Here is a 232,637-nt window from a genome sequence, read left to right on the forward strand (position 1 = left end):
ACCTTTTGTCCAGAGCCACTTGTGTGGTAAGAACTAATTTAGCACCTTAGTGCCCCATGATCAAACTTGAATCGTGCATTTACTGCATCACAAATAATCTCCCCCAATCAAATTACTGTTAATTCTGAATTACTGAATTACTATACTATTGATAGTATCAGTTTTGAGAGGGCCAACAAAATTATAGAAGACACAAATAAATGATCAGTTTACATTTATTCACTCTTACACAACTACATTCACAGAGGACTAACAATATACCTCGACATGTATAAAGCAGCACCTAAAGGCTCACTAAAAACATACAGATAGTAACAGAGAGAACTTCAGATCACACATTTTTCATCTGTCAGCCATAAACTCAGCCTATCCAAGTGCAAACCAAAATAAAGGAAGTGTCAAATACTTCCATTAATTTTCTTTACTCTGTATTCGTTTTTTTGTAGTGTTTATTATTAATCTACTTCAAAACTGTTCTCCCTCAAAATATATTTTAAATATAGAATATAAAACTATCAGTGAGCCGAGCCAGAACACCCTTCAATATTCTTAGTGCAACCTCATATGCACTGATAAAAATAGCTCCACATTTAGCAAAGATAAAACCAACTGCTTGAATTTCTATCCCTTGAAAACTGGAAACTCACAAAAACCAAAATTGTTTACAGAAAAAAAAACATCATCAAAAATAGGTAGAAAGACCAAAACATATTTTAGTGTATATATCAACAAAGCTTAATAATATGTAATTGTTCTGTAGCTAAACACAGAATAACACAGATTTCATTTGACAGCAAATTCCAGCAATATAAAGAAACAGAGTTATTTCACTGAAAGTTAAGTTTCTTTATCTAACTATAAGGTGATTTAGCTTAATAAAAAATTGAGGTCACAAGAAAGTTATGTTTATCAAAAAAAGGTTTCACAGTTGTTTGTAATATTACATGCACTATTCTGTAACAAAGAGGGATAAAGACCAATGCAGTTATTAACTAAGCCCTCATAAGATGGCAGTCGTCCTTTCAAAGTTTACAAACAATTCTGGGCTTTAAAACAAAAATGATGAGATGATATTAAAAGATGAAAACTAATAAGAAAATCTTTCTGTCACGATTTGGTGGTGAGAGGTGGTGAGGCAGACGCTGTAGACCCAGGTAAGATGAATGGTAGATTTTAATAATGAAACACACAGTCCAGCAACAGGCAGCACGGCCGAGCGGAAGCCAGGGCTCGACGCCGGTAGCAACCGTAAACACGACTGGAACACGAAAGACAGACCGACGAGGACGCAGACACACAGGTGGCACTAAATACACACGGGGTAATTAGGGAACAAGAAACACCTGGGAGTAATCAAGGGGAGAACAGGACAACATGGAGACACAGAGACACCGAAAACTCGAAATCAACACACAGAAAACACAGAACATGACAGTACCCCCCCACCCCCTCAAGGGCGGCTACCAGACGCCCACAAAACACAACAAGGGTGGGTGGAGGGGCGCTGGACGGGGGGCCAGAGTCCTTTGTGTAGATCCCAGAGTGATGCATCTTGGTGTTGCATTGATGACACTTCAGAGAAATACCCCACATCCGCATAGGTGCCCATAAAAACATCCTCTGCCTGAAGTGGACCAGGGGATCTGGAGGTGCATTCATTATCTTTGGTAGACGGGGTGGATGAAACCAGTTTTGTGAGAAGTGTTGTTTAAACTGTCCAGTAGGATTATAAAGGCACTGTGCAATCCATTGCTGGTCTGCTGGCTTGATGACCCGCAAAAACTGCTTGGGAAGAAAGCTGACCCAATTCACCTCTGGAGGCCTAAGGTGGGGAATAGATGAAGAAGCAACTGAAGGAGTTGGGGTGTTGCACTGTTGCAAGGCACTGTTGTGGCTGAAGTGCTGGTATCTGGGGAGATGCTGCTGGTTTATGGGGAAGTATTGCTGGTTTCTGGGGAGATGCTGCTGGTTTCCGGGGTGAAGTTGCTGGTATCCCATGTTGTAGTTTAAATGCTTGATGTTGGTCTGGCATAGATGGTGATGTTTTGCCTGGTGGCTCATGACCTTCTTCAATATGATGAAGCAAACCAACTGCACCCGTGACCTTTTTCCCACAATGTTCACAACATTGCTCTGCATGAAAGTCAGATAAATGTTCAGAGAAAAGTTCCACGTTGACGTCTTCACTACATAATGCACACTTTATCTGATTTGGAGTTTGACTGACTGACATAGTGGGAAGTTGGCAGCTCCCTGAACTTGAGCTCCTCTGCGCTGTCTGGTCAGCTGGAACTGTGCCTACACTTGAAATGTTTTGTGTGGCTGGATCTGCTGCAGCTTCAACTATGCTCGAGCTCCTGTGCATAGCAGGATTAACTGTTTTTAAAGCTGAACTGGTTTGTGGGGTTGAATCTGCTGTAGCCCTAGGTACACCTGTGCTGCTCCCTGCACCTGGCATGCTTTCTGCTTCAATCCCTGTTGTATTTGCCTGCTCAGCTGACTGTGGAAAAACAACATTAAATAAACTTGTGTAATAAATCATTAAATTCTTTCCAGTGTTCTATAGCCATTTCAAATTATTGTCTGTTTTTGTCTTACATATTAAGATAGGTAACAAAAACTTAAGTGAAACACTTAAAATTTTCAACAGTCAATGGTATGCAACATAGCCTTTTTTAATCTATTGTATACAATAAAAAAAATTTACTTACCGTATGATAACCACAGTTGTAGGGGATTTTTTTCCCAAATATGTTGGTTGTCCGGAGTTTTTGATTGAAGACAGGAATCAGTGGACATGTGACTGGATGACAGACTTCCATCTTCTGACTCTCTTCCCGGTGGTAAACCTAAACGTCTCCTTACCGTACAGTAATAATTCGTGACCTTACTGTACAGAACTGTAAATTATGTCAGAGTTCAACACAACTGGTTTTCAGAGTTCTGCCACCTCTTTGCCACTATCTGAGTGTATTTATAACAATATTTAACGATTACATAGCCAGAATCACTCTGGTCACAGATTTTGATGGCCCTAAAGCTGTATAACACGAGTCCAATAACGATGACGAAGACGGTTTTCCTGTCTTCGTCATCCTTAAAAACTGTACAAATCACATCAGATGTCAGAATATTATTACAAACAACAGTAGCTCTTTAACTGAATGATACGCACAGATAAAAATATGAGAAACATTAAAATAAAACCATATTGCGTGAAAAAAATATTTTCTAAACCTAACGGCAGACCCCATGTTTAACTTATAAATAAACTATCCATCATAAATACTAGTTTCATCTTGATTTTAAACTAAGGTGACCAGATTTCTGAGATTAAATCTAGAAAAGAAATGCATTCATTAAAATTAAATGAAGAAACCTGGACAATTATGGTTTGCATATTTATTCATATTTTGACAGTAAAAATCAAGTGTAACAGAAGGAAACCTGTCACAGACAAATTTGAATACTAACTTTTTGTATTCTCATATTGATTGCTCCAAGTTACAAATAAAATTACAGAAATGCAATAAATAATACATGTCTAAGGAGTGGGTAGAAGTATAAACTTATTAAAACCCACCCCTTCTCCAGCAACATCACAAAATGATCTCATCCTATTCATAAGTATTATATCAGTATATCATTAACTTCACTACAGAGCAAAGACTGGAAGCAGTGTTCCTGGTAGTTTGGATACAACGGAACAGTGGTAATGGCAATGTATAAAAAATAAAGAATATTTACAATTAGCACTGAGGAAATCTACTAATTATATATATATATATATATATATATATATATATATAAGCTTCTGAAAAGCAGCAAGGCTCCCATTAGGTTTCCTTTCTCCTGCTCTTCCAGTCAGTCTCAAATTCCCAATCTCTACCTAATCTGCATATTTTTCTGAAGAATGTATTTTTTTTCCAAGATGACTCGTCTTTGGCTAGCATCTCCATGAACTCTTGGCAAAGGAGGTTCATGGTTTTCTTCATGGTAAGCATGACCTTGATGGTAGGAACAGTGAACCTATTTCTGGTATGGTCAATACATTGTTCATGGAGAATACCCTCTCTCTACTGGTGCATTACTTCCAGGTAAGCACAAAACAACAGACACTAATCTAGTCACACTAGTGTGTGGGATGTCATTTTCTTTAAAGTGATTAAACAACAATGGTCTTGTTGGTGCAACTTTTATTTGTTCTGTAAAATAGGCTGATAGAAACAATTAAAAGTCAAGTAAATACTGTTGACTGTAATATTCTGGCTTTTCACATCACTCCTCACCTGTATTAGTTATTTATTTAAATTGTTGGTTTTCTGTAGAAAGCTCGCCCACTGCCTCGTTCCTTTATTTAACATCTGATTCACTTTAAATAACCAGCCAATGCTAAAGCAACCGCTTAAAGTATCATATAATTACCATTTGAAAATTGTTTGAAGGTATTAGAAGTCTGCTTTAGTCTTGCCTGACGTCAACGAGGTAGTAACCGAACAGGAACCCGGATCTCTTGATTGAAATTGTAAATTTTGTTGGGTCCTCAAATGCAGCATTATGTAGAGCAGCGGTCCTGGTTGAAGAGAACTTTCCTCACACGAATGCAGCTTATGAAACCCGTGAGCATGTTTTTACTTTATTGTTTATTTAGTTGAACGGTTTAGAAGTCACTTGAGAAAACAAGACGCGTTTTGTAGGTTTAACAGAATCTTTTTGTTTTGCTTTGTTGGTCATTAAGCTAACGGGCTGCTCGTAGCAAGCACGTGGCATATATGACACGTCTTAGAATAAACTAAAGTTGCAAATGGCTCAAAAATGTAGTTAAAATGACTATGTTTTCCTGCAAAATTAACAACTTATTATGTGTTAGTGGGAACGTGACACCAAATTTTGGACACAGGCTTGGACTCCCTCATTAAAGGTTAAAACAAAATTTATAGTGGTCATGAAAGTTTTCTTATCATGTAGTTTCAAACATTTGTGAAGTGGACCATACAAAATCTTTCTGCCTGACCATATCAATCAAAATTAGTGAAAAAAAAGAACTTACGAACAAGTAAGGTATGTTGAGCCTAAGATATTCTCTTAAGCTGCCAGTCAGTTTATCAATTTCAGGAGGTAATTATACGTGAAGGCTCAGTTTTCTGACTTTTGCAGCAAATTACCTTCTTTTTCTACAAAACTCATTTGTTCAAAGGAGAAGCAGCTCAAGTAATGAATGGTATGGAGCATTGAGTTATTGATATTAGTGGGCGTATCTAAATTCTATATGATACTGTGATCTCGGTTTTTCACAAGGAGTGTTGATTGTTTAGCAAAGTTCTCTATAAACATTGCTTTTTAGTGCATGCATTTATTGATCTGGTGACGTGAGAATGACCAAAAAGGCTGGTGTGATCAGTTTCCCCGTATGAGAGTGGGAGAAAATATGGATCAAAATTTTATGATATCACAGAAAAGATGCATATTTCGACGAGGATGGGATTCGAACCCACGCGTGCAGAGCACAATGGATTAGCAGTCCATCGCCTTAACCACTCGGCCACCTCGTCATGCAAACATGTGTGATGTCATTCATTAATAACAGCGTATGTCAGAAATCGCACATTTTTTGTTTGTTTCGTTGTGTGTACATGAGTGGCTAATGAGAAGCTACATGCTGATGATTGTCTGATCGATTTTGTAGTACTACGTTAGGAATCTTACAATTTTAAACGTTCCTACCTTCTAATTGGTTAAAATGTAAGTCAACTACAAAATACGACCTTTTTATTGGTTGAGAGGCGGGACTAGCGCTGAATGAGCACAGGAAGTGAACAGCGTGAGACTGCACTTTGACGTTCGAGGGAGACGTTAACAGTTTTGAGGTAATGGATTTTTCCATTTCATCTGGACCCTTTTAATTAAGTATTCATTAGAAGACAAACGAATGTGATTATTTTCATACATGGTTAAAAGCCGTGATGTGGGGTGTTCTAGTTGGAGTTGTATCAGTGTGTTTGTACTCTACAGACTCTGCAGGTTTTAGCCGCTAGGAGCTAATGTTCACATTGTTAACTCTCGCCTTTACTCAGCTTGTACTTTAAAAAGACTTACAAGATCTGCTGGTGGTTAAAAGATTGGGTAATTACCGTGATTATCGAAACTGAAAACAATTTTTCCAGACTGGTTCCTCTTAAACCTGTCTCATGTCTCAACAGCTGGCTCAAACCCCTTATGTGCTTGATGCAATAAATCTGTTAGCCTTTGTTTGTGTGCTTCTCAATCCTTCTTAAGTGTCCTAAAAACATCTAATGTAGGAAAAAAAGCTGCAGAAACTTTTAATTGTGAATTATTACAAAGTAAATTTAGCAGCAGTTCAAGATCCTAGCTGAATCTCGACTTACATGAAATCTCAGATCTTATTGCATAAATAACTTCCTACACATTAAGGAAATAAGCCCCCAGATTTATGAGTTAATTTATGGAAACAAAATATCTTTTGCTGCTTTCTCAAGTAAAACTGTATGAAATTAAACACTGAAAATATCCATGTGGCAAGCTCTTTCACTTTTCATTTGCAGTCAGATTGGTTTCAAACCAAACATGAGTGCAGTGTAAGACATTTTATTATGATGCATTTGTTAAAGGGGAAAAACACAAGTAACATTAAACTTACTTAATGCCACATACAGAACTCATCTTAATATTGTTGTGATCCAACTAAATCTGACTATATATGTTAGATTTTATCTTATCAAGTTAGGTTGCAAAATAAAAAGCATCAGTCTTAGTTTGTTAGAAGAAACCTTTTTAAAGTTATGTCAATGAATTTTGCACGTTCGACTGTATTTTTTACCAAGACTCTATTAAATCTGTCTTTGTCTTATTCCCGATTCATTTTTTTTCATTTTTGGAATGTTTTTTGTTATGTTTTGCAACTACAATACATACTTAATGTATTGTAGTTGCTCACAGTAGGAATATTTTGCTTAGTGAATGAATGTTTTTTTCATAATTATATGGATGGTTTATGATGTTTTAACATACTTAACTGCAAACTTTGTCAATATGGTTTGAACAACAACATCATGTGCAGCTCTTGGTTTTTGTGGATGCTACTAAATTATTCACCTGGGTAACCCAATGTAGGAGAAGATGGTAAATACACAGTTGTTCTCATAAAAGCAACATTAAAGTTTTACCAGATCAGATCTGCTGAACATGGCTGAAAATTAAAAAAATAGTATTTCTATAGGAAAACCCTCTTTGATTTCTTATGGAGTTAACTGAGTTTTGAAGAGCTGCCATTTCAAGGCTACACTCCTTCTGTTGACCATCCTTGTATAATTGCACAGTGATACGACTTGATGATGGCTCAGCTTGTAAAATGTTTTGCTCGCACTTCTAGTTAATCCTGGTGTGCAGGAATCCCACTTTGCAGGAATCATAGGTCCCTATATTTACAAGCTGTTTTTTTATGCACTCAACATGCCAAAAGCGAAGGTGTGTGCTTGCAGAACTTTGAGACAGGGAGAAAAATTGCAGATATATTAGTTAGAACTAAGTGACAATAGTTTTTAAAGGAGACATAGCTGAGTCAGATTCATACTTCCTTCCTTCCCCTGTTGAGGTGTCATTTGGTTGGACATCATCCCTAACGTATTCTTGAGTTGTGATTATAGAGGATATTAAAAAACGCATGCATAGGGATGTACATGCAAAGAAATGCATTGTGAGGCACATTGTAGGACCTAGATAAACTTTAAATCTTCTACAAAGTGTGAGTTATTTAACACGGATCATGTCAGTTTTTTTTTATTAATATTATATTCTATGTCATTTATTTCCTCCGTTTATTGTCTTACTTCAGTCTTTCGTCCAATTTTTTGCAGTACCTTTCCAGCATTATTGACTTACTCAGAACAAAGATGGTGGACTCTCAGTACTACCTCCCCAATGACATTGGGATCTCAGCGCTTGACTGCCGCGAGGCCTTTCGTCTGCTGTCTCCTCAGGAGAAGATGTACGCCCACTACCTGTCACGGGCCGCTTGGTAAGTTCCACACCTCCAGTCAGGAAAGATTTACAAAATATTAATCAGTCAAAGGGGACTGCTTCTGAAACGCAGTGTTTGGGAACTGAAATTGACTGCACTTAGGGGAACTGAAAGTTCTAGCCTGGGTGATTCAGTTTCTTTTTCTTTTATTTTTTGTCTTAGGTATGGTGGTCTGGTGGTGCTGCTGCAGACTTCTCCAGAGTCTGCAAATATCTTTGTCCTGCTGCAGAGGATTTTTAGGAAGCAGACTCCAGATCAGTTGGAGCAGGTTGCTAAAGCAGCTGGTCTCAGCTCTGAGGATTACCAGGTACATAATCATATATTTCATAGTTGTTTACACTGCAGTCATTACAAAACATGTTCTTTTTATGAAGCAGTTTTCTGTTTGCTGTCTGTAGGCCTTCTTGGTGTATGCTGCTGGTGTATATGCAAACATGGGCAATTACAAGTCTTTTGGAGACACCAAATTCATTCCAAATCTACCAAAGGTAAACAACAGATAAAATAAAATGTTAGTTGTAAATGTTAATCTGCTTCATGTCACCTTAGAAGATGCTTGTGACTGTAGTGCATACCTGAGCTGTGCACATGTGTTGAATGTTTATCCAGGACAAGCTGGAGGCTCTGGTGAGGGCCAGCCAAGCGTTTCAGGAGAATCCCACTGAGATGGAGGCTCTGTGGGGCAGTAGCTCATGCCTCATTTACTCCCTGGAAGACAGACAGAAACAACTTGGGCTGGGCGATAAGGTGGGATCTGATATAATACATATTCATACCATTTTCTGAGGTGATATTATTTTATACGATATAAACTGAGATTTCATAACTGTTAGTATGTTTTAAGCTGCACTCTATTGATTAACTCTAACTGCCTTTGTTACTATGTTTAAAATGTATTTCCCTTACAAGAAGTGACATATTTAAGTCACATGTAAAAAATTGCTTTATTTTGTAAAGATTATTGTTGCTCTGCTTTCTGTTATTTTCATAGTTATTGTTTTTGCTGTTGCAAAACATGGCTGGGGAACTGGGATGTTCTATAAAGGGATGACCGTAAAGTACATGATTTTTTTTCCTTCGTTTTTTTGTTTTCAGGGAATTACCTCTTATTTCTCAGGAAACTGCTCTCTGGAGGATGCGGAGCTGGCTCAAAGATTTCTGGACTCAAGAGTGAGTAAATCTGTTTCAAGATAATTCTGCTCTTTTTCTGAAATTGTGTTCTAGAAACTGATTTTTGTTTTTTTTAGTCTTGGACTTTCCACATCTATACGAGAGGTTCACCAGTCAGATTTTGTGAAAATCTTACCTAGAGATACAAATTTGTATAGATTTTGAAAAATATAAATTTTTCTACTTTGTTAAATAAAAACTAAAATGTGTTATAATCAACAAGTACAGTAAAATTACCTGGAATATGGGACAGAGGTAAATAAAGTGATGTTAAAAACATTTTTTGTACATCTCACTCAGCCCTCTACAAGACAGATTGTTGCATTTTTTAAATTTATTTACACACTGATAATGTAATAGTCACTATATTGGAACATAAGGACATTTTTTTGACAAGATGAAATACCTCTTGCTCAAAAAAAGATCCATTTTCAGTCGTTCACGGTCCAATCATGGACAGTTACAACAGGCTACACATATCTCTAATCTGTCTTTTCTTGCAATATCAGTTTTGTAGATTAATTGATGTTGATAATATTCACTTCTTTATGATATTGTTTTTTCTTGTCTGTTTCCAGAAACTCTCTGCTTACAACACACGTCTGTTCAAGAGGGAAAATGGAGGAAAATCCTGCTACGAGGTTCGCTTGGCTTCAGCTGTTCAAAAAGGTCAGAACAGGTGGAAAACAACCCTTCTAATAAATATTACCATCAATAAGACTGTCGACATGCGATCTGAAATTATACTTAGTAATACAAATTAGAAGAAATATAGTGAATGACATAAATGAAATGAAGAGGTTGAACATTAAATGCCCATCATTATTTGACAGACTGTGCAGTGGATGGGGAGGCTGGGTCGTCCTGCGGAAGCTTCACCTTTGAGGACAAAGAGTTCATTGTTAAGAGGGGAGACTACAGTCCTCTCATGGAAAAAGTCTGCCATTATCTCCAAGAAGCCCAGGTGAGACGAGAAGAAACAGCTGGACACAATTTGACTGCTTTTCTCTTCTTGTTTTGAGTCTTTGGCAGCAATAAAAACAAAATCATTTTAGATGTAGAAATTAAGATTAAATAGATTTAGTTTATAAATACAGTTAAAATTTTACTCAAACATATTGATGGTGAAGGATTACAAAAAGCCTAATTATAAGCGGCCTTAGCACCAATGTTGTTTTAGGATTTGAAGAACTGATGTAGTAGAGTCCAAGTCGGTGAATGTTTCCAATTTAAACATGCAGAGAAGTTGTGTTTTTCCTTTCAACTTTCTTCATTCTGCTTTTATGTATTAATGTTAAACAGGCGTATGCTGCTAATGAGAACCAGAAGAAGATGCTGGAAGAGTACCGGCGCAGTTTTGAATTTGGTTCTATTGAAGCCCACAAAGAAGGCTCACGGTTTTGGATCAAGGACAAGGGGCCGATTGTTGAGAGGTGAAACGCAGCACTGCTTCAGTAGTCACTACCTAACCTTCCTACAAATTATACCACGTTTTAGATCAAATTTGTATTATTTGTAACCTCCGAGTTGTGTTCAAATAACTGACAGTTTTTACTTTCATTAAGATTTACCTCCTCATAAATCTTGTGTAAACAGTTTTTTTTAAATGGGCATTCACTTCAAACATCGACCTTTGCTCTAGCTACAGTCAGTGCTACTTTATTGATCTCTTAAACTTTTATCCCTCTCCTTTGCTGCTTTTTTTTCTTTCACTTTCTCAGTTATATAGGTTTCATAGAGAGCTACAGAGACCCTTTTGGCTCCCGAGGAGAGTTTGAAGGTAACTGAAAAGATGACGGATATACTGCAGAATAAATAGACAATCAAAAAGCAAATCAACACAGTGGTAAAACATTTTGATGGCTGTTTTCTGTTGCTTTAAACATCATTACTGATTCAGCTGTGCTATCTTACAGCAAGTAAAAATGCCACATACTATGAAGAGCTTATTCTGATTGGTGGGGGCATTTTACAGTAGCGGGAAGCCTGTTATCATCCTAAAAACAATCGATAAACATCCAACTGCAGAGGAAGCTCAGTCACCCACTGTGCACCTTAAATCCACTGATCATTGTAATCTCAGTTTGTGACGGATTGTCTTGTTTTTAGAGTTTATTAAACTATTAATTAAGGCTGGATGACATGGCTGAAAAATGTATCACAATATAAACATGTCAAATTAGTCGATTATTGATAATTAAGTATCTTAAATACTGCCAAACTGGTAGCGTGACCTTTCCAGTTTGATCCACAGTTTTCACACCACAATGTTGTTGTTTTTTTTATTTTTAAGCAGTTATGAAGCATGGTGGCAAAACTTTAAACTGCTGCTGCATGTTACTCAGCAAGCTGTTTCTAGGTAACCACGTTAATCAGTAGGTTGTTGTTAGGTAACTAAAGAGTGGGTGAGTAAATTCAAACCTTTCCTCTGCCTAAATTTCCAAGAATGCTGTGCGGTTCTGGATCAGAGTGCAGTGAAATTATTGAATATCAGACCTATCATCTATTGTTATTGATCAGGTGTCTATTGATTTATTGTCCAGTCTATTAACCTAAAAAAGGTTTATGTTTTAAATATTTTCCCATGTCATCAGACAACTGTTTTGTCATTTTATATTCTCCAGCAGGTTATTGTCAAATCTGTATTGGTCGTATTTGCTAATTACTGGCTGTCAATTGAGAATAAAACTTAATTAGAAAACATTGAAACAATAAGTTAGGCAGACCTTAATAGGACCAACTTTTTAACTCCCATAAATCTCCCCTGGCTTTGGATTGATTTATTTGTTGGTCTCAAACTTTGTGGACCCGACAGAAAGCCAAAAGGCTCTAGATGTGTGTGAAATATTTATAGTTTAAACAAATGTGTGTGTTTTTCTAACTTTGACCTTGCATGTAGGATTTGTGGCCGTTGTGAACAAGGCGATGAGCGAACGTTTTGCCAAGCTGGTGAGCTCAGCAGAAGTCCTGCTTCCTGAGCTGCCCTGGCCCCAGCAGTTTGAGAAGGACACCTTCCTTAAACCTGACTTCACTTCCCTGGATGTTCTCACATTTGCTGGCAGTGGAATTCCAGCCGGGATCAACATCCCAAACTGTATGTGCACAGAGACCAACTTAATGTGGGTTCTGTTTGCCAGATTTTTTAAAAAACAATAAACCTATCTGTTTGTTTTTCTGCACAAAGATGATGACATCAGGCAATCAGAAGGCTTTAAAAACGTGTCTCTTGGGAATGTGCTGGCGGTGGCCTACGCCACACAGAAGGAAAAACTCACATTCCTTGATGAGGAGGACAAGGTAGCGGCCTCCTCATGCTCTCACACACAGTGTCTCCTTATGGAGGACCACATGTGTCTGATTGCATGCTACATGTTGTTTTCTACCTCAGGATTTGTTCATCAAATGGAAGGGTCTGTCCTTTGAGGTGCAGGTTGGTCTCCATGAGCTCCTGGGTCATGGAAGTGGCAAGCTGTTTGTCCAGGTCAGTTAACTTGTTCGTTATACCCTCAGAATATTCCTTACACATTAATGAGAGAAATTAATTCTCATTAATAAGAATTAATTAGATTAATTCTCTCATTAATGAGAATTAATTTCCCTCATTGATCATTAATGAGAGAAATTAATGTGTATGGAATGAAAATTTGTTGACCTGTTTTTTAAGGATGACCGTGGCAAGTTCAACTTCGATCAGAGTAACGTGGTTAACCCAGAGACAGGGGAAAAGGTGAGTTTTGACTGAATAGTTAACGTTCATTACTAACTCTGTGTTCTGGGCTTTAAAAACTAAAGACACCCCACTACCTCGCAGGTGTCCAGTTGGTATCGGGGCAGCGAGACATGGGACAGTAAATTCTCCACGATTGCGTCTTCCTATGAAGAATGCAGAGCTGAATGTGTTGGCCTCTATCTGTGCCTGAACAAGCAAGTGCTGAGGTATGCTTTGTACTGTTGTATAACAAATTTATATTAGATATACCTTATATGTATATATTGAAAATATTGGACTGTGAAATTTTTCAGTGTTTCGTGCCTCTGTTACACCACAGCTTTAGCTGTAGATGGGAAAGTTTGCTATCAGGACTTATTTCAATCTCCCCTTCAGTACATGAAGTCTCTTTTTCGGAAATGCCAATAATTCCTCAAGCGAGCTTAAACCGTTTTTGTGAAATTGAGGAAGTTATTTAGAATTTTAAATTCCTCCACAAAGGTTTAATAAATTACTATTTTTAATTATTTTTAATAAAGACTATTCTAGAGGTTGTTGAATCATGGGCGGTGCTTAATTTTTTGCATACAGCCATTTCCAGTTCAGTAAACGATGTTGTGAAGCCTGTTGAATGTTTTGTACAGCTTAGGTTACATTTCAGTAGGTTTAGAACTTGAACATATTATGTTCTGATATGGTAAAAAAAAAAAAAAAAACTTGGGGTCTGAAAAGATCTAGCATTATTTTCATGTTTTGTTTTAACCAAGAAATTACTGCAAAAAAGTTCAGTAAGCAAAAATTTATTATGAAGAAAGAAATTGTAGAAAACAACAACAAAAAACCTCTAAACGTTGGTTTTAGTAGTCTTTTTTTTTGGTTGTTGTAAGGGTACTTTTCTGATGACAAGAAGTTTATCTTTAACTGTACCCTTAAGATCAGCTTTATTTTGGTTCATCTCCATCTATGGCTGAAAGAACCCGGTATGTGAATAGTTACATGTGTGTGTGTGTCCTAGTATTTTTGGCCATGAGGCTCAGGAGGCTGAAGATGCGGTGTACATCAACTGGCTGAGCATGGTCAGAGCTGGGCTGTTGGGTCTGGAGTTCTACACGCCTGAGAGCAAGAGCTGGAGACAGGTAATCCATCCACCTGAGGCATAGCTGGACTTTCAGTCACACAGATATCTGGTGTTTACATGAAAAGTCATCTTACACACTATTTACCACAGCTTTCCCATCATTAGTTTGCAGTGGCTGTGATGCTTTACACTTTGTTTATGTGAAGTTGGACCGTGTGCTTACATCATTGTCAGCAGAAGTCTCCAGTCGGTTACTTTGTGTCTGTCTGCGTCAGGCTCACATGCAGGCCCGCTTCGTGATCCTGCGTGTGCTGCTGGAGGCGGGGGAAGGTCTGGTGGGCTTGGAGGAGGTGGAGGGGCAGGACGGCAAACCCGACGCACGGATCACTCTGGACCGGAGCAAGATTAGCACCGTGGGGAAGGACGCCATCCACAGGTTCCTCTGTAAACTGCAGGTACATCCAGTTCATGGGACTTGCACAGCAGCTTGATTATACACTGTTTATCATTCATGTTTTATAAGTTTATAGAAAATTGACGAGCAAAGCAAAGATTCATCAGTTAGTGTGGAACTGACTAATTACACTTTGAACTTCTTGACATTTTGTAACATTACAAACACAAGGAAGAGTGTTTATTTTGGATTATGTTATAGAAAAACACATCAAGAAGATTATATAATAAAGTTTTTCTCATTTTTACAGTTATTGTCTGATCTAAACCATAAGCATAGGATTTCTCAAGTACTGCTGTTGATCATTTCTGCTTTTATTGCCCTGTTGAAATCTAAATCCAATGAATGGCTAATCTGAACCCACTTATTTTCAGGTGTTTAAGTCAACCGCTGATGTGGAAGGAGGCAGAGCTCTCTACGAGGGTTACTCCGCTGTCAGCGACACCGGCGCTCACAACTTCCTGCGTCTGCGTGAGACCGTGCTGCTTCGCAAAGAAGCTCGTAAAATGTTTGTTCAGGCTAACACCAGAATCGGTGGCAATAAGCTGGAGTTTGGTGACAGACACATGAATCAGATTGGAGGTAAATTAAATGACTACCGGAGGCTAAAAATGGATTATTACAACCAGTGTTAAAAAGACAAACATAAAATTTAAGTTGTGAATAAATGTGGTTGTAGTGTTGCCAAATCCTGGTAATTGTTATTTTCTGCTGTTCAACTTGTGTCGCTCTGTGCTGCTTCCAGGGGAGAACGTAGAGTTGGTGGAATATGAAAGCAGTGCTGCAGGTTTGATTCGCTCCTTCACCGAGCGCTTCCAAGACGACGCGGAGCAGCTGGAAGACGTCCTATTGGATCTGAACAAAGCTGACGCCTGTTACTGGTGTTGATGAATTTTGGCTCCACAAGTTTAAAAAATAACTATGAAAGTCTGTTTTTATGTCCTGGAAAAGTTTAAATGAGGTGGTGAAAAGAAAATTCTTAAAATCAGTAAGCCATAAGATGTTGGATTGCTGAAATGTGCTTGTTCAAATTCAGGCAAGTATTGATTTGTAATGCAACAGATCTCTTTGTAAAAGCCACTCGGAACACATTTTGTAATAAGAAGTATTAGAAACAATGGAACCTGGAAATGAAATAGATTCTTACATAAAGTTTTTTTCTGTCATGACATTTGTCATTCTGTACCTAAACTGATTTTGACGGTTAATTTGTGGCTAAAAATAAAATAAATCTGTCTGACTTTTTTGTTTATTTTTACAGGTTTTAGAAAAGTTCAAAGTTAGGTAAACCTAGTCTGGAAGTTTCACAATAATAAAAAAAAATGCTTAGTCCAGTCATAACGTTAATTATGAGGAAGAAACAAATGACTAAACACAAACATGTACATTTGGGGTTTTCATGTCTTCTTTGTGTTTATATTTAAAATGTTTGTGTACCAAACAAAAAAATAAAACAACATATTAAGTGAAAACTATGAAACTATATTACTTTGCTACATATTTTACAACTTGCTAATATTGTTCAGTGCATTGAGGAAAAATGTTTCTTGTTTCTGACTGCTTATTCCTCTTGTGCAGTGGCCTTTCCTATAACATACTCCAGCACATGAACTACTGCACACATGATCATTTATCATATTTTTATACTCCATTAACAAAATATATTCAGCTGTTACTGCAGTGGAAGTATTTCAGAACTATATCATCACATTACTTGATGATATAGTCATCACATTATTAAGATAAATTTAATTTATCTTAAATTTATCAAAATTTAAGATAAATACCTGGTGATGCATGATGTCTTCTTTCATTCATAGTTCATTAATTCCCATTTGCTCCCATAATAAAATAAATTCTGTATTTTAACAATTATGTTAGTTTATATTAGTTATCTCCTATCATTTCTTGAATTTTACAAAACCCAGGATGTTCAAGGATTTATTTTTAGTAGATCAAAATGTGCTACTGTATTAATATTTTAATTACATATAATAGAAATAAGCAGCATATTTAACTGAGAATGATTTATTTCCAACTTGCAAGAACAAGAGTATATTTGCAGATTGAAAACTTGATTGGTATGGAGGGGTTTATTTTGCAAACATTTCAACTGTTGTCACTAATTTTAGCTGAGTTAAACTAAAAAATGACTTGCTCCCTAATTGAAAAGGAAGACCACCTAAAACACGTTTTAAGAAACATGTCACTCAAATATTAATTATTCCTATAGGTATCTCTGCTCATTCTTGAAAAATGTTTAAAACATTAACTATTTTTAAATGCATCAACAGTCTAAGGTGCTTGCTCATCACTTTGTTGAAGCGTTTTCCTGTTTATGGGGTAACTGAGTCTCTGTTGCTTCTTCAAGAGTACTTTCAGAACTGAAGATTTCTTCTTCAGCGTTCTTTACATCCATGTTGTTCTCCTCTTTCTCCTTTTCATCCGAATCCTTTGCCTCTCCATCATCACCCGTGTGTGCTGCTTCATCCTCAGCCTCCTGCACTGATCTCTGCTTATCTGGTCCTGAAGGACCAGCCTCTTCACAGCACACTTGTTCTGACAGCAAAGAGGAGTTCATAGAGGTTACAGGGGAGAGAGATGGAGAAATGCTGGGCGAGTCATATGGGGAGAGAGAGAGTTTCACTTTGGGGGATATAGACGGGGACTGATAAGGTGAGACGGATGGAGAAGAACTGGGAGAGTAGTGAGGAGAGCGGGAATGACACGTTTTGGGGAAAAGAGGGGGGGCTCTTGGAGAAACTGTTGGTGACTGGTAAGGAGAAAGCGAGGGAGAGTGGGCACTGACCGCAGTACAAGGCTGCATGTAATCATCTAAAAGATGCTCCATTATGGCTGGTAGCTGAGCTAAAGCCATTTCCTGTTTGATGTCGGCTTCAGTTTGGTCCATCTCGCTCTCTGCTTGGCCCTCTTCCTGTATCTCTGGCCAGACATAAAGCTCTACTGATGGATCCTGCTCAACCTGAAGTGTTGCTCCTTTGGGTTTGACTCCCTCTCCTTTTAAATCTTTACATCTCCCTTTGGTTTTAGGCATGAGGGGTGGAGGAGGTGGCGGAGCGAGCGGAGGGGAGAGCGAGCTTGACGTCTCTGTGGAAACTCGAATCTTTAAGCTGCGTTTGAACATGCGCCTTCTGCAGAAAGCATTCTGTGACTGCAAGAAAAGAGGGTTGATGAAGCAGAGAGCGCCCTGACCGGAGCTGCAGTTCAGTTCTCTGGGGCTCCGCGTTTTGATCGGACAAAACTCCTGGAACAGAGTTGGATTTGAATCAGATTTAGTGCCGTTTGAGTGGGGTTCAGCTGCACTGAGCTGGTTCTCTGCATCCGGTTGGAAAACACAGTCTGGCTCAGCTGCACGGTTAGTCTGTAGAAGAACAGGTGGAGCCGATGTTGCAACATCTGGCTTCTCCTCTTTTCTGGGCTTAGGAGGATCCCGTGGTCCACGGACATTCAGATGGGAACGCCAGAATTCTAGAAAAGAATTGGGATCTTATTATAGTGCACTTTTCAGTTAATATAATTTAATATATCTTTGAAACAGTAGCTCTCAAAAGTGTGCACACCCCTATTTTATTTTATATGTATTTTTTCCTTTAATATATCTTAATTTTTAGCTAACTGTTAACCATGTATTAACTTTTAAACTTTTTTTATTGTCAAATTTTTTCCATTGCAACAATTTTGCACTTTAATAGGGGTGTGTACAATTTCAAAATCCACTGTCTGTGACTGAGTTATGTAATTAAATCCCTTCTTCAAAGCTTCAGACAGTTAAAGAGTAGGTTGCAAAATCTGCTGTGAGGAAACGGGTAATTCCCTCACCAATTCCCATGTGGGAGATGGACTCGAGCTCCTTGTGTGATGACGCCTTTGCGATGGCTTCAGGAAGCTCCAGAGGAAAAGGCAGCACATCTCTGAAATGCAAATGCAACATCCGATCACACAAGACGCTCCGGCACCTAAATACTTAATGATTAAAGATGGAATATAGATAGGAAAAAGAAATTGATTGAAATAAAACTAGAAAGGAACATTGAGTTTCGCTTTTTTACCTGCTGACACAATAAAAGGAAATGAGTCTAGGGAGATCTGGAAAGCTGATGGCCGAACTCTCCAGAGACAGAGCTGTTGATAAGAAAAGTACAAAAATGTGTCACAGTAGTTAAAAATAGTTTCCACATAACTAGCATATAAAGATTTCTGAAATAGTTATTTTTGTGAGACAAGACTGACCAAAACATGGGGTTAGAGGTGGAATAATGTTCTTACTGGACTGCTCTTCCCTGATGCCAAACTCCTGAACAAACGACGGCACACTGTCATCTGCTAAACGAACACAGAGCACGTTCTTTTGGGATGTGCGGGACTTTCTTACCAGGAACGTCTGTAAGATAAAACTTAATACTGAATGCAAGAGACAGCTTGGTGAAAAGACATGAATTAAATGTGTATGGTACAGTCAGTGAAAAAGTATTTTTCCTCTTACAGATTTATTCCTATTTAAGACAAAGTCATTGACATCTATCAGTCAGGAAGACGTTTCAAATTTCTAATCTAATCTAGGCCATTGATCATGAGTCAACAACAAGACACAGACTGGGCAAAAACCAGCGTCCATGGTTCAAGATGAAAACCACCAGAAAATATCTTGATGGTCTCCAGGACTTCTGGAAAAATGGTCTTTGGCGTGGCAATATAGAAGTAAAATTCATTTCAGGAAAATGGATTCTACTGGCAGTCAAACATGGTGGTAGTGTGATGTTCTGGGTCTGCTTTCTGTTTTAGGACCTAGAAAGCTTGCCCTAATCGATGGAGCTTTGAATTCTGCTCGCAGTCAGAAAATCCTTAAGAATATTATCTGGCCATTAATTTGTTACCTTGGACTCAAACACACTTGGGTCACGAATTGTTTAAACAAGCCATACATGCTTAAAAAAATTTAAGTGTGACAAAAAAGCTAAATCAGGAGTAATCTGTGAGTTGACAAATACTTATTTACAGCGCTGTGTGCATAACAAGAACGTGAGAAGCATAGATTTGTGTCAGACCCCAGGAGGTTCCCTCTGCAGAATGTGCAGCGCGTTTGCCGGGTTGATGGACAGCTGCAGCCAGACAGGAACGGTAAGCAGGAGACGGTCCAACACGCTGATGCTTCTCAGGGAGCCCCTTCCTCTTTGAACCCCCAGGAGTTTACGCTTTGATGGCTGGGCGGGCTCTGGGAAATCATACAGAGGCTCCTCCTGCTGTGCCATCTGAAAACACACACTCACACATCAGTAACTACACTGTTATTAGCTGTACCAGTAATGATCAGGCGGTCCCATTATAGTGTTGATTATGCCTTAGTCAATAAGAAGGGTGAGACTGCTCCACATTGAGACACACACGCAAAGAAAATCTGTCTGGATTTGAACTGCAAGTCCAGACTTGGTCAACTGGAGCAGCTCAGAGAGAGAGAGAGAGAGAGAGCTTAATGAAATGGCAATTCAAGTCAAAGCCTAAACAGACAGAAAAGTCTGACATCACATCATATTTAATAATAAAACTTCGTGTCAAACATCAACATCTTTATTTCTATTCTGTAGAAACGCTACCGACAGCATGAAGGCCAACATCATTCTGAGTGCGCGCATGCGTTCATAAAAATTCCACTTTAAAGAGTGGAAACGATCTCAAACTCTATCTTTTCTTCAAGCTCTAATCTTGTCATTTAAGTCTGAACAGTTTAAATATTAAGATTACCAGATGGTTTTAAGTCTATGTACCTTTCCGCTCAGATCCTGTTTTCTATCCTCTCGGGTTCCAGTTGATCGTGGCGTGCTCCATGTTCTTCCGTCTCCAAGTTTACAACTAAGAAAAGTTCACTGCTCTTTCCACTCCGGCCTGTCATGACGTGCGTCTACAGATCCACAAGAGTATGTGGCTCCTCCTTCCTGCTCACCTGGAAGGAGAATGTCACTTGGAAACAAATCTCCTCATACAGTGGTGTAAAAAAATTAATAAAATAAAGAAAGAGAATAAAAGAAAATAAGCCCGCGCACTACTGATGGGGAAAAGCGATGGGTCTCACAACAGTCATTGATTGTGGATGGGTTAATTTGGTAAAATAGCGCCTCCTGCTGGTAACTCGACCTGAACAAGCAGGTGAGCCGGGAGGGGCGGGGGGAGCAATCCCTCTCATGAAGCCTGGAATAAGTTAATGCTAATTTAATAAAAATATGATTGCTAATCATTTTTATTTTACTTTATTTATTCGTAGTTTTTAAATCATCTATTTATTTCGTTTCCATAAGTGTTTGGAATATCTGTGAAAGAATATGTAAAAAATAATATGTGTAAATTAGCTTAATGTATTCTTGCTTTTTGTTTATATATATATATATATATATATATATATGTGTGTGTGTGTGTGTGTGTGTGTGTGTGTGTGTGTGTGTGTGTGTGTGTGTGTGTGTGCGTTAAAACATGCGAAACAAACATGATTTGCTGTTCACATGCATTGATGAAACCTAGATTTTTGCTACTATTTTTTTTATTTAATTCCCAAATACCCTCCTGGTTTTTTGTGTTATGAGTGATGTAGCTCAAATCATTCAACTCTAAATGACTATTCTTAAAGAAAGCTGGAAAGAGCCATATGTGCGGAGCACAATATGTTGGTTTGTTTCTGTAAAATGCTATGGTGTAAATAATTGATTTATATGCAAAAATCTTTGCTTTTATTGTATCTTCTTAGTTTTGGAGTAGCCTATTGTTATTTTCCTGCAGTTCAATGGCGAGTCGGGGTGACCGGAACTAATTGGCTGTTAATGGAAAGCTTACTTGAAAATCTGAAGAACAAAATTTATACCCGAAAGAGTAAAAAATAACTATTATTGACTATGATTGATGTTTTAAAATATCTCTACTGTTTTAGCTGTGGAAAAACTCAAAACAGAATAATTTTTAAAACATAACGTAGTTTAATTTTAATATAGGTTACAGCTGAACACGTTTTTGTGACGTTTTGTTTGTAGCCTCTGACAAGTTTTTCTTCAAATAAACAAATAATCTTATTATTAGTTATTAAAACTACAAAAATCTGCTTTTTATGGCAGTGCTACTTTTTTTCTTTTTGTTCTAGAATAGCGTAGCCGGATGTGACGTCTGAACCACATCAGCTTACGACCGCGTTGGGTAAGCTATCTGTGCACTATTTAGGCTTAAACGTTTGTCTGGTCTTTGATTTAAATACAGAAGAAACAAACATTTATTCGGTATGTTTGTTTGTATGTATTTTAAGCTAAATGTATTTAGTCGAAACATACCGTTGCAAATTCATATAATAGCACTGTTAGCTTTAGCTTGCACGGCAAACGCTGCATCATTAACGCTAGCGTTAAACAAAATGGCCAAGAGTTTTAGTTAGCTGATGGTTGTATTTTTTTGCCACAAAACGTCGTTTTGTTTTCATTAATCTTCGTTTTTGTCTCCTTTTATCTAGTCTATTTGTCTTACGGTATGCTTATTACTTTCCTGAACCAATTTTCACTGCTAAAGTTAACGGTGATATTAGCTTAGCTTATAAAACGCCTGCCAGAAAGCTACATCTTTGTAAATATTCGGACTCTTTTCGTACCACAACTCTTGTTGAAACGTTAAAAAAACCCCAGTATGTTACAATTGTGCCATTACATTATATTTCTGGAGAGTCGTGGGAAGTTAGCAAATGGGTAGCTAACGTTCGGCGGGGAATATCTAACCTAACGTCTTGTACCAATAAATGCTGCTGTTCTTTTCCAGATGTCTGGTTGATACAGAGATGAGCGGTGAGAACGTGAAGCTGTTTGTGGGAAACCTTCCTTTAGATGCTACTCAAGATGAACTAAATAAGCTTTTCGCTCCTTATGGAGAAATCGACACATGTTCTTTGCTCAGACAGTATGCGTTCGTGACCCTGAAAGGGGAGGGCGCAGCAGACAGGTATGTAACTGTCCATGATAGTTATTTGTAGTCAGAAATGGATTGGTGTTTTTCACGTGACGTGTTTTAATAGACTGTTTAATAGACTGTTCTTCCACCTTGGTTTAAATGTAAACTTTTAAAAAATATTTTAATTACAGATCAAATAATTGTAGGTAGGAAACTGTGAATGATCTTAATTTTAGTCCGTGAAAACTCTTTTCGGGTGTTGATCTACATTTAAGAATTAAATGTATGATTTAATTCAGTTTTGTTGTGTTATGCTGTGTCTATCCTACAAATGGACTTTGGGAAACAACAAACCAAGTGAAAATTAATTTACCCCCAGTCAGCCAACCCTGTATTTACTACTGACTCATTTAGTATGAAAATGTTTGTATAAAAAGAGGTTTGGCTTAAAAATTGAAAATTTCCGTAGTTTAATAAAACCAGTTAACTGTTATGAAGCAAATTCTAAAAATTGTAGAATAATGTTGAAGTTCAGTAATCAGTAGGTATAAGTTAGATAATATAAGTTTAGAATAGAATTACTTTATTCATCCCAGCAGGGAAATTATTTCGCAGTTACAGCAGCATAGAGACAAGACACACAACAACCACCACTGAGTAGCAATTGTAGACAAAATAAAAATAAAATATAACATGCTGTCAATATAAAAAGCAGCTTAGAGCAGTCCTTGCAAAGATTCAAAAAATGCAGATACAGTATGTATATGTAAATATATGTACAGCAAGTGTGCCACAGTGCAGTTGTGCAAAATTGGACTGATTAGTGCAGAACAATGATTTAGCTTTTATTGTACAGTGAGATGGCATGTGGCAGGAAGGTTGTCAAAATATAAGTTTTGACACTTATATTTTGTTAATAAGTAGGTTAAGGATAAGGTGTTAAATATGAACATTCTTAAGGTACTTTAAATAATTGAAAGGGGGTTAAATTGTTTTTATTAGAATTGGGTCAGAATTATATGTCTTGCCAAAGGACACATGGAAATGTAACAAGGAAAGGGCTGGAACTGAACCAATAACTTCCCAATTAGTCATCACTGTTCCAAATCTGCCCAAAATTGCTTTAATTTTGATTATATTTGGAAGATTTGTAGCAGCCAGAATACGAAATGTGCATTTACAATTTTACTTGTCAAACATTTTAAAAGGTGGAATATGGGCAGATTCCTTTGTGCGTAAGTGGAGTATAATTTCTTGAGTGTTTTGTTAATGAAAAAGGAAATGCTTCTGTATCAGCACTTCTCCTGGTTGGGTACTTATAACTAGCTTACTCAAGTGTTAAAATTAAGTTATGAAACAATTCAATTCTAATTAATGACTGCAGGCCCCATGGCCACAATAAATGCCAAAAAGTAAGATGATTCTTCTCATTTTGAAAAAAGCATTTTTTAATATTGAAAACTGTTCCAGAGAACCACCTAGAAAATATTTTACTAAAGCATAACTTGCATTATTAATAAGAATACACAAAACATTTTAAATGTACATAATCTTTGCCGGGTTTGTCCAAAGTTCTGATGTTGGTTTCATTCCTTCAGGGCCATACGGCATCTGGATGGCAAAGAGTACAGAGGCAGGCCGCTAGTTGTTGAAGAGTCGCGTGCGCGCCCGCCTAATTCCATTAAAGTGTTTGTAGGAAACATCAGCGCGACATGTTCAGCAGATGACCTCCACGGACTTTTCTCAACCTTTGGAAGAGTTTTAGACTGTGATAAAGTCAAAGGTAAAGGTATATAAACCAGAATGGCTAGTAATACTCAAAAAAAATACATAGTCAAGCATTTGTGTCCTGTAAGCTGATGGCCGCAAAATTTGTTTTGCAGCAAGATTATGCTCAAATGTTGGGTACGCATTCGTGCATATGGAGAGGAAGGAGGAGGCCCTGGCAGCGATAGAGGCTCTCAACGGGACCATGTTCAAGGGCCGTCAGCTGGCTGTGGAGCTTTCCAAAGCGCAACCTTTGATCAATCAGATTCCAGGGGGCGGAGATTCATCTGCAGGCGGAGGTGTTGCAACTGAAGATGAAGAATCCAGCTTCCTTTCTTTATTTAAACAAATAAAATACAACCTTTCACACTTGTGATCTTTGCTCCTTGCTTCCAGGTGGCAGAGAGGGTCTTCTTCCACGTCCTCCTCCGTCACTCGAACATCACCAGAGTCAAGCGGCTGTGCTAGCTGCTGCCGCTGCTGCAGCCGCTGGCCTGCCCATACAAGTAACTGAAATAATAAAATTAACATTTTTAGTAATGGATCAAATCTAACAGTTAATTAACTGTACACCTTCCATTTCATTTTGATACCATTTAGTCAAGTCAGATTGGAGTTTCATGTCTTTTTAATAATGTCCATAACTCTTCTTTCAGGTTCAACAAAGTGTCCATAACTCGTTTTACAACACAACAACCTTTGACCCCACCTACGCTGCTCTCAAAGGCCTTACCAGTTCTAAGGGGGCAGATGGGGTGATATACGGTGCTCTTGCCAGCCAGGTGTATGGAGCTGTTGCTGACCAGGTCTACCAAGAACTGGCCCATCACAATCCTGCGGCTGAAGAGGCAGAGCAATCTGCTGTTCCAGATCCCACAACGCTCTTTGAAGCAGCAAGAGCCAAGTTCTTTCAGGAAGGACAGAAGGTTAGCTAACTTTTGTATTAAAGCATATTTTGTTAATACAAATTCTTCAAGAAAAAACAAACAGTTTGCCTAATTCATATTTTTTCATAAAATTTGAATTATAGGTTCTGGCAGAGCAGCAGGCAGGAAGAAAAGCAGCAGCAGCTGCTGCTACATCAGAAAACGAACGAGACCGCAGTCCAATCAGAGGAAACCGGGCCCCTCTTCTTCCCGACCCGGTTCCCGGTTCCTTTGCTCAGATACGCCCCAAACGACGCACGCTTCTGCCGACACCACCTGGAGTCTCTGAAGACGCAGCACCTGCCACCACTACGTCTGAAGGGGCGGATCCTGTTGCTAGGTAACACATTCATTTACAGCGGAGTCTAAAGAAAATACATTTTCTATCATATTGGAAGTCATTATCTACTGTTCCCACATAATGGTAACAGTGATGTGGTGAGGAAAAACATTTTACTGGAGACGCAGCATAGAATGACATACACTGCAAACACAAAATCTTACCAAGTAGTTTTGATTTAGTTTCTAGTGCAAATATTTTAGTACACTGGAAATAAGGCAAAACTAACTTACTAGTAACTTGTCAGCAAAAAATACTTTCTTTTAAGTCAATAGTTTATTAATATTGATGAAAAATTACTAATTATTACGGAAATAATTTGTCATTGGAACAAGTCGTCCATTATTTAACAGGATTTTCCTTCCAGGGTTGCGAGAAGCGCTGGTGATTTCCTCCAGCAGTCATTGAGTGAAAGGTTTGGTAGAACAATAAATTTTTCCATATTATAAGGAAAAATGTAATCCACTAGCAGATTATTTCACTTATAACTAGTTCTTTTTCATCAATATTAACGAGTTATTAATTGAAAACAAGCTCCTGTTTCTTGCTGAAAAACTACTTGTAAGTTTGTTTTGCCGTATTTCAAGTGTACTAAGATATTTGTACTAGGAACTAGACAAAAATACTTTGTAAGAATGTGTTTTTGAAGTGTAAACTGGGAATAAATAATCTTAAATTATCTACGTCAAGCCAGAGGTTTTTCCAAGGGTTCTGAAATTCATTAAATATTTTGTAAGAGACAAGCTTTTAGTTGTTTTTTCTTTCCCTGCTGCTTTGACTTAGTACTCAACTTGACCTTGCTCTCTAGGTCATACTCAGAATACTACCAGCAAATGCATCAGTACCAACAGTATCAGCAGTACCAGCAACAGTACCAGTACCTCCAATACGCTTACACCAATCCTCCTCCACCACCACCTCCTCCACCGGGCAGCGCTCAGACACAAACCCCTCCCACTACCACCCCTGCACCGCCAGGGACTTACACGGCACCGCCAACTTACGCTTCGACAGACGCCTATGCAGCCCCAGGAACATACAGCGCTTCAGGAGGTTACGACGCGTCGTCGGGGACCTACGACACTTCATCTGGGAATTACAATGCTTCTTCAGGAAGCTACGACGCCTCGGCAGGATATGACACGTCTGGAGGCTACGGTGCATCGGGAGCATATGATTCATCTGGAGCTTACCCAGCAACGGCAAACTACTCCACATCCACACCGTATGAGCAGACACCCGCACACGGGCAACCCACGCCCCAGCGTCACGATTACCCTTACCACACGCCAGAACCCCCTTACCGATAGTCCCACCCCTCCCCAACACACTCCATACACACTGCCAATGTGTGTGCTCACATATATGTATTTACATGAGGGACAGTTTAAAAGGAAACTCGGAACAGGAAGCCAGGTTGTATTCGAATGTGCTTTGCATCTTAAGCATCGTTTTCCCATTATCGACCAGTTAGCAAGAAGATCTTTAAACACGTGGAGATAATTCGGCAATATTGGTCAGCTTTCAAAGTTTCTTGTTAGATGTTGTGGCAGAACTGGTTCCTAGTTGACTGTTGCCGGGGACAAGGTTAGGTTGGAGGATGAAGTTTAGCATTTTTACTTTGTTGCTGGATCAAGGCCCCTTTTATACTTTTCATAGTTTCTTTTCCACAGACTTGTTTTGTTTAAATGTTACTCTGTGGTTTCCTGAGGGGATCCAGAATGTTGCATTTTTCCTCATTTACTTTGCTGAACAATTTATTAAATTGCCAGGGGAAGCTAAAAATTTCAGTCGGTCAACAACGATCAATAAAATGTCAAATATTTTCTGAATACTTGTACAAGAACTGTTTTCTAGCAGTTCCTAAAGATTTATTGTCAGGGTTTTATTCCAGAAAACTGTTCTAGTGTTGTGTGAGTGGTGGGTGACCTGAGCCCAAACCTTTGCAGAGTGTTTAGCAATCCTTGGATTAACTGAGTTTTAAGGCGTTCTTTTTCTGTTTATTCAGATGACGATTGCTGCAGTTAATACTTCTGAGTAGAGATGACCAGTTAATCAACCCCAAATTAGAATCAGTCAGGAGTTTTTGTCTTGTGACAGACAGGTCAGTTATTAAAAGTAAAAAAAAAATTCACCCAAAGTTATTAAATACATTAAAACTTAAAATCCCCATTTACAGTCCATAAATCAACCGATGACATCTACTTTAATGCCCTCGGTCAGCTGAATGAAGATAAAATGGTTAGGGATTGTGCTTTAGTGTTTTTAATGAATTTATTTTTTGTATATTCATAACTACTACCTCTGTCAGATCCCTGGAGCACAAATTTTCTCCTTTGTGTTGTACATCTCAGAATAAAAAATGTGAATCAGCAGGTCAGAACGTATATTATAAAATTGGTGTTTAATATGAAAAGCTTGATGTTTTTCTAGCTGCAAATAATAGGAATTAAATGATTTGAGAGGTAAATCTGACTTTTTGTTTTTTTACAGAGAAAAATCAAGGTGATATAGCTCACCATGTAGCTCTATGAAAAAAAAAAATTGGCTGATGACAATTAGATTCTGAGTTTTGCTTAATGAGCATTCATTGAAAATATACTGATATAATATTTTGGCTTATTCCGCTGTTAGTTTGATGTTGCACAGAAGGACTTGTTTGGATTGAAGTGCTTGCGTATCAATCGGATCCCGTCAGCTGTCCCAGTATGAAAAAGGGATTTGTGAAAATGAAAAATTTAGTAAAACTTTAAATAGGTTGGTTAATTTGAACTTGTTTTCCTAAGGTGTTTACTTATTTTCCTTATATAAGACTGAAGTTTGGTTGTAGTAAAAACAAAAGAGAATGAATTTCATTGCAACTTGGATAACAAATTAGAAATGGGAAGCTGCTCATTTCTGCTCCTTGGCTGACCTTGTAACTTCACAGTTTTGATCATTGGAGTGTTTTGGGCAGAAAATGGTGCCATCTGCCACAGGATGTTTGACTTTGTCTTTCATTTTGTGCCCACCAAAAGGGGGCACTTGCACCCACTTTGGCAACTGATTTTTTTTAAAGTAAATTTCAAAATTCTGCTAACAAAATGTGTTTATAATATGACTTCATTAAAAATAATCTACCTAAAAATAATAACTAAGCCACTTAGGGGTCAGGGGTCATTTAAATAATAAATTGGTCAAGCTGCAGACCAGAACCAAAATAAATAGATGTATGTTGTAACACGCAGTTTTTAGATATTAACATTCAGTTTAATTCAATCACAGCCATATTTTGACTATCAGAACGTACTTAAAAAGTGGGGAATGAATTGGTCTTTTGATTGGTTGATTATTTTTCTTCACTAGACTGTTTACTTGTACAATAGGGTCTGGTATTTTAGCTACTAAAGCATCAAATCAGAATCTTTGGATTCCATTCAGAATTCACTTTCATTCTTTAGTGAAAATAGATTCAATACATTCACATCATTGCATAATTTTAGACTAAGGTTTTTTGTTGTGTACATATTTGAATTTGCAAAAGCCAGGAGTAACATCATTGAGCAAACAGTTATTTAAATTTTTAGCAGTATCTGCTGTTCTTTTGTTTTTCTCCTGTTGTCAGGTTCCTCTCCATTATAGAAAACATCAGACCTATAAGGGAAATGTACACTTTGGTGCGTATGTATTGTAGTGGTTTGAAGTTGAGATTGCAAAAATTGTTTACTACAGTCATCTTTTGAAAGAGATGTAGGATTATTTCTTCCGTTATATCTTGTGGTTTTATTCGGGTGTTGACCGAATAAAATGGAAATGAGGTGATGTAGAAGTTGTTTCTGGATTGCTCCAGCGGCAGTGTGAAGGGCAGATTATTTTTTTCTCTCGGCCGATTTCAACAGAGCACACCTTTTTATTTTAAGTCAAAACAAGGATTTGTTTTTTTTTCCTGGAATCCCTATCACAGTTAAATAACAGCTTTACTCAGCGCTTAAATCAAAATGGATTTTTTTTCTTTTCTTTAACACATCAAAAACAGACCAAACATGCTAATTTACCGTGGTCTCAGTATCCATCTCGTTTTTCATGGGACACCTGAACTGACAGTTTTAGGTTCAAATGACACATAGCAACTCAACATTTCCACATTATTCCACCTTCTCCATGTGAACTGTTAGTTGCATGCATTGTTGTTGCTGCTGCTCCAGCCACCTTCTTCCTCTTGCTGATTATTGCAGCTAGAGTGGGAGGGAGCCAAACTGAGCCCTTGCCCTGGACGTACGCCGCACGCAGCTGTAGAGTGGGATGGGGGAAACAGCAGCGTTAGGCCTGAAACTGCTGTGGACGATGGGGGTGTCCCCCCACTAAAGGTAAACACTCAGACCACACACTCCTGCCCCGGCCCGAAACACGTGAACACACTCACAAGCACATATTTTTTGACTTAACAGCATCAGCTATGTCCATGCTCACTATTCCTTTTTTCCTGTCTTTGGGATTTTAATTTGTCAGGATACCTGGAAAAAAATTCCCGTCTTTTTTTTTTTTTTCTTTTTTTTTTTTTAATGGGAGAGAATCTTTTTTTTTCTCCTCTGGTTTTCCGGCTAAGATTTCTTCAAGCATACTGAGCGATACATTCCTGTTTCTGACTTGAAAAGTCACATAATTCTTTGAGGACATTTATACCACCTTTATATTTAATCTGACCGTTTTCAGCTGCCATTTTGTTTTTATGCCTACCTGCCACTTAAAGAATACCAGGCAATCACAACCAGAACCAGATTTGGGACATTTCAGTGGGATGGGATGTTTTAGGTTTTATAAATGTGACCCGGCGGCCACTTTGGGGTTAAGTGCCTTGATGAAGAGCCCTCCTTTTCAGAGTTGAATAACCTGGCTCAGGATCAGTTGCTGGTTCGACGCTAGACTCCCCATCTCCTAAAAACAATTTTTTTTGATGCCACTTTCAACCTGTAAGAATGACAATGAACACGAATTCTACCATGTTGTTTTAAATTACATTTTGTCCTTTTTGTTCTTTGAAATGTTTCATTATCAATAAATGGATTTCAACCAAACTGTATTATTTTTGTGTGTATATTTGTAAAGATTGTGCTTTGACAGGAATAACTCGGAGATGAACATCAGATGATGTTTTTATTAAATTTTCTTCCAAAAAAACCCATTTATCTATCTCTTTTTAGATTAAAAAAAATAAGAATCCAAACCTGATGGTAATCTGATCGCTTTAATACTAAAAAAAAAAGAAATAGCTGGAAGAAATTTAAATGAGAACCTACTCCCTGCAAGGAAGAGTTTGTCATAGACACTGCTGAGTTTCATGCACTCAACAACAATGAACAGCTAATGGACACAAGGGGGCTGAATGAGTATTGAATGCAGTATAAACAAATGGTATGCTGAGGTAATAAGATGAGTTAGTTTATGCATGTAAGTTAACATATAAAACCGATACAGAATGGGGCATTACTCGGCAACATGAAAATGCAGCAGTTTCCAATAAAAGCAAGTCAGACATCCAGCAGCCAGACATATAGGAAAATCCGAAGTTATTTGCCTTTTATACAAATGATGTAGTTTTTGTCAAGTGGAAATATTCCTTTGGGACTTTTTTTAAAAAAAATACTATCAGCTAGGGTTGTATAGTCATCTGTTGCATACTGATAAAATTACATTTTATAATTTTTTACAAGGCAAAATAATGTAATTGCTCAAAAAAAAGTAAGTATTTTTATTGATTTGGTATTTTATTATGCTCACCTTTAGTTGAGCTCCTTTGACAGGAACTATTAATTATTTTGAGAGGCCCGGCCAAAGTCCTGACTTGAAGTTGAAACAATTTGTAGAGGGACTTTACGATAAGTTTATCCAACATCACTGGATCTTATATATGCTATGACCACTTTATTAGGTACATTTGTTCGATGAAATGTTTTCAAAACAAGCAAGTTAATTGCAGGGCAGCAACTCAGCGTATTTATGCATCTAGACATCTGAAGTGATTTGTTGAAGAAGAAAAGGGGTAAAAATTGGCTTTCAGTTTGGCATAATAGTTGGTGCCAGGTTGGGTTCCTGAGTATTTCAGGAAGTGCTGATCCTGGAATTTTCATGCACAACCCTTTCTTTGGTTAAAAACAAAAATATCCATCATGAGTTGTGATTGGACACAAAAAAGACTTTGCGATGTCTTGAGATGAAGGGATTGACCGGTTTAAGGTGTTAGAAAGGCAAAAATAATTCAAATAGCTGCCTGTTGTAACACCGGCATACAGAATATCATCTCTGAACTTCAATGTAAAGAGTCACAGTAGCAGAAGACCACTTCTGTCAGCTCAGAACAGGAAAGCTGAAGCTACAATGAGGCACATTTTTGCCAAAAAGTGTTAAATTGATAGTTCTGAATGTTTCTAGGGTGTTCAACATTCTACTAGTACGTTGTACCTAATAAAGTGGCTGGTGTGTGGTTTTCATTAGCATTTGATTATCTATAGTTATCCCCAAGATTACCTATACCCCTTGCAGATTTTCAAGTAATTTTAATTTTGACAACATGTCTCCTCTGACTGAAAATACTAATCATTTTGAGTGGCCCAGTCAAAGTTCTGACTTGAATTTGAAACTATCTGAAGAGTAAAGTAGGGTAAAGATGCACTCCAAGATAAATTGATTAATAAAAAAACAAAACCCTGAATTGTCCAAAAGTTGGCCATCAGTCTTTTAAGAGATATGTTATTTCCTATAGCTACAAAAATGTCTTGACTGAACGAAAGCCATGTCAAACTTAGTTAATGCAATTTTCCTGATTTGCTTTGTCTTCATTGTTAAAAGCAAACTGAAAGCTTCCAGTGAAGGATTTCTGGAAACCACTGCATGTGGAAGATGACTGGGATTTTGGTATTTAATGGTAGACAGGACGACACCCAAACACTTTGAAACACCACACAACGTGAACCAGACCAAACACGTGTTACAGTACTTTGAACCACAAACCTCCCAAGATACTGCTGGCTTGACATGAAAAAGGAGCGAGCATTCAAACACACGTATTGAAAATAGCAACGCTTTAATAAAGAGCAATTTTTACAAGACTGCAATGTCTAGCTAGTTAGGTGGTAACCGGCATTGACATCCATGGCGTTTTAGAGATGCGGTTGTGGTAACTTGGTTTGAAGTTTGATGGGTTACTTGCAAGTTGCATTGATCCATGCGAGGCAACCTTCAAACAGTTACAGACCCTACATCGTAAAACAGCTGATGATGAATGTCAAGAGGTAAGTTTAAAAAAAAAGAAGTCTCAATGAGGAAGTTCATTTTCCAAACACACCGGTAAGAGTGAGTTCACACTATGGTCATGCTTTTACCGGGCACACAAGCCAATAAAAAGACGACACATAATCATGCAAAAGAGACAGTTTCGTTTGTCTTTAGAAAATAAAAGAACCAAACCAAAAAAAAAATCCTTGGAGTTCTGATATCATCCATCCTTAGTGACCTTGGATAAGAAGCTGCGCTTTGATGATGACTTTGGTGCAAAAAATGTTCCTGTTTCAAAGAGGACAGACCCCGTCCTGTCCTCTTTTTTTCAATGAAGACACTCTTGGTATTGACCAGTTGTGATAGTTTACCCCTGACCCCTCCCACCCACCCTCTTCCACCTTGAGATGGACACAAAGAGCACAAACATCGACCCAAGCCCATCCCTGGATGATGACACCTTCAAAAACACAACCATTCAAACACTGATACAGCAATAAATTGTCCAACATACAGTAAGTCATCCAATGGGGGCTTTGATCACGTTCACAGAGAGAGCACGGCTAAAAACACATGAACAGCATTACCTATATACAGTGGGGACACGGTAACAGTCAGATCCCAGGGTGGGTTGAGTTGTGGAGCTGAATAACTCATTGAATAAAGCTTTCAGCTGAAGAAGGACAAACCACTGGAACAAGAATGATGGAGAAGTGTAATAACAGCTGAACTCGTCAAATAGGTGAAACCTCACAACATATGCCTGCTTGGTGATGATTTCTAACACAAGTCTCTGCTGGTAGTAGAGTCTTAGGTGCAGGGAGCCTGGTATCGGTTGATTTTTAACCTTTAATCACAGTACACTAACGTACTTTTGGTCTTCTCTGAAGATTTGGTTAGAAATAACCCGCCGTCTGAAGAGTTCAGTTTGACTGAACTCAGCAGGCAAACAATCCACCTACAGCTGATGCGTTGTACAGACTCAGACACTGTCACAAGAACACTCAATGCTAAGTTAGTACACACTACCATCTCACTTAGAGACCCTCCATCTCTAACCGAGGAACATGACCCTGTTAATCTCTATGCGAAGGCATGTGCACACAAACACACAAAGTACATGTACATAGAACAGACAGAATCAATAGAAAACGACTTCACCCCCAATCGATTATTGCCCCTTTTCACTGTACATCCCAGCAATGATTTTAAGGTTTTTGTGCAGCAGAGCATTGTTCCTTCTTCGAAGGTTTGTGCTATAAATATATGTATATATATATCATCAGACTGTGTCTGTCTTGACCTTGGATCTGCCAGAAAATCCACATTAGCATTTAATGCCTCATTAAGGCTCCTCGTCTCGGCTGTCTGGATTGATCTGTGCGCCATCACTGCAGGCGTTAGCAGGGTTGTGATCAGAAGACATCACCCTGGGCCGCTTTCGGATGGTTGGGTGTTCACTGGACTTTTCGCAACAACCTTAAGCTGTCCTGTTTGTATACGATAAGACTTCATGAACCCAAGTCTTCTCAGTAAAGGTTGCACAAAGACGGAAGTGCTTGCTCCAAATCCAGTTTTTCTGAGGTGAACAAGGCTTAAAATGTAACTAATTTAGGAGAGAGAGAAAATTAAACAATTTCTGACTGGTTAGACTGAAAATCCCCTTCTATGTTTCACTATTAGAGCAGTACAGGTATACAAGAGAAGGTTAAAAAACAAGCAGGAAAAATAAAAAAAAATTATTCTATACAGAGAAAACATGGACAAACAAATTACAGTGTTGAAGAAAGCTTCTAAATAGACTAAAGTTGTGAAAAAAGACAGTTAATGAGGTTTCACAATATCACACAGTTGCAGAAGGGGAAACAAAGAAGGAAACATCGTGTACAGTAAGTCCCCAAGAAGCAAAGTTAGTATGAGAGGTTTGTTTACATCCAAATGCAATAGCTGGGTCTGGCTCAGTGCTTTCATCGGTTAGTTCCAGTGCAGTAACACATTGGCACCCGGCAACATAGTCATGACATCAGGTACCAAAAGATAATTTACACACACACACACACACAAAGTTCAAACTCTAAAGAGCTACGTCCATTTACAACCACACAGGCATACCCAAAGAAATCATTGTTTTACGCATTTAAGAACAAATGATCAAAGATGCTGCTCACTGAAATGCAGAAAAAAGCTAACACCCACAAGCATTCAAATCACTTGTGACTTCAAATGATGGTGACAAGCAATCAGGAACCAATCTTAACAAGATGCTAGAATCATCTACGCAGAAACACACCCTTGGCAAAAGTTCACATTGAGTAAAGTGCCAGCAAATGATCGAATCAGAGAAAGAGATGTTTGCCCTCCAAGTTTGACTCAGATGTTGGATAGGGAGAGATGTGGGTAAGTTTTCATACTGGTTATTAACAGGAGGGGTGGCTCAGAAGAAGGTAAAGAACCTCCGTATAGCTGTCAGTCTCTGCTATGTCAGCATAGGCTGTGATTGCCATTAGAAGAGGCCAAACAAAGATAAGCTGGGCTGAACCGATGAGGAGGCTCCGATGCTCCAGGGTTATACTGGGTTAAAGACAGACAAATCAGTAGCCACATGGAGAATAGAGGGTGAAGTGACAATAAATTGACATCAGCATTTCATCTTCTATTAATCCTCTGCTCCGGTCCTCCAATCCCCTCGCCCTTCTTTCTTCCTCCTGCACTGGATTTGGTTCTGTATTTGTGTTTGCCATCAGCTCTTTCTTTTCCATCTTTCTCTTGCCTCTTCTCTTTCAGCTTTGCTGCTATGGTTACAACATCATCTCTACATGAAATGCATCTGCAGAAGGCAAAGAGGAGAAATGAGAGTAATTCAGTCCAACAAAACACCTCATCATGCTTTCAGGCAACTATTGATATCGATAAACACATTCCTTGCTGCAGTGCCAGGAAAACGTGTAACATAACACACATTTCTAAACATTTAAAAATGTTACTTCACACATTGTAGCAGTTTTGCAATTTTGTCATTAGTCCCCATAAGCACTGCACCTGTTATTGCATCATTATAATGATGTATCACAGTTCTTGGTTTTTCAAGAGCTTGAATAAATCAAAATTTTTGTCATACAAGCAAGGAATACAACATCAAAATATATTCATGATCTCATTGCTTTTATTTAACATGTAAATTGATTTAATAATTGCTCATATTGTTATTTAGTGAACACCTAGTGTTTATATGCATTAAGATGGTTCCTGATAGTGAACAAAAACTAATTTAGATTGATATTTGATAGATTTATGACAGTATATTTCATGAGACTGAAATGATTTTGATACATATACATCATAATGTACCCTCAAACTGTAAAAACTGCATATTTCCTGCACCTTTGAAACCTTAACTTTGTAAAACCATGACAGAAAATGCCACACCTGCAAACAACATTGTTATTGCAACATTATACTTGAACTCAATGCCCTTTGTAAAACTAAAATATGTTTTGAAAATTGTTCTTTTTTAAATGAGAGGCAGGGTTTAAATTTTTGTGTTAGAGGAAATTTCTAGATGTGCTTTGGATGATGTTAAATTGCCTACAAACATATATTTCAGGGACTCTAAAGTAGCTAAACATATGCAGAGCATTATCTAGACAAGTCTTCTCCCTGCATTACTTTTTTCTCTGCAGTCTCAGCCTCTTTGTGTCTCAGTAGTTGGTGGATTATGTTGCATTTACATCATTGCATTGGTGTTTCTGTGTCTGTATTACCTGTGTACCCGGGATGGGTCCAAAGGGATTGGTGGGTCTCAGGACAGGCTGGTTGTACATGACAGGCTGTGGGGGTAACATGGGAATGCCCCCCATCTGATGACTCATCTGAGGAGGGAGCTGGTTAAAGCACAGGCGAGAACAAGTGGGTTGACAAGTGTTTTAGTATTTTTTTAATTTTTTTAATGAACATGTTATTTCTGCAAGGTTCACAGTTCTACTTTACCATTCCATACACAGGCACTTGGGGTGTCGTCATAGGAAAAGCCACTGGTGCTGGAGCCTGCAGGGGAAGAATTAAAACTGTTACTGTTAGTTTTATAACTACATTCATATAAAAAATAGAATATGCTTTCTGATGAAGCTCTTTAGTCAGATTAAAAGCCGCTTTTGAAAATAGGCTTTAGCAGGTATTGACATTTTTTTAATTAAAACCATGCTTCATTAGTCTGTAATACTCTCATCTTAAATGTCATGTTTTCACTAGAAGAAAATCATCATAAATATCAGGAATAAAGGAAAACAACAGTAAGATGGGGTTGATGTTGTGTTGAAGTATTGATTAAACTTACATATCCTGTATAGATCATCCCATTCTGTTGAGAGTTAGAGAGAAAAGAGAAAATGTTGAATTCTGGCCCTTATGCTCAAAGCTAAACTTGTGTCATTTCTTAAAATGTCCAGAAGTGCAGAAACCAGACCGTTGTCCATTACTCATGATAAAATCACTTCCACTTTGTATTCAAGTCTTGCCTCAGACTTTCTGAACCATTTCCTTACAAAACGAGCAGTTTGAGTAAAGAGCCTATCGAGTCCAAAAATTATGAAGATGAAACCAGATTGAATGGAAAAGACAGGGAGATAATAACTTGACGCACAAAGGGCAAAGATGGATAAGTGATGGTGTCCTTGATGGTTCAAGGCTCTGTCGAGAAGTAATTTCTGCTATTTATATCATATTAAGAAAAAGTAGTAATACTTCCTCAAGTATGCAGATGGTTGGGACTGTTCAGTGTGTATCATTAAATGAAATATTAGTAATGCAGTCAAATAAAATGTATTTTTAAGACTTAATGTGTGTCTGTAATACTTATTTTCCTGTGTCACAATCTTTAAAAAACAAAACTTAGGCAGAAATATTAGCCATGTGGAAACCTTTTTGCCCATTCAGATTAAAGTTTTATTATGGCAAATTCTACATATATTTGAAAAAAAAGAAATAGAGTGGATTATCTAAAGCATTTTGGATTGAGTAAATTTTCTAGCATCATAGTCTCAGTTTAACTCCTCCACAGCAGCTATTTTTCTGTTGGAGGATTTCAACGTCTGTGGAGGCAGGCGGAGTAAAACCTTCTTTGCAAAGTAATATTTTGGGGATAAAAACCTTTTGTGACAGATTGTTTTAAAGCATTTATGTTCTGAGGCACAAATAAAAATAAGCCACATCTCGAATCATTTAAATGTAAAAGAAAAAGTTGAGTTTTGTAACATGTCTGATTTAATTTATTAAACATCTGCTAATGTTGCACATTTTTTCTGGGTTTGGGGTAATTATAACTCTGTTTCAAAATGTAACTTTAACATCTCTTTTGTTTCTTCTTCTCTGGTAAATGTGAGTGAAAGAGTAAATCTGGGTTGGTGAAATTGATCTAAAAATCCATCTGCACCTTTTCACAGAAGTTGGTAGAGTGTGTCGCTCTACAAGTTTTATAGTGAGTGAAGATGATGTGAAAGAGACATCAATCATATAACTGTTGAAAGTTAGTTTTTATTTTTTGAAAATTGATTACTATTGCAGTTTCTACTTCTTATTGATGTTTTAGATTGTAACTTCTGTGATGAAGAATTTCAGATTGATGCTTTATTGGTCTGATTTTACTGTTTTACTGTTGCTGTATTTTGGAGCTGCCTCTTCCAATGCAGCGGTACTGATGTCTCTAAAGATAAAACCACGTTTAATTAAGTAGAAGCAATAACTAATGTTGCAGCATTAATCCGGAGTTATATTAGCTGTAGCTAATGTTTTTTATTAATTTTTGGTCCAAAGCAGTAACACTGATTAAGTAAGAGCACAGTTCTCTTTTGCAAGTGGAAATGCAAAAAACAAAACACCCAGGGGCGATTTAAAGTTCTTGATAAAGAAGTTTAACAATTTGTGGAAGCTCATTGGAAACATGCAAAGCAATCATAATGCCAAACTAGAGACTCTGGATTAGGGCTCTCTAACCTTTACAAACCAAAGACCTATTTTTGCCCTCAGTCCAATCAAAATTAGTTAGAACAGCTAACTTTAAAAAAAAAAGTTGCTTATAATTTTCAATAAATATTTACCATAGGAAATGTGTGGTCATTTAAGAGTGTTACAATTTCATATCTGTTTTTACAAATGGACAAAAAACAAACTTATGCTGCAGCTGTTGCTATAAATTCTGTTATATTGACATTTCAAGCTTTTTCAAAGCTTGGAACGTATAGACATACTAAACTAGATATGTTCATACGCCCTCCCTAATTCATGCTGGTTGATTTTGCAGAAATTTAGGGTTGGAACTGAATATTACCAACGAAACCAACACATAATTACTGCCTGACTAGTTCTGTGTTGCTGAGCATTTTTAGATAAAATCAGCAAAGTGAAATTTGAGAACAATGACCGAAAGTGAACGAAGCTCTGGTTACCATCTGAGGGACGGGCATGGGTGCAGGTGCCATGGGATGGGTCGCGTGAGTCCAGTTGGTGTTGGTGCACATCGTCTTTGACTGCCAGCCACTCCCTCCTGTGGGTTTCTTCTCCACCAGCTGGCTCCACTGGAACTCTGGCCTGATGCAGAAACACACACAGAACAGCAATTTACATGCAAAAAATTAATTTCAAAACATCACAATGTCCATGAGAAGTTAATCAATTAAAGAAGTCAAACTCAGATATCATATAGATTTATTAAGTAGAGAGTCATATGTTTCACATACTTATTTAAGTTGATTTTGATGATTATGGGTTACAGTTAATGCAAACCCATCCAGTAATAGACTTCTAATGCAGACATGTTATATTATCCATCATTGGTGTCCAAAATGCAGCAATGAGCCAAAAATGCAGAAGAGCTGAAGAGCTTTATTCAAAAAACTGGTCTTAACATTTCAGCTGAGCCACAGGCTGATCCTCTCCATGCTACACCGCACTGATGCAGTAATTCATACAAAAGAAGAAAATAAGTGCTGGTACCTATACTGTGCACTGCATGGACTCAAAAATCTGTAGGCCAAAATTGTCTTATTAAAAAAATATTTTTTTCTGTAAAATTCTAACTTTTCTGAATAACTAAATATTAGGTTTTCACTATTGCTTTTAATGATTAAGCAATGATTATCAAGCAATAATAATCAAAAATAAAAGAAATAAACTTGAAATATGATACTCTGCAAATTAATCACATTTGCATTTTTCTTTGAAAAGTTAGTTACAGAAATAAACATTTACATAATGATTCTGTAATTTATTGAAATGCACTGAAAACCTTTTGGTTACGGATTAGCTCACTCACTTTTTAGCCGGTGTGCCCCCAAACTGTAGGTCTAAGGGAAGAAACACAAATTACATCTCTGAAGTGGAGTAACTAGAGAAGAAAACATGGCAGCAATGACTGATTTCACTTACTTCCAACTAAGTTTGCTAATGAAGCGTCCAAATCATTGGGAAACATTTTACCAGAGTGCAATGGAACTCCAGGACTGTGAATCTGAGTTGGTGGGGACGGCTTTAGCAGATCTCCTGACATCCAAAAAATGAAAAAAAGGAGAGAAGAGAGCAAAACAGTACAAGACATGAGGCTAGTCAGTTAGGTTCCCTGCATATCTGGTTATTGTTTACCTTTAAGCAAATGGGAAACTAAAAAGCACATTTTTACAATGTTGCCTGTTCATTTGTGTGCAGGCCTGTAGCTCATAATAGCTACATGTAAACTATCAAAACCAAAATCAAGAAATATGTTTTGAAATAATCTGAAAATTCAAAAACAAGAGCAGAGCAGGTGAGAACACAACCAAAGGTTTGCAGAACAATAACAAATGAGACATAACAATGTCTGCCTAAAAGAAAAGTAAGGAAAACAAGGCATCTAGCTTGAATTTTGGTTAAAAATGTAAACATTGTTATATGATTCATCAAGTGAGGAGAAGGATAGAAATGTCTGGGAGCAGCAGCGTGGAGACCCAACGAACGGGCATCTAATGGAGGGATTTAGAAGTGCTTTGATGGGACCAGTCTGACTGAAATTCACCATATAAGTGAGAAATGAGCGCTTGTGACAAAAACTGTAGTTTGGAACACTAAAATTCTGGCAACATATCAAATTCTTGCTCTGAGACATGCAAACAGACATGTAACAGTGATTCATTGCACATTGCAGATCCAGAAGTCACGTCACCATCCATAAATGGCACTCAAATCTGATTTGAAGAGAGGCAAGGCTAAAAGGATTTTCAGTTGTCCAAAAGTGTGTTTTAAAATAGTTGATCCACTATGTAGAATAACAGAAAATGTTTCTTATTTTCAATATTTATAGGTCTAATGTACTTTACTCTGCCTTTAACAGCATTCTCTGCTAAATGTTTGTAAGTGTTTGGCTGTTTGTGCGGTCCTACCTCCCCAGGCATTGTTGTTGTTGGGCACAGTGTGTGTGGTCTGGATGGGGGTGAAGCTGGGCTGCAGGGTGAACAGCTCACTGGTCAGGTTTGGCACACTAAAAACAAAGAAAAGGGGAGATTTACATCTCAGGCTTTTAATGTAATTTACAATGGAGACTGGGCAGTCTGAATTATGGTAAGAGAATAAGATGAAGTTGGACTCACTGGTTATTGATGGGTACACTGGGAGAGTTTGAGAAGAGATCCGTGGCCCCGCCGCTGCTGTTGGCACTGCCCACCGAGTGGGTGCTGGGTGAAACGGTGGGCGTCTGAATGTCGATCACTTTGTGACCGTCGTCCTGCATTTAAAGCAACAGAAAATTATGCATGTTTTTTATTTGTGTCCTGCTTGTTAAAATATTAACATTTATCACTTGGGGGAAAAAAAAAATGACCTCATTGTTTCATTTGAAGAAAGAATGTGCCTTATTTACACTCTCCCTTTCTTTCTATTCACTGTGCACTTCTTTATGTCATGGGCTGGCGGCCAGACAGGCAGTTTATTTCATTGCACTGCAGAATTAATGCACAAGCCTATTCAACTCTAACAACACTGTGGAGCACAAAGAGACTTGACGTATGGATTTCTTCACAGTACACTCACATTTTAGGAGGATTTTTTCCTAAAACACCAATAAAATCTATATCTTTGTTTTTTTGCACACAATCTCTTTGTGCTGTAACTATGCATCGTTTTCACTCACTTTAGCTGCAGAAAGGTGTCATCAAAATGTGCATTTAAGGTGGACAGTCAAGGTCTCACCTTGTGCTGCTGCAGCCGGTTGTCCTCTGTCTTGTCATCCATGCGGCTGAGAGAAATACCGGCGCTGGAGAGAGACGACACTGTGCTGGACAAGGTGCTGGATCTGGTAGTGAGATACATTATTTACCCTCCTTATTTAAAAAGAAGCCATGCTTCATCTCTTCACGTTGCCTTGATCTTTCACCAAGACTCACATAAAACTAATTTTGTAACTTTCCTGCGATCTGCTAAAGACCACAAAATTTTGCAGCCAAGTGCAATTATGTTAACCATAAATGCAATTAAAGGACAGATGAATGAGTCAGCCAGTTGATGAGGCCAATAAATTTGCAATACCACTGTGAAAAGCGGCATCAGCAGTTATTTCACTGCATCAGCTGCTGATTATCTCAAATGGCTCAAAAACCATTGATGAGTGTAATAGATTGCCATCAGACATTAGTGGTATCAGCCATTATCAATCACTAATACAGACAAATTTTTCCACAGGGTGTGCAGTTCAGAGCTTTTCATCCAGTATGGATTGGGTTCAGTAAGATTAGGTGGAAGAGCTGCTGAGGCTTGTGGCTCAACACTTTGTGTTTTGCAGAGAGAATTAAGTCTGATGATACATGTTTGAGATGTAAATAATTAACATATTTCCTGCTGGCTAAATGAACAACAGCAGTGATGATGTCTCGTTGGTCCAGATCAATACCAATTTAATGGATTGCGTTAGACTTTATTTAAAATGCATTTTTCCCAAACATGACTAAATCATACATTGAAATAGTGGAGCACAAACATAATAAAATGTAATGAGATGAAAATATTTCAAAATACATAAATATTACAACATAATAATCACTAGATCTGTACAGAAAAGAAATTAAATGAAGAGCTAATATTTTCATTTCCCTACATTAATTCACTCATAAAATATAAAACAATAACTGTAGATCTGGTTAATTGAAAAATTAGTAATATATTCATACTTTGCTTTCTTCTCCTGAATTGAAAACTGATTTGTGGATGCTTTAAAGTTTAATTTAAGCTAACTGTGTTCAATTTCTGTCGGTTCTTATTAGATTGTTTTGTGCTCAAAACAGTTAAGATAAAAAATATTCAGCTTCTTGACAGATTTTAAGAAGTATTTTAGTCAGACCAATATATTCTTATGACTGGCAGTAATATTAGCATTTTGTAGTCTATGAATAGAATCTGATTAGATATTTGTAGTGGGAGCTAAATATTATGGCAATGGTAAGGAGGTCTTCTAACTGCAAAGATATTGAGTTTGTCACCAAAGATAACCTGTTGAAATGCCACAGCACATAAAACAAATTAATTAATGTTCGATTGTTTTTTTTTTTGTGAGTCTTAAATTGATACTAGTTTGATGTTGTTGTGTCTTTGTCTAATTTCATCACAAAATCACAATCATTTTAAATCTAAATCTGCCAGCGATTGAAACAAGTACAGTCACTGTACTTGTTTGAAATCCTGTTGATTGCAGCATTTCTAGTTGCAGATCAACAGTACAAGGAAATAGTGATGGTAGTAGGTTTAGCAGAGCAGTAGTAGCATCAAAGATAGATTTAAAGTAAGACAAAGTGGCTGGTGTAGGAGACCTGACTTGTTTTATTCCCCATTTGATCATACCTGCTGGCAGTAGACAGGTCTTTGAGCTTCCTGCCCTCCAGGGAAGCAAGATGCTGCTCCAAAGCCTCCAGGAGGGAGCTGGGAGCCTGAGAAGGACGAGGGAGGGAGGGATATATGCAGTTAAGGAGAAAACATTAGAATCACAGCCAGGAAGACAAAGTTGGGTAAAAAGCTCTCTTTCACCACCCCGTCTCCTCAATTGTATCTCTCATACACATAAAAAGCAGCAGCGAAATTAAACACTGACCTCAGAGTCATGTACTATTCTACGACAGCATGTTTGTTCTGCTTTTGCATTTGGTTTCATCAGGTTTGGTTGACCGGCATGCACACATTAGCTGCTGGATCATGCAAGCAAGTCTGCAGCAGGACTGACAAAATCGGGACAGAGCTGAACGGCTTCAGAGAAGAAACTCAACGAACTCGTCTCTGAACCATCTAATGAGCCCATGCAGAGGCCAGCAGTCCACACACGCCCTCGAAAGCACACACACACTTACACCCGTGCGGAAAATCACCACCCAAAAGAGTTAACTCATGGACTCCACTTCTAGGGTCAAAGCCCTGTCAATGCATGATTCATTTGTTTTGGAGACTTAAGTCAATTAGTCAAATAATCAGAAGAAAGCTAATTTCTGGAAACCAAGAAAGTTAACTCCATCAAATGTAAAGATCTGATGAAAAACCAGGTATGCACATTGAGCAGCTGGCCAGCAGTCTTAACTGGAAAGCAAATAAAATGATGAATGAGTTTATTTGGACCACATGTGATACCATAGTTCTCACGCAGAGCTTTACATTTCAGCATCACAGAAACACAGCGCAGACACAACAGGCAAAGAAAAGTCTTCTCATATACTTATTTCAAAGGGGGAAAGAGAGTAAAATGCCATTTCTGCATATCCTTTGTCAGAGAAATCTAGAATATGCTAAAAGTTCAAAAACAAAACAGACATAACTACAGCTCAGTAAAAGGCACGGTCCACTATGTTGTTGAATAAGGGCATATAAGGTCTTCATAAGCACTGCAATTTTTTTTTAAATAAACCCTTTTCAGTTTTTTTTTTACTTGATTTTGTCAAAATGTAAACAACCAAATATGTGTCGACTGAAAACAAGAAGCTGCGTTGAAGTCCTTCAGGATGTTATGCAGTACTTATGATGGCATTATGTACACCTATCCAAGTCATATTTGCAGAAACCTAATTAATTAAAAACCATTCGCTGCTCTCCCCACAGCTAAGGAAAAGGGACAGAAATATTTTTGTGAGCAAAATGTTCTGAGCTGTGCTCTTATTGGGACAAAGCTCATGTTTACAGTTCAGTTACCCTGTTTGCATAATAAGCCTTTAATAAATAGAGAGGCCTTGAATTTTACATTGAAAAGAATAATGAAAAAAAATTGACAAACTCTACAATGCCTTGCAAAGCATTCCTGCTGCTTGAACTTTTCATGTTTTGGGTTGTTGAAACCACAAACTCCAAGCTCTTTTCTTTGGTATTTTATGTGACAGACAAACTCAGGATTCATGGTTTGCAATGGGTTTTCTACAAATAAAAATCTGGAAAATGTAACTTTTCAAAGAGTATGTCTATGAGCATCAAATTTAAAGTCTTTCTACACATTCTTGTCTGAATGTTAATCTGTTGACTGGACCAAAAATGAACAGAATTAATTACACTGTAGCTCTGTCTCTATGTTTTGCTATCTTGCTCTAATCTCAAGTCTTTTCGAACCTCAAACAGGATTTTTCTGTATAGAACTCCATCAATTTTACCAGAAACCCTGAACAACTTCCATGTTCCTGCTGAAGAAATGCATGTTTTATGTTTTATGGTTAAGCTTGTTTGTTCAGGTCGATGTGCACACATTCCCTCCACATGGGTTGTGGAAACCTGCACAGCTTCTTTCATTGCTGTAAGATGCTTAGAGCTCGGAATATTGACTTTAAAAGAAACTATCTGCATTCAACTTCTTCACAACCTTCTGTCTGACCTGATTCTGATTCTTACCCAAAGTTATCTAACAAACCTCTGAGGCTTTCGCAAAATATCCGATTTTCTTAGTTAAAACTGCAGCTGCACTAGATGTCTTTTTTTGTATCAGTGGAAGAGGGGCTACATAGAAAAGTATGGCACAGTTTTCAGATGTTTCCTTTTCCTGTCACTTCACAATTATGTGCTTTGTGTTGGTCTGTCACATAGAATCAAGATAAAATGGACGAAAGTTTGTTGTTATAACGTGACAAGATGTAAAAAAGTTAAAGTATTAATGCTTCTGCAAGGCATTGTATGATCCTGTCATAACCATCTAAGCTAAATCTTCACATAACGCTAAAAAATGTCAGTACACCGCTGCTCAAATTCTTAAATTCTTTTACAAAAATCTTACCTCTGAGAAAAATTTGTTCTGAAATGATTCAGATAAGAAAAAAAACATGAAATCCCTCCAGTAACAATTGCAGAAATAAAATATTGCTTCAAAGCTACTGCAGGTTTATGTTTATTGTCTCCTCTCTATTCTAGACTCAAACTGAAAGAGAGGCAAAGCAAAGGATTCAAAGAGAGTGAAGAAGAGAGGAAGAAGACGGGGCAGCTGCAGTGTGGGGAGGTCTGTAGGGTGAGTAGGGAACGGGAGCTTAAAGAATGAAGCATTATGAGACTCACTGGACGGATTTATAAACTAGTTGACTGGCTGGTTGATTGACTGATTGAGATGAGATGTAGACTGACCTGTGTGAGATCGGGGCTGTCGCCCTGATCTATCCCAACTCGCTGTGTCACAAAAAAGGGAAGGGGGAGGGGAGGGAGGAGGGAGGCAAAATGAAAATAAACCAAATGTCGTACTGAAACAAGAAATAAACCAAAAACAAAACCCAACAGACCATAGAGTTGGAAAAAGAAAAGGGAAGAGGCACGTGAAGGAGGAAGAGGAGGAGGAGGAGGAGGGAGAAAGAAGAATCAAACTCAAGCATTCATTACTTCATGCAGTGGCTGGAAAAGAAAACAAACAAAAGACAACAGAGGAGGAGGGGAGGAGGGCACGTGCACACACATACAAACACCTATATATACATAAACTGTACATATACAGAGTACATGAGCACACACACACACTGAAATCTGGAGACTGGTTGGAAATGAATGCGGAGCACATCGACTGACTGAACAGGCGGGGCGGAGAGAGAGGGAGGACAACAGGTCAAAACATCCAAAAAGGAAGACACTCAACTAATGTTGACTTTGAACAGAAGGAAAGGGGGAGGGACACGGATGACACACAAAACAGACAAACACATTTTGTTAGACAGATAAAATGAATGGGTCCTTAAAGTCAACGTTAGTTTGCTTTTTTATATATATTCTTTTTTTCTTTCTCTCTTTTTTTCTTTGGATCAAGCGGCTGCACCCCAAACCTTCTTCCAAATGGGAACGAAATCAAGCAGTGAGGAAGCCTTTGAAGATGACGCATGGCGAAGTGCTACGCAGTCTGCAGAGGATAAAACTATTTATATTCACTGTGAAGTCTGGCACAAGCTGCTCACTGGATCACAGCCATCAAATACAAAAGATATTTCTTTTTTTTGTTTTTACTAGGAGGAGGAATAAGGGACAGAGATAGTGATAGAAAAGAGCTTGCTTGGGCATGCAGTGCAGGCATGTGAGCAGGCAGCACACAAGGGGTCCCTCAGTTGGAAAGCTGTACATGAGTGGCCCTCTGAGAGACTAAGACTCAACCATTAATGTCTGTCTTGGTGACACCCAATCCCCAGTTCAGGGCAAGGGAGACTGTGAGAAACAGAAGAATATCTAGATGCAGAAAGAGATTTGAGAATTGAGTAAGAGAGAAGCCCCTAAGATGCTGAACTGCGGTCCGTTTGGGTAAATATTGACCGCAGATCAGACTCTTGGGGGTGACAGAAGTCTGGAGCAAATCTCAACAGTTTTATGCTGTGTTTTGTGGACAATTTGATTTATTTATTTTTTGTCATGGGAGAATATGTAAAAAAGCAAAACAAAAAAAACACATTTGGTGGATTTATATAAATCCAGATGAAAGGGGCTGCTGAGGTTTGCTCCAAACCGATGTTCCCATCGTCTCCAGGTTAGCACAGAGCAGGATAAACAAACGATACCTCAGCCACTTTGAGAAACTCGGACAGTTTTGTCATCCTGTTCAGGAAGTTTTTGTAGATCTCCAATGCTTCTTTGCACTGATTCTTCTTCATGTCAAAGTATTTCTCTGTCAGACAGACAAAAGAAAATACACAAGAAAAATGAAGAAGGCAGCCATCACCACCTGGTTACAGACACAGTATAGAACTTTTCATGTTTTATCAAGCAACACTTCATATTTTATTGGGTTTATGTGGCAGACAGTGGGGTATATAATGTCAAGAAAATCCGAGCTCATCCCACTTCCCCATGCTGGAGATTTTAGTTTAACAGTAATAATAAATAAAGTTATTTTTAAAATGAATCACTCAAGTGACATCAGGGCCCAACAGTAGACTTAAGTGTCAATAAAATGAATCTGGTTGTGTGTGTTGTTTTTGTCTCATGCAAACTTTGCTTTAATTCTACTTTTTTCTATCTAATCATAAGAAATCATAGTCAGTCAGAGAGAGTCATTAAACAGGAAAAGCAGGTTTCCTGGAAAAAGAGGAAGTTTCCAGCCTGCAGATTTATAAAAATAGTTGAGACTATTTCTTAGTTTAAAGCATGAAAGTTTTAAAGAATGAAATCTAAACATTATTAGTAATTGGATAAGATTCAAAGTAAAATACTTATATTAATATTGATTTACTTGTAATAATACTTACACTTACATTTGTGAGAACACTTACAAGAAAAACAAGTAACTGTAACTTTGGTATTAAATAATTAGAATCATGGATTATTCTTGGTTTCTTTTCAGAAAAACATCTGTAATAACTCACATTAAGATTATAATAAATATAATTAATAAGTTATAGTTATAAAATTATAAATGAATGATAAATCAGAGAAGCTAAAGAAAATAAATGTGATATAAATGTGATTTTGACATTGAACTTGAAATGGTGTAAAAAGGTGTAACTGCAATTAAACATCACTGATATGTTGGAGGTAGATGGTAGGTGAAAGGTTGTGCAGGCAAGGGACACAGGAGGTTGAGCAACCCTGAGACATTAGCACAGACATCAGGACATAATGTCTGTAAGACAGTGATGGATATGAGATCATCTGTCTAAGCAGTCAGCCAATTAAACAAGCACAGCAACAGTGCTAGCCAATGAAAACGCACCAAAAGGTGGATAAACCCTATATAAGGTGGGTGCAAAAGAGGAACCGTTCGTTGGATCCTCCGGGCAGCTTCGAGCCAAGATCGAGATGGACAAAGAACTCTGCAGCTGAAGAAGAGCCGGGGCCACGGAGCCGAAGACTGTCCTGCACATGGAGACCAACCCGTCAGGCCCACAATCTGTGGCTTCGAATCGCACTTCTCTCATCGGCTGGGTTCAGACCCCAAAGACAAAGATGAAGACAAAGACAAGGAAGAAGAACTGGTGCCTTTTTTTTCCTGCCAGCACCAAGTCCTGTGTGACCTCAGCATCCATGCGGAGAAGAAGCTCATCAGACCTACAGAGATCCCTGCCTTCGCTGATCAACTTCTTCCTCCTGCTGCGACACCTTCTTCATCATCAAGCCAGGTCTGGGGTTCGAAACACCAAACTCCGTCCGTCTCTCTCAAAGGTTCCCTTTTTTAGTTCTCAGTGTCAGCAGTAGGGAAAGATAGACTAGATGATTGATTTTACTTATTTGATTATTTCTGCTACTGAATTAAGCTGTACTGACCCTTGCAAAAATGCCTTACTAATAAAATATTTAGCATAAAGAAAATCTAAAAGATGTTGTGGACATTCAGTTAATGAGTCACCTTAAAGTTCTTTGATGGTTGTAAAATAGCTGTGATGTTTGATTCTGGAGAGGAAGAGGTGGAAAATGTTTTTAGGTTGCTGGTAGCCCATATTTAAAACATCATCCTTGGGACTCGCCCGAGTTACTAAAACCTACCTGGTTCAATAACAAATGCAAGTTGTAAAATAGAGAACGAGCGACCGTTAACAGGTGTGCTCTGTGAAACTAGTTGGCTGTAGGCTGCTCAGTCTGGCTAATTCACAGGGGGAAGAAGGGTGGGACACCTGGATGTAGGCCGTCAGATAACCAGGCGAATCGTTTCTCGAAACCAGCTTAAACAGAGTTTACTTCAGTTCTGGACAGGGTAAATCCCAGCAGATTTAGGAAACTCAACGGACCCGTTAGACGGAGAGCTGGTAGCACATCTCCCCTCTCAGAAGAGGAAGTACGAGAGTGAGAGAGTAGAGACAGAAAGGAGGGGGGGGTGTTGCGCAACAACAATAATTGTGAAGTGGATTGAAAATGGCTCATGGTTTTTAACTTTTTGCACAAATGAAGATCTGAAAAGATGTGTTGTGGTCTGAGTCAATACATTGTAGAACCACCTGCTGCTACAAAACCCTCTTTTTTTTAAACTTCTGGAGATCGAAATTCTTGCTCATCTAAAACAACAAGGATAATCATTATTATCATGGTAGGGATTTGAAGGTCCTTGATTTGTGCTGTCAAAGTTAAACGAGCTGAATGCAAATATAGGACACACTTTTCAGATTTTTCTTTGCAAGGAAACATAACAGAGAACTTACAAGGTGTTGTTTTAGGATTCATTTGTTGGTTAACTTTGGTTTAATATGAGAGGAAAAAGCCACAGTCTCCTTCTTTAAAATAATGTTATTTAGAAAATAGAAAAAAAATTCTTATCAAAGAAATAAGCTAAGATGGGGGTGTAAATTACAAGGTTGGTATCAGTTTTAAACACAACTACTTTTAATGTCACAAATAAGTAATAGCTATTTTGGGGGGGAAAAGTGGAAAGGAAATGGGAATTGTTTACAAGCACAATGTTGTTTTAATCTTTTAATCTTAATAGAGTTTTAATTGAATTTTAGATGAAAGTTGCAAATAAAGCAACTGGCTAAGAAGAATCTAGTCAAACTAAATGAATTGTGTGTTTCAATGTGTTGTTGACTTACCCAACATGTTGATGACTCCCTCATTGTAAGCAGCAAACAACCGTATGGAGTCCTTGAACAGCAGCATGAAAGCTGTGTTGATCACGCCATTGGTCAGTTCGTTGGAGTTTGGCTGTAGAACAGGAGGAAGGAAAATTAAAGTATTCACACTCAAAGAGGTTGAATACAAATGCAAATAACATTTCAGGCTTATGATTTTACTGTGACAAGATGTGAAAAAGACAAAGGGCCGGGGATATTTTCACAAGCCACTGTTCACAGACCTGAAAATCTAGAAGTGCGTCCAGCTGGTTCTGTATGATGGGCAAAGTCTTGATCAGCTTCTCTGTGTTCATGGTGCGCATCACACCCTCAGCCCTGAAACACACACAGAAATGGTGAACAAAAGAGGAACGCCTACATGTGCTGCGTGCGCCATCAGTTTGTTTGTGCAGGAGGCGTACCCTCTTTTCATCTTGGTGAAGTCCACTGCGGCTAGTCTATAAGACATGGATTTTTCATTCAGATATCGGCTGTAGCGTCTGATGAAGGTTGACATGTTGTATCCTGGAGAGAAAAGCGTTAGAGACCGATTACATCTTATTGACGTCCCATAATACCTTCTTATTTTCATTTTTACATCAGCTTCTACTTCACATGTAAAACCAGCTCTTGCTTTTTACTGCTTTAGACTTATTCACTTTCTTTTTTAGCTTCTGACTATCTAATCACACATTGAGCATTGTTTCAGCTTTCAGCAAAATTCAGCACCTTCCTGTATCAAACAAAGAGCTCCTTTTTCAGCCCCAAATCTTTTGAAATCGTCTCTGAATCCTGGCGTATTGACGGTGAAACAGAGCCAGAGAGAGTCCGACAGAAAGCTGTTTTGTCAGACATACAGCACTGCTGAGTCTACAAACAGTCAAATGGCATTAAATCACCTTGTAGTGCAGCCTTATCTAGAAAGTTGTTGAGGTTGAAGAGCGTATTTCTGGAGGCAAGGTACTGCATCAATCTCTGATGGAGGAAAAACAGACAAAACAAAGAGGACAAAGTTAGTGATTTATGTCGTCCTGCTGCCTGGCAGTACAGAGGTATGTCCACCGAGACGCATGAGCAGACGTGGTTGTCATGAAAGAAGCATCTCTGTGCAATCAATTTAAAAAAAGTAAAAGAAAACCCCCCAAAAAACTTTAGTAATATTTTAAAAAATAAATAAATAAAAAACTCTGGTGAGGAATAAATCAGGGCATTCTCACAATTAAAATGTCACACATGAAGAGAATATTTGACATCTGCAAGCCCCAGAATTGGCCATGAACTGCCAATATGCCCAGTTCTGGCCAAACGAGAAAGTTTACCATGAAACAGGCTGCAAGAGGCTGCAAGAAGTTACCAAAACCCCAAAATGTATCCAGGAAGCCTACAGCAGGCACTGTACGGTTACATAAAGCTCATGTTTCCAGACCAATCAACTCAGAGAGAGATAAAGACCAGGAGATCAGGAGTTATATTCTTTGGACAGATAAATAAAACTAATAAATTACTGGAGGAATAAAAGAACCCCACAGGTAGAAGAGTCATGTTTTAGGATGTCTGTCTGCAGAAAGGCCCGGTCGGCTCGCTATCATGAAAGTCATCATGAATTCAGCGGAGATCTTTGAAAAATGTTTAAGCTAAACTGGAACTGGACCCTGGAACAGAGCAATGACCAAAACTTTCCAGTAAAACCACCAAGAACTGGTTAAAAACAAATAAATGAAAACCCTGAGATGCTTTTGGGAGTTGAAGCAGACTCTGCAAACATCTCAAACATCTTATTAATAAAACATCTTATTAATAAGGTAAACATTTATGAGGTATCCAGATTTCTTTCCCAACTGCACATGATGCTCTGGTTGGATATTCATATTCTGGTGTGTCTTATCAACTATTAAACAAGCTTGCCTTATTTGAAGCCAAAAGAAGTTTTCATAAAACACAGCATCAAATTTGTTAAAAATTGTGTTCACTGTGGAAGTGGCATCTTTTTTGAATTTGTATTTTTTCCTTTTTTTTAATATGTAAAACTTATTATTAAAAAATCTCCCGTGTCTAGAAAATGGCAGGTTGCTCTCTGACCAGCGAGCTGCACGTTACTTGATTTTGACTCTTAAAGAAGATCAGTTGACGCCCATTGGTACACACAAAAGGTAATTCTGTGTCACAGGAAAAATGACCCTCCTAAGCCTTTTTACCCTGGATAAAAGCCCATTTACCCTGTATTAACATGCGCTTACCCAGGCTTGCTGTGTCACATGACTAATATGCTAATATCTTAAATTATGGAGACAATGAAGTCTTACTGCCTCCACTGGTTATCTTTGCAACCTCTTTTTATCTCAGCAACATTTCAATAATTCATAAAAGGCATGCAAATCATCCAGTGTGGGTTTAGTTTAAAAAACAGGAAATTAGAGGTTTAAAAATAACGACTCTATGAACTCTGGTAAAGCTGGAAAGGAAAAGATAATCTAGTATTATTATATTTGTTTTGTATGTGTATCAGTGGAGTATGTTGTTGTGTTGTTGTTTTAACTCTGCATTTATGTTTGGTGAAATCTACAGGGTGACCCAGGAGTTTGAAAAAATTAACATCTTCTGTTTGAAAAAATAAACACCCTGTGGGATTGCAAAATTAAACAACAAGCCTGCAGTAATCAGGCCAGCTGCTGTGTTACAACACAAGAACTGCATAGTTAAGATAATAGCAACTAATTACACGTCACACAAAGGTGTAGAGATTTAAAATGTTGAATCAGCTAATGCACTATTTGCTCAGAGCTGTGAGTTTTTTTCATTTGTTTTCTATGCCTAAGATCTTCTTTGTCAGTAAGTTTGGTTTTAATTTCTGACAAAAAAAAAAGGATTTTACAGCAGGTAAGTTACAGATTATGATGGCCATGTCTGTGCATGTACAAAAGAGGAGTAGTGTCTGTAATTTTTTAGAATTTAAAAAAAATGTTCTCAATCTGAAGGTCACATTTTCACCAAAATTTTCACTGCTGCTTGCGATAAAAGAGGAATTTATTCTTTGAAGTTTCACACAAATTTGACCAGGAGTAACAATTTTTCTTTTTGCCATTTTTAAAAACGGGTCCAGAAACAAAACCTCATAACATGAGCACTGCTTAAAACTGTCCAAAGTAATTGAAATGAATTCATTAACTTATTAATGTCTGTTCAAGCAACTTTGATAGTGTGTTTTTAATATTAAAATTAAATTCAATGGGCAAGAAATGTTTATTAGCTCCAAAAATAGATTTTGGTTTATTTTATTTGAGTTTTTCAATATGGGTTGAAGACATGATTTTCCTGCTTTCTTTTCATCCGAGGTTTTGTGGCAAACAGCAATATTTTACTATCAAAACTGGTTCATTTAACATTCTTTCATTCTTACAGATGATCCTTTAACTTACCAGCAGTCTTAGCCACTCACACCATTCATCCTCCACTCCTCGGAGTAATACAATTAATCTTACTTTCCTAAATCCCATCTCTTTTATACAAAGCAATTTCACTGTAAGAAAGAAGGATAGCTGTCTGATTTTTAGTCTGTAATCTTCAGTGATTTCTGTTTCTGCAAAACCAGTCAAAGAAGCCACACTCAGACAGCTTAAGCAGCCCTTAAAATGTCCAAACCGTCAGGTCACTGAAAGCTTTGCTGTTTGCATGCTTTTAGAGAGTCACCACCCTGCCGCATGCTTTCTGTCTCATCTGATCTCAGCTGCTCATCATTCAATGTGTTTGATGTTTTCCTCTTGTTCATCGTGTAGAACGAGCAGCAAAGCGAGGCGACTTATCACACCGGCCACCGAAATGTCAGCGGGACGCTTCATCGGTCCGCGTTGGACACGAGGAAGACGTCCCTCTGAGAGACGGCGAGAGAGCTGGAGAGATGCTGCAGCTACCTGCAGAGCAGCAAGTCAGGCTTTTTGAAGGAAAGTCAATAAGATACGATCTCATCCAAGAGCCTCAGCTAACACACACAATAAATGAATGCAATGTTTCTTGATGAAAAGAATGTGTTCATTACTAACTGCCGTAATTACGTCAACAAAATCACAACTTATGCAAACAGGTTATTGCATCTTGTTTTCTTTTTGTCTTCTGACATTTTTGTTTGCATTGTAGTGGAATTGAACAGGATATGCATAAAGTTAAGGGGGTATAAAGTTTGGAAGCTATTTATCAAAGTCTAATGCTATGCATTATAAAAGCCTTGCACACTTGCTTACACTTTTGAGAGAGACTGAATTTGAAAGAAAATATGACTTCTACAGAAAACATGTTAAGCCCCACAACGTTTTTATGCTAAAATAATTTTAGAAGTTACAAAAATTGAGAGGCGTATCATAATTTGGAAATAGCTTGTGAAATAGGGTTCATTTTAAACCCTATTTAAAATGAACAAACAACGGTTAGTCTGGTGGGGGCCAAGTAAAGCCTGGTGGCCCGCCAGGCTTATTATGCACAGGGGGGAACCCTGTTCTATAACTTATCCTTTCAAAAGAATAGAAGAAGACAATCTGCTGTTCTGAGCTCTCTCGATCGATGTGTTTAGCTTACCTCGCTGCCGTACATCATGAGGTGGTGTGTGGCGATGAGCGCTTTGAAAACCACAATCCAGCTGTTGCTCGTCGTGCGCTCCAGCAGCGTGTCGGCCAGATGGGGGATGCTAACGTTCAGCTCATTGGTGCAGTGGATCAAGTCTGAGGGACACAGAAATAAAAACAAGACAATCTACCGTGAAACAGTCTGAGTATGTAGAAAAATGGAGGCAAAAATATTGCTAATTTTTCTAACGTAAAATTTAAAAATCCAATCTTTGTCTATTGACTGAATGAAGAGAATCCTTTGATAAAAACATAAAATGAATGTCATCCAATTCTTGTTAAGTAAATGCAATTATGTTCATAATTCAGTTAATCTGTAATGATCAGTGTCTAAATAATGTTGAGTATTACTCCATACCTTGTTCCTTCAGATATGTAAAAGTGCATATAGACCCATTTCTTTTGCCAACTCTTCAAAAGGAGAAAAAAAATCAAGAGAATACACCATTCAAATAAATCAAAACCATGTTGAGGTTTGGGTCACCAAATCTATGTATGGACAGTTATGCTTTGTCCGAAAAATGCCTTCTCTGTCCTGCCATCACAAACATGATCACAAGAAGTTTAGCTAACTCTACTGGGCAATGTGAGCTTTGATCAGGCAAAGATTCAGATTGAGCTTTTCAGCAACAAACATCTGAGGTGTTTCTGCTGTTAAACAAAGGATATGAGCATAGAAAAGCTCATAAAGTGCAACATTAAGTTCTGCTTCAAAGTTCCTCGGAACATTGTTTGTGTCCATGGCCTCATAAAATCTTTGAAGCACAAGGACACTAGAGAACAGAGTGCATAAGAAGGGGACAAGGATTCTGCAGGATCTCGAGATATTGTCCAAAATGGTCAAAGATCCTTTTCTCTGCATCCTCCAACCTTGTGAAACATTTTTTTTTCAGGGTAAAATTATCCTATAGTAATAAAATATGAATTAATTTGAATGGTGTATTATCAGAAGTGCCAATAAATGTGGAGAATGCTTTAAATGAATGTGAGTAAAAGCAGCAGCTATAAAAAAACATAAATGTATATCTTTGGGGAGCCCTGAATCAATGGAATAAGGAGAGCCACTGAGATTCACATCGACTGCTGCATTCATTTTCGCCGACTCAATAACTGCACACAAATCTAATAACAAAGAAGAGTTTTAATAAGAGTAACTGTGTTGGCAAATGAATCAGAACAAAAAACACATTTTTCACAACCCCATTATGTAGCTGCACAGCTTTCCACCTATTCAACTGAAATGTTTATAGAGCAAGCCGCAAGATCTCATTTGTTCCATTGCCAGACACATGTTTTAACAGATAGTGAGTAATGAATGAGAAATTTTCTCTGGAGGGTCCTTGTTAGTTTGGCTGAGATAAAATTCATCTGTCTGGGGTATAAATTTTTCACTTTAAGGATATGTGAAGCACATATCAATGGGGTAAGAGTGTCATGTGCCGGTTTCCTATATTGAAAGGTTTAATAAACTTCAGGAAATGTAGGAAGATAACTGGCTGAAGAGGGCATTTGGAAAGTATTCACACTACTTTCTCTGTTATGTTTCCTTGCAAACTTTAAGACTACTTAAAGTTTTGTCACATTACAACAAAGAAAGTCAATGTGTTTTATTTAGATTTTATAGTAGACCAACAATTGTTGGAGAACATTAGTGAACAAACATCTTGAAGACAACAACAGAAAGGCTAGGAAGAAAGTAGTGGAGAAGTTCAGAGAAGGGTTAGGTTATAAAATAATGTGTCAATTATTGAAAGTCTCACAGAGCAGAGTTGATGTGAAAAAGAAATGGTTCATCTGGAAACAGTCAGAGAATCAGCCAGGAGCCCCCTGGTAATTCTGGAGGAGAGGCACAAATCCACATTTCAAATAAGAGAAATTTTGGGCAGGATAATGATTGGTCAAATCTGGCCTTTAAATAATGGTAGCAAAAAGAAAGCCACAACCGAAAGAAAGCAATCAGAAGTCCCATTTACAGGTTTCCATTAGAGAGAAAGAAAGTGTTCTGGTCAGATGAGACCAAAACTGCAATTTTTGGCCTTGATGCAAAATTCTTTGTGTAGCAGAAAACTAACTGCACATCGCTCCCCATGCAGTAAAACTGAATTCAAACTGTTTTGCAAAGAATGGGCAGAGTTCAGTCTCTAGATGTGTAAAACTGGTGGAGACATACTCAAAAAGACTTCCATCTGTAAATATGATGGTTATATAAACTATTAACTCAGGCAGGCTGAATACAATTCATGCCTCATTCAGTTTTTTATTTGTAAATAAAATGTTAAAAACCACGCTCCCCTTTCTTCTCATCTCACACTTACAGACTGCTTTGAGTTGGTTTGTCGTGAAATTTCAATAAAATCCTGCAAGGTAGCATTACAAACATATAAAAAACTTCAACTGGTGCAAATACCTTTGCAAGGCGCTGTACAGAACATTTAAATTTTACTAGTCAACATAAAACTGGGTCAGGCTGCAGGAACTGTGGCCCAGATTCCTTATGGATTCTAGCAAACGAAGAATGCGTGGCATCTGTTAAAGCCCAGAGATTTACCGACTCCTTATAAAATGGCACAGGAGCATTTTGTGATCTTACATACACAGAGTAAGCTTCATGCCTATAAGTCAGCTAAGTCATGTTGTTCTGATTTTCTAATATACAGCAATAAAAAGACTGTGGATTTCATTGACTTAGCAGCTTATATTTCCGTGCATTTCTACAGTAAATGATGATAAACGGACTTTAAAACTGAGTAAATGAAACCAACTGAGGAGCAGATGGACAGGAATCATTAACAGAAGCCGTTAGACACAATGGGACCTAAGCCATTTAGAATTTGTCAAGTTACACATACATGTAAAAAATACCACATCCAAAACATGGAGGTAATTAATTAGTTGCCTGGAGGAAACAACAGTCCCAAGAGGAGAGATTTTGCTGAGTTATTGAGAAAATGTCAAACTGTTTCACAAGCAAACTCAGGTTATCGGGGCTGTTTGACACTGACAGCTGTCTTAGTATCTTCTTAATCCCAGGATGCAAAACATTCCTTGAGGGAACACACAGATGATAACCCACCTCAGGAGAAGCCTGTTTAGCTTTTTACCCCAGTTATTGGTGTGAAACCCTCCACACGAAGCACACACTCAATAATAAATAATAAAAAAAACATTAATTTTGTTTTGCTGACACATTTGTGTTTGACTGCTGCAAGAAAAATGAAGTCAGTCATTGTATGACACTCACTGTGCTGCGTACATGGCTTGACATTTGTCCGTTTAAAGGGCAAATATTAGTCAAAGGTCTGCACGCCTTCAGCGTCTGGAAGAATTCATAAAAAACAAATATGTCTTTAATACACAGCTCTGGAAAAAAAAAGTAAGAGACCACTTGAAGTGATCAGTTTCTCTGATTTCACTTTTCATGGGTATATGATTCAGTAAAATGAACATTGCTCTTTTATTCTATGAACTACTGACAACATGTCAAGCAAAAATTCCAAGCAAAAATGTTTTATTTATTTGCAAAAAATGAGAAATAGTCAAAAATAATTAAAATGATGCAGTGCTTTCAGACATCAAATAACGCAAAGACACGTTCATATTCATTTTAAAACAATACTAATGTTTTAACTCAGGAGGAGTTCAGAAATCAATATTTGGTGGAATAACCACCAGGCTCTCAATGTTGTTCAGTGCAGTCGTCTCTTTATTGATTCCAGAGCTGTATATATATATATAGTAAGAGTACCAATAGATTTAGATCAAATTTCCCAGTTTGATGCCTGCATATTTTTATTTACAGTTCTGTGAAAACATTTTTTCCCCTTAAAGATTTTTTTCCGTTTTTGTGTTTAGTCATGATTCTGTGTTTACAATAATAAAGCTGTGTGTATGTTGGAAAGTTTCACCCACACCCACTCCTGATTACAGCTGACTTGTAGAATCATGAAATTCCTTAAACAACCTGTTTGACAACATGACGTAGACTAAATAATCTCAAAAAGCAATGCATCATACCCTGATCTAAAGAAATTCAAAAGAAGAAGATAAATAAAATCAAGGCATCAGTCTGGAAGAGGTAATAGAATCATTTTTAAGGATTTGGGAGTCAAACAGTGAGAGTCTTTGCCCACCATCTATGATGGTCTCTGGCTGCTTTGGTTCTTCATCACCTGAACTACTTTCAGAGATGAATAGATTATAAATTCTGCTCTCTACTATAAAACGCTGCAGGAAAATCTCGCCATCCATTAGTTCTGACCTTCAGTTCAAGCATTCGTTGTGATGCACTAAGACACAACAGCAAGTCCAGCTCTTATTAGCTCTGAACAATCTAAAATCAGTACAACTGGCAATTAGGTGAAGGGAGCAAATATTTATTTCTGCTCAAAGCCAAGTTGGTTTGAAAATGTCCTACATCTTAAAAACTGTTTTCATATTTAGGTAGAAATAGTTTTGTGTCCATGGAAACATCTGGTTTCTGTTTTCGCTCATATCGTACTTTTCATGCTAAAGCAGACAGCTGTTTTCTGCTCTGAAGCTCTGATGCACAGCCTGACCAGTCTCATAGAGACAAAGTTGACAACTAGCCGCTGAAGCGAGTAGATAGCTGCTGACACACCACTTATTTCCCCAGGGGGGGTGATCCAGGCTGAAATCAGAGTAAGGAGCGTGAAATCTCCAGGTATCCAGAAAGGCAATTTACTTTCAGGGTTTATTTAGCAACTTTTCTGCAGAAACTTTCAAACTGAAATGTCTATTTGAAAGCTTGTTATGATTCCATTCTGTCTATGCTGTTCAGTGGTCCTTCTGGCAGATATTTTCATACATGATAAAAAAAATCAGAAGGGATTTAACCACCGATATGTGGCAGTGCAAACAGCCAGAGGGAAGCAGTATTGATTCTATGGTGGCCAACTGTTACTACTGATAACCCACAGCGCACATTGGAAATCATATAAATCAAAAACTTGATTAAAAATGGCTTTGATGTTATCAGTGTCAGACGGTTGTCTTTTCAAAATTCATGTTTAATTCTCTTTAAAATGAAATAGAAGGCCTTGGTCTATGAAAGGTTTCTGCTCATAAAGAGACTTACTGTAAAAAGCCATAAAACTTCATTCAGTCTGCTTTAAGACCTTGGCTTTAGATGGAATGAAGAAATATCGAGGGTATGAAATCTACTGAAAAGATGAGGTCATTAAAATGACACACAGATGTGGGAGTAAGTGGAGCCAATTTAGGCACCCTTGGCTGCCTGTGAGGCGAAGTGGCGTCATCCACGGCGCTTTTGTTCTTCTTGGTGATTTTTTTTAGCAATCGGGTTCAAAGAATGGAAAAAAAGAAAAGGCAGTCCTCACCTTTTCAAACCCATGCAAAGGATGTCCGAATCGTGTTAAAAAAAAAGTATCACTGAAAATTGCTGAAAAATACAAATTATAGTTTGAGTATTTTTATTTATTATGGAAATATGTCCTACATTAAATCGTAATTATTGCTTCCTCTAAGGTTGTTACCACTGCTGTTAATGCTTTATAAGCTGTTATTACACATCAGACAGCATTTGTTCTTTTCCTGTAACACCTTAAAGGTTACAGCAGTCTGGGGACTGGAGGAAGGTTGAGCTGTCTGCCTGGTAAGTGCAGCTGTGTAGGTTTGGTCAGACTGTTTTGGATCATCATACTGCTCAAATACCCAATTTCAATTTTCTAGTGGATTTTTATTAAAAACATCCTGATATTTTATAAATGTCATGATGTCATGCTCTCTAAAAAGGAGCATAGGACCTTTGGCCCAGAGCATTATAGGTTCTCTGCCGTACCTAGCAGTAAGCAAGGGCTACTTTCTGTTACAGAAAAAAAATCCAACATTAGGATTATTTTTAAAATTACAATTAGATTAACTATTAACACTCAACAATACTAATAAAACTAATTTTACTTTTTTTTATTTTGTCATAAAGCTCTAAAAATATTTTCATTTATTTATACTTTGTTTTTTAGCCACTCTTCAAAATGGCAAACACAAGACAGCATGCCGCTCAGGCATATCTGTACCTGCAGCTGTGGCCATGAAAGAAAATCTCATTCTTTACTTTCACACATAGTATGATCATGTACCAAACTGTACTCAGAAGGATGAATTAGACAAATGTTCAAATATAACCCAGAATTTTTATGTTTATTTTTATGAGTCTTCTCTCCTTCCAGCTCTAAAGTCTATTCTACACATTCGTTTTGTCTCGCTTTCTGTTCTCATTCCTGCCAAGAGCTTTTCCGGGCTGTTCCATTATAAAGTGTTGCTTTTTAGAACCTTGTTTACCAGGTACTTCAGGGAAAAAAGGGAAAAAAAACTAGAATGTAGTGATGGCTGCACAAAGAGAGCATGGATATGGTTTAAGTGAAAATGAGGAGCTGACATTGCTCTCATATGACTCAGAGTCTCCTCCAGAGAAGTTTTGTTGGGTCTTTATTCGCTCCGTCGCCAAGGTCCCTCAGCCAGCCGCAGGTTCAGAACCACTGACCTCCTCATCACGAATACATTTCCTGATGCCTTGAACATTTCACGCTCTGCATGCTACACCCTGCCTTATACAAGAGAGGCCCTCCAGTTTAAATAGAAAGTATCTCACAGAACAAAGCTAAACAAGTAAGCTAGGGCAGATTAATGGAACAAGAAGTAGTTTCCTTTCAGTACAATAAAAAGTCTCATGTATGCTTTCTTTGTGGACCGTTCTAGGTGAAACTATTTTGTCCTTGAGAGCAGTTACATAAAATCCATTGTTGAAACTGTGCAAGCTTTGCTTTAATTTTCTGAATACTCCCACTCATGACAGGCACTGGAGTGGGCAGCCTTCTGCAAATTAATATCGGCACAGCTACAGAGTGCTTGAAGATTTGCCAGAAATAAATCTAATTACTTGAGGCACTTCGTCTGATATTTTTCAGAGTTTATATCAATGCTTTATTTGAAGACAAATATTTGATTACATGAATCAAATTCATGTAATCAAAGCACAAAGCAGAAATCTTCAGCTTCTACCCACAAAACAACCGCCTCCCAAAAAACACAGTCCACTTAAAACCTTCATAATTAGTTTGTGCGAGGCAGTGATTAAATCAAACAATCAGTAATTACTTATTGTTGCGCCAGTGCTTTTTGATGATTTTCAGTCAGTCTAATGAGTTTTTGTTTTTCTTTCTTTGTTTTTTTGTATTTAAATAGGGGCAAAGTAATACAGATGTCACAACGCCCGGTGGCAAACCTCCCTAAAGGGACCCACAATTCCCAGTGTCTCTGCTGTGGACATGACTGAGTAATGCGCTGCCAGAGTTGCCGGCTGACTGGCTGGGCATGCAGCTGGATGACTGACTCGCAGGCTGTTTGGATACTTGCCTCGTGGTGTCTCTCCGGCTGATTTATCCACATTTTCCTCCAGATTAGCCATCTCACTCTTTTTGTTCACTTTCTCTCTTTTTTTATCAGTCTGTCCGACCCTCAACTGCGTTGATTGGATGTGCTCTCTATCGATTACGTCAAGTGATTGTAAAAAAAAAAAAAAAAAAAAACTTGAAAAGGCCACCTAACCTAATTACAATCACTGGTAAAACGTACATGCAGGGGAAGCCACAGTCAATCAGGCAATCTATGTGCAGTGGGTGACATGGCTTTCTGCCCAGGGCGCCGTGGCCTGCAGGGTACCAAAAACTAAAAAGCCCCCAAAAATACAAGTATAATTTCTATAATTTATTCACTGCCAACTCAATCATAATGGGCCCTCCTTTGATGTAAATAAGGCTGAAACAAAGAGTGGCTGATGATGCTGAAGTTTCTATCTGATTGCATCTTTTGTTTCAGCACTAAATCAAAAGGCTATTCTGGTTTTTTTAGGAGCTTTGGTTGTTTTTGATCCTCTCTGGTTCGACATCATATACAGACTGGTAAAACCTCAGAGACGTTTCGATTGACAGAGTTGTGAAAAGCACTATATGTAGAGTATGCATGGTTGATATACAGTAAAGTTCTTGGAAAATACTAAGATATCACAGTATTTACACAGAAACATTTAATAAGAAAAGAAAACAAGGTCTAACTACTTTGATGTATTTTTTAAAAGCTGCTGAAATACATTCAACATGTTCTTATTGTTTTATTTTGACACCTAAATTTGTACTTTTTGGTTAGAATACAACTCTATCTATCTATCTATCTATCTATCTATCTATCTATCTATCTATCTATCTATCTATCTATCTATCTATCTATCTATCTATCTATCTATCTATCTATCTATCTATCTGGTTTATTAACCATTTGTTAGCCATTCTAATAGCCATATTTTAAAGTGGTAAGTATGTTAACTAAGTTGTTGACACTATAAACCATGACTATGCAGCTATTATATATTATATGGGGCATTGGTCACTTTTAACTTCACTCTCACCCTTTAAATAATGTACAAGTCTGTAATAATCAATTATGAGACATTCATAGCTTATTTGATAACTGGTTAACTATTTATTAGTCAAAGAATCTTTTGTACTTCTAAATGTTTCTAATAAATAATGTGTTATAGCTCAGTATTAATGGTTTATGATTAATAGCTTCATTAAATGGTTTATGAACAATTTCCAAGCCATTTATATAAGCAGTCATATCATAAAATTATAGGACTATCCCAATAAAGGGCTTGTGAAACCATGAACTGATATATATTCAGCCTTTGTGAAGCATTATTGAGCGGTTTTTAAAAGGCTACAGGAGATTTTGAGGAGTGGTAAAATATTGGTCGTTGGCTGCCCTCTATTCCACAATATTAACAGTTCATAAAGTATTCACAGATTCATTAAAAACAGATTTATTACCTATGTGTTACACATTTTATAAAGGAAGTCTTAGTATGTTTTAGCAGTGATTCTTGAGAAGAGGGATAAAACAGGTCCTATGGATAAAGCACAAATTTGAATAAAACATGCACAAAATATAATTTTTTCAAATATCTGACTAAACTAACTGGGCCATGTGAGCAACAACAATGTATGTTTTCCTTCTCTTTTCTGAGTATTTTTTATTTTAAACATTGTGGTAGGTGGATGGTGTCTGTAAAATCCCTTTTCCCGGAGCAGAACTCAATACATTATAATAGTTTAAAACAATTAAAGGAATACTGAGATAATATATTATGACAATGAAGTATAAATATTCAAATAAATAATTATAAAAGTATCAATAAATTGAATTAAAAATCATTTTAATATATTTTCCAACTCAATTGAAATTTGTCCCAAGCTTTTGTCAACACCGTCAGACAAAAAAAGAACGTAAAAAAATCAGGCATTATTCTAAAACATTACATGAGATATTTGTATACATAGACTGAGGAATAATTTTTAAAAAATTCTGGGAAAATTTAAACCCATTTTGTCCCACTTCTCAAGAATCACTGTTAGCTAAGTTTCATAATAAAAATCTCGTGTTTTCATTTTAAGGTAATAAACAATCAGTATTTCTGCTCTCTAACGCCTCTTTTTGTAACCAACAGCAGAAGTGAAGCTATTGTGCGTTCAGGACTGACAGCAGGACATTCATTAATGATGAAACCCCTGAGGACGCAACAGTGAACTTGAATGCGCGGTTGTGGAAATGAAGAGGAAGATGTTTGGTGATGCTGCACGATAATGCACATTATGTACTGAAGTGACTCCAGGGGAATGTAGCCTAGTGCTGCATGCACGCTGCTGCTGCTGCTGATAGTGGCGTTAATAATGGATAGGCCCACAATATAGAGCGGCTGGTTGCAATGTGATTAGCCCATTCCAGAGTGGCCTATTTCCCCAGAATGACATGCCCAGATAGTGCCCTGCTCCCTCGCCCCTTTATTTAAATCTTGCGCTGATGATGCTCAAGCTCATTGTTGCGTGCGCGCTTTTGGCCCCCGCACATCCCAGACGCAAATACTTATTTCTAATAAAAACAGGTTGCAAACATAACCCGGCCGAATGCTGTTTGTACAGACTGTCCTTTGTGAGAGAGCGAGAGAGAAAAGGTGCATGCAGGCTATTCTATGAGCTACAGCAGCTAGGAGCAGTGATGGCATGCTTTCAACCTACAGTCAAGGTGTTTCTTCTTGGGTCCGCTGACTTCATGCGTCGTGGCCTTGCAGACGGCTTTGCTGATGGCAGAGCCGGTCATGCTGTGCTGCGCGGCGGCGATCCGGTCCGTCAAAGACTGTCCCGACATGTTACAGTGGAGGAGGAGGAGGAAGAGGAGGAGGAAGAAGAGGAGGTGGCGGAGGAGGTGGTAGTGGTGGTGTTGGTGGTGGTGATGGTCGAGTCCGGGTGGGGGGAGCTGGGGAGGATGATCAAAATGTCTTTAGTGGTAGGGAGGAGGGTAGTGCCCTCTGTGAGAGTCAGGAAGAAGAGGAGGAAGAGGAGGAGGAGGAGGAGGAGGAGGAGGAGGAGGAGGAGGAGGAGGAGAGAAGCAGCAGAGTACACCGACGAGGATCCGGTGGGAGAATTCATGCGGCGGCCAAAAAAATCATGTAAAAAATGACAGAGGACAGTCACATTCAGGCAAAACGACGAATGTAGGTAGAAATCTGCATAAAGAGCTTGCTGGCATGCAGTGTAGCCAGTGCACAGTGAGCGATCCCTGAAATAGATGCTGCCCAAAGGCTGGGATGCCGGTGGCAGGGTGCGTCCGTGCCAACGCCGAATCCGAAATGTCCCTAATCTAAAAACGGACGGTGATTAGTAGTAAAATCTGCGTGGCATCCACTGTGAGCGACGAAACGACACGAAACAGCATTGTCCTTTCCTTCCCAGCAGTCTCCCTCTTCTTGACCCGGTTTCTCCTCCAGAATCAAAGCGATCCGAGCGCAAACACCTCTCTGATCCCCACAGCACCCCGCGCCGGCTGCACCAACCTCAGTCTCTTTCAGTCTGCGCACTGAAAAAAGGGGAGTATTTCTCTCTTAAAGGTTACCGATAGGCCAATTCGTATCCCCCCCTCAATTATTATTATGTCAGTCAAACCTGTGTGTAAAATGGCAGCACGTGAATCAGGTGACGGAGAGGGAGACGAGGGCGATTGGGCAACTTCTCGGGTCTGGGGAGGGCATCTTAAAGCAGAACCCAGTTGATGAGGCAATTATCTGCTGTGGTCACCTTGCTGAGCACTGATGCCTCAAGACAAATCTAAATACAAATCCATTATCAGAACAAGCCCCACCTTTATAGTTAAGGAGCGTCTGTCGCTTTAAGTTGTGATATATCCATGCCAACATATTGTTATCATTTAGATTAGTCATTTGTTTTAATTGTTTTTACAGTGTGTGTCCCCTTAACTAGCAGCTTAATTTGAAAGGTGTTGTATGGAAATTCAAAGATATCATGCGAAGGAGAATTTCTTTTTGTTGCAATTCATTCTGGTATTTTTCAGTTTGTCTGACTGAAACTGTAAAACGGTCTGGAGCACTGCAGAGAAATTACACCTGACCAGTCTCGGTCTCAGACCAGCACTTGACCAAAGGTGTACTTTTTGTTTTTCCCTCAGACAGAAGGTACCGGCACATTGTTTCTATCATGTGCTTTGTCTGTTTTCTATGTTGGCACAGGTATTGCTGCCTTACCTTGGTGTTTATATGTTTTTGTCTTCAATAGAAAGTACCCCTTGCTTTGTTTGTTATATCTAAATATAAGTAATATCTAAATATGTTATTAGGTAATAGAAAATCAAGTGGATCAAATCATAACATGAATTTGTAAATTGTGATATGATTTTTTGTAGGTTTTGCTCAGCTCAACTCTTTTGTATGTTATGTTAAGTTAAAGGACCAGTGCTTATGCTAGTATATGAGAGAAGTTAGATGTTCACATCCTGTCCTTCATGAACATCTGGTTGGGTTGTTTTTAATAAAAGAGAAGCTCTGACTCTTCTTTTTATTTGGCATGAAATTGGTTTGGGTGAGTCTCAAACCCAGTGTGAGTTGGAATCCCTTCAGCATAATTATGTTTTCTCAGTTCAGCCTATTTGTCGCTGAGGCTCAGAGGCCCTTAATATCTTCTGACCACAGAGATGAAGCCCCGTTAAGTCCATGCAATAAAAAATATTTTTTTCATCTTTTTTCCATCATAAAAGTTTCATTTAGCATACACGCTCTCCAAGGTCTCTCTGGGTTTTCTTCATAGCATTAGATATAAAAGTGAATTGTTTTTTTCAGGTGTTTAACTACCTATTGATCTTGGAGGTGTTTTTTATGTCTAGGATTGACAATAATTAAAAATATATGGTTGCGGACGATCTTTAAGCTCTCACACTTTATCCTGTTTTGTGAGATTTTATTGAAGCATCTTGTGATTTATGGAGAGATCCTAAAAACACAAAAGACACAAAAACAAGGATTATTTTTCTTTGGCATCTCCACAAAGAATAGAGACACACATTTGTAATTTTACAAATTGATCCAGGAGCTCATTACTGGGTGTGAAGTAAAATCCAAAGCAACATGTAATAGAAAACACTGAATTTTAAATAACAGTCAAAACACGCTGGCACGAAAGCAGACAGGTTCTCTTTGCTGATTTTAAAGAAAGAAAGAAAAGACTCAGATTTGGGAAGATATTGATTTTGTGGTTGTAAACAACAACTTACAACAACAATGGTGCAACAGTTTGACAGCAAGTCAGCTCTGGCATAGTTTGCTGTTATGTCTGCAGCAAAAACTCGCCTCTCCAAGGATGTTTGTATTTTCTTTGGACTGAAGATGTCACTGACTAGACACGGAAACCACAATTACCTCTATTTTTATTTTGATCTTAGGGGATTGTTGTAAATTTTTCTCTGCTGAATAGAAGAACACAAGGACGATTCAAGCAGCGGATAACTGTTTCTAATATTGCACACAGGATTGCAGCTTCATAGAGGGAAAAGGCTGTCCTGCAGAAGGTCCTGCAGGGACAAGATATCTACCTTTGTCAAGATAAACAGAGACTGCAGCACTGAGATAATTGGGACACATTCAAATATCAAAAACACACAAAAAATCTGACTGAGAAATTCTTAATTGTTTTTCTTTTCCGATGCGGTTCCAGTAATAAGATATATTAAAATGTTCCTAATTAGACATTTTTACCTGAACAGATTAAAGTTAGTTTTTAAAATACCTTCCTCTTGAGCCTTAGCTCTGCTGCAGGGTGTGGTGAACCTGCTGCAGCCGTTACACCTGGCTGCACTCATCTAACCACGTGTGATCTGACGTTTCTGGGTTGAATCAAGCCACACCTGTCCTCCATCCACAACGGAGGTCTGAATTTTTTCTCCAAAGAATGTTGCAGAAGTGCCTTGCTGTAAAATGTTCAGAGAAGGTAATTATTTGAAATAATCACTTTTTTTCATCTTTCTAGCTAGTTAAACATATATATGTTTTAAAAATGTGTATTTGTATATAAGACTTCTTTTTATTTTCAGGGACACAGAAATCTAAAACACAAAATAGAATGACTGCTTCATGACCAGGCTGACATTTATTGTGTTAATTGCAGAAACCAATACAAATATTCAAACCATGAACACACATTGTCTGTGACACATGGCTCACAAACTAAATATAAGGTCAATCTCTCTGAGGATGTTCACATTTTATGTGTTTACATTTTTCTAGTTAGTTAAATAACAAAAAATAAAACCATAAAAAACAAATCTCTCTTGCTGTTTGTGCTCCACTTTATTTACTCCACTATATTGGAGTGTGAGCACAGCTTTAAATAATGTTCTTACTTACTACATGTAACTTATAAAAGGAACTGTTCTTTCAGATCTTTCTTCACTGATGTTATGTGATTATTTTAAACATGAAGAACAGTTTAAAGGACTCCTTGCGGTGCTGGCATATCCCGACAGAAGGATGGAGGTGGGCTCTCGCTCTGACACTGAGCTCTCCTCGTTGTTCATGATGTGCTCCACCAAACAGCGCACTGCCTCATCAATGTTTGTGTTTTCCTGATGGTCAGAACACACAAGCATTTGTAAAGAAATGTTCTTCTCAACTTATTTTGCATCATAAATGAGCAGAATGCTACAAAAAAGTTTATTTTTACTGGATTTAGTAACACCATAAGTTGGATTATAGAGGTTCAAAGAAAAGTATTTGGTGAATTTGCAGTTAGGTTTTTAGAATAATTCAGAATAAAATGTGTAGATTTTCAAAACCTGGATGTGTTACATTTTCATCTTGTGCTACTGCTAAGTCAAAAATGTTTTTTCCAGCTGTTCGAGAGCATACACAGCCCAGAGTTATTTATTTGCCAGTGACATTATTGGGTTTTAACAGTGAACTGTCTTCTTAACAATGACCATCAGCTGTGATGTCTTTCAGTCAGGTTTCTGTGCTCACCTCAGGATCCTGCTGTGAACCCGCAGTGGATGTTTCTGTCCTGATCTCACTGAGCTGTCTGCAGAGTTTACGGATTCTTCAACTGAAATGTTTTCTCTGACTTTTACTCTGATGTGATGTAATTCTTTAGACACATTGAGCCAGAAAGGGAAAAAACCAGAAGCCTGGACTTCATGCTACACTTTTCTTCAGTTTCTCTCTTAAAAACTGAGAAAGTAATTTGTGTTTCAAGCAAATCTTTTGATTTTATAGTCAGGTGCTGTTGCCTTAATAGCAATAGTGCACTTCTGCATTAAAAATCAGGATCATGGGTCTGGATGCTGCTGTTCTGATTTTGTAAGTGATGTTACCTTTGCAGAAGTCTCAAACCAGCCAACAAACCCGTTCTCCCTGCAGAAGAAGTCCAGTTTGGGCAGCTGACACGTTATTTGGTCTGACTTGTTGGCAAGCAGAACAGCCGGAATTGGTCTCCCATAGTTCAGAGTCACCTGAGGAAAGATAAAGATAAAAAGAACCTCACATTATATCTGCATCAGCTGCTATTTTATATCTAATATTTTAATGAGAACATGCAAAAACACTGTGATTGTTTATTTCAAAGTCAAGGCCAAAATACTCATCCACCTGTATGAGTATCTTTTGAACTTTTGGATTTTTACAACCATACAAAACAACTTTGTTTAAACTGGTAATTGTAATCTAAGCAGACAAAGATGACATGCAGTTTCACAAGGCTCCACCTTCAGGCCACTTTTATTCAAGGCTTGCCTGCGCCCCCTAGCTTAGATTATGAGATATTACAACATTTCTCACTACATGTACTTTGTCATCTCTTGACCAAAGTCCATTACAAATTTACAGCCTTTTAATTAAAAATGCTTTCCAATCAGGGGATTTGACCATATCACAGCATTGATACTGCACTGGTAAAGATTTTAAATGACATACAGCTTAAAAGGAATGCACCTAAAACTTCTGTGCTGGTGTTACTGAATCGTAAGAGTGGCATAGTTGGCTATAATGTACTAATTGGTTGACTGGAAAAGTGTGTGAATATCTTGTTCAGTGGAAAACTAGTTCAAATCTTAATCACCGGATCAGCTTTACTTTGAATCAATTGGCAATTGTCAGGTCTAAATACCTATTAGAGACAATTTAAACAAACACAGGAAAGACAAGAGAGTTAGATTCTTTGTTTCTCGCGAGGAGAACGGACAGAGATGTGCTTTCAGTTACAAATCTCCTACCGCTCTGAAAAACACATCTCCCGCTCCTCTGTCTTATTGATTTTAGGAACCCTATCACAGAGAGCACTGCAACTCTAAAAGGGTGGGGTCAAAGCATTTTAGTTGCAGTGCTAAATAACAATCATTAACTAAACACATGTTATCTACAATCTAAATCCTTCTTGCTCCAGGCACGGCGTCGAATGGGACACGTTGTATATCTTCAAAGCCTCCAAGCATGGCGTCGAAAGGGACACGTTGTATAGCTTCAAAGCAACGGCTTTGTAGCACAAAGAACAAAGCAGAGTTTCCTCTAGGGTTGTAAAACTCAGCCAGGAACAACTAACACCTCCATTTCACAGGGAGTCCTGCTGAGAATATCTGTCACCTCCCTCTTCCAAGGAGGGATTAGGAAGAAATCAGAATTAATGAACACACAGAAACATTATCTAAATGTAACTACAAGGCTACATAATACAACGAATATTTGATAATTACTAAAAATACAATTTATCCAACAGCAATGATATATCTGATTCCTCAAGGCTCCATTTTCAATCCGTTTTATTCAACATCTAGCACAGAAAGTTACTTCTATGCTGATGACACACAACTACAGATATCTGTATCACTGCATGATCACATTCAATTACATTCACAGATTTAGTGTTTCTATAGCATCTGAATTACCAGGAAAGGTCACTGTTTTTGTAAGGTCACAGATTGAGAGAGACACAGAGTGATCAGAAAAGGACACAAAATCCCTAATCCTAAAACTGAGTTTGACTCACCTTAGCATCTAGGTCATCCTTCCACTTCAGCACAGCCTCAAACGTGGAGGCCCTCGTCACGTCAAACACCACCAGTGCTCCCACCGCCTCCCTGTAGTAGACACGGGTCATGTTCCCGTACCGCTCCTGTCCTGGGACAAAAGAACAGCAAATCAGCTCAACTCCACAAATATCTGAGTGTGTGTGTGTGTGTGTGTGTGTGTGTGTGTGTGTGTGTGTGTGTGTGTGTGGGTGTGTGTGTGTGTGTGTGTGTGTGAGCGAGCCCATTTATTTTATGGTAGCTACCGTCATGCGATTGATATTATTGATTGATATTGGCAGACTGACTCATTGGGGAAGTATTTTTTATTGTTCCAATTTCTGACACAGTCACAAACAAAACAACCACGTTAAAGCACTTTCCAGTTTGTAAGTACTTGCTCTTAAATTATTTTTAAAATATCAGCTCAAAAGATTGCTTTTATTCTTTTTTGGTGTACAAAGCTGAGGCAGACCTGCTATGTCCCACAGCTGCAGCCGGATCACAGTGTCACTGTCCCACTGCAGAACTTTCAGCGCGAAGTCAACCCCGATGGTGGTTCTGTAGTGCTGGGAGAAGATCTGATGAACGTACCGCTTGATAATAGACGTTTTTCCGACACCAAGATCCCCGACAACCAGGACTTTGAAAAGGAGCTCCTGCTGCATGCCTGCAGCTCGGCAAAAACGACAAAAAAAAGGGGGAAATAAATAAATAAATACACAATAAGATGTTGAAAAACTTGATGTTGGTGACAAAAAGTCACGGAAAGTTGCTGTTTTTTTTCCTGTCAAATTACGAACAAAACATCACATCAGTTCGGTCTGCAGGAAAAACAGCGCTGACGGTCTGAGCTGATCATTTTAAGGCCAACCTATTATAACAGTTTGAACGCGTGTCTAACAGCCGACTAAGACGGGTTGATGGTGCATTTAAGAGCAGCTCGTAAATCTAGGGCTCAATCAGATTCTTTTCTTCAGTCTTTCGGGTTCCCTCTCCCCGACCCCCAATATAACAATTATTAGGGGGAATAATAACAATTTTATTTATATAGTCTATATATAATAGAAATTCTAACATCTACACATTTTTTCACCAAGGTGGGGCTTGATTTGTCAAGTTATAGGCAAATCCTTTGTCTATGTTATGTCAAAGGATTTATTTCAAACTTTTTTCTTTTACGTTTTTAAGCCTAAAATATGAAATAATGTTTTTGCCAACCATGAATTGTGTGTCCCTGTTTGTGCATTACGACATTCTATCCCTACAGTACCTGAATGCATCGTCTGCTTTGTTGTCAAAATACGAACTAGGAAGGTTACATCAGTCCACGCTGCAAGGAAACGAAGCGTTGCAGTCTGCTGCAAGCAGTGCCGTCACAACATTATATTTTAAGTCCGTGTCTAACATCTGTGTTAGTGAAAGTAAATGGTTACTTCAAGTACTGCTAGGAAATATCGCCTTCAGCCTCACTTCTCTTTCATGAAAGCGTCACGATTGACTTACCTGAGTACTTAAGTAAATCTACACTGTTTTTAGTGAAGTTAGCCAGTAGTTGTGTACATATAATTTCATCATGTCATGAAAACGGAAACTATTTAATTGTAGAAATTGAGTGAATTTTCATACATTTTCTGGTGACATTCCACTTCATTCTCAGTTATAACTTAATCCGTTACGAACAATACCAATACCAACAGTAGGACTGTTAGTAAAACCCTACAGTTGCGACACCAACACACGGTGCAAACAGTTCAAATAGGAATAAACAGGAAATATACACTGTTTAAAGTAGGAATGTGTGGTATTTAATTTTTGTGCACAAACATTAAAGATTAATTATCCGGTTATGTTTGTTTTTACATTGGGCTTCAATATGTAAAACTAAGTTGCAAAAGTCGGTGGTTATCTAAACATCATTCTTTGCACGCAGTGATGAAGTTAAATAAAACTGGACCTCACGCCGTTCTGTTTCTCCAGTGCATAAATGCAGCATCTTGATAGTTTGTCGCTGCGCTGTTGTCGGTGTAGTTACGGTACTGGTGCTGATGAGGGCGAGGAAGAGGTGTTTGTGCGTGATGCTGCCGCTGCTGCTGGTGGTGGTGCTGTGTCCTGCTGCCATTTCGGATGATCACACGGAAATATCAGCAGCTCCCATCACTAGCTTCACTAGCTGCTCTGCGCGCCGAGCAGCTACATTCTGCACGTTTGAAACCGTGATCTGGACGGGTTCATGTGTTGCGTCTTTTGGGGGTTGTTCCTGTAAGAAGCTACCGAAAGCCTCAGGGGTCATTTACAGAAGACACAGTCATCAACATGGAGCTTGTTTTTTACTGCTGCTGAGCTCAGAACCAAGGTAGGCCATCATCTCCAGGTATTTATATATAATCTTAAATATGTAGAATAAAAATACTCCTGGGATAATTTAGGGAAGGCCTAATGGATAAAACAGCTTTGTTTATTTTAAGGATCTGGGTAACAACATGTTATATTCTGCATGTATTTCTTCACTGAAAGCTTACATGGCTTGCTCCAACGTCTCATTGAGTGTTATTGCTCCCTACCAGCTACTCTATAATCCACATGGGGGCTGACTACACCACTGTTTATTGAGTTGGAGAGGAGTGCCCTCCCCCTCCCTTTTATCTCCTCAAATTAGATCACCCCACTGTGAATCACTTGCACAGGGCTGAGATGATTTGAGCTTATTATAATATTTTTTCTAAACCAAGAATTATAATATAATCAACACATACAGGGGCTTAAACTGATTTATTTCATGCTTTTTAAACAGATGAACTGCTTAAAAGAAGAAATTAGATTTTCGTTACTTTTAGAACCATTTGCTTTGGGGTTTTTTAGAGCTTTGCAAAGATGTTAGTGTTCATTGAACATGTCCACATTTTTTAGATTGTATGTCGTAAACCAATATGAAGCAGTGCAGAACTATGATGTACTGAGTTGACATGTATAACTACTTTGTTAATGTCTTTTGGGTCTTTGTCTCAACCAGCTTTTAACACATTTGCACAATTTTTTTGTTTATTCTTCTTTGCAAACTGGCTCAAATTTAGCCACATTTGAAGAAGACCGTCCTGTTTTCAATAGAATTTAGACTTTAAATTTGATGGAGTCATTCTAACGCATAAATATGCTCTGATCTACACCATTTCTCTTTAACTCTGGCAGGAATGTCATTGTCCTGTGGGAAGGTGAACATTCTCTCCAGCTTGCAGCAGAGTTTCTTCCAGGATTGTATTACATTTATCTCCTTCCATCTTCCTATCACCTCTACATCTTTCTCTGTTCCTGCTGAAGAAGCATATCCTCAGTATGATACTGCCTCCACCATATTGGACTGTAGGGACGGTGCTTTAACCCACAAATAAAGTTTTGCATGTATGTCTGAAATTTCAATTTTGGTCTTCTCTCAATATATGATGTATGACAAACTATAAACTGGACATCTTAAGACTTTCCTTTTTCCACTTTCCCATTAAGGTGAAATTTGTGGAGCTCATAACTTATAGTTGTCTTGTCAACATTTGTATTTTTCACCTGAGTTATGCAGCTCCTCCAGCGTTACCATGGATATCTCGGTTGTTTTACTGATTATCTCTCAGCATGAACTGCTGTGTCTTGATGTTTCCAGTTGTGCCACGCTCTTTTCATGTTCAGATGTTTTATTCAACAGTATTCTGTGAGATGTTTGGACTGTTGCTGTTTTAAGCGTCTTGACAAAAACACTTTTTATCTTGAGTTTTTACCATGTTGTTCTGCAATGTTTTCTAATAAACCTCTGAGGTTTTCACAGAATAGATTTATAAATCAACATTAATAAAACACAGTTGATTTATAGTAATAAGGTGACTTCAAAAGTCAGGTGGCTACACTGGATTTTATTTTTGGACGTCAGAGTAAAGAAGGCTGAATACCAAAGCACAATGTGGTTTTTAAGATTTTTATTTTAAAAATATTTCAAAGGTCATGTTTCCATTTTTCTTCTGCTTCGCAGTTGGTATACCACATAAAATCTAAAATAAAACATTAAAGTGCCGATAGTGTAACAAAAAGTAGTATAAGTGCAATGAGTTTGAGAAATTGTGCAAAGGAGTGTGTATAGAAATGTACAAACTTAACCAATGAACTGATCTGAAAAAATAAACAATTTAAAGTTAATTTTATTAGTGTGAGATTTAGCTTCTCTCTTCCATTCCAACATCTTTCTCTGCGACAGATTAAACTCACATGAGTCATGGAGACAATATGGCTTTACCAGTTCCGTCTGATCGTCATCGGAGACTCCACAGTGGGCAAGTCATGTCTGATCCGGAGGTTCACAGAGGGCCGCTTCGCCCAGGTGTCAGACCCCACTGTGGGCGTGGATTTCTTCTCTCGCCTGGTGGAGATCGAGCCGGGAAAAAGGATCAAACTTCAGATCTGGGACACTGCAGGACAAGAGAGGTTCAGGTGCAGACAATATTGTACTCACCGCTTCAAGTTTCTCTTTTTGTCAGCCTCATGATGTATAAACAAGACTGCACAAATTTTACTCCCTGCTCATTTTTCCCATTCATCCCATTTGTTATTTCATGTTTTTATTGTTCCTTGCAGGTCCAGTGTTCAGCTCCTGTCTTGTTTGCCACATTCGTTTTGCTCTCGTAAAGCTCCTTTATTATATTCCCTTAATTCCAAAATTTATTTTCTATATATGTTAGCAGAGCCTGATCTTTTTCTAATTCTGATCGGTTTATCTCTTTGTTTCATGTTTACTGTAATGTGAAACAAGTTAGAAAACACAGATTCAGTTTATGAAGAAGAAAGACTGTTCTTACTGTTTCAGATTTCTGACTCGTCCCACGACTTTCCACGTCTTGATTCTTGATGGATTTGAAGATTCCAGTTCAGATTATTTCCCTTAACAACATATGCAGTGGAATTCATTTTATCTCCATATTTTCTATTTGCCAGAATTTGTTTGTGTTGCTCTATTTCAGATAATACCAATAAAATCCAACTCGACATTTGGTTGTAGTGTGATAAAATGTGGGAACAATTAAAAGCCTTTTGCAAGACATAGCATGTTATGTATGTAGCAACAAATTAATTACAAACTGATTAATCCCATGTTTTTCTCCTGTCCAGGTCCATTACCAGAGCCTACTACCGTAACTCCGTGGGCGGCCTTTTGCTCTTTGACATCACGAACCGCCGCTCCTTCCAGAACGTCCATAACTGGCTGGAGGAGGCGCGAAGTCACGTCCAGCCACACAGCATCGTCTTCCTGCTCGTCGGCCACAAGTGTGACCTAGAGGCCCAGCGTCAGGTGACCCAGCATGAGGCGGAGAAGCTGGCAGGGGCCTATGGGATGCGTTATGTGGAGACTTCGGCACGGGATGCTATTAATGTGGAGAAGGTCTGAACATACAGTGATGTTTAAAAGTATCTGCACCATCAAAAATGTCTCCTATTTAGGCTTTATTGTCATATGGAAATGTTTCAGATAATCAAGCAAATTACAAAAACAAAATGCAATTTTTAAACTATAATTTAATTTATTAAGGAACTTGAGAAGTAAATTAAGAAGTAATTGTCCTATGCATTCCCATTAACCAAATTTATTGGAAGTTAAGCTAAATTTAATTTAATTCTCACTGAAGATTTCTTTTTTTTTCAGGCGTTTGTAGATTTGACAAGGGAAATATTTGAGCTGGTCCGAAGTGGGGACATCCAGATCCAAGATGGCTGGGAAGGAGTAAAAAGTGGATTTGTTCCCAACATGGTCCATTCCTCCGAAGAAGTCACCAAAGGGAGTCGGCAGTGTTTCTGCTGATGGCTGCAGCACCAGAGCTGGAAGGTGGTATAAATAAAACCTCACCAGACTGAAGTTTTCTGCTGCTGCTGCTGCTTTAAGGCCAGAGTTTTGGGACTGTTACTCACTTTACTCCTACATGTACGGCACTGTTAAACCATCCGTTTAAAGCTACGATCAGATTCCCCACAGGTGTAGAAGCACAAGAAGCATTCTGACCCCTCACCTTTCTGTCTGCATGCAACCGTGTGTCTGTAGCTTTTAGCAACACTGCAGCCACTTTTGGCCTTTTTCTCAAGTGATAACTCCTGTGGCTGGTTATGTGGAAGCCAGAGACTCATACTGCCAGTCTGGTCTCCATCTGCTCATGTATCCACAAGAAATTAGTCTGGATGGAAGACTGAGGCTCACCACACCGCTAACCATTAGAAGAAAATGTTGTTACTGTCCAAGTGGACACCTGTGCCATGAATATGACATGGAGAGAAGGTGCAGGACAACAGAAGCAATGAATCAAGCCAATAGTTGGGATTTTTCCATTGGTTTACTTCTAACTGCTGAAGGGAATAGTTGGTCAGAAGGAAAATCTTCTGTAGCTGCTCACTGACTGCCTTTAAGAACAGACCTTAGGAAGGTTATTAACAGGACAATTTTCTTACTTGTATTTCAGATTGGTCTAACGATAAGAGTGTATGCATTTGTGTGGTAGTTTCATGTTGTGCATCTGTTCAGTTTATAAAATATACCCTGCAAACCCTGTGGATCCTTTCTATGTGCTGTGATTTTATTAAAGTTTGAACATTTCTTTCTCTGTAGAAAAAAGGTATGGAAAATGTTACTTTTTAAGCACACAGGTCATGACCAAATTTAGCCTGAACAAAGACATTGAAAGTCAGGCTTGGTTGATCCCATTTGATCAACCCTAACCACCTTTCAATCCACAGACCTCAATCTGTCTGCTTCATGAAACATATTTAATGTTTAGTCACCCATTAGGCTGTCAAGAAGCAAATTAATTAAATGAGTTTAAAACAAACAAAAATAAGATTAACCTCTATTATGGGGAGAAATGTTGCGGGGAGTTCAAATTGTAAAATGCTGATTATACAATACAAGAATACATAAATTATGTGAATATAAAATTAAAAAAAAAAAAAAAGATTTCTGCTTTTTGTAGGTTACCTAGCAGGTAAAAGTGACCTATGAAAGGTAGGGAAAAAAACAGTTTTTTCAATTTGCTGCTTTTAGTAGATAAAAGTGACCTACTAAATATTTTATACTTTTTATAGAAATACTTTATATTTGGATCTAGATTCGAGCATTTGACTGAATCCCGGTCAAGTCATTGGTTGCAGATTCTCTCACTCAATTAACAAAACTTTGGTCTGCAGTCAAGAAAATCAACTTTTTCTGTACATTATATTCTCAGGCAGTTAACTGGAGCTGCATTGAAATATATTATATATTCCATTATCAAGAAGTCTCATCAAAACAGAAGTGTTTCTTTTCACCAGGAATGTTTCTTGATAGTTATATAAAGTCACAACCGTGTAAAAACCAACAATTGGGGACTATTTGGAGAACCTTCAACGTAACTTTCCCAGATGGTTAGAGATGTGGCCATTGTAACAGACTGAGCCTTTTCCTCTCCTGTCAACCAGCTAATTAGAAATAAGAAATAATCTAAGACTGGGAAGTGGAATACTTTGCAATGCTATCCTGTAAAAAGCACATAACATGGCCTAAATACTCAGTAGCAAGCAAAGGACAACTCACCACATGGGGGAGCCATTTCCCCATTGAGGGCACCTGCAAAAAAGAATTAGAAAACCTATTCAGGGAACAACTAACAAACTAGCTACATTTCAATATTATGTGCTCATATCCTCCCAGGGCAACAACCTTTATCAACTGACTACTTAACACAACTAGGTAACGCTCCCTCTAGGTTCTCTTACATTACATTGTAAATGCTTCCTATAATTATCTGAGAGTCTTTAGTGAATTTTTCCTGAAGGTTCCGGGAAGGTCAAAGTGTGCAGGTTTTAGAAGATGTTTTGGGGACATTTGGAGAGCATTCACTAATGTTTTCCAAAAAGTTGCATTATCATTGTTAAAACTAACACTGATAACACCACTATTTCAAATTAGCATTTTAAACACTTTGTTTTATTCCTTTTCTAATTCTTTTCAACAACATTTAAAAGATTCTCCTTTTACCATAGTTACATATGTTGCTCCCAGCTTTCTCCTTTGGCCTTAATTTGTACATTTGTTTAAAATAATTTTGAAAATAAGGTGTTAAAAAGCCAATTAAAGTAGTATATCTAGAAGCTGTCGGTTAAAAAGTTATTGTCTTAAGTATCATGAATAGTGAAAAGAAATGTTGCTTAAATACAAAGGATATTCATCATTTTAAACCCAAATGTAAAAAAAATGTTATATTGTTTTTATATTTGAAGGATATAATAATTGAAATAATTATTACATCCTTCAAATTTTTAGCCATTTTCTGGACTTTTTCACACTTTATGGAGGGGCTCCACACCTTTATAAAAACAAATCTTTGTTCACAAATGTTATTAAAATAAACATCACCCCTTCAGGGTGAAATCTCTTACATTGAAGGTAACAATCTATTGATTAGCTCACTGCTGCCTGAATTGACAGTGAATTCATCCCTTCATTTTGGATCAAAGTTTCTAAGAGAGAAAGTGCTTCTTCATTTTGATTCAATATGAATAGGATATTCAATTGGTTTATATCTAAATCTTCCTAATAAAATGCCAATAAGTATGAACTATTGGGATCAAACATGATAAATAAACATTGGATGAGTCCATTTACTCCATCTGAATGGAGGTAGAATCTCTTCCGAGTGACTTTGGATGTAATAAATACAAACCCACAGAATTTTTAGAAAGTCAATGTAAGACATAAAACTTAAGAATTCAATCTAAGCCAGACCAGTGAGTTACCATGTTTGACCATTAGAGGGCAGCCTCATTAAATGAAGAAGTAATAAAACTGTGATCACTTCCTAACAAAATACAAAGGTAGGCAAAAAAAAAAAAAAATTATCGGATAGCATCAACTTTTAAACTAATGAATTCAGTCCAGGACTTTGCAACATGACAGATGTCAGTAATTTTCTTTATGTTCTTGAATTTGTGTGAATGTAGATCCTTTAATTTACTATATGTTGTCAGACTGGTTCCATTTAAGTGATTTAAGGATTTCCAAGTCCAGATCAGGTCAGGGAGAGTGGGGTGTGGTTGTAAAACAATTTTATATTTACTCAGGTTTTATTTGTTTGATATTAGAATTTGTTTTATGCTGATAAATATATCAAGTGTAAAAAAAAAAGAAAAAACAGAATAACTTTAAAGGGGCAAATCAATTTGCATATTTAAAGATAACTAATTTGTCCCAGAGGCTGAGCAAAACAGGAAGTAATAGAAGTGTAAAGAGCAGTAAAAGCATACATTTTCTATTTGTTGAAAAAGTCAAGGGTTTATTAAGTCATATAAATTTAAGTACCCATTATAATACTTTTTAACTTCTTAGCAATATCTTCTAAACCTCAGGATTTGCTCTAAAATGAACAATAATTGTTGAAATAATGTTTTAACTTTAATAATGTTTAGGAGAAACTACCCTGTTGTTAAAAGCTTTTGCAAAAAGACAAAAATGTAATTAGGAAGTGAATTTGATAGTTCCGCCTTTTTTCCAGAACCTAAACTACCCACCCAAAAGGTAGGGCTTCTGCATCTAACAGAATGTGTGCTAACTGTGCACAAAGTGAGGCACAATGACTCACTAATTCCAATGAATCAGCGTCATTGGAAAAAAACTGGAGCGTCTGGCATTCAACTCGTTTGCTGAGAAAAAGAACAGGCAGAGAGAGACAGGTTCCAAGAGAATAAATCACTTTTATTTAAAAAAAAAACAGGAGAAAATTAAAACGCAGCTCATTTTACACAATAAAGCATATGTACGGAATACAAAACGGAAGTCAATTGTTGCTCTTAATGGTACAGCACTACGGGGGAATGATTGGATTGATTTTTCAAAAAGGCACCAGGGCGGGTTGTGACGAGCTGAGTGAGTCAACACCCGTCACAGAACATTTTGGTGGCGAGTAAGCGTGGAGAACATAAAGTTCAGATCAAAAAGTTGAAGAGCAAATTTCACATTCGGCTTCACAAATGGTTCTTATGCGCCATCTGTAAAAAAAAGACAATTAATTCTACCTTTTACCGATAAACGCGTTCAAGATATCTATAATCCAGCTTCCATGGGAGCATTTTGTATCTCAAATAGTTTAATTTGGGCTTCAGCAGCATCAGTTCCTTCAAGTGTAATATATAAAAACCGTCTCATCAGGTTTACATGTAATTTTATATGTCAAAGAAAGTATATTTGCATAATTTACAGCAATATACAAAGATATTTAAACAAATACTGTACACTCTACAGTAAAGCACTTGTACTATGACAACAACACACACAAAAAACTTTTAAAAATAAGTTCTCAATCAGACTGAAAAAGGCTTGGGGCAAAAATAGTTAGAATAATTTAAATACCAGCTCATTGTGGTTGGTAGCTTTTGGAAAGCGGAGTAAAAAAATTCAGTTTGGTCGAAAAAGATCAGGAACGAAATATATAACGTGACAAAAGATCAACATTAAGCTGTACATCTAAAAAGCAAGTTAAAATGAATACATAAAGGCAGAAAAACAGTAATGCTTTACCAAACAATCAATAAACACATAAATATTAACATGTTCTAACAAAATTAGAAGTAAATAAGATTATAAAACTAAAATACAAGTGATGGTAATTTATCTGAAAAAGGTTTAAAATTTCAAGTTATATAGCTGAAACTAATCAAGAGTCTTACTGGAGAATAGATTTTTTTTTTTTACAAAGAAGTAAAAAAAAAAAAAAAAAGAGATTACGTTTTAGTGGTAATACTTGACCTGAACCCTGGCTTATTTTGGACGTACATTACAGTTCATTGCATTTCTGCTGAAAATGCCCGACCCCCAAAATCCCATCAACCTCGTCCGGTTTGTACAAATATGTGAACAAAAAAACAATACAAAAGGCAGATAAACTGGTATTAGCAAAATCTTAAGTCGGTAAATCCATTGAATAATTTTAAAATCCATACAGCAGGATGACGTGAAAGTTCAACGACACAGATTTATGTGTTTTATGTACATTTTAGAGTCGCTGAAGTTGAAATCAAAGGCCACAAAATCGAATGGTAACATGTTAATACTGTGATGAAATAAATAACAAAACTGTTAAATTATGTCATATGTAGGCATGGGCTGGCTGTAGATATAAAGGTTTTGATTTGCGGTTTGAAAAGTGCAAACATTTTCTGTTATGCTCCTTCTACTTTAGATATAATCGTATGGGTGGTTACCCAGGGCGGCATTAGAAAAGGTTTTTTTGTGACAGGCCTAGTTGGAAATACTTTTTTATCGCAATAAATACTAAACGAAATATTGTGATAATAAATCCTAAATTGAAATATACTGTTAAATTTAGTATAGGTTTGTTCCATAGCTTTACTTCTTTTTTTATACCAACATAAGTAATAATGGTATAGATAACATTATTTCAAGTAATATTCATGTTTTACATTCTTGATTTAAATTTTGGAGATGATAGCAAGAAACCATGGTAGTTTTGCTGAGCTCATGCCTAGTTATACCATATAAATATTGTAGTTACTAGCTCTACACCAGTTTTCAGGGAGTTTTAGGATGCAGTGGGGTTATAGTGTTACTAGTTAAGACTTCAGCTGCACAATATTGAACATAAACATCAGCATTGACCAGATGCTACTGACCTACCAGTAAAAACTGACACTGTAAACCTCACAGCCTCTCACAAGACGTGTAAACACCCAGGTAACTTCCTCTACTGCACCACATTCATTAGAGAGGGATTACTGTCCTCTGCCACTTTGTTGCTGGATTCACTGAATGATCTTATGACGGTGAACTTAATGGCTCAAATGGTCATTGACTGGGATTTACACTGGGACTCACTAGTGACTTAATGGGTCCACCTCAGGACATTAATAACACACAAACAATAAAAAACAAAAAGTAACATTTTTCCGGTTTGCAGTTTCATTTAACGGAATAAAACACGATCTGACCCCCTTGTTGGTCAGATCCATTGAAAGCATGTGATTCAGGCAGGTAAATGCCTGCTGTGGGCTAAGGCTAAATAAAACCAAGTTAAAACTCAGACGACCTGCAAATCGGCTTCGTCGCAGCATCTAGTTGTCAAGTAGATGATCGGCCTCCAAGTCAGAGGTAAGGTGTGTGTTGCGTTTTTCTTGCCTTTTCCCTTCCTTTAAACCCGGAGCAGCGTTCTGAGTAGGCATGGGCCGGTTGCCGGTTTCAACGTATACCGTGATATGAAAATGTCCGTTTTAAAACCACAAAATTCTTCGTCATACTGTGCCTGCAGTATAAGCATTTATTTTTGTAATGTCTGGTCAGCGAAAAGGTGGAGGTCAAATCCCACCGGTCATCTGCTGCTGCATAGTTACTAGCTCTGCAAGTTTACGCAGCTTACAAAGACAAATGAAGTTGACTATGACCACAGAAATTACGATGATAGACTAATTTGAAATTGCAGTTAAATTCACATCTGCCCTTTTTAGAAAAAGCAGAGCCTCTGGCAGCAACAGGTCATGTCAAAGGGAGAAGATCAGCCCACAATTCAGCAAACATTTAAGAAGCAAATCGCGGATGCGTTCACGTCAAAGCATGATAAAGAAAATGCAAAATAACACATTTTCGAGCTGGAGCCATAATACCGTGATTCCGCGAAACCAAAGGTCACCATATCATCATAATTTCATACCGGCCCATGCCTAGTTCCGACCCGCCTGCACTGTAAATGATCGGGAATGGGTGCAGGTGCTCGGAAACGAGCTTCGGATCTGGGTCAGTCCGTTTCAGGGGCTGCTGCCGGCCTCCAGGTCGCTCTCATCAGGACCACCCTTATAAATCGGGCTTTTGTTCTGCAGCGCCGGCTCGTATTTGCCTGAGGGCGACTTGTTGTTAGCTTCACTGCTGTTTATAATACCGTATGAGAAGTAGATGGCAAAGCCTGGAGGAAAAAGGGCAGATAAAAAGAATAACATGAGCAAGCTGCCCCCAGTTTGACAGAACAGAAGGGAACACAGGTTTGCAAATGTTTAAACGCACCGATAATCATCCAGACCGAGAAGCGGCACCATGTACTAATGTCCAGCTGCATCATGAGGTAGATGTTGACAAAAACGCTGAACAGGGGCAACCATGGAAGCAGCGGGACCTTGAGAAAACAGAGATTATATTTAGAAACTGCTCAGTGCAACACTACAAGTGGAACAAACACACAAAAAAACAGATATCTGACCTTGAAGGTCAGAGCCTCATTGCTCTGTGGCTGCCTCCATATGATGATAATGCAGACGACACAGAGCAGAGCCAAGATGATGCAGGGCACCACAACGGCTGCATGTCCGGCGAACAGCTGGTTCAAACCGTTTGCCAGGATGATGCACAGAATGGTGATGAGAACAGCTGTGAAAACAGGAGAAAGAAAACAAACTCAGATCCTGCTGGACATGACTCTAACAAGTAGACTGAGCACTTGGTAGCAGACTTACAAATAACAGCTGTGGTAACGTAGACTATCATCCCAGAGGTCTTAGTTGGGATTTTTCCACTTGGACAGAAGAGCAGCTTGGCAGTGAATGTCTCATGGAGGGGTCTGTCTTCCATCTCCATGCCATACTCGTCCCCGCTGTCCCCGCCGCTCACAGCCACCTTCTCGCCTTCCACCAGCTCCACCAGCTTCTCCGTCTGACTGGACGAATTCAGATTGCCTGGCTGATACCTGTTGAGTGAGGGCAGAGAGGCTGTTTTAAACTGAAACATGAAGGAAAATGTCTTCTGCCCTGTTGCAAATATCACACATTTCACCACGTTACACATAAGCCTGTCGTGATAACAGATTTTGCTGGGCAATAAATTGTCCCAGACGTTACTGCAATACACAATAATATTGTTTTGAGACCATTTTCAAGTAATACATTTATAATGCAGTCATAAACCTGTCTGCAGAACAATTACAAATTTCTATCAGAAAACTCTTCCCTTTGCTTGCTTTGTGTTTTAATGGGTTTTTAGTCCATGATTCAGTGTTATATGTTGTATTAGTATCTATTGTTAAAGATAAAACTGTCAAAATAAATAAGGAAAATTATCGGCCTGTGTGCTATCCAAGGTCCTGCACCTTTAGACCGAGTAAGATGGAACATTTTCTCCTTACTTCAGATAAGCAGTTTGGTTTTAAATCAAACCATGACACAGATATGTGTGTATTCACTTTGAATGATTTTAGATTTGTATAATAGGAATAATTCTACAATTTTAATGTGTTTAATTGATGCTTCAAAGCCCTATAATGAAATGGACACTGAGATGGACTAGTGCAAGTCTAGTATTTGTTGGTGCCTCTACCGTTTACGCTGCATCACGTAACCTTATGTACAGATTTGTGTGGAGATTACATGTTTCTATATATCGTCATCTTGATGCTAACGGATATCACACAAAGTTCAGTCAGGTTTAGTCATTTTGTAAATCTGTGACTAATATCTATGATTGCCATCGTCCTAAGACTATTTATTTGAATAAAATTTTTTATATATGAACCTATTTGCAGGGCTGCACAGTGGCGCAGTTGGTAGCACTGTTGCCTTGCAGCAAGAAGGTCCTGGGTTCGATTCCTGGCCAGGGTCTTTCTGCATGGAGTTTGCATGTTCTCCCTGTGCATGCATGGGTTCTCTCCGGGTACTCCCTCCCACAGTCCAAAAACATGACTGTTAGGTTAATTGGTCTATCTAAATTCTCCCTAGAGTGTGTGTGAATGGTTGTTTGTCCTGTATGTCTTTGTGTTGCCCTGCGACAGACTGGCGACCTGTCCAGGGTGTACCCCGCCTCCCGCCTGGAACGTAGCTGGAGATAGGCACCAGCAACCCTCCCGACCCCATTAGGGACAAGGGTGAACAGAAGATGGATGGATGAACCTATTTGCGTCTTTAATAAAGTTGATGATGATAAAAGTACTTACCTGAGAATTAAGACACAAATAGCCACTAATGAGTATGCCAGCAGCGTTCCTATGGACATGAGGTCAACCAGGGCCGCCAGATCAAACAGGAACGCCATCAGCGCTGCGAGGAGGAAACCAGATTTTAGAAAAACTCATTCTGTGGACGCAAACATTTACAGCCACTTCAAAACCCATCGGAACTGCTGAGTTTTTTCCTGTCGCTTTCAGGAAGCTTTATCGATCCTGAACCGACATCCTGACAGACATGCTGAGACAAGACAGAGAAGAGCTGGAAGTCTAATTAAAACCCTGCTGACTCACTGTGATGGGAGAACAACACACAGCTGAATCCTACCAACAGACATGTTACCTGCAATGATTCCAGAAACAATGGTAGCCAGGATGGGGGTCTTTGTGCGAGCATTCATCCGGGACAGAATCCGGAACAGCAGCCCGTCCTCGGCCATGGCGTAAATAACCCGAGGCATGGGAAACATGGAGCCCAGTAAGCTGAGAGGAGATCAAAAGTGAGACTTCAAATAGCTGCTTGCAGCTTACAGCGAGTCCCGGGTGTTAGGGTTTCCCTTCCTCACCTGGTGGACAGCGCACAGAGAGAACCCACGGCCACGATGTATCTGGCTGGCGCCCAGCCGACGTAGCTGAAAGCCTCGGGCAGAGGGCTGTCAATGTTCAACTGGTAATACGGCATCATCATGGTCAGGGTTGCTGACACGCCAAAGTAGGCGAAAAAACAGATGAGCAGCGAGGCCACGATGCCGATGGGGATGGACCGCATGGGGTTCTTAGCTTCTTCACCTGGAGGAAGAAAACAATGGAAAAAGGATGAGCCGCAAGTTAAATTTCACTGAAAACCGAATAAATAAATTAAAACCAGCTTGCACTGAGTTGCAAAAGTACACCTTAAGCACATTTCATCACAACTACAAACCAGAAAAATACTGATATAGGGTTTTATGTAACTGACAAACACAAAGTAGTGCATAATAATTAGTTAATACAAAAATAATACATCTGCAAAACTCTAAAGAGTGTGTGTACATCTGTTCACACTCTTTACACAAATACCCCTAAATCATCTCAACTGATTTAGCCAACATGTATGTAAACAGTATGTATTGTGGAACGCATGGTGCAATACTATGCGCCATGAATCTGAAAAGTGTGGCATGCATTACAGCTGCAAATGTTTGGAGAAATTTCTTTACCAGCTGTGCACATCCAAAAAAAAATCTTCTTTACACATTCTGCTTTGCAAACCAGCTGAAACTTAGTCAGATTTGACTTTTTCCTTCTGCTAAACTTTCCAACAATATCCTTGGATGCAGCACTCTGAAATGCCGTCTTTAATATTTATATAACAGCTGAGCTTCACTTTTTAAACCGAATCAAAGTATTCATGTATGCGCAGCTGTCACTGTTAATATGATCACATTTCCTACTGAATATGAACGGCAGACATTTTCTATCAGGCTAGAGTCAGTGGTCATATAGGCAGACATGTTACTCTATTTGCACCTTGGAAATAGAAAACATACTCACTTGTTGTGGCAATACAGTCAAAGCCCACAAAGGCGTAGAAGCAGGTGGCAGCGCCAGATAAGACTCCACTGAGGCCAAACGGGGCAAAACCACCTACACCAAACTTTTCTGTCAGTCTGGGGAAAAACAGAAAAAGCAACATTTAGAACTCAACAACAAAACAGAACTTATGTTGGCAATAGAGACCAATACTCACTCCTTTTGGGTGACATTGGTGCTGTTCCTGTAGTCAAGGTAGTCGCCTTTCTCGAGGTTCCAGTTGTCAACGTTTCCCTTGACGAAGCCGGATATGATGACGAAGCCCAGGACCACCAAATTGATTCCCGTGAAGATTTTGTTCACCAGCGCCGACTCGCTCACGCCGAAGGCCAAGAGACCTGAGGGGAGCAGACGCCGCAGGAAGCGAGGAAAAGAAATTCATATTCAGGATCAGTAACTGCACATCCTGTTGCGTGGGCAGATATGTTCGGACAAACCATCACTCGGCAACAGCAATCCTCTGATTAGCTCTTCCTAACACTGCTGCTGGCATGTGACATTAGCTGAGAGATTGGTGTGACAACTGTTCTGGCCGACTAATAAGATCTCCTTGGCTGCATAAACAGGAGTTTGTTTTTCTCTTCCCCTTCTACTAAAACTTTTCAGCTCTCAGCAAACTCACCGGTTAGCAGCAGGACCAGGATTAGGGCAAACAGATCCGGATACTCCGCTAGCACTTTTCCAGGCACTTTCATTTCCATGGATGCTTTAAAGAAGCCGGATATTTTTTGTTCGACCAGGTTGTCAAAGGTCGAGCTCCAAGCCCTGGCCACACTGGCCGTACCTAAAAGAAAACAGAAGAGAAATCAAAAATCAGATTTTTTGATTTGACTGGAAACTTCATTCATTTCACTAGTTTGAATGAAAAAGTGAAACTCATGTTATTTAGATTCACTACACACATAGTAAAACATATCAAATTATTTGTCTTTCTTAGCTAATAAAAACCAAAAAGGTTCATTTTCTCAGAAAATGTCTAATTTACATGAGATGTACCTCCTCTCAAGGCTATGGTTATAACTTTTCAACATATCCTATCACTTTTTCCTTTCACTTAACATCCCACGAATGCTGTATCCAGGTATATTATTGAAAAATTGAGTGGAAGGAAAAAGGACGCACACAGAGAAAACTGCCAAAATCTTATTTTTATTGGTCTAGTGTAATACTATAATGTTTTTATACAATTTATAAGTTTACAAGCCAAAATCATCTAAATTAAACCTAAACAACAGAAATTCATTACTGTCTGTAATTAGGCCTGTCATGATCAATTTTGCTGGACGATAAATTGTTCCAGAAGTTATTGCGGTAAACAATGATGTTGTTTTAAGACAATTTTCAAGTAATACAATGCTAATGTAATAATAATGCAAGAACACATTCTCAAAGATTAATAACCTTTATGCTCTAATGAACATTTAAAGGAACTGGAAGACATTCTAAATATCCAAAATAAATAAACAAACAGAAACAACAAACAAAATTGTCCTAAAAAAAAAAAGACCAAAGCACCAGACTTTTGTAGAAAGAGAGAAAAAAAGAGAAAAACAAAGCATGAAAACAGGAAATTCTACGTCTTGTTTTCATTCATATTGCGATTAATTGAACTATTGCGGCAGACCTATGTATAACCAATCTATTCTATCCTATTTCATGAGTTTCACTTTTTGAATTGGGAGGATAAAATAGATATTAGATGACATTCAAATTTACTGGAATGAACTTGTTCAACACTTTATCCACCTAAACTGGAACTCACCAATGACATAAGAGAGGATGAGGTTCCACCCCGTTATGAAGGCCCATATTTCTCCCACCGTCACGTAGCTGTAGAGGTACGCGGAGCCCGTCTTGGGCACACGGGCGCCAAACTCGGCGTAGCACAGGCCAGCCATCATGGAGGACAGGGCGGCGATGAGGAAACATAAGACAATGGCCGGTCCCGCCTTCTCTCTAGCAACCTCGCCTGCGAGGACGTAGACGCCAGCGCCCAGGGTGGAGCCCACCCCCAAAGCGATGAGGTCCAGGGTGGATAAGCAGCGGGCGAACTGCGTCTCTTCACTGGAGAAGTCCAGCGCCCGGCGGCGCAGCAGGGTTTTGCCAAAGTTGGACAGCATCCTGGCCATGATGGCTGTGATTATGCGTGGGTGCAGGAAAAGGCTATGCTTTTTAAATGATGCTAGCGTAGGTGGGTGAGTGTGTGTGAGATGGGCACTGCTTATACAGAACACCTGTTCTCCGGTTTGGATCAGGACAGCAGGAAAGCTTGGGACAAACGAGGTAAACAACAAGTATTTGAATACTACTGGTCCTCTGATGTGTGTGTTTACTTAGGCAGGAGTTACTGGAGTACACAAAGCAGGAAGTGGCAGGTGTGTTGTCGAAGCAGCAGATTAGGACCTGTGAGGAAACACAACAAGGAAAAAACTTAAACAGGGCTCTCATTCAGTACCTGCCAAAGCTTACACTTCTTACAGCTCAGAGCTCGTAATTAAACAGAGATTACAGCACTGTTCCCGTTTCTACGAAAGAAAATTCAGGGCAGACGTAAAATCTAAAAAACAATAACAGAATGTGTGAACTCTGCAAAAGATTTTCCTTATAGGACTTAAAACATCTCCATGCGTCTTTTGTCTAATAATTCAGGTATTTATTAAATAAAACTGTTCTTTAATGCTTTATTCACTATGAGATAAACTCTCAGTATTTTGCAGAAATATTCACATCTCTAAAAAGCTTGTAGAAACAAGGCAGAGGATGGTGCTAAGAAAAATACATTTTAAACAAGAAAAACCAACATTGGGAACTTCTACTGTGAAACACTGTGGTGGCAGCATCATGCTGTTGGAAAAAAAAACAAAAACAAAGATGATCAGAGTAGTTTAGACCAAAAATATTAAGTGAAAGTGAAACAACCCAGCCCAAAAAACTATTGAGGTTCTATGTGCAGACAATAACTGTCAGTCGAAGATGACTGAGCTATGATGTGCAGAAGAATGAGAATGTATCTGGTAGAGACAACCTCCAAAAAACATTGCAGCTGAAAATGTAACTAAATTATTTTGAATGAATATAAATGAAACATTTTATGAATGGAAATACATTTTTTATTTAATACTGAAGTTGAAATTCAGTATTTTCTTCAAATTAGTTATGAACATCCCTCTTATCAGCCAGCAGTTCTTCAGTAAAAAGGTTAAAAAAAAATTCTACCTCCTGACATGAGAACCAGGTTACACAACTTCCAGGAATTCAAACCAGTTTAGTGTATGATCATGGGATCTCAGTGGGGCACACAGTGACCTCATGAAGACAAAAGGAGATCGAATACTATCCTGCCAGGCCTAATTCTTCATTTCTTTTTCTTTTTTCTTTAACAAATAAACCTGCCATGTGACACACCTTAGTACAAACAAAGGAACACCTTGCACAAGCCCTCACCACTTCCTTGCAGCGAGAAAGTGCAGACTACTGCTGGTTCAGTGTTGTTCTAAAAGCTTGGGAAAGGCTGTGCGGAGACGATGGGGTCGAATCAAACTAACATCAACAAGCGAGAGGTGGGGAGGACAGCATGAGAAAGTAATGTGATAAGGTGAACCTGTTGCACTGGGAAAACACACTGATGGAGTTCAACACACTCAGAAACTGAACCTGATCTACAGGAAGGTTTAAATGAACCCAAAACCAGCTTTTCAAGACATAAACATCTGCTGCGTCAGATCAGCAAATAATAAATGTTAATAATTAGAGGAGTTTCTGCAAACACGTGTTTGGCGCATAACAGTCCAAGGACATTTAGAAGAGTCAACTCTAGTGAGGAGACTCACTGTTTTTTCTCAGAGCTGGTCCAGCTATCAGATGGACGAGGAAAAACACTCAAATGAATTTAGGACTGACGTAAATCCCAAAGGTAAACCACCTGGGGAAGTAAAAGCGGGTTACTAAAGTGCAAAGAGGTCTCTTTTTACAAAGGAATGCTCGACTGACGCTTACGGCATTACAAAGAAACTGGTTCCACAACATTTCGACTCTGATGTTACATATTATATCCAAGTCAGGTTGCATAAGATGTGTTTTACTTTCCGACCAGCCAGGCCGTTAATCCGGGTTTGGCTAAAACAACATTGCCTGTGCAGAACTTGCTCAGATTAACAGATAAAAGTTAACTTAAAAACTTGTGGAAATTCAGAGCAGAGATTTGCACGTTATAAACTGAGCGTGTGAATGACAGGACGCTCAGTGCATTGTGTTATTCTACTGTCAGAGATCACACAAAAGCATGCATGTGCCGTGATAATAATGTGATGAATGTGCAAAAATCACCCTCAAATTTACAGCAACCCTCTTGCTGACACATGTAACTCCTGCTTGCAATATCAAGGACAGTGAAAGTTTATCTGTTCAGAAAGTGCAACATTATTCAGATATTATGAAGAAACTAAATAATCAAGAAAACTGAATCTCATAACAGCTTCATGCGACAGTGTCGAAATCAAAACAAGAGACCTTTGTTCTGTTAATCGAGCACGTTTGAGATTAGTGGAAATCTGAAGAACTAAAAGCTGATATGTCAATTATTTAAAAGATAACCACAGTCCAACTGATACAAAGCTTTATCACAAGATAAAAAATACACACTAGTTTATTGTTCTCTAATAAACTGGCTATTGTACTTTGCACAATATTTCACATTTCACTTCATTCACCTGTCATAAATGAAAACTTGAATGCAAAACACTAAGTCACATGATGGGAAAAAGTTCAAGGGGTCTGAATTCTGTTAAAGCTTTTTTCTTCAGGGACTCTGAGAAAGTATAAAAAGCAATGCTGTCTCCTTTCTGAGGCCGTTTAAGCTGCGACACCTGATTCCTTGACATCTCGGGCCAGTCGGTCACTTCACTGCTCAACCGGCGAAGAGGAGAAGTGAAACCCTACCCTGGCAGCACGGACCGGACCGGACCGTCTCAGTGTTACAGCATCTACAAAAGAAGAACTTTTTGCCTTAAGAAGGATCTGTTCTCTGACCAGTGTGGTTTAACGTCACGTCATGCAGAAACGTTTTAAAAGACAAGAATCTAATTCTGGCCCCTTTCAGTGAACAGGACATAAACTCACAGTGCTCCAGTACAGACAATATTCTATTAATACCACAAAAGCAACACGACCAATTAATCAAAGCATGTCTCGTTCTACCGGATCAAAAGAATGCCTTGGTTTGTACAGCTTAGGATTGGGAGAAATAAAAGACAAACACGGTGAAACAATGAAATTCAAATAACAGCGCACCCGGAGCGCTGTCACAATAAACACTCGCCCCTCTGAAGACGATGGGAAACGGGTGCTGGGTGGAAATGCTCCAACCTCCTGCTTGGTGTGACATTCCAGCAGCATTTTTCCACTCGCACACCAGGAACTGAGATCTGAGGGGCGTCTCCGTTGTGCTAATAAACACCCATTAACAAAGTGCCATGGCTGTCTGGATGTGACCCTCTCAGGGGTTCACCCAGCACCTCACAGAGTTATTTGAGTGCAACCAGGAGAGTATTTTTTCTTTTTAAGAATGCCACATATCTGCAGGGTTTATGATGGCCTCATTAAAGCGAGCCATCGCTGCGGCTTCGCTCACGTCAGCGCGTCGCTAATCTTTTCCTTGTGGTTTTCCACGAGGGTTACAAACTCCACGAGTCCACGCATTCACACATTGTGTGAATGCGTATTGTCTTAAAAAGACCATACGAGACAAAATTTTACAGGAAAGTAAATATTCAGTGAGATCATGGGAGTCTCTGCTCACAACAGCAGGGTTCTTGTCATACTTTGCCCCTTAAAGAAAGGCTCTTTGTGTCGGTGGGGCTGCTAACCCACCGTTTCGGGCCAACTTCGCTCCGGTTATAACAGGCTTCGGGGATAATGGTTGTGTTGCTTGAGCTTCACTGCAGCTGCTGCCACGTACTGCACGGTAAGAGGATTATTTTGGAAGGTAACAAACATGCTAACCTCATTATAAGTTGTTTCTGGGCCATGTTCTAACTTGAACAACACATGGGTTTGTTTTGACTGCAGTCACTAGTGTTGCTGCTGTGGTGGTTACAGAACCAGGCCGGAAGAAAGAGGCGTCACAAATCTGTTCCATCCATTCACCCATTTTCTAACACCCTTGTCCCTAGTGGAGTCGGGAAGGGTGCTGGTGCCTATCTCCAGAGAGGCGGGGTCACCCTGGACAGGTCGCCAGTCTGTCGCGGGCCAAATCTGTTCCACAGCGGCAAAAAAAATAAATACATTTATATAGTAACATGATGCATACATTGCATCACTTAAAAAAAATCTATCCATAAGACTGCACAGGTATTTCACCATTTGCCTGTGCGACTCACATTTATGGTGTGTGACTGAATAATTATTGTTCAATTTACTATAACACCATCCACAGAGTATGACTCAGGCCAAAGATATTTTGGTTCAGCCTTTGTCTAAGCAGCACAAACCAGTCTGATTAGCCGCATTTCTTTGACTCAGCTTTTTAACAAGCTTGCTTTGTTCTAAGACCTTAAAGAAGAAAAAAAAACCTTCTGGATGTGGCTTTATTCTAAATCCCTTGAAATATATATATATTTTTTTTTTTTTACTTTTTGGAAATATTTTTGGTTGTGAGAAAACTTGTGTTTGTTTTAACGATAGTGGGATAGTATCATGTTATAGATTTAGTTTGTAATTTTTTGAAGAAAAGAAAAACTCTGAAACTGTGGTAACTTCACTCAAACTAATGGGAACCTGTGTTATCTGGAGGACCAAATGGAACAAGACGTATATTACACTGCAAGAGTAAACACTGACCACATATATAACATTAAAACCTCTTTATTATTAAAAATATTATGCTGCAGTATTCTTCAGCAACCCTGCAATATTGTCTGAATTTATGTGTAGCCCCATTGAGTGAAAAATATATGTTGTATTAATCAAAATTTACACAAAAGCCCCTAACAAAGCCCATTCTAGGACATTTGTTCACGTATCTGTGGAAAAGGCCGACCGCTGAGACTGAACTGACCGACCTCTCAGTTCACCTGGCAGGACACAGCAACCCGTGCCGAAAGCTGCTCTCCCCAGTCAAATGGAATGTGACAAACGGACAACCTGCTCGCTTTCCCATGACCAACACCAGCTTTTACTTGGTTTAACAGGACCTGGGAGCGGCAGCATTAAGCTCACGTAGAGCTAAAAGGATAAAGCAGTTTGGCCGTTTGGCACGTAGCGGCCACATCTTGAATGTCAAGGTGTGGCCGCTAAGCTGCAGCACGGCATGAAAAGATAGTTCGAGACAATCTGACAAAACAGAGAAACGCTACGAATAAATTCAACTTTAAGGGTCTTAAACCCGTGAGGCGCAACTCACCAGAAAAAGGTATGGTACTAATTATTGTACCGGTAGGAATGCAGATCAAAGCCTTTTAGAAGTTATAAAACCGAATAAAACTTATTCACATGGTTTCTTCAGGTCAAAGTCTTCCTAATGAGAAGTGTTAACTTATGCTATTTAGAGTAACTAACCGCCCTCACCTCCTACCTGTTGCTTTTAACAAATACATATGTCTGTTTACAAACATTTATATTTTCTGATATGGGCAATCTGGCTCTCTGCCCAGAGCAGCATGGTCTGTGGGTGGGGGATGCCAAATGGCTAAGAAAACATATAGTAGTTTTCTTTCAGCTGTATAACCTACTTTTTCACATTAAATGTGTTACTTTTGTCCATTTTACTATTGTAGTTAATAGAATAACCCAGTTTATTACTTAGGTAATAAGTAATAACCTTACTTATTACCATCAAATCATCATCAAATCATAAAATCATTATGGATGTTTTTACATGAAACGGATTATTAAAAAAAAAACAATTTAAGATTTACAAAATCTCCCATTTTACTTGTGAAAACACAAAAATGAACACTTACAGTGGAGTTTGGATTGTTGCTTTTTTTGTTAGAATTAGATTATGTTAAATGCATTTTTTATTTTTGTGTTCACAAGGAAACTGAGGTGTTATACCTGAATAATCTGCTTTATCATAGTAGATCAAGTGTGGCAAATATCTATTGTTTAAATCTCGCCACAAATATTTAATAAAACCATAGTAATGTGACTGTGAGGGCTTTAAAAAATAGCAATCATAAACATCAAATGTGTTAAATAGCAAAAGCACCATTAATTCTCGTTTTTTTACCCATCTTTACTAGAAACTGCTAAACTTTAAGTAGGTCAATAAAAAACGTGACATTTCAACATAGCCGCAGTACTTGAGTAGCTTGTTGCAGCATGGCTTGCAGTTTTACGGTATGTCCACACCTTTACAACTCCACCTCACACCACCTGACCTTCAGGCTCAGCGGCTTCAACACGGAGCAAAGCATTTCACCACAGGTTGCTTTAGCCGGCTGATGCAACACAGACATGGGAACACCCCGGAACACCGGCAGCTTGGCGGCGGCTACCGAGGAAAGACAGCTCGCTTTGATGACACTCGCGAATCTTTGTGGATTGTGCACAAGAGAAACCCTCAAATAAAACAGCAGTTAAAATGTCTTTACTTACAAACAGCGCCAAGCATATTGAGTGATGTGCAGCTGTTAGCATGTGAAGCATCAGCTAGCTACGTGGCTTCCAAGCGCTCATCTCCTTGTGTTGATATTGTTGCATTCAGGTATAAGCGACACTCAGTGATTGACGGCTTTTAGGTTCATAAATACAACGCGGCAACGCACCAAGCAGCGGTTTAACAGCTACGTTTCCTGGTATCATATTTGCCCGTTTTGGTGAGAAAATCTGGACATTAAAAGCAACAGTTCCAACAACACTTTTTTGAGTTTATCTGAGGGCATTTCGATGCACGTGTTGGAATTTTCGGTGCTTGTGAGGGTCTTTGAAAGCAGCATTCCGGGCATCAACACGCCTTGATAAAAAACGAGACATCAGCCTCACGATGTTTTAACCGCGTAAAGCAAAAACAATGAATGAAAACATTGCGTGATAAAACTATGGGTGTCAGGTGTATTCTTTAAAAAGACAGGACTGTTTAAACAGTTTTTCCACAATGGTCACCCCCTATTAAGTTTCCCTTTTCTGCTCTGTTCTCATTGGTTTTCCATAACACATCAGCTGATTCCCCGCTCAAATGACAAATTTAGCCGATTTACTTCATGTTAACTACAGCGAATTAACTCATTATGACTGTAACGTTTGGCAAATTACAAGTCTTTTTCAAACGCTCACACATAAATCGGGTAATAAAGGTGAAGAACGTTACGTTCTTTAGCGCCAATACAACACACGAGGAGGATTGCATCAGTCTTACTACGAGATAAATAAACGTTACTACTGAATGGAAAAAAGCGCGTCATTGAACACCGCTTGAACTTTTAAATATCTATACATGTTTTGAAAACAAAAATCGGTATATTTGTACCTTTTGCTGTCTTCTGGAGTGCAATAGTGGACAGATAGAGACGGAAGAGAAGCAGCGAAGTCTGTGGTTTCTGATGAAATATCCCGCCTGGTTGAGCGTTTTCATTAGTCGTAAAAAGAGGGCGGGACGTATAAACAAACTGACGCAAGACGAAGGCGGAGCTTTTTCACCATGAATGGAGCTTACATATTAATCTCATTACCAGGAAATACTTCAATATTCAATACAGAGAAGAGCTCCATGAACGGAGAAGAGCGCAAAGTTTGTATTTTACAGGATCTCCACGCAGGATAACAATGAACTTGCTTAACTTGTGATTTGCTAAGCAGCAGAAAACAGAGCATTGCACTAGTCTTTACACGGCAATCAATATGGAAAACATGCGTCATCCTCTCGGTTGTGATGTCAGATGTTATTCTTAACATTTTGTATCTTGTACAACTTGATCACTGACAATCACACAGAATCCCGCCCTAATATGGTCATATCATATCACATTCAATTCAGTTCATTTAAAAATATCCTATTAATCACAAAGGGAAAATGCATTTTGTTGAAACTCATACGTTTTTCTTCAAGCAGTTGTAGATACTGATGGTGGGCAGGAAGGACATCCTGTAGCAGCTGGTATTACAGTGAATCTGAAGAAGCCTCTGACTGAGTTTGTTTTTGTATAATAGTCTCATGAAGAGGATGCTTAAGGCTGCCTCTAATTTTCTAGATTTTATTAAGAATCCTTCTTTGCATAATAATTGGATGTTCCAGAGTTGTCCCCCAAACAGAACGAGCCATGCTGTGAAGAGGTTCTGCAAACTTTGAAGACTTTTTGGTTTTATTAAGCTCCTTCTAATGAATCTTCCTGAGGAAAACAAAACTTGTCATAATTATATGGGTCAGTTGTCTTCGTAAAGCCAAACTTTTTTGTTATTTTTAGGGTTTTACAGCAAGTAAGGATGTGCAAAAGTGTTAAAATGAGGTGGATGTCCAACAACTCCTGGCAACCAGTGGGTTCTGGTGCATAGTTTGCTGGGGTGCCGCCCTCTCCGATGTGGTAAAGTGATCTGACTTGAAATTCCTCCCGCACACTTGCTGTTTATTTTTTCAAGTTTTCATAGAAGACTTTAATAGTTTTACACACAATTCTCAAATAAATTAACTTGGGGCCATTGTCTCTTAACTGGAGACCATCTTGCCAAATCTTTCATCCAGCTACACTAATCCTTTTAAGTTGCAATAGTGTGCCTTTTAAGTAGGTTCTACCAACCCCTGAAAATGTTGCATTTTTTTTATTTCAAATCATACTTGGGATTTATCCAGAGGTTGTGTTCAATCATTGGAAATATAAATTGCTAAAGCTCTCATTTTTTCTGTCTCCAACCATCCATCCCTGCCAGTGGCACTATAGTAACCACTCGTCTCACCCTTTGTCCGTGCTCAGTCACGCTGCTTTGGGTTGCTCTTTCAATTTACTTCCACTTTATCAAGCTAACTCGACTGGGTGTCTCAGCAAACGCAGCCAGCCTCATGGTTGCACACCAGGCTCCGGAGTTAGAATACCTAACACAACACAACCTAATCTCTGCTCTGGCCCCCTGTACTCATCCTGTCTGCCCACCGTCATTACTCAGGACAAGGCAGACACATCAAAGCTGGCTGGTTTTATAGGTCACCGTACTCACATGGAGAAAAGTTCGGATGGCCTATGAACCCCAGGAATAACGGCTCATTCTTTCTTTTGTTTGTTTTAACCACAAAGTGCATTCAATCATACATTGAATTACTAAAAAAAAAAAAACTTTACATACCAAGGTTTGCAGTTCTCTCTCATATTTAATTTTCTATTCTTTTTGTAAAACCCAGTTGTGTCTAATTGAAGTCAGAGCTGTTGATTTAGAGCTCCTGTGGTTCAAGATCTGCATCACAAGACCACTATTCCTGGACAGGTTTAATCCACCTGTGGCCAGAATTTCCTCTGCTGATAATCCCTCCCTGCATTTCCCAAAGCCCAAGGCGACAGCAGGAGAAAGATCAGACATGTTTAAAACAAAGAATAAAATTCAGAATTCTGAACAGATATTAAAAACTTATTTCAGGCCACAAGTAAACAGAAAAGAGGGAGTGTAATCATTTCTCTATAAGATGAAAGTGGGACAATCTAAACTTTATAACGTAAATGTTGATCTCATTCATAGGCATCTCTGTGAAAAGCAAAAATGAATTCATATTTATGCAGTTGCAGAATCTCACAATGAAATATGTAAACACATCCAGGCTTTATTTTAAATACATTATACATTGGTGGCAAAAAATACTGTTAAGTGACGTACTAAAAATCACCAGGATCTCAACTAGAACTGTCCTTTAAGATTATAAATCTATGATTTAGTCCTGGAAAAGAAATATGGTGAAGGATTTGAAATGCTTCATAAGCCACTAACCTCGTTAGAGTGCAACCAACATGAACTCTTTTAAGCACACATTTTGAATACAAAGTATTCAAAAATGTCACTGTGTAGAATGGAAACTGGAAATGGGTCATAATTGGGCTTTTCCCAGTCGTTAACTAGATTGACAAAAACACAGTGACATTTTGAATACAAAGTATTCAAGTATTTGCATCCTTGCATTTAGCCAAGGATGCACATACATGTGGCCAGAAAATTATGGAGTTTATCAGGACTAAATAACTGCATATAAAGCTGCAATAAGTATACAACAGTCCAAACTTGTAAACCAAACAAAGATTGAAAACTTCCTTGTTTAAACCAAAGTGAAAACCTTTCATATCGTAACTATTAAAGTTGTTCAACTTAAAGCTTAAAAAAGAAGCTTAAACATAGAAATGATGCAACTGTGAAACCCTTAACAGTAATATGACATTAAGATCATTTCAAACTGAAACAGATTAAAACTAAAGCATTACCACAAGGTTCTTATTTCCTATTTTAAGCCAATTAGCTCCCCTGCAGGTCAGTCACCCAGTCTGAACTCTCTGGTTCATGCACTAATGACAAAACGAAAGGCTAGTTCAAATTTCCCTTCCTCCTAAACAAAAAGAAAGCGACAGGACACAGCAGCCAGCAGGAAATTTATTGGTGGACAGAATTAACAAGGTTCCTCCTCACCACCCAAAGTGGAACTGCAATGACAGCATGTAATAATAATAATAATAATACACTTCACAATAATTTTGATGAAGAATCAAACAGCAGGAAGTAAGACCAAATGAAGCCTTATATTATATTCCCCCGAAAACAGATCCGCAAAAAAAATATTGTTCATGTAATGAACCGCTTGTCACAGTGCTTAGATTATGGGTGTTTACCTAACTTAACTTTATTACTAGCTGATCTGACCACATACAGCCAATATGTAGGCATGCTGATTCAGTAACTAACAATCAGGGTTAACACTTGAACCTGTTTTAATAGCATCCAAATAACATAGAAAAAAAGTGTAATTCAAGGGAAAATATCCTGACCGGAATGACAAGTTGCTGTCTTTTTCAGGAATGCTACATGTTGCGTAACTTTGGGAGGATATTGTGAAAAGAACGCTTGAACACCAATGAAAGCAAATGACAGTTTTGTATCAAACCAACTGGAAAGCGATCAGAAAACATAATCATTGTTAAAAAATTAAACAAAAAGATTAAAGTTTATACTGTATATAGCACTTTTTCTTCTTAACCAATTTATTCAAAGTAATGTACATATGGTATGTGGAATGACCAAATGAACTTATTCATACATTGATTTTAGGTTTTTGTCCAGGAGTTGTGCTCCTCTCGCATATCCGGAGACTTCTCACATTCCCATCAGCTTTGTATTAACGTGATGTAGAAATAAATGTACATAGAGCAGGCGCAGGTGTATCTGTTCTTTCCAATAAGAGAGAGAAAGAGAGAGAAACAGGATGCAGAAAATGCTATTAAAAACAGACTGGTGCACTGATGTAAGGGATAGTGCACACAACAGATCACAACAGCTTGTCGACTGCTAGATCATTTTATCAGTGCTGAACACTCCTGGTTAGCAGTGACAGGTTCCCTTAGTTTTACAGCATGCATAAAAGCAACGGTTCTCTGCAGTAGCTACACAACACAGATTATTCAAGAGTTCTGAAATAACACTGGACATGCTGACTCATTGGACTTAGACACACAAGCACTACTCAAGACAAACTCAGCAATTTTTATAAGTTTTAACAAATTTCATGTTGCTTTTTTCTTCTTGCGTTGAAATGTAACATTCAACAGACATTGTAACAGAAGATTCATAGGAGCTTCACAATACAAAACAGCTTGTACCATATTTTTATCATATCCATTCCCCAACACCTTTGATGGAATTAGTAAATGCTTTGCAACAGACTTCACCATTAGGGTATCATGCAATGCAAATGTGCCATTTCAGCAGGAAAGACTGATTATCCAACAAGCGGGAATTAAAAAGATTTTTTTTCATCAAATGCATGGAGATTGCATGAATTTCATTCATTGGACACAGACTACAAATGAATTGCTGTGTTTATTCTCCTTTAACATGTTCACATTTTGTCACATAACAACCACAAACTTCAATATATGTGATTGGGATATTGATATATCAAAGCTGTGAACAAGTGTGAAGTGGAAGAAAAATGTCATAGTTAAAAACTTTTACAAATAATCTTAAAAAACGTTTTGTGCATTTTGCATTCAGCCCCGATACACTACGATGGTTTAGGGCACAGCATACTTGTGTGTTGGGATGGTGTAGTCAAAGTTCAGGCCTAATTACAGTTGATCCCCTGTGGCAAGTCTTGAAGATCAATATTCATGGATTCTCTCCATCCAACTTAGCTTGGATTATTTTGCAAAGAGTAGGCAAAGATTTGTTTCTAGACCTGCAAAGACTTGGGGCTGTCATTTCACTGAACTAGGGATTCTACAAAGTGTGAGGTTAAATATAAACACACACCACACTTTTCAGATTTTAATTTGCAAAATCAATTTGAGAACCAGGTTTTTTCTACTTTCCACTTCACAATTCTGAGTTGCATTGTGTTGGTTTATCACAAGTCCCACTAGAAGACATTGCAACAAGCTAAAATGTGAAAAGTTCAATAGATATAAACTGATTGGATTTGGATGCAGGTTGGAGCTTGAAGATAAAATAAGCAGATCATAATTTTGGCACAACTGGTAAGCAAGTCTTTCAGACACAGATATACAAATGCTTTTTTATACTATACATCCAGGTCTGAAAGTGTTTCAAGTCTGAATTAACACACTGGGCAACGTAATGGTGATCACATCATGCAAAGCAAACTTCAGATCCAGCAAAGCCAGATGAATAATTACAAAGAAAGCGTGCAAGTGTCCCATGCAGGCAGTGATTAGTGCAATTAATTATAAAAATGCATCATAATTAGTTTGAGAAATGATATAAAAGAGCTACTGTTACAGGTGTACAGCCCTCCTTTCCTAACAAACAATAGTTCACATGACTTTAAAATAGTAGGTGTGCTTTTGCACTGCTTGACTCAGTAACCTCTGCAAACCAAAACATAATTGATCAAATTTGAATTTAAACACAACTGGATTGCAGAACCTTATTTTTAGGTAACCACCAGAGAATCAGTGAGGCATAATTAAAAGACTGAGTCACAGCAGCCTGATTTCTGATTTATATGCAGTATTCATATTTTTTACTTAAGTATCTGTGAACTATTGCCTTTGGTCTATAGAGTCCCCATGCAAACACCTTTAACCATCAGAAAGCTCTTAGAGATGAAAATAAAGTAAACTTACTTCATTCATACCTAAAAAGAAAAAAAAAGAAAATAAAAACAAGAGAACAAAACAAGATCAGAAATATCAGTTACAGTCTGTATGCATCTCTAAAATAAACATTAGTTCAAGCAAACACAGTCATTATTCTAGTCTATTCACATAATATTACCATCTTGAATATGTGACATTTATTAGAGAAGTTCTGGATGAACTGTAACAGTAATCTAATTTCTGCAATTAATAGCCACATATTCACAATACAATCAGAACTACTAGGAGTGTCTTCCTTATTGTACAGTTTTAAAACAAACTAACAAGGGCGAAAAGAGTCAACGAGTTGTCTGAAACATAGTCGACACGTCTTTAAGAGTAGCAGAAGAACGTATTCTCAACTCCAACATAAAGTGTTTACAATCAAATAGAGAGTGAGAGAAGAAGAAGAAAGTGGGAAGAGAGAAAGAGAAGTTGCTTGTGAAAATAAAGGCAAGAGGCAGTCCATTCTACACCCCCCACAGTTTTCACCTCCCCACCATCTTCCCACATTAAACTTAGTGTCGTACTTTTCCAGGAATGTAGTTACGGTCAATGGTTTCCTCCTGAAGAAACATGTGAAGACAGCGCTCGTTCTGGGCCAAGGGGTGACCCGCAATTCTGTACAAACACACAAAAGGAGAAATTAAACTGCCTGCTTTTGGTCGTTAACATGAAAAACTAGCTGAATGCAGTTTTTGATTAGTAAAAAGGACATGCCAATACAAAGACTGGGTTACAATGTTTAGAGGTAGTGAGATAACTATTGTCAATCTGTTAAAATCAACATCTTTGATGCATTTCCTTCCAGATGTAACCCCAAAGCTTTGCATTAAAGTACCAAAAAGCAAAGTCTTATGATAATATTTTTTTTGTCACCTCACAAATTACAAAGTCCATTTTTTAGTAGTAATGCACCTTAACAGAATAATATTTTTGTAACTTGGAGGATGCTGAGCTTGCTGACCTGTTGATGAACTGCTCCAGCCCGACTCGCCGCTCCTCGATGAAGGCCTCCTCAAAAAGGCCCTCATCTCCACGGAATGGCAACTGTCTCTTCAGGGCTTTGCCCGGCAAAGGTGGTACTACAATCTGAATAAAAAAAAAAACAAACATAAATTGTGTTAAAAGGTCAAAACATCAACTATTTCTTGTTTTGAAGGTTGGTGGAAACATCACCTTTAACATTTCCAAAGGCTACGTTACAATGTTAATTCTACTTTAAATGACAAACAGCACATGATGTTAGGGCTGCACAATATATTGCAAAAGTATTGTCATCTTGAAGTCAGTGTGCACAATATTAACTCTAATAGGAGAGTTTGGAATGCAGTAATTGTTGGCTAATGGTGTTTTTCAAAGTGGGGAACTCAAAGCAGGAGAGAAGATGAAGAAAAAAAAAAAAAAAGAATTCCAATAAATTTTTAAACCATAAATGTAAAAACTTTTTTACTTAATGTAATCTGTTTTTCAATCATTATTATAAATTATTGTTAAAATAACTTATTGAAGATGGCAATAGAAGATAAAATAGCCTTTATTGCCCCACGGAGGGAAAATTGAAGAAAACGTTATTTACCACGCTCATCTTTCAATCAAATTTATCTAGTTGCTTTGCTCCATAAGCTAGAAATGGAAAAGTTTCTGACAAGAAAAAGACCACAGGCACCTGCAAAAAGCCTAAACAGTGGAGATTAAATAAAATTTTATTTGAATAATATAAAATTATTATATATCTTCTTATCAAAAGAGGGGATTGTGGTGGAACATTTTATCTCGTAATATAATCAACATCAGATTTAAAACGTCCTAATAGTCAGATAATTTTACACCACAGGACTCATTGCCAACAAAAATCAGAAGGCATGAGGCAGCTTTTATGCCAAATAGATGTAATAATTATTGAATAGTAAATAAAAGTAAGGGAAAAAAAGCTAAATTCAATGTTTCACACAGCAGAAAGGGTCCATGAAGGGCACAGATGAAGGTAAAAAATTGGACTGATGGTAACAGATATCAAAAACAACATCCCAATATAAACCAATATTACCGGTTTACCTGGCAAGATTTTTCAAATAACCCTACGTTATTTCACCCAAAGCTACAAGATAATTTCACCCTCCACTCTTGTATCTGCTATAAAAAAAGCAATCATACCATGATTTTTTTCTTTTACATTTTGTCATGTTTTATCAATAAATTCTGCCACAACCAGCCCTTTGAGGACATTCATGATCTTGGCATAGCCCAATAAAAATGAGTTTGATACCCCTGTCCTACAATAAACTATGATTAAATTATAAAAAGAAGTACTGTTTAGTCTTTGGTTATCAAATTGGGTTAAAATGTCCTCAAGGCAGGCATAAACTTTATGCCGCTTTGGAAGAAAAATATCCTGCATCAGACAGCTTCTATTTGTACACCAAGAATCAGGTCAGAAAATACTCAAATCTTCAAAACTAAAACGAAAAAAAAAAAAAAAGATTGTGAAATGTCCAGCGCTCCAGAAAATGACTAAATAACTGCATACTCACCTTACTGTCTCTTTCCAGCTCATTCTTTAACCACTCAAAGTCACTGTATCTTCTCCTCACACACGAGTCCTTCAATTTGAAAATAGGAAGGTTTGTCTGGGTAGAGAACAGAAAAAAATAGTGACACCACCTTCATTAAGATTAAATTTTAGCAGTGTTTCTTGTATTCTTTTTATTTACTCTAGCAACAGTTAATGGACTGTCATCAAAAAAACAATGTGACCAGTGTTAATATTTCTATTACATTTAATCTTAGCCAAAAGTTCACAGATTTAAAAAAAATGATTGAAATTTATAAAGAGATCTCTGACTATCCTAAAACAGCTTTTAATTTGCTCCTACTGGTTGTTGTTTTGATATTTCAAATGATAATTTAAACACATCCAAAACATCATTACAATCAATTTCTTTTATCTGTTCTTTTAGTGACACACCTAGTGAAGTTTGATCTATTAGTTTGTTTTTTTTTTCTTATTTTTTGATAATGAATGTTAGCTCAATATCTGTATGTTTCAAAACACAATATTCTCTGTTGCTGTTTTAATGGTGATGTGTTACCCATAGAGATGTAGCTAGAGATGTTTAGTACAATAAAATACGTTTTGGCTGATTAAAGAAACACTTTAATTTCAATTACCTGGAATTAGTTCTTACCACTAAACCAGCATATTTAGTGGTAAACCAGTAGATTTAGTGGTAAATCTGCTGTTTAGTGAGACCATTTTTGCTTCTTAAACTGTATAATTTATGATTTTGAGCAATGCATTTATAAACATTTCAGAGTAAATATGATTGCATAAATAAACCAGAAATTTCAGTTTTTAAAATATATATTTTTAAAGTTACACACATAATAGTTTTCATGATTCTCATTAGTTCTTCAACATGTTGCCAACACTTAACTTTACATAGGCAACAAACTTAGTGTTGCATCCCAAGTTGCAGGACACCAACTTACACAAATCCGGTGTCGGTACAATGGTCAACCTCAGCTTCCTCAAAATTACGCTGAGTTTGTGGTTTTCTTTTTTTCATACTTTTACAGCCCTAACTGCCAAAGGAAGTATGGTAAAGTTGCAGTTTTTTTAAACAGCAACAGGCTAACACATCTCGATACTTTGTGCAATTACAAGATTATCCTAAATACATATACCTAAATCCATCATCGTTTGTTTGCAAACATTATAGGGTTATATGTATTTCTGCTTGCAAAAGGCAAGAAATGCTTAATTAGCACATTTGTTGACACTGCCACTATCCATTCTGGTTAGCCATTAGCTTTCCGGTGTTTACTTTATACTTCATGAATTCCGGATTAAGTAGCTACATTTTACTGAATGTAATTAAATAACTGAAAGTCGTTGCTGTAGTATAAAATACGCTAACTTCAACCGTACTCAAGTAGGGCGACGTTGAGGTTCAGGCAAATCACTCCTGCTAACAACATCTATAGCTCTCGGACGAAAACTATCAGCAAGACCAGGCCACGGATAATCCCCGGCGTCTGAGTTTTAACGGAGCGCCGCTTCGAGAAACCCCAGGCGGCCATCCTCAGCTTGACACCTCCATCTTCTTCCATGCTAACAGGCTAAGCAACAATTCTGTGATAACCTGTTAGCTTAGCACAAGAAGCTATGTAACTCTTAAGTGTTTAGACCAGTGCTTCGACACTTACCCTCATCCGAACTTCGTAAGTTGTGTAACGGTTCCGCCCGACTCCCACGATCTGTGGATCATAAACGTCTATTTCCAGAAAATTGCTCGGGGGGCCGTAAGCATCCGTCAGGTCCTGGGGTTTGGAATTCAACCGGCGAGTGTCTGCTACAACAGGATCTGTCATTTTCCCTCCTGTGCTTTTAGGATGCAAACTATTTTGTCTGTGTGTAGGGTAAAAAACCAACTAACCACACAGTTCAATCTTAAATCTCATCTGATAGCACAACAAGCAGTCTGAGAAGCAGCTCTCCTCTTGCGGGGGCCAGCCGCCCTGCCCTTCTTGAATCTGGAAAATGCGTTGATTCGGTTCCGTGCTGAGCAGAAACCCTGCTCCCCCTAACGGACACCGAGGTGACTGGACAGGATACATTGAAGTAATGCAGCGTCTCACAAAAATATTTATGTCACAATCCGATAGTGAGTAATTAGATCCCGTTTTTCATTCAGTCTGATGATGATTTGTGTGTATGTGAATTGATTACTTTTTAAGTAACTGAGGAATTTATTTATATTATGGTTTTATATCATAACTGTTTTTTTATATCATAACTGTTTTGGTTATGGTTTATGCATTGTTTTTAATTATAACTATGGATGTAAAGTCTGCCAGTAAAGATTAAATTGGATTGAGTATTCAGCTCTTGTGAGTGAACATTTTGTAGAACCACTCTTAGCTGCACTTACAACTGCAAATTGTTAGAAAACCTGGAGACTTTAATGTGTACTTTTATTATCTTGTGCAAAAGAAACCAGCCATTTGGTGTTACAAAGAAAGTAACAGGGAATAAGTATTAATCACATGAAGAAAAAGAGGTGCAAAAAAGCATAGAAAGCCAAGAAAACCTTTAAAATCTATATGGTTAGAAAGCTATTCTGTTAGAATTTAGTGCCTATTAGTCCTGACTGATAGACTGTTAACAACTTGTCTAAGGGTTAACCAAGGGTTTAGACAAGAAGCAGGTAACAATGGGTAAAAGTAAATAATTATGCCAAAATCTTTCCAAAAGACTATTGTTGCAAAACCTTTGTTTTTGTTTTAGCATTGCTAAAGATTCTCAAATAGATTTAGATCTGTACTTGGATCTGAATATGTCTTGATAGACACAGCTCAGTTGTAGCGTTTGCTTTATTTTTAGGATTGCCTTTCTGCCACAATCATTAATATGGACCGTACATGGTGTTAATGTTGTTCTTATTGTTTCCTTGCAATAAGTAGAAGGGGAATGAAGAATAATGAAGAATGATAATCAAAAAACAAACTTTAATCTTGATATTAAATATATACATCAAGAAGTCAAAAGATTACATTTATATAATATTCAAACGGAAACCACTGGAATAAAATTTGGTGAAGGGATAGCAACCTTTTAAATTTTGTTGTGCTTGTGACAATGACAATAAAGATTTATCTCAATACAGTGTCAATTGTTCAAACCATGTAATTTTTTAGGAGTACATAGCCGACCTGTAGATTTTAAAGGTTTTACAACAGCAGATTAAAAACGTGTAACTGATTATTCGGCAGTATTGTTTTGCATAAAAAAAGTTTTTTGTAGCTGTAGAAACTTTCAGCCCTCATACTCTCATACCATGCGCCATCATTGTAACTTGGTAAAAATATGTAAAAGTACTTATATATAGCATGTTTATACAAAGCTGCTGGAGTCCTAAATACAGATCAATGTTAATACTGTTATTAAATATTTCAAAATAAAATGTTGAAAATTCAGATCCTTAATATACCTTGCATGGAAAAAATATGTACAGTACAGACCAAAAGTTTGGACACACCTTCTAATTCAATGGGTTTTCTTTATTTTCATGACTATTTATAAGGCAAGAAATCCCACTTATTAACCTGACAGGGCAAGTTGACCTATGAAGTGAAAACCATTTCAGGTGACTACCTCTTGAAGCTCATCAAGAAAATGCAGAGTGTGTGCAAAGCAGTAATCACAGCAAAAGGTTGCTACTTTGAAGAAACTAGAATATAAGGGGTATTTTCAGTTGTTTTACCCTTTTTTGTTTAGTGCATATTTCCACATGTGTTATTCATAGTTTTGATGCCTTCAGTGTGAATCTACAATGTCAATAGTCATGAAAATAAAGGAAACTCATTGAATTAAAAGGTGTGTCCAAACTTTTGGTCTGTACTGTATATAAGACAGAAAATTAAGCAATAAGTAAATAAACACTCTTTAGCTAGACCAGTTTCATAGCTGAGTGGTCTAGCTAATTATATCTATGTAATATAAAAAGTATTGAAAAACTCATTAATAAAAACCAAACTTAACATAACTGAAGGTAAATAACAAATCTCTGAAATATTGAGTATGGAGTTTGGAATCTTGATCCCTCTTTCATTTATTGATTTCTAATTGTTTTCAATGTTCTTATTTCCATCCATTTCCCTAAAAGACATCCTACACATATTCCTCCAGTAACCCAGGAGATCTGTCGCAAAATAAAAAGAAGGATTTTTTTTTTTTACTTTGAGACATGTAAATTTGCCTGAGGTGACATTTACACAGAAACCTGCTGCTCCTCTTCCGAACCAATTACGGTGGTGTAAAAAGGAGCAGACGTGTCCTCTGGTTCGTTCACTGTGATGGGGATAGAGCAGTCGGTTTGATCCGTGGTGGTGGTGAGGCGAGAGCTGTCAGAGCCATTGCTGTCAGACCGAGAGACTGGCTGGTACTCACGCACGGTGCAGGCTCGCTCATTGAAGTTGGTGTTAAACCTTTCTTTAATAAGGCCTTTAGAGAAATGAAACCAATCCTAAAAGAAGAGAAAAACATTTAAATTTTCTTATATCCCCATTTATTTTTTTTACAAAGCAAATGCATCAAATGCATCAAACATCATATCCAATCTAACTGTACTGGTTCAACAGTTCAGTTTCATAGATATGTATTCAGTTTGTATTTTAATAAAAACATAATTCCAGTTTCCAAAACATAAGCTTTAAACCTTTAAACCTGGAAAGTGCCACTTTTCAAACTGACATTGAAGTAGTACAAAGCAATGAAGTTAATGTAAAGCAAAAGGAGAATCGCTCAAAATCGCAACCGCATTAGTTGTCCTTAAGAGAAAATAGGAGTAGTGTGGTTATGCATGTTTATCTGAATAAATATTAAAATAATTCTTCCCCTACTTAAGCTTAGAGATGCAGAACTTATAACTTGTAAAACTAAGCCTTGTTGGTCACGTCTATCAATTTGGCATGCCAAGTCTGACCGCTAGAGGGCACTCTGCTTTCAACAACAAGCGGACATTTCCCTGCAAACGTTTGGAAACAGCATACCTGCTGCAGATGTAAACAGAGCATAACCAACACAGCCTCATGTATTTGAATTGTCTGAAATAAACAGCAAGAAATCTACCTCTAACTTTCTGAAGTCGACTGTTAGTTTCACGTAGTCAAGTCTGAGTTTGGCCCTCCAGAACTGAATAGAAGTTTTGCAAAGTGAGTGATTCACAGAGAGTTGATAGAACGTAGCATCGGAACGTTTAATAAGTTAAAGAGCAAAATCATATTTTTAAATGATTTTGTACCTATGTCACAGACTTTTATGAGTCTTGATTTGTTGAAAACAGTTATTATTCTGTCTGGATAAGAGATTCATTATTATCATCATTCAAATTAAAGAGAGACTGTAAAAAATGAAGGGTGAAGCCTGTATAATGATCTTTACTCAGGTAAATATGTTACAAACACTTGTATCATCCAGACAACAAACTATGATCATTTAAGTGAGCTAAAACTTTACATGTAACACTGTCCAATTAAACTTTTAATATATTCTGAGACTCCACTGAAGATATGCCCTGCTGTAGAATCAACACAAATGTCTATCAAATGTTGCAACAATCATTAATCACATGCTCAGTGACATCCGCATTCAAAATTTTTAAGCGGCTCCAACTATAGACAGCCTGAGCTATTTTCTAATTTAACTGATAGTTTCTTAACCACTAGGAGGCAGTCAAAGTTTTCCTCTCCAGATGGTCAGTTGGTCCTCAAATAGGAAAAAAGGAAGAAAAAAAAACAAAACAAACAAAACAGGATAGTGACATCACAGTTCAGGTACAGTTGAACACTGGGCATTTTGCCTCCTTAATCCCAATACTCATAAATTGTTCAAAACAGGCCTCCATCATACCAGCATAATTCAGAGAGACTTGCATTCTGTGATGTTGCAAAAATGCATTTTTCTCCCTCAGGTTTAGACCAATGCAACACATGATTCAGATAAAGAAAGATAGAAAACTGTAGGATGGCAGGAATAAGGCTCCAGATGCTACTAACCTCGACATCAGGAGAGTTCAGAGCTGGTTTGGGAAGTGGAGGAATCAGGATGATTTTGATTCTGTGTAAAAGTTGCAGACAATCAAAATGTGTTTTTTTATATAACCAAATCAACATACATCACATTCTTATTGACAGAAGTTGGTTTGTTTAAAAAAGGACCTGAGTTTTGTTGTCTCAACGGACAGAATATGTCACATATAACTTGAAATAAATACAAATCTGAATGTTTTTATCCATTTGACAAGCATTTTTATAGTGAAGAAGTAGCATTCACTTAACTTAACCTCATTCTAGAATACTAAAATGCTGCACTTTAACAAAAATCACCTGCTATAATTTATTTCTAGATTTCCAATAAGGGTTTGTGGTGACAGGTGTCAAGTCGAAAAAGCAAAAGGGGAAGGTAAAATAAAAAAAGCATAAAGCAAGTGAAACTCTGTAACTTCAAAAAGATCATATTTCATGAATTCAAAACAAAACAAAAGAAAAAAACAGCTTCTTTGGAAATACAATTTAACATCAATGGTGTGTGGTCTATGTCACAAGCTAATTTTGTAAAGTGATACAAAATTAGCAAATTATGAAATAATTATTTTAACATTTAAGAATTGTTTTAACAGGAAAAGTTTTAAATAGTTTACACTTATTTAAAGTTAGAAAGTCAGGAAAAAATGTTTAGCAATAGTGTCTGTAAACATCGGGCTTCAGTTGGATGTAGATGGATGCATCAGATTATACCACCATTATACCAACCCGGAAAAGAGTTTTGTAATGTAGAAAATAGGAAACGGGAGTTTTGATATGGTTGTGATATAATATAAAGAGTCATGTCCAGGAAAGAAAAACAATGAGAAACATAAAGAAATATAACAAAGGACATCTAATATAAAGAAAAAAAAAGTGAGCAGGAAAAAAATATCATGATTAGTGATATGACTCACCGTTCATTGTGCAGTAGGATCACAACCAGAAGAATGAGGGTGATGGCACTCACCACATACAGCACTGCTGTCCACACTGGCATTGCCTCATTTTTAATATTTGATACTGGGAAAAAGGAAAAAATTCACATCCTGTTAACACAATTTCTTTCTGCATGAACTCAGTATATACCATATATCCTGCAGCCTTACCTGTGGTGTTATTGAATCCCCAGACCACAGGGTCACTCCAGTCACTCCAGAACTCAGACTGCCCACAGAAGTTGTTGAACCTGATCCTGACCTGCAGCTCATATCTGGCAGTGCTGGAGGGTAAGTTTTGGCAATAACTCTGCGGCCCACTATAAATTGGTGAAACCTATGATACAAACAGTTAATGAGACAAGATTTTGGAACAATATGGGTAACAAAAAGGAAAAAAAACAAACCACGTACCTCCCAGCTGTTGTTGTTTTTCCTAATTCTGACTTCACTCTCCACACAATATGTTATAGTCTGGTTCCAGTAAAACCACAGGTTCAGGTCGGATCCATTCATTACTGTCAGGTTGGTTGGTGGGTTTAATTTCACTGGGGATAACATGGATATGAAATGAGAGAAATTTCATATATCTGTATTCCAGTATTTAATAAAATACCGGAGTCTTTTTTTATCCATTCTTTAGATGAAATTACCTTTTCCTTTAAGATCATGTTTTACCTCTGGAACACGATCTAGAGGTGGGTCGGCCTTGTTGCCGTCCCACAGTTTAGTATAAAATGAGTCGAATCTCTGCTGTGTGATGTAGGGAAGTGTACATCCTATTCTTGTTCCATTCTCAGACAGGTATTCAGCACAGATAGTTCCTCCCAGATTTCTGGACCTGTGGAGAAATGTTCTCTAACTCAACCAAATTACGACCAAAATAAAATTTACTTTGTTCGTAAATAGTTAAGTCACAGACTTTAAAGTGACACTGAGTGGCTGGAAGATACATAATACCATAAGTAGTTGCTAGTTTTATTTTGCTTTGCCTATGCTTTGTTTTTGTTTCTTTCCATAATTCATCATAATATGGCAGTGTGTGATTACAAAGAGCTAATTCTGTAGTATTCAAATTAAAAGACACAAATCCTAAAATAAATATGCTGGTTTCCTTCTAGGATTTAGCTCTATACATTTGCCACAATTTCTGACCAGTTATAAAGAAGTATGATACTGCCATTACCATGTTTGATCACTGGGGTGGTATGCTTAAATTAAAGCAGGGCAGACTCTGTTTACTAATTAGGTAACTTACAAAGGTAATTAGTTGTAGATAATTTTATTTTGGGTTGTCAGAGTAAAAAAAAGACTAAATACAAACTAATACAAATACAAATACAAACAAATTAAAAATAACTCCTGCATTCAGCTAATTCTTGTTTAAGAAGAAGAATTACTTTATTCATCCCAGCAGGGAAATTATTTCGCAGTTACAGCAAGAATTTTTTATACACAGATTAACACACACACACGACGGGAGCTGCGTCTGCAGGCAGCCAGCTGAGCCGACGCCCTTTTTTTTTTTTGAAGGAGGACATGCGGCAAAGGTCGTCGGGACCGGGAGTCGAACCCGCGACGTCCGCGGGTCTAAGGCCTCCAAATGCGGGGCGTGCTAACCCCTTGCGATGATCACATCTTCAGAAATTATCTCCTTTATTCTCATCACAGCTTTATTGACTTGCTCTTGTGTTTTTCCCTGAACATGTAAATACTTTGTCCTCCTGCTCCTTTTTCAATTTCAGGCATGTAAAGACCTTTAGTTGAGACAACGGCTCCACTAAATAACCTGATCTCCTCTTGTGTTTTTCCTTTAATAAGAAGTTCTCTGCAGTTTAGTGGTACGTCATTTATGTCGACCTCTGTGACCACCATTTCGTCTACAGGGGTTGGTACAGGGATACTTGACTTAACTAACTAAGTCAAAAAAATTATATTTTGTTTTATTCTTTAACACGTGTCAAATAAATGATTACCACTGGATACAAACCTGCTATAAAAGGTGTAGTTGACTTGTGGAGTCCCCTGCAGGTTCCACATACAACGCAGAGATTCCAGGTTAATCACTAAACACTCCACATCTATTGTAAATAAAAAAAGATTGAAAAGTTTTACTATCAAATCGGGCAAAAATATGTACATTTACAAATATATACCAGAAGTAAATATACATCACTATGTATATTCCTGTAATATTATTTGAATCCCATGAAAATGTCATTATTTTATTATGAACAGCTGAAAATAATATTTTATTGGCTTTACAGAGAAAATACATTTAGTTTTTAAAATTATAATTTATTGAATATTTTAGTGCCATAACTATAACTTAAATGACAAGGTGTGAATAGATAAATAACTGCAATTACATAAATACATTTGTATTTAATAAATAATGCTTTAGCTAATTAATACTTGAGATTTCTCTTATATTTGTGATCAGTCATTCCTCTCTTGGTGGTGCCACAACATAACTCTTGTGTTCTTTTCAATTTTTATTAAGAATTGAAACAAATGTCAATCTCGGTTTATGTAAAAATTGAAGTAAGAGAGAGATCCAGCTTTGAATCATTTGACATTTAGATAGCATTTTGACTGCGGTACGGACATGAACAAACACAAAAACACAACGGCTTCACCAAGAACTGACGTCAAAGGGGATTTTCTTTTCTTTTGAAGTGATAATCTGAAGAACCCAAAGTTAAATCAAAATTCAAAAACTTTTTCTCTTTATAGAACAAAGTATATAACCCCTCTTTTTATTTTTTTAATCAAGTACTGTTTTAACTTTTAAAAACATTTACTTTAGTTTTTGATTAAAATTATAAAACATAAAAATAATTAATACCAATCTATATGTAGTGTTACATACATGATAGATCGGCAAGAATAGTTACAAAAAGAAATGGAAAGGAGGACAATTCTGTTAAACAAATTTTGATTTGATCTGCCAAAAGTCTTTCAGGAAATCAGGTAGCGTTAAAGTTCAAACACATTCAAACTTCATTATAAAAGTCATTATTAATACAACCATATGTCAATAATTTAATAGGTAAAGTAATGATTTATAAGCTCTTACCAGGAGATTCTTTAGCCAGTATTTGACCAAACAGACAGAAAAACAAAAGCACACGAGTCGACATCATGGCATGTAGAAGCTTAGTGACTTGAGGTCTTTACTTCCTGTCTGCTAAGCACTTCCGTGTTGGGTTTTGTTTCCGGTACCAAAAACTGTCTGACAAGCCTATGCATTCACGAAAACAACAATTCAATGTGCAGAATCAATGTTATGTGACTCTAAAACAATTTTTTTTAAAAACAGTCAAACATGGAGATGGTATTGTAATGGTATGGGAATGTTTTGGTACTTCATGGCCTCACTGATTAATTGACTGAATCACAAATTCCCCTTTTTAGCAGAAATCTCTGGTGGATAATGTTTGTGACCTGAAGCTCTTGTGCACTTGAGTTATGCTGTAAAACATGATCTGAACCACACTAGCAAGTTCACCTGATACCCTAACCCTAACTTAGCACTGTTCCATTCCACTTTATTGCACATGACATAGTTAATGCATTAATTATGATTTATTTACTTGTATTTACTACTTAGGTTGTTACCAACATGCAAATAAGTTTTTAAAATATAAAAGCCTTTTTCAGAAACAAGTCAGGATAAATCTAAAAAGAGTTTCAACACATACAGCATCATCTGAGTGGGTGTAATCTTTATAACATCTTGTTCATGACAGGACTATCATACATTATCTGATGTCTATATGTCTTCTGTTCCTACACTGTGGTTTTGGCTTCCTGTTGCAGGAAATAGCTTTTAAAAAAATAACGTATTAGATGCTCCACTCATACATGTGAAGTTGGGCTTTATATGTGATATGGTTTCTTATGTGTGTATTTGTGCACAGTCAGGTTGCTGAGTATTTGTCACTGAGAAAGTATACTGGTCAGGTATGCATCAGGTCTTATTAAAAACAAACATGTTGTTACTAGTTTGATTGATTTTTAGGCTAGAAAAGTTAGGAGAAATACAACTACTTTAACATTTTGGGTGTCCTATAAATTCGTACCACCTAAAATTGATTATATGCAGTTTTAAGAATGACAGCTATGCTAACATATGTTATATACAAAAGTAGACAGCACTTTTCGGTGCTGTCAAACAGAACTGTCTCACGCCTATGCTTGTAATTCACTTATCTTGTTCACTTCCACAGAATCACAAAGGCAAGCGAACTTCTGAAGCACATTTCTGAATAAGCTAATCTTACTTTCCCTTTCCTGTTTCACAGTCATCACACAGAGACTTTTTTGCCTTTATCACAGGTTTATGTCTCTCCTAAAAAACCTTCTGTCAAAATACATAACAGAGGTGTTCTTCAGGTGTTCTTTGTAAAAATTGAAAAGGAAAAATAAAAATATTTGTCAGAAATTATTTCATTTCATTGTCACCAGTCAACACTATAAACTCCATCCTAAAATATGTTTTTAATATATAGGACACAATCACTCTGGTGAGAACACATCACTCTTATTCTGGCTGCTCTTAGCTGGTGCCCATTTTGCAACAGAATTAATTTTAGCATTCTTTTTTTGTTTTTAAATGTGTTAATTGACTTACTCCACCCTATCCATCATACCTGCTGTCCAGCTGCTCTTTTTTATGTATATTATGAGTTACTTGTACATTTGTGTGAGTTGATGTGTTGTGAAATATATTTTTATGTGTTTACTTTATTTACTATTTTATACTTATTCTCTTGATGCACAGCACTTTGGTAAACCATTTGTTGTTTTTAAATATGCGTTATAAATAAATTGGATTGAATTGTTATTTTAATATATATTTTTTTTTTTACTGTAAGCAGCTGCTTGTTTATATATTTTTGAATGATTGTGGGATTTTTAGGGGCTGCACAGTGGCGCAGTTGGTAGCACTGTTGCCTTGCAGCAAGAAGGTCCTGGGTTTTTATGTTCTCCACATGCGCGCATAAGTTTTCTTAAGGTACTCTAAACAAAACTTTAGGCTTATTGGTGGTTTCAATTTGCCCTTGTGTCTGTGTGCATATGTGGTATATTTTGTTTGTCTCTGTTGAATGCCTTGTCTCTCATCTGATTGCTGGAGATTGCCACCTGTGCAAGGAAAAAATACAAATAAAATATTTACAGAATAACACCATCCATCCATCTTACATCCTTATCCCTAGTGGGGATCAGAGGGGTGCTGGTGCCTACCTCCATTGATCACAAGAATAACACAAATAATAATAAAAAAAGTTTTAATATCTCCAGCATAAATAACTAACATAAATAACTAACTAAATAACATAAATAACTAAAAAATGTTAGGAGAAAAGATGTATTGTTTCGTTCAGGAGAACCATGACGGGTCGCTGTTGGTTTCACAAGCTAAACCAGTTATGATGGGACTTTTATTTTGAAAAACCGGAAGTCTCAGTGTTTTGGTAAAGGCTGCGGAAGGAGCTGTCAGTTGCGTTCCACCAAGAGAGGCTATTTCTTCTGCTAAAGCGTCGCTAATTTAAACGACAAATGTAATTTCCCTAACACAAGGCCAAAATGGGATTCACACCGAGGCGCTTCATGGGTTCCAAACCGCCCAAAGCATCTCTTTTGCTGCCTTTCCTGCTACCGGTCCTACTCGTCGGTGGCCAAGGCGACGAGAACGCCGCTCTGGATAATGTCGTTACCGAGAGGATGGCCGAGGAGAGCCACCGACAAGATAGTGCCTATTTGCTCATATTCATAATGCTACTAACGCTCACCATCCTCACCATATGGCTCTTCAAGCACCGCCGCTTCAGGTTCCTGCACGAAACAGGGCTTGCTATGATCTACGGTAAGAACATTAACGTTAGGTAACAGTCGTGTCAATCAGTCAAAATAAAAGACACCTCATGACTGGCTGTCTGTGACGGAAACAGTCAGCTGCTTAAACTTGACCTCTAAGCCAATTAAACGCTTTCTCTTCACGTGTCGGGGAACATGGACAGCTCGAGCCTGCTTATAACTAGTTAATAATGTACGTACAAGAAAATATTTAACTGGACTGTCTTTCTGTTAAATTCTGGGAATTTAAATGATCCACTTTCCAGGTTATAAACAAAAATGCAGGTCACTCATTTTATGGTTTTTATAGTGTTTCCAGTTAAAATGTAATTATTAACATATGAAGGCAGTAGGTAAGAATGAAAGTGACCAAGTTTTATTTTAGAGTGAAGTTGAGATATAGTCATATGAAAAAATAGGGTACCCTATGATTTGGTTTGGACATATAAATATTTTGGTATTTTAAATAAACCAGAAACAGTGAGGAAGTTACAATTTAAAGATATATTTAAAACATTTTAAAAAATGCCAGTTTGAGAAATAAATTGGATGCTCACACATTTATTTCCCCTTAAAATGTCTAATATTATAATAATAATTATATTATTACAATAATATATTCATTTTAACAAATCAGACACCGCAACAGATTATGTTTGGCATAAACCAAAGGCATTAATAATGATAATTATTTAATTAGTCAATTTTTCCATCACTACCAAACTGAATTCTGATGCAATTTTCTGCTTAAAAATTAAGCAAGCTTCTTTTTTGTTTTTCAGGTGCAGTTAAATCATTTTAAGATAAAAAAAAGAGGAAAAAAAGCTTCATGCTTCCTCTGGGTAAATCTATATGTATATCTTCATCCCCCCTTCATATTTACTCAAAGGTCTCTTGGTGGGTGTGATCCTGCGCTTTGGCATTCATGTGCCCCAAAGCATGAGCGACACGGTCCTCGAATGTGCCGTCAACGCCAGCCCTGCCACTCTGCTGGTCAACGTCAGCGGAAGATTCTATGAATATACGCTTAAGGGGGAAGTAAGCCGGGGAAAAGACAACCAAGTGCAGGATGATGAGATGCTGCGAAAGGCAAGAAGCAGTGTTTCCTCCACATTTTAGCTTCTCATCCATAAAACAACTGTGGCAGTGATGTGACACTTTACATAGCAATTTATAGCTGGTGAAAGTATATAAAAAAAGAATAACGTTTAGCCAGGTTTTATCCATTTAGGACCCTCTTTTAACTATTGTGAATGAACAATTATATCATACATATGTTGTTAACACATTTTTAGATTTCATTTTGATATACAACAGTGATTTTGATAGATTAACTTGACAGTCCTCGTGAAATGCTACACATTGCAAAAACAAGCAGAGAAGTAGTAAGTTGAATTGACTAATTGGTCTTAAACGTTATAACTTTTTGCTCTTTTTCTTTTTAGGTGACCTTTGACCCAGAGGTGTTTTTCAACATTTTACTGCCTCCCATAATCTTCCATGCAGGTTACAGTCTGAAAAGGGTAATATGGCAATTTGTCTGCATCAGCAGACAATTTTTTTTGTTTCTCTTACTGCCTTATGTTAAATACAATTAAACCTTTTCTGTTTTAGATCAGTTATGGTTAAATGCGGGAATAATGAAAGATTTTTTTTCTTTGTTCAAATGAAGATGTTTAAATATTGGTATTTGATACAATTGCTTTTTACATTTTAAGACTTTGGTCAAGTAGTTTGTGTATCAAAAAGCTTCTTGGATAGTTTGCTGGAAATCTGACTAATTTCTATGGAGGACCAAAACTGGCATAACTATAAGTTAGTTTTGTTGACTGTTGTTTGACTCTTATTGTATTTTTCTACAGCCTCTGTCTGATAAATTAATATTGATCTTCTTTCTCCTCAGAGACATTTTTTCAGAAACATTGGCTCCATCCTGACCTATGCTTTCATGGGAACTGTCATATCCTGCTTTGTTATTGGGTAAGTCATCTGATCCTCTTTGATATAACAGTAAACTAAATAACCTGTTTCACTGACTTAAATAAGTTAAAGTTAATTTGTTGATATTTCCAGTGCTTATAATGAGTTTATAATGTTTTATGCTTCTTCTGTAGGCTCATCATGTATGGCTTTGTGTCCTTCATGAAAGTTGTGGGTCAGCTTGGGGGGGATTTTTTCTTTACTGACTGCCTCTTTTTTGGGGCCATTGTCTCGGCAACAGACCCAGGTAGGAAGTACCATCAAATCCTCAGTTACTTATATGCAGTATTAAATTAAAGCAGGAATTTGATTCCCGTGTTGAAAAATGCATGCAACATGGTTCCAGTTCTTGCATGCATAGCTAACATGTCAGCATTAGCTTCACCGGAGACTGTATCTGAAGACCTTCAGCGTATTTCTTCTGTTGTAAAATTGCGCTGTTTGTTTCTGTTTGCCTCAGTGACCGTTCTGGCAATCTTCAACGAGCTGAAGGTAGACGTGGATCTGTACGCTCTGCTGTTTGGGGAGAGCGTTCTCAACGATGCTGTGGCCATCGTCCTCTCGTCGTGAGTACCACACGCTCTGCAGGACGCTGCAGCCCTGATAATCTGTGTGAAAATTGCATTAGAAAAGCATTGTTCTCCATGCCCATACTGTTACAAACTAACTGTGACTCTCCATGTGGAAATGAACCACACTAACATCAACATCCCTGTCATTCCACTGCTTGCCTTTCTCCACTCATCTGTGTCACTGACCGCCTGTCCGTACGTATGAACGTAGCGTTCTCCTGCGCTTTGAAAAGCAGAGCAGGCAGGGAGCTGTTCACTCCGCTGGAGAGGACAGCTCAGTTATGCCTGAGGAGAATGAAGAATGGCTGGGAGAAAACCAGACATTTACTCCTCGGTGGGTGGGTTTAGTTTGGGAGGACAGTGTGCATTTTGCTTGTGGTAAAACATTAGAATTTTTTTTTGGTTGATGTGTTGCAGTTATTAAAATTAAAATGTAGATTTAAATCACCTTTAGGATAATTACTCCCCTTCCTCAGTATCATTTTCCAACTGCAGCCCCTTCTCCTCCTTTTTGATGTGTTTTTCTGAGTTTGCTTCATATTACCATGCTTGTAATCAGAAAATCAGACTTTGTTATAATTTTACTAACTTGTAAATGTGAGCAATCTATTATTGAATGGTAATCAAGTGGAGCTGATGCTTCTGATTACTCTTCAGCATGCTAACCTCACATAGGTTTTTTCTTTATAAAACCCAGCTCTGTTATAGTTGCTGCAGATATGTCTTATTTCTGATTCAAAGGAAATACAAGTATGTGTTTGACCACGTTCTCTTCCTGTTTTCTCAGAAGGACTCGACCTCTAGTTTCCTTGTAAATGCTTCTGTGTACTCCTACTGTCCTTTAGCTCCGTTGTGGCATACCAGCCTGCGGGGGACAACAGCCACAGCTTCGAAGCCATGGCTGTGCTGAAATCCTTCGGCATCTTCCTGGGTGTCTTCAGTGGATCTTTTTCTCTTGGTGTGGCTACTGGAGTCATGACTGCTTTTATATCCTTTTCTATAATTATCTAGAATAATGTAATTATATATACAGATATCTTTCTTATTGTGATACATACACTGCCGTCCATGCTAATTACCCCCCTTGGAAAACATGTAAAAAGTCTAAAATAAAATAATCTTCCATCCTCATCTCAGTCTAAAAGACAAATATTAAACTTTTAAACTGGGTTTCACAGTTATTAGCAACACTTAGAGTTCCTATAAAATAAATGTAACTGTAGACTTTTTTTTTAGCTTCACCCAAACTTTTTCATATCTCCAGTCAAAACGGCTATAAATGGCATCACAATGTCTCCATAACAACCATTATTATGCTTTCATCCCCCAAAAAACCTACTCTGTCCCACCATCTCAAACATAACATGCATAGTTTGTATCATATTGTTCACCACACACAAAAAGAAACTTTTTAACTCAGAATCATCTACAGTGATTGTGCAAATAGGATGTTTCAATTAATAATGTTTTGTGTGCCCCAACCGTATTGGAAGAAACTTCTATTTTACAATATTTCTACCTTTTTTTCTCTATAATGAGCTGAAATTATTTTATTGCTGTTATCACAGATTGAACTGTATGTAATAAGTATATTGTATTTGTTTGTATTTCATTGTCCAAGACTTGCTGCTTTGTTCCTTAACTAGAAGTTGTTCTTACGTGACAAAGTTTACTAAGCTGAGGGACTTCCCTTTACTGGAAACTGGTTTATTTTTCCTGATGTCCTGGAGCACCTTTCTGTTGGCAGAGGCCTGCGGGATGACAGGTACATCTACAACCATACAGCAGGCATGACATTTTAGTATCAGAGGATTTAAAGGAATGACGTTAAATTCTTGTAAAAAGTTCTAAGTGGAATACCCTAATTAAATAATTTTTGCAGACCTTTCTGACTTTTATTTGAGGCATTTGCCTTAATGTGTTGAGTTTTCCTGATACCCGCTGAAGTCTCACAACATCTTTCATTGTAGCAACTTATACCACAGATTTACCACTGTAGAAAATACACTTTTTTCTTTTAAATAGCTTCTTTCACCTTCACTGACACCTCAACACCTCACTAATACTGAAAATAACTCCACCATGAATAACAATTTTCACAAGAAGGGTGAAGTGTTGCTAGGGGATCTTAGCAGTCACTATAGAGCTGCACATACATGAAATTACATTATATTGCATTATTAGCATGTGAAATATTGCTGTTTTAAAGAGTTACTTGGATGCAATGTTCAATAGGGTATTATTTTGCTTGTTGATGATATAATTGATCACGTGGATGGAGTTTTAACTGCTCCAAAAACGTGACTGTTATGTTTATTGGACTCTCTAAATTGCCCTTAGGAGTGTGGAGGTGTGTGTGTGTGTGTTTTAGAGTATGTGCGTTGAATCCTCTGCATTTTACTCCTCTTAGAAGATGAAATTATATTTGTTTTTAAGGTGTTGTGGCGGTGCTGTTCTGTGGGATCACGCAGGCTCATTACACCTACAACAATCTTTCTCGTGATTCTCAAGACAGGACTAAACAGGTAAAAAGTTGTATGTATAAAACTGTTTCGGTCTCTTCTGAAGCAGTTTTATTTCTCAACCAATTGTGTAACCACTATTTCTTGTCATGCTGCATCATACATGATTCGTATGTAGAGAAATTCTTTATAAAATGCTGCAGCCACAAAAAGTGAACAGATAAGGGAGGAGAAGCTATTGCACCGATGTTCTTCATGAACAAATACTCAGAAAAAAGGATGTAGATTTTATTTACTGCAGATAATTCTCAGAAGTTTACATGGCGATGTCACTTGTCAGAACTGATGACTTTTTTTTTAGGTACATCTTCAACAAATTCACCTTACCTCATTGATTCTGCTGAACAAGTCCTCAAAAATACATAAAAACCATGATGGTTCACTGTGACACCTAATATGCAGCAGGACACAAATATGGCTAAGCATTTAGATATGTAACTAATAAATAACTAAAACAGACTGAACCTTAAGTACCACTGAATACATTAATTGAAATACTAATTTTAAACGTTTTAGCATTGCTTACATAGTTATAATTCTTCTAAGCTTAGTAATGTCAGAAGAACTATGTAATCTTCAAAAGTGCCAAATAGTTTTTAGATCACGGAAAAGTAAATATGGCAACGACTTGGTTAATTAAAAAGCACAAGTCCTGAGTGCAAACTGCATTCACAATACTGAGTCCACAGTAAAAATACTTTCAGGATTTATTAGATGTACTAACTTATCAACTGGAATAAGAAACTATTGTTAAGTTGCACAAAATTCGAGACCAAACTTTAGCTTTAAAAGAGAACAAACACAGCTTTAATTAACATTTGCAAATGGAGAAAACATACAAGGCTCACATCTCAGTGAGAATCGGATGAGTTCTGACTTGGGGCTGAACGTCCCCTCATTTACATAGGATACATCACACATTACGTAGTCACACCCCCTGGCTCAAGTGTCAGGTAAAAATCTATACGTTACTTATCTGTAAGTTTCAATCGAGCAGAGTTGCATACACATTCACAGCTCAACTTTAGGCGTTTCTCCAAAAAGGCCTCTCTGCTGATGGCTAAACAGATATTAGTAACTGAACTTCTACAAACTAGGCTTATCACCTTAGCCATGTCTCACATTTCTAACTGCTGAACACCCTGTTCTTCACTTATTTGAGGAGGGTCAGAAGAGCATATATCCTGTTGAGCTGCAACTGAGTGCAAACCTTTAATAAAAACATCATAAAGTGTACATTCAAATTTATTTAAACTTTGCTACTAAATTTTTCCTTCACACTATTTTTTAAAATTTCTTTATTGATCCCAAAGGGAAATTAAATCAAACACACGCTAAAGTATTTTTGAATTGAAATCGAATTGAATGAGATGAACTTCTTAAAATGTCAGGATCTGTGTTTTTCTGTGTTTATTTAGAGTTTTCTGTGTCCTTAAGTCTCTTCGTTGTCCTGTCCTCCCCTTGATTGTTCCCTGGTGTGTCTCGTTTCTGTGATTACCCTTCCGTGTATTTAACTCCACCTGTGTTCCTTGTTCCTCGTCGGGTCCTCGTCAATGTTTAGTCTCTTCGTGTTCAGTGTGTGTTACTCCTGCTCGTTGTTTGGACTAAGTTATTTTCATTAAAAAACATCATAATTCATCATACCTGGGTCCGCTGCATCTGCCTCACCACCTCAACACCCGCACTTCGTGACAGAAGGACCCGACCAGACCGAAAGGTGAGGCTGCTATGATGGACCCAGCTGGAGTGAGGTTACCGCCTAAAGGGCAGAGCGGCCCATGGCGGAGGTCCGGCAGGGAGGACAGGGAGCTGGCGGAGGCTCTCGCCGACTTGCAGCGGGAGCTTTTCCGGGGGACGAGACTGGTGTTGGCACCCCCCGGATACGGCCCCCGTCGATTTCTCCGTCCGGGAGGTCAGCGACGTGAGCCGCCGGCAGATCCGGCCCCTCGTCGCTTTCCTGAACCGCCACCTCCGCGACCAGCTCACAGACGGCGACGTGAGCCGCCGTCAGATCCGGCCCCTCGTCGCTTTCCTGAACCGCCACCTCCGTGACCAGCTCACAGACGGCGACGGGAGCCGCCGGCAGATCCGGCCCCTCGTCGCTTTCCGGAGCCGCCACCTCCACTGTCAGCGTGGAGACAGCGACGTGAGCCGCCGGTGCACCCGGCCCCTCGTCGCCTTCCGGAGCCGCAGCCGGTCCCAAGGCTTCGCTCCGGCTCACCTCCGCAGCCGGTTCCCAGGCTTCGCTGCGGCTTGCCCCCGCAGCCGGTTCCCAGGCTTCGCTGCGGCTTGCCCCCGCAGCCGGTTCCCAGGCTTCGCTGCGGCTTGCCCCCGCAGCCGGTTCCAAGGCTTCGCTGCGGCTCGCCCCCGCAGCCGGTTCCCAGGCTCCGCTCCGGCTTGCTCCCGCAGCCGGCCCCGAGGCTCCGCTCCGGCTCACCTCCAGCCGGCGCACCCGAGGCCGAATCAGCCGGCTTTCCAGCCGGCGCACCCGAGGCCGAATCAGCCGGCTTTCCAGCCGGCGCACCCGAGGCCGGATCAGCCGGCTTTCCAGCCGGCGCACCCGAGGCCGGATCAGCCGGCTTTCCAGCCGGCGCACCCGAGGCCGGATCAGCCGGCTTTCCAGCCGGCGCACCCGAGGCCGGATCAGCCGGCGTTTCAGCCGGCGCACCCGAGGCCGAATCAGCCGGCGCACCCGAGGCCGAATCAGCCGGCGCACCCGAGGCCGAATCAGCCGGCGCACCCGAGGCCGAATCAGCCGGCGCACCGGAGGCCGAATCAGCCGGCGTTCCAGCCGGCGCACCGGAGGCCAAATCAGCCGGCGTTCAAGCCGGCGTTCCGACCGAGACTCCCAGTGTTCCGACCGAGACCCCCTGTGTTCCTCCAGAGACTCCCTGTGTTCCTACCGAGACTCAGACCCCCAGCGTTCCTACCGAGACTCAGACTCCCTGTGTTCCTCCAGAGACCCCCTGTGTTCCTACCGAGACCCTCTGCGTTCCTACCGAGACCCTCTGCGTTCCTACCGAGACCCTGACCCTCTGCGTTCCTACCGAGACCCTGACCCTCTGCGTTCCACCCGAGACCCTGACCCTCTGCGTTCCACCCGAGACCCTGACCCTCTGCGTTCCACCCGAGACCCTGACCCTCTGCGTTCCACCCGAGACCGAGACCCCCAGCGTTCCACCCGAGACCCTGACTCTATCCGTTCCTCCCGAGACCCAGACCCCCCGCGTTCCAACTGAGACCCCCTGTTCTCCACCAGAGACCCTGCCTCGGGGGGCTCGTCGTCGCCGTCTGTGGGCGGCCCCCAGAACTCCTCGTCGCCACCTCCAGCACCACGGGCGACCGCCGGACCGCCTCCGGGGTTCCCGCCTCCAGCGCCGCAAACGGCCGCCGGACCGCCTCCGTGGTTCCCGCCTCTGGGGTTCCCGCCTCCAGCGCCGCGGACGGCCGCCGGACCGCCTCTGTGGTTCCCGCCTCCAGCGCCGCGGACGACCGCCGGACCACCTCCGTGGTTCCCGCCGCCGCGGACGACCGCCGGACCACCTCCGTGGTTCCCGCCGCCGCGGACGACCGCCAGACCACCTCCGTGGTTCCCGCCTCCTTTGCCTCCGCCCACCCTGTGGGTAGTTTTTTGTTTGTTTTTGGACTCTTGGCCCTTCCTGTGTTTTCGCCCACAATGGTGGGTTGTTTTTTGTTTTTTCTGGACTCTGGCCCCCCGTCCAGCGCCCCTCCGCCCACCCTTGTTGTGTTTTTGTTTTGTGGGCGTCTGGTAGCCGCCCTTGAGGGGGGGGTACTGTCAGGATCTGTGTTTTTCTGTGTTTATTTAGAGTTTTCTGTGTCCTTAAGTCTCTTCGTTGTCCTGTCCTCCCCTTGATTGTTCCCTGGTGTGTCTCGTTTCTGTGATTACCCTCCCGTGTATTTAACTCCACCTGTGTTCCTTGTTCCTCGTCGGGTCCTCGTCAATGTTTAGTCTCTTCGTGTTCAGTGTGTGTTACTCCTGCTCGTTGTTTGGACTAAGTTATTTTCATTAAAAAACATCATAATTCATCATACCTGGGTCCGCTGCATCTGCCTCACCACCTCAACACCCGCACTTCGTGACATAAAATAACAATAAAAATCACTCTGAACTGATTGAAAGAAAAAATGAGCAATCCGTGTTTCTAAAGCATAATTTGTTTAGCTTTGCTTATTGACACTGATATAACACTTAATTTTTAATAAATTTTCCATTTTTTTTTTCAGTTGTTTGAGCTGTTGAACTTCCTGGCAGAAAACTTCATCTTTTCCTACATGGGTCTGACGCTCTTCTCCTTTCAGTCACACGTTTTCAACCCGATGTTCATCATCGGAGCCTTCGTATCCTTCACTCTGCTCTGCAATGGATCAGCACACACGCAATAACCCTTCGCAAGAAGCATTGAATTGACAGACCTGACTGCATCAACCATCACCAAATATTTGCATGCCCAGAAGCTATCAGTGAAACACTTCAGTTTGTAATTTAATTTCCTGCTAACGGAAACCAAAATGGAAATTGAAAGCACACATAAAAGGACAGATTAGTCCGACATTTAGCTTGGGGTTTTTAAAATGCGCTTCAACCCACAAATACTTTCCATTTTGCTGTTTTCCACCTGCTGTGTTGGTTTTTTTCCCACCGCGTTGTGTCCTTGACTGCGTTGCATGCAGTTGGCCGTATTTCTGGGCAGGGCTGCAAACATCTACCCCTTGTCCTTCCTGCTCAACCTGGGCCGTAAAAACAAGATTGGAATGAACTTTCAACATGTTATGATGTTTGCAGGTGAGTGGTAAATGTAAACTCTCAAATGGAGCAAAACTAAAATACTAAAAAAAACCACAAACGTGTAAGGTGCAGAGACAATCTATTTATAGATGAACAGTATTTTTTAGACAACTTTTTAGAGCACTTCACATCAGACTTATGCTATCAATGCCAAGATGACAATAGATTTAGTGTTTATAGGGGCTTCTTTTGTCCTTGTCTTCAATGCAGGCTTCCTAAAGTGTGACTCTGTTCCCACAACATGAGTAACCCAGTTTCATAAACACAGACTCTCAGTCTCGCTGTTTCATCTCCTGCCCCCTCCAGGTCTGCGTGGGGCGATGACTTTCGCTCTGTCTATCCGGGACACAGCTACTTACGCCCGTCAGATGATGTTTTCGACCACCCTGCTGATTGTGTTCTTCACTGTGTGGATCTGTGGAGGGGGGACTACGCCCATGCTGTCTTTCATGAGCATACCGTAAGACTGACTATCTTTGCATCTGTTTTTGCTGCTGTTTCTACACCGTTTATCACATCTGTGTTTCTATTCCGATTCATTTCAGAGTGGGAGTGGATTCCGATCAAGAGCACTCCGTAAGTAATTACTGCAATGTCTAATAAAGTGGTTTTCAAAGTGTGGGTTGCGCCACCTACCAGTACCATTGGAAAACTTCCATAGGAACCAGTATCATTGCACAAATAATGATTATTGATTATTATTTGTACCTGCACAAATAATGCAGGCACAAACGTATTTGTCAGTAGAACTAATGTCGCGTGATCAATAAATAAATTATTCCACTGCGACTGGACATTGCGATTCAAAGCAAGCTTGTTTAGCACAGCGCATACTGGTGCACCCCATCTGATTATCAGTACAGAAGAAGTTTATCACCTCAACAGAGAGACGTGTTTCCTGATGTGAGGTGTGTTGCCTTAAATAGGGAAAGAACTGTCACGGGGCAATTATCAGCATAGAAACGTTATGCATCTATTGATAGAGGAGGGCAGGAAGTGACAGAAAAGCAGGGTGGGTCTGTTGAAGTTAAGCAACATCAGAAGCTCAGTAATAAAGGAAGTTCAAGAACTTCACTGAACTTTGTTATTTTGCAGAATATAGTTTAGTTTTTTATAAAGTGCTTTGCAAAAGTTTAAATACCCCTTGAACTCACTCATATTTGCTCATGATGCACATAAAAGCATCAATGTATTCTGTAAGAATTTTATGTTGGACCAGCTCAAAAATTATGAAGTGATTTAGATTTTTCTTATGAATAACAATTTAAGAAATGTCAGATGGATTTGTATTAAGTCCCTCTGAAGTCAGTACTTTACAGAACCACCTTCCGCTGTTCATGTATTTTAAGTGACTTAAACTTCACCCACTTTTTTCTAATATTGTGACAGGAAGCCAGAGAATATGCTTCATCTAAAGTGGGGAACTTGGGCTAAAAAGTTTGAGAACATGCTGTTGTAGAATGTATGAAATAGGTTTTAACTAAAGTGCAGTTTTGTGCTCTCCAGAGTTCAGCGGTGTTGGATGGGTCGCAGAGGAGAAGCACCAAGCATGAGAGCGCCTGGCCCTTCAGGATCTGGTATAACTTCGACCACAAGTATCCTTTAACCTGCCGATCTCTTTCTGAAGTCATGCTGACTTCTTCTTCAACACTAGGGGGTGCTCTTCACAAGCTTTATTGTAGATTTACAAGGGTTTTTTTTCTCCCAAGGATATATTAATGTTTTTCTATGTATGAAAGTCTTTCATTTTGCAAATTTAGTTTCCTAGTGACAAGTGTTTTGTTTATTTAATCAATAGGGTAATATAATGTATACCTCCAGTAAGTACACCTCCATGTACTTCTTACACTGAAACCATTGAAAGCAAATTTAATTCACTTTAAGAGGCAATGATTATACTCTTCAAAAATCAACATTTGTCTTGTTAAGCATAATAGTGACATTAATTCTGTATAATAACTTTGCTAAAATCATTGTATTGGGAAATATTAGTGAAACTATAAATGCTAAAGACACTGAACGGCGTTTCCATTGGAGATTCCAGTGTTTGATGAATTAAGTCCTTGACTGAAGCTCTTCCTTCAGCTACCTGAAGCCCCTCCTGACTCACAGCGGGCCCCCTCTCACTGCTACTCTGCCGGCTTGCTGTGGCCCCCTGGCACGATGCCTCACCAGTCCACAGGCCTATGAGGTTTGCACATGAAGTTTGATTAGTCGCAGTTTAACAGCACCCGAGCAGCAACAAATCTCAGATTTACGATGATGCTAAAAGATTAGAGGTCAGATAAACAAGTGAACTTACCACAGTGTCGTGATATTTACACAAACATTTGTAAGAAAAATCTATAAATGACTTATTTACAACAGAGAAGCAACAAGCATCTCTCCTGCTAAAATAACATTGGTTTTAATGATTAAATTTATGTATTTTCATTTACTGTCATTATTGATTTCTTAGGGTCCCACAGGTTTACAGAGTCTTGAATTTAATAGCCTGAAAAAAATATCCAGCAAGAAAAACACTAATATCCTTAGGTTTACTGTAGTCAGCACATTTCACTTTTCCTGCCTTCAGAACGAAGGGCCGCTTCACGACGATGACTCCGACTTCATCCTGAACGACGCCAACGTCAGCTCCATGTACGCCGACGTCACCGTCAGCACTGACGCATCCGGGTCCCGCACCATCAACCCTAAGCACTCCGGCGCCGGGCCGTTCAAAGATAGCCGGGATGGTGAGCTGGACTCGGTGGAGCGAGACGTGGCGATCCGCGGCACGCGGCTTGTCCTGCCGATGGACGACCCTTTGGAGCCCCCAACAACCGTCACCCTCCCACCTCCGCCCTCGCCCCCACTCTCCGAACCTCACAGGCACAGACTGTAAGATGGGGTTTGATGTTTCTGTTGCAAAAGAAAATAACTAAATCAAAACGTAGTTCACATGTAAGATGAAACAGTCTTTGATCTAATATTTCAGTGTTGACTGGACCAGCGTTGTGTCTAAGAAGCAGTTGAAAATCAATTTCACCATTTCCGATATGAGCCGTGCTTGATTCAGCTCAACATGTTGGTAGAATCTTGTGATCTTCATTATTAATGCACTATATGTAGACTAAAATCCTCAGTCTGCCCTCTACAGGAGGCTTCAATGTGTGTCTGTCGTCTGAGGTGATTCATTTTTACTACTGTGGTCTCTTAAAGCTCCAACTTTCTCTGCGTGTGTTGTTCAACCACTAAAACTGGTGTAAATGTTGGGTTTCCTGGGGTTATGTTCCCTCTAATTTCATCTGTATTTAACCAATTGTTTATTTTAAAGTTCACAACCACTCAGAAGATTATACATACTACATTTGGGAAACTAATCGTTTTTCCACTTGCTGTTAACTTTTTCTGTCAGTTTGTTGTAACTTCCTCAAACGAAGGTTGGGATTCTCAGCAGATAAAAATAGGAACATCGTTTAATGAGAGCGGTACGAATATTTGGTACATACAGTTCAACCAAGAAGTTTGAATTCTCTCATCATCTGCATTATTGTCATTTTATTTGGATCTTAAGATTTATTTGAAGGTTTTTTTCCAGGGTGGAATGATTATGCAACAATTAACTTACGCTTCTCTTGTTGATTATCTTGGATCAACATGAGGCTTGAATATAGACATGCACGCTCACTAATATTTTGCGTAATAATGCCTTTTAGTAAGCTGCAGAAAAACTACTTGCTATTTAATTTTAGATATCAGTTTCTGACAGATCTGACTGGATATTTGATTCCTCTTTTTATTAGAAGTGGTAGAAATCATTTAAATTGGTTTGTTTTTGAGAATGTATTCAACATTGAAGCACAGTCCTTGAGATGCAGAGGAATACCTTTTTAGAAGCTTAATGATGGTCAACTTTATCTATTTCCAACCAGTTTTGATGTGTGCTTTGGATCATTTACCTGAGAAAAGTTTTATATTCAGACAAGACAAATATTTATCTGCTTAAGCTTATAATCACTGTATCATCTAACAAGCAAGGAGTTGGCAGTATGGTGCTGAGTGTTAGACTGTTGTTTTTCAAACTTGTCGAATTCACCTGCATCACTGAAAGCCCAAAATGAATGATGAGTTTATGTGAACATCTGAGTGAAGGTCAAAGGAGCAACACTAAGTAATGTATAGACACTGAGACTAAGTTTTAGCACTACCCACCTGTTTGAATCTTGAATCTTTTTAACTACTGATTTGTTTATTTAACAGAAAAAATCTTGATATCTATAATTATTATTTTTCTATTTATTATTTAGGGCTGCACAGTGGCGCAGTTGGTAGCACTGTTGCCTTGCAGCAAGAAGGTCCTGGGTTCGATTCCCGGCCGGGGTCTTTCTGCATGGAGTTTGCATGTTCTCCCTGTGCATGCGTGGGTTCTCTCCGGGTACTCCGGCTTCCTCCCACAGTCCAAAAACATGACTGTCAGGTCAATTGGTTTTCTCTAAATTCTCCCTAGGTGTGAGTGTGTGTGTGCATGGTTGTTTGTCCTGTATGTCTCTGTGTTGCCCTGCGACAGACTGGCGACCTGTCCGGGGTGTACCCCGCCTCTCGCCCGGAACGTAGCTGGAGATGGGCACCAGCAACCCTCCCGACCCCATTGGGGACAAGGGTGAACAGAAGATGGATGGATTTATTATTTATTGTGTAGATTTTCAAACATTACTGCCAATTAGTGAACTCCTCATTTTATTAAAAATAAATAAAAGCGCACTAAATTTTCCCCACATGGTACCTTTTGCATTGAACTCTTCTTGAAGGAGGATGGCGATATTTATTTATTCCAGGCGTTTGTATCCTTCCCATATTGTAGCATATGCTTTTACTTTTTACTTCCCAACCAGATCTTCCCTGTGTGTTTGTTTGTTTTAATATGTGTGATCAGATTTTTTATAGTTATTATTAGGGCTAATGCTTGTTTCTGGGTTTACTGCTTCCATCTGGTTGAAGTTTCTTTAAAAAATGCAGAAAAAAAAAGAAAAAAAAAAGTACTGACCAGGTCTTTGTGATTTGTTGTCACCATTGATGAAAAGGGGCTGACTGAACTGTTTTGAACTTAAGTGCCTATTCAGGACATGTTTTTGTACATATTTTGTTTTGCTCATGTGCAGTAAGATGACCCTATATAAATATCACATCTTCTGATTGATGCCAGATACTACAGTATTCCCTGTATAATTTAACTAGAGTTTTCCCATCTGTCTGTGCTTTTTCTGTTAAATCTTTTGTCTGTGAATCTGAAAGATTGAATACTTACATTTACAGACAATAACATGGTTCTTATATTGTATGCGCATTTTTGAGAAAGCTTCCAAATGAAGTGACATGAAAAAAGTCACTAAACTTTCACTGACAATGGATGAAAAGGGAGCAAAAGGGACGTTTTTTTTGTTACTTATGATGCTCTGCACTTTCTTTAAAATAGTTTATTCTCTGAAATCAGTCAAAAGTTTTTGTTGAACTATCTAACTCCGTAAAAACATTTTTTTCTTATTTCTATTGAAGTGAAAGTTGACTGTGATGTCATAAAAAAAAGTGTGTCATCTGTAACGTTGCCCATGTGTTACTGGTTTCATTAGGCGGTATTTTTAATGTGCTTTGAGTTTCTGCATTTTTCCATCTATGTTTTCTCACATTTATCTACTTGGGAATATTTAAAAAAAACTGGAAGAGGTAAAACTGAATTTGTGAAAATATCTGATGTTTCTGCTGATTGTGGAAACTGTATTTTTGAGTACACAGGTTTTATTTACTTTTTAAGAGGCATCTGTAATCCTGAAGTAATTGTATCATCAGTTTAACATCCTACAGGTCTGGAGACAAATAAAATCACATTTGAAGCTGACACAGACTGTTCTGTACTGTTCATACTTTCTACTTATATTTTTGTCATGTTAAAATTACAAACTTCAGTGTATCTGATTGGGATTTGAAGTGATGGACCAATACAATCTGGTGTGTGAGGAAACACACACTTCTTATAAATTGCTGACGGGGTCATATTTTATAGTGCCTAACTTTTAGATAATACAATAAGCCTACTTTGGAATATAGAGCAAATGCTTATAGATGAAATGGCAATTCCAGTTTTTTTGAACGTGCTTTTATTTTGAAAATCATCTGTGCAATTGGAGCGCACTGTCTTTTATTTTGAAGGTGGCGCTGTCCGCTTCGGTCAGAGACTGGCTTTGCTGTCTGGGTCCGACTCTCCCTTCAAAACCAGGTACGGTGTTGGGGAAACGGAGCTCCGCAGCCTCCGGAACCGGACAGCAGCTCGTTCAACGCCGCGGACGTAACTCTGAGCCCGGGTAAGATCTCTGGAAAGTGCCGCTTACTTCTAACTGCTGGAACTGTGCATCATTCCCAACTAAAACAGGTTTAGCAGAACAGACCAGTTACTGCAGGCTGTGCTTTTACAAGAGCCTAAAGATGTTTGAAGAAATGTAATATTTAGTTTAATAGGTTAATAAGTGGCATCTTGTTTGTTTACAAGCATCCAACAGAATAACAGATAATGTGAGACAAACTCTGTCTTCCTATTTAGTTAGTTATGACCTCATGCACGCTGCATTGCTAAAGCAGCATTTTGATATCCGGAGAGGAAACTAAAGACTTTAACAAGTTCGGGGCGTTGGCTGTCTCTCTGTCTCTGTAAGTGTGTGTGTGCGTGTGTGCGCGCGCCTACGGGTGTGTGTGTGTGTGGTGGGGTGTGCGGGCGTGTGTGTGTGTGCGTGCTGACTTGTTAAAGCTGCTCCTGAAATCTGTTTCCAGTTAGGAAGTCTCCTTTTCCCCCCATCCTATGATGGAACCACTAAAACTAAAAATGCTTCACAGAGGTCAATTAAAATTCCTGCACTGCTATTTTTCATTGCATTCCCCTGACTGTGAGTGTCCATAAGCATTTAAGTGATGCACATGGCCTCACTGTGGCCTCTTCCTGCTTAACTCAACATGTGTTTTTCCTCTGTACTTTACAGTAGGAATGTAATATTATCCTTTTAGAAACATAAACCTACAGTTACTTTTAATGAAGTGGACAAAGGGTCAGATTTTTAAGTAATGTTGTCAAGGCAAACACCCATATGAAGCTGTGAGATGCTGAAGAGTAACGACCAAGTCCGCTCCCACACCAAAGGGCCACAGAGTGCTATAAATTAAAGCTGGAGTCTGTTGTATTAAACTAATCCAGTTCTGTAAAAGACATGCGTAGCCCCATAAAACTTTATGTATAGATGGACTTGTCTTATGTCATGTTTAAAAGGTTAGAATTTAAATATGGTTAAGCTGTATGTGTGTGTTTTTTATATTATTCCCAAATTACAATCTAGTGGAGTCTTTGATGGGTTTCTGAAGCTTTAAAGTTTTTTCTGTTTGTTGTTCTTGACTTGCAGCCATTAAAGTCTGTTGTCACGTCTTGGGTGATATTTCTTTGCCGTGCATTATGCAACAGGGGAAAGAAGCAGGGGGATGAGTAATCAGTCACAAGTCTCCATCCATCCATTGTCTTTATTCACTTATCCTTGCAGGGTTAAGGAGGGGTGAGTGTGTGGCAGTCATTGGGTGAGAGGCGGGTTACACCCTCTGAAGGTTGCCAGTCAATCACAGGGCAATGCTGAGATACAGAACCATTTATGCACCTACTCAATTTTATAGAGATCAATTCACCTAACAATCTTAAAAGATTTTGGATTATGGGAGGCAGACAAAGTACTTGGAGATAAACCATGCATTCACATGGAGAACATGCAAAAAAAGCAAAGAATGATGTAGGAAAAGCCCAGACTGGGAGCTTCCTGCTGCAAGTCAGCAGAGCTTCCAATGACCCCACCATGATGCAGACTGCTAGTTAATACAAAACCAAATAAACCAAAATATTTCCAAAGTGATGTTGGAAAAAACACTTATTTTGATGACACATGACTAATTAACAAAAGCAACAAAAAAATAGCAAAGAGGACTGTTTTGAGTGAAAACACTAGATTCAGACACAAAGAGAAAAAATACTTTTCAGAATGATTGTGAAACAATATTAGTTTCCGAGACTAATTTCATTTAAAGTGAGTTGAAGTGCAAATACTATAAAATATATTTTTCAAAATATAATGCATCCAACATGCAAAGAGGAACTGAGCCATTCGTCTTGTTGCTTAACCTTTACAATGAGGAACAGTCTTTAATTTTTTAGCTGCGAAAGTCATATTCTAACGACGGACGATATGGACTTACTATCTCACAAAGATATGTTGGGATATGTATTTATTGCCATTTTTTGGCTTTCAAATATCAATTAAATTACTTCACAAAGTCACAGTTGTTCAATCACGTTTCTAAAAAGTGTGCAATACTTACATTGTATCGTAGCTTGGAACATAAGGATTTAATGATAGTTTCATGGAACCAAAACTGGAAAATAAAAAAGCAACTGGAGCTATCCCAGTGGTAACTGCCATCAGTTTTATAGATTTGAGTAACTTTGTGTTCAGTTAAACCAGATTGTAATTCATGTCCTGTTGTTTTAAAATGTTCACTTACAAGGCATGTCCAATGATTCTAGGTGGGACCTTATGTGTCTTAGTGGAAACTACTGCTAAAAAAAGCATTGAAACAACATTTTGTTCACCTACCTGGCAGAGTGTTGCTAAAAAAATCTGTTTTGCATGATTTCCAGAATTGGGATATAAGAAAAAGAAGCGAGACGAGGCTGGTGGTGTTCTTTTTTGTGGCTACAGGAGCTTTTAAATTTAGTTAGACTCAACCAAGCAAGTTCTACTGATCATTTACTAGCTGTAAATTAATACTCAACAGATCAGAACATGAAGATTATCCACTCCCCTGACTTCTGCCACTTCACTGAAAAGATTTCACATTCCCTGTCAGCTAATTGAGAATAATTAAAATGTGTATCAATAGCACAGAAGTACATGAAAAGTTTTAGGGCATGTTCTCTAAAAATCTGTATGGATGTGTTTTTTAAAGGAAAAATGATTACCGAATATACAACTGGACGAATGGTTTAATACTATGATTTGAAGGATACTGGAACAATGTGGAGCCAAGAAAACTGCTGGGATAAAAAAAAATGTAACATTAAATTCAACATAAGCTTTAAACTTTTGAAGTGTCGTCAGTCAAGGCTGCTTTATTGTGGCCAGATTCTCTCACTGAAAATATCACAAAAACCAAAGAAACTTAAGTAAAAACATGGATTTGTCAGTTTTTTCAAGACCTCTTGGTCACAAACTGGGGAATCTGGAACTGAGACAAGAAAATGTAACTCAAGACAAAGTGGGATGAGTGAACTTTCTGCTAAAGCCATCATTTCCATCTCAGAGAACGGCTCAGATCTCTTGTTCTACTGGAATGTGGACTCAGCAGAGCCAGATAAAACAATTATTCCGATCTTCCATTGTGGGGTTATATGTTGCACAAATGTTTGGTTGAACTTGCTGCTCAGTTTCAAACACTTGTGTATTTATTTTTAAGATAGCATGATTGGAATCAGGGGTGGGAACGCTCTCAGTGTGATGGTGGGCAGTTAAAGCAAGCCTGCAAACCTCAAAGACTCTGAATATTTCAAGTATTGGATCAAATGGCAAACAGAAACCACAATGTTGCTGGTTATTATTGTGTCATTGTGCTGCTTAGCATGTTTAACCATATGATGTACACTCTCAGCAAGAACACATCCCTAATCTTTTTACTACACAAAAATGCCATAATATCCAGTTGAAACCATTTTTCTTATGGCTATGTAAGGGAAATCTTTGGATTAAACAGTCATTGCTATTCAGCGCTGTCGAATGCATTCTTTACAAATTTGTGCATGTGAAGAATATATTCTGTTTGCTAGAAAATGCTAGATTTCTGATTTAACACTGTCCTTTGGCGAACTGGTTGGAGACACAAAGATTCTCAAAGGAATTTGTGAGGTAAATATTCTGCTAGTTTGCAAATGCTAAAGATGAATGTTTTACAAATAACTATCAAACTCCACAATGAACAGTCTTGAGGTTTTTAAGTGTTTTTTTTAACACTGCTGACAGTCACTGGAATTTGTGAGGTTATTTTTTTCACTAGCTAGCACATGCTAATATTTCTGTCTTTATGTGTCTTATGTGCCCAGCAACAGTTTGCTACAGTTTGCTACTGTTGCTAGGCTATTTCAGGCAACATGACAGCTGTAATTTGCATGGCACTCAAGTAATTGTACAGTTGTCAGTAATTTTTTGCCAAGCTGCTGAAAAGAGCAGGCCAAAGCAAAAACAAAGATACTATCAAACGTTTGAGTAGTTGCTAATGTATTTAAAGCCAGTTTTGATCCGGCTTTAAATACGGTTTTTGACGGTTTCCAGCAAAAATAAAGATGTATTTAGCTAACTTTGAAACCAATCAGCTTTCCACAAAGTATAAATCCCTCATGCAGCGCTCCTGACTTGTTTACACATGATTGAGCCCTCATAAAAAAATTTTAAAAACTGGCAAGTGCAAACGACAAATCAGCATTCTTTGATATCAGTGAGAAAAGAAATTTACTCCAAGGAAAATGATAGGATTCCTTGCAGTAAATTGCTGATAATTTTCCACTGAGGCTGCAGGATCTTTAAGCAATACTTGAGTCAAAAATTACCTAAATAAATAAACTTAGCAGCAAGCAAGCATGGACACATTGTCTTTAAATTGCCACACATAGCAACCGTGAACTTGTTTTATAGCAGATTACAGCAGACACTACTTTTATAACAAACTTATGTCAGATCATAATTTCTTGGTTAATGTCAAGTTGTCATAACAAAGACATTTTGAATAATGTCAACTTTGTATTAAAAGTGTCATGATTTAACGAATAACACTTTATGTCAACAGTCATAAATATTCATGAAGACTTACTCATGTTCATGACAGGTTATGTCATGTTTATGATGGTGTCATGACAGTGTTATTCACAACCCGTCAAATAAAATGTTACTGAAAATCCTTGCATATGAGAACTGCTCTAACCTGTTTCCACCCCAAGTGTTTGTTTAACCTTTGCGGCCACCTGCAGCTCAGCCTGAATGAGCCATGAAGACTCAGGATTAATGACACGGGGACGCAAACAGTGAGCTAAAAAAAGTCAGGTTAAACACTTCAGTGTGTAGCTGGGTTGTGCCAGCCTCAACGTTCTGATGGAGACTTCCTGTCTTAGTTTTTCCACCACATTCTTCAGCAATAAGCTCATGCCAGCACACACACACACACACACACGCACCCCCCCCACGCCCACACACACGCACGCACACACACACGATTTGTAAAGTCATGTTAAACTAGCGTCATTCTTTCTTGGCCTGTCTCTTGCACAATATACTTTGTCACACATATTGTTCTAACATTAATGACATGATGTCTGTTTTTTGGACGTGTCACAGCAAAATCATCTGACTTTTATGGAAGACGTTAGGTTAGTCTAGTTACAGTCACATTTTAAGCAAAATGCAAAACAGAGGATTCCAGGAATTCAAATGGATTTCACACTTAAATACCCCAAATCTGCCATCTTAATCTCTTAAGGACTTAATCCAAACTTGACAGACAAAGAGGATTATTTATTATCCAAAAAAAGGGTAAAAATCAGCAATAAAACACTCTTTAGCCACACATGTATCCCTGAATCTCAAATTTCATATTAAATCTTGCAGCAATTTTCTGTGAATGTCAGCTTATTTTAAAGTCAGATCTGAACCCAAGATTACTCACTGCAATTCTGCCTTGAGCTGAGTCAATTAGAAAAGCAGAGATTAACATAAACTGTTTACTGAGGGCGTACCTGAAGAAAAAATGCAAAGTTAACTATTATGTGGGCAACAAAAAAGTGTTTTTAAACCACCTTTATTTTAACACAGGCAAGCTGCGACGATGTACCCATTTGTTTTGCCCCCACTTGTGTGGATTCTGGCTTCTTGTCAGCCATTGTTTGAGTCCCATCAGATAAGATTTTCACATTGCTGACTGTCATTCATCATGTTGAGGTCTGCAGCATTTAAAACTATGCAGTATTTCACTTTAGGCCGACAATTTCTCATCTTTTAAAGGGTAAAAACAGCAAGTAATGCAAAATACTTTTTTGAAAGTTAGCAGAGGTGAAGACTGAATGAAAAGAGGGTGAAAAGAGAGCAGGAAGCCAGCCGTTTCTTCTGTCTACACTAAATGGATGAGGTGCCTCATCCACTCTGCAAACAAAATGTCTTCTTTTGTCTTTAATAAGTAATGAATTAGCAGATAACTAAACAGAAGACTTGAGTCCACTCAGTGATGTCAACTCCAGTTTATTGCTCTATTGTCTGCATGAGATAACACAAAATAAGGCATTTGTCACATCTGCTCACAGTAACACATTCAACCTTAGACACATAACCGAGGCTAAAACAGCTCTGCGTAGTTGAGAAGGTTATACTGTACTTCCTTTTTAGACTTTTTAACTTTGTTTGAGAGTTTATCATTTCTATTAAGCAACTACTAATAACAAAGCAATGTCAAGATGTGCAAAAACAAGTTTCTTTAAATCTGCTACTATGCAGCTGTGGTTGACCTGTCAAAGAGACTGCAGTCTGGTCTTAATCTGGTTAATCTACATTAGTTAAAGGCCAAATCTTTAGAAATCTCAGTGGAGTTTACTGCACTTTACCTGGAATTACTTTACTAGTTGTCTGATTTTGTACTTGCATCATTTAACTTTCTAAAATTAAGATAGTTTCTGCATAAATATGCATTGTATTAGAAAAAAGAGACAGTTTTTTCATTTAAAAAAACTTCTAATTTACACAGATACTGTGTTCTTCTGTCCACACTTACTTAGAAATAATTTCAAATTAATTCAAATTCCAGAACCTTGTCTATGTAGAATGCATTGTACCTGTACTTTATTATTGCCCCAAACTACTTTTATTCCACCTCCCAACAGAAGTGTTTCTCATACTACCGTTTGCAAAAACACAACCACTCGGTTAGAAAACAAGTTAGGAGAGACACATGACAAATGCAAGAAATGTGAAACTCATGACACTAATTCCAACGTGATTGTTTTCAATGTTCCAAGCCAAGAACATCGAAAATGAAATAATCTGGGACAAAAATTCCTTTGAAATGACTTCATCCAAATAAAACAGCACATGTGCAGGTGTAATTCACATCAGACCTTCAAGTGCACATCTTTTTTAAAAAAACCCTAAAACTTCACTGAGCAACATCAAAACAAACAACTAACATTAACGTAATAAAGTATTTACTCTTAAAAGCTTTTTTTGTTGCATGACTTAAATATTGTTTCAGACGACATTATCGCATCTGTTAAAAAACAAAACTGATGTTGAAGGTTGGTATTGATTTTAGTCTTTTATACTATAAAAATCAAAAACCAAAGAACCAGTAGCACTTTTTTATTTCAAGTTAGAGATGACAATGACATCTGTTTTTTTTTTTTATTTTGACCTACATACAACAGGCTTACACATAAACTCCTCACTGGTAAATTATGTGGCTCTATTCCTAGTTTTATTCAGCCACCTAAATCGTGTAACAAGTCTAATAGGTTACCGTGGTCATCTGTTCCCGACTGTAATCTGTTAGTCCCTAAAGCCAAAAGCCAAACCTAAACTTTTGCATGCTTTACTGAGAATTTGTCCCCAGCTTTAAACATTTGGGTACCTTCTTCTTCCTTGACCAGAACCTCCTCCTCCTCCTCAATCTGCTCTTGCTACGACCAGAAGAAGTTGATAGATTGTGGATGTTTTGTGGAAGCGGTTCGTGTAAAATGTGGAGCGTTAGTGTGTAGGGTCCATCAAAGCTCTGTCAGCAGATTTCACCACACGTCATACCAGGCATGCCTTCGTGCGTTCACCTCACTGTGTCGACACAAACACAGCTCTCTCTCTCTCTCTTGCAGCAGCTTGGAGAATTCCTTGCAGCCAGCCAGCGTGAATTTGATGCAGGAAATAACCGAGGGAACAGGCTGCAAGCATCTCTAACTTGTTCTTTTTTAATGCCTCTTCTGTAGCTGTGATTTTCACTTCAAAGTGTTTTATTTACCATCTGAAGTCCTAACCCTGTAATCACAGCTCTGTGACCAGAGTTATGGTGTTCAAGTTCTCTGTGAAGGAAATTTATTACTTGTATGGAATATTTTAAACACAGCGGATTTTATACGATGGGAAACTAAGTCAGTTTATTTACAGAGAGAGAGCATTTAAATGAAAAGGTTTAGACAATTTCATAATATTACCAGAGTGGGGCGTTGACTAGTTACATTTACTTGAGTAGCTTTTTTGAAAAACTTTACTTTATGGAGTATTTATACTACACTGTACTTTTTACTTTTACTTAAGTAATTTTATTATGAAGTACCTCTACTCTTACTTGAGTAAAATATCTGGATTCTCACTGAATAAAGAACAAACATGTTTCAAACAAAAATTCACCAGACAGACACACAGCTGCAGTTTTTGTTACAACTTCATAAGTTTTTTATTGAAAGAAACTGATTTAGAATTTGTTTTTTTTACCTAATTTTGTCATTTTTTTGTCACTTACATAAATTATTGTCATTTTTGGTCCTTAAAATACCAAGTTTCCACTTTATTTTACATTTTGGTCAGTCGATTATGACATTTTAAATATTAAATGATTGATAATTTAATCTGTTACTCAGTACTTAAGTAGACTTCTTACCAAATACTTTTTACTTTTACTTGAATAAAAATATGTTGAAGTAGTGCTACATTTACTTGAGTACAGTTTGTGGGTACTCTGCCCACCTCTGAATATTACGTATTGTGAAGGAAATGGTGGAGAGCATCAGAGAGCTGGCTGTAAACAGAATAGAATGACATAATGATCGAACACACCAGGGAGTTCGGTTTTCCAAATGTTGGTAACAAATGATAAAAAAAAAATGCTGGGAATGCGAAGCAGCGACTGCTCAGCTGATCAGAGGATCTGCAACATTAGAGTGGCACAGAGATTTCTTAGTCACACCGCTTTGTGGGAAACGATCCAGTTCAGTGGTGTGAAAAAGTAACTGCGATCTGAGATGCTTATTTTTTGACAAACCTTCATGTTGAGCCAAGGACACTGACTTTAACTGAGGCAAATGAGGCATGCAGAGCTTTAGAAGTTGTCCTGGGTTTTCTTCTAAAGTAATTTAAGTAGTTCTGCCGCTCCATTAGAGGTCACATGACCACCTTGGTTTCTTTAAATTTAGATAATATCTGTCCCTCTGCTGTGTCATATAGCTCAGTGGAGGCCCGACGCCTTAGACATGATCCTGTAACCTTTTTCAGAACGTTGCTGAACTGACTTAATTTTTAAATTCAATGATGCTGGTTTGTCAGCTCTTAAGCAAGTATTTATTTTACCATAAAGCCCACATTTCAGCATCGACAGGATTTCTATTGACCTGATGCAATAATCTAAACTTTAATCATGTTTTCATTGGCTGTGGAAAAATCATTATAACTCACATAAATAATATTGTTCAATGCAATGTGTTTCACTTTACTGAAGTAAATAATTTTTTCATAAAATTTGAGTTTATTGAATGGGTCTTTATGTTTTTAATTTGATCATTTTTTCTCATTTTTTAGGGAGTGACAAGACAAAAAATAAATGGATTTAAAAATCAGAAATGGGCCACATCACAGCCTGTCATTATTAAACTGGATCCGGGTTAAAATGCAAAAGATAGCAGTAAAGCATTTTTCTATAATTTGCAAACAAGTCAAAGATATAAAAGTGCCTTCTTCTGTGTTGAGTGCAGATAATTTAACCTTGGTGTTATAGATTTTAGAGATGATCAAGGTGAAGTTCTGAAAAAACTGCCAGAACAATCTAAAAAGTGTCTGATAAACATATTGAATTAAAGAAAAGTCGAGACAAGAATGAATAAAAGCACTGGAGGATTCACAAGCTGTGATGTTCAGACGATGAAAAACCATAAGAGTCTCAACAAAAAGCTGATTTTGGATTAAAACTGGACAAAAAACGTATTAAAGTTGGAGCCACAGCAGATAAGCATTAACTATCAAGGCTTATCCCACTTTTGACTGCTGCAAGATATTTTTCATCGGTATGATTTATCAGATCAACTTTTTCTGCTCAGTGAGTCTTTATCTGATCAAAGGGTGTGAACCTTCTGCTTCTCTGTGACACTCATGTAAACCATAACATTTTATGTCCACTTTTTATGAGCGTCTTCAGAGATAAGTTACCTGAAATAAGAACCAGCTGCTCGTCTAAGCTGCCTGATGCAAAAGAGTTGCGCATACAAATCTTTCTCTGTGGCATTGCATTAGTCTTGGGATAAGTAAGAACATTTATCCTATAAAGTGTACCAACAGCGCCTCTGTGTGGGCATTTTGGGCAAGGTTTATCCTTATACAAGGCTGGGAACAGATGGAACTGTGATGATAAAAAAAAACATATTTACAAAAGCAATTCAAGCATCACACATGAAGACACTCAGACATGAACTGTTCTTCTAAAATGAGTAATGTGTTCATTTGGTACAAGACAATAATTAGGTTTCTGTAATAATTTTAAAAAGCTGATTTAACGTCAATAGAAATTGACATTGTATTTTGTTGCTCTTCCTGCTTTAGGCCCGAGGCTGTATCGTTGTGACGATGGCAGACAGCTCCCACTGCTTCTACTGCCGGGAGGACCTCGGCGGGAAGCGGTTTATCCGAAGCGAGGGGAAGCCGGTGTGTGTTCGCTGTCACACAAAGTTCTGCGCCAACTCCTGTGCAGAATGCCACAGACCCATCTCAGTGGAGACAAAGGTGTGTTCTCCAGATGGATTTGAACGGGTTTGGGTTTGTACTTCTCCATGTACCGCTTGAGAAACTCTTGTTTTCCTCCGTCAGGAGCTGAGCCACAAAGGGCGTCACTGGCATGAGGAGTGTTTCCGCTGCACAAAGTGCTACAAGCCTCTGGCCAAGGAGCCATTCAACACCAAGGATGAGCGCATCATGTGTGTGAAGTGCTGCTCCAGAGATGCTGCTCCGCGCTGCCACAGCTGCTATAAACCCATACCGGCTGGTATGACCAATCACAGTTCAAAACATTACTCTGTAAAACGGAAGAACTTTGAAAAAAGTGGCCCAATAGCCTGGTTGCACGGATCAAATTACTGTGTGTGTAACTTCTGCTGCTGTTCAGTGATTCCTACACAGCGTGGACATTTAAAAAAAAAAAGAATTATTATCTAAATGTTTTTCTTCTTTTCTGATATCCTCCTTCCTCATTTTCTTCTGTCACATTACTTCCTTGAGTCTTTTCTTCTTTGTTCTCTTTAACCTTGTAAAGAGAAAAAAATAAATTAATTACCTTTCTTTTTCTTCCTTGTGTCATTCTTTATTTCATCTGCTTCTTCCTTCTATCTGCTTCTTCCTTGTATCTTTCCCTTATTTCCTCATTCTACTACTCTTTCTGCCCTTTCTTCTTCAATTACTTTTATTGCCCATTCTTTCCTCCATCTGCACGTACATTTTGTCATTCCATCCCTCTTTCTCTCCTCCCTTTTTGCCATGTCTCCTTCCTTTCTCACTATCTTTCTGTATTTGTTCTTCCATCCCCCCTTGTGGTTTTTCTTCTGTTTTTTTATGGTTAACTCTACTTTTTCCTATTTTCATACATGAAGTTGTGAAAAAACCTGTCATAAATTAACGATATATTGTACTATTACATTTTAAAATGGACAACTTTGGAATCTTGAGTCTGGAAATAAGATACATTATTATATAAAAATTGTATAGAAATCCACAGGGTCTGACATTCGTCCCCCTGGTCATTAGATAAATGACCAACTAATTTAGTCATTTAAATTAGCTTAATTGGAGCAGAAACACACCTAAAGGATACAGGACACTCCTGCTCTAGTTCATTTGGATCAGAATGTGACATTTTTCCTAATCTCCTATAGGCATTGAGAGTGTGGCATACAAAGGAAACTCGTGGCACGACGAATGTTTCACCTGCTGCAGCTGTAAACGACCCATAGCATCGCAGAGTTTCCTCTCTAAAGGAGATGATGTTTACTGCAACCCCTGCTACGATGAGAAGTTTGCCAAGATATGTGTCAGCTGCAAAAAGGTAATTCATTTAAAATAGAGGGAACTTTTTGTTTTTGAATCTGATCTGACCGAATTATCACCTTAATATGATCGTAACACTGTTGCTTTTCGTTTGCAGCCAATAACGTCCGGAGGAGTGAACTACCAAGAGCAGCCGTGGCACAGCCACTGCTTTGTGTGCAGCTCCTGCTCAAAGCCTTTGGCTGGGACTAGCTTCACCACCCACCAGGACCAGGTCTTCTGCGTCGACTGCTACAAGAGCTCAGTGGCAAAGAAGTGCAGCGGCTGCCACAACCCAATCACAGGTTGGGTGAAGTCGAAACTCTTTCTGCTAGACATGATGAAACAGAATCAAATTTTAACCATTTTAAAGGTGCTTTTCCAGATTATATCTGAAGGCTGATACCTTGTATACTGTGGTCTTATAAACTCATAGACAATTAGAAACATTCCTTTCTCTCTCCTGGATTAGTGTTAGTTGCTCCAAAACCAAATATCTGATCTGTTCTGCCTAATATTGAAATCAATAATCTTTCAACAATCAACCAGGAAACCAGAAAATAAAGAGATATACAAATAGTCCTCTGGTAATCTTAAATTATAGGTGAGATTAAACCTATAGCTGCACAAATCATCAAAAACTAGTCAAAAGAATGGCTGAGAAGAAGTGAAGTGTTTCTCATGAGTTCACACAAAGTGGTTTTCCACATTAATAGTTATAATAACAAAACATTTTATTTATAAAGCACTAAGATGCTGATGTGATGCTGCGGCTACTAGTGACATCTAGTGGTGAACTTCTAAACTGTAACCAGCTCTTTTTGCACAATGATTTATATATAATTATTTATATGTGATCGAAAAACAAAACATGGTCTTCTGAATTTTTTACAGATAAAAACCTGAAAAGTAGGCACACCCACATTGAAATGTTTGCCTATTTTCCTTTGTGCGATAGCTTAAGATCAGTCATGTTGGATGGAAAGAATCTAACTTGGAGGCTACAAGGGGACAAAATGTGTTAAAATTTAAGGAGTATGGGTGTTTTTAAAAAGTACTGTCAAATTATTATGAAACCCCATACAGTGAGGTTTTAACATTGATGACATCCATCCAAACTCCATTAGGTGTTTAACACACATGATAAGAAGAGATGTGTTAACAGAAATGTGAAAGCTTAGAGTTTTAGCATATTGCACCACTGTGACAACACACACACACACACACACACACACACACACACACACACACACACACACACACACACACACACACACACACACACACACGTAGGTTGAAAAAGCTCAGTCTTCGTCTCTGCTCTGCTCTCCTTACAGGTTTTGGTAAAGGTGTGAATGTTGTGAACTTTGAGGGAAGCTCCTGGCATGAATATTGCTTCAACTGCAAGAAATGTTCCCTCAGTCTGTCCAACAAACGCTTCGTGGCCGAAGGAAAAGACATCCTCTGCACCACCTGCGGCAACAAGGAGTGACGAACAGAAATCCATGTTCTGTTTCCTAACCACTCAGGCTGTTTTTACACGACGACTAAAGTCCACATTTCAACATGTTGTTATCTAATTCTCTAGCTTTCAAGGATGAAAAGACATTGAGACCTTCTGGTGCTGAGTGATTGTTTGACGATGTCTGTTTTTCTAGGATTGATGAGTTTTTATTTTGATAAAGAATACCTATCATTCAGCACACAGCCAGCATAAAACCAAAGTTTACCTTGAGCGCATTTTTTTGTTTACTATCATGCAGAAATCAATAGAGATCAATATCAGTATAGTTTAAATAGTATTTCCTTTGTTCAATATGTTAGTGTCTTTAATGCCTATTACTTGTTTCTTTTATTTTATTAATACCATCCTGGTGTCAAATAATCAATGTCAACATGTTTTGTTATTTGCCAAAGAAAAATAATAGAGCTTTTTAAACTTTAATTTACTCTATGTAAACAATAAATTCATCTTAAATTCAAATGTTTTGATGTGTTGCTCAAGTGAAATGCAATAAAGTTTCTACAAAACAAGTTTGGGATTTGCTGTCAGTGTTTCAACTGGTTTTATGTTAAAGTCAATGTAACACAAACAAAAGAAACTTTTATGGTTTACTATGTGACTAAAGTAGCAGTGAAATCCACTGTCATCTCCATTATTCCAATGTCTCCATCAGCTCGGCTAATGTGATAAGGTTAATTTATCTGTCAACTTCACATTTTATCTGCTGACTTAGAATCCCCACCACAACAACTATATCAGAGAAATTGATGAAAAAAAAACACATTTTCTGTCTGCCTTTAAACTTAAAACTTGTGTACTAATGTAGGTATACAGTAAGCATTTTTGTCAAAACCAATAACATTTCAATTTATGGTTTTTATCTAGCAAAAGGTCACATTTCTCTGAACTACACAAAGACACAGAACAGACACCTGCTGCTCCTCTCTCTTTATTCTGTGGTCATAATTACACAACCTGAACCAATCACAGACAGACACCACTTTACCTCTCCATCAGCTGCTGCAGCTGCTGAGAACCTGAAGGAAAACGCATGTGGAAGGTTTTCTTTTTGCTGTCCTGGTGGTTCGTTTTAACGGTAAGAACTTCCTTTGTTTTAAGCTGTGATATCCTGACTTTATTTTGAGGTGATTGATAAGAGTCAATTCAAATTATTTTATAATAGTGGGGGAAAACATCTACACCTATATTTTACCATATGTATTAAAAATGTATTTATTATTAAATTACAATTAATTTCTTCATTTTTTTTTTAGATTTGAGATGATTTTTTTACACAAACAACTGGCTTTGTTCCTGACTGTATTTCTGCTGAGAAGCCAGGTTGTGGCTGAAGAGCAAGGTAGGAAATGTGATCAATAACCACAAGTTTTTCTACAATCATGAATGTTTTCAGCTAACACAATTATAGCAAAGGGTTTTTGGCATCTCTAAAAACAGAAGTCTGTTTCAGTATTTCTGTTCGTTGACAATAAGGTCACCATATGTGAGGCTGAACTCAAACACATGAGAAAGCTACAGTTTCAGCTGTAAAAATGTCAGAATAATCCAAAGCAAACACACACATGTGAAATGTGAATGGTGATTGTGGAAGACAACATGGGAACATTTTGTGTGTGTTCAAGTAAATTATTTACTGACTTTTAGTTTGTTCAAGTTTCTGGATGTACATTTTTGCTTATTTTTTGCACAGAAATTTATGAAGATACACGACTATACGACATTTGTTTGCTTTTCTCAAATACCAATGCAAACAATTCAGATTATAAGCAAATCAGATTAAGGCATGGATAAGCAAGACAATCTAAGAAATAAACTCAGGGTAGCATAATTACTTATTATAAGAACTTCTCAAACACAAAAGCAAATTTCAATATTTGTTGAATTTTACGTTAGGATTTTTTCCAGTAGTAATTTCTGGAAACACTCATTAAATTGTTCCTGTTTATGACAGAGTTCCTAAACATTTTTCATTACAAGACATATATTTTCAGACTCAAATGTCTTGAAACTTTCTTGACATTTCTTGGAATAAAGTCTTGGGCATTTCGCTGTAAAAAAATGTTCACAGTTTGTAGGCTCCACAAATAATGAAACAACACATTGTTGAAATTGGCTTTCTGATTTTCAGAACAGAAGAGGAAATGTTGATATATTTATTTTAGTTTGTAAAAAAAATCCTAAAACAACAGATTTTTTCTCCTTACATTTTAGAATGTTTTAGATCTAGTGTCCAGTAGAGATATGGACACTAGATTTAGTGTCCATATCTCTAATCAGTGTGAAATCAGTTGTTCACACTGATTTTAGAGTCACTCTGGATTAAATTGGTGAAAATCACATGTATTTCATGTACATGTTCATGTATTTAACATGAACATGTGATGTGTAAATTTAATATGCAGTTAAGCCTAAAATGATTCCTACATTTGACAGATTTAGACCTGAATAATTTTGGCCAAATTGTTAATCACTGTAAAAAGTCAGCATGAACTAAGAATTGACAGATATTTGTCCTTTAAAAATGAAAAGGGGAAATGAAAACATTAGGAAAATATTCTAAGCTATTCATACTCAAGATCTAAAACGTAAAACCAAACTCCACATATTTAAACACTAAGTTTGAAACTTCCAAAGTAATTATTAAAGCCACTTAAAAAGTCTTTAAACTATTTTGATCACAAAATGTACAGAAATTGGCTGTACGCTTTGAAATGAACATAAATGAAGAGATGAATATACAATTAACATAAATCTAAACTCTGAATCTGTTTGGGCAAAGAAAAAGTCAATCAAAAGCAATTTTTTTTAATTGAATTTTGAGTCAGATGGCACAATTTGCTCATCCTTTGCCTACATGGAAAATGATGATGCGAAGGGACAAAACCTACTCCTTTCCTCAGCTTCCAGTGTAGATTCTGGTTTTAACAACAAATCCGTAAAGCAGACAAACATGCTGCGCGTTTGCTTGTTAGACAATTTGTCATTTTGTCATCAAAATGAAGAAGGAAGAGACAAACGGGTGAGTGGAAATGGAAATAAGTCCTTTGGATCAGGCAGTAAAGAGTTACAACCTTGAGACACCAAGATCCCAATAGTCAGTCTATGTGGGGAACAAAGAGACATCATGATAACACGACTCTCTATTCAATGATAGAAACACCTGATGTACACAAACAAACAGACCAAACATACAGGTTTTCTATGTTTTGTTCCAAAAAGTCAAGAATCCCTATAATGATTGTGGTGACATTTATGTTATGATAAGGTTCTTGCAGTAAGGAAGCTAAAAGTTTAACTTTTAACATATTTTCATCTGACTGTCAGAAACGTCGCTCAGCCTGTGGGGGAAGGTGGCTGACCTGACTGGATCGAGCCACTGGATATTAAAGCCCCAGATGTTCATCCCCGCCTTGCAGGAACTCACCGTCTGCCTTAACGTGAAGCTGGAGGTACTGCAGGGGAACAAACTGTTCTTTTAAACGGTATGCTATTCATGATAACTAACTGATCATCTCTAGGTCAAAGGTTTCCCACCTTGGACAATCTTCATGTATCGTCATCCTGAGGTTCAGTACGCAGAGCTGGGGATGGGGGGAAGGAACGATCGCTTGGTGGTTTGGCTGTTTGGAGAGGAATGGACCACCCAGGACATCAACCTCCAGTTGATGCAGTGGTACGCCCTGTGCCTCACCTGGTCCCATACGAGGAACAGGCCTGCCCTCTATGTTAACGGGAGCCTAATTAACATGACAGCAGGTGAGCTTTGCTTTGAGTGATAAAAGTGATTCACTGTTGCAGTTTTTGCCTGAGAGCAACTTTCTGATTGCTCTCCTTTGTTTGTGCTTTCAGCTTACACAAACATCCCTCCTGTTGCTGCACCAATGTGCTGCCAGCTGGCCCCGAATGGATCTCTCACACTCGGGGTCGGACACACCATCAACAATGGGAACATCGAGATCATTAAGTACAGCGGTATGGTGGGAAAAATTTCCCTTTTTCGAATGTGGGGGAGAGAACGAAGCACAGAGGAAGTGACATCACTGAGCTGCACAGAGGGGGATCTGGTGAAGTGGGTGAGGGACAACTGGGACACGAAGAACTATGACCCGGTCCGTGATACCAGCCTGCAATGTGGTGAGTTTGTTTCTCATAACTGAATCTGAATATGTTATGTCAGAATCCTTTACAGCTTTTTCCAATTTCATCTCCACAGCTCCATTAGATTCATATCCACTGGCTTTATTCTGAGAAGAAAGCCTGGCCAGCTGTGCTTTATTTAACAAATATAAAAGCATTTCTACAAACAATAACAGGGCCCTCAATACAAATTTGCAACCATGAAAAGATTTGCGGAAAGTCTTAAAATAAATTAATCTTTTATTAATATACTCAATAGACTCAAATCTTGTGATTTGAGTCTATTGTACAATGTTTTTAAAAGTGATTTTTAAAAACACCGGAAACCTTAACAACTCCTATTAAATCAATAAAATGGAATCATCTGAATTTTTTAAAAGTTTTCTAAGCAACTTCAAGAATGGCAGTTTTTATATTGATCTTAATAGTAAGAAATAATTAACACAACATGGGAACAGAAAAGGAACATACCTTGACAGAAATCCTGCTACTGTAGCTGTGGTTGTTTGTTCAGGCTCATTCTGGAAGGTGAACCATCTGTGTCAAGCGTTTTGCAGCGTCCTCCAACAGGTTTTCTTCCAGTGTTGTCCTGTTTTTAGCTCCATCTAACCTCCCATCAACTCTAACCAGTTTCTCTGTCCCATGAAGCCACAATCAATGTTTCAGCATTTGGATGTGACTAGCATATCTTCTTCCCATGTGATACATTTTTAACTAGAAAGTTTTCTTTCAACAACGGTTTTCTTCTTCCACTCCCCAACGGTCAGATTAGTGATGAACTAACAGCTCGTTGAACTACTTCAACATATTTTTTACTTAAATAAAAGTAAAAAGTAGCCATCTAAGAAATTACTCAAGTAAGGGTAAAACAGTATTTGGTATAAAGTCTACTCAAGTACTGAGTAACTGATCAAATTATTAATAATTTAATCTTGAAAAATTACATAATCAGAGGGACTAAAATATAAAGTCCTTAAATTTTGGTAATTTAAGGACGGAAATGACAATAATTCATGTAAGTAACAAAAAATAACAAAATCAGGCAAAATATGTTTTTTTCTAAATCAGTTTCTTTCAATAAAAAACTTGTGAAATTTTAATAAAAACTACAGGTGTGTGCCTGGTGGATTTTTGGTTAAAACATGTTTGTTTTTCATTCAGTGGCTCAGGAATCCAGACATTTTACTCAAGTAAGAGTATTAAAACTTCATCATAAAATTACTCAAGTAAAAGTAAAATGTACAGCATAATAAAAAATACTCTTAATTTTTTTCAAAACATTTTACTCAAGTAAATTGAGTAAAAGTAACTAGCTACTACCCAACTCTGGTTTCCATATGCAACATATGAATTTAACAATACTCCATGAAATTTTTAAAGTTTATTTAGGGGTATCAGAGTTAAAAAGACAGTGAAAGTTACTGTCAGATTGTAAAAGAAAAGTATGTTAATTCTTTTAATTTTATATTTATGTTGGTCAAATAAAAATCCAAGTAATTTACATTGAAATTTCTTCTTGTAATGCGACATAATGTAAAAAAGGTGAAGGTGTATGAATACTCTAGGACACGGTGCCACTTCACTGGGGGTGGAAATAAAATCGGACAGTGTTGTTAATGTCAGCTTTTATTGCCTCTCTGGCTTTAGTTTCTCACTGAGTCTGAGGTTCAATGTCAAGATGAGGAACAGCTAGTTTAACAGTTTGTAACTTGATTTCCTGTCTTTTATACAGAACAAACACAAGTTTGTCATAAAAAAAGTAATGAATCTAGGATATGTGACACAAAAAGCTAATAAACTTTCAGGATTTACACTCACATAAAATTTTATCTATGCAACTATATCAAATGTTTGTTTTCATCTGTCTCTCTCTTCTTTTTTTTTTTTTTTTTACCTAACTGGAGGTTAATATTTTGGTTTATATTTTGGCAGAATGGTCCTTTTATGAGGTGAATCTCCAGTTTGTGATCATGCGCACCGACAAAAACACAACAGAGCACTACATAGCCAGAGACATCGCACATCGCTGGGTAAGGAGAGCAAATATCATCTCTGTCTTTACAAGTTTTACTGCACGCAAATCTGAACTGACCTTTTCAGGATGTGACCAATAGTTTTGTTAAAGCTTGAATGTGTTAAAGAATAGATTCACTAAGAAATAAAAAGAAACGTATCAATATTAACACATTTAAATACTGATGTCATGACTGATGTTTGCATAGATTAATTTAAGGGGTTAGTAATTTGTTTTAGAATATTTTCTCCTTGTTCAACTGCAAAGAACCACAAGGTAAAACAATATTTTTGGTTCTGTTTGTCGATCCTGCAGCTCAGACAGGTTTTACCGACTGAAATCTATTTACACAGAGTGTCTGTGTTTGAAGTAACCAGGTAAGGGAAAAAAAGATCTGAGTTTACAACTTCAATATATTGCATACTTCCAATAAAGCTCCTTTGGTTTATGCTACTTAAACTCTGCTTTATAGTGGAACTATTGAACCGTAAGCGAAGTTTCTGTGATCTCTCATGCAGATCCGACACAGAGGAACACATAAAAACGCCTTATGAAGATGAACTGGTAAGCACACAGCAAATTTTATATATGCAAAACAATCCACATTAACTTCAAATGACTTTTTGTGATATTTCAGTTAATACGCCTCTTAATACTGGTTAATGTAAAGTCAATTTTACAGTAATACAATAAATGCAATAAAAATAACCAAAACTTTTTAAAATAAAATCTAAAATGTGTTTTTTCTGCTCCAGATGCACTGGGCTCCTGAAAATATTTCCAGGTAAAAATCCATGTTTATTTAATACTTTAAATAAACAAACATTGCTATGCAACAGTAAAGATTGTACTGATCAGAATATTTTGACCGGGGCTGTTATATATAAGCAAATACTTTACAATTAACCCTCACACTAAACTAAAACAATTATATTAAGAGTGTGACATGTACTCATCACTTGTGATCATATTTGAGATTACTTGGGTCATCTTTTGGCTGTGAATGGCATCTTTAATGTCACAAATTAAAGAAATTTAGGATATAGATGTGAAGTGCAGGGTATGTTGAGATTTCTTTTCAGGCTTTCCTACATTTCTCTGTAGAAACCCCGTTAACTTTCTCCCCACCCCGCAGGTTCCGCTGCCTTGTTTACACCAGTGTCATCCCAAAGTGGGACGTTGCGGCTGTTCAAACAGAAATGTACACTGACCTTTCAAACACCTACACTGACCCCAGCGGTCTGCTGCTGCTCCTAGCCGACACCAGCTCCATCTACACCACCCCTGTTGGTAGGAAAGAGCTCTCAGTAGAAGCAGGATAATAAAGGAAACCTTCAAAATATCTGATGAATGGTTTCCTTTCCAGAAAAATTTTCCATGATGACCATCAGCCCTCAGGTTGTCACGACAGCGTCCGCTCCTGTCACAACCTCCACTCCAACCACCATGACATCCTCTGCTTTCACCCAATTAACAACTCTGGAAACATCGACCATCAGCATAATTTCTGGTACCAAAGAAACCGCCACCAACCCCATCACCAGAACCCCTGGAAACGTCTCTGGTCGGTCTGGTAGCACGATCCACAGTTCTGTTTTCTCTACGTCCTGAGGAAAGCTTCTGATTCGTCTCAATCCTCTTAACAGAACTTTACTTTGAAGTCCAAATGAACGTCTCCATAACGGGAGAATGTGACCCACAACAGATCCTTCCCTATTGGGTACGTCTTAAAAAAAAAAAACAGCCAAAATCTTATTTAATCAAATAAATCTCTTAGATGAATATTACATTTTTCATATCAGCTTAACATCAGTCTGCCTGATGACTTAATGATGGTGTTGGATCTACAGCTGCTCCCCAAACCAGAAAGGTGTGTTATATGAGGAAACTATTACAACATCGTTCAACAATATTTAGAGAAACTTTCAGAAATAAGCTAAAATCTCTCATTGTTTCAGACGTCATCCTGAAAGGAAGCATCGCTCAAACCAAGTAAGTAAATAAAACTGTATAAATCCAGTGTTTGCAGAATCCAGTATAAAAATTCAAATAATTTTTTTTTATTGGTTTGCAAACGTACACAACAAAGCATATAAAAAATAACTTTAAAGAAATCCTTTTAATTTGACCAACATGTTTCTGGTCAGAAATCATAAGAAGGGTTTGGTTGCTACCAATAAATTCACTGATTATTGAGAAGTTTACCAACACATTTTGACATTACTGTAAAAAACTGAAAAGTAAATAAAAATGGATTAATAATACTAGTGATACTTCTCTAATATTTATTATATTTTGAGAAATGCTTGTCGAATTTATTGTCAGATTATGAATCGGTTTGGACTTAAAACTCAAAAGAAAATCTTTTGTTTTTATAATCTTATCCAATTTGTGCAATGCAATAGTACCTCTAATAAGAAAATAGCCCCACATCATGATGCTGCTACTGCCATACTTGGCAGTTAGTTCAAAATGCTTTTTCAGGTCTGAAAGCATCATCTTCCCTCCACCAAACATTCAATTTGTCATTGTGGCTAAAAGACTGAATGTGTTGGAGAAGCGACTTGTTAAAGGACATTAGAGCAAATAATAGTTGAATGTACACATTTATAATTTTTAAAAGACAATTTAATGTCTACAGTAAGTCCAAAAATGTAATGTAGCAGACACCCCCTCAAGAGAAGGATTTTGGCTTTACTGATGAACATTGAGGTTTATTGGGAGTAAAACCTTACTTTCACCGTAAGAGCCTTATGCACAAACACACACACACACACACACACACACACACACAAAATACAGTATAAACTACAAAAACACTCTCTCACAACCATAACGTATCAACCAAAACATAACGTTCACTACTAAAAATATCAACTCCAATTCAAAACTATGCCCTAGTGTTAGTACAAAATAAAATACATTTACAATTCCAACCAATCAATAAAAGAAATATCCTTATTTACAAAATAAACACACCTTGTGCCTCTGTCAAGGGGGCCTCTAATAATAAGATACATTTTACAAGCTTGTTGCAACTTGTTTTTTGTTCTTTTTGTCGTTAAGCTGCCGTCCTATATTATAAACAGAGGAAGCTCTCTTGTCAAAATAAAAGCATCAAATTAAAAACCGGAAGTCCTTTATATATTATACAAAATAAAACGAAGTAACTACAATAAGTGCTAAAAAGGAAATACAACAAACAAACAGGGAGCTTAATGTGGGGTTATTTACATGTAATCTTTGAAAATATTGTGTTATGATTCCATTATAGAATAAGAGCAGTTCAAATTAATCATTAGAAGCTAAGAATGAAAATTTTAATTCATCTCCATGGTGACTGCATATTATAAATGTCTGAGCAATTACAATTGCTGTATATTTATTTTTCTTTAAACATTTTTTTCTTATTTTTTTTACCAGGTGTTCATAAATGAAGACTCAAGGTACTGATTGTTCAAAATCGATGTGCAATAAAACGTTTCAAATGCAACTGAGTTCCATTCAGTTTTACATGAATTGCATTTCAATACTGGGGTAAATCTCAAAATGTGTAAACAGCATTTCATAAGGGCTTACGTTCTGATCTTCTTTTCATGTTAATTCTTTAGATCTTTGCAGCTCATTGTTACCTTTTTCTGCCTGCAGAGAGAGCTTCGTTTTCCAGGTCCAAGTGTTGACGCAATTAGACCAAAATGAAATTGAAAACAAAATACGGAACTGTCTCCAGAGTCCCTATGACAATGGGTTGTTCTCCATAACAGCACACGACATAAGGATATGTCCCATATGTAAGTACAGCTGAGGTTCACACACCCTGATAACCAGTTGAAAAGCTGAAACTCTCTTACTAAATATGTGTTTCCCTCTCAGCGGTTATTCAGTGTGCTGCCGAAGCCCAGCAGACCCTAAAAGGCCTGTTCATGTGGCCTGACACTCTAGGAAGACAAAATGCTACACATCCATGCCCCAAAGCCCCTCAGTACTCTGCAACCCGACTTTGGTGAGACCTCTCAATATAAAGAGTTAGGTTTTTAAGGTTTTAAGGTTTTTAAAAACTGATCACATGCTGCCTGGGCATTGCTTGTCATCAGCAACATTTAGATAAAGGAGAAAACTGAAAATATACACGAGTTCAAAAGAATCATGAGCTAAAAACCTTAATTTGAAAAGTCCTGCTGATTGTTATTAAAGTTGGATGTTACTTTGAAGCACAAATCATTTCAGCAACATCAATATATTTCTTAATGGACCACAAAACTGGTGCGTCAGTAAAATCAGTGAGTGTTGCCTGACAGAAACACTCAGAGCCAACAAGCTTCAAACACACAGAAAACATCTGTTTTTCTTTCTGATATTTACAGAAGATATCAAATAATTGACTCATTCGTTTAGCTGAACAACTATCACCATTAATTTAATGCATCAACAAGTATAGGCCTATCTGAGTATTGATTATCTCTATTTGTACATATTTGCTCTGTTTGGTCCATGTTTTATGTTGACTCAGTGTCACAGATTTTACTAATGGCTCTGTTGTAAAAGACAATAAAGGGGAAAATTAAATGATTTTCAGATTAAGCATTCCATTTTTATATTCCCATTCACATTAGGGCAGTTGGAAACAAATAGATTGAAGATGAAATATGAGTAAAACGTCACAACCATCTCTTTTTTTGACGAACAACATATTCTAAACATCCTCAGAAAATAAAGGAAAACGTTGAAATGTATCTTTTCTACTTGTGTTTTTAAATGGTAATAGATCTTAAGTCTTTTTTTTTTTTTTTTACAGTAAACTGTCCCAGAGGACTCACTGGATGGAGCCAAACCTTGAAAACTGCCCTCCATTGGTGGAAACTATCCCTGACCTGGATCATGTTGAAGTCACTCCTGGTCTGTTATCATTTAAATCCATTCCTTTGTATGTTCTTCATTTCTAGGATATAATTTTTAAAGTCTATTAAGTACTGAGTTTAAAATTGTTCAGTTAATAATAATCATACGTTAAAACTAATTACAATAATATGCTTAAAAACTGCACTTTATCTATACATCTGTCTGTTTATTTAATTTTTCAGATCTACCTACAAATTTGTTGAGTTTTTAAAGTGTTTCAAAGTCTTGACTGTCACATTTGTTCTGTTGTGTCATTTATTTCCAGAAAATGCATTTGACGTGTTGAAGATGATTAAGGATTTAATGAGAAACCACTCCAGTCTCATCTACAAAGAGCTGGTCACAGTCCTCAACAAGCTGAAGGACATCATCAGCGTCAGCGTTGTCACACCAGATCTTGGCCAAGCTCTGATCGACACCATTTCCAACATACTGGAATCAGACAGCAACCTGGGGCCGTTTACAAACACGTACGGACGTGATGCAGATTTAAGCATTCAAGTAAAACCTCAACTACGCTCAATTGTGTCTAAATGTATAATGTGTGATCATCTGCAGTATTCTGAACCTCACAGAGGAGGTGGGAGACAAAATGGTGGGTTTCAAGGGCTCCTACACGCTTGGTGCTCGAGCTATCGCTATCTCAGTGGTGGATGTGTCTCCTGGACCGTTTAGCAGCCTGAGCTTTGGAGTTCTTTCTGATTGGTCCGGCAACAAACCTGAGGTAGTGAAACACCTTTCATATCAGAAAATTCAGAAGGTTTTAACTTCCGTCTCAGTTATTGAGACGCCTGGTAAAGATTTGTAAGAGAAAGTCTGTTTTTAGTGGAAAAAATAATCCAATGATATGAAACAATGATGGGATTTTTTTCCATTACACTCCTGGTGGTAATGTGGTAAAAATTATATATATTCTATTTATTAAATGAAGAAAAGCTATCCAAACAATCTGTGACTTCTAAATCACATAAAAAGCCCCACCTTTGAGCTGTCCTAATATATTTTTTGCATGGTTTTGCAAGGCTGTTTCTATTCATCACATCTTTACATCCAAACAGAAATGTGCAGAACCTAATTCATTTGAATGAACTTAAACTATATTTACAGAGAACTCTACATTCATCTAATGTCCAGTCTACTATAATTGAGTTTGATGCATCAGAATATCACAACCAATAAAGAAAAGATATTGTAAAACAAAGTAGAATATTTAATAACACAAAGGTTATTGCTTTTTAAATCTTTAAAGCACTATCACAATTTTGACACTTGATTCTCCAGTTGTTCAAAATAAGCACTAAATATGAATATATTTATAAATGCAGTGTGGTTAAAGATTTTTTTATTTGGTGTGGTGTAGATTTTTATCAACAGGTATCCGTCAGACGGCATGGTGGCTTTCATTTCCCTGCCGTCTGCCCTGCAGAACAACTTCCCACAAAACGGCCTGAACCAGAACCAACCTAGAATCCAGTTTCAGTTCTACGCCAACCCACTACTCTTTAAGGTACATGATGCAGAAAACTGAATACTCGCAAAATTAAAAATAATTTTGTTCAAACTGACCTTTTATGGATCTTTGTAAAGAAAGTGGTTGATGTTTATTGTCTCCAGTATCAGGTGAATGAAAAGGAGCCTTTCCTCAGCACCTTTGTGGTGTCAGCCAGTGTGTCCAACGCCAGCTCACCAATTAAAGACCTTCATGAAGAAGTTAAAGTCATGCTCCACCATCTGCAGCCTAGTGTGGTAGAAGAAGCATATTAAAAACAATGTTACACCCTCTAGGAATGAATAAATGAGATTATCATGAGTTTATTTTATACTTTCCAGCATGATAGACAAGTGCAGTGTGTGTACTGGAACTTCAATAAAAACAGTAGGTCTTTTTTCAAATGAAAAATTTCTTTAATACTGAACAGAAATTGATTTTAAGAAATTATTGTTGACATCTAGACGGACACGGGGGCTGGGATGATCACGGCTGCCGAAAATATAACAGCACCCCTGATTACACAACGTGTCTCTGCGATCATCTCACACACTTTGGAGTTCTTCTGGTACGAATCCTTTGGTACATATATTTTTATTTATAGAAAGCTCCACCACTTAGGAGCCAGAGGCAGAGCTAAAATGTGAAGATTTTAGCACTTTAATGTTATAAGAATTTAAATCGTAGAAATATTTGCAGTTGTAAAAACCCAGTAAGGCAGCTAAGCTAAGATTTGGGCAGCAGAGGGCACTCAGAGTTTAGTTTTTGGAAAATGAAAAGCAATGTTTGAATAGTTTTTGATTTTCAAATGATTTGAAAAAATAAAACATAAAACTAAAACACTATCATTTTAAATCAAGCAAAACATTTTGAGTTTTTTTCTTTGAAATAATATTGATGTGTCTAAATTGATACAAATTGGACACATTTTTGTTTTCTGCCAAACTAATGTTTACAATTTAGTTCAGATACTGTGGATATATTAAGTGCCTGCCAAAAGTTTTCCCACCACTTAAACTTTTTCTAATGTTTTCCCCATTACAACCATAAGCTTAAGTATATTTTGTTGTGTTTTTACAACTGAAATGTACAATTTGAATTGCATGCAGGACACTAAGGTGAAAACCAACACTAAGTGTGAACCTGAACACAGTGTTCCAGCTGTGGTGGTGGCAGCATCATACTGGGGGAAAGCATTTTTTTTCCAATGGTGAAAAGAAAGCAGGATCTAAACACAGATCAAGACTAAAAAGGAAACCTAGTAGGAAAAATTAGGACAGAGATTCAAGTTTCAGCAGCACAATAAGCCGAGATAAACAGGAGGAGCTGCAGCAGTAAAACTCAAGACGTAAATTCAATTGAAAATGTATGACGAGGCTTAAAAATGACTGTATTGACGCTGTCTGAAACCAGCAGAGGCATCTAGTGAAGAAAATGTTGAAATATTTTCCCTCTCTGTCTGTTGTCCTAGGACGTGTCCAGGACTCAGCTGGACCCGCTCCATGAACAGATCCTGACTATTATCACATATGTTGGCTGCGGAGTCTCCTCCCTGTTCTTAGGAATCACCATTCTCACGTACATAGCCTTTGAGTAAGTTGTGTCAAGATTAATAAAATATACTTTCAAACTATTCTACATTTTTCAATGAGTTTATCTTCCCATTTATAGTGGACATTTGTTATTATGTAATAAATGTCTGAATTGCAGGGTTATAAGTAATCTTTAATCTGTCTTCTCTTCTTCCTTGGCGCTCATTTCCATTGATTTAGAAAGCTTCGTAGAGACTACCCCTCTCAGATCCTCATAAACCTCTCGCTAGCCCTGCTGGGATTGAACCTGATGTTTCTCATCAACTCCTGGTTGTCCTCCTGGAGTGTTTACAGTGTCTGTGTGGCAGCAGCCTCCCTGCTGCACTACTTCCTCCTAGCATCCTTCACCTGGATGGGATTAGAGGCTGTCAACATGTACTTTGCCCTGGTTAAAGTCTTCAATGTCTATGTTCCTTCGTATATCCTCAAGTTTTGTGCTCTGGGATGGGGTAAGCTATAACTAAAGCTTAATTCCAACTAGTAGCTCAATAATTACAATTTAATTGCAAGGTGTTTTAAATGTCACTTCTTGGGTTTTTAACTCTTGGTCAGGTATTCCTCTGGTGATCTGCATCATGGTTCTCATTGTGAATCGAGATGCATACGGTAGTTTCTCTGGGAATGCTGAGCACACTTTCCAACCTTTGGACAACTCTGATAACTTGTAAGATATTGGTCTGGTTTGAGTTTATCTTTCATAGTTTAATTTATTTTGAAGAAAGCCGAGTTACATACTGTAGCTGCAGAAAGAATTTCCTTGCATACTCATATTTTATATGTAAATTGTGGGACTAAACAAGCACATTGTCTGCAGTATTTCCTTCTCTGTCCTTTGCACCATAACATTTTGTCAATTTGTCAACAGCTGCTGGGTTCAAGATAATGTGACATATTATGTGTCTGTGGTTGCCTACGCTGGGTTGATCTTTCTCTTCAACATCGGGGTAAATATGATTCAATTTTATGCACACATTTTCAGTTTTGTTCAGAATAGATCATTATTGCAGAGCTGCTTTGTTTTGAGAAGCCCTTAATCATATAAAACTATCAGAAAGTTCATAATTTAAATAAATGACAATAAATTGCAATACAGCCTGTTTTTCCGCAAGTCAACGATTTGGACAAAATTGTCTTTTATTGTTTGAAATTATACACGTTTTTCTGTAAGTTTAAAATGTTTTTATGGATCTCTCATTAGGTCTTTGTGGTGGTTCTGATTCAGATCCGCCGCATGCGGTTCAACAGCCCGGCCGGGACCCGGAGAGGGGTGCTGCAGGACCTGAAGGGAGCTGCCAGCCTCACCTTTTTACTCGGGCTAACATGGACTGTAGGTTTCTTTACCTGGGCACCAGCAAGGGCAGTTCTGATGTACCTGTTCGCCGGACTCAACACCCTGCAAGGTGAGTTCTGTTTTGTGTAGAGAAATTGAGACATCGGGTAAAGCAGCTTTTGAACATGTCAATATTTCTTTGTTTACATTTCTAATGAGGTTTTTGACATAAAATTCCCACCAGATGCTGGCAACAACACAAGTAATCAACACATTCAAAGAAATCTAAGCAAATCAGCCCACAAATAAAGTTATAGGCAAACAAAAAAAATGCAATTACACATGGGATAAATATTGGACATACTTCCCATCAACCAGATTCTCTATAGAGGAGACTTAAGATTTTTCCCACAAAGTATTCAATCACCAATATCAGGAAGTTGTTAGTTATTTATCTCTCTGTCCTTTTAACTTTTTACACGTATCTTAATTTGCTTAGATTTCATTGAGGATTACTTGGGTTGTTGTCAATATGTGTGTCAATTTTAGGTCATTGGTCTAATTAGAAATAATTAAGCAGAGAAAAATGTAGTTGTGTTCAATACTAATGAGTTGGAAAAAGCGATCAGCATAAATATTTTCAGCGAACTCTTGAATCTGTGTCTTTTGTTCACTCGATGACCGTGGATCACAATTCTTTACAGGCTTTCCAAAAACTCTGTTTCTTCCAGGACTTTTTGTCTTCCTGTTCCACTGTCTGATGAAGGAGAACGTGAGAAAACAGTGGAGGATTCATCTTTGCTTTGGCCGATTTCGACTTGAGGAGCACTCTGGTACTAACACTCAACATAATACACTGGTTATGGTTTTATTTGCCTGAATTGGTTTGTAGCTATTTGCATTGAACGGAGTTTCTATAAATATACTATTTTAAGCATTTTGTACGCTGCATGAGTCAAATGTTCACATTTTTCCGGATGGTTTTGATCTAATTCTGGTCATCTACAATGTTGGAGCTCAATGTTGCCATCTTCTGCAAGACATGAAGCAATCTATGGGTCATTTCACAACATGTTTTGGTCACCTGTACTAATTTAGACCAACTACTTCAAACTGTACAATGTACATGTAATATCTGGATAGGATTATCCAACATTAAATATAAATTCTTTAAACCACTACTTGTAATTTATTTTTTCTTTTTTATTGGAAAAAATAGTTTTGTTTTGCGTGTATATACATACATCCAAGGTTAAAAATTATGACCTAGGAAGGTCTAGAGATCAAATAATGTGCGAAATTCTCTTTAGACATTTAAATGCAGCCCTAATACTTGTTTGACCCACAAACAAGTATGCCTTACAAATGTGGCACCATTATTTATTTATGTTTTGATAATGAAACAAACATTTTTCCATATTCTGTGAGGTTGTTTTTTTTCCATTTTACGAGAATTGGAAATCTATGCATTTAAATTACATTAAAAAAAAAACTGGATAGGAATCCTGAAAGAAACACAAGGCTTGATTTCAACTTGACTGTATCTGGGACCTTTTTTTTGTTTTGTTTTTAGAGTGGAGCAATTCAGCATCAGTTCGAGTACTTGCAAAGCCCAAAGAAAAGTTTTTAAGAGCAGCGATTCCATCTGTCCGTTCTGTCAAGTCCAACTCCACAAACAGTACTTCAGCCTCTTCCGACTCCAGCCAGAGAGACTCGTCCTGCAGGAGGCCAAACCTTGGTGAGCAAACCAAGCAGAATCTCTCAGTTTGGGTAAACTTACAAGATAAATTAGACTTTAAAAACATAGGATAAGTAATGATAAGCCACAAGGCTTTCCTGGTGCTTCTGCAGCTGGAATCACATTTAAGGTCACTGCTTGAATTAATGACACTGCTCTGACATTAAATAATTACAACCTTTTGTAATGAGGCAGACTTAAACCAAGCTAAAAGGACGTGACTGTTGCTTCTCATGACACTTCCTTCTCAATTTGACAGTTCAATTTAAGCCAAATCCCCTGGTGCACACGCCTAAGAGACATAAAAACAATCCCTTCCTCTCACCTCTAAATGGTTCATATGTTTAATTATCTTGTAGATCTTTTTGTGAACAGCCTGGTTCTTCCTCGAGCCCAGACCGGAGCCCCAGATACAGAATCTCTGAACCCGACATCTGGATAAACGGCCAGCCACAGCAATAAAACAACCACCCAAAGTGCTAACCTGCACACATCCCGTCATTTACTCGCATCTCTCTTTCAGAGGCAACAGATGTCTACATTTAAGCAGTGCACACAGCATCAGCTTCATTAGCTAATTTTTCCACACAATGCTATTGTTAGTTTTGTTTCCGCTAAATATTGTAAAAGAGCCTGTAATTTCAGAGAGGAGCGGTTGCATCCGTACCAAGGAGGAGTTGGTTGCCAAGCAACTGGTGAGAGGAGCGATGGTGACAATGAACTATGAAACATTTTGTGTAAAAAAAAAAAAAAGATAATAAAATCCAAAATTTAAGGTGACAGGTTTGGCCCCTTTTTATTCTTTGCTCAATTTTTAAACGTTTTGATCATTTCTCAGTTACTTTATGCACAAAATGTCAGTGGAGATTTTTAGGGCAGCTTTGTTCTTGTGTAAAATCTGACACCTTTTGTTTGATTAGCATATGGTGGTTTTCAGCTGCTCATTGTAGTGATTTCCCCCCTATTACAGGTATTTTAACCACTGTCTCTGTCAATATATCTCTGTCTGTGTGTACACTATTAAACTTAGCGATGTTTATGTACAAAAAAAAAAATCAGTGACAAATGATATTAAAATTTCATGAAACATGACTAATATTCCTATTTCTTTTCTTCATTGTCTCAAGTTTTGCCATATTTAAACAAATAATCTTTTTATTACAGACTGCGGCAATGTAATCAATACATTTTCTAAAGATGTAATTTTCTAGGGATTACAAGATTTGTGGTTACAGTTACATCTGATTCAATTAGAAAACAATCCAATTAAAATTATTTTTTTAAATTTTGCATTTTAGTTGCAATAGCAGCAATAAAAAGGTAAAAAAAAAAAAACCTTTGTATTTTATGACTCACGTTCATAGGAAACACTGCTGTCTTGAGAGTTGACTGGAAGTTTGTCACCAAAGCCCTCCACAAAAAACTGGCCGCTCACAGAACGCTGCATTAACGCAGTTTGCTGGAAAGTTGAGTGGAAGGAAAAGAATTCGATGGAAAAAGTCAGAGCACAGCAATGAATTTACCAGAAAACATTTAGAATATTTCCAGATTTCCACTGCTGACCAATTTTCTGTAGACATTTCATTTCCCAGGAGAACTTGGATGCTGCTTACAGTCAAAAGTACCGATATCTGCTTCAATGACCGTGATATCACTGAGCTTGACTGACAGCAAACTCACCCGGACCTAAACCACAGAGCCTGATGAGTCGAGAGGAATTTCAGACACCAGAGCAGCAACCAATCTGGGCTTCTGTAACACCTCAGCAGTCACACTGCATCAATGCAGCATTTCATGCAAGACGACGACGGTGTATAAACGGAACTTTATACCAACAGTTTTCAGAGAGCAAAAACTCCTGTTAAGCATTTAACTGATTTTATGCAAACACATTGAAATATTTTAATTTACATTCTTTTATTTTAGAATAAATGCTTCAATGATTCTCTAATCAACTGAGCTGCAGCTGAATTTTGTTATGATTGAACTGTTTTTACAATTACAACATTCAAAATATTTGAATATTCAAAACTGAAAGTAAATGATTGAACATCTTTGTCATCCTGTCAGCTTTTCCTGCAGATCTACAGAGGAATAATGTTTCATTCCTGACATGGCAGAGAAAATCTTCCCCACTTTAAATCTGAGCCCTTAAGCAAAGCATTTCCACCCACAAATCAAGCAAACTGATTTCTCCTGCAAACAGTTGGCTCTTGTTTATTTTCCATAAACACCTACACAAACTGAAAGCTCCTGTGCCAAACAACCAAACCAAACAATTACTTGTCAAATTAACATGCAAATAAAATCACTAAAAGAACAATAACTCCAATCTCAGGATGAGCTTCAATAAACTTCCACGTTAACCGTTTGTAGAGAAGTGTTTAAGCGCTGAAGCAATCCACGAGCTTTTTTGAATTCCAGGGCCCGGCCTGGTTGCTCAGGAAGCGCTGCTTGATCAGATCTTTCACCGTCTGGTAGATGGAAGCTTCCATCTGTGGAAAAAATCCAACACAAAACATTTAGTGGTGTTGTAAATACCAGCTGGGAATCATATGAAAAGCATATGAATCCTAAATACATTTATGGAATAATAGTACAAGTTTGCAGTGTTGTGCTTTTCTGCCCTCACTTTTAAACTTTCCTTATTTCCTAAAGACATCAAGTGAATTATCAAACCATTAAAGTCATTCACTCCATTCTTAATTGAAGATTTTCGGCTATTGTGCTTGAACAGAATCAAGTTTTCATTAAAGAGGAACTCTCTACTTCCTATTGACTAAAACTACACAAGATAAAGCACAATTTATTTATTTTACGGCCGTAAAATGATCAAAAAACGCAATCTCAGTTAAGGACGTCAAGTTCCAGTATAAATAAATAATTCTTATTGTCACTTTTAATGTCATCAGAATAGCAGCACAAAATATGAATGCAGTCCACTCACCTTGACACTGTGGTAGGTGGGCAGCTCCACCAGGTAGCTGTGCCCACCCAGCAGTGCAACTCGCTGGAAATAACTGTAGAGGGCTCTCTTGCAAAGTCTGCTGGTGAAGCTGGGCCCATTCACAGAAGGAGAACTAGGAAACAAATAAGACCACAAGAAATATTAATATTTCCAGTCAGGTATTAACAGAGCAGTAATAAGCTTGTTCTAATGCTGGTGGAGGAGAGGACAGAGTGATAAAATGGTAGCTTGATTTTGCCTAAAAACTACAATCATAACTGCATTAAATGCAGTGTCACATTTAGGGCACAATTCTTAATGTCTTCAACCTCCATTTAAAAGAAAAATGCCTCTGCTCCAGCACATCGGGGTGTTGAAATACTTTTACAGTATTAACGCGCCGTGTGGCGTTTCTCCAGCTGAATAAGAAAAGAGAAGGTTTCCTGCAGGCAGCCCTTACTGTGGTTGGAAGAAATGAAGTGGAACCCTACGAGGAGACTATTGTGACTTTTTTTAAACGTAGAAAAGAATAAGACACCTCAGCCATATAATAGAACAAACTGATTTTAGCAGACTACGGCAGGCCAACAATCTTATTTTCTATAAAGTTATTGGTTATTATAGAACCAATAACTTAGAAATTAGAAGGTATTGAATACTTTTATTACAATGCATTTTTACTTATTTTTTTCTAATGATTGCGATTATTTTTTTTTATAAATGTATAATTTTTATTAGCTATTTTATTACATTTAGAATGTTCACATTGATATTTTTATTCACATTGTTAAATGTTTAAATCTAAAGTTTTATGCAACTATAGAAAAATATATATATTCCAAAGTGTCCATACAAGAATTCATAATTCATGCCGAAGTTAAAAAAACCCAAAAAACAATCAACTGCTTTCCATCTGGATTTTACTGGATTAAATTCAGTTTTCTTTTGAGGCCTGTTGAGCTACTTTTGGTCCAAAAGGCTCCTAATACATTAACTCATTTGTCAAAACTCTGTCAGTCAATAATTAAATGTAAACATACAAAAAAAACACAAATAGTGAGGCAGGTCCCTACATATGTATAGTGGCTAAATTCAAAAAACAAAATATTTAATTTATTTATTATTAGATGGGGTTTCACCAACTGTATTTTAAGAGTTTTTAAAACCATTATGAATAAAATGTAAAACTTGTATCACAACAGACATGTACAAAACAAATAATTTTTTTTAGGAGACAAACTGTAAAATGTCTGGGGGTTTTCTGCAGCTCTTGGCAGCAGTTTTGTGCTTTCCACATGGCATATGGCTCTCTAAAGCCTTAACCCAATCAGTGCCAAACTTTTCTGCACAGGAAGCATCAAGCTTTGTATGGGTTGGCAACAGAAGTGAGCCATCAGCAAAGATGAACATCAGCCAGCAGATAAATTTACACTTATCTATGGAAGACGCAAAAAATCTAGCGAGCTAGCAAGCAATAGCAGCTTGTTAATAGTAGCTTTAACCGCCTCGAGTCACAGAACATAATGAGTGAAGATGCCATTTTAAGGCTTTAATTTCAGATACTTTATAATTTTTTAAACATTTATACACAACAGAACATACACAAATATGAAGGTCATTCAACAGCACCTAGAATTAATCAGTTTTGGTGAATTCAGGTGGTTTGGACTTTGGTGGAATATTAAAATTGCTAAACAAAGAGCAAATTGACAGATTTCCATCACTGGTAAATTGATTGATGCGTTACTTCTAAAAAAAAAATAAAAAATTATAATCTACTGCAAAGAAGACAAGATTTTACCAAGAATTTTGATCTACTTTGTAGTTCAAAATTCTTAGTACACTTTAAATTAAAAGAGCTTACTTACAAATAACTTTTAAGCAAGATTTAGGAGCTTTTTGTTTTAAAGTGAATAATTCCTTAATATTAATGAAAAAGTGCTATTTCCATTGTCAGATTATTGAACTTGTAATATGGGAAAAATGTCTTGTTATAAGTGAAATTATCAGCCAATGTGACTAGAACTTGTTCACCAATATTAATGAATTATTTATTTAAGCAAGTTAGCTTAGTCTTATTTCAACTGTACAGAGATTTTTACACTAGAAACTACACCAAAATTATGTGGTAAGATTTTGTAATTTTGCAGTATATGAGATTCCCAGGTTTTGCTAACGCTTCCTATTGGTGTCATCTCAAGGTTAACTGTACAGCCTAATGGAGAAAAGCTGGACAAGCAGCAGAATAATGTGGGCGATCCGGTTCTGTCAGTGGAAAGATGGCAGGAGCCGCGGGTCATCCAGGACCAGTTAAACAAGTACAGCCTTCTGCCATCATCCATTAACTGGTAGTAACTTCAGGTGGGTAAGGAAGGAAAGCTACAGGACAGAAGGGCATTAATAATAATTTCACATTTCTTTTATCTAATGGTGAGCACAAAAAGACGACATCACCCTTCAACAACGCCGCCTTTGCTGCTGTCCAGAACTTCAATGTCTTCATCTCCAAGACACCAGTTGATGCTGAGGTTGTCATGTATCTGGGACGTCTCCGCCGGGCCCACGTAGTCGCCGGACAGGAAGAGGATGTCCTGTTTCTTGTAGGACAGAGGCAGAATCCCTTCCCATCCGTCACCCAGTCGCTTGTTGGTGATGTCAGATACTTCCTCATTAAAGATCGTCTGACCTCCTAAACAAAAACAGTTCAGGTTTAAATGGAAAGACGACTAATCTAATATATGCATAAGTCATCTTAACTTATATCAAGCGGCTTTATTAAGAATTTGATGTCTATATTCTACCTTGCATATAACTTTGTTTAATTCAAATTTTGCAAAATTCTATAAAATGAACTGAAGTTTGAGGTTGTAATGTAACAAAATGTGGCAAAATTCAAGATTGTAAATACTTTATGTGTCAGTTCATAAAAGCCTTTAAACTCATCAAACAGCAACATGTTTTCATAAAACTTCACATGCAAAACATACAAATAAAATGCATAAAACCACATGTTTTAAAACTATCAAATATAAAGTGACTATTGAATTACTTTACCTAGCACTATGGTGGTGATGTAAAGCGGCTGAATGAAGTGGCTCAATAATGCGCCCTGAACTCCAATGATGGTCCAGCAACATAATTTATCACTTCCGGAGACGCAGCACACTTTGGCACCCCACAGGCCCGGGTCCAGGTAAGCCACTGGTACCAGCAGGCCCTTGGCGTGGTACTGTAGCTTTAAATTGGTCCAACAGTTGTTCCCCGAGCTCCTAAACATCAAATTACATAGTATTAGTCATTTATTGGCTCTTCTAAACAAGAGCAAATGATTTTCTGAATCACAAGTGCTTATTGTCAGGTATTCATCTCCAATATGTCAAATTTCTAAGAGAATAATAGTAATAATAATAATAAAAAGACGAATGCTGAATAGTCAGCTTTACTTGAAGTAGAAGTTCTTAGCGGCTCCCTCAGGGCACCGGTTGGTGTAGAGATGGAGGCTGATTTTGGGTTTGAGCTGCAGCTGATGACTGTCAGTGCTGCTCTCAAAAATACAACTCTGCTTGGCTGTTGGATCGGCTTCAAAGAACAGCAAAAGCTGTTTATATAGAAACCTGAACAGAAGCCAGAAAAAATATTTCTTCACAACAGTGTCTTGAATGAATCACATGCACTTATCAGCACCAAAGTGAGCACTTTGATCTAGTCTGCCAGTCTGAGCTTCACTCTGAATATTAAAGAAATGCATTTCAGGAGGATAGAAAGCTGGCAGGCTGGATGACAAAGCTAAAAAAAAGTAAATGGATCATAGAAAGCAAAAATGAATAAAAAGGTAATAGAAGGACATACAGGTAAAAGCCAGTAAATTAGAATATTTTGAAAAACTTGATTTATTTCAGTAATTGCATTCAAAAGGTGTAACTTGTACATCATATTTATTCATTGCACACAGACTGATGCATTCAAATGTTTATTCCATTTAATTTTGATGATTTGAAGTGGCAACACATGAAAATCCAAAATTCCGTGTGTCACAAAATTAGAATATTGTGTAAGGGTTAAATTTTGAAGACACCTGGTGCCACAAACTAATCAGCTGATTAACTCAAAACACCTGCAAAGGGCTTTAAATGGTCTCTCAGTCCAGTTCTGAAGCCTACACAAACATGGGGAAGACTTCAGATTTGACAGCTGTCCAAAAGGCGACCATCGACACATTGCACAAGGAGGGAAAGACACAAAAGGTTATTGCTGAAGAGGCTGGCTGTTCTCAGAGCTCTGTGTCCAAACACATTACTAGAGAGGCAAAGGGAAGGAAAAACTGTGGTCAGAAAAAGTGTACAAGCGATAGGGATCACTGCGCCCTAGTCAAGATTGTGAAAAAAAACCCATTCAAAAATGTGGGGGAGATTCACAAGGAGTGGACAGCTGCTGGAGTCAGTGCTTCAAGATCCACCACCAAGAGACGCTTGAAAGACATGGGTTTCAACTGCCGCATACCTCGTGTCAAGCCACTGTTGACCAAGAAACAGCGCGAAAAGCGTCTCACCTGGGCTAAGGAAAAAAAGAGCTGGACTGCTGCTGAGTGGTCCAAAGTCATGTTTTCTGACGAAAGCAAATTTTGCATTTCCTTTGGAAATCGAGGTCCCAGAGCCTGGAGGAAGACCGGAGAGGCACAGGATCCACGTTGCCTGAAGTCTAGTGTAAAGTTTCCACCATCAGTGATGGTTTGGGGTGCCATGTCATCTGCTGGTGTCGGTCCACTCTGTTTCCTGAGATCCAGGGTCAACGCAGCAGTCTACCAGCAAGTTTTAGAGCACTTCATGCTTCCTGCTGCTGACCTGCTCTATGGAGATTTCAGGTTCCAACAGGACTTGGCGCCTGCACACAGCGCAAAATCTACCCGTGCCTGGTTTACGGACCATGGTATTTCTGTTCTAAATTGGCCAGCCAACTCCCCTGACCTTAGCCCCATAGAAAATCTGTGGGGTATTGTGAAAAGGAAGATGCAGAATGCCAGACCCAAAAACGCAGAAGAGTTGAAGGCCACTATCAGAGCAACCTGGGCTCTCATAACACCTGAGCAGTGCCAGAAACTCATCGACTCCATGCCACGCCGCATTAATGCAGTAATTGAGGCAAAAGGAGCTCCAACCAAGTATTGAGTATTGTACATGCTCATATTTTTCATTTTCATACTTTTCAGTTGGCCAACATTTCTAAAAAATCCCTTTTTTGTATTAGCCTTAAGTAATATCCTAATTTTGTGACACACGGAATTTTGGATTTTCATTTCTTGCCACTTCAAATCATCAAAATTAAATGAAATAAACATTTGAATGCATCAGTCTGTGTGCAATGAATAAATATAATGTACAAGTTACACCTTTTGAATGCAATTACTGTAATAAATCAAGTTTTTCAAAATATTCTAATTTACTGGCTTTTACCTGTATGTATGATAGAAGAGTGGATAAATCTTTTACTTAACAGGATAGGTCTAGATTTGGTACATTAGGTGAAGGCTGTCTCCATCTTGAGCACTCTACCAGTTCAACACTTAACAATGAACTCTCCAAAGACTTGCATGAGATATTATTAATTGACCAAAGGGGCATTTGGCACCTCAGGAGAGCCCTTCTAGCGATGATTATGGCGTGGCAGTCGTGGACCATCATGCCGCTGTAGCACAGCCAGCCGCTGCAGCACGAGCGCCCAGCTCCCATCGCCACAACCTTATACTGCTGACATGGACGACCTGTTATATCCACGACCTCTGTGGAGAAATTAAACGATTCCATGAACGAGACATTTTTAATTATTAAATCCATAGTGTGCCGGACGCTCACCACTTATCAGGACGAATGCTGCCATGTGACTTTTACAGCCGTAAAAATCTGGATACATTCTTAGGAGGACGTCAAACTTCTCGCTGCTTAAAGCTGCCATGTGACTCTTGTGCCACTCCATTTGCCAAACTATGAGAAAAACCAAAGATCTAAACTGTCAGACATCATTATCACTGAATAGGACTTTGACTGTACAGGTAAGACTAATGTACACATTTGTTGTTTACTGCAGTTAGTGCATTTGAAATACGTTATTTAAAAAAAATGCATCAGTGGAAATGTTTTGGACAAGAACAGAGATGTGAGACAAAAGGACTCAAAATGTGGTCAAGTTTACGTTTTGAAAGTAGTGTCCAGTTCTTCACTCCCTTTAGGACAAAGAGACAAAGGCCAGCAGTTCTATAGACAAGCTGCAGATGACTGAACAACAGGCCACACTGACACTTCATTCATTACTTCACTTCTACACAGACAGAACTCCACCTTCAGTCCCAGTACTCTCATATGTGGTCTGGAGGTCCTTGAGCTGGTCCATTAGAAACTCCTCATCTGAGAGTGTGCTTGCAGTGGGAGACAAACCGCGGAGAGAGAAAACGACTGCATCTTCAAAATCGTCATCCTGAAACGAGGAAACCAAGCAAAAAGCTTCGGCCTTTATCCTTCTTTCTCTTCAGTTGGTCAATAATGGCAATATGTGATGTATATTAAAATACTGAAGATTAACTTCTCCTGTGTGTGACTAAAGATTAACTTAAAACAACTGCAATATCCTCAGAAAAGATAAATAGAATTTTATTTCTAATGTTTTCTCTGTTCTGGCCAATTTTCTTCCTCTTTAAATTAAAATTTTATACCTTTTAGAAGTTACAAAGTTAAAAACAGAAAGACAAAGTTTCACCATACAATCATTGCACATAATACTACAGTAGTGATCAGATTTTATATGTTTGAGTTTTCATACTTTATTTTTTAACCACACTTTTAATTTTAAATAAGATTCATTTTATCCCAGAACTCCACTTCTAACAGAGCTTTAGAAATCAACTGCCTATAAAACTAGCAGCAGCTTTTAATAGCAATAGCTTTCTATTTCTGGTAATATTTTGATAATAAAAGATGTCCAAAACACCATTTAAATTTTGACACAAACATCCTAAAAAAATTGTCAAGCACAAAGTGTGTGGGTTAAATAAGGTATTCAGTGTGACATTTTCTTTAGCCCTAAGAAGGAGTTACTGTGATTGCTAAAATGAATTAGGATCAGAAGCTAGAGTTTCTATCTTTTCTTCTGGCACACCAAACATTGGATGTGGTTAACTAGTGTCTATGTAGATTGTGACAAATTTTGCCTACATGCAGATTGAGGTTTACATGTCTGTGTTTTCTTCTTTCTTTAAATGATATGGACCAATTTTGTCTCAAATAAAGGTGAATTCAACGACATAAAACATATAAATATATTTAGACATTTGCTGCTCTGGAAGCTTTTCTCAGATTTTTTACAATTTGTTTTTTTTTATACCTCATTTTCCATGAACAAATCATCAGAATCAAGCAGATTTTTTCTGATGAGGATGGGAGATGTCTCGTTTGATCCGTCGTCACCTTCACTAACAACAGATTCCTGTTTGTGGTTCGAGTCTTCAGCTGCAAGTGCATCATTTCTACGAAGCAAAAAGAATCAAAATGTTTAACCTTATGTTTTGTTTTGTGAACTCCCTAAAACTTTCAGGGAAATTTCCATTGATTTTATAATTTTGATATAAAAAGGTAGACTTTAAGTAGACTTCTAATCTTGTTTAAACCTGTCAAGACAAGCATACTTTAGCTGTATAAAAAAACAGCAACAACTTTGCTCCTTTTTAGTACAAGTACTTTTTTGTTCTTTTACCCAACAACTTTGCAAGGATAAGCAAGTATAGACAATGGCTGAATGGATGGTGCATAGAACATAATAGAGTCAAAGTGGTAATTTAACATCCCAAGTATATGAATATATATAAATAGCAATCAAAATAATACTCAACTATAGTAAAAAAAAAAAAAGAAAAACAAAGATAAAAAATACTGTGGTTAGATGATAAGAAAGAAACAAAAATATGTTTACATACTACATCGCAAAACAAACAATTAACTGTACCAGAATTAAAATGTGACGTCAATAAATATTTCCACTTCTACAAAGCAACAAAAGAGACATGTACGCCTCATCTCATTACCTCAGTCCTACTGTGCTGCCATGAACTGCTGCATCCTCTGCCAAGTGGACTTCATGAGGATGATTGTGCAAACCTGGCTCAAAGTCAGGTTTTAGGGACCTAAACATTGCACCACCGCCTCTTGGACTGTATTTAAATATTTCTTGATCTGACATGTTTGTCAAGGAGCCTGAAGGAAATTGAACAACACTGGTGTTAGTGTTATGAATTTGAAGAGCCAGAATAACAGTCTAAATGATAAAACACTAGTTTTAAGAGTGGATTTTTTTTTTTATTTGATTGTTGGACAGGACTATCACTCCAACTAACATTTTTTAGCAAATTGGATTTTCAAGAATCCCTGTTGATAGAATGGAGGGAAAACTCCCTACATTCCATTCAGCAGCTAATCTTTCACCTCCAATTTGCAAGATAGCAGCAGAAAATGTCATTTTGGTCCAACAAACACATGCTTGATTTTTCTGGAGCTGATTGGGACTTTTAAAAACTGCCTAATACTCGCTTAGCTCTCTTTGTGAAGGGTTGTTCATTCATCAGCACGCCTTTCTATTTAAAAATGAGTTTACCTTGGGTAGCAAAGCTAAATTGTAATCGTTCAAACAACATTTACCCAAATGATTTTAGCATAAAAATCAGAAATATGAACTGAGTATTTATAAATTCATATGTAGGCTATATTACAGAAAGAAAAGGAAGATAACGACACAAGAAAGTAAAAAACGAGAAAGAAGCAACAGAGGAAGAATAGACAGAAAAAAACAATCTTCCTTTTCTTTCAAGATCTTTCAGACAATCAATTTGAGAAAACACATTTTCAATACCACAATTTATTTAGCCCTCTGACTTGAAAACAACTTACCGTAAATCTTTTCCAGACCGATGAAGAGTGTGTACGATCCTGTATTAAAATGTTTTATTAGCGTTAGCAAAATATAGGCTAAATCCAAAAACGACCAAACCTATGATATATTAATCAAGCAAGATCATTATATACTTTTCAATAAAGAGAAAAATATGAATGCCAAAGCACATAGCATATGAAAATATTAATTACCTGCAGCAATATTCCCTTAAACTCGGTACTTTACTTTGAGTTGCTAGTTTTTGATCTGAACTTGATTAGCTAACTTCCGGTTATAGCTAGCTAAAACAAGTTGCAAGGACAAAACCTAAAAGCTCAAATAAAAACTCACATATTTCGCCACTTCACATGTTAAACAAAACTACTAACTTTGTTTATCATCAAATGTTCGAGTATTTTCTCCTCACCAGTAAATGATTGAAGTTGCTCTCCGATGCTGCTAAGCTAACAACCTAAACATTTCCGCAGTCACTGTTCATCTCTGACATTTAAAACTTAAAAGTCTGAATGACTCTGCAGTTTTTCCTAACTCTGAAACTTCTAGACATACAGATCAAATGTTACCTGGACAAATAGATGATTCCTCGACACTGAAGACAGGAGAAGAACCGCTTGTTTCTGAGAAGTTGCTGGTAAAAAGGTCAAAATGGCAGCTTTACACGGTACAGGAAGGAAACTGTTCATTAAACGTCATTCTTCGTTCTTGTTTTTGCCAGCATGTGGTGCTGCTTTACAGAGAGGTCAAAAGATTTCAGGAAGTAGAAAAAACCTCTTGTGTATGTATTGTGGCATTCTGAGAAAAGCGGAAGAGAAAGACATTTTTGTGTGCCGAGACCTGGTGAAAAGATGACTACATGGCCACCAAGCCGAGAATCCAAGTGTTCGGTAATGTCGAAGCTGAATTATTTTCTATGAACAAAGTTAAGGAGAGGATGTTAATGTTATGTTTTTTTGTTTGTCCTCTAGAAGTGCCACTGCCGTTTAATGCACTCTTTGTAATAGTTTAGCCTTGTATGTGAAGCTACGTTGCTACATGTGAGCCCGCCATTTTCAAGAAGCTGAGGCTTTATGTTGACAGAACACGGGTCATTTACATCTGTTTCTTTGCAACCCAGAAAGAGAGAAAAGTGTTCTTTTTTCATAAAAAAAAAAAAACAATAAAGGACCCATTTTATTTGAAGCTCCGTGTGCTGCATTACTCCCGGCTTCAAATATTGGTACCAGGAGTGGGGTCTCGTTTTTAAAAAAAAAAAAAAAAAAATTATTTCTCTCTGTTCGGGCACGTATATGGCGGTGCAGCGTTAGCTTTGTTATACGGCAGTGGTGAAGAAGTGGCCTAAACCTGAGTGGACCTGGGTATCGCATCTGTGTGGCGGGATCTGTTTCGAGATCAGAGGAGGACGTTGCTGGACAGTCTGTGCTGGCGTGGTTGTGAGGGATTTCAGCTGAGGTGACCGTCAGACCAGAACGCATTCCAGGCGGGAGAGAGCATCGCCCAGCAGCGGTCTTGGAGCAGCCCAGGAGCATCCGGTGGACTCAGGACTTCGACCAATTTATCCTTTGCTATTTACACTTCTATTGACTGTTTAGTAAACTGAAAAAAAAATAAAATAAAAAATCTGACCATGTCTGAACAAGATGAACACTTTGAGATGGATGAACAACAGTTAGTAGTGAATGATGATGAGGAGTTTGATGATTGCATTGCAATTTGCAATTTGATTTGTAGAGGCACTGTCCTTGAGCCTGAGCTGGTTACAGCTGGGGTCAAGTGTTGTCAACTAAACCAGATCAGGGCTGCAGAACCTGAAAAGTTCGAGTCACATGCTAAAGAGGCTACACCAACTCTTCCAGGTTATTCCAAGGAAGAGCTGCGGACATTTCAATGTCAAGATCCAGTGATTAGTGTTTTAAAACAGTTTTTGGATCAAGGCAGCCCACCAAGTTCACAAGAAAGGAAGAATCTTCCTGTTGCTGCTAAATCATTGTTGAAACAATGGAAGCACATTAAGATGCGTGATGGATTGGTGTACAGAGTGGTGAGGGATGATCATGTTGGAGAGTACTTTCAGTTGCTTGTTCCAGGTTGTTTACAACCAGTTGTCATGAGGAGTGTCCATGACTCTATGGGACATCAGGGAATAGAGAGGACATTACAGTTGTTGAGACAGAGAGCATTCTGGGTAGGGATGCACAAAGATGTTGAGCGATGGGTCAAGAATTGCGAACGTTGTATTCTCACAAAAATGCCCAACCCAAAGATTCACCCTCCAATGAAATCCTTTTTGGCAACACGACCCTTAGAAGTTGTGGCAGTAGATTTCACGCTCCTTGAACCAGCTTCAGACGGCCGTGAGAACGTACTAGTCATTACCGATGTGTTTACAAAGTTCACTCAGGCGTTTCCTACACGTGACCAAAAAGCAGAGACCACAGCTAAAGTCCTCTTAAAGGAGTGGTTTATGAAGTACGGTGTACCTGAACGTCTCCACTCAGATCAGGGCCGTAACTTTGAATCAGAAGTTATTGCTGAACTTTGCAGAATGTATGGTGTGAAAAAAACGCGTACGACACCCCATCATCCGACAGGGAATGCACAGTGTGAGCGTTTTAACCGCACTCTGCATGAACTGTTGCGCACACTTCCACCTGACAAAAAGAAGCGTTGGCCTGAACATTTACCTGAGCTGGTTTACGCGTATAATGTTACTCCACACGCGACTACAGGATATTCCCCTTACTTCTTGCTCTATGGGGTTGATCCACATCTTCCTGTTGATGCATTGCTTGCAAATTAAAGTCATCATGATAAAAATCTTGATTGGCTTGCTGTGCACCAGCAAAGACTCAAAGAGGCACATGCAAAAGCAAAAGAGTATGCAGAGCAGAAAGCAGCAAAACGCATTGCTCGGCAAAGTCCCAAAGTGTACTGTCCTTCAATTGAGGTTGGAGAGTATGTTTACCTGAGACACAGACCAGCTGGTCGTAACAAAATGCAGGATGCATGGAGTCCAGTTGTTTACCAACTCATAGACATGGTAGGCACAACTTGCACAGTACAACCTGTAGAGGGAGGACCTACAAAAACGATTAATAGGGTTGACATCAGGTCATGTGTTAATCTGCCAGACACAACCCAGAGACACGTTGAAAACACTGTAATCAAACAGACGAACACTACTGAACCACACACTGACTCATGTGATGAGTATGATGGGGGTATAGTCATTGAAGAAGTTTCTTTTGACTTGACTCCTTGTTCAGGTGTAGAACACTGTCCTATTGGTGAAAGTGTTCAGAAGCGAGCAGAGACTCAGTTGATTTCAGAACGTGAACCTCCTGTCATCGAACAGGTGGAGACTGAACATGTTGACAATGAAACATGCAATATTGACCAACCGGGTGAGATACCAGTATCTCCTCCTTGTGTTAGACAAGCTCCCATACCTGCTCCACGCAGGAGTAAAAGAGTGAATGCAGGGAAACACTCAAACCCGCATCATGAACCTAGGTCAGTGTTGGAGCCAGAACTAAACTCATCAATGGTTTCACAGATTATTGCAAGCTTAGGTTCTGTGTTTTTCAGAGAAGCTTTAAAAGAAGTAAAAAACAGTTACTTTGTCACCGAGGACGATGACGGTTAAGCAGGGGAGAATGTAACCAGGTGAACAAATGGGTACATGTCTGAACTGTATTTTGTAAACCCTGTTTTATTTTGTTTCGCCAACTGGTTGCAATTCTTGTTTTTGCCAGCATGTGGTGCTGCTTTACAGAGAGGTCAAAAGATTTCAGGAAGTAGAAAAAACCTCTTGTGTATGTATTGTGGCATTCTGAGAAAAGCGGAAGAGAAAGACATTTTTGTGTGCCGAGACCTGGTGAAAAGATGACTACATGGCCACCAAGCCGAGAATCCAAGTGTTCGGTAATGTCGAAGCTGAATTATCTTCTATGAACAAAGTTAAGGAGAGGATGTTAATGTTATGTTTTTTTGTTTGTCCTCTAGAAGTGCCACTGCCGTTTAATGCACTCTTTGTAATAGTTTAGCCTTGTATGTGAAGCTACGTTGCTACATGTGAGCCCGCCATTTTCAAGAAGCTGAGGCTTTATGTTGACAGAACACGGGTCATTTACATCTGTTTCTTTGCAACCCAGAAAGAGAGAAAAGTGTTCTTTTTTCATAAAAAAAACAAAACAATAAAGGACCCATTTTATTTGAAGCTCCGTGTGCTGCATTACTCCCGGCTTCAAAAACATTTCAAGTTTAAATATTTTTTTATTAAAATGCCGGTCAGTCTCTAAATTCGAGATATTATATGTAGATAAATTGGGTAGATTTGCATTTACAATTTACATCAACATAAAAAGACAAACCAGGGCCAAACATGAAATCAGATCGAGCCAATGTAATTCCTACAGGTTCAAATTACGTTGGTTCAACATTATTATAAATAAAATCTGAATTAAATCTGCTTCTTTCCCACTCCCACAAAAAGTAAAGGAAATTAATTTCAAAATTGTGAATTAAGTTTACTCTTGTAACGACTTCTTAAAAAAAGAAACAAAACAAAACAAAAAAAACCCTGATATATAGCCTACCAATTCCTGGGTGTTTAGTCTTGATATAAAATATCTAAAGTTTCAGTAATACTACAATTTATACAACACTGAGTTTGACATACAAAAATCATAGAATCAGACCTTGGAGGAGGAAATGCTGCTAACCTGTCAAATTTACCCTATCAACACAAACGCCTACAGCAGGCATGTCCAAAGTCCGGCCCGGGGGCCAATCACGGCCCGCGGTCAGATTTCATACGGCCCGCAGCTTCGGTCTTATAATGTATTATTTATGGCCCGCCTGCACCGTGAAACAGAATAAATAAATCATAAAACTTGAAACTGTAATTCCTCCTTTCACCAAATGGTGGCAGCACCACTTTAATACTATCAGTCTCTGCCTCCATGCAGCGAACCGCTCTCCACTCATTTCTGCCATGGCCACTGCAAAGAAAACGAGTTTACAGTGAGGGCCGCCGCTTTCAAGGGAGATGGGAATTACAATACTTCTTCACTGAAAATCAAGCCAATTGTGCTTGTCTAATTTGTAATGAGACGGTTGCCTTGTTTAAGGATTTCAACGTAAAGAGACACTACCAGAGTAAACATGCTAACACATACAACAAGCTAACAGGAAGTGACCGTGCTGAAAAAGTGAAGCAGCTCCAAGCTGCACTGGCATCACAACAGCGATTCTTCACGCGGGCCTGTGAGTCAAAAGAAAATACCACCAAAGCAAGCTACGATGTTAATGTTAATAGCTAAACATGGCAAACCTTTTACTGAAGATACATTTATCAAAGACTGTGTTATGAAAATGGTGGAGAACATTTTGCCCTGAGAAGAAGCAAGAATTTGAGAAAAATGTTTGCCTGGCAGTAACAGTGTGGCACTGAGAGTTGAGGACATGAAACTGAGTGTTTTGAACGGTAACGTCTGTCACTATCAGCAGTGAAGAGCCAAAAGAACATTTATGCACCTGGATTTATGGCACTTATTTTTATTAAACTCTTGAGTAAGATTTGGTTATTACTGTTGATGTTATGAACCTGTAGATGTGACAAACTATTACTTTCTGAAAGATATTGTAAATGACAAGAGCAAAATTCACTTGTTTTAAGATTTAATAATAACAGACAACTTTGCATTACTTATAACTCTTGTTTAAAATGTTCTTGAGGCAAAGATATTTTTAAACTCATGTAAATTTAAGGTATTTCATACAGTTTGTTCAATGTTATCTGACTCCAGATATGAAAGAAAGGCAGAATTTGTGTTTTTAGAGTTGTTCTCATTTGCCTGAGTGGCTTATATTTGGTTATTTTGTCATTTGAAAAATAAAGATAATTGTGACAATGAAAATTGTTTTATAACAGTGTGTATTTGCATGAAACGTTTGTAGTTAAAAAAATGTCCGAACAAACTATTGGCCCCCGGGCATCTTGACTTTATCAAATCTGGCCCTCTTTGCAAAAAGTTTGGACACCCCTGGCCTACAGAGAGAGGTCCAGCATATTGGAAACCAGCAAAGATAAATCCCATTCAAGTAATATCGGTCTGCGGCTTGGGTGTGCTCCTGCATGGCTGCACACTGGGATGTTATGTGATAGATCAGCACAAAGCAGAGCATAGTTGTGAAGATATGAAAAATGAGAGAAGAATATCTTTGTGTTCAGCCTTCCTGAGTCAATTCATTGAAGAGCAACTTTAAGATGCAGTTACACCTGCAAGTCTTCTGTGGCTTGCCAATCCTTATAAAACGCCTCCTTCTAAGTCAGATTGGATAGGAAGTGTCTATTGACAACGATATTAAAATCTTGCCACAGATTCTCGATTGAATTTAAGTCTGTACTTTGCATTGACCCATCCAACACATTTAAAATGCTTTGATATAATTTCATTTAGACTCTGAGTTTGTTTGGGGTCACTGTCCTGGTGTAAAGTGAACTTATGCCAGAGTTTGCTACTGTCATGCTAGAATATGAATTTTTGATCCAGTCCTATGTCCTTTTCAGCTCATTAACTTTCAAAGATTGCCTTCTGTTTATCACCTCACATTTTACCAGCTTCACTGCTGATGAAAACCTTCATTTTACATGCAAACCAAAAAGTGAAAATGTTGTTTCATCAGCCCAGAACACTTTCCTCAACATGTTTGATCTAGCTTGTGGAGAGAAATGCAAATTGAACTCATTTTGGGTTTCACCTTACCACTGTTCCATAAAGATGATGTTTGTGAGATGTACAGCTAATATTTATATTAACACATTTTTCTTTCCCAGCTGGTGAACTCTTGGCTTCTTCTCTGATTTAAAATGTACTCTGCGAGATGTTCAAAGCTCAGGATTTTATCTATAACGCTGATGAAAACTTCTCCACTCTGTCGCTGACCTGTCTGCTTTGTTCCTTGGTCTTTATGTGGCTGTTTTTCTCTAAAGTTCACTTGAAAACCTTTGAACCTTCACAGATCAGCTTTATTTATCATAAGGATGGGTTGTGGTTGAAACAAGCACTTGCCACACTTTTCAGATTTTGATTTATAAAAGAAATTTGTCTTTGTCCTTTTACTTTTCAACTTTGTGACTGTTCTATCATACAAATTTTAATTAGATTAAATGATCCATTTTCAGGGGAACAAAAACATTTACAAAAAACTAAAGAAGGGATAGTTGCTGTCCTATCCCGTGTTATTTGGACTCTTTGCTTTTGTTATTTCCCTGTATTAATTCCTTATTTTCCTTCATCCATGTTTAGTTCCTCTGTTAGTTCAGTTTTTCCATCTGATCAGTCTTGTCATGTTTTATTCTTAGTCTACTCTATTTTTATTATTTGTGATACTTATAGTTAGATTATTTCCTGGTTCTCCTGTTTGTCCTCCCTTGTTGCCTTGTGTCATGATCTTCTTCTTCTTCTTTCCTTCTTTAGATTTTAACAGCACCTTGTATCCATTAATTTTGCACTACTGCCGTCTCTTGGATTTTATTACTTATCGTTCCTCAAATTCTCCTAATGAGACCAGTTTAAAAAATAATAATCTTTCCTTTTCCTTCATTACTGTTTTACTGAGCAACCACATTCTCAGATTTAAATTCCCTATTATGTTCAATAATCTTCTTTGATTCACATATTTCCTACAACTAATAAAAACATTGTTTCTGTGGTATTACACCAATTACATAAACCAATCAAATGTTCCCCTGTCTTAAATAGTTCCATTCAAAAAACTATGACCAGTTCTTATCCTATTTATAATTATCTCCTCCCTCCTGTCTATTCCTCTAATTCTTATAACCTCAATGTACTTTGTGTCCTATATCAAAGGGCACAAAGTACTTATAATAAATGTATTTATTAAATGTCATTATCCCAAATGAGGCAGGATAATGACATCCATGTCATTATCCCACCTCATTTTCCATAACTTCTAACTTTATTTCCAAATTATACTGTTGCCTTCAGACCTGGATAACTTATTGGCATATCAATAACTACTTTGCCTTGTGTCAGTCTACCAGTCTACCGTTTACTCCAGCTGATAGTCATTTACCTCATTAAGCCTTACTTGCCCTCTTCCTAGCTGTAGTCAGTTTCCTTATTGGTTCCTCTCTCTCCCTCCTCAGTCCACCTCTTTGGTCTTTTCTCACACATGAAACTTGTCAGCTAATCACCCCTAGTTTTGTGTTCCAGCGTCACAGTATTTAAATCTGTGTTCTCCATGGGTTTTTTTGTGTAAGTATCAGTTTTTTCATTTTTTATTAACATTTCAAATGCAACTCAACCTGCTGCATTTGGGTAAAACACCAACAGACATCATGACAGTTGCAGTACAGTTATATTTATTTTTTTTATATATTTTAATAGTTGCAAACAACTAATATTCCAAAACAGTATTAAAATAAATGAGCATTCAACTTAAATCATGAGACTGAAATAATAAATATAATCCCTCTTAGTGAGTAAATGCAATCAAGCCTAAACTTTTTTTTACATAGTGATATCTGTCAGGATGTCCTCTGTTGATGGAATTCAGATTGAATTTTTAAAAAGAAAGCAGAGATCTGTAATGTTTTATGTATATACAAAAAAATAAGCAAATAAGTACAGGATGGTTTGGTAATTTCTATGAATTTTAAATCTGTGACTGTTCACACACACGCATGCCTGCTCATTCATACTTTAGAAACATCTCCCTTGATGCAATGATTATACAGGAGTTAAAATTAGACCTCTCTCTCTTGCTAACACACTCACTCAAGTGTGCCTTTGCGGTAGAGAAATGTCTTCCAGATCGCCGTGAAACGCGAGACTGAGCACTGTTTGCCTTCCTCTCACCTCGGGAGAAAGCCTTCATGTGTGTTTCCAGCCAAATGAGGGTTTGTTCTGAGGAGTGTGTGCTAAGGCTTTCAGTGCGACTGTGTTTCACACAAGACTGTTGTAACACAAAAGTCAAAGCCCATCTCAGGAGATCCTGCTGATTCTCGGCGGTAACAGCCCCATGTGTCATCTTCATTTTAAATACCAAATATTCCCTCCCTAATTCTGCTCTTTTGTGTCTTTGTATTCTTTGCTTTCCCTTCTTCTCTGCCTCTGTTTCACTTTTTTTCTTTCACACCCACACTCTCACTTGCAGGCTGAAATTTCCCTGTTTATTTTTTTAATATGAAAAAGAAGTACACATGGAAAAGCATTATGCTTGATTTATTATTGTTTTTTGCTCCTCAGGGACACTGTTTCCCAAATACATTGTCACAGTTTTAGTGTTGGACTATAGACAAGCAAAACTGTGAAACACTGAGCCTGCTTGATAATTTTTCTTAGCATATGTCATTGTGTGGCTGTGATTGTGCTGAAGCGCTTGTATGTATCTGTGTGTGAGAGTGTTGTCGATGAACATTGCTATTGATGGCTGGGTGTCAGGGATAACACTATCCTGCTAATTAACACTTTAATTGGAAGCTTGAATTTAAAACAATATGATCTCTGGATGGTGGAATCACTGGAATTCATTAAATTGCTATTCAATGTTGCATTTTTGTCTCTTAAATGTTTCAAATCATCAATAAACAATGGAATCAGGCAGAGATAAAAAAAAATAGTACACATAGCAGTTTCTTTATCAAATGGTAAATATGTAAATGGCTACTAAATGGTAAAATTCCCCTTCATGTTCATTGGTCCAACAGTGACACCTAGTGGTTAATTTATGCTTTTATTTTGAAGAACGGTAGATTTCTTCTTCGTGTGTTTTGTCATATGCGGCACTTCCTGTTCTTAATAAGTACGATGAGACAGCATTAGATCCTGAAGGAACCCGAAGAAAATCGTTAAAATAGCGCCATTGGAAAGCAGAATGAGGTATGAATATGCACAATTGTGATTTGTGATAAGAAATGTTATTTGTTTATTTAAGAAGCAGTAGAACGGCATTGGTTTATTGTTTAAAAACGAAATTGTGTATGTTGACGAGCTAAGGACACAACGTATTCTCTTTTATGTATATTCGTGAACAAGATCCCGAGATACTTGAACTCCTCCACTTGGGGCAGGACAACCCCCCCAATCCGGAGATGGCACTCTACCCATTTCCGGCTCAAGACCATGGCCTCGAATTTGGAGGCACTGATCCTCATCCCCGCTGGCCGCTTCATACTCGGCTGCGAACCGCTCCAGCGAGAGCTGCAGATTACGACCTGATGAAACCAATAGGACAACATCATCCGCAAAAAGCAGAGATGAGATCCTAAGGCCACCAAAACGGATCCCCTCAACACCTTGACTGCGCTTAGAGATTCTGTCCATGAAAGTAATGAACAGAATCTGTGACAAAGGGCAGCCCTGGCGGAGTCCAACTCTCACAGGAAACGAGCCTGACTTATTGCCGGCAATGCGGACCAGACTCTGACACCGGTCATACAGGGACCTGACAGTTCGTATCAAAGGGCCCGGTACCCTTGCTGGAGATGGGAAGTTCCGTCTCACAGGGGATTCCGCCAGACGTTTCCAGCAGACCCTCGCAACACGTTTGGGCCTGCCAGGTCTGACCGGCATCGTCCCCCACCACCGGAGCCAACTCACCACCAGGTAGTGGTCAGTGGACAGCTCCGCACCTCTCTTCACCCGAGTGTCCAAGACCGCAGATCCGATGAAACGATGACAAAGTCGATCATCGAACTGCGGCCTACGGTGTCATGGTGCACAAATGGACACCCTTATGCCTGAACATGGTGTTCGTTATGGACAATCCGTGACGAGCACAGAAGTCCAGCAACAGAACACCGCTCGAGTTCAGATCGGGGGGGCCATTCCTCCTAACCACGCCCCTCCAGGTCTCTGTCATTGCCCACGTGAGCGTTGAAGTCCCCCAGTAGAACAAGGGAGATGGGGAGCAACAAGTTTGCCCACTCCTGCCCGACGCCTCTCATCATGGGCAACTCCAGAGTGGAAGTATGTCCAGCCCCTCTCAAGGAGACTGGCTCCAGAACCAGAGCCATGCGTCGAGGTGAGACCGACTATTTCTATCTGGAACCTCTCAATCTCACACACTAGCTCCGGCTCCTTCCCCACCAGAAAGGTGACATTCCACGTCCCAAGGGCCAGCTTCTGACACCGAGGATTGGACCGCCAGGGTCCCCTTCCTTGGCTGCCACCCATCACACACTGCACCCGTGCCCTTTGGCCCCTCTCACGGGTGGTGGGCCCATGGGAGGGCGGACCCATGTTTCCTCTTCGGGCTGAGCCCGACCGGGCTCCATGGGAAAAAGCCTGGCCACCAGGCGCTTGCCATCGTGGCCCCCCTCCAGACCTGGCTCCAGAGTGGGGCCTCGGTGACCCGCGTCCGGACGAGGGAACACGAGGTCCAATGTTGCCGTTCGTCATCGGGGTCTTTGAGCTGCGTTTTGTCTGGTCCCTCACCTAGGACCTGTCTGCCTTGGGTGACCCTACCAGGGGCATGATGCCCCAGACAACATAGCTCCTAGGATCATTGGGGCACTCAAACCCCTCCACCACGATAAGGTGGCAGCACAAGGAGAGGTTGGGCTGCCTCTCCTTGGGCTGTAGACATTCTGTCTGCATTACATTTTATTCTGTCTACAAAATTTCTTGGTTTCTTTAACTGTATCAGACTTGCTAGTGACTAAAATATTAAATCTGTAAAACTAAATTTTGAAGATTCCCATCTGGGTCACTTCAAAATTTGCACAACCAAGCAGGAATAATTGAACATTTTACAATTTATTTTTATTTTTCCCTTATCTAAAGCAAATTTAATAGATCTTTCCTCAAGCTCGCCACTAGAGGGTAAAAGCCCTTTTCCATTCCTGTCTTTCACTTTATTCCTGATGCTCACTCATGACCTAGAAATCACCAGTCAAGAGAGAGAAAGAGAGACAGAGAGCATGAGCCTATATAATCCAACTCTGCTCTCTTTAAATGATCGCAGCCTGAGAATAAAAGGCTGTAATGCCCCAATCCTGCAGACAAAATGTGAGGTGCATCATGAAGACGAAGGGACACACCAGAAATAAATAAAAAAAAACTGTAGAGAAACTTAAAGCAGAGTTATGTTTCTACTAGGAGTTTTCTAGCATGGTGATTAAGCACAATTAATCACTTTGTAAGCTCTGAAATGTAGACATGCATGTTTCCAAAAAATGTTTAAGAATATGTTTTGAACCAAATTCAAATTGTGATTTTAAATTCAAGAAGGTTTAAAGAGGTCATTTTGTTTTAAAAGTTAATTTAGAAATGTTAACTGCTTTCGTGGAATGATAATTCATCGTTGAAATGTAGGCAATAGGCTACTACTTTGGTTTTATCGAAACATTTTTTAAAGGAAAATGTGAAGCTGAGCACACCAGTTTGACTCTCCACGCCTGTCTTTTCACTCTCATTTTCGACTGCATTGTTGACCGCAGTACTAGAACATGCAAAACGCTTCTGTAAGTTAGGTATCCCTCTGCAGGAGAAAGGCTTTTAGGTCAAAATAGGTGGTGCAAGTAATTTGTATTATGTAATATTAACATGTTAAACTTTTTTTTATTAATCACATGCGTTAACGTTGACAGCCCTAAAAATAACTCATAATGTTTTTTTGGGTTTGTGACTCTATTCTATTAAAAACATGTATAAAGTGTAAAATTTGCTAACCACTGGTTTGCAGCATGACAGTTTGCTACAGCCCCACTACCACATGAATGACTCTAAGCGCAGAAAGCTCAAAGGAGATAACTCACTTCTGTTTAACTCTTTAAGTGGTGGTGCTGTGCTCTAACTTAATTTGGTTTTTACCCAGGTTGTAAAGAGATTAAAACATAACAGATATGTTCGTCTGTCAGTAAGGCAATGTAATACAGTACGTCTGACATATCTGTAACAGTACTCTCAGATAAAGACCATCATATGTGTGTGTTTCCCATCTACGTAAATGTGTAAAGAGAGAGGGAGATAGTATTGTGGTGCATGCTATGAAACAGCTGTGCTAGCTTTTATGCTCGAGACACAAAGAGACACAAATCCTACTGTTTGAGCAAAGCCTGAGATTGCCATCTTTGTGCCATCAAACAGTGACAGTGGGTGGCTGCTGAACAGAGTAAGCATTTAGTAATATTGATATTGGATAGTTTATTTTATTAATTTAATTGTCTTACCTCTAGAAATAAAGACTTAGAGTTTTTATGTGGAACATTTGTTTATTTAGACGACCACTACACCCTGTGCTCCTTCTTTCTTTATCCCTCAGTCTCCTGCCCACTTGCTGTAGAACCTGCCTTATGCATCTTTTAAAAGATGAGAGGGAGGCTCCACTTTCTCAGAAACATGCATGGCGAGATGGGCGAGAACACGAGACGGATGAGGCAGAAACAGTAGGTAGCAGCACAGCCTACAAGAACACATCCAGTCATCGCACCAGAACGCATCTATGTAAATAGAAAAGAATCATCCTTTGTTTCCTTCAAGCTCTGTCGTTTCTGCGTCGTGAGGTCTTCCCCAGATCCTGCTCCTCCTCTTCCTCCGCATTTTGTGCTGCTCTCTGTGAATCTCATCAGGATAATTATTCGTGCACAGGCATCCCAAGCACGAGCATCTGCCTCTCCTTCTGTTGACCTCCCTCTTCCTCCCCCTCATCCTCTCTTCTCCCTCGCCTACCCACAGCATTTGCTTCCTTTCCCAGCTTCACCTGTCTTGTTTTCCATGCTCAAGTCTTTTACTTGTTAAGTAGAACATCTATCCTATTTACTGGTCTTTGCAAATTCTTAAAATATTGAGAAAAAGTGAATAAATGGAGCAAAGAAAACTTGAAAAGGTTACTACAGAACATGTTATATATTAGAAATTTTACATTTTGTTAGGTCAGATGAACAATGTTGGATTCCTCAACTGCTCTATAATGAGGACAATGTGTCTACAATACCTTTCAAAGGTATTTATTAACCTAACCTTTTTCATGTCTTATCACAACTATAAGCTTCTTAATATTTTATTTTATTTATCAACACAAATTGTGAAAAGTAAAACTGATACAAGGCTTTCAAAGGGGGACATATAAAGTGTTAATTTTTCCCCTACATAACCTATTTTAGTCTCATCTTCCACATGTTTGCCGTTTTCCCTGCATGAGTCGTAGACTTGTTTGCAAACTGCAAATGGATTTTATATCTTTCTTTTTGCCTCTTTTCAATAAAGGCCAAATTTATAGAGCGAACTGTCTGGTTAATAGATCTCTGTAGCTACTCCAGAGTTACCCTGGGCATCTTGTTTGCCTCTGAGAAAATGATTGCAAGGTTCTGTACATGATCTGAGGCAACCCTAATTCAACTACAGCATATATCCATTATCAGTCTATCTGTAGTCATAGATTGTAAATCTTATTTCTTAATAAAAAACCTGAGGTTCTCAAAATACATTTAGCGCCTAAAAGATGACCAGACTGCATCCTGTTGAAATAACCTCAGGGAGAAAGGTGTTATGAGGTTTGGCTATTACCGCCACTGTTAAACCACCTACATATGCCCTTAAATATCCTAATGCAATCAATACTTAAGCAGAGGTGTGTTACAGGCACCTATCATGAGATCCCGCTGCATTCTACAAAGCATATGGTCTACAGATGCTGACCTTATATTATCACATTGAAGATGATAAATATGTGTGCAGAGACAGGGCCAACACATTACTTACACGAGGTGCTGCTGGGAACCGCATCAGTATGACTCACTCATTTGAAATGTGCTTTTACTGGTTTTAGATAAGTACCAGTCCTGCATTGGCATCTTGAAAAGGTAGATTGATGTATCGGTGTCTGCATGTAATTCTCTGCTGTCAGATGAGGGACAAGATGAAATATAAGAACCAGCTGCAAAGGTTGGTTGGTTCTTTGTCTTTTTGCTGATTTGAGTCCTTTCCTTTGCTCTGAACACGCCCAATGCTATAACAATTCCAATCTGTGCTAATAAATGTTGCAATCAGGTCTGCTTACTGTAGTTTTCATTTTCGAGTTCAAACCTTTCGCCATACTAACACTTCACCTAAATGCAACGTCCCAGCGGGAGGGAAAGTTCAACATTTTGGTGATGAAATGTTTCATGCACATAGGCTTTTTTGTCACTGGTATTTAAACTGCCTTTATTCAATTTTACCCAGATTTTTACACACAGTTCCCCACCCCAAAAAAAGAGATTTGTGAGCAAAATCTCACATGTATCTACGGTGAAATTAAGAAGCTACACTTAACACAGCATGTTAGCATGTCAGGTTGTTAGCATTTAGCTCTTAGGCCCTTGAATAAAATAAAACTTTCCTTGTTCAATTTGGATCATGTATATTGCTTGTTTATTTTTTCATCCTCTGTGTTTCAAAGACATATTCATCAGCAAAAAAATAGTAAAGTCTTTATAAAAAGGTTCCACATGTAACCAGAAGCATTAATATTGTCTTTAACTTCACAGCTTGCTCTGGTGCTAATTTTGCACCCATCTGTTAGCACATTTCACTGGCACAGACTAAATCTTTAAATAGCAGAAACTGCTCTGTAATTACTTTATCCTTCGTTTATGCTGCGTTTAACTGTCTGCAAAGCTACAGAGGGATCTTTAAAACAGTCTTAGTTAAATAATACGGGCCTAAGATGGTTTTAAAGTCAAAAGTTGTTGAACTGGATTTAGCAATAAATCAATAAAAAATGTTTTCAAATTCAGCTAATACAAGCAAACAAAGGTTTCGAAAACAAGACATTCTCCAAATTTAAACACGTATTCCCATAAAAACAATTCTTTAAAGGACAAGCCCTTAAAGAAACTCGCATCTTTCTGTTCTGGTATTTGCAAAAATCTTTGTAACACTTTTATCACAGGACACTTTACCTATTGCAGCAACACAAATTAAAGCATAATGGTTAAGTAGAAGTGAAATGAGACAATTTCTTTTTTTCACAAAATACGTTTGCGGTGCTCTGAATGTCTAATTGTGCAGATCCACCTTTTGCTGCCATTACACCTTAAAGTTTTTGCACCTATTTGGAGACTGAAATATTTCTCCCCTTTCCTCTGTGCAACATATTACATCTTAGTCAGATTGGATGAAGTCTGGTTATCAGCATTAATTTTATATCTTGTCCCAGATCCTCATTTGGATTTACAGCTGGACTTCAACTGACTGAACATGCTTTGATTAAAACAATATCATTATAACCATTGTTGTGTGTTTAGGGTTGCTGTCCTGCTGTAAATCTAACATTCATCCCAGTCTGAAATCTTTTGCATCCTCTACCAGCATTTCCCAACATTTAGCTGGGACCCATCTTCATATAAACTATAACAAACTTCTCATGTTCCTGCTGAAAAAAGGGATCCTCAAATTATGATGCATAATGATATCTGAGTGATGAAATGTGCTACTTTTTTTTGATGCAGTGTTTTAAATGTATGCTCGAAAGTATTTTTTAAGAACCACCCTCCACATGTTTGCATTGCTGTAAACGTAACTTCTTCTGGTTTTATTCTTGCATTTACTCTTCAATAAAGACCTGATTTGTAGGTTGAAGTTACTCTGTCAACTGAGAAGGGCAATGATTATAAATGCACACAGCATTTTTCAGATTTTCACAAATCTGTAAGCTGTAAAGGACTTCTAAAATCTTTGTAATTCACTACTGATACAATCCTATATGTAATCCTGTATATCAAAAACCAATACATGCTCTCTTAGTTATTGCAGATATTTTCAGAAAACTGACATTAAAGCATTGGAAAAAAATCAGAAAAGGACAATAGAACAAGTTCACAAATGAAAGATCTAGTGAGGCACAGCTAATCAAACATACAATTACATCAGTGTAAAATTAATTAAATGGATGACAAAGTTACACAATGAGGGAATCTTTCATGCAAAATTAGAAGACATTTACATTAGACTTTGGATGTAATATTGGGGGATGGGGTCTCCTCCTAACCGCCACAGCAGGGGAGCTCTGTGCATATTCATATTGAAAAGACAACATAAGGTACAGGATATTGCACCAAGATGTTTCAAGGGCAGGTGCAGTACTGTAAAGAGTGTAAAATCCAAATGTCCACAGTGTATGAGTCTGCAATCATGCAAATTAAATGTAGACATGTTCCATATAAAACAGGGCCTGTACAGCACACAAAAGACCAGTTAGTTACAGGGAGACATAAAAGTGGGGGCATCAGCATGACATTGTATGGGTAAGACCTATTAATTAAACATCAATGGCCAGTGAGGGATCACTCAGGCTAAGCTGAGTCTATTTTTATATCCCACAAAAAATCCTTGTGCTAAGCCGAGCCTCAAGCCCAAAAATAGAGCTGCGTTGATTAAACACGAATGAGGACGCGATTGTTCGGTGAGTTTCATGTGCGAGTGGCTCTCTGGGTCTTTCCCCAGAGCGGTTCTGTTCCGTTCTTCTCCAAGGTGACGCCGGTTACCATGGCAGCAATGCCAGCTCTGAATCTCTCCCTCTTCCTTTTCCTCTTCCACCCATTTATCCCCCCTGGCTTTTGCTCGCTCTATGCTCTTCGTTCCCCCTCATCCTCCCTCTTTCCGTCTTTTTTGGCTTGCCATCTCCGCAGCCTCCATCACACAGCACAGTAAGCAGGCCACCAGCCATCATTTGCATCATGGCACAGTTGGTCCGTATCCAGGCTCCCCTCATTCCTGGCAGAGAAATTTACTGTAGGTGGAAATTATAGAAAGGTCACAAAAATCACCAAAACATCAGCAAGTTATCTGTAAATATGAGGTCATTTCTACATTTTCATTCAACATTTTACTCTCCGGTTTCACCTGGATTGTTTCACTACAGTTGAATATATAATTATTTTTATATCATGAGTATTTTTTTTTTTTCCTCCTCCATGGGCTGCCACCTTATCGTGGTGGAGGGGTTTGAGTGCCCCAATGATCCTAGGAGCTATGCTGTCTGGGGCTTCATGCCCCTGGTAGGGTCACCCAAGGCAGACAGGTCCTAGGTGAGGGACCAGACAAAGTGCAGCCCGAAGACCCCAATGATGAAGGAAAACCTTGGACTTGGTGTTCCCTCGCCCGGACGCGGGTCACCGGGGCCCCACTCTGGAGCCAGGCCTGGAGGGGGGCACGATGGCGAGCGTCTGGTGGCCGGGCTTTTACCCATGGAGCCCGGCCGGGCTCAGCCCGAAGAGGAAACATGGGCCCCCCCTCCCATGGGCCCACCACCCGTGGGAGGGGCCAAAGGGGTCGGGTGCACTGTGTGATGGGTGGCGGCCAAGGGAGGGGACCCTGGCGGTCCGATCCTCGGTTGCAGAAACTGGCTCTTGGGACGTGGAATGTCACCTCTCTGGTGGGGAAGGAGCCGGAGCTAGTGCGTGAGGTCGAGAGGTTCCGGCTAGAAATAGTCGGTCTCACCTCGACGCATGGCTCTGGTTCTGGAACCAGTCTCCTTGAGAGGGGCTGGACATACTTCCACTCTGGAGCTGCCCAGGGAGAGAGACGTCGGGCAGGAGTGGGCATACTTGTTGCTCCCCATCTCGGCGCCTGTACGTTGGGGTTTACCCCGGTGAACGAGAGGGTAGCATCCCTCCGCCTACGGGTGGTGGGACGGGTTCTGACTGTCGTTTGTGCTTACGGGCCGAACGACAGTTCACATTACCCACCCTTTTTGGAGTCCTTAGAGGGGGTACTGGAGAGTGCTCCTCCTGGGGACTCCCTTGTTCTGCTGGGGGACTTCAACGCTCACGTGGGCAACGACAGTGAGACCTGGAGGGGCGTGGTTGGGAGGAACGGCCCGCCCGACCTGAACTCGAGCGTTGTTCTGTTGCTGGACTTCTGTGCTCGCCATGGATTGTCCATAACGAACACCATGTTCAAGCATAAGGGTGTCCATATGTGCACTTGGCACCAAGACACCCTTGGCCGCAGTTCGATGATCGACTTTGTCATCGTTTCATCGGATCTGCGGCCGTATGTCTTGGACACTCGGGTGAAGAGAGGTGCGGAGCTGTCCACTGACCACTACCTAGTGGTGAGTTGGCTCCGGTGGTGGGGGCGAAAGCCGGTCAGACCTGGCAGGCCCAAACGTGTTGTGAGGGTCTGCTGGGAACGTCTGGCGGAATCCCCTGTGAGACGGAGCTTTAACTCCCATCTCCGGCAAAACTTCGAACACGTCCCGGGGGAGGTGGGGGACATGGAGTCTGAGTGGACCGTGTTCCGTGCCTCCATTGTCGAGGCGGCCGATCGGAGCTGTGGCCGCAAGGTTGTCGGTGCCTGTCGCGGCGGCAACCCTCGAACCCGTTGGTGGACACCTTCGGTGAGGGATGCTGTCAGGCTGAAGAAGGAGTCCGATCGGGCCTTTTTGGCCTGTGGGACTCCGGAAGCAGCTGATGGGTACCGGCGGGCGAAGCGGCATGCGGCTCGGGCGGTTGCTGAGGCAAAAACTCGGGCATGGGAGGAGTTTGGAGAGGCCATGGAGAAAGACTTCCGCACGGCTTCGAGGCGATTCTGGTCCACCATCCGGCGTCTCAGGGGGGGGAAGCGGTGCAGCACAAACACTGTTTATAGTGGGGATGGTGTGCTGCTGACCTCTACTCGGGACGTTGTGGGCCGGTGGGCAGAGTACTTCGAAGACCTCCTCAATCCCACCAACATGCCTTCCACTGAGGAAGCGGAGCCTGGGGACTCTGGGTTGGGCTCTCCAATCTCTGGGGGCGAGGTCGCCGAGGTGGTTAAAAAGCTCCTCGGTGGCAAGGCCCCGGGGGTGGATGAGATCCGCCCGGAGTTCCTTAAGGCTCTGGATGTTGTAGGGTTGTGTTGGTTGACGCGACTCTGCAATATCGCATGGACATCGGGGGCAGTTCCCCTGGATTGGCAGACTGGGGTGGTGGTCCCCCTGTTCAAAAAGGGGGACCGGAGGGTGTGCTCCAATTATAGAGGGGTCACACTCTTAAGCCTCCCTGGCAAGGTCTATTCAGGGGTCCTGGAGAGGAAGGTCCGTCGGATAGTCGAACCTCGGATTCAGGAAGAGCAGTGTGGTTTTCGTCCTGGTCGTGGAACACTGGACCAGCTCTACACCCTCAGCAGGGTCCTGGAGGGTGCATGGGAGTTCGCCCAACCAGTCTACATGTGTTTTGTGGACTTGGAGAAGGCGTTGGACCGTGTCCCTCGGGGAGCCCTGTGGGGGGTTCTCCGGGAGTATGGGGTACCGGGCCCTTTGATACGGGCTGTCAGGTCCCTGTATGACCGGTGTCAGAGTCTGGTCCGCATTGCCGGCAGTAAGTCGGGCTCGTTTCCGGTGAGAGTTGGACTCCGCCAGGGCTGCCCTTTGTCACCGATTCTGTTCATCACTTTCATGGACAGAATTTCTAGGCGCAGCCAAGGTGTTGAGGGGATCCGATTTGGTGGCCTTAGGATCTCATCTCTGCTTTTCGCAGACGATGTGGTCCTTTTGGCTTCATCAGATCGTGATCTGCAGCTCTCGCTGGATCGGTTTGCAGCCGAGTGTGAAGCGGCCGGGATGGGGATCAGTGCCTCCAAATCCGAGGCCATGGTCTTGAGCCGGAAAAGGGTAGAGTGCCTTCTACGGGTCAGGGGGGGTGTCCTGCCCCAAGTGCAGGAGTTTAAGTATCTCGGGATCTTGTTCACGAATGGGGGAAGAAGGGAGCGGGAGATCGACAGGCGGATTGGCGCAGCGGCTGCTGTCAAGCGGGCGCTGTACCGGTCCGTCGTGGTGAAGAGAGAGCTGAGCCAAAAAGCGAAGCTCTCGATTTACCGGTCGATCTACGTTCCCACCCTCATCTATGGTCATGAGCTTTGGGTCATGACCGAAAGAACGAGATCGCGGATACAAGCGGCCGAAATGGGTTTTCTCCGTAGGGTGGCTGGGCTCTCCCTTAGAGATAGGGTGAGAAGCTCAGTCATCCGGGAGGGACTCAGAGTAGAGCCGCTGCTCCTTCACATCGAGAGGAGCCAGTTGAGGTGGCTTGGGCATCTGGTCAGGATGCCTCCTGGATGCCTCCCTGGTGAGGTGTTCCGGGCACGTCCCACCGGGAGGAGGCCCCGGGGAAGACCCAGGACACGCTGGAGGGACTATGTCTCTCGGCTGGCCTGGGAACGCCTCGGGATTCCCCCGGAGGAGCTAGAAGAAGTGGCTGGGGAGAGGGAAGTCTGGGCCTCCCTTCTGAAGCTGCTACCCCCGCGACCCGACCTCGGATAAGCGGAAGAAGATGGATGGATGGATGGATGGAGTATTTTTTCACTTTTATTCATATGTTGTGAGGATACATGCACATGGCGCTCAACCTGCTGTGCTTTAGTTTAAATGTAACTTACTTGCTGCAGTTTTTCTTTGATTCAGTGAAGCAAAGCATTGTTTTGCATATTTTTCCCTTATCTGTGCATCCTGCCTTCTCCATCTAGTTTGCACACTGAAGCAACATTTATCAGCACCAAGATAAAGACAGTAGGACGAGTGTGATGATGAGCAGGGTCTGCCATTCCCTGTGGAAATCAGCATCAGTGTGTGCACACACATTATTTTCATTCTGTTGTCTATTTAAATTATTTTTTTATTGTTTATTTATGTATTTATGATTTATTTATATTGTTATTTATGCCACATTTGAGAGCAGCAATAACAAAAAGATTGTCAAATGTTCAGATGCAGAGTGCCTTAGAAATGTCCCTTGAACTCTTTCAGAATTATTACTTTACTTTCACAAACTTCCATGTATTTTGTTGATATTTGTGGATATATTTTTCATTACCAGGGGTAGAAAAGCTGGTGAGAATAGAAGGTAACTTGTAATGTTATGTACAGGATGAACCTGAAAGCATATATTGTTGCCATGTTTGTTAATGTTGTTGCAGAACAAAATAGCAGACAGTACAACTGGTATGGTTGCAGTGCAGATGAAGATTATAGAGATTAGAAAACAGTTCAAAGTTTAGCAAAATCTTATAACAAACTGTAAAGTTCAATGCGTTTGCAAGATGCCTGCAGCAGAATACTGACATGGATGGAATCTGCGTGACTGTGTGTAGCTCTGGTATTTGATCCACTATGTGTGTGTGAGAGGGTGTGTGTCCTTCAGTGCAGTGGAAACAGAGAGGGTGTGGCTGGTGGGCAGACAGGGTCCCAGTCTCAGTCCTTGGTGTATGATAACAGTAATTCAATTGCGCAAGGGAGGCCTGGCCTGTGGGACTCACTGCCTGTGGTTGTGTGTGTGTGTCTTTCAGTCATTAGGCAGAAACCTGATCCTACTGCCTCTCTTCTCAGGTTTGAATGAATAAGTGATCAAGGTCTGTATCATCCTGTGTGCGCGTGTGCGTGCGTGCGTGTGCGTGCGTGTGTGTTTGCTTTCTTCCTGATCTTGGTTATTCCCTTTCCTTTCCTCTTCATGGTTCAAACTGTTTTCATTCTCACTGTTGGCCAACTGTCTCCCATTCTGTTCATCTGTATGACTAATCAAATCAGGGGTATAAATACATATATATCCATAAAACATAACTTTGGGGATCTTGTGGAGTTCATGCTTTGCCTTTTTAGCACTTTTGGTAGAAAAGTGTGGGACAAAAACATCTGATTGATGTAAAATGGAATGAAAGGATTTCACACAGTGCTTTATTGTTAAGCTGAGGATGACAGTACTTTCTTATGGCATTATTCAAGTGAAATTAATTTCACTTTTGATTGAAGGCTTGAGGCTTTTGTACATCATTGCTTTCTCAATTAATCTGTGCCTTTTTAAAAGCTAAAAGATTTATCGTTTGCTCTCATGTAACAAAGCAGCAGGAATAAATGGTTGCATGAACACAATAGTTTTGTAATCTAAATAATAAATAAGAAATTCAGCTGGTTATTCTAACCAAAATAAAGCAAAATAAAAATGCTTTCATCTATTGTTGTTTTGACTTCATTCCTCACATCATCCACACCCTTTTCCTGCTTGAGCCAGTATCTGGCATTGCCCACTCCTCTCTGGGCCAAACGAAAACAAATGGCTGCCTCCATCTGCAAGAGCTTGATGCTCCACACAAGTGCATAAACATGGTTGGACATGGTTTCATCAAGCACCCACGGGTGAGCAGTGGGATGCACACACAGAACCAAAGATGAAACACGCTTGCTATGCAACAGCATGAACAAAAGGTCCCTTGAGCAGTCACAGTGCATGCATGTGGCAGATTCATGGCCACACGCAGAGCGACAGAAGAATTGGACACTGAAATGGTCACATGACTCCATCCTGCAGCGATGTTCTGGTGTAATCCTTGGTTTAATATTTGCCCCAGAGCAACATTAGCTTGCTTTACTATGACAAAATCATCTACAACACACATACACACACATACAACACATATTCGGGTTGGACCAGATTCTTCATGCCAACTAGTCCCAGATTGGGTCCTCCTGGTGACAGGGTAATGAGAGCAGACCAATATGTTTCCTGCCTTCTTGCCTCCCTGTTTTTTCTGCCTCCTTGAGAGTTGGGATCCTTTTTTTCCTTCTCTTCAGTTCCAAGTCTTGGAGAGCCTGACCACCTCCCACTGCGCCCACTTACAAGCCTCCCTCCTCTGTCACATACTGTTTATCTGACGTGTCACAAAACTGCGGGAAGAGAAAGGGGGGAAATAAACACAAAATCTACTGTAGAGTCAAAAGTCTCAGTCTGAATATGAGATATGTGGAAATCTTTGCTTTAATGCTAATTAAGTTGATAGAATATAAGATTATTGGCCATAACTAAGAGAAATGGTGCTAAGAAGGCATTAATTACCCATTTAACATCAACAAACGGTAAAATGTTTGCTTTATGAACGTAAAATGTAAATATGTTTTGTTGACAATAATCACAGTGCAGATATGAAATGCAAAAATCTAGAACAGTGTCATTGTGGTAATGCCATTTGTTGTTGCTGTAACAAGATTCCATGTTCTTCCTAATGTTGTGCAAAGTAATCTCTGGAGATTATGACTCTCAGGAGATGGCTGCCACTCTGATGTAAATCCACCATCTGCATACATTGTACAGATGGTATAATGCAACCATGTAAAGGAATATATGTTTGGGACTTTCCACAAATTTGGCTAAACCCACAACACTTCAGAGTAAAGAACTTAATTGTGAGGTAGAAGTAAACCATATTCAGCCCCAATTTTAATTCTTTGAGTTTCACATCACTCTTTGGGTGGATCTCTAACAACTTTGCACATCTGGAGACTGGGATTTTTTTTCCGTTCTTTGCAAAACAGCTGAAATTCAGTCCAACTGCATAGAGCATGTATGTCAATAATTTTCAAATGCTACCACATATTAGGAACTGCATTTAGTGTTTGCTAACACATAAAATATGCTTTGATCTAAATTATTCCAGTCATAGATCTGGTTTTATAGTGGAGTGTGAAACTCTCAAAACAGTCTTAACACTTTTGCAACCTTTAGAGGATTCCCCCATATTTAACTCCCTACATCTTCCTATCAACACTGATTGAAAGAAAGAAAGAGACCCCCACAGCATGATGCTACCATCACCATGTATCACTGTGAGGAATGTCCTTTCAGGGTGAAGTGTTGTGTTTTGCTTGTAAACTAAAAGGTTCAATTAATGTTCTCCAGCAAACCTCTGAAACCTGAAGAGATCGTCTCTATTTATAGTGAAAGCTTAAAGCAATTGATTATATTAGATTTTATTTAGGGGTTTCAGAGGGGTTTTGGAGAATTAGGGAGCTGAATACAAATGCCCACTACACCTTTAAGTTTTTATCTTTCACTTTGCAACTATGCACTACTTTGTCTTATTCTATTCCCCCCAAAATCTTAATAAAATAAATTTGTTTGTGCATTTTATGTGTTTAAAGTGGGAACGTTTTCCCAGGCACCATAGCTAACATGGGTTGTTTTTCCCTAATTAAACATAGCAAAGGCTTTCTACACAGACTCAGTTACATCACTCTTGAAAAAAACAAAAGCAAAAAATTGACTTAGAATTGGAAATCTAAACATTATATTATGTAATGTTCTCAAAGATGAAGCCAATGTCCTTAAATTGGATTATTTAAGGAAACAGATCCTTCACATGTTTTAGGTTCCTCCAGGACCTGTAAACTCTGCAACCTGAAAAGTGGATGACAGACAGATGGAAGCTCAATCCAATGTTATTTTCACTTACATTTTTCTCAAGTTATGCAGGTGAAAATAAATCTTCCTTTCTTCTGTCCCACCTCCTATTTAATTGAGCCATTTCTCATTCTAATTACACTCACAGTGGCCTTGTGGTGACCTCTTCCAGTATTTCATTACTTGAGATCAATGAGGCCTGAGTGGCAGATTTTGCCCTCAGGACTTTGTTGTTATTTTTATTTAAAATATTACATTACATTACAGAACAATTTAATATAAAACGATGTCTGAGGTAGCGAAACAGCCTGTTACTTTGTGCACTCAAAGGTTAGTCTCGCTTTTGGCTTATTACATCGATTATTTTCATTGTTACACAATGACACGGTTTAACCACATTTAATCTCTACATAGACAATGAGCCACTGAGGTTACATCAGAGGATATGGAGTACAGGTCAAAAATAGCAATTATGCTGTGCCTCAAAACAAAACAAAAAAATTTCTAAAGTTTTTCATGCTACGGCTATAAACCTCAGTAAAGCATCATAGAGCATAAGTATGAGGATGGAAACAATAACTAACCACAGTTGTGTGGTCTGTATATAATCAGTAATTGATGGAACAATTCAGCAAAAACACAAAATCTCACCAAGTATTTTTGTTTAGTTTTGTCATAATCTTGGCACATTTGAAATAAGACCAAATTAAGTTACAAGTAACTTCTTAGCCACATACAGGAGCTTTTTTTTAAGTCAATAACTCTTGAATATAGATAAAAAAATACTCGTTCCATTGGTACATTTCTGCACCAATAGCAAGATGTTTTTCCCATTTTATAAGTTAAAACATCTTCCTCTAAAACTACTACTTCTAATCTGTGTTAAAGATTAAAAGTAACTCTATATTAACTGAAAACAAGCTCCGATATTTTACCTAATAGTTACTTGTAAGTTAGCAATGTCCTTATTCAAGTGCACCAAGATATTTGCAGTAGAAACTAGACAAAAAATGCTTGATGAATTTTTTTTTTTTTTGCAGTGTTAAGTTTTATATCTACATTTGTATATTATGAAGATCTGTCGGTTGGCTACAGGTAGCTGTCTGGCTATTCTGACATGAATATGCTTTGAAGTAAACGGGTGGCCACCTTCAGTCCTCAAGAGTGCATGTCCTGAATGTTTTAAATGTGTCTCTGCTCCAACAAAGATAACTTAAATAGCAAGGTTACCTCTGCAGCATGTCATCAGGCTCTGCAGTAGCCTGCACATGAATCATTCATTTAATCCAGATCTGCTAGAGGAGGAAAAGTTTGATATCTCTAATATAAACCCTTCCATTGTGTGTGTCTTAAGGGTCTGTAATGTCATATTTTAAATGTGTATTTGCTACGGCACACCTATGTCAAATGCTAGCATTATCTATTCAGCATGTCTTTAAGAGCTGCAAAAGCCTATTAATCACTCAGTCCTTTAAGTCAGGTGTGTAGCGGCAGGGAAACACCTAAAACATGCATTACCGGACCAGGACTGAGAACCACTGCACAAACTCCCAGTATCCCCCGTCTAGTTTGCTCCATCCATCTTTCAATCAACTCTGACCAGCTTTCTGTGTTGTTTGTGTCTTCAAGGTCATGTGCAGAGTTGGTTTTCTGCTGCACATTGTGTTTTGTATGTAATAGTTTCAGTCTGATGTGCTTACAACACCTCCTTCCACAAGTTCACTGTGTTCCCTTCATGGTCTGTGGCTTCTTCTTTTTCTAGCAATGGATTTCTTATTTCCAGTAAGGACTAATGAACATCACACTTTTCAGAGTGTAATTAGTAAAAGAATCAGAAATTGTTAGTCCTTCTCTTTCAACTTCACAGGTATGTTGTTTGATTCCAAATAGAATTAAAAAATACATTTAAGTTTGTGAATGTAACTTGAAAAAATCTTTAAAATACTACCTTTAATATTTTTGAATCAAAATGAGTTGCTTTAATGATTAATGTTCTCTGCCATATTTACCCTAGGGTCACCTGCAGCAAAGAGGGCAAAGCACACACACATGCCCCCCCCCCCCCCCCCCCCTTCCCCACAAACACGCGTTTTGCTCATTCACCCTGAATCACACTCTCTTCTTTCTTCCTCTCTCCCCCTCACTTTGTTTCACGACTTCATCTCATGCGGCTTTCACACACAGACAGATCATTGCTTTCGCAATAAATCCCAGAGACATTTCATGCCCACGGATGTGGGGGAATTTTAGGACAGAGAACTAATCTACAGTCATGCAAAATGATGAAATCTCTGTGTAACATCTGACGTGACTGGGGAAACCTCGATTTTAAAAAAATCAGAGTTGTGTATGATGGAGTATTTATAATCCTATCTTGTTCCTTCTTTTCTCTTCTATGTCGCCTACATGATTCATGGCCACCCAAAGACTGAGGCGGTGCTGGAGTCAGCAGTAGCAGGTGCAATCTTTGGGTCATGCATTTGCATATGTCCCTCTGCGGCCTCTTTGCAGCTTCTCTCATCTGCTGGGGATACTGCTGCTTATGGCTCATATACACATACAGAAAACAAGGAGGGTGAAATACGATTTCCCTACTGAAACAGCTACAGTATATGATCTGGTTGCACGAAGCTGTTGATACTTGAACTGCTCGGAGTGAATTGATAAGAGCCAACGGTCAGGTGTGTTCTGATGGATCTGATTTGATCGGGATGAGGCCAGTTCTGGAAGCTAAACAATGTCAGACAACATTCCTCTGCACCACCAGTTGGACTGTCTCCTGCCTAGCACGCCACATTATCTTCACAGCTCCAACCAGCCATGCATGTGCCTTTACCAGAGCTGGAATGGGAACAGCCCTATCAGCACTTTGCCTTTCCACTCCGCTGTAGTATGTGTGTCTGTGTGAGGGAAGTCAGCGATTGTGGGTCGGCGTGTTAACAAAACAGCGTGCTTCCCCCTCTCTGTGCTCCTCTGTCTTTGTCTCTGCTCCTCTGCTGCCCCGTGAGTGAGTGAGTTTGTTTGTGTCCAGCCAGCAGGGCTGAGAGGGAAAAGCTTCATCAGCTGAATTACTGGAAGTTAGCTGTCTCAGTCAATTAGATCTTGCTGGCTGGGACATAAACACACACACACACACATACAGCCAGAGCTGCAGTCGCCTTTCATGTCCTCTTCTGTCCTGCCATCATGTCGTTCTTCATTTAGTCTCCTCTCTTCGTTTACTTAGCTTGTCCTACAGCGCGTCCCTTCTGTTGCTCTGCTAATCCACATACATATGCAGCAAACTGCGTTCCCCATACTCGCACGTCGGGCGAGACGGCCATCCACAAAGACAAGCTCCAGGTAAAATTTGCTTTTGCTCGTCTCAGTGAGCTGCGGCTCATGACAGAAAAGGCCGAGAAGAGGGAGGAAGATCCTGAGGTCCAGAGATAAGCTGCAGCCGCTTTTCACTTTTTCTTCAAATGCTTGGAGTGTCTTCACAAGCCCAGTGTCATCCATGCTATCTCACACATGCACACAATCACCGCTGCAGGTTTCCCCATTAACTCTGCTCTTCACTTCTTAAATATGGCGTAAAAAGGCATCATTTAGACTGACACAATGACAAGGGTTACATATTTCACCCCAAAGGCTGGCAGGATACACGGATACTCTTCCAAGTCAGCACAGCCATAACTTTGTTTGCAGCAATATTTGTCATCCTACAAGTTGAAGAAAATAATGAATGTCAAATTTACAAGGTTTAACAAATAAATAAACCTTGACCTTAGGAGAGCAGGGACTACAAGCTGGTGCAGTTCTGGCCCAATTCTTAGTGGTTCAACACTTTGGGTTTAGAATCGAGTGCAAAACAATATTCAAAGAAAGTTACCCTACAGACACGAAGCACATGGCCAAGAGAAAAAAGAAAAAGAAGATTAAAAAAAATCACCATAACTTGGGCTTCCGATTTGGTCCTCCGATTTCTCTATCTTTCTCTCCCTCTTTCTGTTCCCTTTCCTATTTATATGTGGCTTTAATAACTACAACATCAACAAAAACAGTAAATAATGGACAAACACCCCCCAATTTGGACAGTACGCATTTCTCTTTAGAACTGAGATCACTTGGAACAATGTGCTCCCAGGGAAACTTTGATGTATATTGACAATCAGAAATTATTTTAAAAAAAAATACTTTTTAGATTATAACCTCTGGGTCATTAGCAGATAAGTATTTTTGGAGATTTTGCAGTAGTTTCAGCATTGAAACCATTATCTTATCTTCCCTTATCTTCCACATTTTTTTCAGCTGACAAGAAAATCGGCTGGCAGCTGACTGACTAAAAACATGCTTTATTTTAACAAAAAAGGCTCAGAACAATTTCTCTTGATACAGACAGGACTTTAGAAACTCATTCAGTATTAGTTCAGATCATTTTAGTTAAATATATAGAGCCATTTCTCAACAAATGTGATTTGAAGGTACTTTGTAAGAAACATTTTTGTTTCAATAAGTTGTATTGAAAGTCAGTTTAAATCAGTCTGATTCATTTCAGTACAATACAATCCCAAAGCAAATTCATATTTATTTACAACCAGCTCAGTTCAATCCAAATGATCTTAACATACAATCAGTGTTTATTTTACTCAGTTGGTAAAACGTTCTGGAAAAAGGAAGCACATCTGGTTACATTAACTTATTTACCTTGCTGCAATTCTTCATCCTAAGCAAGCATGTGGTGTCAGCGGAAAAATTTTGATAAAATCCTAAAACTGTTACTGTCTAACTCTTTAATTCAGAAAAGAGCCACAGTTAAAACTTGAAGCACGGACAGGTTTGCTTTCCATAGAAAAGAAAAACAGAACAAGCACATAGTTTATTGCCACAAACACTTTTCTCAGGAAAGAGACACTGCTAAGCACAAGCACAGAGGTCAAAACATTTTCTATGGGAAGAAGAAGCAAAGAGCGTAAACATAAGAGCAGCTATAGGTATATCATTTGTCCATGAAAAAGGCAGAGACAAACAACAACAACAAAAAAAACACTGAGCCAGGATTCCTCTTCTTATTGGAAAAAATAAATTGCAGACATTAAAGCATAACACATAAAAGCAGCTCTGATTAGAAAATCACACACATTTTTGTGACACAGGTTTAATTTTGGATTGTGCTATTAGTTTTTAGGTAATAAAAATGGGAGGCGGTTAGAGATCCACTTAACCTGGTGATAGTTTCTTTTACAAATTGCTGATTTGTCTCCTTTGTTACACAGTTTTTGTTCATGCTAGCACAATGTCCAAATGTTTCTGTCGGGATGCCCACACACACAGCTGTGAATTTTCTAATCACACCTGGCAGGTGGAGTGTGGCTAAAGCATAACAGCATTAGGCTTGTTCAGGTGGATAATAATTGGCTTGTCACATAGTGTTTGCAGGTGACCATCTGGCTAGTTTCCGATACGACGCCAAGCTTATTATCAGCTGTCAGTGCTGAGCTAACACGCTCAGTGTTGCATTTTTAACGCAGCGGGAGATCACAGGGTGCGCTTTATTGTGACTAAAAAAGAGGTAAAGCTACGCTGTGAAGAACAAGATAATCATGTGATTTGTGTCTCGAGATTTCCGTCAAAAAAAAAAGTGTTTTTGTGTTTACACTGCAGGTCAAAGTTTAATCTGGGCGGCTCCTTTGGGGGTTTGTGCTTTAACTGTTAGCTTATGTCTTATGTCTTAAGGATTTTGTGATATCATTCTGTATGTGTGTATGTGTATGTCAGATTTGCTGCATCCTCCTCCTTGTAGTAGTGCAGATGTGCCCAAGAGACAAAAACAGACGCAGAGGCTCACATGGAAGAGGTCACATGGGCTCAGCATGTGCTGCTGCTGGAGGCCCCATGAACTGGCTTCAAGCAGCAATACTTTCACTCTGTGTTCATGCAAACAGCACTGCATGAAGCCTGAATACGTCTTGTTTGGATGGCCAGGCTTATTGCAAAGAAAAAATGTCCATTTCATTCCAAAGATATAAAAGTTGCATGTTTTTATTAAAAGGCTCATATATTCTAATAAGCTTGATTTCAATAAAGGAAATACAAATTTCATTAAAAATAATGCAACTAAACCAAATATTTGCAGAAAAATTTATGAAAAATATTTTTTTCCTTCAGTTTTCCCTGAAGGGAAACCATCACTGGATATAAATTAAAATGGCTTTAAAGAGGAAATAAAAACAATCCCATTCAAAATAGTTTTAGAATAAACTGATTTGTTAATGCAGCATCCTAATCTCATAATCTCCCACTAAAAATATTTTAAAAATCAAAATCCTAGATATATAGCATATAACGTATGCTGATTGTCGGTTCAGATTGATGCACAAGAAAGAGATTCAAAAAAAATATTCTCAAACTGTCAGATGACCATGGAGTAATTATCAGATTCTGAATAACAGATGTTTCAGTAATCACCAGAAAGCAGTTCAGAAGGGAATAGACCTGCTGAAGATAAAAGGGATTCAGTAGATTTTTTGCTTTTCCTTACTGAATGTTAGAATTTAATAGAATTTGTTTTCCTTCCACTTCATGAATATTTATTATTAATAAAGTTTGTGGTTGTAACATCTCAAAATATGTAAGCTAATAAATTAGTTATCACGCGTGGCATCAGTTTAACTTTAATGATTTCTTTTCTGAGTGGTACTAAGACAAAAAAAAAACAATAAAAATTTATTTAAAAGCAGTCAAACTTGTTTTTATTTTCAGCTTCTCATTTTTTAAAATTACCTGCTTTGTCTCTGCCTGCAGGAGTTTGCTGTTGTTCCCCTGTTTCTGTGGCCTCTGACTCTCTTTGCTCTTTTCAGACTCTATGTACAATGTTCACAGATGACAGAGGCAGGAAGTTTCAGTGCATTGAGATGAGTGAGGAGAGGAGTTAGAGGCCAAGAGAGAAAGGGAAAAAGAGGAGGCAAATGAAAGGACAGAAGGGAAGGTCACATGCTGCAAAAAGGATTCAGTGCACAACACATCTGAGCCAGAGTATACGACCAAGAGTAGAGCTGAGAGAGACAGAAAGAGGTCAGTCAATAAAAGAACACGGTGACTCCTATTTGTGAAGGAGTGTTGTAAGCTGTTATTATGTAGCACATTTAGGAAAAACTTTCATGGAAAAGGAGTATACAGTATTTGTACGTTTCAAGGTTGTTTTTACACCAAAACCTTCATATTTTGAATGATTTATATGTTTTACCAAACTGCAGCACAATTCTTAAGAATAACTGAGAATTTTCAGTAGTGTCAACTGTACCTGCATGTGTTGTGTTGGCTTTTGTCGAATTTCCTTTAGCAGGACCACTAATGCACCACAACAGGAGTCATAGTCCCAGTCTGAGGACTCACCACACTATTCATCAGCTCCTCAAACCTGATCCAAAGTGACTGCTTGGAGCGGAGAACACAGAGACAGAAAGTGATCAAATGCATTGAATGAAAGTGTCAGTAAACTTCTTTTTTTTTTAGATTAACATAATGGAAATACAATGCAGTTTTTACATAATTTAATTTATGAAGAGAAATGTTTGTTTGGAGCATTGCTGCCGGACCCGAAGAATCAAGAAATCTCTGAGAACATTTTGAGTTTAAATAAAATCATGAATTCTTTAAACACAAAAAACAAAAAAACAGGGAAATATTAAATAAATAAAGCTTAAAGCTGGTTGTAGCAGAGTAGAATAAAGATTAAGGAAATAATCTCAACATTAATGCATTCTGTTTCAGGTAACAGAAGAAACTATTATAGCAAAGAAGTTACTTTTTTTCTTATTCTTTCAGTTATATTGACCACCAACATCTGATTATAATGTTTAATTTCAATATTTCTTTTCTTTAATAATTAATTTGACCTGTTAAACTGTTTGTTTCTATTTTTATGCAGGAGAGTCAATATATTTTAAAGTGTTAGGTAATATTTAGAGAAACTTCACAATAAAAGATGAAAGCACAAGCAACATAACAGATGTGCAAAAAACAAATTTTAATAACAGGATGGGAAATCAGTGCAAAACAGGTGTAGATCTATAGATCTAGACCTGCAGCATTTGTGATGGTTCCTATGTAACCAGAGGTAGCGAGCTGGTGTTTCAGTCACACAGTGAGGTCACTTTATGCTCTCGGGAGTCAGATCACTTATCACATCCGGCCCACAGTGGCACATTTTTTTCTGTCAAGCTGTGAATTCAAAACCACTTCACAATTTCTTAGTTCTCTTATGATGCAGAAGTGCAAGGAAACATATAAGCTTGGCTGATTTCTCTTTCCTCATCAATGGATTTGGCAATGTGTTGGTTCACTCTTTGCTGAGTTTTTCACCATTCTTCTAGATTTCCATGCATGAGATCAAACACTGATGTTGGGTGATAAGGGTTGTCTCTAAATCTCCACTCAGATTTATGAAAAAGGGGTTTTACCAGGTAGAAGCTATGACTTTGAGATGATTTAAATGTCCAACTGAGAATTTATTTTGGTTAAACATTAAAATCACAGGAATTCAACAAAAGTGGGGATTTAGATTGGATCAGTTAAATAGAGACAAAATGGTGAAGTTAGTGTGTATGACATGAACTAACATGGAAATTGGATCTCTTGGAAGACATAATAGCTCCTGGAGCTTAATAAGGCAAGCCAAACATGTCTGAAAAATGTGTAGTTTCAGCTCACAGAGAAAAGGAAAGTTACTGTTACAATATCCTATTGGGTCAACAGGAAATGGATCCAATCGCTGGTGGCTAATGGTGACAAAGAAGCGTGCCATGATGCACAGCGGTGCCCCAGATATGAGAGCAGGTTAACCACAGGTGTTGCTCCTCAAAGCAACATGTGTGTTGTAGAAGCAGGTTAATAACCTGTGTATTCAACACAGGGTTAAAACAAGACAACTGGAAAAATATTACCATGACAGTTTATGAAGGAGGTGTGACACTACACTCACATTTAGATCTATTTAAATACATAAAGTTAATAATTGTAATGTACTTTTAGTTGCAAGGGATTTATTTTTTGTTCATCCAAGTAAGAACTTACAAATGAGATGGTAATTCATCCAGCTCTGCTTCCCAGATTTGCCCCAGAAATTCTTATGATTATGATCCTCATTAAACATTGTTGTTAGGGCCTATAAATGGAGCACCAAACAAAGTATGTCACACGTCTGCAAGATGCAACCGCTGAAAATAAGTAAAGAGCAGAGCTATGAGTTTGCTCTATTCTACCCTGAGTAGATAAATAAGTGTTGCAGAACTGAGCTGGTATTTTACTTCCCAGTGGAGCTTTTTGCAGCAGTACAGTCCCTGTACTTGTCAGATATATGCAATATGTAAATAAAGTATTGTGTTGACAAGAATCTCACACTATTGTAAAACAAGTTTGTACTGAAAAAGAAACTAAGCACAAGAAGAACTGATTTGTCAAATAATCAACTGCTAAAATATTTGAGTGTATTTAAATTCCACAATTTAGTCTTGATGTCTGAGAAATATAGCCACTTCAAATCACAGTACTTTTTTGTAAAGCCTGTGGGACTCGCTGTTTCAGAAATAATAATAATAATTTAAATGAAAACTGGTATTTAAACAGATATCACTGCATGTCAACATGCATTCCTTATTTTGCATCTTCAGAAAACATTTTTACGTTTTCATCTTACAAGAAAAGACAACTAGGAACAAAAGTCAATTGGAGGGATGAGACAGAAATTTTACTTTATGGACTCAACTACTGCATTTATAGAGTAGAAAATAAGCTCTGTGATAAAAGTGCACCATCTCTTTTCACAACAAACAAAAATACTTTGTTCATAAAAAACATAAAATACTTCATGATGTTAAAGATGCTAAGGTTAACCATACATTATATCAAGAACTGTGTTGTAAAATCTTTAGAACAGGACATTTAGATATATTTCAGTTATCATTACAGTTAAAAGCAGCAACTGTTTGATAAGAAATGTCTTCAACCCAACTACAAAACAAGAGTTAAATTAAAGTTTTTGTATTATCTTTGTATTCCCTGAAAAAGATCTGAAATTCTTTCAGGTTATGTAAACCTATGAGCACTGCAATATGACCTAACACATGCTCCATCTGACTAATGGATGCCATGTGTTCAACACTTCTACAATCTTAAAGTAATAGCTTTATCTCCCACGTCTTCACCAACTACATACAGTATCAACATTCGATGCTGTTATCGCCCACTTACTGTCTTTTAGATCTGAGCTCTTTTCATCTGTCAGCTTTCCTAAGCTGTGTATAATAACATCTATTATAACACAAACACAAGCTAATAATAATCATTACATTATTTTAAAAACAGCAACAGAGGTCATTGCAGAGTGCAGTGCATATACAAGGATTTATTCTTCTATGTGGTTTTGACAGTGAAGCACATTTGATTATTTATTTACAAACTAAACTCAACCCCAGATTAGGACTGACCTACTTATCTATTTCCCCACCCAGGCTCTGCGTTTCCCTTTACTATCTTCCATCGCGATTCTTTCCTCCGTCCCTCTGGGTTTTTCTTTCCTTTATTTCCCTCTCCTCTCCTCGATAAGCAGCCATTCGCACTTTTGTTGCTGTGACGGGTCGTTGTTCACAGCAACACCAAACGTGATATACAAATGAAAATGGAGAAGAGCAGGAAAGGGAAAACTGAGGAGAAGGGTGGACCTCAGAGAGCACAAGTTGGGAAAGAAGAAGAAAGGTGCAAGAGAAGCAAATGTTGCAGGAATAAAGACTAAAATTTGATAATAAACATGTGAGAGCAAATTGTTTATCTTAAAGAAGTGATACTGAAGCGACAAACACATTTGTTCTTTCTTTTAAATGATTCATCCGTGTCATTAAGGTTCATTTCAAGAATAACGCTGCATCACTTCCTCATGTTGTCATGGTAATGTCATCACCCTATTTTTACCACACAAGGAAATTTTGGCAGCACCAAGACACGCAGGCTCACGCACGAGGAAGAGGATTTAGGAGAAAATAGGAGTGATTGTGACAAATGACTTTGCTGTCAAAGAGATGGCGTGGAAATTTGGTCACTAAATCGTGGCAGAGCAGCAAGACTCATTTATGAAAAAAAACACTTTTCTGGTCTCAAGACAAAAGACAATTGATGTCCACCTCAGTTGTGATGTTAAGAATGACTGTGCAGTTTTTCTTGCCCGTGGACCAATCTTTGTCTGTATGCTCCACTTTCCCTTTACTTTCTAAGTCTTTATGTATTAGACTGGGTCAAAAAAATCTGACAGGGGGCCTTGGAGAGACAAAAACCTCCATTCTCACAGTCACATTTATATGTGCACACAACATAACACACAAATGGAGTGGAAGAGCAAGGTCGGTTTCTATTTTTCCTTCGGGGTGCCACGACACTCGCTGCAGAAGATGACAAAATGGAAAATGGAAGGATCTATTTCAATAAATGATGAGTTCTTCTTGACCCCAATTATAACAGTATATCAGGTGATGAGAAGTTTTTCTTTCTTAGGAAGAAAAAAAATGGATTTAGACATCTATTCCAGCAGAGAAGAGGACAATTAGCAGAATGAATTGTAATGATTGCACATTTTTCCACCGGGGTACCAGAACAGTACGTCTTTGTGTCCTTGTGGAAGACACATGTGCACATAAATGCCATGTTTTACTGGCAGCTCCTCTCAAGTGAATGCACAATGGGATTTGTAAATGCAAAGTTTAAATTGGGATACAGTAACTAAAGTAGTCATGGCTTCTTGAGAAGCGCATGCATAAAATGTAATATTGGAAAGTGAATGATAAGGAAATATAGCGTGTCACGGATTCCAGGTTGCGCCTTGAAGCTTAACTATTAATGCTCTGCCTGAGCCTCTGGTAATCACTATGTACAGACATCTTGTTAATGCATACACAGCGGCGGTTCTTGCATAAGTTGTTCTCTAAGCAGGTCCCTCCTTCTGCCTCCACTCAATTAATAAAAATGCTGAAAATGATATGAGATTCTATTGCAGTCTCACACAAAAACACATGACCTAGTCTCCTTATTTTCAGTAGCATGCAGGGGGAGCAAACTTCCCATTTACTGCATGCATGAAAGCAATAGAAAACATGTTCAGGACGTACGTAACTAATACAGAAGATATATATTTTTGTTTTTGGTGCTCGCTGCTGCTCCTCACTCCTTCTTAATGCCACCCTGTGCAACTGCCCATTTATCTCATGTTAAAAACATACACTGCCCTATTCATCCTAAAAGCTAAGAGGAGTCAGTCTGTATCTTAATACAATCATTGAATGCACTTTCTGACAGCTGTTATGTGCTACTACTGTTTTTATGGTCCCATGTATTTGCTCAAAAAGGTGTGGTGCAGATGACAGTTTATATTATGCAATCTCATTTGAATATTCAAATGTAAAAAAGCAAGAACCTGGTAGATTGTGTTGATGTTGAAGCGTGCTAAAGAAAATATAGCACATGTATAGAATGTTACGCTTATATTTAGGATGTAATATTTTAATTTTATCAATATGTTTTTTCTGAATGGAAGTAATATTAACATTTTGAAGTCAGAATACTGGCTTGAATCTGACAGAGAATCTGAGGATGGAAATAAAGATTAGGGAGATAACAAAGAGATCTTCCGATCTCAAATACTCAAAAAGGGGCTCATCACAAAGGATGAATGGTCAAAAATTCAGTGGAAACATGCAAAAAGCTGGTCAGCATTTATAAAAGAGCAAAGGCCATCAGGGTCACTGGCTTCAAAGCAGCTTTACCATTGCGATCATGGATAATCTGCTGTATGTTTAATTGAATTCTGGCCCGTCGTATTTAGGTGCCTCATGCATCACCTAAGTGTTGCTCAGGGGGAAGCTACGATTGTTATCACACTGCATAAAAAAAGTCTGAAATCCCAGAAATCGTTGAAATGAATCCTCCATGGACCAAGAATGTCATCAAATTTTATGGTAGGCAGTACTTACACAGTGAGTTTTACGACACTGAGCTTTGGAGCAGGTGGTTAATCAACTCACTGAGTGACAATCTGGCAAATGAACATCAGAACTGAAATCAAGTCAAATTTTGCAGCGATTACAGGGCAGCAGCTGAAAATGAGCAACAAATGTCACTCAACAACAAGCCCAAAAGTTTACATTGAATTTTTTAGTGTTAAATGATGAGATGTTGCTGAATGTCAAATCTTCACTGTCTTTGTATTCCGGATTAGTTAAATTGTGACTTTTTGATGAGATGTTCCTGACAAATTCACAATTTGTTTTTTTCCCCTTATTTCAGTTTTTTCCTCTCAACAATAATAGACTATTATCCACAGCAGTTGTCATACAAAGGAGCTGCCTGTTACTGTTAATACCAATGTAAGACAATACATAGTTTATTTATCTGCAGGCCACTTTATTAGGTATAAATAAAGTGGCATGTTCACTTTATTTAAATGTCGCTAATATTTGAACATGTTAACAGCCATGTTCAAATGGTTAACATATCAAATCAGCCAATTTTGTGAAGGTGACTTGCTGAAATTCAACTTGAGCATCAGAATGGAATGAAAGGGAAATTAAACTAATTTGAATGACATAAACTAGTGCCAGACAGCTTGGTTTGAATATTTCATAAACTGCTGGTCTTCCAAAACTTTTATTTTGGGTTTAAAAAGAATGGTGTTTAAAAGAGGAACCATGTAGTTTTGTGGGAGAAAATCTGTTGCTGATGTCAAAGGATGATGGGTAGACGTTTTTAAATGATAGAAAGGCAACAATACCTCATATAGGCATTCATTACAGTTAAACTATGCAGAATATAATATAACATAACACATCATAACACATTAAACAGATCTCACTTTGAACAGCACTTTGCATCATCTCCTGTTCTGCCACATATTCAGTCATGTCAATATGAACCAATATCTCAGAAGAATGTATCAACACCTTATTGAATCTGTATCAAGAAATAAGGCTGATCTGTAGGCAAAATGGGTCCAATGTGGTGCCAGCTGTAACTACAAAAAGGTTAGAATATTTTATTTGCTGCTGAAAAATAATCATTAAATTGTCAAAGGGTGAAAATACTTGATTTTGCACTGTGGATTCATTTCTGAGCTAGACCGAGTTATAGATATTGACAGCCAACATTTCATCTAAGTGTAATGAACAATTCTCATGCAGAATTCCCGTCTTAGGTAGTTTTTAACAAACTACCTAATACTTCAAATCAGAAAAATAAAGATAACTGTTACAGGCCATGTTGGTCTGCAGCATGTTGCAAATAATATTCCATGTTAACCGTTTTGCAAAATTGCGTAATATTTGATGGTCAAATCTGAGATGTGACACTAACTGCTAACAACTACTACTCATATCCCCAGAACATAAAACAAATGATCCCTTTACACAATGGGCCGACATGCAAACACAATCTATTTGTTTTTCACCTTAAAAAACAGTTCAACCACCACAATCACAGATTTTTGTTACATCTTCAAAATAAAAAAGCCTCACATTTTTTTTAAAAAAATGGTGAGAAAATAATTGCTCACAATTATTGTGGAGGCTTTTATATCTGTCCTGCGGCAGCGAGGTGGCAGAAGAAAAAGCACAGGCCAACTAGAAATGTTTGCTTGTGACCTATTTCTTGCTCCAAAAGCAGATTATGCTTCTTAAGAAATTGTGTCCAGAAGTAGGACAAAGAACAAACAGTTGTTTGCTCTTTGGAAGAAAAAGGACACATTTTCCTCATCAGGGGTGGTCTGCACATCATTTCAGCAGTCTGGGGGGAACAAATCTAAATACATCTTGATGGTTTGTCATTCAATTATATGCTGGTTTGCAGTCACTTGTTCTCCAAAGGATGTGTACAGTGTGTGGATTGCATCTGCTGTGAAGGCGGAAGGAGGATTATTTATATTTCTGGTAATAATTAGATAAAAAGAACTTCATGAGTAGCTCCTGGAAACACATTTCTGTTGACATCTTCTGTTTAATGAGTGACGTCAGGTTGTATATATATTTTTGTTGATTTGGGGCAATTGAATCATTTTCTTTCTCAGAGATGAAAAGGAAAAAGAAGAGATCAAACATCAATGTGACAACATTTCAGTGTTGAAATGTCTTTGTCTTCAATGATCTATGGCATCATAAAGGTAAAAGTTTTACTGTATTAATTAAGAAAATGAACAGTGATCACTGCAAGCCACTGCAAACCCCTACTAATTTTACAAGAGTAACTGCAATCAAGTGATAAGAAACTAAAGACAGCCATTGTTAGGATTACATTTTAAGCCCTGAGCATCGTAGAGTACTGAGGTTTTTTTTGTAGTTGATATCAATTTCTAATTTAAATAGCTTAAAAATGATATTTTTAGAGTTCACAGGTCCAACATTGTTTTTTAAACTACTCCCCCTCTCTGTGTACCATAAGTCGCAGTGCATCTGTATCTCACTCATGTGTGCGTGTTGGAGGATTCAAGTCACTTGCTCACAACTTGGCAGAGCTCAGCTTAGACCTTGCTATGCATCTCAATTACTGCAGGCACACTGCAGAATGAGTCAAGAACAGCCGACACTGTGAGGGCATTCAGAGTGATCACTGGCACCAGGTTTACGTTTCTAAAGGCTAAAGTGTTTGTGGATTAGTGAGTGCAGCAAAGAGAGAGTGATGGAGAGAAATGTCACTTAGCATCTGTTCGCTAATTAGATGAACTTCCTGCAGTATGATTTCTCAGGTTAGAGGACGTACAAATGTGCTGTGTTGTAAAAACAACATATGCACTGGCTGACCTGCAGGCTAAGATGTCTTTTCACTGTGACCCCTATGCTGGCTTTGTTGTGGTGCCTTGCATGCATAATGACATTATGAGTAAATTACCTGTCCTAACAAAAAAAAATTAATGGTACAATGACTCAGACGGCTTATTAAAGGCCAAGGTGTGATAATAAGCAGCATGAGCAGCAGATTGTCTATGGGTGGTGAGTGAGTCAGTGGCGAGCAGGCAGCTTCCTGTGCTGTTTTAATGCATCACTTGGGGATGTTGCTGTCAAAACTCACTGCTTTGCTCCAACTCCATGGCCTCTTTGAACATTGTGAACTGTGTGCTTCATATTCGCCACTCCACTTGTAAAATCCTACATAGGTTTAATGGGGAACCTTTAATGGTTTCAGTGCCATCATTTTTGTAAATCTAGTCTATCAGTTAACAAAGGCAATGTTTTGCGGTAAACATAATATTTAAGACTTCTGAATATAGTTATGATGATAAAATAATCTAAAATAGTTACAATCTCAAAAATACAGAAATACCGGCATTTAGATGAATATTCAATGTTTGTTTATGACCTCTCATATAGAATTTTGAAAACATTTAGCTGGTCTTTTCAAAAATGTTGAAGGTTCAATGTTCTTTTATTTGCCTCCCATGGGAGAAATTTGTGTTGGGCAAAAAGTACAACAACATAATACAGAGATAACAAAACTATAACATCAATTTAAGCAAGAAATAACATGCTAAACTTACAGGCATTTACATGAAGTAAGTAAAACCTTCTTTAGGTCAGCATATAAGTTGGTGTTTTGCACAGGACTTATGATTTCCTCCTTGAACACATCGCTAATGAGTGAATCATTACACGACTCTTGCATAACTTGGTAACATGTTGAGGAGTTAATTCAATAATTTGAATCAGCTGTTAGAGAAGGCACACATCTAAAACTTCTACAACATCAACCGTAGCAGTCCTGAACTGTCCACCTCCGCTTTAGGAAATGAATCTTTAACTGAAAATCACCCATAAATATCTGTCCTTATGACTGAATCACAACATAGTGGTTCCACTGGCTGCAATGAAACATTAGATAGAATCAGTTACCCTTGGAAAAATAAAGAATAGAATATCTTTTCCAGATTAACCAAAACATGCAATATTCCCTCCAAAGGATGAAGTGGCCTAATAAACATTTTAACCTTATGTGTTTATGGAAAACTTAGCCTGCTGATCACCCGGCATCCTCATGGTGAAGCAGGATTGTGGCAGCATCATGCTATGAGAATATTTTTCTAAGTAATGACAGGGAAGTTGGTCAAAGTTGATGTGAAGAAGGATGGAGATAAATACTGGTCAGTTATGGAAGAAAATGTGTTGGAAGTTAAACAAGAGTACATGTAGGTTCACTTTCCAGCAGGATTTTGACCCTTAGGTTCCAGCCAGAGCAACAAAGGTCATACACTAAATGACTTACAGCTGTAACTGCTGCAAAAGGTGGTTTCAAAACAAGTGCACCTCATTTCTGGAAATGATTTCAATACACTCCTTAACTGCTGTGAATACTTTTCCAAGACACTGTAAGGCAAAACTTAATCACAAAACAGTTATGCATATGTCACAAAGTAAGAACAAAACATCCTCATGAGACCAGCATGATTCAGTTAAATACAGCACAGATATGAAAAAAAGCTGACTAGAGGTGGCCGTGGTTGACTTGGCAACCAAATCTATGTGATGCTGTTGGGATAGAAACAGACTGATGATTATTGAGATGTTTAACTCTTCCAACTATATGTTTGCATAAATGTTCAAAATGTTTCCATTTTCATGTACACTGCAGAGACTGTAGTTTCAGAAATGTCTGTAAATACATACCAGAAAGTACAATTTCTTGTCAAACTTAAAAAAGAAAAACTACACATTTAAATATAATTCGATCAATCTTTCAGATTTGTGAGTTTTGTCACTTATTACTTAGTAGATGCAAAATGGATGGCTTCACTAAAAATCTGAGGGACATTGTACAATGAAAGCCATCCATCTGTCCATTCTGGTTTCTGTGCCTCTTCCTCCGCTTCCTCCGTCTCCTCCTCTTCTCCTCTGCCTGCTAATCATCTGCTTTTTTCTCTCTTTTTCCATCCTCCTCAACACTGTCATCCTCCTCCGCCTCACACTCTCTTTCTCCATGCACCTTGACTCATCACATCATTCTTGTCCTTCTCCATTTGGAGGAGAAGCAGGACCCTGGGCACTCAAGACTGCAGCAAAACGGGGACCTGTGGATTTGGTGTGTCCTGATAAACAGCCTACACCAAGATTACTCACCATAATTCAGGAACGGGTTGATACCTCAAGTTCTTATGGACTTTAAATGTTTAGATCTCTCTGTAAATTCTCATATACAGAGAGAAATAAACTTAAAGAGTGCTTGTGTATTTCACAGTGTGTAGGTATACATGAGGTAGTATGGGTGAACCTTTACAATGCTGGTGCACTCTGAGTGATGAGGCTGTGTCAGTGGGGTCATAAATCTTTGATGGGGTTTGATTTTACCATCTGTCCACAAGCACTGGCTCAGGAAGGAAAGACCCTCTGGGTTAATACAAAGAATGACAGAATACATTCAGCTTGGACTGCAATATTATGAAATATTCTAATCATACTTTATGTATTTAGAATATTATAATGCAGGAAAAGTAAATGCTCTTTCTTTGACTTTGCTCCCAAAAGCTTTATCATCCATGATGTTTGGTAGAAGACCTGGAGGGATTTTTGTGTGTTAAGTAAAAAGGCTTCAAGAATAAAGTTATTGACAAGGCTATGTAGATTATATTCACAAAATACACCCACAGTCTCATGCAAAGCCTTCTGCATCCCTGGTCAAACATTTCTATTAAATATGAGCAACTAGCAAATTTAAAATATCTGAGTTTTTTAGGTTTTAAAATAACGATCAAATTAAAATATCTTTGTGCACATCACTGCAGTAAATCCGTGCTTTTTGCTTTGGGGATTTTTGCTCATACGTCAGTTAGCCTTCCCAGCTGTATGAGTTTCTTGGGAACTGTTAAGATGTGGCATTAACATTAATGATTCAGTTACAAAGGAAAAGCTTTAAGCATGACTGTTAACACCTAGCATCAAAATCTGTCCTAAATTATCAGATGCATCATGAGTTTCATAGGAATGAACATGTAGCTGCACAATGGGCTGTCAACTGAGGCACAGACTGCAGTAAGTAAAATATACAGTATGTACAGGCAGCAGACTTAAAAGTTGACATAATGGTCAGCGCAGAGCAGATCTATTCTGGGTTTAGTTTAGCAGATGGTTAGTAAGAGATCACCCTCAACGTTGAGTCGTGATCTGCACTGATTCTTAAAGCTGCAAATATATGCAGTATTGGAGGAACACAGGAACTCCACAACTAAAATCCAGGACTTAGGCAGCACAATGGAATCAAATGTAAGGTTTCTTTACTTGACAGTTAAACGTATAAGTCAGCCACAAGGTAAATTTCTCTGGTTGCTTTGAAAGTGAAGGTATACAGTCATCCAGTCTGGAAATAGTTACTGAAGTCTGTCTTAGAGCTTTAACGTGGGTATTGATGAAAATCTTCAATGTGTGATTTAATTTGCCTCCAAGAAGTCCTCCAGCTGGCACCACCATCCTTAGTCTAACACATTGTTATAGCAGCAAATTTGTAACACTGTTCTTCTAGTGTTTGTGGCTTTATTTATTGTGCAGAAAACCTTAAATGTTGTTTGTCTTAGTCAGGACTGTCATTTGGCCTTCTAACCAAGTTTAGTTTCCAAGTGTATTAGCACTTTTACAGGCTTCAAGTATTCATTTGCAATCCCCTTGGTGAACGCAGCACATCCAGGCTGCAGTGCTTCATTTATAGTGACGTATGTGGTTCCATACTCAATGAATGGTAACCTCTACAATTTTGGCATCTGAAAAAAGGATGATAATGCACTTTTTCCATCTTTTTCCTCCGGCGCTGGAGGGCAATGGCCTTACCGATGGTAGAAGTTCTTTCTGCTGGTCTCTCTCCTTAGCACCCCAGTATTAACCAGCATTTCTGCCAACAAACCTATCATTGGCCAAAATGCCAGGACACCAAAGGTTTTCTTTGTCTTGTCATTAGTTTATTGACTTCCACTTCATGATTCATATCTCATCGCCATTTCTTAGAGGTTTGGCTCAACTCTGTCTTCACCATGAACTGTGTGGAACAGTTCTCCTGACAAGACAAGATACTTGAACTACTCCACTTGAGGCAAATACCAAACCCCCTACCAACTGAGCATACTGATTACTATATTTAGACTGAGATTTTAAATATATATAGAGATTTTCTTTCCTAGAAATTATCTCAAGACCCTGCTCCATCCATATCAAAAATCTTAACACAGTTGTTTTAATTAATTTCATTAACATTAACAAATAGAAGTAAGATCAGGTCAGAAATTGGTCCTTTTGTGTGACTCAGGAAAGACTTTGTTCAAACAAACATAAAAGATGTTTTGACTGATGTCGTCCATAGTGCATTCTGAGCATGCTCACAGCTGTGTTGAGGGCTATCTACGAGTGATTACATTACCCTGGAAGGGTCTGGGTCTGCAGTGACCTTTTCTGACTGTTCTTCGGGGATTTTTTTATGTTTAATTTAGGGAGGCTCAGGGTTGGCTCCTCTGATAGATTTCAGACGTGAGAAGTAACAATAAGAAGGGTGAAACTACCTCAATTCAAACCTATACACCAAAATCTACATGCACAATTCATCCGATTGCATTATACACCAACCAGCTGCTGTTTTCATGAAACTCTGCACCATTATATCCTCCAAACACAGCGTGTCTGTGTGTCAGCTCCATCAGTACACACAAGACTTGCTCCCAACAGGCATCAAGTTTTGCCTAGATAATCATCAGCAAACTGCTGGTGGTGCATGTTTAATGGTAATGTCATGTGATTTATTTCTGTAAATCATGTCACTTTAGAGGACAAAATATAGCTTTTCTTGTAATAAGGAAAAAGATTAAGTTTTTCTATAAGGTTTTTTCTTTATGTCATATAGAACATGAACTAAATTTATGTGTTTTATAGAGGGGAAACATTGTAAAGTCAAACGTCAAAAACATCACGGTGACCTGCAACATCCACATTTATAGTAGTTTAAGAGTTTGCTAAGTTTATCTTCAACTTTCAACTGTTGTTTGAAATATTTCTAAACTCAAAATGTATTTATCTTTGGTGATGTTTAGCATATCTAAAGAATTTTGCACTGTTTTTCAATGTGTAAAGAAATAAAGTGTACTTTTTCCTCTTCATTTAGTAACTTAATTTACATCTTCAGAGGGAAGAATCACACATGATGAAGGAATATGCTGAAGTACTACGGATCTTATGTAGTATTGACTTCTGGGTTCAGTGATGTTAATGTGGAAACCATAGTATGATTAATGCATGTTTACGAAGAGCAGAGGCAGCATGCTAATGAGCATTTTTAATGATTTTTACTGTATAGCTATGCAAGAATGCACATAAAATTTTCCTTTGCATGGATGCATGTAGGGTCGGCCTGTCACACCCTACCCCAACTGTCAGATTACTGTGAACCTCACATGACCGCAGTGGCTGGTGGCTGGTTGAGCTCCCACTGAGTGTGATTATAGCACATTGATCTTGAATGTGTTATACTTCAATCAATGGCTCTAACTACCAGTGGGGCAGATTGTGAATTCTAGAAACTTAGGTCAATAAATGAAACAGATCCTGAGGGATGTCGAGAGGGTTTGGTGGGTGTGTTCATGAGAGGGTGGTGATGGGTAATTCTCCTGAAGGCCTACACTTTGTATACTATCACTTTACTGGAAAGGTCACATGGTCTTTCTGCTTGATAGTGATGTTAAATGCAGCTCATCCAGCAATCACCCCCCACATCAAACAGGATTAGTGAAATCTTGTTAACTCTGGTGACACACAGGACCTTCATATGTAACCTTCTATTGAACCAACTGGGAAAAGATAAATTCCTGAGATTTTGCCTGAGTTTATCAGAATAGAAAGCAAAGCAGTGAATCATGTTCTGTAACTTTGGTGAACACATTTAGAAACTCTTCTATCAGAAAACAAGGTACTATATAAGCTTTGTTTTAAATTGGCTTTAAAACTCTAATTTAAAACACAACTAACCCCTTGAACATTTCACATTTGGACATGCTGAATGCATAAAAAACTGTATATTATACAAGAATTTTTTGTGGAGACTAGCAAAAAGGATACATAGCTTTATTTACATTTTTTACAAATAAAGAAATGGCATGCATTTACATGCAGAGGGTATGTTTCTACCAGTTTTGCACAGGTTTGGAGAAATTGATCAGTTCTAAGCTATATAAGTACTTTATAGCCACCTTCATCACATAAAACAACTTTACCACCATCCTCATGGAAACTCTCAGTACTTACCCTTCCTAGTTCCATTGGCAGATAAATTTACTTATAACAAGACAACTTCCCAATGTCTTTAGTGAAATAATCTACCAATGGAAATAATACTTTTTCATCAATACCAAGGAATTATTTACTTAAAACATATTTACTCATAAATCTTGCTGATTAGTTATTTTTAAGTCAGTTTTGTCTTAATTCAACCTCAGTAAGATATATGCACTAGAAACTAGACAAAAAATAGTTGATAAGATTTAGTATTTTTACTAACACTTGGCCAATCATGACTTTGACATATGAGACTAAGGCAGAAAGGAATGACTGGTTTTTCACATGTGGGTTCTGCCAAAAATTGCTTAACTCTTAAGATTCAGCCGAAGGGATGGACTCATCAGATTGGGTGGTCAGGGGTGTATTTCAACTTGCTGGAGGGAGCACACTTTGGCTTCAAGCTGGTAGTCAAAATGTGCATTCTATTCAGACAGTGTCTGCTTCATTTGCCAGCTGACACACACATCGCAGTGCATCACAGTGTCCTTGCAGGTACAGCTGTGTCCACCGATAAGACACTCTGGAGCAATACCTCCAAGTTAAGGAGATCTGGATGAGCCAAAAGCACACAAACATACACCCCCACACACGCACACACACCCCAACACTTCCTTACACTACTTTAACTTGTATTTCAAGGTGATAGTGTAATATAATCAAAAGTAATTGTTCTGAATAGTAATGATTTCTGTAAAAAAGGACTTTAACCTTTAACATACGCAATTCTAACACAGAGAGAAGCGTGACGACTTGGTCAATGCCTTGATGAACAAACCACCTTAACTTACACACACATCAAGAACTTTGAGAGCTTAAGAAGGACAGTCAATAATTGATGAGGCCATATGCTGTTTACCTTTATTGGGGTGGGGGAAGAGCAAGTTCTGCTTGACTCAGCAGTTGTCTGTTCTATGCTTTTTCTTTTAGCTTCGGTCAGCATGCTGAAAGTAAGTGTATGTGAAATTTTACAGACAAGCACAAAAGGATGAGGAGAACACTGTGGGATGCTGTGCAGAGAGACATTACAGTTTTAATCAGGAGAGAAACAACAAGAGTAGTTTATGAAATCTTAATTTGTGGATAAACTGTATAAAGCCAAGACATTGGTGAACCTGAAAACAGCTCCAGCAGAAAAGGTTTCTAAGACAATAATCATGGAATATGTGTCCATTTATACTTTTGAGATGTTTTTCCTCCTTGATCACAAATTAAGCTAAAAGAATAGTCATTAAAAACATTTAAAATACCCGTATTATAATCCCTTCTGGGCTTTTGACTTGAACACAATCCAGTACAAAGACAAATTTTGGTTCCTTTCAAAGTGACATCCAGCCAGGCTCATTAGACGAGCTTGGAGAAGTGCCCAGAAGGTGAATGAAACCATTCTGCCTTTTGAGATACCGCCGCCCAATTGATTTCACACAGACACACATGTGTATATCCTTTATTATTATGTTCATCCATAATAAACACAAGGTTTCACAAAACATCAATACTTCTTCTCATACTATGCTTGAAAAATGTGGATGAAAAAAACGATGCAAATAAGCCTTTTTATATGTCACGAGTACAGTGAATGAGTGTACAAGTACTCCGAATTTGACATCACCATGGCAACTGCAAATTCCCACACCACTGACTGCCACATACGGTAAAATTTGAGAATCATTAAGCATACGGGAATTAGTTTAAAGAGAGTTCATCTTGTGCACATTCTTAAACCAGAGTCATGAAATCAGATTAATAAAACTGTATTGGTCATGACAGGATTAATTAACTAAATTCTGTAGAGGAAAAATAACCAATTTTGCTTCAGCACGACTTAACATTTGAGAAAAAAGTGAGACCATCTGCACAAAAGATTTACACCGGAGAAGAGCAGGATTCTGCATCATGACCCACAGAAGTAAATCCATGAAGAAATGGTTGGTGAATGAATTAAGAAGTAGAGTTCTGGACTGAGTCAAAGATCAGTTCTTGTTCTCACTGAGATGCTTTGGGGTGACAGGATGTACATGCAAGAAACTCCTCAAATATCTTTCCGCTGAAAGTGAGGAGTGGAGAAACCTTCCTGAGATTGTGGTGGTGGATAGGAAAAGCATTTTATTCCGACCAAATGGAGCAAGATCAGCTATTAGGAGATATGGCTTCCTAACCTGTTCAATAAATAAACATAAGTTATGTTTTGAAGTACCTGTACTGAGATCATTTTCTTTTTCAGAAATAACAGTAATAAAAACGAGGTTTTGCTTTGCAATATCATAATTTCTTTCAGAATAACTGAATTTTTAAGAAGTTGTCCTGGATACATTATTTCAGAATTTTCTGTTTTTTTAGAGGCAAGAACCGACATGAGATTATAAAATAATATATTTTTTTATTTTCAATAGGACTTGGTAAAGATTTATAGCTCCAACTAGAAAGCTATATATTTTCTTTCAGTAAATGCAGCTTTTATTGTACTTCACCAGGACAAAGACATAAATTTTGTTTATTTAATTTGTGTCATTTCCAAACAAATCTATCCTCAATGCATTTATGCAATACAAAGAGGTCAAATTTACAGCCAGTTAGATAAATGACACTCCTACATTTAAAGAAAGTCAATCCAGTTTATTTAAGTGCAATCCAACTATTGAGTCACACTTAGATTAAACTACAGAGTCAAATTCTACTCAATTCTGTCACATCCTGTAAAAGGTTTTCTGTCTTAGGAAGTCCAGTTACTTACAGCAAGTATTTTGAAGCACTGACTCTACCTCTTTCATAAAACATTTTTCTCATAAACATGCAACGAAGGGCTGCTTCTAAGATTTTTTAGTCATTCATAAATTACAAGGATATACGATTATACTTCATAACTGTGTATGCAAAAATATACCTCCTGTTACTCTGTATGGGACAACAGGAGTCTCTTCTGATCTGAGAAATGTGCTGCTCAGCAGATCGTGATACAGATGGTACACGTTGAAGATGGTACACTACATCTCGCTTTAAATCCATTTAAAGTATTAAATGGATTTAAAAAGCCTGTATGAGGATTGCTGGCCTTTTTGGGAATCCCCCTTTGGAAATTCCCTGCAGATTTAATGCAGGTAAATGCTGTACATTGTAAACCACGCCCCTGTTGTTCCACATCCAAGCACCAATGATGTGAAAGGACTAAGTGATCTGTGATAAGGGGTTGGCGGTTGCACGTTTAACCCAGAACGGTGATGTGAAAGGGGTCTGTGCATGATGGGTAAGATTCCAGCAGGCATAGACTCCTTAATACAGACATTTAGACATTTGCTGATGTCTTAGGATACTAACTACATTTTGTAAAAAAAAGAAAGACTTTCTAAATGGAGGGAAATAGTTTTGTACTTTGCATTGCACAATATGCATCGACCCAACACAACATTTACTGGCAAAACCACAAAATGAATGCAGTCTCACACTCAAGCATTTTTCCCTGATTTGAGCTGATATTACACTCACTTGCAGTGATTTCCTGGGGGTTTTCTCTGACATCAACTATAAAACTATTTCCCTATAACCCTCACTCTAATCCTCCATAGCCTTAAGACTTGTCTCTACCTTAAATGATTTAATGATTTATATCATGATGACTTGCCGTTCACCCCAAAAAGGAGGATGAGTCCTCTTAATTAGACTGTGTAAACAGGTTTATGTCCCCACAACCTAACTACACACACACACACCCACACCCACACACACACATCATAGACCCCCAGCTGCTGCTCTCTTGTAATTTATTATCCCTTCGGTACCCAGTGGAGTCATGAAATCAGCCCGGCCATTGCAGCACACACACACGCACACATATGGATGGTTGCACACATGCATCCATGTGCTTTTTTCAAACAGTCATCCCAGCCTGCAACCCAGAAAGACCTCTTAGGCTTAATTAGTACAGGGTCCCCAGGGAGAGCACAGCAGTGCAAAATACACTAGACAGATGAAGGATGTAAGATGGTTGAGCTGCTGGAAAAAACTGAACAAAACACTGACAAGACACTATGTTCTATTGTATAGACAGGAGGTGAAGTTGCAGGTTTTTCCTTTCAGTTTGAAATAATTGAAATGCTGATTTATGACTGTCACTTTACGGTAGATCAATATGATCCCTCCCCCATCTTTTAACCTCTTTGCCAGAGGTCATTTGCATCCCAGAGAAACACCCAGAGAGTGTGTCCATATTGTGTTGTTAGCTACATTTAATATCTCTGAATATTTTATGGAACACAAACGCAGTCTTCAGCAGTTCTTCAGAACGCAGAATATTACATGGTTGAAACTGCACATTAAATCTGTAAATGTTTTTATATCATTTGTGGTGTAAGACATAAAGCCACACCAGGGAACAGGATCATTTTTATACACTGCACAGAAAATAACACTGTTGATATTACAACTTTATAAGCCTCCAGTAGGTTAATTAACAACATTTGTGTTAAATTGAGACACACCCATGGATTTATTTTAAAGGATATCCTGAACCTGCTTCCTTGTGTGATTACAAAAGAAATCAGACACAATGTCAGGGACAGAACTGAGAATCTAATTGTGCAAAATGAGCATATCAACTGCCAAACAAGCCACTTTGAGAAGATCCTGGCTAAAGCTGCTGAGAGAGTATCCTCTTCAGTGAGGAAGAAGTCATTACTTTGAAGCAAAAGTAATGACAAATTGCTAATCTACTCAGGTACAAAGACCCCTATTTTTGGAGATATGTCTGGTGTCTTATGAAACTGGCATTTGATAAGTATTTGGACATAATGGATATTGCATTTAAAAGAAGTTTGAAGAAGCTTAAAGCCCCGAGATCATCTTTCTCACTGTGAAGCCTGGAGGATGTCAGGACATGTTTTGGTGCAAGATGGACTGGTACACCTCAAAAAGTAGATGGCATCAAGAGAAAAAAACTGTATGCTGACAAGCAGCATCTCAAGACAACAGTCAATCAGGACAAATGGGTCTTTCAAATGGACAATAGACCAAAGCGCACAGCTAAAACCTGAAAATCTACAAACCTGTGTCAGTTCTAACAGTTGTGTCAACAGGAGTGGGCCAAAATATCAGAAAACTATTGTGGGAAACTTCTGGAAGAATGCCCAAAATATGTGAACCAAGTTATACAGTTTAAACTGCAATTCTAACAAATGCTAAGGATGTATGTGACATAAGAAATCCTTATTTTAAAGAAAGTATAAAATATACAGTGCATGTACCTCAAAAATTTGGTTTCAATACAGCATGGAATACACCAAAAGATAACAAATATTCCCATTTAAAGTCACAAGCAACAATTCTTCAATGCTCTGGGCTTTTGTAGTCCATTCCAAAACAAAATGTGGTTCAATGAAATCTAATTAGCAAGATAAAGTAGTTTTCTATGTGCAATTATTCAGTCTTTGCTTAATATTTTTATTAAGCAAAATTACAGTTACAAAGATTGGTTGAATCATGATTGGGAATTTTACTGGGACATAGAAGGGACACATAACCCTGTTAAACAGGACTTCTGACGCCTGTCATCACAATGCACTTCTACTTCTGCTCACCTTGTGAACCTGATCTGTTGCAGTCAAACAGCTACATTTTTGACCGGAACTTCTAAGCTAGAAATCAGTTTGAGCAATCCATATGCACACTTGTGCACACTGGGAGGAATTGCAACATAATTGTGCCTAAGGTAAGGGAGATTAATTTTTAAATAGATCTAATGTTTTATTCATACTACTGTTCCACTATTGGCTAACAAAATGTGCCTAAAAAAACACAAAACAACCACACTGTGAACACATGGCAGAACTGGCTGTTAGCAATTTCACAGTCAACCAATCCCATATCTCAGAGGCTTTGAACAAAGTAGAATTTTGGGGCAAAGCTGCCGACATCGAGATAAACATCCTTATATATACATATATATGTATGTATTAAGATATGTAATTTCTCTCTGCTTTTTTGGACTTTTCTATGTTCTGGCTCCAGAGAATTTGATTTAAAATTGGTCTTTGACAAACAGTGAAACATGAAGAAAGTGACAGTGACAAGAATAGGGTGTTGTCCTCTAGGTGAGGCCAGAAGGACCGGTTATTCTGGCCTAGAAATCCATTTACAGAGCCTAGCGCTATGCCTAATCATCCACCCTGCTGTGAGAGGAGTACATTAACCTGTGCAAACACTGCTGCAAAGCTGGAGCACATTTAGGACTTTCAAACATTACTCTTTCCTCCCGCTGATTCTCATCCTCCAGTGTATGAATAAGATCTCGCTTGCGCAAGTCTGTTTGTGGAGCAGAAGGAAGATTACAAGATGAGGGGAAGGAAATGAAGGTTACAAAGTGACTTTGTTCTGTGTAAAAAATAGAACCAAACAGCAACAAAAGAAGCCAAATGTTACCATAATATTCTTTGGGCAATTAAAAGAGCAAGTATTTTATATTTTTGCACACTTATGCATGAAGGTTGTGGGTTCAGGATTAAGGGATTTTTTTGTGGAACCTGACTTCAAATTATTCTAGGAAAACAAGCATATTTGCGGATTTTTGTCATACTTGACAGATTTTTGTTTAAAATGGGCTTTTATTTATCATTAGCATGGATGTCATATTATTTGTCGGATTTTCAGTCTTGCTCTTGGACTGTTATTTTAAAAGAATGGCCATGACTTGTACAACTTCAATGAAAGCAAAAATGTTTGACCCACACTGCACCCCCTAATAAATAGATAAATGTTCATTAGCAAGCTGCATCTTGATCACTTGCTTTTTGTAGTCATCAACAAAATCGAAAAATAATTCTGGCTGGACATTTGCCTCCTCTGCTTGGCACAAGTGGAAGAAAATGTCTCAGCTGGTTGATTTTCTGCCACCAACACTGCTTTTAAGCATAGTCCATAAATTTCAAATTGGATTGAGGTTACGGCCATTCCAGACTCTTAATGTTAGCCTGCTTTATTAGCTCCAAACACAGCTTTGATGTGTTTCTGCTCCAAAAGCACAATCTTTATGCTTTAATAATATTTACAGCTTGACTAATATTTGAGCTTTATGATCAGGTGAGACAAAGATTAAGTTGTTAGGCACAATGGCAAAAATAATGTTTGAAGGAATCAAAATCAGTCCTTCAAAACTAAAAACAAAACACCTGTCAGGATGGTAGTGGGAGCATCACGCTGATGATCTAAACTAAAAGTTTGCAGACAACATATCAGTCATCCAAGAGCAGACAGATTCTAACAACTTAAGGGTTTTACACCAAGAAGTTTGTAGAAGTGATGGTGAACTTTAGAAAACCCAACTCTAGTTCCAGTATTATTTATTATTTCTTCAGAGACCATCTACTACATTTGTGAAAAAATAGGAACGCTGTAAAACTTGGACACTCCTGCATAGTTAGTTAATCGGATGGTTCACATTTCATTCAGATACTACTGTTAATAAAAACTCTCAGACCTCCTGCTATAAAATATGTTCCTCTTCATTTTTTTTGTTGTTCTAATTGATGAAGTTTATTATGGGTCTTGAGGAATTTATGCAAGTAGCTTTTGAAGGTTCAGTGAAATTCCTAGCCTGTGCAAGCTTGCTTGCCAATAAAATGCATTCTGACTATGATTCAATGTTACTGGTTATGCTGTTTGACACATAGACTTAGACTTAGACTGACTTTATTGTCATTTTGCATGCACAGGGTGTATCTTTACATAGTGGGTGGGACTACAAATTCATCAACT

General features: G+C 38.4%; 13 protein-coding genes, 2 long non-coding RNA genes and 1 other non-coding gene across 27 annotated transcripts in view; 8 read left to right on the top strand and 8 right to left on the bottom strand.

The window, feature by feature from the left end:
* LOC114153775 (uncharacterized) overlaps window positions 1–1,334 on the top strand; it is a 9,989-nt gene extending 8,655 nt beyond the window's left edge. Inside the window, exon 3 of the long non-coding RNA XR_003597408.1 lies at window positions 1,277–1,334. This is a non-coding gene — a long non-coding RNA (uncharacterized LOC114153775). The remainder of the gene's footprint in view (window positions 1–1,276) is intronic.
* Window positions 1,335–5,470: 4,136 nt separating this feature from the next.
* On the bottom strand, window positions 5,471–5,552 carry trnas-gcu (transfer RNA serine (anticodon GCU)). Its single transcript has one exon. It is a non-coding gene; the product is annotated as a tRNA-Ser (tRNA).
* Window positions 5,553–5,784: 232 nt separating this feature from the next.
* Window positions 5,785–15,689, top strand: dpp3 (dipeptidyl-peptidase 3). The gene is made up of 19 exons (XM_028031768.1): window positions 5,785–5,867; window positions 7,875–8,035; window positions 8,201–8,345; window positions 8,437–8,526; window positions 8,648–8,785; window positions 9,134–9,208; window positions 9,787–9,877; window positions 10,042–10,172; window positions 10,511–10,641; window positions 10,930–10,988; window positions 12,108–12,302; window positions 12,393–12,505; window positions 12,597–12,689; window positions 12,873–12,935; window positions 13,020–13,144; window positions 13,933–14,053; window positions 14,271–14,450; window positions 14,824–15,031; window positions 15,195–15,689. Exons 2-19 carry the CDS (start codon window positions 7,911–7,913, stop codon window positions 15,335–15,337), a joined length of 2,226 nt encoding a protein of 741 aa, XP_027887569.1. The 5' UTR covers window positions 5,785–5,867; window positions 7,875–7,910; the 3' UTR covers window positions 15,338–15,689.
* A 772-nt stretch (window positions 15,690–16,461) lies between these two features.
* Window positions 16,462–20,375, bottom strand: LOC114153318 (ras and Rab interactor 1-like). Of its 2 annotated transcripts, none has more exons than XM_028031770.1 (6): window positions 20,233–20,375; window positions 19,516–19,719; window positions 18,737–18,851; window positions 18,520–18,592; window positions 18,290–18,381; window positions 16,462–17,938 (listed from the first exon to the last, which is right to left on the bottom strand). In XM_028031770.1, exons 2-6 carry the CDS (start codon window positions 19,717–19,719, stop codon window positions 16,761–16,763), a joined length of 1,662 nt encoding a protein of 553 aa, XP_027887571.1. In that variant the 5' UTR covers window positions 20,233–20,375; the 3' UTR covers window positions 16,462–16,760. The 2 variants fall into 2 exon arrangements, with proteins under 2 accessions (XP_027887571.1, XP_027887570.1); XM_028031769.1 differs by having other exon boundaries at window positions 18,701–18,851.
* A 1,221-nt stretch (window positions 20,376–21,596) lies between these two features.
* Window positions 21,597–30,470, top strand: rbm14a (RNA binding motif protein 14a). 4 transcript variants are annotated; one of them, XM_028031595.1, is made up of 9 exons: window positions 21,597–21,643; window positions 22,250–22,429; window positions 23,977–24,167; window positions 24,262–24,444; window positions 24,542–24,651; window positions 24,802–25,071; window positions 25,176–25,411; window positions 26,220–26,636; window positions 29,626–30,470. In XM_028031595.1, exons 2-9 carry the CDS (start codon window positions 22,269–22,271, stop codon window positions 29,627–29,629), a joined length of 1,572 nt encoding a protein of 523 aa, XP_027887396.1. In that variant the 5' UTR covers window positions 21,597–21,643; window positions 22,250–22,268; the 3' UTR covers window positions 29,630–30,470. The 4 variants fall into 4 exon arrangements, with proteins under 4 accessions (XP_027887396.1, XP_027887393.1, XP_027887395.1 ...); XM_028031592.1 differs by having other exon boundaries at window positions 26,220–30,470; XM_028031594.1 differs by having other exon boundaries at window positions 23,977–24,161; window positions 26,220–30,470.
* Window positions 30,471–33,050: 2,580 nt separating this feature from the next.
* LOC114153275 (phosphatidylinositol-binding clathrin assembly protein-like) lies at window positions 33,051–66,252 on the bottom strand. 3 transcript variants are annotated; one of them, XM_028031682.1, is made up of 19 exons: window positions 65,348–66,252; window positions 55,195–55,337; window positions 51,528–51,603; window positions 51,051–51,153; window positions 50,871–50,964; window positions 50,608–50,719; window positions 47,650–47,756; window positions 46,247–46,288; window positions 43,514–43,599; window positions 41,873–41,975; window positions 41,275–41,408; window positions 41,068–41,165; window positions 40,082–40,195; window positions 39,969–39,999; window positions 39,103–39,244; window positions 36,996–37,019; window positions 36,650–36,706; window positions 36,424–36,543; window positions 33,051–35,489 (listed from the first exon to the last, which is right to left on the bottom strand). In XM_028031682.1, exons 1-19 carry the CDS (start codon window positions 65,475–65,477, stop codon window positions 35,475–35,477), a joined length of 1,731 nt encoding a protein of 576 aa, XP_027887483.1. In that variant the 5' UTR covers window positions 65,478–66,252; the 3' UTR covers window positions 33,051–35,474. The 3 variants fall into 3 exon arrangements, with proteins under 3 accessions (XP_027887483.1, XP_027887484.1, XP_027887485.1); XM_028031683.1 differs by having other exon boundaries at window positions 41,873–41,936; window positions 65,348–65,477; XM_028031684.1 differs by lacking the exon at window positions 46,247–46,288 and having other exon boundaries at window positions 65,348–65,477.
* A 2,490-nt stretch (window positions 66,253–68,742) lies between these two features.
* Window positions 68,743–72,589, bottom strand: rab38c (RAB38c, member of RAS oncogene family). Its single transcript, XM_028032565.1, has 4 exons — window positions 72,142–72,589; window positions 71,648–71,778; window positions 69,981–70,118; window positions 68,743–69,236 (listed from the first exon to the last, which is right to left on the bottom strand). The coding sequence occupies exons 1-4, from the start codon at window positions 72,332–72,334 to the stop codon at window positions 69,078–69,080; spliced, it is 621 nt and encodes a 206-aa protein (XP_027888366.1). The 5' UTR covers window positions 72,335–72,589; the 3' UTR covers window positions 68,743–69,077.
* Window positions 72,590–73,734: 1,145 nt separating this feature from the next.
* Window positions 73,735–78,239, top strand: LOC114153796 (ras-related protein Rab-39B-like). Its single transcript, XM_028032564.1, has 4 exons — window positions 73,735–74,022; window positions 75,904–76,136; window positions 76,812–77,082; window positions 77,344–78,239. The coding sequence occupies exons 2-4, from the start codon at window positions 75,922–75,924 to the stop codon at window positions 77,497–77,499; spliced, it is 642 nt and encodes a 213-aa protein (XP_027888365.1). The 5' UTR covers window positions 73,735–74,022; window positions 75,904–75,921; the 3' UTR covers window positions 77,500–78,239.
* Window positions 78,240–81,390: 3,151 nt separating this feature from the next.
* On the bottom strand, window positions 81,391–97,808 carry slc7a3a (solute carrier family 7 member 3a). 3 transcript variants are annotated; one of them, XM_028031013.1, is made up of 12 exons: window positions 97,686–97,808; window positions 89,982–90,622; window positions 88,842–89,003; window positions 88,377–88,557; window positions 88,181–88,296; window positions 87,214–87,436; window positions 86,991–87,130; window positions 86,639–86,741; window positions 85,170–85,399; window positions 84,917–85,083; window positions 84,724–84,832; window positions 84,471–84,625 (listed from the first exon to the last, which is right to left on the bottom strand). In XM_028031013.1, exons 2-12 carry the CDS (start codon window positions 90,346–90,348, stop codon window positions 84,471–84,473), a joined length of 1,953 nt encoding a protein of 650 aa, XP_027886814.1. In that variant the 5' UTR covers window positions 90,349–90,622; window positions 97,686–97,808. The 3 variants fall into 3 exon arrangements, with proteins under 3 accessions (XP_027886816.1, XP_027886814.1, XP_027886815.1); XM_028031014.1 differs by lacking the exon at window positions 97,686–97,808 and adding an exon at window positions 96,815–96,838; XM_028031015.1 differs by lacking the exon at window positions 97,686–97,808 and having other exon boundaries at window positions 81,391–84,625; window positions 89,982–90,348.
* Window positions 97,809–100,756: 2,948 nt separating this feature from the next.
* On the bottom strand, window positions 100,757–108,047 carry snx12 (sorting nexin 12). Of its 3 annotated transcripts, none has more exons than XM_028030742.1 (6): window positions 107,701–108,047; window positions 106,026–106,121; window positions 104,459–104,583; window positions 104,022–104,112; window positions 103,480–103,490; window positions 100,757–101,567 (listed from the first exon to the last, which is right to left on the bottom strand). In XM_028030742.1, the coding sequence occupies exons 1-5, from the start codon at window positions 107,863–107,865 to the stop codon at window positions 103,485–103,487; spliced, it is 483 nt and encodes a 160-aa protein (XP_027886543.1). In that variant the 5' UTR covers window positions 107,866–108,047; the 3' UTR covers window positions 100,757–101,567; window positions 103,480–103,484. The 3 variants fall into 3 exon arrangements, with proteins under 3 accessions (XP_027886543.1, XP_027886542.1, XP_027886541.1); XM_028030741.1 differs by having other exon boundaries at window positions 100,757–101,560; window positions 107,701–108,046; XM_028030740.1 differs by lacking the exons at window positions 100,757–101,567; window positions 103,480–103,490 and having other exon boundaries at window positions 103,595–104,112.
* Window positions 108,048–110,170: 2,123 nt separating this feature from the next.
* LOC114152754 (cytokine receptor common subunit gamma-like) lies at window positions 110,171–116,224 on the bottom strand. Its single transcript, XM_028030739.1, has 8 exons — window positions 116,095–116,224; window positions 115,006–115,096; window positions 113,669–113,856; window positions 113,430–113,563; window positions 113,187–113,352; window positions 112,995–113,100; window positions 112,051–112,111; window positions 110,171–110,519 (listed from the first exon to the last, which is right to left on the bottom strand). Exons 1-8 carry the CDS (start codon window positions 116,159–116,161, stop codon window positions 110,265–110,267), a joined length of 1,068 nt encoding a protein of 355 aa, XP_027886540.1. The 5' UTR covers window positions 116,162–116,224; the 3' UTR covers window positions 110,171–110,264.
* A 2,251-nt stretch (window positions 116,225–118,475) lies between these two features.
* LOC114152753 (sodium/hydrogen exchanger 6-like) lies at window positions 118,476–132,462 on the top strand. The gene is made up of 16 exons (XM_028030738.1): window positions 118,476–118,887; window positions 119,767–119,966; window positions 120,323–120,400; window positions 120,781–120,857; window positions 120,992–121,104; window positions 121,318–121,423; window positions 122,275–122,416; window positions 123,089–123,194; window positions 123,866–123,954; window positions 128,197–128,310; window positions 128,644–128,755; window positions 129,065–129,218; window positions 129,304–129,334; window positions 130,265–130,353; window positions 130,844–130,949; window positions 131,334–132,462. The coding sequence occupies exons 1-16, from the start codon at window positions 118,608–118,610 to the stop codon at window positions 131,640–131,642; spliced, it is 2,106 nt and encodes a 701-aa protein (XP_027886539.1). The 5' UTR covers window positions 118,476–118,607; the 3' UTR covers window positions 131,643–132,462.
* A 2,454-nt stretch (window positions 132,463–134,916) lies between these two features.
* On the top strand, window positions 134,917–148,694 carry LOC114153551 (four and a half LIM domains protein 1-like). The gene is made up of 6 exons (XM_028032169.1): window positions 134,917–135,096; window positions 145,420–145,599; window positions 145,684–145,858; window positions 146,742–146,911; window positions 147,011–147,197; window positions 148,230–148,694. Exons 2-6 carry the CDS (start codon window positions 145,444–145,446, stop codon window positions 148,382–148,384), a joined length of 843 nt encoding a protein of 280 aa, XP_027887970.1. The 5' UTR covers window positions 134,917–135,096; window positions 145,420–145,443; the 3' UTR covers window positions 148,385–148,694.
* A 612-nt stretch (window positions 148,695–149,306) lies between these two features.
* LOC114152751 (uncharacterized) lies at window positions 149,307–151,860 on the top strand. Its single transcript, XR_003597221.1, has 3 exons — window positions 149,307–149,492; window positions 149,671–149,756; window positions 151,742–151,860. It is a non-coding gene; the product is annotated as an uncharacterized LOC114152751 (long non-coding RNA).
* An 81-nt stretch (window positions 151,861–151,941) lies between these two features.
* adgrg4b (adhesion G protein-coupled receptor G4b) lies at window positions 151,942–166,045 on the top strand. Its single transcript, XM_028030612.1, has 29 exons — window positions 151,942–152,173; window positions 152,267–152,551; window positions 154,487–154,584; window positions 154,884–154,945; window positions 155,087–155,132; window positions 155,324–155,352; window positions 155,704–155,858; window positions 155,935–156,132; window positions 156,215–156,288; window positions 156,371–156,438; window positions 156,527–156,560; window positions 157,992–158,014; window positions 158,217–158,359; window positions 158,442–158,571; window positions 159,364–159,464; window positions 159,733–159,937; window positions 160,026–160,191; window positions 160,828–160,974; window positions 161,082–161,213; window positions 161,298–161,343; window positions 161,421–161,524; window positions 162,428–162,549; window positions 162,729–162,997; window positions 163,101–163,212; window positions 163,414–163,492; window positions 163,747–163,948; window positions 164,550–164,651; window positions 165,392–165,556; window positions 165,916–166,045. The coding sequence occupies exons 1-29, from the start codon at window positions 151,966–151,968 to the stop codon at window positions 165,996–165,998; spliced, it is 3,588 nt and encodes a 1,195-aa protein (XP_027886413.1). The 5' UTR covers window positions 151,942–151,965; the 3' UTR covers window positions 165,999–166,045.
* Window positions 166,046–167,751: 1,706 nt separating this feature from the next.
* On the bottom strand, window positions 167,752–178,129 carry adad2 (adenosine deaminase domain containing 2). Of its 2 annotated transcripts, none has more exons than XM_028030400.1 (12): window positions 177,998–178,129; window positions 177,431–177,469; window positions 176,572–176,740; window positions 175,875–176,016; window positions 174,836–174,971; window positions 174,353–174,481; window positions 174,129–174,279; window positions 171,947–172,117; window positions 171,558–171,772; window positions 170,958–171,192; window positions 168,504–168,636; window positions 167,752–168,051 (listed from the first exon to the last, which is right to left on the bottom strand). In XM_028030400.1, the coding sequence occupies exons 3-12, from the start codon at window positions 176,724–176,726 to the stop codon at window positions 167,941–167,943; spliced, it is 1,578 nt and encodes a 525-aa protein (XP_027886201.1). In that variant the 5' UTR covers window positions 176,727–176,740; window positions 177,431–177,469; window positions 177,998–178,129; the 3' UTR covers window positions 167,752–167,940. The 2 variants fall into 2 exon arrangements, with proteins under 2 accessions (XP_027886201.1, XP_027886202.1); XM_028030401.1 differs by lacking the exon at window positions 177,998–178,129 and adding an exon at window positions 177,841–177,985.
* Between the last annotated feature and the right edge of the window lie 54,508 nt (window positions 178,130–232,637).

Source organism: Xiphophorus couchianus, chromosome 11, assembly GCF_001444195.1.
Source record: "Xiphophorus couchianus chromosome 11, X_couchianus-1.0, whole genome shotgun sequence".
Classification (NCBI taxonomy): Eukaryota; Metazoa; Chordata; class Actinopteri; order Cyprinodontiformes; family Poeciliidae; genus Xiphophorus; species Xiphophorus couchianus.

Coding starts and splice junctions, on each gene's coding strand:
- dpp3 (XM_028031768.1), top strand. CDS start 7,911: ATGGTGGACTCTCAGTACTACCTCCCCAATGACATTGGGATCTCAGCG. Junction 8,346..8,436: donor TCAGCTCTGAGGATTACCAG/GTACATAATCAT, acceptor TGCTGTCTGTAG/GCCTTCTTGGTGTATGCTGC. Junction 13,145..13,932: donor CTGAACAAGCAAGTGCTGAG/GTATGCTTTGTA, acceptor TGTGTGTCCTAG/TATTTTTGGCCATGAGGCTC.
- LOC114153318 (XM_028031769.1), bottom strand. CDS start 19,719: ATGGCACAGCAGGAGGAGCCTCTGTATGATTTCCCAGAGCCCGCCCAG. Junction 18,852..19,515: donor TGCAGAGGGAACCTCCTGGG/GTCTGACACAAA, acceptor TTTATCTTACAG/ACGTTCCTGGTAAGAAAGTC. Junction 18,382..18,519: donor TCCTTTTATTGTGTCAGCAG/GTAAAAAAGCGA, acceptor TTTGCATTTCAG/AGATGTGCTGCCTTTTCCTC.
- rbm14a (XM_028031592.1), top strand. CDS start 22,269: ATGAGCGGTGAGAACGTGAAGCTGTTTGTGGGAAACCTTCCTTTAGAT. Junction 22,430..23,976: donor GGGGAGGGCGCAGCAGACAG/GTATGTAACTGT, acceptor TCATTCCTTCAG/GGCCATACGGCATCTGGATG. Junction 24,652..24,801: donor CCGCTGGCCTGCCCATACAA/GTAACTGAAATA, acceptor CTCTTCTTTCAG/GTTCAACAAAGTGTCCATAA.
- LOC114153275 (XM_028031682.1), bottom strand. CDS start 65,477: ATGTCGGGACAGTCTTTGACGGACCGGATCGCCGCCGCGCAGCACAGC. Junction 51,154..51,527: donor AGATAAGGCTGCACTACAAG/GTGATTTAATGC, acceptor TTTTCTCTCCAG/GATACAACATGTCAACCTTC. Junction 46,289..47,649: donor AGTTTCTCAAAGTGGCTGAG/GTATCGTTTGTT, acceptor TTTGTGACACAG/CGAGTTGGGATAGATCAGGG.
- rab38c (XM_028032565.1), bottom strand. CDS start 72,334: ATGCAGCAGGAGCTCCTTTTCAAAGTCCTGGTTGTCGGGGATCTTGGT. Junction 71,779..72,141: donor GCAGCTGTGGGACATAGCAG/GTCTGCCTCAGC, acceptor CTTTTGTCCCAG/GACAGGAGCGGTACGGGAAC. Junction 69,237..69,980: donor GGTTTGAGACTTCTGCAAAG/GTAACATCACTT, acceptor TCTGACCATCAG/GAAAACACAAACATTGATGA.
- LOC114153796 (XM_028032564.1), top strand. CDS start 75,922: ATGGAGACAATATGGCTTTACCAGTTCCGTCTGATCGTCATCGGAGAC. Junction 76,137..76,811: donor GCAGGACAAGAGAGGTTCAG/GTGCAGACAATA, acceptor TCTCCTGTCCAG/GTCCATTACCAGAGCCTACT. Junction 77,083..77,343: donor ATGCTATTAATGTGGAGAAG/GTCTGAACATAC, acceptor TTTTTTTTTCAG/GCGTTTGTAGATTTGACAAG.
- slc7a3a (XM_028031015.1), bottom strand. CDS start 90,348: ATGGCCAGGATGCTGTCCAACTTTGGCAAAACCCTGCTGCGCCGCCGG. Junction 87,437..88,180: donor TGACTGTATTGCCACAACAA/GTGAGTATGTTT, acceptor TTCTTCCTCCAG/GTGAAGAAGCTAAGAACCCC. Junction 85,400..86,638: donor ATTTGTGTCTTAATTCTCAG/GTAAGTACTTTT, acceptor CTCACTCAACAG/GTATCAGCCAGGCAATCTGA.
- snx12 (XM_028030740.1), bottom strand. CDS start 107,865: ATGACAGATCCTGTTGTAGCAGACACTCGCCGGTTGAATTCCAAACCC. Junction 104,584..106,025: donor AGCTGGAAAGAGACAGTAAG/GTGAGTATGCAG, acceptor TTTTTTATTCAG/ATTGTAGTACCACCTTTGCC. Junction 104,113..104,458: donor CTGGAGCAGTTCATCAACAG/GTCAGCAAGCTC, acceptor GTGTTTGTACAG/AATTGCGGGTCACCCCTTGG.
- LOC114152754 (XM_028030739.1), bottom strand. CDS start 116,161: ATGATGTCGACTCGTGTGCTTTTGTTTTTCTGTCTGTTTGGTCAAATA. Junction 115,097..116,094: donor ACTGGCTAAAGAATCTCCTG/GTAAGAGCTTAT, acceptor TATTTACAATAG/ATGTGGAGTGTTTAGTGATT. Junction 113,101..113,186: donor GGGATTCAATAACACCACAG/GTAAGGCTGCAG, acceptor CCTTTTTCCCAG/TATCAAATATTAAAAATGAG.
- LOC114152753 (XM_028030738.1), top strand. CDS start 118,608: ATGGGATTCACACCGAGGCGCTTCATGGGTTCCAAACCGCCCAAAGCA. Junction 118,888..119,766: donor AGGGCTTGCTATGATCTACG/GTAAGAACATTA, acceptor ATTTACTCAAAG/GTCTCTTGGTGGGTGTGATC. Junction 122,417..123,088: donor CTGGAGTCATGACTGCTTTT/ATATCCTTTTCT, acceptor AGTTGTTCTTAC/GTGACAAAGTTTACTAAGCT.
- LOC114153551 (XM_028032169.1), top strand. CDS start 145,444: ATGGCAGACAGCTCCCACTGCTTCTACTGCCGGGAGGACCTCGGCGGG. Junction 145,600..145,683: donor CCATCTCAGTGGAGACAAAG/GTGTGTTCTCCA, acceptor TTCCTCCGTCAG/GAGCTGAGCCACAAAGGGCG. Junction 146,912..147,010: donor TATGTGTCAGCTGCAAAAAG/GTAATTCATTTA, acceptor TTTCGTTTGCAG/CCAATAACGTCCGGAGGAGT.
- adgrg4b (XM_028030612.1), top strand. CDS start 151,966: ATGTATCGTCATCCTGAGGTTCAGTACGCAGAGCTGGGGATGGGGGGA. Junction 160,975..161,081: donor CCAACCCACTACTCTTTAAG/GTACATGATGCA, acceptor TATTGTCTCCAG/TATCAGGTGAATGAAAAGGA. Junction 162,998..163,100: donor GTTTTGTGCTCTGGGATGGG/GTAAGCTATAAC, acceptor ACTCTTGGTCAG/GTATTCCTCTGGTGATCTGC.
- adad2 (XM_028030400.1), bottom strand. CDS start 176,726: ATGTCAGATCAAGAAATATTTAAATACAGTCCAAGAGGCGGTGGTGCA. Junction 174,972..175,874: donor ATTTGTTCATGGAAAATGAG/GTATAAAAAAAA, acceptor TCCTCGTTTCAG/GATGACGATTTTGAAGATGC. Junction 171,773..171,946: donor GCTAAGAACTTCTACTTCAA/GTAAAGCTGACT, acceptor TTTGATGTTTAG/GAGCTCGGGGAACAACTGTT.